At 40.3% G+C, this 225,607-nt stretch overlaps 11 protein-coding genes across 29 annotated transcripts; 7 read left to right on the forward strand and 4 right to left on the reverse strand.

The window, feature by feature from the left end:
- The first annotated feature begins 2,717 nt into the window (after window positions 1-2,717).
- Window positions 2,718-24,160, forward strand: reps2 (RALBP1 associated Eps domain containing 2). 2 transcript variants are annotated; one of them, XM_067597677.1, is made up of 19 exons: window positions 2,722-3,278; window positions 9,862-9,985; window positions 10,450-10,625; window positions 12,053-12,161; window positions 12,553-12,659; window positions 12,768-12,909; window positions 13,002-13,065; window positions 13,943-14,111; window positions 14,237-14,290; window positions 14,565-14,643; window positions 14,926-14,979; window positions 15,370-15,427; window positions 15,543-15,679; window positions 15,956-16,017; window positions 16,174-16,263; window positions 18,812-18,898; window positions 18,998-19,131; window positions 20,357-20,462; window positions 22,897-24,160. In XM_067597677.1, exons 1-19 carry the CDS (start codon window positions 3,099-3,101, stop codon window positions 22,963-22,965), a joined length of 2,001 nt encoding a protein of 666 aa, XP_067453778.1. In that variant the 5' UTR covers window positions 2,722-3,098; the 3' UTR covers window positions 22,966-24,160. The 2 variants fall into 2 exon arrangements, with proteins under 2 accessions (XP_067453779.1, XP_067453778.1); XM_067597678.1 differs by lacking the exon at window positions 16,174-16,263 and having other exon boundaries at window positions 2,718-3,278.
- A 2,701-nt stretch (window positions 24,161-26,861) lies between these two features.
- nhsa (Nance-Horan syndrome a (congenital cataracts and dental anomalies)) lies at window positions 26,862-88,192 on the forward strand. 3 transcript variants are annotated; one of them, XM_067597674.1, is made up of 9 exons: window positions 26,862-28,551; window positions 74,258-74,410; window positions 75,657-75,790; window positions 76,517-76,579; window positions 78,528-78,720; window positions 80,236-80,367; window positions 80,991-83,807; window positions 84,377-84,500; window positions 84,579-88,192. In XM_067597674.1, the coding sequence occupies exons 1-9, from the start codon at window positions 28,272-28,274 to the stop codon at window positions 85,207-85,209; spliced, it is 4,527 nt and encodes a 1,508-aa protein (XP_067453775.1). In that variant the 5' UTR covers window positions 26,862-28,271; the 3' UTR covers window positions 85,210-88,192. The 3 variants fall into 3 exon arrangements, with proteins under 3 accessions (XP_067453775.1, XP_067453776.1, XP_067453777.1); XM_067597675.1 differs by lacking the exons at window positions 26,862-28,551; window positions 74,258-74,410; window positions 78,528-78,720 and having other exon boundaries at window positions 75,659-75,790; XM_067597676.1 differs by lacking the exons at window positions 26,862-28,551; window positions 74,258-74,410; window positions 75,657-75,790; window positions 78,528-78,720 and having other exon boundaries at window positions 75,831-76,579.
- Window positions 88,193-91,207: 3,015 nt separating this feature from the next.
- On the forward strand, window positions 91,208-100,984 carry zmp:0000001174 (retinoic acid-induced protein 2). Of its 2 annotated transcripts, XM_067597685.1 has the most exons (3): window positions 91,208-91,373; window positions 93,306-93,386; window positions 97,443-100,984. In XM_067597685.1, the coding sequence occupies exon 3, from the start codon at window positions 97,520-97,522 to the stop codon at window positions 99,134-99,136; it is 1,617 nt and encodes a 538-aa protein (XP_067453786.1). In that variant the 5' UTR covers window positions 91,208-91,373; window positions 93,306-93,386; window positions 97,443-97,519; the 3' UTR covers window positions 99,137-100,984. The 2 variants fall into 2 exon arrangements, with proteins under 2 accessions (XP_067453786.1, XP_067453785.1); XM_067597684.1 differs by lacking the exon at window positions 93,306-93,386 and having other exon boundaries at window positions 91,209-91,373.
- A 578-nt stretch (window positions 100,985-101,562) lies between these two features.
- On the reverse strand, window positions 101,563-114,209 carry LOC137188185 (sex comb on midleg-like protein 2). 3 transcript variants are annotated; one of them, XM_067597680.1, is made up of 15 exons: window positions 114,060-114,209; window positions 112,092-112,231; window positions 111,489-111,563; window positions 111,021-111,091; window positions 110,298-110,532; window positions 109,417-109,505; window positions 109,073-109,316; window positions 106,579-106,844; window positions 106,364-106,457; window positions 106,021-106,224; window positions 105,678-105,839; window positions 104,924-105,052; window positions 103,787-103,999; window positions 103,447-103,607; window positions 101,563-103,232 (listed from the first exon to the last, which is right to left on the reverse strand). In XM_067597680.1, the coding sequence occupies exons 2-15, from the start codon at window positions 112,111-112,113 to the stop codon at window positions 103,107-103,109; spliced, it is 2,091 nt and encodes a 696-aa protein (XP_067453781.1). In that variant the 5' UTR covers window positions 112,114-112,231; window positions 114,060-114,209; the 3' UTR covers window positions 101,563-103,106. The 3 variants fall into 3 exon arrangements, with proteins under 3 accessions (XP_067453781.1, XP_067453780.1, XP_067453784.1); XM_067597679.1 differs by having other exon boundaries at window positions 103,787-104,002; XM_067597683.1 differs by lacking the exon at window positions 114,060-114,209 and having other exon boundaries at window positions 103,787-104,002; window positions 111,489-111,554; window positions 112,082-112,231.
- Window positions 114,210-118,319: 4,110 nt separating this feature from the next.
- On the forward strand, window positions 118,320-154,009 carry LOC137188187 (cyclin-dependent kinase-like 5). Of its 5 annotated transcripts, none has more exons than XM_067597686.1 (19): window positions 118,321-118,463; window positions 120,753-120,974; window positions 122,870-122,904; window positions 139,085-139,130; window positions 139,312-139,448; window positions 139,555-139,675; window positions 140,356-140,415; window positions 141,564-141,654; window positions 141,782-141,971; window positions 143,259-143,339; window positions 144,221-144,387; window positions 144,605-145,649; window positions 146,081-146,182; window positions 146,597-146,702; window positions 147,163-147,286; window positions 147,522-147,627; window positions 147,854-147,976; window positions 151,284-151,451; window positions 151,551-154,009. In XM_067597686.1, exons 2-19 carry the CDS (start codon window positions 120,911-120,913, stop codon window positions 151,905-151,907), a joined length of 3,123 nt encoding a protein of 1,040 aa, XP_067453787.1. In that variant the 5' UTR covers window positions 118,321-118,463; window positions 120,753-120,910; the 3' UTR covers window positions 151,908-154,009. The 5 variants fall into 5 exon arrangements, with proteins under 5 accessions (XP_067453789.1, XP_067453787.1, XP_067453790.1 ...); XM_067597687.1 differs by lacking the exon at window positions 118,321-118,463 and adding an exon at window positions 119,549-119,920; XM_067597688.1 differs by lacking the exon at window positions 146,081-146,182 and having other exon boundaries at window positions 118,320-118,463.
- On the reverse strand, window positions 153,825-159,731 carry LOC137188188 (retinoschisin-like). The gene is made up of 6 exons (XM_067597692.1): window positions 159,273-159,731; window positions 158,837-158,862; window positions 158,529-158,733; window positions 156,857-156,998; window positions 156,568-156,763; window positions 153,825-154,571 (listed from the first exon to the last, which is right to left on the reverse strand). The coding sequence occupies exons 1-6, from the start codon at window positions 159,322-159,324 to the stop codon at window positions 154,419-154,421; spliced, it is 774 nt and encodes a 257-aa protein (XP_067453793.1). The 5' UTR covers window positions 159,325-159,731; the 3' UTR covers window positions 153,825-154,418.
- A 942-nt stretch (window positions 159,732-160,673) lies between these two features.
- On the forward strand, window positions 160,674-176,052 carry LOC137188192 (AP-1 complex subunit sigma-2). 6 transcript variants are annotated; one of them, XM_067597700.1, is made up of 7 exons: window positions 160,674-160,830; window positions 161,560-161,738; window positions 163,767-163,875; window positions 164,015-164,152; window positions 164,876-164,906; window positions 168,929-168,991; window positions 170,361-172,177. In XM_067597700.1, the coding sequence occupies exons 2-6, from the start codon at window positions 161,560-161,562 to the stop codon at window positions 168,979-168,981; spliced, it is 510 nt and encodes a 169-aa protein (XP_067453801.1). In that variant the 5' UTR covers window positions 160,674-160,830; the 3' UTR covers window positions 168,982-168,991; window positions 170,361-172,177. The 6 variants fall into 6 exon arrangements, with proteins under 6 accessions (XP_067453801.1, XP_067453800.1, XP_067453803.1 ...); XM_067597702.1 differs by lacking the exons at window positions 164,876-164,906; window positions 168,929-168,991; window positions 170,361-172,177 and adding exons at window positions 166,902-166,976; window positions 173,243-176,052 and having other exon boundaries at window positions 160,675-160,830; XM_067597703.1 differs by lacking the exons at window positions 164,876-164,906; window positions 168,929-168,991 and adding an exon at window positions 166,902-166,976 and having other exon boundaries at window positions 160,675-160,830.
- Window positions 176,053-176,304: 252 nt separating this feature from the next.
- On the reverse strand, window positions 176,305-179,743 carry LOC137188190 (synapse-associated protein 1-like). 2 transcript variants are annotated; one of them, XM_067597696.1, is made up of 10 exons: window positions 179,393-179,743; window positions 179,132-179,250; window positions 178,967-179,033; window positions 178,715-178,788; window positions 178,468-178,607; window positions 178,065-178,216; window positions 177,640-177,698; window positions 177,359-177,503; window positions 177,106-177,257; window positions 176,305-176,517 (listed from the first exon to the last, which is right to left on the reverse strand). In XM_067597696.1, exons 1-9 carry the CDS (start codon window positions 179,595-179,597, stop codon window positions 177,130-177,132), a joined length of 1,089 nt encoding a protein of 362 aa, XP_067453797.1. In that variant the 5' UTR covers window positions 179,598-179,743; the 3' UTR covers window positions 176,305-176,517; window positions 177,106-177,129. The 2 variants fall into 2 exon arrangements, with proteins under 2 accessions (XP_067453797.1, XP_067453796.1); XM_067597695.1 differs by having other exon boundaries at window positions 176,305-177,257.
- A 59-nt stretch (window positions 179,744-179,802) lies between these two features.
- On the forward strand, window positions 179,803-216,081 carry shroom2a (shroom family member 2a). 2 transcript variants are annotated; one of them, XM_067597693.1, is made up of 11 exons: window positions 179,803-180,355; window positions 182,609-182,819; window positions 193,595-193,743; window positions 203,924-204,046; window positions 204,479-206,939; window positions 207,418-207,506; window positions 210,250-210,849; window positions 211,442-211,981; window positions 213,650-213,821; window positions 214,057-214,329; window positions 214,457-216,081. In XM_067597693.1, exons 2-11 carry the CDS (start codon window positions 182,613-182,615, stop codon window positions 214,727-214,729), a joined length of 4,887 nt encoding a protein of 1,628 aa, XP_067453794.1. In that variant the 5' UTR covers window positions 179,803-180,355; window positions 182,609-182,612; the 3' UTR covers window positions 214,730-216,081. The 2 variants fall into 2 exon arrangements, with proteins under 2 accessions (XP_067453794.1, XP_067453795.1); XM_067597694.1 differs by lacking the exons at window positions 179,803-180,355; window positions 182,609-182,819; window positions 193,595-193,743 and adding an exon at window positions 199,852-203,260.
- A 116-nt stretch (window positions 216,082-216,197) lies between these two features.
- Window positions 216,198-219,196, forward strand: cldn34a (claudin 34a). Of its 2 annotated transcripts, none has more exons than XM_067597697.1 (2): window positions 216,198-216,328; window positions 218,068-219,196. In XM_067597697.1, the coding sequence occupies exon 2, from the start codon at window positions 218,147-218,149 to the stop codon at window positions 218,885-218,887; it is 741 nt and encodes a 246-aa protein (XP_067453798.1). In that variant the 5' UTR covers window positions 216,198-216,328; window positions 218,068-218,146; the 3' UTR covers window positions 218,888-219,196. The 2 variants fall into 2 exon arrangements, with proteins under 2 accessions (XP_067453798.1, XP_067453799.1); XM_067597698.1 differs by having other exon boundaries at window positions 216,201-216,328; window positions 218,071-219,196.
- A 3,869-nt stretch (window positions 219,197-223,065) lies between these two features.
- On the reverse strand, window positions 223,066-224,780 carry LOC137188468 (putative claudin-24). The gene has a single exon (XM_067598136.1). The coding sequence runs from the start codon at window positions 224,206-224,208 to the stop codon at window positions 223,549-223,551; it is 660 nt and encodes a 219-aa protein (XP_067454237.1). The 5' UTR covers window positions 224,209-224,780; the 3' UTR covers window positions 223,066-223,548.
- Window positions 224,781-225,607: the final 827 nt, after the last annotated feature.

Below are 225,607 nucleotides of genomic sequence, written 5' to 3' on the forward strand. Positions count from 1 at the left end.
ATTACTTGTAGGACAAACACCTGATTTGGCAGGTTACAGGATGCTGATGGTAGGCACATATCACACTAAAGCAGTTACTGTGTACTCCTACTTTTCATGACAAGGTGTACTGTACCTGCTCCATATCTCTCCCAAACATGATTATAAAGCCTAACTTCATCTGCTAGCTAGCTGTGTAATGTAAAATGTTGAATAATTCCGACCAAATCTCCCAAATTAGATCTATCTAGCAAGCTCAGTTTGTTCAGTGTCTGAAACTGCCGTCACCAGCACACATTCACCGAGCAATGGTGAGAAAACCTTTAACAGACAATAGAAAATTCCAGTGCAAATCCCTGTTTATCCCAGATGAGAGATGTAGTTAAGGTTAATCATCCATTCTGCCCTGACAACCATGCTCGCTATTTGGTTAATTGTTCACACACTACATAGTGAAGGATGCCTGACACAGATGTTTATGAGAAACTAAGTTGACATGGGTCACTTGAAAAGTCTGATGCCAAGTTTGCTTTTTAAATCTCTCTCTCTCTCTCTCTCTCTCTCTCTCTCTCTCTCTCTCTCTCTCTAGATAACAGACTGCTGATTTTACATACTTTACATACTGCGCCCAACTTAAAATCCAGATCATAGTTAGTGGTGGAAAGCAGCTAAATACATTTACTCAAGTACTTGCTTAAGTAGTGTGAGTTACTAGTTTCTTTTCAGATTAAGATTTTACGTACGTACTCAATTTTAAAACATAATGTATTGGTATAGATTAAACTACCATAAAGTATATAAAGCAGTTCAAATCAACTCACCCTCGACCAACAACAACATTAAAGTATGAGCATCAATAATAATGATCCAATATTATAATACTGTGACACTGACAGGGGTGATTCTGTATAATGACCGCTTCTACTTTTAATACTTAAAGTACATTTTGTTGTCAATACTTCTGTACTTTTACTTCAGTATCCTTTTGAATGCAGGACTTAACTTGTCATGGAGTATTTTTATAGTGTTGTACTTTTACATAAGTAAATGAATACTTGTTCCACCACTGATCATCACATTAAATTGTACACTTGGCCTACAATAAACGATCTTTTGCACTCATAAAACATCATAAAAGTGTTTTTCCAGAAAACAGACATGCCTAAACAACATGAAATAAAAACCTTACTGAGATTTACAATACAGTACAAACCCAGTTAAACTACATCCCATAAAAGTCTTTGCTTTATCATATTTTATATGACCAGTAACAGGAAAAAATAAAGTACAATAAAAATGCTAGGTTGTTTCGTTGTTGTGCTGGTTTGTTCAATCTGAATTACAAGCCGAGTTATGTAGAAAAACAGAATGGAAAATCTGACGTCCTTCTAAGATTTTAGGGTTGTGATAATATGGAGAAGAGTAAATCTGGATTAAAAGAGGCAAAATGACAGTATAACACTCCTAAAATACTTTACATGGCTCGTTGGGATTATTTAAAAAAAATATTTCCACTTACTCTGTTTGCCTTCGCATCACCCCCAGTACAGTCTCTGCAAAAGACTGATTTACATAAATTGCTTTTGGAATAATAATAGTAGCAACTGCAGATATTTTCCTGAGCAGATGGAGGCATTATTAAAGACACTAAAGAATCTGAGAAAACTAGGAAGAATGCAAGCTATTTACTAATGTCACCAATGAGTCTCATTCATGTTCGTTTCTTAAAAACATCCTTAAAGATACAATGGAGTTCTATCTAGGATTTGTACTTCCACAGCTCCATCCACTTTAGATAACTGACTGCTTTCGGCGTTGCCAGTTGGACTGTAGGTCTTGTACCATTAATTATGATGCTATAGTAACTTATTTAGTCTACTTTTATTAGCGACAAGCAGTGGTGGAAAGTTATTATGTATATTTACTAAAAATATACTATATAATAATTATATATATACTTTATATTTCTGTTCCACTATATTTCAGAAGGAAATATTGAACCTTTTTTACTCCACTATAATTATCTGACAGAAGTCAGACAGAAGAGATAAGATAACATTTACATGAAGGCAATATAAACTTATAAATTACAATGCATTGCCAAGGAATAAAGGTAAGATAGAGATTTTTTTTAAAAAAAAAAGAATAATAAATGCAAAAAGAATACAAATTTGTGCAAAACTTGTTTTTTTTGTTGTTGTTTTTATTTTTATTTTTTTCCCTAATCATACCACAACCTCTTAGATTTATCCTGTGATCCTTTGGGGGGGCTTGAGCCCTCGAATGGGGACCACAGTTCTAAAAAAGAACCTAACTGTGTATAAACTCAGCCAGGTACAACAGTAAAATGCTGCTTTTGTATTAACTATTTTTCTGCTGAACAAGTACTTTTACTTGTGATACTTAAAGTACATTTTGCTGATGAACTTCTTCACTTTTACTCAAGTGGAATTTTGAGCAAAGGACTTTTACATGTAATGGAGTATTTTTACATCGCTGTATCGGTACTTTTATTTCAGTAAAGGATCTGAATACTTCCATCACTACTGATGAATATTAACTTAATGCAGTGACTTCCAAAGTGGAGTCATTCACAGATTTAAGGTTCACCTCAACAGAGATATTTATTTATTTATTTATTTATTCGTGTGTTTTATATTATTTTATCACTGTACAGTTGTAGTATGAAGAAGCTGATCTGAATGTTTATTCTATGACCTCACTGCCATACAATCAACCACTCAAGCATAAAAAAACACTCAAAATAACCTGTAATAGAGTGATCCACTGGAGGAAAAAAAAACAAGAATTGAGTTATTTTATTATGGGATGGACAAATAAAGCAGCCCCTTATTTCACAGACAATGGCTCCCTCTTCCTGTGCTCTACCGCCCCCAGCAGGCGCAGGACGGTACTGCTACAATCAGCCATAATAGGCGGTAGGAGTGGATGAGCCTGAGCCGAACAGGCAGTCTGTCTTCACAGGGTACACTCTTGTCGGAGGTGATACCGTCCTCCGCTTGCCAAACCCCCTCTTCTGACTTGAAACAGGAGCAGGATGTATTGATCTGTTGGTTGTAGTGCTTCTCCGGCGGATCATCCATGCGTCAGCGCCGGGAATGGATCAGGAATCCGGTGTGGCGTCTGCAGGGAGTTTCATCCCGCTGAATGAACATGAACAGAGATTTTACTCAGGTCTCCACGGCGTGTGCCAAGCTGACACCTCAGGAAAACTGTCGTCCAGCAAAGTGGCAGAGCTGTTCAAGGCGTCTCAGCTACCTCCTGAATCCCTGCATAAAGTGAGTGTTGCCTCTGTGCTTGGTCATCACATGTTATCTAGTGTGTGTGTGTATATATGTGTGTGTGTGTGTGTGTCAGGGGAGCTGCGGCTGCTGCTCACTAAACCTCAGTGATCTGCAGGGAGACACACAGCGCGGTATAAATGCTGAGCCTGTGGTCTCCAACATATGATAATGAGCCAGGAAATTTCCTTTGTGAAATGTCTTCCTGACGTTGTTTGTGTGTGTGTGTGTGTGTCTGTGCGTCACAGAGAGGTCGTCCACACCTGCTTTCTGTTTACCCTTCTGACACACTAAAAGGCAGCCCCTTTACTTACTGCATCAGCTGTACACTGGTCTGTGTGTGTCTCCTCACTACACTAAGACATACTGTATATTGGATGCTTAGGTTTAAGGAGATAGGATGACAAATGTCCTCTCAGTATCCAAACAAGTGTAGTAAATGTGTATGATACTGTTCACATCATAATTATTCTTAGTTAGTTCTAATAATTAATAATGAGCCTGGTTACTATCATAGGGAGAAGTATTTCTAATGTGTTAAATTTTCTATTGAAGCTGTCATTGAATCATCTGACAGGTTTAGGTCTTTTTAAAGGACCCTGAGGGGATTAAACATTTTAGCCAGTTTACTACAAATCACATACAGTATACTTTACATCACAGCCAACAAGGGTTTCAGCCATATGATTATTTTGCATCAGTGATTGAGTTGTGTATTATTTTCGCAGTTTTGTCTCTAAAATGTTATAAAATGGTGAAAAATGCCTATCAGAGTTTGTAGAACCCAATGTAGCCAATTGAAATCATGTTGTTTCCCCCAGAATTACACTGAACGTTAAAACAAGACTGTAACTTTTGACTTTTGAAGAAATAACACAATTTTTTTTTTTTACTCTTACAAATGAAAAGTTGATTCCATTAGCTATAAAATGCACCTTTTGCAAGTTTTGCTGCTACAGCTACTACTGGTCTGGCATGACCAGTTGCTTAAGGTGGTTAATGTTAGCTAATTTTAGCAAGATATTGCTATATAATTGACATTTGACTTTGTGACTTTTCTCCACTTTTGCACTATGTTTTAGAACATCCTGTAAACGCCACTCATGGCTATGTTAGCTCTTCAGCAAAAAGTACATAGTCACTTTAAGTCTGTGTTCATTTTTGTGAAGGTTACATTGGTGATATGAGGTAATACTTATAATAATCAGACTGCATGACCACACAATGATATTGTGACCATGACATAAATGAATACAGAGCTGATGTTCATTCTGATTACACAACTCATGCAATTTTCAAAAGGCTGCTAATTGATTTCCATATGATACAGGAAGGAATGAACTAAGAAAAATACAATCAAATATCTAAGACTATACAGCATTTTTAAAAAATCAGCAAAAAGGTTACACATGATTTGTAGTTGAGAAACTAAAACTTGTAAAAACACATGCATGCTCCTTTAAATTTCCACCCACTATTTTACTCACTGATACTTTCAAAACCTTGTCATTCAAAGTCAATTCAAACCTGGTAAAAACCAACTATGAGATTTTTCTGTACAGTCTCATAAATATAAAAACATTTCTATTCATTATTTTCTATGAATGAGCTGCTTGACAGTACACACATTAGTGATGGTAAACCGTTTTTTATTGACTCTAAAATACAGCAGAAGCACTAAGTCAGAGTCATTTTGCTGACCCATCACAGAGATATAAACACATTTTTCCAGCTCAGATGAACACAGCAGGTTGCGGCCTGTGTTCACACCACCCACAGTCCCGAGGGGTCGGCTCCCAGCGACTGCAGCCTATTGTGTCTCTGTGTGGTGTCAGGAAGTTTGGCATTGAGCTCTGCTTCCTTCCTGTCCGGCTTGGATCGCCGCCACCACACGGGGGTGATTGACACACAGCCTTCTGAGCTGTGTTTGGCCCTGCTGCAGGATGCCTGCAGGATCACTCTTGGACTCGCTGCCGACTTCTGGGTCATTATGTCACACAGTATCAGAGAATCATAAATAATGCTTTTCCTCCAGTCTACATCATTAGTTGGGAGTTTCTGACTGTTGATCTTACTTGGCTTTAATGTAAGTTTTACTGTGAATACAGCTAGTATTTGTCAAAACAAGGGGAATCTTCCATCATCTACTGAATGTGGAAGTGTGTTTTGCTGATTCATGATTGATCTAGAGTGAGCAGATTTACTGAATACGGGTCGTTACTGTGTGTCTAACCTGTGTTTGTAGCAGATAAGTTGTAAAAGTATGCACTTCTTCCTGTTGAGCTGTGATTGCCGTCAGAGAATCCACTATTCACTCAGAGAAAGGCACAGCTTCCCACAAATTACTCTGCAATGAAATCAATTGTTATGCTGGTTACATGGACTTCGAGTGCGGACTTTGGGTCATGCTGACTGAGATTGTTCTCACTGCCAACCAAGCACATGTTTCTCGTAACATTTTATCACATGAACATAACAGCCACAGCAGCCATTTGGACTACATAGTGGAAGGTTGAACGTTTAGTGGGATGCAACACACTTGAAATTGTCTTGAAATTTGGTGAATATCCCATAAATCTCTGAGCTTGAGATGCAGTTTTCAGATATGTGTTGTTGACAGACATTGCTGTGGAACCTGTCTGGTTGACTAAAGGTGTGGCCTCACAACTAGCAGAGCAAATCCGGACCTGACAGTGCCAGCGTGGCTCGTGACATTTGCTCAAAAGCACAACAAGCACATAGATCTTGGTGGGATCAGCTATATTGTTTCATTCTATCAACATTTATCTAGCAATGATCCACTACTTTCAGACTGAAATATCTCAACAACTATTGTATGAGTTGCCATGATGTTTTGTACAGACATTCATGTTCCCCAGAGGATAAATCATGTTGACCTTGGTGACCCCTTGACTTTACTTCTAATGCCACCAGCAAGTTGATATTTTTGCCTTTTAGTGAAATGTCTCAACAACTATTGCATGGAATGTCATGAAATTTGGTAAAGTTGTTTTTGTTGGCCAGAGAAATAATCTCAGTGACCTCAGTGACCCCCTTCTAGTGCCACCATGAGGTTAACATTTCTGGTTTTGAGTGAAATGTCTTAACAACTATTGGATGGATTGTCGTGATTGTAATTTGTTGCAGTCATTCATGTCCCCTTGAGGATCTGGTGAACCCTTAACTTTTCATGTAGTGCCCACATCAGGTCAAAATCTCCATTTGTCCAATACTTCATATAGCTACATTAAATACTTTACTATCAGCCTCAGTGGTACTTTGTGTTTAGTGTTAATTAGCAAATATTAGCATGTTAACACACTAAACTCAGGCTGGACATTGCAAACTTTATACCTGCATAGCTTCAGCACGTTAGCATTGTCATTGTGTTCATGTTAGCATGCTGACGTCAGCATTTGGCTCAAAGCACTGCTGAGTACAGCATGGCTGCACGGCTGTAGACTCTTGTTTTCAATCTGGTAAACATGAAGTATGTGCCATCACCTATGAGTTTTTGTATGTGGTATAATTTTGCTTATTTGTTATTTTGCATTGTTGAATAACAGAATAGTTTAAGATGATGTGCTAAACAGGCTCATGTGTGTCTGATATCCAGCATATTACAGTAACATGGCAACCATTCAAACTTGATTTCCTCTCTCACTTTATCAGAAGGACATATTATTTATTCATATCTGAAACGTCATAGCGGTGGTGACATTATGTGCACTGAAATGTTTTTGACAGTTTGGCGTCTTCTTAAAATAACTTTCCCCCTCTGGCTATAGATCTGACCTGCCAGTCTGGTTCCTCAAGGCCTCCACTGGTGTTCCCGAAATTATCTTATCATTTGTCTAGTTTCTGCTGACCTCATGCACGCTCACGAGCACCGCAGACCTGACCTTCACTGTCTGCCCAGCCTCTCACTGGCCTGTAGTTGTTTTGCATCCCATTTATCTGTGAAAGCTGTTGAATGAATACAAGGCAAGTCAAGCAGAAATAATGTCTCATAAGGCGATATGAGCCGCACGGACTCCACCCTCCCCTCAACCTCATTAGACATTGAGGATTAACAGCACTGCTGTCATTTATATTTCATAAACACATATCAGCAAACATGCTGTTGCTCCTCCGTGAACAAAAAAAAATGTCTACTAAAAAGTGTGTCAGTGTAGTTTTGTACAGTATTGCACTGACTTTTGGATCTTGTATGTTACTGAAAAAAACTGTTAGTGTCAGATAAGCAGTGTTGATCTGTTGTTGCCATAAGAAGAGCATGAGCTGTCCGTGTTGAAACTAAAACAGTCCAGATGACTTCTTATGTTGTCAAAAAGACTTGAGAAGACTAGCTCTGGCCATATTGCTTATAGTTTTGCTTTTCTAAATGGCTGGAATTAACACAATTTAGAGGAGGGACTGTAATAATTATAATAATGTAATGATGTAAAATCTATATCTGAATGAGAACTTAAGTTAATTGTCAATTAACAGCAAACATCTTCCTCTTTATAGCATTGATGATCAAGTGCTGCATTTTCAGAAAATTTGACCAGTGTCTGGTTCTGGTTACAGTTTGAGTGGTAGCTGCAGTCACCAACCAACCAACCGTGTAGAGCAGGCAGCTGCCTTTGGGCCCCTCGGCATCAGGTGGTCTGTGCAACAATTCCACTTTGGTAATTTGATTAAAGGAATAGTTCAACATTTTGCCAAATGCACTTTTTCACTTTCATAGCGAGAGTTAGACAAGAAGATTGATACCACTCTCATGTCTGTATGGTAAATATAGTACTGCTAATGTCCATATGTGACACAATCCACTTAACAACACATCCAGAGCTCACCATATAATAATTACTTTTATAATTTAATTTCTACTAAAACTGAAGTGTAAGAACAACAGGTTGGGGTTTTATGTCGAACATGACTTAGTATTTGTGGTGTTATTTGTTGTATGTTGATCTGTTTCAGCTTCTATGAATACTTCTGTGAGGGATTCAGTGGGATTATCAGAGTTGCTTTGTTTCAGTATTGCATTTACATCATGTAGTAAGAACCACATGTGCCTTTATCTTAACTTTCAAGAACTTGGTTTTCTCAATGTAAAAAAAAAATCTTGATTGTCCAACATAATCCTAATCTTCTTTGCTCCCCCAAAGCAGCCATAGTACCTCTAATCAAAATAGAGCTGCTGCTGGATAAACAGCTCCCACTGTTCTGCTTATCCTCCACATAATGTTTCTTCTAGCTTTATTCTGTTTGTGGAGCCCATAATGTTGTTCTACACGTTGTCTTGATCACGGTGTAAAATAATCACATTTGGTCCTCGCTAGATGATGCTACTGAAAAGAGGCAGACGCTGCAGGCAGTATGAAAGATGAGATTTATCAGGGTAACATATTGTTAGAAGTGAATCACTTTGTCACAATGTTAGAAAGTTGTTTAAAGTAATTTCGCATGTTTCAGTAAAATCGTAATCTTTATTGTTCTAATAACAAACTGCCTAAATCTACCTGTCCATAAACAGTGTATTTGTCCTTTTGATTTGAGAATTATTTGATGACACTTGTAATTTAAATATTCATATGTACAGTATGTACAATTCAATTCAAACCCTAATCAAGCACGTTTCCCTCCATCTATTCATTCTTCTGTTTTTGTTGATTTGATTTCCAAGAGTGTGCTGTTGAACATTATTTATACAACAGAATCAGTGTGTATTTTCTGCTGAACATAACTGTATACAGTATATTTAGAGTAAGGGTCTTTTCCAAGAAACAGGTTTACTAAGTTAAAAACCTGGAATCTCAGAAAAACTGGAACAAAGATGTAAAACGGCCTGTTCTGATTTATCCAGATAACTCAGTAAACCTGAATCACACACTAATAAGTACTTACTAGTAGTGTTGTGTTAATATAATTGTTAGCAGCTGTAAATTGGACTTGAAGTAAAGTGTGCACTATGTTTACTGTCTTAATACTGAGAAATGCTGATAAAATGTTAACTGTAGATAACTTGTCAGGAGTTACTCAACACATGCTGCTCATTTTTACTGAGCTGTTATCATCCTATATAGAACTCTGTCAGTTTTGGTGGAAACATTTCCTGATGCAAGTGTTAGTAGCCTATATTCATCAGTCAACGCTTATTCATGTTGTATAAACACAGTGAAGTGTTTAAAACAAAGTGAAATGATTTATGATTTACTGATGTTAATGATGCTCACACAATGTGAATATTTCACTGCGATGAGCATTGCAAAGTTTAACAAAGTAGCTTTTCATTTTTTTTCAAATTCTTTTCCAACAAGCGGTGGTTATGTCACGAATGTTACATCTGCAGTATAGAAATGACAGACTTTAACTTGAGAAAGATTTTTTTTTTGAAAGTTCAAAACAGAGAGAAAACATTCTGTCACACTCTTATATCTTTGAAGTCGTGCTGAAGCCACATCAAACGCAGCGAGTGGGAAGATGTAAGGAGGACGTGGAGGGCCTAGGGAAAAGACGCTATCTAATTGCATCATGGGAAGCGTGAAAAAAAAAGTCCTACCAATTATTCTAAACTTGTAACTTTTTTCAGGTGACTGAGGTGTGTGGGGCAAAGCGTCTGGGATACTTTGGTAAAACCCAGTTCTACGTGGCCCTGAAGCTGCTCGCTGCCGCCCAGTCTGGTCTGCCCATCCGCCTGGAGAGCGTAACAGCCAGTAAGTCTGCTGTTCAGAGAGGAGGCGTCTTACGAGAGCAAAGGGGAATCAGGAGATTATCTTTAACATGCCAGGATTTGGTCTAATCTGGATGAAAGGGGAGTCGCGTGGAAAGGGCTAAGTGGGTTTGCCCTTATTACAAGAGCGCACACAATCAGTCACACCCTGGCCAAAGGGAAAATCTGTTTATTACATAGCACATGATAGCCTACTGGATTATTAGATAAAGTATGTCCAAAATTGAATGTTCACCATGGTGTGGCTCACCTCAGGAGAAGAAGATCATCCTGATTAATTCCCTCAGTCTAATTCTAGTTGTGTGAAAGGTCATCAAACAGGAAGCTGCTGATCAGACAAGATTCCAAGGAAAAGAAATAACGTGTTTAGGAAGCTGATCTACTGTAAAATCATAATCTGTCAGTAGTATTTAAGAATCAAAAAGCATCCTAATTTCTCTCCCGTAGATCTACCTCTACCCAGATTTGTTGGGCTGAAGAATGAACCGGAGATGCGATACCCCACCGTCCCTCCCGGCATAGATGGTCAGGGGGCTCAGTGTGGGACTGCACCCGGTCCTGTCACCCGGACTCCAGCAGACAGGAGCACCTTCAGACACTTGGAGAGCAGCGTAGAGAAGAAGGTAAGAGAAATGTTGACTGCCAGCTCTCCAATCAGCTCAACAGTATGTAGTTGCGACGAGTTACTCTCTTGACGCTTGTAAGAGACACAATGGATCATTGTTAAGATATCTGAGAACAACACCCAGTGGGTGCTACTATACCAAGGAAGTGTTTAGAGTCGACCAAGAACGATGCACTGAGCAAAGACATTCCACTCTGCTACAACAATCAGAGCAGAACTGACACGTTGATGAGAGATAATAGGTGGACGAGCCTCCTTCAAGCTGCCGGACTGGCTACAAGTATGCAAACACTTGTATGCAGAAGAGGGACTTAATGATAACTTGATGTGGATGCCATCCCAAGTTGCACTGCATCATCAGTCACATGATCACCAAAATTGGATGACTGTAGAGTGGGCAAAATACCACCTTACTTAGAAATGAATGGCATTAATTGCTCTTTAGTGCTGGTCTGGCACTATTTTAATGCTGCATATATCATAAAACGTTTTGTTTTTTTTGTTTACCACATGCGTGCCCTCATAAACTCTGTGTAACAAAACAGGATTAAGTATAATTTTGCCCTCAAAAGTTGAACATGGGGGTGTCCTGGTGGCCGAGTGCTTAATGGACGAGTTCACAATTTTTTGTCTGTCTTAAAGCAACAATCAGGTGCACAAATGAACATTGAAATGTGTTTTTCTTGCTGTAATCATTCCTCCTGTTCATACCGGCCATTAGAAGATCCCTTCATAATACACTTACACTGTAAGTGATGAGGGACAAACAAAACATCTTTTAACAGCCAGTATGAACAGCAGGAATGATTACAGCGAGGAAAACCTCTCTCACTGTTCATATGTGCACCTGACTGTTGTTTTAAGACGTAACTGAGAAAAAGTGAACCTGTCCTTTTAAGATGCAAACTATATAACCAATTATATAACCAATAATCAATTCAGGCCGAGGATCTTTGTTGCATGTCATAACCCTCTCTCTCTCTCTTCACATTCGCTGTATGCATGCTCGCTATCAAATAAAGGCAAAAATGTAAAAAAAATATATGTTGTAAAACAAAAGGAAGATGGCCTGAAATAAAAGAGCTTACAAGAACATAACAGTGACTATTTTCCCTCCACCCTCACAAGATCTCAATGGAACACGACACCTTTTGGCATGAGATGGATGATGAGATGGGACAGGCAGTTCATAACATTAATGTGCCACTGAAAAATGTGCACATCTCATGTTAGCATGTGTGGTCCCAGATACATGTCAGATTGTTCATAACATTAATGTGCCACTAAAAAATGTGCATATCTCATGGTAGCATGTGTGGTCCCAGTTGTCAGATTGGCCATTGGGGGGGATTAGCTCTTCTTTCTATGCACATTGGCTACATCAAGATTTGTGAAATAACAAATATTCTGTCCCTGTATTGGAAGGAGCCTTGGTCCCCCCCACGATCACCATGCAGTTCACCACCTCGCTCTCCGCTTGCCTACCGCAGCTACCCGTACACGAAGCAGAGGAATGGGGCAGACTCACAGATGGGTATGACGAATTTCATTTCAATAATAGCGATGCACACTGCAAATATACATTTTTGTTGTTAAATTTTGAAAGATCGGTTCTGTTAGATTAGTTCCTCTTTTAATGGGCATTAATTCAGAATGCTTAGACCACTGAAATACTGCAATGTACACGTGTTACAGTAGCCATGTATTATGAATTTGAAATGAAAAAGATGAGGTTTTACTGCATCTCTACACCTGCTCAGTCCTCCTCTCTTTCTTCTCACTTTACTTTCTCCTGGTCCTGATCAGTAAATCTCTAATTCTCTCTGATCATATTTTTGAGCCGGTGTAATCGGTAGGAAATGATTGCATGTTAGTCTCAGGTTTCTCCTCCACTAAAGCTGTGTTTTTCTTTCCCCATCCCTCAGCCTATGAGAGCAAACCTTCCTCACGGCCAATCGTTCAGATGGAGCAGCACTCCTCGCCCAGTAACTACGGGACCAAACCCACTGTGGAGCATCCTGCTATGGCTCAGGTACAGATGGAATTTTTAGAGCTTCACGATCACATAAATTGTTCATGTTATTAAAAAAAAGTTTATATTATAAACCTGCTTCCTCTGCATTTCTGCGAATCTCCCCAGGCTTCCTCGGCAGAGAGGCTGGACCAGCAGGGTGTAGTGGACTACTCTGACGATGACCCCTGGAGGATCACAGAGGAACAGCTGGAATATTACACTAACCAGTTCAAAAGCCTGCAGCCCGACCTGGGGGCTCTCATCCTGGGTATGGACGCCCCCCAATGCTACTTCTTTATACACTGAAAAATCAAACTTTCAAACTATTTTACCACTCAGGTCACTCTTTACTTTTTCCAGGAGCTGTTGCAAAGAACTTCTTCACAAAATCCAAGCTCCCAATACCAGAGCTCTCCCACATTTGGTGAGTGCTGACTCATAGTGTTGTGTGTCCTTGCTCTGTTCTGGGGTCAGTAAGTTAGGCGTTGTATCCTCAGCAGGCCCACTGAGTCAGACAGAGGCCTCATTTTAGAAGTGCAGAGTCTTCTCTTCCTCAAACAGAAAGGTTTATTCTGAGCAGTTTTGTCATTTTTTGCAACAAAGGAGAATAAGACACATAAAATTTGATAGGAAAATATAAATAAATATGCTCCTGTATTTGAAATTAGTAAATAGGATGTTACTCACAATCTTAAAATACATCTTTGGGAAGTAATCTTTAGGTTTTCTTAGATGAAAAGATTGATAACACTGATGATATCATGTCTTTATGCAGCCAGGAGCTAGTTAGCTTCAGCAAAGACTGGAAACAGGGTAACAGCTAGCCTGGCTCTGTCTGAAAATAATAAACTATGAACTAAGATTAAACAAACTTGATATAACATGTTAATTAGTGAGCTTTAGAGGTGCTGCTAGGTGGATTTGAAACAAGCCAGGCTAGCTGTTTCCCCTTGTTTCCAGTGTTTGTGCTAAGCTAAGCTAACCAGCTGCTGGCGGTTATCTTAGCTTAGAATGACATGAATGAATTAACAACAGCATATTCACTTTATAACTTTATAATATGTCATGATTTTAGCTTTCATTGTTAATACATGTTGGATATTAGCAAGTCTGCAATACTGAAAGTGCTGTATTTAAAAGTTGCCAAGGTGTTTCTATGCTATATGATAATACAGTATCATGTGCAAGAGGATGAGTAAAAAATGTTTCTTATGTGATATATTAGTGATAACCTGAATGTAATAATCAGCGTTATTGTAGGTTTTGCAGATATGCTTCATCTTTCCAACTGATTTTTTAAGGGAGTTGAGTGATGTGGATAGAGATGGAGCTCTCACTTTCTCTGAGTTCTGCACAGCCTTTCACTTGATTGTGGCGCGCAAGAACGGTTACCCTCTCCCCGAGAGCCTTCCTCCAACCCTGCAGCCAGGGTTTACACAGCAGGAAGAGGATGTACCGGATACTCCTGAAGTAAGGGAAACAGCCATGGATCCTGCTGTCTGAAACATGCATGTACTGATCTATCCTTTTCTTTGGTTTATTCGATAGTCTTACATCAAAATTAAACTCTTTTAAATTGTGCTTTTTTTTCACAGAGTGCAGAGCCTCTTATTGTCTTTGAGGATGCTGAACCGAGACCCAGTCAGATGGTAAACCAAATCCCCAGACCCTCTAGTGTCAGTTTGAAGTTATTTAATGTGGAGTCCCTCTTTGGTGCCTGTAGGGGGCACTAATAAGCTTAATATGAAATAGCTCCATCTTCTGAGTGCATCCTCATCAACATGCTGAGTTTAGAGCAGAACTTTAACCTCTTGAAATGCTTACACATGCAGTCTTTACATCATGTCAATCTTCGCAGGCAGTGATGTCATGGTGATGTGATAAAATAGCAACTTCTACATTTCTCTCTTGTTATTTTTTTAGGATCGGAGTATGATAGAGAGGCTCCAGCCGAGCTCAGCCCCGACTAAACAAGATGTGAAAGAGGAATCCTGTAAACAAGGTACAATCAGATACACTATTTTCACGTTATTATATATTTCACGTAAGTAATCCAAAAAACTAAAAAACATTAAATTCTAAAGTAAACCTCAGTAAAGGAACAACATACCTAAATGCATTTGGAAATTAACACATTTCACTTTATTTTTATATCATTTCTATGCACAAAATAACACACTGGTGCATCTTTTTCTTCTTAAGAACTTTATGCATGCTGAAACCTTCAAATCTTCATATAATGTAGTCAGTCCTACAGCTGATGTCTTCAATATTGTGTCTACAGAAACAAGCGTGAAGAGGGTGACAACATCTCAAGAGAAACAAACTCTACAACTTGGTGAGAGGCCAGGTTGTTAATTTTCACATGGGAAAATTAAAGCAAATACTTGATGTGTCACAGGTTTCAGATACACATACCTCATTACTCTTAGCACTCTCACTGTGTGGAACGTCTTTCCTCTTTTGTCCTGAAAATTCCTGGTTAACTGAAGTGTGATTTAGTTGAGAATATAAAGTATTCTGTGAGCACGTGGCAGCATGTCCGAATGATTTCATATATTTTGGTAATAAAAATAGCAGCAAAAATGACATAGATAAATGTATGTGGTGACGATTGTGATACTTTACACATGTGAAATGACAGTTTGTGGTTCCAAAGGGAAGTAGCTGCTTCTCATATACAGCAACTAATTGTCAACTCATATATTTAATGTATTCTTCCTTACAGACCGTGTGCCTCGGCCTCAGGACCTCGACCCACAGATGAAGACAAAAACTAGACCAAGGTGAAAATCAACCCGTGACAACACACTAATGAATTAAATAGTATCCCACACTCCTGAGCTGCTCATTAACCTCATTATATGCTTTGTTTTTCCACCAACGTGGCCTCACCTCCAGGTCCTACTCCAGCACTTCTTTCGAAGATGCGATGAAGAAGGCAGAAGAGCCTCCCACCCCTCCACCTCGACCCCAGAAAACCCACTCCAGAGCCTCCTCACTGGATCTCAACAAGCTCTTCCAGCAGGATGCTCCAGGTACAATTCCCCGTCTTCACTCAGCTTTTCTCACAATATTAGTTTTCTAACACAGTATGAGGCGCCTGGAGCTGCGGAACATTATGCAACCAAGTTATTGTGTTTGGTTTATGACAGTTCTCCTTTCATAGTAGAACAAAAGGGGAAATGGAGATATGTGTTTTATATTGTTCAGTCTGAAATGTGAGAGGCTCACATGTTAACAATAAGAGGGTAGAATTAAAGTATAGCAGCACTAGTTTATAACTTTATAACTGAATTTCTTCTGGATTTTAGGGGTGAAAAGTGGATGGTTGCCCCCTCCTCCAGCCCTCCCTCCTAGACCATCAACCTCACAGGTAAGTCTGGTTTGATTACAGAAACAATCTAAGTTGCTCTGATATCAAGTGAACAAAGCCTTTGTTGTTTCTGTGGCTTCCAACTGTATAAACATCTCATAAATTAATGGTAAAAGAAAGCTTTGGTTAATCAGTACCAACCACCTCTCTTGTCAGGTTTCTCATTTTATCAACGCTTCAGACAAAACTCCTCAGAATAAAGTGCAGCAGCCAAACTTTGCTGACTTCAGTCGCTTTAGAGAAGAGGTGAGCATAAAATCTGCTTTACTTCCAGATTTTTAATTTGTCTTGGTTGAATTTTGCAAATGTAGCAAGCAGAAAAAAAAAAAAAAGATTTCTGCAAAAGTAAACTCCAAATTCCATCCCCGGATTGTCAGCGCTTTCCATTCCCCCCGATTTTCCACCTTCCATCTCAGACGTGTGTCACCTATAGGTCACGTTTGTCATATATACGGGCCTCTATTTCAAGACACAAATAAACTCAAAGGCTATGACAGCGGTGTACATCAAGGCCTGCTCGGCTGTGGACCGCAAGCAAGTGAATATGTCAAGGATTTATTTATGGCTGAAGAGACAAGTCGAGCATTTAGTTTAAGCTCTTTTCAGCCTCATTCTCTTTGTCCTTTGTCTTTTCTGACACTTTTTTCTGTCAGTTGGGTGTATTCCTGTATCCTGTTACATTGCACAACAATCTAGTACATGTTTAAGACTGGTGAACATGTCAAACATTTTAAAGATTGCAGGATATATCATCCTCCCACAGAGGAACTAAATGAAGTTGATAGGATGGAATTTAAATGTCAAATAAAAATGTATTTGCCATTTATGTGGTGCGCTCTATGAATCCTACTCTGACATGTGCTCTCACTACATGTGCTCTTGGATTTCTAACCCCATTGGCCTGAGCAGTATCACCATTTCTCTGTCCTCCCACAGGGTAACTTAGTCGTAATTAAAACCAAGCGGGCTGGATGATCCCAAATGTGGTAATACCTTGTGTGTGTATATATATTTAACTTAGTAAGACAAACAGAAACTCATACCAGCGCAAATTCCTCAGAGAGACACCAGTGAACTATAGGTGTAGTTAAAAATAGCTTCCTTAACATAAAATATGTCAATCTTGAGTTAAGGGTGAATATCTGATATGAGCTTTTGCAGGGAACTCTTGGGAACAGTTGAATTTGCAGTTATGGCGTGTAGAAAAACAATCTCACATCTGCAGGCATTTACTCTTCATCCTTTTCAGTTGTTGCAAGACAACAATTTGCATGTGACTTGTTAAGTTGAATAAACTTCTTTGTTTTATTATACTTCACTTTCTTTTCATTTACTTTACATCACTTCTACTTCAGTTTCTTTACTTAACTTCACTTTGCTTCACTGAACTTTTAATTCATTCTGCTTCACTTTCTTTACCTCACTTAGCTCAGCTTACTTTCACTTAATGTAACATAACTTGACTTGACTCCACTTCATTTTTCCAACTATATATTTTTCAGTGACCACAGACATGTTAGGGTCAGTAAGAAGAAACTACAGAGCAGTTGGTGAGACACTGGGCAGGCAGCCAGGAGGGATGCTACTGCCGCTATGACCTAAATACCACATCTTTGTATTTTTTTCCAAGCACAGCAGATCTAAATACATGTATCTGTCAGTCATACTACCATCCACGCTCACCAAAGCTCACTGTCTCTGCCAGAGAGTGGAGAGATTAGGCATTGATCCAGCGGACAAGTTAACACATTCAGACAGGGAGTAAAGTCATCTCCTGTCTTCTTCCTGTTGTGTTCACTGTCTCCGTTCATTGTGCACATTTTAGCACGATCACCACATGGTGTCGATACTGTAACTTCATTTCAGCTGGTTACTTATTTCAGTTAAACGAGTCCAGCTGCGACAATGACGGCACTTCTTTAGTAACACCAGGCCTTCACATTGCTGGAGTGAAACAGCCGTGACCTACGGCTGATGTGACCACACATGCAGCTGATGGAGCTCCTGCAGTTTATTGCCACAGTAGCAACTACTACACTACCTAAAATGTTTCCATGCTGTGGTTGTGTTTCAAATCCAGTGGTGCAGTGAATCTTGCGGCCAATTGTTTGTGTCTGCTTATGAGTCAGTTGCATTGCTCAGCAAAATAGATTTTTAGGTTTCTTGGGTACAATTTACAGCAGCAGCATTAGCCTGTTTAAACCATCAGGAAAGCCTAGGCATTTCAACTGCCACCGCAATGGAGACAGCCAGCTCTTAGAAATGAATAGATCAAATTCACGAAATCCAACATTAACAGATGGGAAATACTGTAGTGCAGAAAACGTACAGAAGGTGCTGCGAAGTAAGAAATGCCGTCAACTTTCTAAACGACTAATCTTGCAGTTTGTGCTAAAAGTGCTGAAATTAAGAAATTGACCTTCATGTGTAGGACCTGCACTGTTAACCTCTTTGCTGAAGGAAAGCAGGTGGCGATATGTTATATATTGTATCCAGAAGAGAATAATGGCTGAAATGCAGCAAGGAGATGCAATAAAAGCAAGTTAGAGTAATCCATCATGGCTGCCCCTGAGCAGGCAGGAAGCGGTGGCAGGAGAGCACTAGATCGTGGTCCCCGAAGGGAAGGTACTGATTTATCCCGGATGAGGGCAGACACATTTCATTCTGCCTGTTTAGTACTTCTCTTATATCATTTCACCTCATCATGACATCAACACCTTTACGCTGGCCATCATTTTAAGTAAGAAGAGTTCTTTTGGTGCATAGCTTACGTGTAATTTCTGCTGTCTTGCAGGAGGAGAGCAGTGTGAAACCTGAGGAACAGAGTCCACGTTCTAGATTTGCTCCAAGTACTGAAGACTTGACAAATGCTTCGAAACAGGTCCAAACCACTCACATAGACATGCTCGCTTTATTGTGTTATAGTCTATGTCTCTGTTTCAGTACGCAGGCAAATGTTTTATTTCTGTTAACTTTTCAGGAAGCAATCAGAGTTTCTCACAGTCAGGCTCCGCAGAAGCCAGTCCGCAGGAAATACCACCCTGAGAGCCAGAACCTGGAGCCAGTACCTCCACCTGCCGTGACGTTTCCTCCCCCCACCAAACCCTCTCAAAAGTCAGTCAAACATCTGACTCTTAAATCCTAAAACACAAACAAGTTCACTTTTCAATCAAATCTGATTCGATTTGCATTTCATTGAGTAGCTTAAATTAGTAGTAATGGATAAAATTAATCTGAGCCAGGAAAGAAAACTACACATTTGTAGAGTGGCTCATGTTAAAGCTGCACTCATCAACATTTCTATATGCAACAACAATAACAATGAACAAATGACTGTGTATAATGTGAAAGAGATCACTGGTATAGATGAAACCACAGATAATTAATACTCAACTCTGCAGTTCCTCACCGCTCTTTAACTTGTACATTTGTTGTTAACTTTGAGTCACTTATCTACTACTTATCAGCGTCACTTTTAGCCACAGCAGGCAGTTGTTTTCACTGTAAAATCTTCATCTTATCTGCCCAGCATCAAAACGACAGACAGACAAAGTTAGGAACTGGCTAGCGAACATAATGGAGCAGTTGGCAGCTAAAAATTCAGATATTTTCCTTTTTTTTTGTTTTTTTGTTTCTTAATGCTCCTAACGCTCGTAAATGTTGAAAAGTGGTGGAAAGCTAATAGTGCTAAAAGGTGAGTGAAAATTGGTCTCAAATTTGCCAGCTTCAAGTCTAAGCCAACTTTATAAGGTGATAAATAAAAACATTTTGTTTACAGATTGCTGAATAACACCTATGTGGCCAAAAAAATCACTTAATGCAGGTTTAAGAACTTCTTAAATGTTTTCTGTTTTATGTGTTCCAAGTTGATTGTTAACCCCTGAAACCCATACAGACATTAAGGCACTAACCCTAACCCCCTGTAATGACTCTAGCACATGTGCTTCTGTCTCCTTATTGACCAGACAGCTCATTGAAACTGTCAGTGCAGTAGAAGGTGACCATCAATAATAGTAATGACTGCTAGCTGGCTGTTTGATTGATGTAAAGCCCCAGTGCTTTGCTCTGATCCCTTTGGTTTCTACCATCTCTGAGTGCAACTCAGACTCATTGTTTCTGAGTTTGTTCATTTTAACTGAAGACTTAATCCAATTCCAAACACTGTCCTTAGACCCCCTGTAAGACAGAAACAAATAAGAGATTGTTGAGGAACTGGTTGTCCAATTATCTGTACATTCCCTTAGGTTATGCTTTGTACTGGGTTATTTATGTTAAACTATTTTATCTATGCAGAAAATTAACTTAAAACCCAATAAAAGCGGATTGAATCCTCTTTCAGACTGCTGTCCAGACAGAAGAGGGAGATCCAGATGGCGATCCGTAAGAACAAGGAAACCAACGCAGTGTTGACGCGTCTCAACAGCGAGCTCCAACAGCAACTGAAGGTCAGCCCATCTTCTATTTCTGGGAGCACAAGACAGTTTGTATATGCAGTACTAGTGCACATGCATTATTTTGCTGATGGTAGTGTGTGTCCATGTGTGTGAACGGGTGTGGACTACATTAGTGGCTGGCCACAGTGACTTTCTGACATTCCCTGGCCTCTGCCTCCTCTGGGACTCTGTGAAATGGGAAAACCAGCTCCACAGCGTTTAGAAAACACTGTGAAAGGGTGCATAGTTGGCACACAGATCGTAGCTTTGAGTCTGACAGCTTGATAAAGAACAGGGACTTTTCACCACAAGTATGAGAGCTTGATAGTGTTGATGTTAACACTGTTTCGAAAGTTCTCGATTGTGTGTCAGAAGTTGAATTCTACCGCTCCTCAACCGAGTGCAACAACAAATGCTCCCGCTGGTGCAAGTTGGTGAAAAACCTCTGAGCTCAACTGTCTGCTCTGCTACCCATCACTCATAGTTGAACTAATGGCACAGACTGAGCTGTTTGCATTGGGGGATCTGCCTGTGGCACACGTACTCACATTTGGAACACATGCCGCATGCCTGTCATTCTCCTCGTAAATGATCCAGTAGTGAAACCTGCACGCTCACATGCAGCACTTTTATAGCTTTTAATACAACAGAGACTAAAACTAAAAAAAGAGAACTGATGTAGCAACTCGTAGCCTATTTCAGGCCGTTCTCAAATATCATGCAGAATCCAAATACTGTATGTTGGCAGTTTGATTTGTAGTTTTTAAGCTCTAATAATTGCAGTCTTCTCACGTGTGTACTCTAATCTAGGACTAATTCTACTAGTTCCTTAAAGCATCTGTGGAATTTTGCAGAGAAAGGCATATGTGTCTTTATATAGACTCAGCCCTTGTTGAAATACCAAACAGCCACTGGCATTCACAACTGTCTTCTTCAAAATAGAGCTTAGGCCTGTCAGGCATCCAGCTACAACAGTGTGTGAGAGGAAAGAAAAGAGGCTGAATGGAAAGGAATAACTCTGCCGTTACTTTTTATGAGTACAATTTCGAATAAAGATTAAAGCTATTTTGTAATATTTCACAGGTCAAGAAATTCTTAACAGACACGCCACAGATCTAAAACTAACAATGTTTGCCCTTTAATCCAAAATTGGTTATGGACTGTCAGTTTTAGATTAGTATTTTTAATCTGGGGGCGTAGTGTCTCCATTCTCCACTCCCTGCTTTGCTTAACTTGGAGCTTGAATGCTGAACATTTTCCACATTCACATAATAAACTATTCCACGTGAGGTCGGTGGGCGTGGCCTTTCCTCTAGTGGACAGCATATTTTACATTTTTATCCCTACCACTGGCAGAACTCAGAGAAGAGTTTGTATGCTGTACATTTTAACCTAACCAAGTTAACTCATATTTTGGGGTGTAATGAATACTTTAGGGGATTAACATTGTTATAGACCATCTTTACCATGGCAAACAAAGCAAATAGCTAGTTCAGGCGCTCACATGGCATACTCTCCTCACTGCACCATATATCCAACTCATCCTTTTAATCATGGGGGTGTACATAAGCCGTCAGTGCTCTGCTCATTCTTTTGCTACCATGCCTGATGCCTCACTGCTCACCTGAAAGCTATGCTGTTACTTAGTGCTGCTTCTATTGCTACTGCTAATATAGCTTTTCAAAAGCCACCTCCACCCCAGCATCCACCTGTAGGCTCTGAATCTCTGTTCCCCTGGGGGGGTGGAGTGGTATCGTCACTCCCTGCTGTGCTAAATTTGATGCTTAACGCTGAACATATTCTACATTCATATAATTCCACATGAGTTGGTTCACTCAACTGACCATGTGGCCTTTCCTTTAGTGCCACCCTTAGGACAAATTTGACATTTTTGTATACTGCTCATTATGTTGAACACTTTCATATTTTGGGGAGTGATGAACATTGTAACCTTTTAAAGGTGCAGTGCGTAGAATTTAGTGGCATCTAGTGTAACGGACTTGGCAGAAATGGAATATAATATTCATAAGCATGTTTTAATTAGTGTATAATCACCTGAAAATAAGAATCATTGTGTTTTCGTTACCTTAGAATGAGCCCTTTATATCTACATAGGGAGCTGATCCTCTTCCACAGAGCCCGCCATGTTGTACCGCCATGTTTCTACAGTAGCCCAGAATGGACAAACGAAACACTGGTTCTACAGAGGGCCTTTTGTGTTTTTCGCAATTTTCATGGCCACTGTAGGTTCTCCTTTACGCTTGGAAAGGGAGGTTTAGGGGAGGGGTAGATGCCACTTAATCCTACACACTGGTCCTTTAAGAGCAGCTAGCGGGGTTTTAATCTTGTTTTAGACCACCGTTACCATGGCAAACAAAGCAAACAATTTAATTACTGCTTGAGGTGTATCTCTTCTTCAGAGGTCATGTGTTCTCATTGGCTACAGGTGGTTCACCAGGAGAGGGTCACCTTGGAGTCCCAGCTGGAGCACCTGCGTCCTCTGGCCTCGACGTGACTGAGCCTGAAGTCCGGACAGAGTCGCGCTCACGGCGCTTCACCGGGACAACTGTACAGCAGTGTCAGTGAATGTTTGAGCAAGTTGTTTCTTTTGTGATGAATCCAGAATAAATGGAAAAGGGCTGATGACGGAAGCAAAGGTGCATTGTAGACTCAAGAGATGTGACTCTTCAAGCTTACTTACTTACTTTTAATGATGTTTTGCAGGATTAAACCATGCATTTTTTAAAATCTCTGTATGATATGCACATGTAAAATATCCTGTTATTGACTGTGACATTCTAACTTGTTTCTCTCTTTTGAGTTACTGTTCCTCCCATGAATCTTTCCTTGCTTACAACACATGTCAAAGTTTGTGCACATATAATCATTACTCAGATACATGTTTATGTTCTGTGTTAATGACGTACTCTCATTTTTCAGTTTTTGTATACAGTGCATATCATGCATATCAACATATGGTCAAAAGCAAGTGATGGTGCTACAGATTAGTTTTTGAATCTGATTATTTTTTGCACAAAAAAAATGCACATTTGCAAGGTTGTACTTAATGTTTGCAAAAGCCACGTTCAATATGAGTTGAATTTAAATTAGCTACATTTCCAGCCAGCACACATGACTTTGTTGTCTGGTGACAGACTGTAGCACTGGCACTTGTGGCTATTAGGACACTGAGGAATGTTGACACTTTTGACACTGGATTTGTATAAAATATGTACCTTTTACTTGAAGATTTGCTCCATCTTTAATTGAAACACTGTCTGTTTGAAACAAAAACTTTTGATTTTTAAGTGAAATCCCCTCAGTTATTTCCACACTACATCCGTACTGTCAAAAAACCCACTGAAAACCAAACCAGCATTAACAGTAAAAAGCTAAATCAATAAATGAGCACAATATTCCTCTCATGTTTTGCAAGATAGATTTCAAAACAGCTGATGTCTGGATAAGCAGATGTGGTTTTGATTTTATCTATGCAAAGATTTGATGCAATTTAAGCTTATTTTAGACCATTTTTTTTCTTCACATCCTGATTATTAATGATGATAAATGACGGGAATGATACTGACTTGATACTGCATGTTTGCTAAAATGATGTGAGCATTGGAGTATGAATTAACCTTAAACCATGCACAACTGAGCTCTGCGCTGAAGACAATAATCAAACTAATAAATAAAGTTGTCTATTTTTATTGCCTGTAATCATTTTATTACACCTTATTATACAAGAGAAGCCCATCTTCAGTCACTAACTAAGCATAAAATGGTATGTTTTATTCTTTTAGCACAAGAGACAGACTGAAAAGAGATAGTTTCATCATGTGTCCAAAGTCTTCTGTGATAGCTCTTTCACAATGCAGCATGAATGAGGGCAACCTGCAAAAGCTCTTAAATTCTCAAATTATGTATTTCCTAAGAGCAACAAGAGAAACCTCTTGACTCAAATCCCAAAAGCATATCCTTCTTTTCATTTCACAGGCCCCAAAGTAGGTGACATAGAACATATTAACAGATGTATGAGATGTCATCTTCACATCCTGAGTATGAGGGCAAAAAAAAAAAAAAAAAAAAAAGAAACAGACTGCAGGCGTAACCCTCTGGCTCTCACGAAGCAGCTGTGCTTTCTCTGACACAGACACAACAACCAAAGGTCAGGCTGATCACCACTGATGGCTGTATTCCCAGACCCTCCGCCACTGCCATCCAAAAATATCCACTGACACACTTGGCTCCCATTTATACACCTCACACACTGATATGCCCATTTCTCACTCATTCATGTTGCATTCAAGTGCTGTAACAAGCTACTCTGATCATAACCAGGGACTTATTTTCATGTTATAGTCATGTCCTGCATGGTTGATATATATTTTTCCTCATTCTTCCTGAGGAACAGCAGCATATAACTCATATTCAGGATCTGAAGTATTCTGCTGAATTAAATTGAGCCTAGCAGAGGACTGAATGAGTCCTTGCGGCTGATTGATATCGCAGGACATTTTTCACAGAAAAAGCAAAATGAAACAGATTCTCAAATCCGAATCTTCAATCCAAAGAAAACAGCTGAGCAGCGTTTGAGCCCAATAAGTCGCTCCCCACATCTGAGAAAATGAATGAGGCGGAATGAATGAGTTCAGTCTGGGAGACAGAGACATGAGATGCCAGACGACAACAAGGCGCTCATAGCTCCTCTGTGCCATAACCAATAATATTTGGCACAGGCCAGCGTGTCACTACCTGCCGCCTCATCTTACAGTATCTCCTCCCATACTGCGAGTTTTATTTTATCTTATGCATCAGGAGCGGAGGGGTGTGTGTCCATTAAATCAGACAGCTTAACAGGGAGCCATTCTCACTCAACTATAAATACTACTTAAAAGTGTTTGGTTTGCATTTCAAGATGACAGCTGCACATAATGAGGAAACTATATGTGTCAGCCATGTGTTGTCTCTAAGTATATGCCTGTTTGATATAATTGCCATCTAGCTATTTCACACAAAGTCAGGAACTGGCTTATTATTATCTACAGTACATAGTTATTACTATTAATGATTCGTCTAGCTGGAGACAGTGATACTTGCTGCTCTTAGGCAGAAATAGAAAAAATCCTCAGTGATAAAATTTGAATAAAGCCGTAACTCACATTTAATCAAATGAAATGAACTCTGTACTGGCTGGCAAGAGAGCTGGAGAGCACTTTTTCAAAGTCCAATGTAAATAAACTGTAAACCTGCAACAGGCTTCTCAATAACTTGGATCACCCCCGTTGGCTAAAAGTTAAAGCTGACTCTTCTGACAACAAAGATTAACAGTTTTTTGTCTGTTCAAGTTAGCTCTTTGTTGCAGCACCATTACTCAAAGATGACGACATACGCCGCGTCTCTCGTCTCTCCTTTGTCCCACGCCGGGGGCTTTGCAAAGGTTGCACTTCTGGTGTGGACATTAGTTAGGCCACAGGAAGGGCTTTAGGCTGTCACCTCTACTGATTCTGGCCCCGTCAGCTGGGATTTAGCTAAACACTCATTCAGCAAATGTGAATGAAGCTGGGCCTAAGCTGTCAGGTCTATGCGTACAGAGGTGAAAGCAAAGATTAACCTAGACAGGGATATGGCAAAGTAAAACAGGAATCCTCCACAGTTTCATCACTCATTAAGAATGAATGAAGCATATATGAAATGTTTGTCTTGATTATTGCAGCAACAGATGAACTAAAACTAAAGTCCTACAAATTGCAGAAGTTGATGTAATCTCTTTTTAAAGAGAATTCTTAGCCTCAGATATCCTGCCCGCTTTTATCTGAACTACTCGAACTGCTGATTGGTGATACACACAAACACACACACGGTCATGTTTCCATTGCGTCAGAGGACATTACACTGACTTACATTAATTGTCTGGAGACTTATCCTAACCTTGACCATAACCATAAACTAACCTTAACTTTAAACCAAGTCCTCACCCTAAAATTACTGATTTACATTAAGGGAATTTGCTTTTTGTCGCCATAAGGGAGGCAAGTCCCCACAACATGAGGAATACTGGCATCACACACACACACACAGTAATGCAAATGTGTTTTTTCATGTGAAGCAGACAGAGACTGCACCTGCAGAATGACTTAAAAAGCTGTCCACCTCTCTCCATTTACACCTCCAGTACACCCATGATACAGGCAAGCTAACTCTGTGTGGAAAACAGCAGCAGTGTCTGTGTCTAGGATACAGAACATAAACTTTATGCAATTAATAAACATTTTCTCAGTTCTCTGAAAATTAGATGATATATAAAACTAACAATTACAACTACAACTAACAATTACTATATGATCATTATCAATTAATCTGCTAATTATGTTCCTGATTAATTGATTAAAAGTTAGTCAGGGGATAGTAAAAAATGTTACTCAGAGCCTTAGGTTACATATATTGAAATGCCCTTTGTGTACAAAATGCCAAAGTCATTATCATAACTGACTGAGTCACTAATATTCACATGTGGATCCAGAATAGAAGCTAGAAAATGACTGACTGTAAAAATTACTTTCCCATACTATTAATTTACCATCAAAACTGTTGCCGATTAATTTTCAGTCAATAAATTGATCGATTAATAAGCTGTTTTTTGTGGTTTTTTCAGTTTTCCTGACACAGTGCATGTTGTCAAGTGATGATTTCAAAATGCAGCAGCGAGACTAGTCACTGGCACCAAACAGAGAGACCACATCCTCCCGGTACTGGCCTCCCTCCACTGGTTACCAGTGAAATATAGGACTGATTTTAAGATTCTTTTGTTTTTAAAGCTCTGAATGGTTTGGCACCAGCCTACATCTCTGATCTCCTCAGTCCATATTCTACATCCAGAGCCCTCAGATCCTCCGATCAGTTACTTCTCTCTGGTCCACGTTGCCAGTCAGGATCAAAAGGTGACCGAGGTTTTTCCATCGCTGCTCTCAGACTGTGGAACAGTTCGCTCCTCACCATCAGATCTTCCCCATCTATCATCAGCTGAAGATCCACCTTTATAGAATGGCTTTTGAGTCCCCCACATTTTTATAGCATGATAATTGTTATCTTTGTCTATTATAATTTACTTTTCTATTTATTTTGGTTTGTTTTAATTATTTAATTGTATTTTACATGTGTCTCTAAAGTACTTTGGTCAACTCCTGATGTTTTTAAATGTGCTCTATAAATAAATTTGACTTGACTTCCAGTTAAAAGCGAATGACAAATTAATGAAAATAAATGAGAGTGTTCACAGGACCAAAAGCCAAAAGTAACAGGGATAGTGTCAAAATCAAGCAAATTATTAAAACAGGGACTAAATGGTAGGCTATATTTGTAGTCACTATAAATAATTTAATGGTATTTTTCTATCTTCTATAATATCACTATAACATTTATATTAGTCTTTCCCTATTATGTAAATACATCGTTCCTCCTAAAAGTGTTGCACCATGGTAATCATTTTTCCTGGTGGCTGTGAAGCTCACACGGCAGCACATCAGTGCGGGATCCGGATCCAGCAAAGCCTGACGCTCCGCTCCAGGTTTTATCAGCGCCTTTTTTTAAAAACCACCTCTACTTTGGAGCAGTGAAAAAACACAGCAGCATTAAGCAGCAGATGACCCGGCGCAGCAGCGAGGAGCACAACAGTCCTCTCCAACAAATGAAAGGATGGGGGGCATCAGCAGCAGCAGCTGAATTCAGAAAAACTGGATCAGGGGCGGAGGAGGGGAGAGAACTGCTTTCTGCTCACTCTTGGGTCACTTTTGTTGGATTTACTCCCGGGTCCACACCAACATGCCATTTGCCAAACGAGTCGTGGAACCTCAGTTACTGTGCAGGTATCAAATCCCCAACGAGCAGGGTGTGCTTTTCGAGGATCTGGTCTCCATCAGTAATGTGGCTCTGTCTCGGACCTTGCGGCAGCTGTCGGACCTGGCCAAACATGCCTGCTCCATATTCCAGGAGCTGGAAAACGACCTCACATCCACGAGCCAGCGGGTCAGCGGGCTGCAGAGTAAGATTAACCAACTCCAGCAGACCTGCTCCGAGCTGGACCCCAAACAGGAGGCAGTGCGTGAGTACCTGACGCATTATTATGTGTTTAATGTTGGAGCTGCATTCACACGTCCTGCGCGCGGCTCCCAAAGAAAAACGGCACGAGGAAAACACACGAGTAGAAGGCATCCTCACCACTTCCCATCACTGACTCCGGACTGAATATCTACAGCAATAACAGCAGATAAGAAATAAAGTTAGCTCAATTCAAAGCCAGGACTAAAACAAAGTCATACTAGCTTAAAAACTTCATGAAAGTACAATAAAGCCGCAATAAAGTCATTTGTAAAGCGTCACCACCGCACTATAAATGTGTTTATTGAGCCAGACACAGTTTATTGCTCGCAAATGTCAGTTCTGTGTTGAGTTTAGGTGTAAAAATCTGTGTCGCAGTTTTTTTGGACAGTACCGTACAGGGGGACACGCGCTCTGTTTCCATCTCTGCCCACGCTGAGGGGCGTGTGACAGCCAGGCAGTCCACACTTCAATGTCGACGCTTTCAGCTATTATACTGCTATTACTCAACATAGTCTGACTTGGAGTAAACAACACAGCGTGCAATGAAGTTAAGGTAACTTTGTCGAGGCTGCGTAATAGTAAGGGCGGGAAGCAGTTCTCTGAGCGAGTGTTTCTCCCTCTTATTTAGTCAAAATGTCGATTTTCTTTACATGTAAAACACCATGAATGTTGGTGTATTCTTATTCCTAAAAGACATTTTAACTATTACATGAGTTCTGCTGGACTCTGATAGATATTGAACTGCCGCCCTCACAGTTATCCTGCTTCATGTGTTGAACTTTGCTTGGCTGCCTGTAAGAATTCATTACCCTGATAACACAGCATGCGGCCATCGCCTGGCTCTTTTAATCTCTGTGTCCCCCCACTTTACCCCCCCCCCCCCTTCTGAGTGACGGGGGGGGGGGGGGGGTTGATGTGATATTGGTTTGTGTTTATGTATAAACCCACTCTCTGGGAAGCACTTAGGAAACCCCTCTCTACCCCCCCAAGAATTGTCCTGCCCAGAACAGTTCCTCCAGTTTGGACATACCCCAGTGGATTTAGCCCGCTTTTAGTTTAGGTTCAGCAAGTCCTTGCATGTTCCCCAGACCCTGCTTCCTGTGGTCTGTGAATGAGTTAGTTTGCCTAAAGGTATTTATCTGCTCCATGGACAGCTGCCATAACCAAAACACAAACCTAACCCCTCATAAAACCTGATTGAAACTTTGTGATGTCTGCAGAGACTTTTTTTGTGGCAGGAACCATTTAAAACTTAAGTTTGAGGCGCAGTTGCTGACTTGTTTTCCTGGCCTGTGCAGCATCATGTTAAGTGCAATGTGTCTGCTCTGAGTCATCCTGGTCATGGGTTATCTAGACGTTGTATTTGCTGTTTGGTCTTTAAGACAGCTTCAGAATGATCTGGCTGCTCCATCAGTTCCTGTTTGCAAGTGCACTCTTCTCTGAGGGTGATGATAAGTGACACTATTTCATCATGAGTTTCTGTATATCTAATCAGACTCCATGTTAATTAATTTAGGAAGCTACTTTGATAAAGGAAACTCTAAGAACTAGTGATAAAGAAGTTATTAAAGTGTTGCTCCAATTATAGATAAATAAATGAATGATTTATGGTCTAATTAATGTCACGTCAGCAGTTTGGATTGAGTGTGTTTGTATGAAATGATCAGATCCCTCTATGCCATGTTGTTGTGAGAGGGATCTTGCACGCTAGGTTACCAGATAACCCCTTTTGCCTGCAAAAGCCTAATTACTCTTAATTGTGCTTTTCATATTAAACAACAGAGACCCCCCCCTCATCTGAATGACAATTAGTGTAAATGGAGCAGTTCAAGGCACTGAGGGCTCAGCCGGTGGGGGTGGGCTTTTATGATGTGCCTGTGACGACTGCTGAAGGACACAGCAGCAGAATCACTTCATGAAGAGTCTGATACTGACCGTTTGGTAAAGTATCACAAGTGTTGCCCCATGTTAGCCACTCCTTTTTTATTGGCAGAGTAAGACAACCGGTGTTTGTATTGGCGTGTCATATTGTCGCTATGTTCCTTCCATGGTAATATTTGTATGCGGGCAGGGTGTGATAGTGACACATTCAGGTCAAATGACTCGGTTTGCGAGAAGTGCGGTGCCGTACTTAGATCTCCGCTCATATCAAGGCTTTTATTCTCTATCAACACACCGACTATCATAGAGCTGCACCCAGTGCTCCAGCAGGTCCATATATAGACACTTAAGTGATGCTCCTACTCTGTGTGATTGATTGATGCGGTTATTTAAACGGGGGAATCCAAGTAAACAATGCCAGTGATTTCTTTCAAATGCTTCAGTGATGATGTAAAATAAAAGGAAGTTCTTTCTTTTTGATAATCTGTTGATTCAAATCTGTGCCGAAACAATATTTCTGTCTCTTTCTCTCACACATCCTCCGTCTCACATACACACAAGGCGCCTGGCATGTATCCCTCAGCCCTGTGTTTGGACAGCTCTCCTATGACACCCCATCAATGTCAGTGTTGGACTACCATCAGAGCTCCTCAGCCAGACCGGCCTCTGTAGTGCAGTCCCATGTTAGAGCACTCTGCTGGGTTTTAAGTTACACTGGCTGAATTCGGAGGGGGAGTCGTAATACTTGTGGTGGCAAGTGGCCCTCTGGCCAAGAGCACATGGCTGCCAGCTTACTACATTCCTCGTACAGACTGTCTCACAATACCAAATAGAGGAAAGCAGTAATCTCATGGCTCCAGTAAAAAATGAGTTAAACTCTGAGCACAGTAGCACACAATACAGTAATACTACCTTACCTTTCTGGCTCCGTGTCACCCTCTCCCTGCTCATTATGGCTACAAGATAGCTTCAGGAAGGCCGGGATTTTGCTAAATTCATAATGCATTAGTGTTGCAAGCTGTCTGCAGAGTCTTACATGATAATCTTGTGATTCTAAAGTATTGAGTTTATATGTTTGGGGAGCTTTTACATAGGAATAATAAATTAATTGACCACTCTACTAATTCAATTGCATTGAAATCCTTTTAGTGTACTTGTAACTGTCAAGTGTGTCTGCTTTTAAGGACTAGAAGTTCCATTTTTTCACTACTGTTCTTAGAGGTGCTTTAGGCTGCTTTTCAGCTCGTTTAAACAAACCCTGGAGTAAGATCGAGCATTTATGACTACCCTGCAGTCATCATCCTTACTTCATTCCAGAGCCGGTCCTCCGTTTCAGCGCGGTGACGTTCGTGCAGTCCTTTGAGCCTCGGTGGCCTGGAATGACAGTTTTTGTGGACGGCAGTAGCACATCATCTACTCTACTATAAACTCCACCAGAGTGGCTTAGACTAGGAAACCACATTAGCCCGCCAACGGTCATTCCCTTCTGCATTTCATTGACCCAGTCTGGCCATTACTGGGACTTTGATTTACTAAGTGAGGCTGCAGCAACGAGTCAATGCACATTCCATGCAAGGTCAATATCAATCAATGCTGGAATTCACGATAGAGCTTCAGATGATGTAGGAATGAAAATATTTTGTCGGCGAGTGAAATCAAATTTTATCTGTAGTGTTCTCTTCAGTGAACCCAACTTTCATTTATCAAGTAGCTGATTTAAATATATGTAGTGGGAACATATATGGAGAGAAATTAGTGCCACAAGTCGCAATATTTCTCCATAAAGAAGACATTGACTTTAAATCATTCACACAAAGACGGAAATAGTTCCCATCCCGGATCACTCTGCTTCTTTTTTCTCTTTCATTATCGGAACCGTAAGCATATTTCTGCAGGTCCAGACAACCTGCCGTTGATATAGTACCCCTGCTAATTATAGTGCAGATTTCAAAGACTTGCTCACTCATTCCAACCCCCCAAACTTCCCAGACAGACAACTGAGAAGGCGTAGACAGCCTTGATGCTGCGGCTTTTTGTTTTCATTCAACTGTCTTATAGCTGATGTCATCTGTTCTATCTGCGGACATTTATTTCTACTTGCTCTGGGCTTATATTCAGCACTCTGACTTTGCATTTTTTGGACCAGGGTATGAAGAAAGTATCAGAATATGAACAAAGCAACGTCTTTGTTCAATATTCTTGTCCGTAACTTGATAACATGGTACAAACACTTTATTGTCAGCAGGTTATTTTTACTCCAGAGGGATTTGACACTGAAATGAGAGGTGTTTTCTTTATACCGAGTTGAACTGAAGGTTTTCCCCTCACCAGACTCCCATTAACTATTGCCCCTTTTACACAGCCTGTTCAAGGCGGGAATGTTGCACTGTTATTCCTCCTCACCGTTCTGTATAAAAGGTACACGAAACACGAACATGGAGTGGGGTGGGGGCATTGTTGTTCCGCCATTAAGCCGGCAGCAGATGTAGTCACATTGCCGGATTGACGTCTGTGTAAAAGCGATAGCCAGCATGGCGAGACAACACACACTTTGATGCTGAAGCTGTTGTGTTACACGTCACGCCTCGGATTCCGGAACGCCGCCATGCTATCAAAAATCACACACAGGGGCGACATTATGTCTTCTTCACAGCAATATTGCATGATCTCTAAAAAAAAAAAAGGGGCTTATGTGTGCGTCTCAGCACCTCAGCCCTCGGTAGATTGCCTGGTCTGCGATTGAAGTGGTTTCTGCTGAACAGTTCTGTCAAGTCAAGCATTCCAAAAAGCCAATGACCAGGAAACCACAGTGCTCGCTTGCACTTCTGGGACCTTGGCCCCCCCTCGCCAACCCCCCCCCCACGCATGCTCCCTAAATTGGCTTGGGCGACTGGTGCGATTAGGGAAGATGAGGGAGAATTTGAAGTTGGGTTGAAGCTATGTTTGTTTATGAAAGGAGACATTTTGTTAAAATCAAGGTTCAGGTTTTTCATTGCTTTGCTTGAGGGAAATGTGTGAGTGATTACACTTTACATTCCTGTGGTGGGACCCTCCATGAGAGCAAGTGCTTCTGTGTGTGGCCTCCTATATTCTAACCTGAAATCCCTCCGCTGGTCTTTTGTATATTTTCAGGTATATAGGCTAATATTTGTGTGTTTAGGGCCTCTCCACTGGAACATATATGTGTGAAAAATTCATATTTTTTAACACCAGGTTCCTCCAGAGAATATTAAGCTCTAGTTTGTTGTTGGTGAGAGGGGGATTGCTTTTTCTGCTGCAGAAATTTAGAGCTATGATAAGCTATCTTCTTGCCCTGAGGTGTGTACATTTATTAAATAACATTCCCCAGAAGTCATTATTCTTCATGGAGTTCTGAGTGTGGGGGCAGAGACACCAGGAGGACAATTCAAGCCCGTCCTGAAGAAGAGGTGGGGGGCAAAGTCATCTACCCCTGACCTCAAAAGACGGCTGACCTCCCTCCCCCCACACACACACACCCCCTTCAAAACACAAAAGAGCAAACACAGCCACCTCCATCTTGCTTATCACTCTGGCTTTAAAGACTTGACCGGCCAATTAGAGTGGATTTAACGTTTGACATGATACTGAATAGCCACAGGTCAGCAGACCGGCAAAACCCAGTCCAGGGCCAGGCATAATTAGACTGTCAGAGTCACCTCAATAACTTCAACAAACTCTTCCGTTCAGGTTGCTACTCATGACTGAAGAAGAACTGAAGCGTGAACAACTGCAGGGATGTTTTTTTGTCCCATACTTCCGCCAATTTTTGAGTCATTAGTCAGAAGAGTTTGAACACATGGACAACATATAAATAAGTTTAATAAGTCACATACAATGCCACATTTCTTCTCTGCAAAAGTCCTCCTCTTCTTTTATTTTTTATTTCATGAGGAGGATAAAGATTGGTGTGACCTCACCTTACCTCTACTTATTCTACATCAGGAAAGATTTTCTCTCTCCCCTGTTTTTGGCTCTACAACATCTGTCTAAGCCTTCGGTCTGAACCCACTTGTAACTGTGATTGTTAATACTGTAGCTCAGATTACAAGATTTTTGCCCAAAGATCAAATAAATAATACATATCTGACTTCAAGTCAAACTAACGTCACTGTAGCGCGCAGTTTACAACATCTTCCCACGTCCTTTTCCATGGCAACCGGGGGAAATATTGACAGCTCAGAGGGCTATAAAACTATTGTCAGCTGGTCTTTGTCTTGCCGCCACTAGCCAAAAGCATTTCAGGCCACCTGCGTGGGTTTCCTCTCCTAACTCAGACTCTTTTTAAGTGATATGATCTCCCGCCTGGCTTTTGTCCCTCCTCCCAGATCACCGCCGTCACAAAGGCAGACTTAAATATTACGCAATGGAATTATTCTTACAGTAATTTTGAGACACATCTCAGGATCTGTGCAGGAAGAGAAGATACAAAAGTCAAACAAAACTTTTATGAGCTCTTCTTTCCTCACTCAAAGGGAATAGTCGGCGTGCTATCTGCAGGGAGAGATAAGGAGGAAGTGAGAGATAAAGGATCTAAGGCGGTCACAATGAGTCACAGATGCACAATATAAGTATTAAATAAATCCTTCAGAACTCTTTTGAAAGACTCTTCTTTTGCCAGTGACATGCATCATATAGCATATCTATATTACCTTAATCTATCAATGACTTTAAAAAGGTATTCTCATTTGATGTTAAGAGAGACCTAAGGTGTGAAAATGCTTTGTAGTGGGGAAAATGTGAGTTAAAATTGACTTGGTATTTTAACAGGAAGGAAACACATGTGAATTTGTAGTCTTTGCCGTGCAGGTGTTTAGACTGGGATTTGACTGGAATGTGAACTCCCCTCACCTCGACTGTGGATCAGCCAGGTTGAGTCTTTAAAGTTGAAAGAGGCTTTTCATCAATCATCCTACCATCACACCAGAGATGCAAAAAGAAAGCACCTGTGGATATGTGGGTGTGGATAAATGGTGTGCTCATCAGTTTAGACTCTCTTCTCACACGCAGAATTTCAGGTGCTGAGTTGTTTTTTGGTGGGTTTTTTGGGGGAGTTTCAGTTTGAATTGGCTGAAAACCCCTTCCCCCGAACAATCATTGTCCAATAATAGCTTGGCAACTGTAACTGGGCAATGTAGGCCTGTCGAGTTTTAGATTCTCCACATTTTGAATGAGGCATTTAAAGAGTTTAGAGGGTGGTGTCTTCTTTCCTAGCCTTCCCAAAACCAAAAACACTTGTGCAAAATAGTAAGGAATGTATTAAACTGTGTGTTCTTATGTAAGCTGCAATTGTCAGCGTGTCATCAGTTTGTGGGTTTACAGGTTACATTAATAGAAAATGCCCTGTCCATGACTAACAGAACCACTGTGTAGTATTTCCCCACAGTGTGGAAGAGTTTAGGCTAATGTTAGCAGCTCTGTGCTGCTCTTTCTTGGATTTGGGGAAGTTTACATTCCAGCTACTCCATCCAACATTACCTAAGATAGTGTTAGTCATCCTTTCCAAAGATTTTTCTTTTGTAATGTTAAAAGTAAAAACATACTGTTTGAAAATATGAACACGTGTGTAAGCTACACATCCAAAGAGGGTTAAAATGAGTCAGTCTAACCTCACATTTTCCTGGTCATTCTTAGAGGACTAACTGGCTCTACACTGCAATACCAGTACAATTCTTCTTCTTCTGTAAGCATCATCAACAAGATGCAGACTTTTTGCATGGATTTAGGTTCAGTCTTTTAGCACGATATCATGAATGTAGTCATTAAGTTTTAAAACGAATCAATAAACATTCAAATCAGCCAGAAACAACAATATCAACCAACTCATGGAGCTAACGTTAGCTTATTCAGCTGGCTGGCTACAGCAGATGACATCTACAAGCGACAGTTGTCATTTAGCTAGCAAAATTGTTGCTGGCTAGAAATGATTTGCTTTTGTCTGCCTCTGTCTGAAACCAAGAACGCATTGTTTCAAAAATGATTAAGAATTTTAAATGATAAAACTGCCCCTGTTATCTGTAAATGTGCAGAAGGGAAAGCTTGACAGGCTTAGCAACAGTAGCTAGCTTAGTGAAAGGTCACAAAAGTCTTATTTGATTCAGCGGGACAGTTAGAATAATCTTGTCAAGGCAGATAAAGATATTTAGCATTATTGTTACAGTTTTGATTATATTATCTACTCCAGCACCACCATAACAGAACGTTTAGAGCAACCTGGCAGCTGCTATTACTACGAGTTTAGAGTGTGATATGGTAACATAAACTGAAGGTTTGATAGATTTTGATGTCAACTCTCTAGTACTTGATTTGAGAGTAATTACATTCAACAAGAACCAGAAACTCTACTTCCAATAGAACAGACATCATGATTGATGAAGCCTCAGACAAAAAGCATCTGCCATTTTATATTCTCATGTCTTGTTCATGGAAAATGGCTGTCTTGATCTAATAAGCGGTCTTCTGCTCTCCTCATATACTCGTGTCATTTGAGGCCAGACTCCCTCTTCTTGGTCTTATCTGCTTCCTGCTGTGTTTGTACCGTCCTGCGGGTCCTCACTTGTCACACTGATTTACACTTCTAGTGCAAGTGGTAACAGTGTTTGTGAACGAGCGTCAGTGACCTGGATACTGAGGTTGTGTTGCTCTGCTTCTCGTCACTTCAACAACTTTTCCTCGACTGAACAGCGTCACTTCGGACACAGAATGTATCTGTTTCTTCTTCTGACTTTTATCTTTCAAGGACCAGTTCTGCTTCAGGGAAAATGCTAAATCTCACCCAATAATTTGAGAATCTGTTTACAGTTAGATACATTTACTTAGTCCACTCTGTTTTCTTGAGTTGTTTCTGTTTTTAATAGTGAAGATTTCATACCAGGTGTGGATCATTTTAATGCTCCAGATTGCATTAGTTGTGGCTCTGGGACTGACCTGAGGCTTCCACACAGGCTTTGCTGGACAGGTCAGTGTGAGAGAGCAACTCTCCTCCATCCATTGCGCTCTGAAGCACACGCAAGTCCACCCTCCTGCACTGGCTTTTGTTCCTCCCTCCTTTCACCCTCCTCCTCTGGGATATTTCCTCGCCATCCGGATTCATCTTTTATTCTTGCCAGTAATTTCTGTGCCTGCCTGCCCCCTCAGGCATTTTATATACTTTGTTCTTCTTTTCTGACTGCATGCTTTTTCCGAGCTTCTGGGTCTCTCTCGCTCTCACTCATCTCTGTATCCCAGTTTCTTATTTTGGGATTCAGCCAGTCCTGCTCCCAGCAGGCCCACTGGGGAGAGACCGTCCTGCTATAGCAGCAAAAAAGTGCTTTGCCATAAAAATGGATGACCTGCTCTCCATTATGTTCTGCTTTTCAGCTAGCAGTTCTATTACATTAAACATTTACTGACCACCAATCATCCAGGAACTGATGCTTTGTACTCTGGGTAAATCTGTTTGGGTTAATATTTGATAAAGTTTCTGAGTACTAATGTATGAGTCACTGCACAGTGCGATTTTATAAATGAGAGTGCTTAATTTATAAAACAGGCTCTGTTCTCTGTGTTTCCGAACTTCACTGCAGTCAAATGAGTAATCAAATGTCCCATGGCTCAGCCTCAAAGAGTAACAGGGTTCATTTCCCAGTCTCAGTTTTTATTGTGGCCATTGTTACTGATCTCATGACACATCAAACCTCCACAGAATTGGCTGCATTCTCACAGAGCTCCAACCATTAGATATTTAATTATGAGAGCAAAGGAAATTCAAGTTTACCCCAATCTATGCCACATTTCCAAAGAAATGGATGCTCACCCTGAATGCAGTTACTGATCTAAAGTTTGCCCTCACAGAGCTCACTGGGGAGCTTTTGACTCGAAGGGAACTTCCACTGACATCCGAGCACTGAAAACATGTATTGAATAAGATGTCTTATTGTTCCTCAGTACCAGTCTTTCACAATGAAGGTGTAGAAATAGTTCAACCTTTCGACCGCACCTGTCTAGAACATACTGTGGTATTATAACAGTCTAGAGTTGTTTTACTATTAGACAGTAGTGTAATTCTACCATAACGGACTATAACTATGTTTACTGTACACTTTGAATCCAAAAAAATGTACATTTCATCAAATATCATGTGAAGGGATAGATAGCATGTGTCTGAATAGTCTCCAGCTTTAGTAGATAGTCAGTATTGTATGTCTTATGAAGTGTCCATATTCCCAGAATATTGAACTTCAAAACAGGGTGGGAACAGGAGACTGGAAGAAAAAAAGGGAAATTATATTTGGGACAAACCCAGTTTTATATCCCCGATCACATTTGCTGTAGGGCTTTTGTGATGATCTGCCCAGTCTGTCTTGGCAGCCGCTCTCCGTCAGGCAACAAGCCATCGCAGAGCAACTCACTGTAAGGGTTTACAGTCATACGATGTTAGCTAAATCAAATTTGCCCTTTCTTCTTGTTTTCCACTCTTGCTAAAAGAGCAACAATAACATCAAGTAAATTACTTGCATGCTTTTGAAAATGTTTGTTTGCTTTTTGCACTGTAGAGGACAAACTGATCATACTGCAGGGACTGTCCCTGGGAACAGAGTGATAAATAGATTCTATGGGATGGGAAGAAAATTGCCTGGAAAGCTTTTTTCCCCTCAGTTATTTTGGTAAAGTTATGAATGCTGTGGGCGACAGTGAGAACCAGGGATCAACAGCAAATGCCAGAGTCCAAATCCAGCCAAAAGAACAAAGGTGACTCCCAATAGGCGTCAGTATTTGAATTATCCTTTGATGCCACCGCGCAAGGTGTAAAACAATGGTGCCAAAGATCATTACAGCTGGCAAAGATTTCAGTTTCGTATTCAAGTAAAACATGACCTTGGCTTCATTTCGAATGATTCAATTCAATGAGACTTCTGTTAAACTCACTTTTGCGGTCTAGATTTCCTGTATACGTGTGTAGAGGAGTATCAGTGTTTTTTGATGTGGCTTTGGTTTGAATAAGATTTACATTTTTAGGTACTACAGTTATGGTTTGACTTGTTTTTGACTTTGTTTGAGAATTCTCCTCCCTCTTGTGACGAGTCATTTATGGGAAATGTGAGTGTTTGTTGACCACTGTTGCATCACAGCACTAATAGAAGGTCGGCCTGCTGTGGACTTGTTCACATCTCTTTATTTGAAGAAAATATTCCCAACCTTAGGCTTTATTTGAAATGGTAGCTGGACATTGTGCATGGGTGGAAAGTACCTAAAGGTGCTGCTGTGTTGCTCAAAACTGAGAAGGCCCATCTGTTGGCCGTCAGCCCAGAGCTTGTAGTTCTGTGGAAGGTGTCTTTCATTAGGAGCACGGACTTTCATTTTGACTCTCTCCTCTTGCAGACTCCCAGGAATACTGCTAAACTGTAACCAGACATGACTGTGTGTTTGTGTGTTTCACTTTGAGTGTAACTTTTTCTTTGTACTATGCGGGAAGCTGAGATATTTCATGAAATCAGTTTCCTTTCCAACTCTCTAATGGTAGTGCCTGGCCAAACATCCACAAATAATTCCATACAGTGTGAGGCCCCAAGACTAATTTTATAAATCTTACAATAAAAAGTATGTGAGGCAAATCCTCTCTACCCACCAAAGGCGCCACTCAGGTTTAGCCCAGTGTGAGTCTGAGGAGCTCAGCAGATCGAGTTTGAGCCTAACATTGAGGACAGTCATATCAGTCTATCTGTGGGAAACAATGATACCACATTTGCTCTCAGCCATATAACAGACAGAGGTAAATTGTTGTGGCTGTTTGGTATTTTGGCTCAGGTGCAGGCTTCAGAACCCTTTTTTAAGGGTTGGAATAGGCAAATCACCCACATCTGTCTGTGTTTGAGAGGTTTGTCTTATTATTCGCACACTACAAATAGTCTTTCAAAGCAGTTGAGCTTCCTTTTCACTCAAACTATGCTGTGTGTTTACCTCCAGATATCACTCAGCCAGTCACATCCAAATGTAATCGATGTGCTTTGTTTCAGCCACACTTAGATGTAGAGATGTCTGCTTGTGATCTGATCAACTCCACTTTAAGGCCTTAGCCCACAAAGGACCAGCTAGAGTCCCCAACAGCCGGTAAATGGGACCAAAGTGAACCTGTGTCAGACGATCCCCTTTGAAAACAGAAACACATGGAGAGAAACATCTGACTGAGACCCAGACATAAAAGTACTTGTACACATGAAATGGAAAGCAGGGCTTGAATGGCTGCCATGCTGAAACAGACTGGCGTTGGGGTGAAGGCCTACCCTCGCAGATTTCTTTGTGCAGGCGAGCTGTGTGCCAGCTGGCTGGCTGCTGGGAAGTTTTGTGTGAGTCATTACATCTCCATTGAGGGACACAAAGCCCGGGTGCACTCGCCCATCAGAGCTCAAAGTCTCCCAGCCTCCCCATCCTCACCTTAACGCCAGGTCAAGGTCAGGGCTCCCATGCTGTGAGAGCGCCTAGCAGCTTCATCACCCAGCAGCCAATCAGTAACAGAGATCTCGGTCACGGGACCTGTTTGAATGAGCCTGTCAGTTGGAAGTCTCTCCATTCACTTAAAGTCTGGACAGTTACCTCGGCAGCACTTTGTCTAAAGGAAGAAATGTTGCAGTTGAACCCATTTGGCAGCACACACTGATGGCCTTTGATTCAAATTCTTTCACTACATGTGTCCGTAAAGCGTGTCCTTGTCTTCTTCTCTGTTTTATTGCCCCGCTGTTTGTTCACTCTCAAACTAAGCGCCATGGTGGCACCAGCTTGTGATAGAAATGCTTCATTTATCACCCTGATGACACCCATTCATTGCTGTCATAAATGCGTAGGGTTTTTTTTTTGTTTGGCCAATGAACCTTCTTCTTATTTTGAACAGCGTGGACCTCTGAGGTGGGGGTGCTTTAGTTTGCAGTGTTTTGAATGTGTGTTTTCAGAGGTGCATTGCCAAAGGGAGTGTATAAAGGTGGATCAAAGACGACTTCATTCTGACAGACGAGAATAACACATTGTAATCAAAAGCATATGTGGCATGTTTCGGCAGATCCAGGTTGTAGTCGGGGAGCTGTGATGAAGGTGCAGATATGGTGTGAAAAATAGCTGCTGTGTTATTCTGGACTTAAAAACATAACAAATACCCAACTGCATACCAAGGCAGATTATGAAGACTTATCAAACGCAGAAACAATTTCTTTGCTCTCACTCTCTGTGTGTGGCGTTGTAATCATATCAGGTTAACCCCTCCATCTGAATGTGGGAACCTATGAGACACTGCCGGAGCCATCTGTGACTCTGCAGATGGCCCTGCTTGTTAAAGTGGGCCAGTGCAGGACCCTGTCGCCTACCCAGGACAGGACAATGGAGATTACGGGTGTCTGATCTCTTGGTTTAAACACAGTCTGAGGACTGCAGGACACAGGGAGGGGCACACCGCCCTGATCTTTGAATCACAGCACTGTTGTTTTATCCACATCAAGGAATTATAAGGATTTGTCAGGCCTGGCTGGTGATGTTGTGTTTCACCAATTCAATCACTCTGTAACTAAGCGTGACTGAGATTTATTCACAGAAGTTATCTCGCGTTTATAAGGTTGACTTAGAGTTTATTCTCAATTGCACTTTTTTGTGTTGTGGGCTTTTTTTTGTTTTTAAGCCAGTTGTCCCTCAATGGCAGCCGTGCTGCCTATTGTTGCCTTGGTCTTTTTATGGTGTCTTTTTGTTGGAAGTCAGGCTTGAAGATGAGTGTATTCAAGAAAATGTTAACCATTTACAGACGCTAAAGCTGGAAAGCAGAGCTCCAAAAAGTTTGGTTCCTGTACTTCTTTAAAATTTGCAGTCGTGTCCTTCTAGTCTTCAAGAAGCACATGTTCCCACGTCTTATTAGGTATTTCTTGTTCCTTGATTGTTGATGTTGGTGGTCTGCCAAAGAATGATCTGTGTGCTCAACCTGTTTGGCTGCTAGAGAGGGAAAGGTAGGATTGCGGCAGATGAGATAGCTGCAGAAGATAAAGTATGCTATTGGCAAGGGAAGGAAGAAATGACCTTTCCTTTAACCTTAATTAATGTTGGAAAACTAACTGAGCATGCATGCAATTTCTAGTGATAGTTACACATTGACCGACATTAGACACACTCCATTTTTTCCATATCTTTTGAAACCAAATATTTGTTTTTAACATATGTGCATATGTACTGTATGTACTTCTGTTTCAACCCCCAACATACTCCTCAGGGGGTCTACAAATTAAAGTAGCACTGATCCTGATCTTATTAAGGATGTGTCGGCCGGCTAGTGAAAGTTTAAAGTAACAGACTGAGTCAGAATCTCTTGGCTGCCTTATCTAATGTGCACAGCTGATCTGCTGGGATCATCTTTATTTATTTATCAGTGTGGGAAGAATAAAATCTAAGTGCACAAGATGAAGATCTCCATTAATGTCTTCATGGAGCAGAGCTTTCCATAACAGCCGACTACTCTTTTCAATCCAGCCGGATACTTTATTATATTAATTTTCGATTCTAATAAAATATTTTTGATTAACCAGTTGCGATTCTCTAAGCGTGTACATTTATGACCACTAGCCTCCACTTCAAAACAATGTGAGCATGATGATAGAGAAACATCTGTCTGTATCAACCCCCACATGCTCTATATGAATGTATGCGTGTGTGTGCTCAGCTGAGAGGTTGTGTCCTGCTGAGTAGAGAGCGGAGTCAGTGTTTGACAAATATTAGCAAAATAATTGATGACAAAAGACATTAAAGATTGATTGATTGCACAGACAGGATACATTCTCATTAGATCGGCTACTTCAGAAAACACCAGTGGAAGCAACAAGACGATTGTGCAGTAACTATTAAAAAGTCCACTAAAAGCGCTGCATTTTCCATATACACCACTCAGACACTTATGGGCTTAATGAATGAACGAATGAATGAATTATCTTTATTTATATTGTGCTTTTTACAGCAGAGCCATCTCTAAGACGCATCGCAAGCACACTAAAACAGGCGATGTTGTCAAAGTGACAGGCCTGTGTCATATGAGGAAGATGTAGGCAAGCCCTTAGCCTCACACTGAGGATGACAGTGAAGACGAAGAAAATGAAGACGAAGATGACTAGAAGTTGAGTTGATTCAGTAGATTCACATGATTTGAGTCAAGTGATTCACATGTTTTGTTATTTTTGAGTTATTTTCGGCATTGGTTTATTTTATAAATAATTTAATTTGAAACTAATAGACAGGCTAGATAAGACATGGGAGCAAAAATATGTTTCCTCTTAAAATAACCTTGTTTGTTTTCATTGAATAACACAGTACATTACATGTTTCTAGTAAAACAAGACATTAACTATCATTGTGGCATGTCTTGATAAACCTCACTGTGAAAGTGTCAATAAATAAATAAATAATAATAAATAAAGTCTAATTATTCTTAATTACAAAAGTTCTGATCAGTCATGAATAGGCTGACTGGTTTTAAACATTAATAGCTGTTTACAGACTGTGTTGTCTAAAAGAAGCCTAATTCTCCTGTATTGTAATTCACTACATGTTTACAATCAGGTAGATAATGAAGATCAGTGAATATGATGGCATAGTGGCATTACAATGTGTCAGAGGCCACCAAATTTGGACTTTTACAGCCCCTACCTGGCTACTTTTCCCCTCAGGCTGGCTACTCCATATACTTGTTGAAAGCCCTGATGGAGGAAAGACACTGTTTTGTAAGTGTGTGTTTTGGCATTATTGCACAACAATCACTTGACTGGTTCCTCTTCCCACAGCTTTTGTTTTTATGACCTCTGTCACGAGAATAGTTAAGAAATCTGAGATGTTGGGAATGATCTAATGTTAAGGTATCCAAGTGTGATTTACCCCTCCGTTCAAGTCCTCCTTATCCGTGAAACTCCTTATAATTTATGACTCCTTGTGAGGGAGTGAAAGCGTCCCAGGAGACGTCTCAGGGTACCTTCTGAATCCAAGTGATACAGATTATTTCACAATTTAAAAAGCTCAAATGTGATACATCACTTCAGTTATATTTTGTCTTAAGTTGATATTTTAACATTTTACTGTAAACCACCAGCATGGTAGTCAGCCAAGAACATGCTAGCACTAATACGTCACAATAATAACTCTGTAATGGGTTGTAATTGTACATCATTTTATTCAATACAGAGTTTAAGTGAGATTAAGATTCTTTTAGTCACTTAATTTAGCTAGCAGCAATAACAAATGTAACAAATTTGAACAAATCTGCATGTCAAAGATCACTCATGTTGACTTGCTCTGCTCATGTGAGTGAATCCACTGATCAATTCCCCTGGAACACATTTTTGTCACAAACACTTTATGGATTTGAATCACTGACTCGTTCAATTGTCATTCCTCAACTATGTCTTTCATCTATTCATCATAACAGCCAATGAAAGAGAGGTTTAACTATAAAATATGATCGTATATAATTTCTTCAAGATGGTAGCCTAAATGCTTGACTGAAGCTTTTAATGCCTTTTGATCATATCATATTGCATGCATGCAAAGCCAGAATAGTCAGATTTCATGCAGAACAGTTGTGACAATGAAAGACTGCAACATAATTCAGCCTCTAAGAGCCATTAAAGTTATTTCATTCTGCCTTCTATCCTCACTCAGCCCATCTCTGTGCTTCTATTATGTTATAGACTTGAAGCATCACAGTCCTCTACACAACAATACATTTCTAATAGCAATACACAGGGACGCATGCCTTCGCAGTGATGTCATGTGCAGCCAGTCATGCCATAAGTAACAACTATGCCGAGCTTCTTCTTTGAAAGGCACTGGGCAGCTGCTTCTTCGTTCTCCATCTGTGAAATGTATACGTTCAACGCGGGCCTTTGTTGCTTAGTGGCAATAGCACTGACCCAAGGTCAGGGGTTTGAATCCCGCTGTGGCAACCCATTGTGAAAATATACACGTTCATGGTATTTTAATGCAGTGTAATATGGACCAGGTGTCATCTGTACAGCTTTATAGAAGAAGCTGCGATTTCAGAAGTAGGATAAGAGTAAAATAATGAGATGCAGTAAAGCTGGATGAGCAGTGGTCAACAGTCAACAAAGCCATCCTTCTGTTTTGAGTGTGGGCAGAGGGAGTGTCAGGCACGCAATATGTGTTTTCATACTGCCCATCATCCTCTCTCCAATAGTAGGTTGGTTATTTCCCCCCTGAGGGACTTTGTGAGCAATGTCTTGTACACATCAACCTCCCAGTAGTCGGTGCAGCCTGTGAAGCGGATTATGGTCATTTGTTTTATAAGAATTACCTTTGCCTTCCAGAGAAACCTTTTTGTCTGAGCGAACCAAAGTCAGTTGAACACAACATTTAACCTTTTTGAGTTTACAGTTGAAACGACATTTATGTCTTGAGTAACGGCTGCAAAATGAAAACAGAGATGTAGTAATTAAATAATTTGTCTTTCACAGGTTCCTTGAAAAAAGCCATCAGGACTCATTAATGATTTATAAAGACAGCGTTTAGCTTATTGTCGGAGCTACTACTCAGCAGTTTGTCTCCGCAAATGCTTGCAAGGTGCATTCGTGTGCAGTATCTCCACTTTCTTCCACTAGTTTGACACATAGGTTTGAAAGTAGAGGTTAGTGTGAGCTATCTGGAGTTTCCCTGGTATGGTATGACTGTTACCATGGAGGCTATAAACTCAGTTGTTGCAGTAAAAGTTGGATGTTTGCATTATGCGGATCCATTGATTTTCCCAGGTCACACATAGTCACCCAAATCCAGATTTATGGGAGCGCTGAAGATAAATTGCTTGCTGGCTTAATGTGCGATTTTAATGTGTTTACAGCAGGTTTTACAGCCTCATTTGCTGTATGAGAATGTGGAGGAATACACCCTTTTTAAGATCGAATAAAAATTGTTCCGTTTGGCAGCTGTGGCATGATTCATGCAGTCAAAGTTAACTTTTTTTTTTCTTCTTTCTCTCCATTCGCTGTCTCATATCCTCTGACGTCTGTTGACGACCGTGTAAGTGGAGAAAACTGAACATGACTTATTAATGTTGTGGTGTTTCAGTGGATTTAATTTGCAAGCGGTGACAGCGTGGATTGTTGGTGGCTGATGTTGTAATCGTGTTGCTTATGTTGACATGGAAGGATGCCTGCGGGAGGGACGCTGATCACTGACACAAAGAGCCTTTTCATCAGAGCTTCGGAGCAGACAGAAAGTTGATGATAAGATGTCAAAAAGGAGGTCAGGGCTCAGTCACTGGAATTTCACATATAACTTAGGAAAATATGAGGATGTTCCAACGTCTGTGTGCATTCTGCGATTCTGTGAAACCTCATTTTCAAATAGTGCGTTTTTAAAGATAGTAGAGCCAGGAAACAAATACTTGAGTCACAGCTATGAATTTGCATATTCCCCTGATCCCCCTGGATTATGATGTTTAATTTAATCTGTCTTTTATGACGATATGGGGTTCATCCAAATAAGTAGCTTGAGGCCTGTCTGTTTTTCGGTTTTGCGTCATCCTCATCAGAGCTTTTTTTTTTTTCTCCTGTCTAATCTCTGCAAAGTTGTTTTTGTTGTTGCTCACAGGTCTATGTTGCTCCTGTCGTACCACATGGCTTGTGTTCGTCACGGTCATCAGTGTGACTATAGCAGATCAGGACATGCAAGAGGAGGAGGAGGAGGAGGAGGAGAATAACCTTACAGTCCTGAGTTTCTCAAAGCCCTCAGGGTGAGGGGATGTAAGGGTGACGGGAGAGGAGCAGCATGCATTCCTCGGAGCGCAGATGTGACCTGTCCATCTGGACTTTCGCTTTCCACAAGGTCACTGAGACGACAGCGTAACAGAGGAAACTGGAGGTGTGACTCCTGCTTCTTGTCAGATATCGCACCGCTAATACGCTGTTTTCACACCGAAGGGAATGACAAGTCTAAACCGCAATCCATTGAGACCTCATTTCCCTCTGTAAACAAACTGTAGAGGGCCTGCAGCGGGATCCGTCTAGACCACGATTACTCATTGTTCATAAATGCATGTGATGTTCAGATCAGGACTAGTTAAAGGCTTGTGTCAGGAGTGAGCCAAAGAACAAACCTTGAAGTGACCCTAAAAATGTTTGCACTACGTGTCAGAGTGGGCTTTGACTTCAAATGGAGAGAAAATTGGAAGAATGTGATGAAATAAGCATCCAGCACTGCAATAACCAAATATTGTTGCTATCCTATCAGTGATTAACAACATATGTAAATTATTGTTCTTTTAGATCAAGTTGGATCCTGCCATGTAGCTGTTGAGTTATAACAGTGTCATTGCATTGCTGCTGCCTTCATACAGAACACTTCATGCCTTACCTAATGCTGAAAATGACAAGCTTTTGATGAAAAGCATCATCTTTTTTTAACTTTTTAACACCGCATACAGTATGACGCTATATGTTTTTTGTTTTGCATATTTCAATATGCTTCATCTGAATCTAATTCAGCATTTCACAGATGTCTGATGCTCTGTACATCACTTTCATCCATCCTGTTGCTCATCAAGCTGTTTGGGCTCAATGCCAGAGACACAAGGGTTTATTTGGTTACAGTGTGTCATCACTGTTTCACTCAAAGATTTCTGTATTGGTTTCCTTGGTGCACTGTGATGTACTGTATTTTTGCAACGTTATTATAGATCTTTATATTATCTTTAGTGTCTGTAAGATAAATATTCTTGTGTATTAATTAAGATGCACATGAGGAACTGCTAGAGTAAGTGATATCATTCAACTGCAGTTATGCTGTTTCTGTTAATAAGTGTAAATCCACGGGGTATTTACCTGACCTCTTTAATCTGGGACACTGGTCGCCCCTAATCTGGATCCTGTGTTAGGTGACACATTTCCGTGTCTGTGAAGTTCGGTGTCACTGCTGGTGACCCGTATTGAGGCAAAGACAAAGCATGTGGAAAAGCCCCCTTTCTCCTCATTAATATTCAATCTCAATCACAAGCTCCGCCCACACAGGCGCTGGTGACATCTGGTCCCTGACCCAAGCCGCCCTTTAATCACATGTGTTTTTATTCAAATATCTGCCAAATGCACTCAGATGCAGGCCCGTTTCCCTCTTGTGCTCTGATTCATTTCAAATATTTTTGGCTAATTTGAACATTTTTTCCACATTAAAAGTTGTAGATTCTTGTGTAATGGAAGTGTGATCATCATACATGCACAAGTAAACAAAAGCAAAATCCTGTTGTTTCCTAGACAGCACATTTGAACTGAGTGGTTCCTTCTCAGCCAAGTAACCTTTAGTAATCTTCCAAAAGAGCAGACAGACTTAAAGGACTAGTTCAACATTTTGGGGAATATGTTTATTTGCTTTGAGAATTGATACTTTACAACTCTCATGTTAACACAGTAAATATGAAGCTACATTCAGCAGCCAGTTAGCTTTGCTCAGCATTAAGACTGAAAGTAGGGAGAGACATCTGGCCTTGCTAGAAATTTACCTACCAACACCTTTAGAGCTCACTTATTAATACCTTATACTTCCTTGAGTCTTCACTGGTTGCTTGGCAACCTCATGTTGATGACAAGACTGTGGGAAGTTACTGTGCCAAGATGTAGTCTGGCACATAACAACCTTCTGTTAAACCACAACATGTCATTTCTGCAATACACTAGTTGTTGCACGAAATAAAAAGTTGGTACCTTTGGATAGTGCCAGGCTAGCAGTTTCCCCTTGTTTCCAGTCTTTATGCTAAGCTAAGTAGCTGCTGGCTCCGTGCTACATATTAACTACATGAATAGAGTGCTAAGCAAACAACCATAAGTGTTTCCCAAAATGTTGAACTATTCCTTTAATATTAAAGCAGATTAATATTAACATATATATATATATATATATATATATATATATATATATATATATATATATAAATAACATACATATGAGCATACTGTATGACTAGAATTCTTAAATTCTGAATATCCTGGATGGCGTCAGCAGTGATGTTCTGATCTGTTAGCACTAAGCAGGCTGCTTTATAACGTCTTCACCGTATTACTTGATATCTCACAATCCTCTTGTTCATGATTAGAGGGTCTGTATAGCTGAATTGAAGCTTTGGACCCACAGATTTGCTCATTGCTATTGGATTTCCACTGGGCTCTGCCAGGGCGGGATAAACGAGCAGCTCGCAGTGATGTCACTCTGCCTCAGCTACAAAGTTGATGTGATTACCATCTTAAAAATCACTGTCAGCCTGTGGAGACCAAATTACCATGCATGTTCCCTCGGCTTCTCCCTCTCTCTCTGTCTCATAGGAACAGCCCTTCACTTCTCATCTCTCTCACTCTCTCTCTTACTGCAACTTCCTCGTCTCTCTTCGAGCGTCCCTGTTGAGCCAGGTTCACCCTGCTGTGATATCATGCCCAGCAGAGCCAGACTAATCACAGTCACTTCCCAGGATCATTCCCACACTCTGTAAGCCATTCATTTTCTAGACGTGGGATTGTCTCTCCTGCTTAGTCAAAAAAGTGGAAAAAGGATATTGTACTTCTTGTTGAATGTTGAAGTTTGCTTTAAGTTTTTTTTTCTTCTCTTCTGTGCAGTCCATCTTTTCTTCTTCTATTTTCCTCTCACAAGAGCTTAACTACTGTTATTTAAGGTGAATGTGGAACCTGCACCATTTAAATCACTTATCTTATTGTGCCTCTTCTTCAAAGGGAGATTATTCTGCACACAGGGAACCGCAGGAACTACACTAGTGGCTTGTGTACAAGATTTTGGTGACTCTAAAAGCATTGTTGGCTTTCCTCTCCGCCTGCATTCCTGCAGCTCTCTTGAGCAGCCTCCTGACCACACAAGAAGGCTAACGCAGAACAGTTGAGAAGTCGAGGAGTTTGCCAGTTATCAAATATTTACTGTTTGCACACTTATTCTTGTGTTTGTGTGTTGTGTGAGTGTGGAGATTTGAGACATCAGGAAGCAGATTAATGATGATCTTTTGCTCATCGGAGGTTGAGGAATTACAGTTTAATTTGCGGTCACTGATTAGTGAAGCCAAGGGCTCATATATATTGTTCAGGGCCTTGAAGACAGAACCAACCACACAAACAAACCAATGAGTCCTTTCACAGATAGAAGCTTGTTTAATGGGAGGGGTTGGTGGTCACGCATAACTGAGTGGCGGCTGCTAAGTCTGGGGTCTTTCACATGTGGAGAAAGGACATCTTTTACCCCTCCCACCCCCGCACACACACACTCAAACACACACATGTTCACACCATATACACATTTCTTTCTCTGCTGCTTCTGAAAGAAGCCTGATTTTTTGGGTTTGGTTCATCCTTTCTTAAATAACCCTCTCCCCAGAGTCTCAACCAAGACCAGAGTTACAGATTGAATGGAATTTTTTTCTCTTACTTGGCCTCACCCCTCCAATACAAAACCTTTCTTTTTTGGTTTTGAGACTTGCTTGTGGGTTTTTTATACCTTGAGAATAAATGCAAATATATGAAGATTTTCTTAATCTTAAACTCATACTGTAGTGTAATTACCAATATAAGCGCGTGTGTCACCTCATGAGTTTGAAGCTTTTGCAGGATATTATGTCTCTGCAGAATAAACAGGGGAGTTTTCTCAGTTAGGGCAGGAAGTCATTATTACTTTCATTATTGATTAATCCCCACATTCTTTTCTGATGAATCTATGACAGAAAAAAGCAAAAAAATGTCCAATGTGATGTCTTTAAATGTCTTGTTTTATCCAACCAACAGTCCAAAACTAAATGAAGCTCTAAAACAGAGAAAAGCAGCAAATTCTCACACTGGAGAAGCTGGAATTGGGGAAATTCTGTTCTAGTCTCATTCAACAGCAGATGTACTTATTATTCCAACACATTTGACCTATTCAGACATTTGTATGGCTGCGCTTCTCACAAATATTCATGCAACACAGGAGAAGGATTGACAGATGAGGCCCAGTAATCCATTATCCCAGTAATGATCCAGTGAATCTAATCTTTGTTGATTGATTGAGATGTTCTTGTTATGGCTACATCAACAGATCACAACTAGGATCAAGCTGGTGGTATACAGTATATGTTTCATACAGGACAATTTGAATTGAAGGGCGTGGGTCTCATTACAGAGAAACTAGGACAAAACTGTAATGTGATACATCTAGATGAGTTTAAACACTAGATTTTACAGCAGATAAACACTTTGATAGATCCAAGCAGACGCCGACAGTCACACCGAGCAGGAAGGTCAGTTCAAATTACAGCTGTCCTTTAACAGCACTCATTTTGAAATTAAGGTGGGTGTAATTGTACCCAGATTGTCTTAGCTGCTACTTTAAAGAACCTGCCTGTAGTTTAGTCTATATGAGGTTGCTCTCCCAGTCAAGTTGCAGGAGATTTCATGAGGCATAGGAGAGAGTGAAACTCCGGTCAGGATTCCTGTGATATCCGGACTGGAGTGAGCAAAAATCATTAGAGCTATGTTGCCAGGCAAGTAGAGCTGCCTGCTTGTATTTATACTGGCCCAGTATTTGTGCTGAGAGATACAGATACAGATATACAGAAACATGAGCACTATTGCAGATTGGTCTGCTTTAGAAGTAGACAAGAAGTTGTTGCTAGACAAAGAATGTATTTATGAATGTATTAATCTGCAGAGACTCTGCCCTTTGCCTGTATTTTCTTATTATTTTGCTGTGTTTGAGATGTTTCTGGGTGTCGACCTTTGGACAGCGAGTGTGTATCCCCTAGCCAATAACAGCATGCAGGTGTGAGGTCAGGACTCGTAGTGTAGCGACCGTCACTGTCTCCATCTCTCGCCTCTGCTCCGCTCTGCTCTGTGTCTCTGTGTCATGGATGCATAAAGAGCTGCAGGTCTGTGTGTTTACTTGACAGGGCGGGGCCGAGCCACACACACGCAGAGCAGGGAGGCCACAGCGGACAGGATGAAGCTCTGCATTCACATAAAATCTAGCAACCTTCCCACATGGTTGCGCTGAACTGCGGGCATGTTTATTTGTGCTTTAGAAAATAACCGCTGTGAAACAATCAGAAAATAACATTTAATTTATTTAATTCTCTGCTTCGTTCTCAACAGCGCCGCTCGCTGTCTTCATTCACTCTCACTTGCTAGACCACCACTGCTCTCTCTCTCTCTCTCTCTCTCTCTCTCTCATTGAGCTGGGGAGGAGGGGCCAACTTTCAATGCTTTGTGTTTACAAACAACAAGCAACAAATCCTGCATAGTATACCTTTAACAAACAACGTTCCTAAATGGGGAAGGGCAATGAAAGGAGAAGACAATGAAATCAATCTTGCTTGGTTGGCTTCAGTATTGAGGTCGGCCCTGTTTTTTAGCAGCCACCCCCCCCACCCCTCCCTCCTCCTCCACTGCTCCACCACACACCCTACAGCAGTGGGACGAATAGGACTGAACACACACACACACACACACACACACACACACTCACACACACACAGTAACAATGCAGGGCCACGCCATTGGCTAACAGACCACGCACTTCTGGCCAATAACAGCACGAGTACATGATACTGTATTTGTACCCGAGAGAGTGTGATTACTATTCAGAGTGTGTTTTATTTGAACTTGTGTAAAGCAGGAGTCATGCAGCTCCTTGAGTCTGCACATGGCAGCTGAAATGAGCTGCAATCTTATCTTGATTTCAAATATAATCAATGTGGTCTTGTTAAAATAATCAATCAAACACAGCCTTCATTTTTCCTCTCATAATAATGGGTTTTTAAGTGCAGGGAATAGTAATCTTAGACTATTAATCTGTTGTAGGCGATCGATCAGCCGATAATGAACTGTCAGCTTGTTATTGATAACCTGCTGACATTTCTCAGTGAGATCAGAGGAAGAACCAAGTGTTGTGTAGATGTTTAAAGTCCACGGCATATCCGGGCTGATGTCATGTGAGTTTTACTCAGTCTTTTGGTTACATAATGTTAGTATGTCAGGCAGGGCAGGGCCGGCTATGACTTCATAGTCTCTTGGCAGTGTGTGTCCACTTCTGAGGTATTTTCTGGGAAGTTGTATGTGTTTCTGAAACATGAGTGCTGCTGAGAATAGCTAGCACTAGATTGTAGAGAAAATAACTCCTAATTGATGAACATAACTTTTTTTAGTAAGCTTATATTGTTGAAGAAACCATTACAAGCTAGAAATACACCCTAGTTCGGCACTCAAAGACAAAGCTGAGTTTACTTTAGCCTGAAGGTAATGAAAATGTGCGGAACTTGTGACATAATGTCGGTCAAGGTCATGTTTTGCTCTCCTCTGAAGAAAGCAAACATGATTTTTATCAGATGATGTTATGTTACATCAGCTGGAATGAATGTATACTCTAATTCACCAACTACTGCAATGTTGAAAAAGGGGTTTTAAGTGCATTTGGTGTAATGTAAATAAAATGTAAAATATGTTATTTTCACCTCATGTCACACCAATAACAAAATCCACCATCCTCAGTCAGGACACATTCATATATGAAAAAATTAATATCTTTACATTCCAAACACCATATATGTACCATTTCTTTAATATGAATACATAGTTGATTGCATCGTAACTCTTTACCATATATAGAACACGCATAGTAAAGGTATCCTGGAGTTTTTTGCCACTAGTAGTGTTACGGAGCAATGTTTTTATGAGTGGGTCGCTGTTTTGTTTGTATCATGCACACAAACAAGGACTCAGATGCATGCGGGTGAAGCGATACATATTGGTCCCCCGCTCATTGAACGTTGGTGCCAGTGACGCACAAAGAAGGGCAGCAAGAAGACTTTAAGCTAGTAAACACGGAAGTAAACAAAAACAGTGATGAAGAAAATCACTTTTGCAAATGTTTTACAAGGGAAATGCAATAGACACATTTTTTAGACCGCAGTGATACACACGATGCGTTTGGTGAGAAAGACTGAGCGTAAACACAACTTTTGTTTGTTTGCAAGAAAACTCCACAGGGCGGCTTTAAGTTTCATTCATTATGGAGTCGATCCAAAAGGGCCTCTATTTTTATGGCCGCTGGCCCTGTCTTCCTGTAGCTCTTTTCACCTTAATACAAATTCTATTTTTTTACTTGACAAACAAAAGAGACCGGACCTTCAAGCAGCTTTAATTTTAGTAAAGGAAATATTAGAGGAAGCAATTACTTTTTGATTTTCCAAACTTTTCACGGCCATTTTCCTCTGTGGTTGTCACCAGGCTTTAAACAGCTATTATTTGTGATTCTTCTAAAGTGTTGAATATGGAAACATTTCATATGTAATGGTGCTGGTTCAGATGAGTGGAAAAGTCACTTTGTGAACTTTTTAATGTTGTTAAACTGTGCAGTTTATTGGTGATTATTAATGTTATTGTTTTAAATGGATTGTGAACCCACACAGAAAAAGTGTTTCCGTGTACTCCAAGCAGTCACAGTGGAACGACTGGGGGGGGCGTGTTAACATGTGGATCTGTTTTAAAGGGCCATAATGCAACAGGACACACTATCTGTAGCACTGTCCTGGTGTTTTCTCTGTTCCAGTAACAACTGGAGTAGGCTGTGATCAAAGAAATCAATGGGGAGAGGTCAGATCTTTGTTTCCCCGGCCGGACATGGACCAGCGTGGATAAAACAGAAACCATCTGGTAAAAGGCTTACATCAACACAACCCAACCTGAACCACAGACCCACTTGGAGGGTAAACTTTGCTCATCCCTGCTTCAGAGAGAGACCATTTGTTTCTATTGTTGTCTTTAAAACTTCCCATCTCTCAAAGCTTTCAGAGCTGAACATCTTAGATGATTTTGAAACAGAATAGCTCAATACTGTGACATGGCTCCTAGCAGCCTCGTGGCCTCTTTTCAGTCAGGGTTTGCCCTTTAGCTGGGCTTTGCACTACAGAAAACTGCGGTTGGACTGCTGCTGAGCAACGCCGGCTCGACCCAGTCGGCATTAAATCCTGAGCCAAGGAATTCATTACAACACAGTGTGTGTTTTATGAGGATTCAGCTGTTTGTCAACAAAAAGGCGTGTGGTTGTGAGATGTAAATTTACAGTGGCCTAAGTGGTGGTTTGCACATCGGGGCTAATGTGTGAATGGTACACAAACCCACCACACATCCAGCAGCAAAAAGCCAGTCAGGTCAGACAAGTGTGGCGACTTTCTCTGAGCACAAAGATAATGCAGAGCAGAGCTTAAGAAGTTGGAGAAAGTAATGAAGAAATTCCACTCTCCCTGCTGATCCCTCCAGTTCTCTGCCTTTTGTAGATGCCCCCGTTCCCCTTTTACTGGCCCCCAGTGCCTAGTTTATCCTAATGCCTGTGTTATGGGAAGGGACGGGCAGTGCTCTTGGGAGCGTCCTCCAAACCTCAGCTCATGAAGGCGTGCTCTGAGAGGGAGATCTATATAAGGTAAAAAAAAAAGCCTCAGATCATAGAGAGAGAGAGAGAGAGAGCAGCTGATCGGCAGATAAAAGAAAAATGAAACATAAACACGAGTCTAGAGGCCCAACTTTGATGTGCATATCCACAGATCTTCTCCTGCCCGCTCCTTTTTCTGTCAACTGACCTCCAGAGAGGAATGGCGGTAAAACCCTTTCTCACTAAGAGAAGCTTCCATTTTTTTACCTCTTTATAAGCACAGACACTGGCCTCTCATACATACACATACATGCACTTTCTCTTTTATTGGTCCCTTTGAAATCTGGTTGTTGAATGACATCTGGCTGAATTGGTTCCCTTTCAGATAACATCACAGTGGTGATGCGTTCACTTGTCATATAGCAAACTGTCTTTTTCCTTTCCTTTCATTTCACTTTGCTCTACAGTACTGCGCTCATGCTGTTTTGTGTGTTGAGGAATTCATCGTCAAATGTTCTGGCTGATGACAGCTGCCTGCTGCGTCTGGAAACAACGCTGATGAGAGCTGTTAGAGTCAACCAAAACAGTAACGTTGCGGGCCAGAAAACAAAAAACAATGAGCTGAAAGATGCAGAGTCAGGTGCTAATTCTCTGCGGGTTCTGTGGACAACCCTTTCACATACATGTAGTCATGTGATCCATTGTATGTATAGAAATGTTAGTTATAGCTGCTTTACAATCATGGTCTTTAATTGAGAGTAATGGGGCATAAAGAGGACAGACAGAGTCAATAAATGGATCAGAATGAACCTTCCACAGCAACTGAAGGCTTAAGAAATTGATGCTGCCTGTCATTGAGCTTGTGTGCCCCATAAGGTGATCGGCACATGTTGAAGGAAACGCCAATCCTGATGAGGGAGGCAGGCGTTTTAATCGAAAAACACACTTGATTAGATGGAGCACAGCTCAGCTTGTCTGTAAAATGTAAACAAAAGGTGTTGGAAAGGCAACCTCCAAATGAAACATTACCCTTATGGGAATCATCACCTCAGGGAACTCTATATGCTCCCTCCATAAAGTACAATGCAGCTGCTCAGATAGGGTTCACTGCTTCGGGAGGACTTGAATCTCAGGCTTCCGGGTGACTTCTGATATTTAGGCAGGCAGGGCAGCCAGGATGCCAGGGGCCATGTTAAAAAGATACCCAGTTGCTTCGGGGTGGGAGGGTTCAGTTTCTCCGTATGACACACCAGACTGACATCGTCAAGCTCAAACACCGGAGGTCTCAATGGAAGCAAAGCCGCTGCCTCAGCAGATTCGTGGAAACGCCTACGGCTGAAACATGTAATTGTAGTTGAGTGTCAGGTGCTCGGTAACACAGGCTTCTTTTCTGATATGATTTGTAGATCTGATGACAGTGAACGGTGTAGCACGTACAGATCTGCCCCCGCCCATACATACAGGAAGCATGTATCACAGCATGAAGCTGGCAGGTGGCCCCTCACATATATACAGGATGTCATTCAGCTTTTAATTTATGTCTGTTTAAACATTCTCAACAGCCATCAATCAATGCGACCCGAGTGGTATCCATGTCTGATTTATAGATAGACAGTGATGTTGTTCTTTTCTGATGATATCTAACCTAATATTTGGCACCGTGCTCCGTGGGCAGATGAACCAAATGACTCATGATCCTAAATATAGTTTTCATTGGGATTAATTGCTGTCATTAAATTGTTGACATAGGAACATCATTAAGTTTGACCACAAATACTAGATGTATATCTTTGAATGATAAATCTGATGTTATTCCATTTTCTCCCTGTTGTCAATGAATCCCATAAAAACCAAAACCAACAATGTAGGCATATGATTACACTATTGTATTTGATCATCTGCAAACTACACTAAAACATGTTTATGTTATATGGTTACATAAGGCCATATACGGTGCAGGATCTAACATACTTGAACTGTTGCTCAATGATCATGACGTCAATGTCCTAAATGTTAGCTTTGGCCCTAAACATATTAAATACTCTCGTTGAGAAATGAGAACACAGTGTGTTATATAACAATCTGAAAGCGTGTCTTTCCTTCTACATATTAAAAGTCTGTGCATCTGTTTCTGCGTCATATTGGTGAGTTATCAGCGGTGCTGGTATGCTGAAATGCAGAAGGTCAGGTTGAGGTTCACCTCCACATGCTCACACACACACACACACACACACATATACGTACTCCTGTCTCTGTGTCGGACACACCCTCCCAAACTGCTATATGCTGCAAGAGCTGTTTGTTCAGCTGGAGAGGGGATCCTCCTCTTCTTTCAGCGGAGGAGTTGGGAAGTTAAATTCTATAGTTTCACAGAATCCTCTCCAGGGTCCGGGGCACCAATGGCAACAGCATACATACAGCAAACAGATGTTGTATTTTTCAGCCCTGATTTGCTCTTTGGGGCTGGGACCTCGGGAGCAGATTTAAGGGCTTGTGTGTTTTTATTACTTGGCTGCAGCTCCCATTGGTGCTGTAGGGGAAAGAGGCCGACTTGCTTGTTATGATTATGACCCTACTCTTCCTGAAAATGAGCCTGTATTTTTCTGTTTTGGTTGTGTAGCTGGTCAAGCTGAGACTCCTGTGTAAAATGACCGGAAATGTATGACAGTGTTTGTGAGCCCTGAGAGACATCAGTATCAGTGATAACAGCTCGCCCTCACTGAGGCTCATTTATTATTTTTACTACACACACTCCGCTTCACAGCTTGATTTTAGTCAACTGTGCAGCGTTGTTGATGGAAAATGTAATTGTATGCTCAGTATTTGTGCTGACTTTGCAGATCCGTGAGAGGATCTGAGCTGTGTTGAAACGAAGGTTGAAATTTGTTCTCGATCTGATCTCAGGATTTGTAAGGGCAGGGTTAGCCTCTGTGTGACTTATCCTGTGGTCTGCTTCTGACTACAATCTGCTGAGAAAAGCCATCTGGTGGAATTTGGACACCATTAGAAACAGCTTGACTGGATGAAGATAACTTTTCCCTTTACCACCTCTGCTGTACGCCGGTGGTCTGGTGCACTCAACCACCCATACTCACTGGAGAGCACACACCCAAAACTGTGTGCGGTGAAGGGAAATTAGTCTTCAGTCTATATGCTACAATCAGAAAAGACACTTTTAATAAATAAAGAGATGGCAGTTTACTTTTTTTAGATTAATATATGTTTATAGCAGCTGGGAGCATAGTTTCCGTGTAAAGCGTGTAGTAGTGCGGTACATTACATCCTCAGAGTAATTTGCCATTGGCCTCAGGGCTGGATGATTGATGTGTGTATGCATGTGCAGTGTATTTAATTACCTCCGGTGACATTGTCAGGTGAGCCGCTTGCAGGTTTAATAAAGTGCTTTTAAATTGTGTTTGCCTGTTTCCCAGTGTTTGCTTTGGTAAGCGGTCTGTTTTCTTATGTCACTCATGTGGACCTTTGCACTGATCTGTAGTTATTTCAATTTACATCACTCTCTCATGTTTGTTTTTTCTACAAGAAGAAGGCAAGTTGAATCATTGCGGTACATTTACTCTGCTTGTCCTCTGTGTAATTATGTTTTGAAAATCTGAACAGACATGTAAGCTAAGCAGCCAAACAAGAATCGGAACTTACATTTCTCCTCAGTCTTTTAGCTTGATATGATATATGTAGCCATTAAGTGTATATTTAAACACCTTTTACCAGGTTCTTGTTAAAACAAGTCAGTTGGAAACATTAAAGGGGACATGTTATGCTCATTTTCTGTTATTTATATACTGTTATGACGTTGAATATCTATGTGGTCAAAGTTCCAAAACTTGAGGCTAACATATGTACAAATGCTCCCTGCAGGTCAAAAGCCCAGTATTCAGCCTGCTCTGAATGATTTGATTTGCATCGGTTTTTTTTTCAACCTTGCAGACTAGCTGACCGGGTCGTCACACATGCCCACAAACGTTTTTCCATGTGTTGTTTGTGTTGTCTGCTCTCATATTTCACATGTACGGATATATTTGAGAAGTTGACATTTCGAGTGATGTAGCATCCCTAGCGGCTGGAAGTCAGCCATGACGCAGCTATCCGAACCTTACCAATCAAAGCAGAGTGGGTTCATCGGGAATGGAGCCTTATAGAGACAGAAGCTAAAACGGCCTGTTTCAGACAGAGGGGAGTGAGGGGCTGCATAAAGAGCCAATAAGAGATAAAAAAAGAGTTTTTTGAGCTGTAAAACATGCAAAGATTTTCCAGTAGAGCGCCAGAATATAAATATAGACCTGTAAATGTGCATGATACGCCCCCCTTTAAAAAGTCAGCCAGAGGCTCATGGAGCTTAGCTTAGCTTAATTAGCTAGCTATCTAGAGCTGATAAAAATCTGACAGTGACAGTCACTGGCAGAAATGAGAAGCCTACATTTGTCTACCTTTACCTGAATTCAAGGACACATTGTCTCAAACATTGTAAATCAGCAACAGTTATCATTGTAAGATGTATATGTGCCGTGTGAGAACAGAGAGCTTAGCACCATGGGCAGAGTTTAATGAATAAACAGGATTGATGCACGTCTTCCTTTAATTGTTCTTTGAAAGCACTTTGAATTGCCTTCTTGTTGAAATGTGCCATACATATAAATTTGCCTTGCCTTTAATCAGCCAACTGAAATTGAGAAGTACTTGTCTCTGCCCACAATTGGCCTTTTAGTTCAGTGAAGTGCTCACTCCTTAAGTCCTATAGAGATATTTGGCGAGACTGTATAGTTGTGATTTATTTACTTCTTTTTCTAGGAACTAGAGACTTCCTTCTGTGTCAGAGGGAAAAAAAGAAGAGTGCCCTACATTCTCGTGGTCTCTAACTTGCGTAAAACTGTCACCACATACCCAACAGAGTGTGTCAAGGGGTGCCATGTCTTTGGCTGCACTCACTAATTTTACATCATGGCATAACAACAGGACCCATCATTACCAAAATGCTGCTGCTGCAGTTTAGTGGCGGGTAACATGGAGCGTGGAGTCGAGACATACGATGGAAGGGAGATATACTGTAGCTCCTCAGAAAAGAAGAAACAACATGAGGGAATGATGATGGTTTGATTTAAGAAGAAAAAAAAAAAAAAACGCCTGGACAAAATACCAAATCTAGAGGGCATAGCTGCTCTTTAGCTCCAGTTTCATAGCCACAAATAATATCTGCTCTTTCAGCGTGACAGCATCTGTCCCTCGTAGCACAATAACCAGCAACTGCCATGATGTCAAAGCTTATTGGCATCCAGTCCTCAGGCCTGCCATTCATGAAGCACTTACATGCGAGAGCCCTCCAGGGGCAGCGGGCTATTCAGTAGTCAGGCCTACTTTCTCTTCCCGAGCTTTCACCCCGGACCATTTCTTTATTTTTCTGAGCAAACTCCCTTGGGGACGGAGTTGCATTCAGAACGGCGCTCCCGACACGTGAGCTGTGCTTGAGTCTGGCATCTGTAAAAGTCATGTCAAAGAGAAATACTCCAGGGAGCATGTAGAGATAAGAGTGAGGTGAAGATGTTTGGTTCCTGTTCAGGACAGTCTCAAAACATATGGTGGAAGATAAGATTTTCTCTGTGGAGCAGTAAAGCAAAATTGTTCCTAATGTCAAGAAAAACAATCCTGCTACTTTCTAGCTAGTGTGCTCCCTGGAGATTCATCTGAGCTGGAAAACACTGTTTTCAATTATAACAAGATGTTTGTCTGATATTCTGCTGTAATCAACTAATAATGTGTTTTCTTTGTTTTTTTTTCATGCCCCCCTTGACTTCTTGCTGATTTCTGCTGATGATTAATAGGTAAGTACCAGTTAATTGTTTATTTTCACTGCACCTGGAACCACTATAAATCACCGCATTTGTAAAATACAGAAAAAATATTTTTTTGTTTTGTTTTTTGACACATTGTAGTTAGTTTTCCCTCTGCTACTCAGACACACATCTGCAGAGGACACATGGTCCACTGTGGGGCTATACTTGAGTCTTTTTTTTTCCACAACTGAGGTATGATGAACTGTGAAAGAACACACCCTCACTTGGAGCACATGTCTCTGTGCATATGGGCCCATTTCCATGGAGACGCACAGTATAATATGATACAGACAATGGCGTCCTTTTGTGTCATTTGCTGGCATGAGTTGATATGAGGAGTCAGCGTGGCGCTCAGAGCCCAGCTGTGATTCGCTGAGCTTATACACTCCATCTTATTGATGCCGTCGACGAGCAAACACACACCTCACTGTTTCATTCAGCGCACACACTAGCTCACACATACATTTGTACACAAGCTGGCAATGACATAGCAGAATTATCTCCAACAGTGTATGTTTAAATATTTGTTTTCCGGCATTGTGCTGATTCAGAGAGGAGAACAATAGAAAGGTACATGTGCTTCACTCCCAGTGCGTCCTGGAAGAGGAGAGGAGGTCAGGCTGATTTTGAGCAGCTGTTTCCTGATTTGTTTGTGACCCCACAGCGACATAAATGCCCATAATGGACGTTTATGTCAAAGCTGACACCACTTAAACATAATTTTCCTCGCTGTGTGATATTTTATGGGTAGATTTGATTCTAATCTAAACATCTCATGGACATCTTGTGGTGTGTGGGGGCTGTGTGGGTGTGGCGATGGAAGCCACGAGGAACTGCTATGGCCTGATCTCCTTCATTGTTTCCACTCAAAGGGCTGCTGGGTTTTCTCCCTGCATATCCATCCTTCCTGCCAGCTATTGGTTTGTGTTGAACCAGCCAGACCTCCAGTTTTTTCTCTCTCTCTGAGCCGAATCCCATCAGGCAGAGATGTGTGAAGGATGGCCGAGGCTCGGCTCAGCTAGAGCTCTGCTCTGCCAGCTCAGCCTAATGCCATTCCCTCATGATGACTTTCCCACAGAAACACACAGGTCACTCTCCTACGGAGCTGACCTCAGCCTGACCATATTTGTGAGTTAAAGATAGGTTTCCATTGCAATCGTCCGGCAAAAATCTTGCCCTCGAAGTCTCTTTCCAAACCACACCTTCCTCTGCGTCTGCGTTCTGCGTTTCCTTTTTCCCCTCGTTGTGTTTCTCTCCCTTCACAGTCTGTCTGTTCTGCGTATTGTGCTCCATGTGAGCAGTGAGTGATGCCAGTAAACTGGTGAAACCAGAGTCTGAGGCTCACAGCCCAGTGTTTACACAGGAAACCGTGTGCAAAAAAACGTCTGTGATTAGGCTGCTCAGACACTTATATAACAGTCTGCATACTCTTGTGTACCTTGAGCCAGGTTATACAGCCATTGTCCAAATGTGTATGGTTTTTCCTGACTGTGACATTGAGCCACAATGCACACCTGCACACACACATTTCCACAAATGCGTTAAAGTTCGTTCACTGGTACATCAATCGGTTCCATGTTTCCATAACCTCTGCAGCTCTTGACTGTGACCCGAGACCGGAGTGCCGTACAGACTTGTACCCTCCGACCTCTTATCCTGTTACACGCTGAATAACAACTTGATGAATGAGCGGCTGCAGAGAACGCTGGACGCGCTTCTCTCGTTGAGTGCTAGTTTTTGTTTAAAAGGTGCATAACAGCATGCAGCGTAATGTCACTCAGTCAAAGTGTAAACCAAAAGTGTTGTTGCGTCCTTGGACTCACGCACACATCAGGTCGGTCTGTCAGCACAGGCCTTTTGTTGATGTCTTGGTCTAGTTCCAGTGTGTGAATCAGGTCTGTCTTTTATTGGCTCCTTTATTCTGAAAAGCTGCTATAAAAACAAATTTACTTGCATAACAGTCATAAAAAAATTAAATTTGAAGTCATTTCTATGTCAGAAAATGAGAACAGAAAACAACTTGAACTGAGAAACAATTTTCCAGTTTTCAGCGCCCATGCCCCTCCATGAGATGAGGCTTAATTTATATTTCTGTAACGAGCGATTTTACTTGTATGCCAGCTTAAGACTTGGCCGAAGAACAATATGTGTGTAAATGTATGTGTTAAATGAATTATTATTCTTCAGGAATTCCCGTAGCGTTTTATAACGATGGCACCTCGCCTCGCCTGAAATAAATGCTAACGTGAGAAGAAATGATTAAACTTTTATTAACTATAATATTAGGCTTATTAAGCTCTAAAATGAGCAGTCTCACTAACCAACTTTCCTATTGGAAACCCTCTTCCTGCCTTAAATGTTAAGTAATATTCACAGCTCACTGTGACTTGTGTAGAATAATGTTGTTTGTTGACCATTTGTTTCCATTTTTCACCTCAGTTTTTAAAGAGCTTACATTAACGGTATGTGTTTAGCATATTTTCACTATTCTCTCTTTAGAGTGCATGTAAATGTGCATGATGTTTTGTTTTGACATTACATAACGCCATTGTCTACAGCATAGAGGCAACACAACGGCAACGCACACTTGATTATATGAGTGACATGCAGGGACAAAAAGCTCAGTGGAGCGTGTTGGTCTGGCAGAGAAACAGGCTGGTGAAAGATTAATCTCCTTTGCTATTCTATTCCTGTTTTTCTTGGCTTTGTACTCATGGAAAGGTAAATTCACTCCTGCTCCGCTCATCCTGTCTGGCCACAGAGAAAACACTTTTGTTTCACCTATTTAAATGCAGCTATATTCCCGTAAGCACACAGGCTAGTGTTGACAGAACAGACAGTGCAGAGGCCGCTCATATTACTTTTGCCCTTGTTCTGACGTCAAGGTTTTTCATGATCCTATCACCTCATGGTTAACGCTACCCTTACTTCCAGAGAAGCCAGGAACTCCTCCTCTTTTTTTTCTTTTTTACACTCCTACCAAGAGTTCCCGCCTTTCTTGAGGTGCCTGCGAGATGGGAACACAGACTCAACAAAAGCAGCAGGTCAAAGGGCGCACATTTTCATTTGTGAGACTAATAGCCCAGGTGTACCTGGAGGCTACGGAAACCCAGAGAGCTTTTTCAGCAGGGACCAGCCCAGACACACCCTTTCCTCCTCTGCAGAGGCTGTAAGTGTGTGTGAGCACTTCAAAGATACAGCGAAAGCAGGGACCCGGGCCAAGCTCAGCGGGAGGGCCATTACAGCCCAATAGGAGTCAGCTGTGACCTCAAAGACCGTTAAATGATGTGATATGAGAGGGTGTGCTGCAGCCTCCCAGAGGCCTCTGTGGAGAATCAGGAGGACAGAGCTGTAAAATGAACTCCGTGCTGATTTAAGGGGTGAAGGAATTTTAAGTGTATTTAGGTTAGGTTGTTACTCTTTTATTTCTTTTTTTTGTTCTGCTTTTCCTATATGTAAAACATTAATTGGACATTTTCTCATACTAGTAATTGCAGTAAAGCCCTCATGTAATCAGAAAGGTATTAATTGATTTGAGGAATTAATTTTAAAAAATGAAAGGATTTGTTGCTTTGATCATGAAGCATTTTAAAACCCAGTATCTATACCCAGCTTTACTGTGATAGAAAATTCATTCAGTGAATGAGTGTCCACTCAGCCTGTGATTTACTTCAGTGTTTACTGATGTGAGCTGACCTCCCAGTCTGTGTGCAGACCTAATAATGAGGTGTCTAGAGGTCAAGAGGTAAAATGGTTGCTGAATGCAGGCCCTGACCCCCACTGACCCCACTGAGTGCGCACGTAAAAGACAGAAAAATGAAATGACGGTCTCTGTTAGCCGGGAGTTGCTCTCATTCACAGTTTTTGTCCCGCTGTGGTTTTCCTTTTCATTGCTCAGCGAGTGTGAGTCAAAGGGCGGTGGCCGGTAAACAAGAGGTCAGGTTGTGTAGAGTGGACAGGATAACAAACATGGGCCAACAAACAAGTAGTAACTCCACTCAGAGGTGAAGAGGATATTCACTCTGAGTATGAATTACATTTCTTCTAAGATTTTAATCAGGGCAAATCTGCTTACAGTAAATTTAAGATTATTTCATCATTGTCTTTGCTTTTAATTACTGGAAACTGAAACTATAGTGGACACTCCCACTTCTCCTGTTTGAGCTGTTCAAGTTTATGATTAAATACATTGCGCAATTGCGAGAAATCCATTCACTTTATATGCTGTGTAGGCACATCCTGACTGCTACACTTATTTAGAAGTGTTAATGATTTATCTAACCTCTACCAGCTATAGATTTATGATTAACGTAAAGGTGGTTTCAGTTGCAGGATTAGCTCTCAGACATGTGGCTAGCTTAACCTTAAGCTCTCTTGGCTAGTTCTGAATATAAGTGTATATACATATATTTGCAAACCTTTTCTTGTAGTCACTTCCTTTGTGAGTGCTATTTTTTTATTTTATATTAAAGCAGTAATGATTTACTTATTTTTGGCCAGTTGAGGGTACTGAAATAAGCAGTAAAACACAATGCTTGACATATTGCCACAGTGTAAAATTATACATCCAGCAGATACGGAGCTACATTAGCATTCATTTGTGTTTCTGTCCATCTAAAAAATGTAAGTCCAATATTTACGCTACTTTTAGTTCTGTTTTGCTCTCCAACAACACCTGAGAGAAATATCTGTCTCTGTAGCTGCTAAGTGTTCCACTATGTTCACTAGCTAGCTGCTAACTGTATGTCTGCTGTTTGGTGCTTGACAGTTAGCGTACACTTTGTTTATCAGAGTTTTTTCAATAAAAACAGCTCTCGGTTGATGAATGCAGCTGGCGAGAGCAGTGAGAGTTGCGGGCCGTTAAAAAAAGCCCCAAAATTAGCAGAAAAAAATGCTTTGTAGAGCTGGGGGGAACTGCAGGTGATAATTATTTGGGGGTTTGTCACTGCAAGCAATCTCTTTTACATAACACATAGTCATCTGATCTATTGTTAAGATGAAAATGTTGCTTAAGGTGCTGGTCGATTTATGTTCTTATATGTCCATTGTTAAGAACTGGAGATGAACCAAAGCCATTACTGTCCAAATGTGTTTTCAGTTTTTGTTCCTACAGATCACCCTGCCCCCCCCCCCCCAATCTCATTTATTATGTGTACACACTCTTATCCCCCGCTCAGAAAGGGCAAAGGCCACATTCAAATCGATCTTCACATGAATGTGTTATGACGCTTTCACAAAACTGCCTGCTCATTACAGTACCATAAAACACACCGCACAGTCTCATGAACATTCCATGTGCTGTTTCCGAGCATGTCAGACATTTTAACCATCGTTTAACACATCCTCCTCCTTCCCTAAAACCTCCAGAATCTGCTCTCTCTCTCATCAGAGTGAGAGATCCTCTGGTTGGCAACGTGCCTACCCCTGCGATATGTGCTACTTTGGAGATTTCAAAATGGAAAGTATTTCAAAGTCACCGCAAGCCTGCTGTTGGACTTTGTAGTGCGGTAATATGAAACAGCTGAGAAAACAGGCCTCTTCTCCAGCTCTGGGCGCTGGGTGATCTTCAGGAGGATCTCAGAGCTGTCCCAAATGTGTGTGTGTGTGTGTTTGTTTAGGAAATGGATAAACATAAGAAATCTTATAGTTGTATTGGGGAGTGTGTCACAAAAGGGAAGTTTTGAGGTTCAAGTCGTAAGTGATGTTGGTTTTAGAATACTGAGGGCTTTTTCCTGTAGTTTTTTTGGGGGGTTTTGTCTATCCAAGCTATTTGTATAGAGATCTAGGTGTTGCTACATTATCATGTTAGGGGTCAGATACTATACTTGATATCTATAGGATATCAAGTTACCCATCTGTCTCGTAATTTGCTGTCAGCAAAACATTGTATTTATTGTGAGGTAATGCATTTTTCCATCTCTTATAATGGAAACTCTGTTATATCTGATGGGATTCCCCCACTCCATCTTCATTTCCACCCTGACTGTACCTCCTGGCACGCATGCAGACAGACAGTTTGGCGGCCCAGGCACTCATCCAAAACCTGAGCAAAGTGAAACTTCTCCTCAAGCGCAAGTATGATTTAATTCCACCACCAGACGACTTTTACGTGTGTGGGCACTGCCAGCGCGTGCTGATGCTGTGACCTCAAGTCAGGAAATACAAGCAGACTTTAGTGCACTGCAATTAAACAAAAGCAATTTCAGACACATGCATTACCTTTCCTGCAGTGGTGATGTCATGCTTTCACACAAAAGCTGCACTATATTCAATTAAAGAGTTCGACAGAATCAAAATGTCACGCAGTTTATGAGACCGTAAATAGAATCCGCTGTCGAAAATGAAGCTATTTTTCATTTCTGAACTGGGTAATTAAATGACTGGTGTTGAGGGACAGTAAAGCACTTCAGGAAGCAAACCAGTGGCTTGATTACAGCTTAGCAGCCCTTTGCTTTGGTACCTGCAGGCAGCTGAGATCAGCATCAGGCTGCAACAATGGCTCATTTAGCCCCTGTGTAGGCCTCCTGGTTCCCAGCATCACATTCCAAGCAGAGGTCACCGGAACCACCTGCTATCCCACATCAAAGCTCCAGGCGAGGTGAGGGTGAGCCCATTTAAATAGGTGTGGTGGCATAAACATGCAGTTCATAGGAAGAGAGAAGGAAGGGAAGAGTCTTAGTTTCTTGCAATAAAATGAACTTCAGCTATGATTGAGTTTCCTTAATCCCCAGGATGCACTCAAGCTGACAAAAAACACACAGTCAACACAATCTTCAATGAAACACAGAGAAAACTAATATTTGGTCATCTATCACGTCTAATGACAATCTGATTTATTGCTGGATTTGAAGCATCTGGTACAAATTGAAATCACTTAGTGTATTGTGTGGTTTTAATCAGTGTCAAAATGATTAGTCACTTCATTGTTTATTCAACTGACAGAAAAATAATCACAACAATTCTGTCAATCAATTAATTGTCGTTAAATGCCAAACATGCTGGGTGCAGCTTCTCAAACGTGATGTTTTTTTCTCATGTTATATTGTAGCAAATTGAATATAATAGGGTTTTAGACTGTTGGTCAGACAAAACAACCTATTTCTAGACATCACATGGGGCTTTGGGAAATTATGATAAGTTTTCACTGTGTTCTTACATTTTATAGACTACAAACACTTGCAAAAAACAATTGGATTTTTTATTTTTTATTGCACTTCCATAAAGTTTGGAGCATTCGTATGAGAAACAGATTTTAAAAGGAATAGTCTGCAGAGGCAGAGATATCCTGACTTGTAGTTCCTAGTAAGAGTCTCACCCCAAATACCCTGGATCCTACACTTCCTGTACTGCAACTGCAAACTCCACACCCCCAGTCTGTAGCACAGAGTTTCTGTAATAAATTCGTAATCTCCATGCCAAAATGGAAATCACCCTGATCATCATGGTTATTTTCTTAGACTTCAGAAAGCTCCTCCAGCGTCTCAGAGGACATTGGCTACACAATACTCCTCATAAAGTTTAAACAAATCTTCATGTGTTTTGTTTTAATCCTTAAAGACAGTAATCATTAGTCGCAGCAACTTGTGATCGGTGATCGATGAGGTACTGCAGCATTTTTAGGTCATTTTATTGGGCTCGCTGGTTCTTAAAGGCGACTAGCAGGGTTTAAAGATAGCACGTGGAGGTTTCTTGTAAACAAACAAAAGTTATGTTTACATTCAGTGCTACTCACTGCCTTTAGCCTCGTCCTTCTACTCAATGTAAACAATCCTATGCCCCATCTGCTGCGGCGGGTCAGCATCAGCTGGGAGGATGTGGGCTCAGAGCGGATTACTGAGGAGACGGGTATTATTCCGTGCCTACTGGCATTGGGACTCTCTATTCTTTGTGTTACTAATCAGACCTCAGAAGGGACTTTCTCCAGCAGCTGACCAACGACGGCAGAACAGCAGCATTGTTTTCAGGGTCGTTTTTTCCTCAGTGACAGCGAACAGATCTCAATTATGAGCTTTTGATTCGCGGGGACGGGGACAATGCGGATAATTCTCTCGGAAATTTGATCGCTATCTGGTTACATGTTGTTTCTTGCTTGATTCAGGTGAGTCACATTCATTCTTGCATTTGTTCCTTTGAACAGCTGTGTGCAAAGAAAAGGAATTTGGCTCTTCGTCTGAAAATTGTTGTTCTCAGTATGAGCTTTGAATAATTTAACCGGCTGTAGACTGTTTTCTTTACAACTTCCTCCTATTTTATTTACAGCACAATACTGAATTTGAATTTTTTACAGTATATCTGTGATATATATCATCCTAAGATTGAATCACATCGACACACCGCATACCTGAACACCATAATGTTCGAGTAATGAATCCAAGTATTGACCGTCCTGCACAACTTTTGGCATTCCTCTACACCCACCATGTTCCCCTATTGTGGGTTAAGCGGTCAGTATTGTTTCAGCGGTTTGGATTAACACTCTCCTGTAAGCAGACCATAAACAGATTAGTGGTAGCCCAAGTCAAGGCCTGGCTGGAACCATCTGTACCCAGCACGCGGGGTGATGTTTGGGGGCAGGAGGAGGGGGGGGAGTTGGAGTGAGGAAGGGGACATGGGGGAGGAGTGTGAGCAGATGTTCCAGTGGAGCTGTAGGTCAGTGTGGCAGTAAAGCCTGAGGACGTCACTGTAAGGACATAGGGGACACGGACATGCAGAAGGAGATCCAGTTGAGGTGACCGAGGGAGAAACACTGACTGACTTCATGTCTCGCTGATGCTCAGAGCTCAAACCACAGCACTCTGTCATGGCTTTAGGATGCTGTCTTACGCTCACATCCCAAGGTACTGTATAATTTACTGGGGATTTAACTGAGCTGCATGTACCTCCCATTTCGTTTTGCTCTGCATGCACAACTTGCTACTTCGACCACAGCGGTTAGACAGACATGCCTGCACTTTGTTCGAGCGTTGTCACAAGATGTAGGAGATGACGAGATGAAAGCGTTCTTCTCCTCAGCTTGTGTTGGAGACATGTTCTTGGTTGTTTTGCCTGCTCAGTTTAACCTTTGTCACATGAGTATGAACCCGACTACTGATATTGTAGGAGCAACTCACCAAGTTGCCGATACAATATTCCTACATCGTCTTGTTCAGAACAAGCATTTCTTATCTAAGTGTGACCCAATGACTGACATCTGCGGCTGTGTTCTCCCAGGCCGCTGGCAAATTGTAGGTGTGTGAGAGTGTGAGTGTGGGTGTAAGGGGTTTTGGCTTGGCTCCTGTCTGGGCCAATGCTGAGTAAATTACAAGGCAGAGGCAGCAGTCTGGGGATGCAGGCTTTCATCCCCCCTTCTCCTCCTGGCCTGCAGGCCTGCTGGCAGGGCAGATAGCGGTGAGGTTATTGGGGGTGGGTATGATCCTGCTGCAGATGAGGAGGAGAAGCAGAGATTGATAGGCGGTGTCAGAGCGCAGATAATAGACTGCGTGATTTCACCTCACCGGGAAAGTTCTCAGGATGATTCTGAGTGGAAATAAGTAAGAGGGAAGAGGATTAGAGAGACGTCTCGCTCATTAAAAAAAAAACTTAAGAGGAAAGTCTAATAGCATACACTGGAAATCCTTAAAAGTGTCAGCTCATCTTAGACGTTTCAGCTGAAAGTCTTGTTTTTCTTCTCACCTGAGGCCATGTGGCTCATTTGTCTCAGCACGGCCGTGTTGAGGATCACTCAGCGAGGCTGTGAAAGAGAAGAGAAAGCTGCCAAGAGGTCAATGAGATGACTGAGGGCTGATGTGTTTTCTTTGGCCTCCTTTGGGGTAACAGCTGACCACTGCTCTCCCGTTAAAGGGTTTCCCCATATGGACCTGGCTTCTCTCTCTCTATGAAAACCTCTTTAGAGACTTTTCATGCACTCATGCTTTGCTCCTCACCCACACTGAACTAAAAGTCAGAGGTTTCCATGAGTGAGGTGAATGGAAGGCCTGATGTGTTTTTTAGCCGGGGGAAGATAAAAACAGGGAAAGTTGAATGGAGTCAAGCATACAGAGCACAATCTGTGCCCTAGTTGTTGTTGTTATTGTTGTCAAATGGGTTTTCAGTTTGCTGGAGACATTAAGGGTGTCACAGCAGGGCCAGCAGTTCATATCTCAGCAGGGAGGAAGGGAGGGGAGAGGCTGACAAACAGCATGGTTATCACCAGTTACTAAGATCTTACCGCAATCCACAGCAGAAATACATTATAATTAGTCGTGTCGGGCAAGTTTGAAGTTCAGTAGATGTGTGTGAATTTATGTTTTGCCACACACATACAGGCGGGTGACAAATTAAAAGAAACACCCATGCTGTCTTACAAGACATGAGTATGAGAATGATGTGAATCACAGTCGTAGTCACCAGATTTCAAACCAACTGAACATCTATGGAAAATGTTAGAGCAACATGTCAGACAGTGTTCTCCACCATCATTAATGCACCAAATGGGCGGAAGGAATAGTTTTGGAGGAATAGTGTTTATCACTGTAGTAGAGTTTAAGAGACGTTCAGAATCAATGAGAAGGAGTGTTGAAACTGTTCAGGTGGCACAAGTCCTTCCTAAATCACTGTATGTTGGTTTAACCTTTAATTTGTCATTCGTCTATATAAGCATAGTCACTAGTGTTGGGCAGTATGGTGGAAACCAGTATCACAATATTAAAGGTAGAGTTGTAGCGGTTCTTTCTAAGATTGAGATGAGAAGATTGATATCACTCTCATGTCTGTGAGATAATTATGATTATTATGTAGCTAGAGGCAGGAGGTGGTTAGTTTAGCTCAGGATAAAGACTAGAAGCAGAGAAAACAGCTAGCCTGATCTCTGTCCAAAGTTCAGAAATATGCCGAACAGCACCTCAAAAACTATCGTAATTAACACGATATACAGTATCTTTTTTGTGTAGCTCGTCTGTTAAAGTCAGAACACATTTTATTAGCTTTAAACTATCATTTGCTTGAAATTGCTCATTTGGACAACATGATTTTATAACCTGATAACATGATATGATCATATTATCATCACAGTACGATTTCAATGGATGACGAGAAATAATAACAAAGTTTTTGCCCTGCTCACGTAGTCACAACAAACATATTATACAGCAAGAAAAGTACCGTTGCTCCACATATGTAAATCTTCTCTTTGATGCGTTCACCTCCTGCATCCACAGCTAAGCAGGAGACATAGCACAGAGCTTGTTTTTTAGGTCAACAAGGTCACCGCAGAGGGCTTTTAGATCACTCTGGGGTGTTTTATGGAAAACCTCAGGTTGTCTCTGGATAACACATAAACATGTTCCCTCTCCTGGGATTGCATGGCACCGCGTTTCTAGGAAAGGACCTGTCAGAGATTTCATAGAAGTGCCGCCGCCAGAAAATCACATAACATGCGCAGCAGTTTGATCAGCAGTCGGCTGAGCTTCAGAGTGACACTGCGCACAGTCTTCCTGACCTTTGTTAGCAGTGATCAGCAGTTAAATTTGTCTTTTTTGAGTGAAAGAGACTAATGTTGGCTTCTGGCTGCACTACAAAGGGGATCTTGGAGCCTGCTCTGCCAAAGCTGCCTCCCAGTAGACATGGAGGCCAGACAGAATGTGTTTCACTAAAGCTGCCAGGTCAAGGAGAAGCCCAGAAATGTCAGCCAGGTAGAAGAAGACTGACAGATAGGTTGTCTGCTGAAGCAAAGGCTTCACGGTGTTAATCTTCAACAGTTTCCTTAGATGGGGAGGTGTTTCATTTCCTTGTGGATACCAGTGTCAACAGGCGCCTGATTAATGATCATTCTTTACTCCTGTGTTCATCTTATTTATAGCTAATGCATATTGTATAACTCTTTCATGTATTTCAAGCAGTGAACATCATAAAGACAAAACAGCTCTTTTCATAATATAGACTTCTCCCCCTCGTCCAGCCCCTCCATACATTATGTGTAACTTGAGAGCCGAGCATCTCCCTCTCTGTAACCCGAGGAGGTGTGAGGGGGAGCGGGGAGATTACTCCAGGTACTGGTCAATGTTTAGAGGATGAAAGTCACAGCGTCAGGTTGCAGTAATAAGCCTTTGTGTGGCTGTAGGTTATAGCATTGCATTAGTAAACAGGCTATTGTCCTATTAACACTGGATCTGACTATCCCGCTTTCTTTTCTCAGGATTTGGCTCTGAACGTGAGTCTGGTATTCCATCTTCAGCTTAGATCCCAAAATATTAGTTAGTCATCTCAGCTGCTGTCACGGCACCACATTGTCGCCGTAATGGAAACCTAATCAGTTACAATTTTCTGAGACTATGGAGCTCAGACTGTTGAGACTGTTCACCTTAATGATCCAAACCAGCATATCACCACAAATATGCCAGAGTGGAAATTTAAAGCTTTCCTTACCAGAACCTGTGGAGCTCAGCAAGGCTTTCCCTCGTGATGAAAGCAAGTTGCCTTTCCATTATAACTGCTGCCATGTGCTGTACCTCATTAATCAAGAAAGATATGAAAGAGCACTTGAAGCGGTAATGTGTGTGTTGTAATTGATGTGGAGATGTCTGACCGGGTCCGTCCCTCTTACAGCGGTGTCTAACCTGGATGTGGAGAGTAAGCTGACGTCACACTACCAAGCTCCCTGGCACCAGCAGAGGAACGTTTTCCACCCCTCCACACGGCCAGCATGCGTAGAAGAGCTCCACAGGGAAGCCAGCTTCAGCCTGTGGGCCCTGCACCAAGGTGAGGCCCTCTGACACCCGAACTGACCTCAACACAGAGGAAAAGCCAAACAGCTGCTCCATAGTTTACCTTCTCTTTATGAGTCTGTCCTTCCCAATTAATCCTGCTGTCCATTTTTAATCTCACATTTTCATTCAAAAGCATCCTCTTTGTATACTTTGTGTTTAACATCATTTAAAAAGTCACCTCTGAGATACTCCCACTCTGTCATTCTGGTCTCATCCTGCCCCCTAGTGGACATATGATGTAACTGCACACTAGATGTAAGAAGTGCAGGAAAAGTGTGAGCCAGCAGGTGACATACGCTACAAATGTGCTTTTATAGGGATGGACACAAATATATAAACACCTGTACAATACAATATAATGCAGTAGCACTGTAATTAATCATATTTTTGTGAAGCTTTTAACGTTCATATTAGAGACTCAAAAATTTCACTTCTCATTAAAGGAGAAGTGCACCAATTTTACAGGTTTTATACTATTGCATGTGTGACAAAAAGTTGTATAAAGCCTTTTGTGGTGCCAGAGGGAGCTGCACAAAGTCTGATAAATTGCCTCAAGTGATTTGGGGCTGCAGACTACAAGTGTGAAAGTGACAAAAATCTGGAGGTGTGAAGTTAAAAAGAAGTGAGTTTACCAGACCTGTGTAGTCTGCTCCTAATCTCTGCTTAAGGCTAGCCACTACTAGTATAACACATTGAATCTCCAACTCAACTGTTAGTGGTTGAGTTGCATTGTGGGTAATGTAGGCGTCAGGTTTTGACAAGTAAGAAGAATGGATGGAACGAAAAAGACAACATCTCTTGTTCTGCTGCATTGATTACCGCTCTGGTAATTGTTCAGATTGCATGGTTATTGTTGATTTCATTGTGTGGAAATGTGCACATTTAAAAATAGGATTAAATTATTTTGTCAATCCCCTAGAGCAGACAAATGGATAAGAACGCTAATGCAATCCAATATAACACTGTTAACTACACAGGCTATAGCGTTTCATCCCCATCTCTCTGACTCAATGACTGAACATTAAAAGCTTCACAGAGCCAGTATTCATTACAGGCCTTTAGTATCGATCGCTTTGTATTGTATTGTGTCCGCTCTCTTTAGTTTTGCGCTTTGATTTAATTGTTCTTCCAATTTGTGGTTAAATAGATTTTGAACATCTTTCATCTTTCCCCCTTATGTGTATGTGTGGAGTTTACACTCAGCGTGTCTCCACTGTTGTACTTGCATCTTGTTACAGATCACCAGCAGAGACGATCAGGCAGCAGGGAGCGCAGAGTCACCATCTCGATCTCGGCCGTGCCCCCGATGCCCATGTACCCCTCCCCAGACATCAACCAGAGGCAACAGAAGAAAGGAACAAATTTAACCACGGTGAGATGAACAACATTAATCTCTCTTTAGATGCTCACAGCTTTTCTTCTAGACGTTTTTACATTTCATTATGAGTTTTTGGAAGTCAGGGAACATTAGGATTTGTCACTTAGCAAATTGAATCAACAGACTGTAAGTTCATTTGTTGCATTGAATTGAATACACATGTTAATTATTTTGTATTCTGAATGATTTTTTTAAGGGAATTGTTTATTTCATGGAGAAAAAAATGCTTTACACATGCATGGAGATGATTTACATACTTGTTGTGCTTAGATTTTGATGCAAGTGAAATCCATATTTCTTCCTCCAAGCAGCCAGAGAGGCATGTTAGAGATGCAACAACACAGTTAGCACAAACACAGGTAAAGAGGGAAGTGTGCAGTGTTTGTAATGTGCCTCATGTTGTCTGTGCAGAGCATGGTTGTATATATTTTATTTGACAACCCTTTTTTTAAAATGAACTTTATGTTTCATAGATCAACAGCCTGAGAATACATGTAGCATAAATCATTCAGGAAGTTTTTTTGTTGTTGTTGTTTCCAGCTCATCAACCTGCCCTGCCTCAAATGTATTTCACAGTCCACATATCTCTCCTCACAAAGGTTACCCCAGTGTTGTCTTTTTTTTTTTTTTTGTCTGTGTATGTTGGCGTCAGATATCTCCATGTTCATTTTTGTCATTTGTCTCTGTTGTCCTTTTTTTTGTTTTTGCCCTGTAATTCAGTTTGACACCACCCGCTCCTCCTCCCCTACCGAATGTTGCCGCTTCACTCCCTGGAGCAGAAAGGTACTGGTCCCTCCCTCCTTCCCTCCCTCCTCACTCCTGTGTGTGTTCCTTCTAACACTATATTACACAACTCCTTACCCGACTTCTTCTAATTTACATAATGAATATCTTTTTAAATGCATGCCTTCTCAATGCAGCTTTTCATCCAGCAGCTGTAGCTCCCTGCTCCACCCAGTTAGAAACATGCGCTAGTACAGTCCTGTAACTGAAAGAGAGCACCACTTGAAAGTTTCATCCACGCCGACGCGTCATACATTTACGTACTGTTGTTGTTGGAGCTCATGTGAAGGGCCAGGGCTTTGAGCTCTCAGTATGTGAGGAATGTGTGTGTGAGGGCCGCAGTCACAGCCGCCCAGCAGCCGGGGTTTCTCTAATGATAGGGTTGACTTCTCTGAGCTTGCGTCTGTGATTACCCATGATCCCTCTGTGCTGTGGTTTCTTCACTGCACCCATCCCTGAAAGAGCTGACAGCCTCATGTTTCTCTCCCTAAAAGCTGCTGTTTTTTCACCAAATGTATCACGCTCGATGCCCGCTGTAGAGAAACGAGCATTTGGACGGGCCTAAACACTGCCACTCCTTTTTTTTTTTTTTTCTTATGACTGCCTCTTCCTCCTCCTCTCTCATCCTGTATGTGTCCACTCTTCTCTACTGTCCACCGTCCCTTTCTTTTTTTTTTTTGTACCCATTCGCCACTCTTTCGTCTCGCTCATCCATCCTCTCAGACACTCCTAAAACCGCCTTTCTGTTCTTGAGACAAATCAGCTGTAAATGCTCTCCCTTTGATTTTTTTTTTTTCCCCTACTAGTTGGGAGAAGTTTCCAAGGAAACCGGTTTCTTTTGTGGCCAGTGTTTTGTCAGGGTCTCATTGGTCTGCTGGGAACAGAGAGCACAAAGGCTCAAGAGCTGGCTTTTAATGGGGGGTGGGAGGTTGTCGGGTCGTGGAGGTGGGAACCAGTTCGGCCTGAGAATCACTCCCAGTTTCACATGTGCCTCTCTGTAGGAATCTCAAGGTAAGAACTTAATAGCCTAACTTCATGTAGCATGGGGACATAAGTTATAGGGGATGTGCAGTGTTTAAGTTTGTGTGAAGTGCGAAGAGGCCCACGGAAAAAGGAGTTGGACTTGTGGAGTATTCAGAGGGGAGGACTGTACAGTGATTGATGCTGAGGCTGCCGTTCAGAGGAATGAGTATTTCCTCTCAAATATTTCCGGAGAGTCGTTATTATGCAGGAGACTCGGATAGGTGCCACAGATTGTCAGAGCATGACCTAAGAGTTTCCAAAGCAGCATGTTGTAACTGGAAATGACTGTTTACACTGTTTGTCACATTTCAGTCCCGTGTAGTAGTTGTTGAGCAAAGGAGACGTCTCCTCTTTCTCGCAGCAGAATTTATCATGACATGTGCTGAACAGTGAGTGTCTGCCAAACTTTTTTTTATCGGTCTGACATTTTTCCAAGCTTGGATACAGTTGGGCTGTCAGTGCTATTAAGTTGTATTCAGGTACACAATGTTTTAAATTCTTCATTTCTCCTTTGTGCATTTTGATTTTTGCATGAAACTTATTCAATGTTTCTTGTGCTTTCCATTCTCTCTCTGTCCCTCAGGCATGCTTTTCATTTTCATTATTTAATGGTTTCTTTGCGCTCTCAACATGAAACTCAGCTCCTGGAAGGAGATGTGTGTATTGATTCACTGCTCAGACAGTCTTTGCTGCAGATTAATAAAACACCAATCTCTGCATCTAGTCTTCTGCTCTTTCCCAGATAAACACTCAGCATTTGACAATACAAATTTAATTCCTGACTTTAATCGCCGCACTCGACACAGCAGCACATTCCCCTGCCAGAAGCAGAGTTTGATCATGTTTTTAAAGCTCCGCTGTACCATTCTCACGCAATGCTGCCTAACCTTAACAACCTAACCATGCAAATATCCATCTGTTGCAGGCTGCGTCCTCTGACCCCGACTCTGACGGGGTGGCTCTAGGTCACCGGTCTAAGTTTCCCATCCCTAACATCCCCTCCACCCTGGACAAGCAGACTAACTGGTCTAAAGCCCTGCCGCTGCCCACCCCAGAGGAAAGAATGAAAAGCCATTCCCAAGTGATCACCTCATGTGTCATCCCCATTAATGTGACCGGTAAATTAAAAGCACTAAATGTTTGTTTTTTTTTTTTTTGTCTGGATCTGTTTTTTGTGACAGGATTGAGCTGTGGTGCAGTTTTCTCAAACTGCTTTCTTTGGAGAGTTTGTCATTTCTTTCTCTCCTTTCGCAATATCAGCTTTCTTTAGGTCTTTTTTCTTTAATAGTTTGACATTTTGGGAAATGTGCTTATTTGTTTTCTTACAGAGTTAGATTGAGACCACTATCATATCTGCCCATTAAGTATGAAGCTGCTACCAGTAGACAGTTAGCTAAAGACTGGAAACAAGGTGAAACAGTTAGCTAGCTCTGTCCAAACAAAAACACCTACCAACATCTCTAAAGCTCACAAATTAACATGTTATATGTTTAATCTGTATAAAACCGAGATATAACATGTTAAATAGTGAGTTCTGGAGGTGTATTTGGACAGAGCCAAGCTAGCTGTTTCCTCCTGCTTCTAGCTTTTATGCTAATATAAGCTAACTGGGTGCTGGTTGTGGTTTCATATTTAATGGGCAGAAATGTGAGTCGTATCGATTTTCTCATGTAGAGCTCAGCAAAAAAACTAAATAGTATATTTGCAAAAAAAATATCAAACTATTCTTTTAACATTTACTGTAGTTTAACATACAGTATCTGCCAGTGTTAGGAAGCTAAGCTAACAGTCAGTGTTTCTCGCACACAGTGGCTCCTGTTTGCTGCTGAGTTTTGGCACTCCTAATTAACACTCATTAACACTGTACAGTTATTGTGGCTAACAATGACTTAGTTGCTATAATTTTGGAAATTGGGCTATTAATTTTAAAACCCCCGTCATTATCAAAAGCGTTAATGTTGCCACGGAGAATCACTCTCAATGTGCAAGTCATGCTTTGTGTCCCCGTTAACTTTCTTTCTCATGCTTCGACGCTTTGTGCCTGCGATTGCAAAGAGGCAAGTTGCTGTGACATGAATGCCAATTAGTTCTGTCCAAATTGTTGAAAAGGCTTGCCCAATGTTATTTACTCGCGCTCGCATTGACTCAAAAGGAGAGTTGTACGCCAACACTGGCTGAGTCAGAGACAGTCGAGAGAAAAATGCACATTGTAAGCAAAGTCCAGCGATTGCTATGGTGCTGAAAAGGCCTGACCTGCTATCACATGATAGTCATAACGTGTGGTGAGGGAGAGGCAGGAAAACGAGGAGGAAACACAACAAAACTGAAGCAGAAACCTTCACAGCAGGCTTTTATTAGTTCTGTGTCACACATTTTATGATGTGGATTTTAAATCATTCAGAAACCAGAGACATTACTTTAAACACATCCAGGCTCTGTGGCTTTCAGCTTCATCAGATAGTTGTCCTCGACTCTTGACTGCTATTTTTGTAGAATATCTAATTCAGTTCAGCCAAGTGTCGTAAATTTTTTTTCTTCTTTTATTTTTCAACAAGTCAGCGTGAGAGTTAAAGAAGGACTCGCTGCCGTTGCCACTAAACAAAGATTCCTCACATGTCCCGTCTCCGTTGCAGGGGTTGGCTTTGACAGAGATGCTAGTGTGCGCTGCTCCCTCGTTCACTCGCAGTCTGTGCTTCAGAGGAGGAGGAAGCTGAGGAGACGGAGGACTGTCGCCGGCGTTCCCAGACAGGTGCAGCAAGATTTAGGTATGTTACTTATTGACTCTGCCTGTCTGTCACATACACACGTGATAACTTACATTTCATTCAGTCTGTTGCTATTGAAGTAAACTGAAGGTATTATTGATGATAGTGATTCTGCTATCGGTGTCACTTAAACAAAAAAATGTTTTTTGTTAAGAGATAAAAATAAATACTATGGCATTCTTTCATTGTAGAAACAATGATGCTTATAGTGTTACTAAGCAATCAGTGCATCTACCATTAAGAGTTAAAATCTAACCCACAGTATGAATTTGAAAGACATCTACGTGTGATTTGAGGCATATTTTAAGTCTTCCTTTGTTCTTTTTAAGTTATTTTTCAGGCCATTTTAAGCTTTTATTAGACAGGCAACAGTAGAGAGAAGACAGGAAGTGAGGGGAGAGAGAGAGATGTTCAGTCACATGCAACAAAAGTCTGACTCAAACCAGGGATGATGTGATTCATTTTCAACGCCTTAAACCCTGACAAATATAAGGTTTAAATGTGACAAACACACTGAGATAGTGAAATATGAGTCTAAGAAACATATATTATACAAATGTATAAAAAGCAATAAAGTGTGCTCATCTCATGTTTTTGTTACCTGTTCTTCTTTCTTCTCTCAGACTCCGATGACTCTCCTGGTTCCAGAGAACGGACCGTGATAGTTCATGCCAGCCTAGATATCACTCCTTCCAACGAGGAGCTGGCCAGCCATCTCAGCACCAGAGACTCAGGTTGCCAGACAGAAGACTTTCTGATCTCAGGAGCGCCGTCTCGGAGGAGGATCAGGGCCCAGCGAGGCCAGGGAGCCCCGCTTTCCCTCTCCTACTCTGCAGGCAACATCTCCTCCCTGCAGGACAGCTCTGACGCCATGTTCACTGCCTCGGTGGGCGCACGCCTGCGCTCCCGCAGCCTGCCCCGAGACGGGAGCCGGATGATAGGCAACGGCCACAATGACAGCGATGATGAGGAGGAGCTCTCCCCCTTTGATACAGAGGACTTCCTGCCTGGACCTGGGGAGCGGATTCTGAAAGATGAAGAAGAGAGCACGGATGATCAGGCCATGTCCGGCCGCCAGCTGGTGAGCCTGAAGTACACGCAGCTGTCAGAGAGTCCGGAGCGCAGCTGGATAGAGAGAACCCGATCACAGCTGCCCAGGAAGGTCGACATGGGCAGCTGTGACATATCATCCAGTTCAGACACCTTCAGTAGCCCAGTACACTCAGTCTCAGCTGCAGGGGTGCTAGGAGGCCAGATGGACCATAAGGAGGATCACCAGTCTTCTAGTGGGAACTGGAGCGGGAGCAGCTCCACCTGCCCTTCCCAGACCTCAGAAACAATCCCCCCGGCAGCCTCTCCACCGCTCACCGGCTCCTCACACTGTGACTCCGAGCTCTCCCTGAACGCTGCCACTCATGCCAACGACGACCAGACTGGCTTCATGCTGGACCACTACCAGGGCCTCAGGACCCAGCGGGCAGGCTCCTTCTCCTCCACAGCTATGGACATATTAGAGGAAGTAGGGGTCAGCACTCCCGTTGAGGAGTGGAGCTACCCTCACCCGGACCCTCCTCGCCCACAAGACTTCAGCCCTGAGCCAAGCAGAGAGGCTGAGAGCAGCCTGGGCTGCCCCAGCTTCACCAGCATGGCCACCTGTGAGAGCAGCTTCTCTGACAAGCCGCTGTCAGAGAAAGCAGACACCGTCTCACACTACTCTGTAGACACTGAAGGCTACTACACCTCCATGCACTTTGACTGTGGTCTTAAAGGTAGCAGAAGCTTCACTTACAACTATGCAGCCTCTGGCTCTGACTGTGGCCTGTCTGACTTGAGTCGCCACATGACTCTTGGGAGACGCTGCCTCTCTTTAAGGAAACCAAAGGCGAAGCCGTCTCCACCTAAAAGGAGCTCATCTTTAAGGAAAATATGCAGTGAGGGAAGCATCCCCGAAAAGAAAGAACCAAAGATTACCTGTGGACAGCAGCTTCCACTGTCTTCCAAGGAGAGGAAACTGCAGATGATGTTGTCTGGCTCTCATATAGAAAACTCCTCACTAGTCAGAGAGCCCCTCAGGGTCTGGGGGGTTGAGGGCTCGGTCGATCTACCTGACTTAGGCGTGTTCAGCTCCACAGATGCACATTCATTCAAAGACGAGGGGGTTGTGCAGTCAGACTATGCAGATCTCTGGCTCCTGAATGATTTAAAATCCAGCGATCCTTACCGATCTTTGTCCAACTCCAGCACAGCGACGGGTACGACTGTTATCGAATGCATCAAGTCGCAGGAAAGCTCTGAGTCTCAGACATCGCAGTCTGGCTCCAGGGCCACCACACCCTCACTTCCATCAGTGGAGGGAGAGTTCAAGCTAACATCTCCAGAGAAACTAGCAGGTCTGGCCAGCCCATCCAGCGGCTACTCCAGTCAATCAGAAACCCCCACCTCCTCGTTCCCCTCCGCCTTCTTTCCCGGGCCGCTGTCACCAGCCAGCGGCAAGAGGAAGCCCAAAGTCCCAGAGAGGAAGTCGTCTCTTTCGTCGTTGTCCTGCAGGGATGGAGCCACCTCCAAGAGAGACCTGGAGTTGCCGATCATCCCTCCCTCCCACCTCGACTTAAGTGCCCTTCATAGTGTCAGCAACAAGGCTTCAGCTTACAGGACTCAGTTACAATTTCCTCACCAAAATAATCAAAAACCTGCAGTGTCAGCCAAACCTGCAGCACCTCTCAACTCAGAGGTGTTTAACGCCCCCTCCATGTCCATCACACCCACTGTGCTGCACTCAGTTCAGCTCCGATCCATCAATAAGGAGCATGAAGGAAGTCACAATGATGAAACATCCTCCAGATTCAGATGCCCCACTGTGAACTTAACTAGCACACTTCCCAGCAGCAAATCATTAGAGCTGAGGAGTGCACTGTTGCACAACTCACATCAACATCACACACCGTCAAAGCAGTCATGTGAATCAGTGTTTACATCAAATGAAGAGCTTGCAGATGGAGGAGCAGCATGTCAGAGTGAGACGAGAGAGGCTCCAGCTCCTCTAGAGAGTATAACAGCATTCAGGCTGCAGTGGGAGCCATCGATAGACGTCCCTGAGACCACCACTAGTCATGAAGCAGAGATGTGCAGAGAGTCAGCGGAGACGCCCGACTGCAGCTCGCAGTCCGAGCCTTTACAACCGCAAAGACCTGAGCCGACTGAAGAAGAACTTTGTCCAATAAAACCAGGTCTTCCCTCTTTTCTGCACAGTTCACCCAAGAGAACCAACAGTCTTGATAAAGTGCCTGCTACAGACGGTCAGTCAGAGACTCTGCAAGCAAGTCCAATCAGTAAGGAAGGTAGCAAAGAAGACTATGAGTCATCAGGTGTTTCAGCCGAAAGTGCCTCTCAGGACGGCAGGGAGGAGTCCACGCCAGAGACAGAGGATTACTTCAGTAAAGGTATGTAGTTTAGTTTCATTATACTCTGCCACTCTCTGTTCAGAGCTCTGTTCTTTTGCTTTTCTCTGTCTCTGTCTCTCTCTGTCAGTTTTGTTAGTTTATTTGCGTGCAGCCAACCAGTCAGCAACCACATTGTCAATATGATGTTCAAGAACACAGATGTTGTAAATTGTGTAGAGCAGTGGTTCTCAACCTGGGGGTCTGCACCGCACAAGGGGTCACATGACAAATCGGAGGAGTCACAAGACGATAAACAGGAAAGGAAAAAAGAAAAAAAAAACATATTTCTGCAACACATTTTTTCCAAATGTTTCTCTGGTCTTTTTTCAATTTCCTGCATATTTGTACCTTGTTAAGCCTCTAATATTGATTTAAATAAACATTATGAATCATTTATTAAGTACAAATTACAAACATTTGCAGGCTCCAACTTCTCAACTGTGATCATTTTCAGCTTTTCTCTGTTTTAATGATTTTAAACTGAATATCTTTGGGACTTTGATATCTGTCTTGGAACTTGATGATCGGCATTTTACACAATTTGAATGTTGAGTGATTTCTGTTAACAGACTCTACACCCAGTGACAACACAACATCCCCGCTGAGTGATGAGTCAAGGCCAGAGGACGACAGTGTGTTTCTATCACCCACCAAAACTCGGACCACTGAGGATCTGTTTGCTATGATACACAGGTAAACAGTTTGGAAAGTAGATTCTTTGTGTTCGCTATAAGTTTGCAGAGATTCTTAATTGCTCGTCTTCATTCTCAGGTCCAAAAGGAAAGTGTTGGGAAGGAAGGATTCCACCGAGTTGGGCATTAGAAACCGCGTCAGTGCTGCTTCAGGGAACACACCACCCAGCAGCACTATTAGCTCCCCGAGCTCAGCGGTGTCACCGCCCCCTGCTGCGACCCCACCGGGCCTGCAGAGAGTCCCCGGGCCCATCTACAGGAACGCTAAGAAGTCCAGCACCTCCAACGAGGAGTTCAAACTGCTGCTGCTTAAAAAGGGAAGCCGCTCTGACTCTAGTTACCGCATGTCAGCTACAGAGATCCTCAAGAGCCCCCTCACTCCCAAATCTTCAGCAGATTCCATGATGGAGTCACCCAGACAACCCGAAGAGTCCGCCTCCCCCCTACAGCAGCAGCAGGATCAATCAGGACCAGATCAGGTCTCCAGCCCCTACCCCAAAGCCAACACAGAGGGCTTCTCCCTGAAATCCTTCCATACGTCTGCTGCCTCCAGGCAGGGCCGCTCCAGAATCCCCCCGCCCGCCAACAGCAGCCGCTACGGCATGCGCAGCAGACTGTTCTCAGCGCCCATGCAGGCGATCTCAGAGGGCGAGACAGAGAACTCAGACGGGAGCCCTCATGACGACCGCTCATCGCAGGGCTCCACGTAGAAAACAGGATCCACCTCAAACTGTGGTCCAGTACAGAGAGAGAGTAGAATTTGTCAAGAGGTATGAAATTAGTTTACAGTTCAAACAAATGGACCAGAATAAATTTTAATATATATATGAGACATAGTGAGGGCATTGAAGAGGTTAATGCGGTATATGGAACATTAGGATGAACCGTTTTGTTATAGAAATAATGAATTTACTGATTGTGGCTGAGTTTCATAGCTGTTTCCTTTTCAGTTAGTCTGTGGATACATTAAACACTTTTACCTGTGTTCAAAAAAATGATTTCATATATACAGTATGTGTAAAAAACCTCCACATGAAAGGAAACAGAATCAGAGTATTTAGAATCTGCACTCTGTGAAAAAGTATGATTTATGAACAAAAATGACAAGCAAAAAACATTTTGCTTGGTTACTTTAAGGCACATTTTGAACATAGCTGTGGCTGTTGTCAAGCCAAAGCCATGTTAGACACATTCATGTTTAATCTTAGCTGTTCTGCTGTCAAATTTATTCTCCAGAAGTTATTAAAAAAATCCCACAATTTGACATTTTCTATCAGTATCTTGTGAAAATAGAAAAATATATTGTATTTACTGTATGTATTCTGTGAATACCTATGCAATTAGACACAATCTGTACATTTCCTCAAGGCAGTTTACTGAATAATTTTGATACCCCCAAGTGAACATCAGGACTAACAGGAGCAAAAAAAATGTGAAGCCTCAGTGCATCTATTCATATGGCTGAAAAGCTGTATTTTGTGTGATGCTTTTGTGTATTTTACTTAGTCCTTTTTAAAAGCATATAGTAAATTATATCAAAGATAGCATATTATTACAACATTTAAAAACTGTCATGCAATAAGAAGAGTAATTAGAGGTGAGACAGGAAATGTCAAAGCCAAGCACTAACTTGACAATCGCGGGAGACGGGAAGGGAGCAGGTGCTAACGTGGGAGTCGAAGAAGTGATTAAAAAGTTGGAGGTTGTGAAACAGGAGAGCAGTAGAAGAACAAGGAGGTCATATGTGTTTTAAAAAAAAAAGAAAAAAGAAAAAAAAAAGAAGTAATAATGGTCATTTCTGGTTTGCTGACATGGTGTGTTTACGAATCGTCGAAAGAGGCAAGTGGAAAGTGTTCAGGAGGATCAAATATGCCTTATTTTACTCTGTTCAACAAGAAGAAAATAAGTGATGAAGCAGCTTGGGCCTCAGCAGGTTAAGTGTTGGTGTGTGATTTTTTTTTTAGGTTTTGATGGTGGATGTCGGATTTACATTTGGAGCCAGGTTATCATCTGTAACGAAAAGATGAAAGTTCTGGATTTTGCTGGCATTTGCTGCTATTTTGTACCAAATGCTCATCTATTTTTTCTCCCCATCAAAAATATAACTCGCCATGGTCTCATATTTTTTCTGTGTTGTAACAATCTAAATATATTTATTTTTTTAACTGACACAGAATAAGTCTACACCAACGTAAAACTGAAATCTTTACACGAAACTTATGCAATGCTTTGCTGGTATTTTAAATAGCCTATTTTATTCAGATACTTATTTTGTTTATAAGAGACAAATTTTAAAACGTATTTGAGACACTGGTTGCAGAGAACAAGTAGGAAAGCAACTCATAATTGTCATTAAGAGATGGCATTAGCAGTCATAAGCTACAAGTGAGGTTTTAGTTGTAACCCTGACACGCTGAGTCTGTTTTTTGTCCCATGTATTCACAATGATTTTATAATAAGTATACGGTGTTAATCGCAGCAACCCTTATGCAAAGTTGACAGAGTCTATGTAGCCATATTGCCCTATGGGAGTGTAAATATCAGCTTGATTTTGGCCTTAATAAATACCACAGATGGATGATTCCTTTCAGTAACTTCATACAACTCAAAAGACAGCTTTTATAACTTAAATAATCTACATTATTTCTATGACATATAACAGGGTACACAATGGATTATGTCTGTGAGCCTTCATTCCAACATTTTTTTTTTTTTTTTTTTTGCACTGATAAAGTGACGTTTGTGAAGTTTCAAGTCTCTTGCTGTACCTGGAGATATTTATAGACCTTTACATGGAGCTGTTTGACTTCCCTTGAACAATAATCATACTCTTGAGTACGCTTTAGGAGTGGAGTAGATGCTTCTGCCAAAGGCTAGAACGTGTACATGTTAATGGCATCGAACAGTTTCTCTCTTCTCGTTTACTTGACTGAAATGTTCTTGAAAACATAAAACCCAATACTAAAGAAGAATTACAGTGTAACTTATGGTACTAGATGAATTTCATTTGGACTTCAGATCAACCTCTATACTGTAGCTATCAGCTTTGTTTTTTTTTTTTTTTTTTTGTACAAACTTGTAAATATGATAACTTTTGGAATGGTCACAAAGGTTGTTGAATTGTTTCTTATGTAAAAAAAACAACATGTTTTCAAAGTTTACATTAATTTCAAACCTTTGTACTATATTTTTGAGCTGTGGAACACTTTGTCTTGTATTTATTTTTTAGTAAGCATTGTGGAAATCCCATAGTAAATCCTATCAAAGCCAACTGCTAGCACAAGAGGCTGCTTAGCAAAAGTGTATGAAAAGACAAATAAATGTGACTGCGATTGAAAATGACTCTTGGGGTCAGTTGTGATGTTAATTTGCTCTTTTTATCAGCTGCATAACAACTCTGTGAAAATAACATCTCATGATTAAAGTATAAGTCTACTGATATTCTATATTTCTCCCATTGTCAACAAATCCCATGAAAAGACCAAAAGTGATCCTACAAACAAGCATTTCCTATGTATCCAAAGTCTGATACGGCTTATCCCTCTGTGCCATAAAGCTCTTTTTTGTCCAAGAATGGTTAAAAATGCATCAATGAGCCACACTGTTGTACTGGGTGACATGTTCCTTCATTACAATGAACAAGGCCACTGTAGTTGACTTAAAGACAAATAAACACCATCCTGTTGCACCAAATACTCACTGGTGCACCAAATGTGTATTAATCCGCTGCTGCAAATAGTCCCCAATAAACTGACTATTTACTCCTGTTTGAGTAACATTTGTTAACAACTGTTTTAGGAAATGACTGCACCTCTTTCAAAAATGAAAATAAACATTTGTGACCAGAAAGATTTAGATCTTAAGGAGGGAGCAGTTCAGTTTCATTATGAAATGATTCATAATGTCAGAAAGTATTGCGAGACGGACTAACACATTGTTGGTTTTGGTACTTTTGTGGTATTTGGAACACACACTTATTAATAATAAACTTAATGATGACTGAATTCCATTTAGCTGATTCAGTTTCAGTGTATGTGGTATTACACGTGCTGGCTCACTGTCATACTGTCATGGCTTATTGGGACACTTAAATACAACAGCGCCCTCATTAATTTTATCAGTACCACCTGTGCTTTATCTGCTGTGACAAGTCAAAACATCTTACTGAAGTTGTTAAAGTGTTAGTTTTATCTTTAAACCTTTAGATGGCGACATTTCTCACAATTACAATTTGCCTTTGGTTTCACAGGTTGGTAGAAAAAGCAAAAAGACAAAAATCAAATGTATGATCTATTTTGTACAGATCTAAGTGAAGAACTGGGTGATATGAGCTTGATGACAGATGGGTTAAAACGATTCAAAAACAAACTGGAAGGAGTAAAAACACACAGTGGTTTCATATTTCACACACATGTCTTGCATAGTACAGTAAATATTTAATATTTATAGTGTATTTAGACTGCCATGACTTAAAGCACATCTGCCTTTATGTGTGTTTTGCTGTTTCTTAATCTGACTGTAAAACAGCAAGAATTAACACCTCAAAACATATGAGCAATAGTCAAAGCTCTTGCAGTATTTTTCATCTCTGCTCTCTTATGTTGTGATGCTACCACATTCTTATGATCGTGTTGCCTTTTATTGATTCAGCCTGCACAGGGCCTGGTGGCAGGGGTGGGGTGTGGGGTCTCACTGCAGGGGCCTCTGATTTAAAGTGAACACTAGAGGGTGTTCTTCAGCTGAATCCACCAGAACCTCCACTGGGTAATTTAATGCAAATTGAGTATACATTTAAATTAGGCTTCTTTGTGTCCTGGTCAGAGAAATAACACAGCTGGGGCTTTTTTTTTCAAAGATATATGTCCAATTCTAAACAGTTTTCTCTCTACATAGGTGACTTGTGGCTTAGCGGCAGTTATTAACGTGTCATTTCTGCATGTCATTTTCATGGTCGTGCTCCAGCTCTAAAGTCAGTGAGAATTCTTTTTGTTGCTCTGGCTCATGTCAAACTGGGCCTGTGACAGACAAAAACGCCTTGTTCTCAGTGCATGTCGACTGAGCTGAGATTGTGAGCGAAGGAAAAAAGAAAAGGTAAACAAAGGCCCGGACTGTTTGGTATCCCAAGTGGGTACCCGTCAAAGGGCACGCTGACCGTGAACCCTGACCTCGATTAACATCAGAGACAGGATGGCATGGCGTGAGTGGTTGGCGGTGTAGACACGTAAAAAATGGTGTAGTATTTTTGGTACTCAAGAAAAATGTGATGAATTGAGGATGAGGAAACCAGTTAGGGCTTTTGATGGTGGCACTCCTCTGAGATGTGTTTCTTTCAGTGTTTGTCTTTGTGTTGTGCAGTTGGCTTTGTATCATTTAAATGCTCTTTGGCTCTGAAGGCAGCACAGGAGATATTGTATAGGCCTTAAAAGCAAATGTCAGCCCAAAATGGCTTTTATCTTGGTCTGATTATGAAGAACAGGGACAAAGGGCGAGCAAAGACCTTCAAAAGAACACACACAGCTTCTCCGCACTCAATGCAAAGGAGGATTTATATGTAAGTAGTAACTGTAGGTTGAACACACACACTGTGTATTAGTGTGGGGGCTATGACTACAATGTGTCCAATTCATATGAGGAAAGTAAGGTGAAAATTCAGGATTATTCACAGTGACACATTTTTCCAGCATGTGAGGCATAAATGAACAAGAAAATTGTCCAAATGAGAGCACCTGCATGGTATTTCCTGCCAAACATAAGTGGAAAACTGTGTCTAATTTTCATTTTTCTCTCTGGTTTAGTGAAAAAAGTATTGATTGGACATCAGGAGAACAGCACACTTGAGTCTTAAACTGAGCTGTACTCCCACATGTGAGCAATACTGACTGGAAACAGGGTGGGGGGAGGGACACTGAAGAGGTAACCACACCAAAGTCACCACTATGCCACCAGGGTATATTGTGAGGCTCATTATAGTGCATTAAACAGCCTCCCTGCGGGAGAGGCCCCCGGGGCTCTGACGGAGAGCCCGAGGCTGGCTGGGACTGATATGGAGACCCAGGGGATCCTGCTCACTAGGGCCTGTCACACCAGACTCTCATCCACAGCTGCCTCTCCGTCAAACTCCATTCTCCTCAGCGTATGTCATCAGCTAGTCACAAAGCAAACACTGTGTGGAGTATTGTTCAAAATGAAAGTGTAAATGACTTTGTAAAAACCCTTTTAGAACTCAGAAATCTACCCTATCATACATTATAAAGCATTTTATTTCTGTGCATTCTCACAACTTTTATTACAATATATGGTAGATATTATGGTTCATGATATTTGAGCACTATTTGGGTTCATTGTGCCAAGTGTTTAGGTCACTCTCTGTTTTTTGTCACAGTTATTCAGTTAAGGTTTTGGCCAGGATTATTTTATACAGTTTGGTTTAATCATTTGGGTGAGGTTATTGTCACAGTCACACTGTTTTATGTCAAATTACAGTCTGCTCAAACCCACATGGTTCACAAGACTCTATTCCTAACCAGACATGACCGGCACACAAAATCACATAATGTCAAATGAAGTATTTTTGCAGTTACATGAGTGATGTTTTTTAAGTTCATGTATTTATTTTAATACTGTTGTTGTTGTTGATATTGTTTATGTTTTCTTCTTAATTCTTTTCTTTTTTTCTGATCTGTCCCCGTGCACAGAAGAGGAGGAGGGAGGTGCTGCGTGCGCAGCTTCAGTCTGGAGTCGCTACGACGGGACCGCAATGAAGCGATATTAATCCTTATCTATTTATTTTAAAGTATTGCGGCTCTCATTCATCGATACATCAGAGGGAGTCGTCGGCTTGGAAAGCTGCTAAATGCGCTCGTCAGCTTGAGAGGTGAGTAAATATTGCCGTTTGGCGCAAAAGTGGAATTTTATTGAAGAATTACATTAAAGGGAAGGAGATGAAACGGGGTGAGCCAAGGCTCGTCTGCTTTTTTATGCAGGATAGACGCGGCGGAAACTGTAATTCATTTAAACAGCATCACGTGGATTCACTGGGAATTATTTAACTGTTGGCACGGTCTCGGGTTTGAAACGCATTAAAGCCCCTTTTTCCAATTTCAGAGGCGATGTGCGCAGCTAGCTTGTATCGAGAATAACGTTCGTCAGCTCGAGCTCATTCTCTCGAATATAAACCAGCTGAAGGGGAACTTGAGAAATAACAGGACATAATTTATGTATAAATCATATATATGTAAATATAATTTAATATATTTATGGCAGCGGGGGCTCACGCGCTCGCAGCTCTCCGTGTGTGATGTGTGGAGACGCGCGCGCACACCGCGCACAGCCTCCCTGCTTTCATGGCGAACCGTCGGCTTGTTGAGGGACCAGACAGCCTCATAATGAGCATATCTGTCCGGGAGGGAGGACGGCACCGCACGGTGTGATGTCTGTAGAAATATACTAATGTCACCACTGGAGAAAGAAGGAAAATATCCTCACATGAACCCGACGGTGTCACACGCGGGGCCTGTTGCAACAGCTTTGGCTTTAATCGCTCGTGCGTTTACTTATGCCTGCTCACACGTGCAGTGACACAACTGCTATAAGAAAATAACCAATTTTAGCAATGACATAAACACCCCGGAGCCTTAAATAAAAACAACCTCAAGTCTTAATGAAGGTTTATCTACAGAGCAGGAAAATGTCACTTAAATGTCCTCATAGTCTTCAGCATATATTGAGGAAAACTACATTTAATACTATTATGTGTAAACATTTTACATTCCGCGCATCATATGCAGATCACCTATTTACCAGCAAGTGCTGTATCATTTATACACATGGCTACTTGACCCTGTGATGTTCTCTCTAAAGCTCTAAATGCATTTTCATTTTTAAACATTCTCTCCATTTAACCATCCGAACAGAAAGTAGCAAACTGGATAAAACAATGATTAGTTGTAACGCAATGATCAATATACAAATTACACAATATGGATCTTCTTGTATTAATATATTTTGAACTGTATTTAGGGCACCTAATTATTTTTTCATCATTGATTCATCTGTTTTCGTGCTTATTGTCCACGGTGATGTCTTCAGATGAAGTGTTTCATCTGACCAACTCTAATATATTCAGTTAATTATCATAAAAGAGTCAGAAACCTGAAAATAATAACATTCATGAGTTTTTGCCATTTTTGCTTGGAAAATGACTTTTACAAATAACTGATCAACAGAATCGTTGTCAGTTATCAATGTTGTGTCGATGGAAATCTATTTGTAGAGTAATTGTTGCAGCTTTAATTGTATTTGATTATTAGGGCATCCAGGAGATCAGCTGGAGGGAGAGCAGGCTGAATAAAAGGAAATCTGCACTGATGTGAGAGCAGCCTGCTCATGATGAGGCTCTCTAATGAGATGTAATTGGCTATTGGAGCGGAGGGGTGTTGAGGACGATGACCTTTCGATCATCAGCTATGCTGCTCCATCCATCCCTGGTCCTTTTGTTCCCTTTAGTCTAAACTCTAAATCCATAACAAGCAAGGATCATATGAGCAAAGAGAGCAGCACTTATAATGTGTTTAGACTGCAGTGCAGTTTAATGCAGTTAAAGTTAAGGCGTTGTTGTTTTCTCCCTGTTATTGACTTAGTATGGCATACATTCCATCAATGAGGCAAGGAAAAAAAAAAAAGGAAATGTGGAAATCATTACAGTAACGGGGACAGGGGAGGGATTTCATTTCGCTCTCTGTTAGGTCTCTTCTTGCCTATTTACTCAATTAGCTGTTACTGGCTAGTGAACACAAACCTCTTACAGATGACGAGGGAGTTACGAACGGCGAGAGATGTGTTGCTGGTCGTATCAGTGTTCAGCATTCAGTCACCGACAAGATTGCAGGTTTGTTTGTGTTGCATGTTTCTCACATTAGCTCATATTTAATGGAAACAGTATTAAACAGGAGCTATTTTAACACTTGATCTGAGAGCTCCATCACCATGTTGAAACTCTGATTAGGATTTAGGAAGATTAATACATTTAACCTAAAGCTGTTTATGGAAATAAGTTTGTATTTAATTTTTGTAACAATTCTCAGACTATATATTCTGATTGTGTGTGTGTGAGTAGAGTTTTGTAGTAGTCTGAACAGCTTTTTTAAATAGTTGTTAGATTTATCTGGAGGAGCTGGTAGCAGTTCATCTGTTCTGTTTGACCAGCGGATTTAAACTTAGGCGGTAAAGAAAAACAAGCCAGAAGATTCGTTTAGCTTGTGGCACATCAGCAAGAATCGGAGTATAAGCTCAGTAGAAATTTATTGATGCTCATGTGACATTTCTCTTCCAACTTCCCTCTCTGTGATAACAATGAGACAAAGCAAAGTCACAGAGTCCATTCATGGAAGAATGGAACATGTTCCCTATGTACTTTGGCTCTCTCCAGACGTTTAAACTTCCTTCTTCTGCTCGTCTGCAGGGTTTGACATTTTGCTCACATGATTCAAGTGAAGAGGAGGTGGAGCAGTGAGCTGTGCACTGCTGTATGAGAGAGGTGTGTGTGTGTGTGTGTGTGTGTGTGTGTGTGGGTGGGAGGGGGGGTGACCCTGGTGGTGATTCCTGCTTAGCATCAGGTCACCTGATCTGAAGGCTCAGTGTAACGCTCACTAAACTAAAACATCAAGTTAGAGTATAAAGAAATGACAGCTCAGTTAAGAGAGAAGATTAGATTGAATTTATTATCGGTGCTTCAGGAATATCTGGTTTATTTCCCTCACTTTGCGAACAATTGGGCCAAACCATTACAGTCTATGACAGTAGGGGAGTTTTAACCAAGAAAGACTTCTTTCATATTGGTCAGTGAAGCTCTATCGTGTCACAGACCTCATGTGACCATGTTATCAAGCAGGAAATGTCTTGCCTCAAACTTCCTGGAATGCAAGTGAGACCGCAGCATCGAAATGGATGAAAAATAGAATAGTTACAGATTTCCTATTCAGACTTTTAATTTCTGACATAATGTCCAAATTTCCTTTTTTTTTTCTTACTTTTGCAATGAGGAGTAAAAAAAAAAAAAAGAGGTACTAAAGATATTGAGAAATGTGATGCAACAGTCTTGCTCACGGTTGAGACAGAGACAGAGGGTACATGTACAGATGTGTGCCAATGCTTCGACTCTCGTGGCAACAATTTGTCCTCTTTGTCTGGTATCCCATGACTTGCAGGATGAGGCTTCCCCATCAGGACAAAGCAGCGTGTGTGTTACATAAGTCCTTAACATGCATATAGACAACCTTGACCTTCCAGCTCATCATTCAGAAGGAGCCGACACCTAGATTGAGGTGTGAAAAGACAGAAGAGTAAACACAGAAACTTCAAGCTATAAAACATGCCAAAGCATTCATTGGGTTCTCGCAGGGTATGTTTAAGTATGTTTCGTATTCCCAAGGTGCACACTATCCAGACATTTCCCCATGTGTGAAATGGCGACAAGGTTATCGTCTGACCGTCTAGCTGTAGAGTCGTCTGTGTAATCCATCAGAGCCCTATTACAATGTCTCATCTATGCTACAGAACAATATAAAACCAGCCTGGGGGGATAGAGGGCTCCTCCTCGCTGCTCAGTGAGGCAACCCAACACCACATGAAGGCTGCTTGGAGAGAGAAAAAAAAGTGTCACGCTTCTGCTAGAAAATTGGAACTGCATGTGTTCGTTTAATTGAGTTTTTCACTTAAAAGGTAGTGTGGAGTGCCGACTTTATTGTTATGTTTCAGCTTATTTGAAAGTGTCCCCCTTCCCAAGAGCTAAACATTATCCTTGGTGCTCCCATCAGTATGAATAATTGACCTTGCTGACACGGGATGCACTGTATCTCTAGGCACCCGAGGGACGTTTTATCACTACGGATGGATGAGGGTTGACAGCCAGTGCAGGCGGGACATGTGTTGTGTGGAGGTGTCATGTAGTGAGAAGCAAAGCTAACACACAATAGGCTTACAAAAGCATGATAGATATTTGGCCAGAGAGAAAGGTTTGGTCTATAAATGTCAGAAAATGATGAAAAATGTCGATGTTTCCGAAGAGCCTGAGTTGCAAACTAAAATCTCTTGTTCTGTCCCAACCACATAACCCGAAGATATTCAGTTTACTGTCATAGATTTCTCAAACTAAAGAAACCAGAAGAAAATCACATTTAAGAAGCTGCATCCAGAGAATTTTGGCGTTTTTTTCTTTAATTATTATGAAAAAATGATTAATCAATTATCATAATAGGTGATTAATTTTCTGACGATCGATTAATTGACTGATCGTTGCAGCTCTACTCTTTGTTGGTTTTATTACAGAGACGTCTTTCCCTGATATTAAGTTTTCACTTTAGTCGTAAAGAATTTTATATCCCACTTGATTAGGGTATGACTATATTTATACAAGGACCTGACTGATACTGAAGTTTTTTGGCCAACGCTGATACCAATATTAAGGAGTAAAAAAACTCCAATATTGATATATCAGCCAATCGTCTTATATATATGATCTTATATATACAGAATATATACATAAATGCACATTTTTTGCAATGATCCCTCAAATGTGGTCATCAACACTGCATGATTTTTTACAGTTTAACAATAAACTTTATTGTATAAAACGACACCAGTGCACTGAAACAGTAAACTTCACTGAGAATTTAATGATTATAAATAACTATACATAAAGAAAAAACAGAATAAAAAAAACATATATGAACTTGAATTAAGAAAAAGGATCAAATATACATAAAATGCTGTCTGTATAACTTTAAAAAAAGATTTAAATATCGGCTGACTAATATATCGGTCAGGCTCTAATTTATACTGACATATTTCTACTAAAATAAAAATAACGTAGTGCCTTTTTCACAGGAGACATGTTCACTGTGTCTGAAATCACTCCCTTATTCACTCATTCACTACTCCCAGCATAATAGACACTCAATAGTTTCTTTATAGTGAGCAGTAAATCGAGATTTCGGACACCTGCTGATCACCATCATTTTGAGTCATTACTGACAGCTGCAGAGTCGCATCTATAAAATTTGATTGTTAGGAGAAAGTAGTGTGCGTGCCATGGACATGTTTTTTGATCTATTGTGAAATTTTTGAGGGCAGTTATGTAGTGGACATTTTTATAAATACAACAGCGTAGGGTAAATATAGTGCACTATATAGTAAATAAGGTATGATTTCAGCAATAGTAGGAAAGACGCAGGTGTTACTGATAACCAGAATAATGGCTCTGTTCTATTCACTTGACTGGAACAGTTAAGGTCATTAGTGACACCTGTGCTTTTCCTACTGTGACGTGTCAAACTGTCTTCTGTTACAAAGGCTTGTCGGGAATAGGAAACTCTCATTCCGAGTATACGTTTTATAACAATCAACCTTCATGTTGGACTAGTTTCTGTTTACCTTTTAATTTTTAATCACAGTAACAACGGCTGATAATTGAGCTCTGGGACATACTGCATGTCAATTTCCTGTGATATTTTACTTCTCTTGTTTACTTATGTTATATAATATAAAATGAACTATAAAATCCTCTCATTCCCTCTCAGTTTTACAGTAATTAAAAAAGCAGAAGACCCAATAATTGTTTTGATAGTACATTTCTAGAGGTTTTCTAGCAGTGAGAGGCTGCTACTGCTGATTAAATGTGGTAGAATGAGTCCTATTTGTTGGACTTGTAATTTATTTTTTTCCTTATTATTAATTCTGTGGAACATGTTGTGCTAGATGCTAAATCTGAAAAATGAACTTAGTCCTTACTAAGCTGTACTATATGAGACCCAACATGAAGCAGGTATCCTTCAAAATTCCAGTGAATCCTGTCAGACTGTGTAGAGTTTTGGGGACGTGTATGAGCATTATAGCAAATTGTTGAAACAGCTGTGCAGTATTAAACATTCTGTTTCCTGTGTTTCAGTGTTGCCTAGAAGAATAATGGATGAGACGTGTCACTAACATTTGATGAAGACTGTGTTGGACTCTTTGAGCTGAATTATGGAGGGTAGTGATGATGTGTCTGTAACCATGGCACCGCCCCAGACTGATGTGTGCAACTCTGAGGTGGGAGGAGGAGAAACCACCGGTAAAGTGGAGAATGGAGTAAATCCGGCTGATTCCTGCGATGGCAGCGTGATAGGACTGAGCAAAGGAGGGCTTTCTAACCTGGTGGAGACTCCTGCGCCGTCGGTGGTGAGTCCCACCGCTGAATCTCCAGGAGGTGTGGCGCTTAAAGTAGCCACAACTGTCCTCCATCCAGTGTGCCTGGGAGAGAACCCTCTGATGCTGCCTATTCACCTCCAGATGGCCGGAGCAGCCGGGGCTCAGCTCGGCCAAATGGGGGCAGCACCGTACTTAATAACGAGCCAAAGCCCAGTTTCACTTCCTCTGGTCTTGGATCAGCAGGTCATCCAGCACATGAGTCCTTCTGTGATTCCTCAGAGCCCTAACTGTCCCCAGTTGCCGCTCCAGAACAATGTCCTGTGTCAGAATCCTCTGACGTTCGGCTTGCCTCCAGCTGTCGACCAAAAGTCAGTAGGTCAAGCGCAGGATGCTAACCTGCTTTCTCTTCTCCAGAATCCGGCTTTTGCGGCCATCCTGCAGGACCTCTTCCCTTCCCAGGCGGGTTCATCTACCTGCCAGTCACCAGGCTCTCCTTTCTTCCCACTTCCTCCCCTCACACCTCCCTACACCTCCCCTCTGGCCCCTCTGGTCCCTCCTGCCACCCTTCTAGTCCCCTACCCTGTCATCATTCCCCTGCCAGTGCCTCTGCCCATCCCGCTTCCCATCCCTATTCCGGTCCCGCAGACTGAGGACTCAAAGGGGAACATGCCAAAACCAGTTTGCACTGTGAGTAAAAGCACTCAGACTTCTCCAAAAGATACTACCTCTCCTTCGTTGTCTTCAAGCAGATGCGTGCCATCGTTCCAGCCACAAAATGTGTCCCCGTCCTCTCTTCCTCTGGTTGAAGGACAGGCTCTAGACCTTTCTGTCAGGGCATGTCCAGTTGAACCAAAACAGGAATACCCCAGCCCGCAGCAGGACAGTGTGCTCGACTTGTCAGTGCCTGCTGTGAGGAAAAAAAAGTGTGTCCAGTCATGTAGCTCCAGCGGGTCACCACAGCGAGACAGAGAATTATCTGTTGAATGCACTCAGAGTTTAGATTCAAAACTGCTGGGCAGTCTGGCTTCACTGGAGTTCAGCCGACAGCATAAGTGGGTGGTTGACAGCAGTGCCGGTGGGTCTAGCTCTCTGGGTCAGGAGGCGTCTCTCTCCGGGGCGGGAAACCTTGAGATTGTCAGCACCTCGCAGACGGCAAAGGTGATCGTCTCGGTGAAGGACGCGATCCCTGCCATCCTCTGTGGGAAGATAAAAGGCCTTTCGGGCGTCTCCACCAAGAACTTTTCCATCAAACGGGACAGCAGCCAGGGGGCGTCTCTGCAGCAGCTCTATGGAGTGCCATCTGCGTCCCAAGGGGAGCAACACGACCCCAACGACCCGCTTAAAAAGGTCCCTAAAAACAGAGCTATCAAACTGAAGAAGGTCAGCTCACAGGAGATCCATTTCCTTCCCATTAAGAAGCAGAGACTGGCAGCACTGCTCCCCAGGAAGTGAAAGTGCTCAGAGGAGGGGGATTAATTGCGGGTCCGCTGTCTGGTAATCCCTCCGGATCGTACAACATAAAACACATGTGGGGACATTCTGTAATCAAACTCATACACTTGTATGTCCAATCAAAGATCAGAGTTTGGCTCCAAATGTTGTAGAAACCTCATGAATGTCCTGACAGTGTGACACAGTAGTAACAGACTTCGGAAATGTTTTCCATTGGACTCCTGTGAATTACTTTTTGTAATGCACTACTCTACAGTGTTAGACTAAATCGAGTTTAAGAGAAATGTTTTTTGCGTAAGGCAGCTTAATGGGCTCTCCATGTGGCTTTGGAGATTGTCTTTATAAATCTAAGATGTTGAGAAAAAAGTTTTTTTTGACTTTATAATTACAGCAAAGACACATGGGTTCCATATTTTTATTTTTCCATTTTGGTTCATGATTTGTTTCCACGTGTAGTTTTTACTTAAGTGCACTGAAGACCTAAAAAAACCTGATAGTTGAGGTCGTCACTGTTCGCAGCAGAGCAGGACGAAACAGCAGGATGTGACTGAGACTGTTAAAACATGTCCCATCATTGGAAATTCCCGTAGTCATCAGTAGCTCACTGAAGCGGTTCGTTCAATTTTTTTTTTTTGATTAGTAGGGGTTTAGCATGACAGGCTAATAATGATCTGGCAAGGCCGGAGCCGCAATTTCATCGAAATGAATTCTTATTTTGTTTAACAGCAGGGAAAAAAGGGATGTTTTAATTGTTTTCACATTTTAAACAGAATTTGCTATGGGCCTGTCCAAACGTAAGGAAAGTTTTTTCTGGAAAGAGCTATTTTTATTGCCGGCTGAATTAACCTCTTTTTTAAAGACATTAAGAAGCCAAAACTGAGGAAGCACCTCACAGCAAGTGGATAAAACACTAGAAACTCCAGATGTTTCCATTAACAGACTTATTAAGTGAATCTAGGTTATGATATTGATTGAGATGAAGTTGACAGGAACAGCCAGATTAAAGGAAGACTGTTTTCTTTTTGCTTCAGTGAAAGAAAATACTGTAGGTATATTTGTTAAGTGTGTTATTAGTCTATTAGAATCAGTCCTTATTGAGACTCCATCCCCCCCGTTTATCAAACTTCCCTGTTCCTAGTGGTTTGGTGTCATTTTTGTTGTTTTCGTGGAGCGTGGTATTTCTCTGCCCTATGATTACGATAAGAGTTGTGAATGTGAGCGTATCGTCTGTGTGTGTCCGTTTATTTATCCTCTTGAGTGCACTTTGTCATAGTTTAGTTGAAAAAATTACCTATTCTTCTAAAACTGTGTTGCCCCTTTGTGATTATAGCATTTATGAAATCTGTAAATTACAGGCCAAGAACTAATAACAGCCATATGCAGACTGTCTGGATGAACAGAGGAAGGGATCGAAAATACCTAAAGCTCCATATTTTACCAGCTGCTTTATTTATATTGATGTACTTTAGCAAATACAGTACATTTTACTTTTAACTCATGTCCACAGTCCACACAGCAGAGGGCTCTTTTGTTTGTTCCCACAGTGAAGTAGTCTGAACTGATCTTGGTTGTGCAGATTTCATCCTAACTTATTCTTTGTATGACTTTAATTTATACGATCTGTACATATAATGAACAGTCAGTTTAGTACTGTGTGACTGGATATTAAGAAAACTGCTTCCTTTGTAACAGTCAGTCTCACGAGGCATTTTTTTGCCTATGAAAACTTTCATTTTAATGAAGATGTCAGTGAAGAAACAGATGAAATGTGCTGGCAGTTAAATGTTTGCTTACTGTACAGTTTATGTGCTTTTTATATGGAAGTGAACTAAAACCCTGAGGTCTAAATTTGTGTCTCTGCCTTGTTCCTTGATGACAGTCAATCCATTTTTATCTCAAATTTGTCATTCGGTGTTCTTGAAGCTGGTTTGAAATCAGTGAGAAATGTTCTCATGTCAGAATTTACTCGATTACACAGTCTTGGAAGAGACTCAGACAAACGGTGGAAAATTAACCCAGTTTTCCACTCAGCTGGACAAAACTGCAGCTTTGGTACAGCGTTTGTTTCGTCCAAACTAAAACTTTCTGGTTCAAGAATAATTTTAAAAGCATTTTCAAATTGTTCTTGTCTTACATTTCATGTTATATATATATAGCAGATGCAGGGCCTGGCTTATTTCTTACACTTGTGAGGTAAAATTTCAAAACAAATAGCACAGAGACTGATTGAATTTTCTAAACCAGTAACTAGACTACATGTTTTTGTAGGTGATACTAGTGAAATTTAAATAAAACAATTCAGCAACTTTCTTCCACTATGTGAAAACTCATCATGAAAGTAAAAAAATTGTTGTGATCAGTAACAACACATGCACATCCTTTTGTTTTGGTAGGTTTATAAAAAAAAAAAAAGAATATACACAGCATCATAAACACATAGTTTATCTGGTGTGATGTAATGGACAAGGGACTTTTTGCAACACAAATATTTCAAGTACTTTTTAAGAAGATGCGAGAGGGAAACCGACAGCACTTCGATCCTGTGTTGAATATCATATGGCACGAGTCATTTTAAATCAGAAAAGGGAGTAACAGGAAAATTCTGTTAAGTATATTATAAACAGTATGCTACAAAAGCTTATACTAACAAAGACCACATTAACCTGAGAAATGTCATAGGTAAAGCAAGGCAAAGTCTATTACTGGGAGTATTTCAACTAAAAAGCGCTGCATTAAGTATTAAAAAGCAGAATGGAATCCACTGTGAAATATTCACCACATCCCCATCCCCCTTTTATCTTCACATTTCTAACTTATGTATATGATTTCCTTAAAATATTAAGTTTCTACAAAATGTACATTCTGTCGCTGATATTCATGGTTAAACCCATAAAACTGTACATATCTGTTTTCATTGCTAACAGTGATTGTAACGGTCAAAGGTGTCAACACTGAGGTCACAGGCCGACTGACGAGCTTAAAATGATTATGACTAAAATGACTAAATAGAAAGAAAGCCCTTAGAAATGTCATATTTGCACTTCCTTAACAATCCGTCTGTTGACTCAGAGCTTGGGATACAAACGGTTTAACGTTGATAAGAACTGCATGGAGACCAGTAGGAGTGTCAGCTGAGACACAATAATACATCACATCATTGTCATCCAGCGTGCCGCAGCGCACGGCTGATGATTCTGCAGGACACTCGAGGAAAAGGTGAGGTTTGGTTAGAAAAAAATAAGAATACAACATGATACAATTGTGTTGAAGCAAATGAAAACTTGTGTCTAGCATTGTGTGAAAGACATGGAATGCATTGACAGGCATTCTTCGGGCAGGCAGATATACCCATACTTGAGGCATACACGTGAATAAACAAAAAGTGAAAACAACTATACAACAGCACAAACCAGAGAGCATCCAAATTCTGTTCGAGAGCATGGGGAAGAACATCTGATGGATTCTTTTTTTTTTTTTTCCTTTCTTTTTTTTAGTATATCAACTCTTCCTTATTAACTGGAAATTCAACAATGCTAAAAACATTATATAAGAAGAAACATTCTCCATCTTTGGGGATCCAAAACCAGGATCAAAAGATTTCATCTCAGTAAAAAAAATGTGTCCACGTGTGCACATGTGCTATGCAATGTAAACACTACAGGGATTATTTTCCTTTGGGATTTCATAGAGTCAATGGCGTCTATTAGACTTGAACAGCTTTTTGTTCACTGATGAGGGGATGAGGTAATGTGTCAGCAATGCACGGCACACTTCTCCACTCTGGAAGTCATGATGAGCTTGTAACATCTATTGAGTCCCTCAAGGTGGAGTCTAGAGTTAAGAGTAACTTGTAGCCCCTGCATGCCCCATGAGTCGTGTGGTGTCATGCGCCGAGCAGTGTCCAAACGCTGGTCCTCTCAGGGCTTATTGCTCATGGGTCCGGCAGGGACGGGGCTGCTTGGGGCTCCTCTTACAGTTTGCCTTGTTTCAGCCTCTCTATGTGATGGCATAACTTCAGCGCGGGCCCTAACTTTAGACCCATGTACTTCATGATCATGTCGCTCCGTAGAAGCATCAGGGCTTTTCCATCAATCTCCTGTGGAAACAAAACATGGGATTCATTACATCAAGTAAACATGCAGAGAGCCAAATGATCTACAGTAGCCAAAGCTAATAATACACTGTATATTATATGGCGGACATGATTAAAAACTTTTTGCCCTTTTCAGCTCAATTTAGCAATAGAAATTGAGAATTGGACATCACTGTTGGTGGTTAGTTCTTTTTTAAAATAATAAAAGTGAACTTACATGTTTTCTGAATAGTTCTGCATGTGGGGCTAATGCTGTGGGGTCAGCATCCCTCACAAACTGCATCACCTCTTCAATGGACCAGGAGGAGGGGTTTTTACTGGGCAGCCGCAGACTCTCCCGGTCAGATGCTACAGCCTCAGGACCTGTGGTGGAGCTGGCTGCAGCCAAAGCAGAGCAGACACAATGAACATAAACTGCGACAGTCACTGTTACTGTATGTTCTCTATAGTAAAAAAAAAAAAATCTCACTGCTCTTTTTGTCAGAGACTGCATGTTTAGTGTGTGACATGACAAATGTGAGCAGGCAGTGATCTACCTCCACAGATTCTTACTGTACCTTCAACTCGTCTGAGCGGTTGTGTGGAGCTGAGCTCTGCGGGATTAGAGGAATGGCGGCGCATGGGTGTACCGGGATGGTAAAGGCTGCTGGCCTGGGGGTGGTACTCTGAGGAACTCCGCACTGTTTGGGGTCGAGGGGTCATGGAGTTGGAGGCCGAGTCCATGTAGCGCTGCTCCTTTATTAGGCCGTTCTCTTCGTGAGGCAGGGTCTCTGCTGGAGAGAGAAAAACACAACAGACATTAAAAGGTTGTTCTTTAAATACTTCTATAATAACACACTTTGATTTACCTTTGAGACAATATGCAAATAAATATACATGATGGTGAAAGTGATCATAAACAGAAGATTCATGTACAGACAGCATCTGAGTGGAGCAACAAACATCAACATGAAGAAGAGTAGTCCTCCATCAAGCAGGATGATGCATGTAATAAATAAGCAAACACTGCATATCCCTGCATTCCTGCTTATTACTATACAGCTGCAATTAAAGTGACTAAACCAGCTACATACACTACTCATTATAGAATCACCGCTCCATTAAAACCAACGTTGACAATAACACTGAGCAATCGGTTCAGTTGATTGTATACACATGCAGAATAGACAATGCAGTATACTGAGGAATAAAATACTTAGCATATTACACAACACAACTTTTACACCAGCCAAAGGGCTTGAGGTAGAGAAAAAAAATGTGTTTTTAATCTTGTTTGTAAAATACATAGAGGCAGCCTCACTAATGGATGCAGCAAAAGAGATCCAAATGTAAGGCGTGTGGCGGGTAACACAACACAAATGTGTGTATTAAGGCTACAGGCATTGTGTAATGTTTTGTAAAAAAAGACGACTTTTGAATGTTTTCTTTACCTGATTGGAAGCACAAGGTAAATCAAAATTAGTAAGGTTTCTGTGACGGAGATCTTTGACAATGTGTCACTAGATTTTGTGTTTGTCTGGACATAGACATTAGTCCTAAACTCTCCTGTACACAAAGGTAAGTCTTACAAATGAAAACTCCTCAGTTTGCAGTTATTCCTCTAATAATTAAGCACTAAACAAAAGTAAGGAGGGAAGTGAAAAATTACAGAAGAAACTGTGTTACAGTACAAACATCTGCGAGGTGAGCTGTACCTTCTGAAGGGTGGGCTTCAGCACGTAAATGTTTAGGAGACAGAGGGGCTGCGTATGTTGGAGAGACCCCAGAGAGACTTCGTTTACTACTCCGAACCAGGGATGGAGCGTCCAGTGCTTCTTCTTTCACTGCAACATGACAACAATGGAACTTTTAGGATATTACCAGGATAAAACAGTAAGCAGGGGAAGATTTGTTCTTTAAATATATTGTTATTAAAATATAACTAACAAAAAGATGTTCAATTAAGATAAAACCGAAGCTCCATGGCTACAGTCTACATGTGATGATTGGAGATGACTGAGCTTATTAAGTACAGTTAGAAATAAACAATAAATCTGAAAATTGTTCTGCACAGGTCAAATAAGAAGATTGAAAACAGAGTTGATCTTCTGTTGTTTCAGATTTTTCATTAGGATATTAGTTGGAATTTTTATACTTTTCTATTGTAACATTTCAATGGCACAAAGACATCTTTTTACTTCCCAGTTTTTGTCTCAGTGGTAATTTATTATGAGGGGTGGCAGTTATGGCTCAGAAGGTAGAGCAAGCTGTCGACTAATAACAAGGTTGGCAGTTCAATCCCTGGCTCCTCTATTTCTAAACTGCTCGCTTGTGTGAATGAGAAGCAAACTGTAAAGCGCTTTGGATAAAGTTGCAATATGAATTCAGTCCAAGAACTATGATCCAACAGTTTTTTTTCCCCCCCTCTCTTCCTGACATACCACTTCTAACGGAATGCACAGTGTTTACCTGACTTGTTCCTGTCGTAGGCCGTGTAGTGACTGAACGGCTGGCTGCTGAACAGGTTGTCGCATTGCAGGTGACGACACATTGTCTCCAAGAAGCGTAGCACAAAGGAAGCACTAGAGGCTGATGGTAGTTTGACCACACGAACTCCTCCATCTGTTCTCACTGGGATGAAGAACGACATGTGTCATCACTCTATCAATCATCTGCCACAAAAATTGGCCACTTGTACAACAATTTAACGAGCCACTCTTTCAAATAGAAGTATTTCATTATTATTATAGAGGTAAGATACAACCAATAACAGCGCAACCTATAATAACTGGTACTGTTTATGTGTTGCTACCTCTGACGACCTCTCCTCCTCCTGAATGAGTCTGCAGAGCACCCAGCAGGACTTTAGGCTGGTATGCGCAGTCTATACATGACTGGACCACCTGCTGCAGCACAGCATTCACTGGCCCAGGGCCAAAGTGGTCTGGCAGATGCTGCATCTGTTTCCTGTCCAGGTGGGGACCGCAGTTTCCATGCTTATTCACGTACACACACACTGGAACGACACACAAACACACACACACACACACACACACACAAAACAGTGAACAGATTAGATATTCTAATGGTAGCTCTAATTTAATGCAGAAAATGTGATAGCTAACTGCAAAAGGCAAACCACCATAAATCCTCACCTGTTGAAACCACTGAGTTGAGGCTCGGAGGGCTTTCTTGTGGAACCTGGATGCTCGGCAGATGTGCTGTGCTTTGGAGAATCTTAGGCTTTCTCTGAGAAACACATGTTCAATTTGCAGAGGTACTTTTTAACACACACAAATGAATTAATCCAGAACGATTCTGATGTTTAAATACATCTGTGTTTAGAAAAATCAGTGCAGCAGGGTCTCACCTTGCTTCCAGGTTTGGGGCCTCTCTTTTTGTGGGGTTGGGGTACAAGTGGTGTGCTTTCAGGTACGGCTCCGTTTTGGGCGGCCGCTGCCTCTGCCACGGCTTTGAGCAGAGCGATGGTCTCACTCTTGGGCCGACGGCCTCTTACCCCCTTCCTGACAGGCAGGAGGGGCAGAGGGTTGGGGAGTCTGTAGGGGGACTGCAGGGAGCGTCGGCTGGGCTTGGAGGGTGACGCTGAGAGAATCTGCGGGTTCTTTGGCAGGGTGACTGTAATAAAGCATACAACACAGCTATCAAAACCTGATCTATCACCCTAAAAATCCATAAGACAATCCAACAAACAAAAATGTAACGCTTAAGAGACAACAAATGGATTCTGCTGAAGCGACACAGGTAATAGAGACGCCACATAAACAGAAACTCTAGTTGTACAGAATTCAAGGAAACACAATAGAGTCATTTAAGTTAATGAAAATGGTTCCTTGACAACAGTGCGAATACTTAATGTGACATCACACTGAATATGACAAAAGAATCGTTAATGGTCCCTGTGCTAAAAACACAGAAAAACACAGACATGGGTATAAAAAAAGAAACATGTTGGTCTCACAGATTTAACTGTCTTTGGATTGACTATGCTGACATGTAGAACAGTTTAGAAAAACTTGTCCCATCTCTGTAGAGTCTATCCTGGCTAATTAGAGAGATCAATTGCATGTCATCACCCAGTGACCAATACAGTGTACTGTGCCGCTGTTGGTAGCTACAATTAGAGTCAAAGCAGAGTAATGGTCTGATGCCAATCTGGGTTTGAACAGGAGCATCTCATTACTGAAAAAAAAGCACAGGGGAAGTGCTCTAATTTAGGACATACAGTAACAGACGGCAGTATTTTAGTCATATTACAACAACCACTGGTCAGCACCAAGGCCTGTACTACTGATAGCCAAGCTTCCTTGTTTTAACAGCGCTGTCTACTTTTAAAGAACTACAACGCCTTTTTCTGCTAGCTAAAAGTAGAACTAACCGTGCTGAAAGAAATATCTCAAAGCCACAGCCCATTTACTCAGCTAGTAAATGTTTCTCAGTTTCGTTGTGCACTCATGATTTCCCAACAAAACCCACGCATAGAGAACCAAATAATAAATCTTCCTCCGAATCGAAGAACAAGCTCAAAACTAAGCCCACTGTGACAGAGGAGCCGGGGGAGGCAGACTGATCAGCATCAGATGGGGGAGGAATACAAAGACGAGGATGTTAGAGAGAGGATGTGTGGGCTCTGTGTGTGTCTTTCTTCATAACACCTCCCAACCTTTTACGGCTTGTATTAGAGCTCCTACGTTAGCAGGTTAAAGTATGGTTTTTAAAGGTTTTTATAAACAGGTTGTGGCCGCAGCTGTTTGTAAGCTTTTCATGTGTTATGTAGTTTATAATCTCATCTTCATCTAGAGTCTTACACACAGACGTGGTGAAGCTGGACTGAGCAGCTTTTATGTAAACATCATTTTTCCATGTAAACAGGTGTGATGTGAAGAACATAAATCCTCCTCTCTCATCCCTCCCTCTTGTAATTCTGCCCGTTTCATCTCCCACCCCAACAGAGACGCACACAAACACACCAACAGGACTCCGTAGATCATCTGCAGAGATCCACATGCAGTACACAGTACGTCTCCTGTGACTGTTTAATGCTCATGACGCTCCTGCTTCTGAATGTAGCCCCAGTTTATCAAGACGACTATGTTGAAAACCACCACGTTGAACTTGTTACTAGGCAACCCCACTTTCTTCAGAGGTGCAGCCACTGTAGGGAAGAAACCTTTATTTTATCTTTATCTATTTATTTATTTGATTTATTCAGAGTGTGTGAGAAGGCACAACATGGAAAAGAGCTGACAAAAGTGTTACTGAGCTAGGAAAATAGGAAAAAGATGGATAACAATATTGAATGTGATCAATTTATTCTGTATACCGATTTCTGACACTTGTGTTTTAGTTCTCAGCAGGAGAATGTCTACAGATGATCTCTACTGACTTTTCTTGATTTAAATAAAAATGCTGACTCCCATATAATTTTTAGGAATTTATAAAGTTCACTGAGGCCTTTTCCTGAGATGCTAAATCATCAAGAACCTGCGCCTAACCTTTTAGACCACCACATTACATAATTAATTCAGAGACACTGTAAATCTATGATTGTTCCCCATCAAATACAGAAACTCCTCAATCACACAAAGATCAAGAAGCAGAATTAGTGCTTTCTTTTACTGTGTGTCCAACACCTGTTAAAGATTAGGCTGTGTATAGTTTACTCTGCCAGACTAAGCAACAAGACCAGATCATTAATGTTAATTGTGTTTATATTTATTTAGCTGTGGGTGCAATTTCCTGACTGTAACTAAATGAGTAACATGGAAACATTGATTACAAACAACCGCATCTGCCTCAAACCTCGTTGAATCAAACTCGTGCTGCCACCTAGAGGGTATACTCACCACTGTTGCCTGGTGGCTGGAGGCTGTGTTTAGTGAGGGAGCACCAGCCCACAGGGAAGATGTCCCGGGATTCGAACTTGCACCAGTAATCGAAGGCACCGCGCCACCCATCAAACATGATGAACACTTCATCGCCCTTCACTTCTCCGATGGTGGCGGGGCAGATGAGGTATGGGTTCTTCTTGTCCACGGCCTCCAGCTTCATGCCTGGTTTAAAGTTGTTCTGGGGGGGCCTCTGCGGTTCCTGAAAGTAAGTGTAATATCCCCGTTGTAACAACTTTTAAGTACATACGCTGCCGACAAAACGGTCCCATAATCTCTGTGATTTTTAAAGCCATACATACCTTTTTAAAGGCTGTTGCTGGTGCCATCTCTGCTCCATTTAAGGTTCTCAGCAGAAACATGGGCCATGAGGAGGCATTCATCCGAAATCCTGGAGGAGAGAATTAAAAAATGTAATAACAAAAATGATGTTTTCTAATTTAGACCACAACAATTTGGAAATCTACAGTGTTGGGTAGTATTAACACACCATGTGCTGCTGTGCATGGTGAGTAATTTCTAGTATTCCTTTTATATCAGACGATATTAGTATAATTTGTTTGTGAGGTGCAGGTTTGGTGAACTCTACGTTTATGTGATTGACCCTAAACTGGTTAAACAGTATAGATGATGGATGAAAGTGTGGATGGAGGGTGTTGTGAAGCTTTTAATGTCTTATTTTATTACAAAGATTACCAGTTAAATATTTTGATGTAAGCTCACATCTACTGTATGTGTGCAGCTTTATTATCTTGCTCTGCTGATGATTCCAGATACATGGATTACATATACCAGCAGTTCACAAAACATTTCTTCCAACTTCTGTTACCTTTAGGTTCTTTCAAAGAATACAAACAATGATGATAGTAATAATAATGATGATGTTCATTCCTGTCTGTAGGGAAGTTTCTTTCACTTCCCCATCTACGCAATGCTTCTTACATCATGGTCAAACAATTATTTTCAGTTCAATTTTATCCGTCTGCCATATCTTCTTTTATTATTGCTGAGCTTTTATAAACCTGTCATGGTGGTGTAGTGCATGGAATGGAAAAAAAAAATCTGCCATGGTCAATCATTGGTTCTGTATTGTGGAGAGTCACAATTCAGCTGTCAAGACTGAGATTTTTTTCTTTAATGTCTCAACTATGTGCTTCCATCACACCTCCCCTTGCTTTCTTACCCAGCGGTGGCTGCAGCATATCTCCATTCTTCTCACAGGTGCCAATAGGCTGGATGTCAGAGGAGTCTACAAGCCTCCAGAAGTCATTGCTGTTGTCACTCCCATCCAGACGGAGACGCAGACGAACCCCAGTTAAGCCCATTACTGTGGCAATGCAGACTGAGGTGGAATTCCTCGGGTCATGGGCTTCAAGCTTCATTCCCACTTTGAAGTCATTGGAGGGTGGGACTCTAGCCTGTAGACATTAGAATGCACAATGCCATAAGCACCGGTATTGTAAGAATTGCGCAAATACACTGCAAACATTTTTTTCATACCATCAGCCAAATTTAAATAATGTCACCTAACTGCAAAATATGTGTTATGGTATTTGGTATTTTGTGAGTTACTAGTAGTGCAGGACAAAAGAGAGTATGCTTCTGTGCAGCTGTATACTTTGGGGAGGGTGGGGTTGCATTCAAAGCCATAAATACACAACCTTTGTGGTTGAACAAAACCAGTTAGTTAATCACTCCTAGCAGCAACTTGCAGACCCACGGTTGCCCAGGTAACCTTGGACTTAAAGCACAACTTTAACTGCAACTGCAGGTTTCTCTAATTTGCTAACTGTTATCAACCATGATGACAAAACATCCCAATTCAGTTTGTAATATGACTCTAGACGAGGTCTCTCTTAATGCAAATGATCCCTGGTGAATATTTAATGAATCCAGGAGCACATACCTGACGAAAACAGCTTGGTGGAGCTGGTGTAGCTGATGTTTCTTTTAGATATTCTTCCCAGCTGAAAGCATCTAAAGAGAAATCCAAAAATAGTGAAACATTTGCACTTCTGTTCTTGCACTTCTGACTGCTGTTAAATGCAACCTATTATTATACTATTTTTACATAAAAGATTACATAAAATCCAGTTAAAAGGCTTGAGCAGTATGCTACAATATTAATCTGTCAATGAATTTTGAGGTTAGCATGAAGAGCAAACTTTAGAAAGGTGGTAGAATTTGGCTCTCAAAACAATGGCTTGTAATTTATAAGGTAAAAAAACTACAATAATGTAAACACCACAAACAGCTAAGTCTAATCCAAGGGAAAGTCATAAATCACGGTGAACACCATTAATAGTGGTACAATGTTCAGTCTGGATAATAAATATCAATTAAATGATCAAATACAATTTTTAAAAAGGTTCACCTTTTGCTGTTGCAGGAGTTGTACCTGTTGGTGGAACTGTCCTTCCTGGTTTCTCTTTTTTGCCATCTTTCTGATCTAAAAATGATGGGGGAAAAAAAAAATTAATGTAATCAAACTACTTCCAAGATTGTAACAAACAATATACATGTATTAATATGAAATAAGAGTCTAAACACTGGTAATAAATATGGATTTCTGAGGGCGTTAATGTCATACACTGAATGAAATATGTATACCCAAACAGGTGTTTTCACTTATTGTACTTGATTATAGCTCACCTCAAAACTGTGTGGGAATGTACACACCTTTATTATCGTTACATACATTTTGATGACATCACATAATTTTCTGTGAAGCTCCACAGAACTTCAACCTGAACAAAGGTCTAATCAGACAGTAAGTGAAACACCTGTGTGGGTTTGCAGGGTCTTGAAATAAGACTAAATTGGAAGAAATGGCATATTGATGATTTGATTGCTACAGGTGTGCTTTACAGAGATTCAGTTGACACCTTAGTTACAAAGTACAAATCTTTTTTATTCAGAGCCAATATAACCACCGAACACCGTCTTTATCAAACATAGTCAAGTGACGTATGCTTGCCTTTTAGCGGAGTTTTCCCCATGGTGACTGATGACCAATGGTGACAGTTTGACGCTGACGACCAATGGTGACACGTAAATGATGACAATCAAGACGCAGGATGTTGACCCAGTATGCCTCTGTGCCTGTGAAGTTTTGTCCTAAAAATATCAAGGGTGAAAATAATTCCTGTGAAATGCAGCACACACAATAATTCCAAAGAGATTCATCAGTTCATTCATCAGCCTACAATATGAAATACAAGGGCCTCAAAATTATACACATATGACTTTTCTCCAATTATTAGGCTATATTATATTGCTTAGTCTACAAATTGTCCCTATTTTCCAGAACTTTAAAAAATTGCTTGTGTTTTTCCAACCAACAGTCCAACACTCAGATATTCAATTTACCATGATTTGAAACAAAGAAAGCAGCAAATTCTGACATTTGAGAGTAGGTCTGCAACTAAACTTTTCATTACATTTCGTTAGCGATTAGTCTTTTTGATTCCAATCATTTGTGACATAAAATTTTGAAATGTTCACCACAGTGTCCTAATGTCCAAGATGACATGATCAAACACTTTGTTTTGTCTGTTTTGTCTGATCAGAAGTCCAAACCCTATAATAGCAGACTAAGAAACCCAAGAAACATCTCATTTGAGGGTCGAACCAGTGAATTTTACGGCATTTTCACTTAAAAAAATGACTAAAATGATTATTTGATTGTCAAAATAGTTGCTGATTAACAAACAAACTAATCATTTCAGTTCTATTTGAGCAGCTGGAAACAGTGAATATTTGTTAAATTTTCTTAATAAATTACTTAAATATCAAAATTGTTTTCATTTACTCCAAAAACAGAAGATGTTGACAGCATAAATGAGTAGTTTTCAAATTACAATACAGATGTTACCATACTGTAACATGTCATTACTTGTGTTAACTATCTTCTGTTGATTTTCTGAAGAAAAAGAACCTCTTATTGATGTGGTATTCCAGTCATGGACACTCCCACAGAGACAGGAAGGGCTTTTTTTTTGGAGAGTTTTAACAGGTTTTCACACTATAACGACAGGCCTGTGGTATAGATTGCTGGGGACAGCCCATGTGACAATGTGTTTCACGTTGTGTACATTCCGCCGCATTACCCGTTTTCAGGGAAACACTGCTACAACTACATTCACTTGTGAACGTAATGATCGAGGTTCTGGAGAATTATTACCGAGTTTGGTAAGAAAAAAGAAAAAAAAACAGCTGTCCCACACCTCTAGGGGTGTATAACGAACAAAACATGACTGCGTGTCATTTACGTCAACTGACCGTTGACAGTAAAAGCGTCTGTTAACTAACTAACCCATTAACGTTGACGGTAAATGAGCCATTTTGAATAGCTTAATGAAGCTAATACGTTACCGCTCTATGAGCCCAAAATAATGTTAACGTTTCATTTAGAAAGCTGGTTATTACCTATAACACGTATATTTTATATAGGTTATCTGTGAAAACATTAATAGCACCACTTCCTAATATTTTTTCTCACCAACTCTACCTATCGATGTTAACTGTTAGCTGATTGTGTCACTTCACATCTAGCGTTTGTGTTTACTGGTAACAGCTAGCGTTAGCTTTGGGTTAGCGAAATACCCGAGATAGGTATTAATTTACTTTCTAGATAGAGTTAAAGCATATTTTGTCATTTTAATAACTATATATTTGCTCTCGGATGCCGTATGACGTCTAACATTAACGCCGTACAGTTCCAGGTAATAGTCTGGGCCCAATGTTGACAACTGGGACTGCCTGATTTGCTAGTTACTGCTGCTGGCTAATAACTGGGTTGGCTAACCTTCGCGTTAACGTTACCCCACTGAAAGCAGTGTCTTTCCATATTATCAAGGAGGATTTACACATAACCCAGGTCGTGTGGCTTCAACTGACATTCTTCCTAAACTAAATATCATTTTACTGTGAAGAATAAACTTACAGGTGCCGTGTTTCTCTGGATAAATCGAGTGAAGATCCACACACTTTTCTCTATTCGTCAGCTGCCATTTTTTTCACCCTTGTAGTGTATGCTTACACGCATGTAATATATGCCAAAGATAGTGATGTACGGAGGGCAACGACAAGCGAAGAAGAGAGATGGGCTGGACGTGCAGTTCAGTAAGGCCAATAAATTCTCCTGATAGTCACACTTACAGCCAATCAGAAAACGGTTTACTCGGTTTATCCAATCAGCTTTCTGGGACATTCTGCCTGTAATTTGGGATTCTAAAAAATAGCACAAGTTACCCATCTTCATTTTGTCTCGTCCTGCTGTGGTTCAAAACTGCTCACAAATTGTCAGTGAATGTTTTAAAAAAGATGTTAACTAAATTTCAATATTATAAGTGGGACTCTTTCCACTCGTACCAATTTGAATGAACAACTAAGGACAATATTCTAATGTGTGGAAGAAAAACATTACCACTGAATGATGTCACCCAGTGGGGTACAATAATAGAGTACAAAATAAATAAATAAATTGTATTAAATAGAAGAACGTGTTTCATATTTAATATTTTTGTACACCTGAAATTTAAATATCATTATTAATGTATTGGAATAATAAAATACAAAACAGATAATTAGATATTTAATATTAAATCTAAAAATCAGATTTTAATATTTGAAGAATTCAGGGTTTAACAATGATTAATAAGATATTGGGGGGGGGACTAAATTAAAGCAAGTTCAGGCAAAAATACTGGTGCCAAACTAAACTAAAATAAATACAAACTTAATTTTTATGACAGTTTGACAATTTGTAAAGGGTATGTGTGAAAAAAGTTCCAGTGCATTCTTGATTAAAATAGGGAGTAATGAGTCATCATATTAAGCAAAAAGCAGAACATGACTCAGAATCACTGTCCCATGTCAGTTTCAGACCCTGTGTATTCCCCCGCCCACGCTTCCAATAAAGTCTAGAAGAGTCTAACCATGTCAACATAAATGGTGAGTCCCCAGGTATAATTATAAAACAGAGTCCAGCACACAGGAACACTTCTGAAGCAGTCAGCAACTGTGTAAACACTGTATAATAGCACATGGCTATGATAAATACGTAATGAGGGTACTAATATCTGTGTCCCATTTAAAATACTTGCAATTTGCCGTTGGTAGCTCTTTCAGTTCCACTGAGACTGAGGGAAAGCACCAAAGTAGTTGGTATGCCAAAATCTTCAGCAGTGATTCAGATGAATGTAACTCAAGTATTTTATTCAAGTACAAATTTAAGGTTCTTTGCTTTCCATTTTTGCTACTTTTAGTTCAATACAATTCAGAGGGAAATACAGTTTGTTCTCCACTAGCCTACATTTATCTGACTGATATTAGTTAATTTACCAATTAAAATGTTACAGACAAAATATATGATCAAATAAGATGTATTTCATCAATTAAACCAACTAACATGTCAAATAAATTAGGTCCATCTTTACCAACTACAAAGGTAAAATGCTACGCACGTATTAATGCATCATTCAATGGTAAAATATGTAATAGTTTAACACTCAAAGGGACCATTTTTCGGTATTGAGTACTTCTAATTTGGATACTTTAAATACATTTTGCTGATAGGATTCTAAATGCAATATTTTTACTTGTAATGGAGTATTTTACATTGCGATATTAGTACTTCCATGTCAGTAAAGGATGTGAATGCTTCCTCCACTTCCGCTGAGGTTGCGATTGTTCATTTTCAGTGTCTGTGAATCATCATCCCGTGTTTATTCTCCATTAGTTTACAGGAAATCTGCAGCCAGAATATGCTGGACACACACTGTGTCCATGCTTTCACAGCTGGAGTCGCACAATGTTATACAATATGTGTATTTAGGAATACCAGTGATTTTAAAAATGATGTGTCCATTAGGCTTTTAAGCAATGTTTTGGATATACAATACCACTGTGAAAACTGCTGACAAATGTAGATATCTATTTCTTATATACAAAACATAGCAAAGACTGGATTTTTTCCATTGGCAAATGTTAACACATGATATTGCAGATAATCTATTAGCCCAGTAACATTTAGCCCTTGTGTTGAGGAGATCTGTGCTATTATACTCCTATAAATATTTCCAGTTATAGGACTTTCTCACCCTCATCATAAGTCAGCAAAATCATCCTCAAAATAAATGTTTTGTCTCTTGTATCAATAGTGAAACTGAAGTTTCTATTGAGGACATCTTACTTGTCTCTTACAGCAGCAATGTCAAATCATTATCTTATTAAGGGAGACCCAATCACAAGCATGAGGAGACCTGCATGAGACTATTGAGACCTACAGTAGCTAATTAACAATTAATCAAAAATAATAATAATAAACCACTGGGAAACACCAAAAACACAATATGTAAAATAAAACAAACCAATCTCACTTTTCTTAATATCTTTTTTTTTTATACCTCATTTGTATTTACTCTAATATTATTTTTTGATACATTTTATTTATCAGGAGGGTAATTTGTCCGCATCACACTGCTCTACCACATGTGAGTGCCATGGCCTACATAGAATTACTAACTTGTTAGAAAAGCTATAAGACATTTCTTAAGAAAGTTGCAAATGAAGAACACTAATTTTAGTTTGGCTTTTAAAATAGACCTGTACAACAAAAAAGACCCTCTTTGATCTTTGATAAACACTCTTCTTCTTTCTGAAGGCTTATAAAGCCAGTGGACTATGATGGGAATATCACCTGGTTTCAAGTGCTTCATGTAGAAATTGATATCTTCAGAGGGTATTTACTGCAGTTTACCCCATGCTGATTGAGTAATGGGATGTTGGAGCTGCAATCACAGCTCTGGGATGGTTCGTCTCATTAACGGTCGTTCTAATAGCCACATTGTGATGACAAATTATGACACATTCCTGTAGATCAATTAAGACCCAATTGATTAAATACAAAAATAAATTTTGGAAATATTTTGTGGGCCAACTACACATTATGGACTGTGTAAATAAACAAATGTCATCACTGGCAGATCCTCCGAAAGCATTATGAATACCAGTGAGAAAACCAATGGACTTGGTAGAGTTATTGATTATGTTATTACATAAACAAGTTCTTGCTCCATTCCATCTTATTCAAAGCACATCAACTTTAATTCATCCCATAAAAATATTTGAAATACATGAAGATAAATTCAGACACTATAGTACTCTTCATTTCGTTGTTTTTTTTTTTTTTCAATTTTAGGTTCATCCTGTGGGTGGCAGCATGGTTTCATCTGATAACACAAACATGGCGTGTTGTGTTATCATATATAGAGTGATTTGAATGTCAGCAGCTCAGAGTTGGACTGAATGGAGTTAGGGAGTTATAGATAAGATACAGTACAAACAGGAACTTATCAGCTGTTTACCTTGGCTTTGTACTCACTTTAATGTATGCAAAAGTAAAGTGTAGGCTACTGCTTTTTATTTTCTATCCATGATCATATGGTACAGTACACAGCATATATATATATATAATCTCAAGGTTTAGGAGCTGTTTTGGTATTTAATTCAGTAGACATTCATTTTACCTAAAAAAGCTCTACTGAACATAGAAAACATTTCATACGAGTTCAAAATCATTTATCTGAGCTGGGTGTTCACTCGGAAAATCTTTTTTTTTTTTTTTTTTTTTTTAAATAGCTGAATAATATTAATCTGTGCACATTTGTAGGTTTATAATGTGTGGAATTGTCTAACCTACATATGGGATGAACTTTGTTCTTGTTGGGGCAGGCTTTAAGCTCTAAAGTTCTTATTTACTTCCTACTTTTTCATTTTTCTCAAAAAAAAAAAAGAGGATGAAAATGTCATATTGCCGTAAGTGTTAAAAACCTTAAGACAATGGTGAGGGATGAAGACAGGTTTCCTTTGCTCCTCACTTATGTAGCCCAGTTTTGAATTTCTTGACACTGTTTTAGAATTTTGTTGCTCTGTGACGTTCTCACAACGTAGTTTCTTGCCCTATATGAGCTTTGGAATGGCCTTTAGATAAACTGTGTGATCATACTGAACGCAGGGTGTGATATTGTGAATTATGTAATTGAGAAATTAGAACAATAATATCCCACCTCATACAAAACACCGTCAGACCGCAGCACAGTTTTTCAGCCCCTGCATCGTTCTGCTCTGTGATTGGTTCGAATCGAGGGGGCGTTCGAATAAACAAGCGTTCCGGTCGTTTTCATTGGCCGCCGTCACGTCACTCAAACTGTTGCCTGGTGATCTGCTTGCAGCTTGTCAACCGCACGATCCAGTTACTGTAGCTGCCTGCTGCAATGAAAATATCTTCGTTGGTGGGTGGATATATGGGCCCACTTCCATCATTTTTTCCCCAAATACTGACTGAGTGAGTAGTTTATTTTATCTTAACATAGATAAGAGTTGTAAGCTATACGTATAATGTGAATATCTTGAGTACAAGCTGAACAGAAAGGCAACGTTACCAAGCTTGAGGTTTGTTTTTAGCTAATTTGCGGTTTTGTGTGTTTTGTGAATCAGGCAGAGCACCAAGGAAACACAATTACAACGTAACTAACCAGAGTCCAGGCTAGAAAGCTGTTAATGTGAGGCAATTGATACTAAGTTGGCTTCAATGTTGCCATATGTTTGACTTGTTGGATTTATTGGTGCCCTGTATTGAAAATGTGGGTGCTACATTCATTCTGTGGGCAGTCGTCGCTGACACACACACACACACACACACCCACTCTCTCTCTCTCTCTGTCTCTCTTTCTCTCTGTGATCCTCTCACTTGAACACACAGTACAAGCAGCTACAGTGCCTGTTAAAAACAATCATTTCAAAGACACATTTCGCCCTGCTTATTGTTTTTTTTTTCACCTGTTCAGGATGTGAGACATTTCTAACAAGTAGCAACAGGACAAGAGTGTGACAGACAGATACATCTACAGCAGTTCTTTTGAAATTATTCATCACAATGCAACCTTCTACGTGCATTTTGATATTTGCTAGTTGTTGTTCTAATTTTATGCTCTCAAAAAATGTGTAGTCAAAAGAAACCCTCAAACGTCAGTGATGTTGTAAACTGGATCCCTTGTTTTTCAAACATCTATATCTAATTTGAATGATTATAAAAGCAATTTAGCCTTAAAATAGTGCATTGATCATGTGAAGTGGTTTAAAAGCACTGTGTTTTGAATCCCTCAGTCTATTACCACGCATGAGTCATGCTGTTGATAGAGACAAAATATATGATCCACAGCAATGCCCAGTGCATTCCTGATCATATTAGCCTTCTAGGTCTGGGCCTGGAGGGGAGATGGCTAAAATCTGCTCTGAAAAACAACAGGCTGCGTGCCACTGCATGTGGGTTGGGAAATGAGGAGAAGGAGGAAGCACATTACCACACTTGTGTTTTTAAAGAATAGATGAATGCAGGCATTTTCCCTGAAGAGATCAGTGTACCAACCTTGTATCATCCCCCTCAAGTTTACCTACAGTTGCTATCAGTTTACCTGCGTTGACTGGTCTGCAGCTGAGTAAGATAAAGGAGTAATAGACCACACAGTGGTGTTTAGTGCTCTGGGAGACACAGAGAGTTTATTTTGGTGCCGAGGTTTTGCATACTGATGAGCAGCTCCCGTGCCCACAGCACCGTAGGAGACTGGGAGTGTGAGTAGGTTATGTGAGTCCTTGAGCTTTCCAGCAAGGAGAGAATGAAATGGAGAGAGTGGTATCTGGAATCTTATCTGATTCAATAAGAGTAAAGAGAGCGTGGATACCAGAGGAGATGCTTTGATCACATTAAGAGATTGCGTGGTGCTGTTTCACACTCTGAAAAAGGTAGGTATACTGCAAGATGAAATTTAGATAAAATGTTGGTTGATTAAATTTGGTCTATTTTTCACAAACAGATAAATGATGACATCTAACTATTTACCTAATTTATGTTAAAGAGTGTTTACTTGTCACGGAGAGTGCTACTCAGCCTGTGAAAACAGTTGTATTATATCTTCTGTGGCTCTGGAGGAAGCTTTGTGAGCTTGGAAAAAATAACCCAGATGATGTCATCAGGGTTATGTTGATTTAAGGTAATATAATATTTAACAGAAAAGCTGTGTTTTAGTATTAAGAGTTTAAAAAATGAGGGCATTTAACAGGCAGGGAAGGTCTAATGAAAGATTAAGATTATTAAATTTCTTTCTGGGAATTGTAGGATCCAGCGTTTTTTACCTTGATTTTTAATTGTGTCTAAAAGTCAGAATATTGCATAAATTTCTTTTTTTTTTTGTTATCTGTTTCTCTCAAGTTTCCCAACTTTATAAAAGTGCAATGCTAAATCGCTGGAGTTCCCCTTTAAATCAAAGCACCACCTATTCATCCTTATTCCACCTTACATACACATTTGTGTCACTGAGATACAACTGATCAACTCTGACAGCTTAAAAAAGTACATTTCTTGATCTTTGATGAGGATGTTTTTTAAAAAAGGTTACGTTTCACAATAAATTGTCGGCTCACAGCAATCCATTTAATATTTGGTTTCTTGGTATCTGGCAGTAACAGACACAAAGCTACAGTATTTCACATCTGGGAATGGCATTAAATGATGCTAGTGCACTGTTGAGGGTAAGTAAGGCGTATATATATTTTAATTTACTGCATTTTTGTGCAGGTAAAAGTGAGCCACTGGAGAAGTCATGTGGCGAGGGATATGGCTCACAGCTGGCATTTGCCTCTCAGGAGCCAACAGCTGGCCGCCTCACGCCATCCTGTAGCCGGGCCCCCTCCGTCTGAGCTCCATGCACCTCATGCAACGTACCTTTTGACTTCATGAAGATCCCTGACATCGGTGATGTAATGAATAAATTTGAAGTCCTTGGGATTGTGGGTGAAGGTGAGCAAGCTAATTTTTTACAAACGTAACAATGTGGAATGTAAAAGCATATTTTGCACACTGTCAATCGCCAACAGATGTCACTGACTACTAATCCGGTCCAGTCTTCAACAACAGCCTTTCATGTGCACTCACAAATTTGTTGTAGGGCTTTTCAGTGAGTAATCATTTGATTGTTTTTATCCAATTTGCCTGCAGGACAAGGCCGTTAAAAGCCTGATCTTCTGTTCATGTTAGTGCCATTCAGTAAGGTCAAGGACCATTTTTAATATATTTATTCATTAGGAACAGCTTAATGTGGAAAAAACTGAAGGTAAGTACTGTGACCTGAATTCCTACTCTTGTGTTGGTAGTGTAGAAGTAAGTGGAGGTGGTTTTAGGGATTCAGTTTTATTGTTGTAAATATCAATGAGACAGGATGATTTGATAGTCAGATTCCCCTGAAAAGCTTCTCATGGCTCTTCTTTTTCCTTGAGTCATTTGTTCGATATAAAGTGGCAGAGGCCCGGAGGTGAGGCCACCCACTTGTCCCAGTTTTTACACCGCTGCGCCTACATCCTAGAAATGTTATAATGTGTGCATAATACGTCGCTAGAAGACACAGGGAAACTTTGAGCTGGGTTTTGAAAAAGATCGCTTGTCCAACGATGAGTAGGACTGAAAGGAAGGCAGCACTTTTTGGTGCCACATTAAACTGTAAAGTTGTACAAGTGTTTCAGTCCAGCTCTACTGCCTCTGCACTCATGGCACAGTGCGCTTCAATGGATGCAGCATCATAGATTTTTCCTCAGTGATCTTGAGGTCAGTCAATTTTGTTCATCATTTAGGGCTGAGTGCTGCATGGTTCAGCCCAGCAATTAAAAAAATACAGAATCTTATGTGATTATCTACAGCGCCATAATCTGAGGAGGGAAATTGCTTGGGGGGGAATTATTATGGCAGTTCTATATCTTTTAGCACATCATCACATATAATATTTTTTGTCAAGTCATGTTATTATATAGTAGTAATGGATTTGACTTCCTTTTTGATATGTTTAATCACGTTTGGCAAACACCAACATTCAAGATTTGAAAGTCGGCTGACAAATAGCAAATATTTTTTATGCAAGAAGTTAAATGTATGGCATTTTTATACAATCATCATGTGAAGTAGTTTATATGTTCAAAAAAAAAATCTATGGTCTTATATTTTTTTAATACCATTGGAGTCAAAAGGTGCACTTATCTGTCTACTCTATTTGAAGTACTTTAGAAAACTGTGTTAGAAAGACAGTAAGTGTATAAGAGATTAGATGGTGTCTTGTGGCACTGATGTGGTTGTGAAGGAGCAGTGAGCAGTTCGTCGTATGCCCGCTCGGTCCAAGAATTCCTCTTGAACCCTCAGGGGATGTGTGTGTATGACTGCCAGGGTCGATAACATCAGAACTACAGTAGCTTGCCAACACTTGTGTCCTACTTTGTGAGCCACCTGTCTCTATATAGAGGGGGATGTTTTTCCTTAATTCATGTGAACATGTGAGCGCAAAAAGTGTTCTCTTAAAACCTTTTTCACTTTGTAGCAATGTACTGAAATAAAACAGGCTCTGGGGGTCTTACTCTTGTTAGCAAAAGGGCATTCACTGTTGGCTGGCTCACTTCATGCGAGAATGAGAAATTTTCTAAATGTAGCTAGTCTTGCTTTATTTATGACAGTAAGTCATGGCATTGTTAATCCCATTTTTTTTAACTGAATTTATGCTGTCATTTTTTTATTATTTCATGAGGGTCTGCTTTCAAGTGAAGTAGAACAGCAGTAGTAGCCTTTGGAATACATAAATACTTTAAATATTCATGGAAAGATTAGCTGCGGTGTATCTCAGAGTTAAACCTGTTTGCCTTCCTTTTCCTTTTTAGGTGCCTATGGTGTTGTTTTGAAGTGCCGACACAAGGTAAGATCTTATAAATTTTGGTATAATCAAGTCAACTTCTTTCTTGATCCTTATCTGGTTATATTATTTATGTCATGCAACGAAAGCTTTAAAGACGGGTTCACAATTTTATAAGTCTGTCTAAAACAATAGTCAGGTGCCCAAATGAACACTGAAATAGGTTGAAATAGGTTTGCTATAATCATTCCTCCTGTTCATACTGGCTATTAGAAGATCTCTTCATAATGCACTTACAATGTAAGTGATGGGGGGCCAAACTCCACAGTCTTCCTTCTGTGCAAAAATGTATTTAAAAGTTTATCAGAAACCAATATGAAGCTTCAACCGTCCAAATGAGTCAAATCAAGTAGATATCTTTCAAGATTACAGTCTTTTTAGTCTCTCTTTTTGTTACTATACCTCCACTGCAGCTCAACAGGGAAACACTGTCAGAGGAAACACAATGAGGGATTTTGATGCTAAAAAGACTGTAAATGTGGCAGATATGCACTTGATATGACATACTTAGACTGACGAAGCCCTATATAAGCTTCAGATAAACTTTTAAATGCATTTCTGTGAAAATGACTGTGTGGACACACTGTAGATTTTTGCCCACTTACATTGAAAGCACATTTGTAGGGGATCTTGTAATAGCCAGTATGAACAGGAGGAATGATTACAGCAAGGAAAACCTCTCTCACTGTTCATATGGACACCTGACTGTTGTTTTAAGACAGACTTGAAGAACTGTAAACCCATCCTTTAAAGCTTTCGTTGCATGACATACATACATAGAAAAATATAGAAAATTGTAAGACTTATCCTCTAAGGATGGAGGTTGCGGGTCCTTTGTATAAGTCTAATATAGATATCAAAGCTAATTGACTTCACATTATGCTTGTTGGAGGTTAAGAAAGACCTGTAGCATCTTAAGAAAATAATGTATTTTTATATATATATTTTTGGGGGCATTTTATGCCTTTATTATAGGAACAGTGGAGAGATGACAGGAATTGAGGGTTGATGGGTGGGGGCCTGCAACAAGAGTCAACAGCCAGATTGGAACTGCAGATGTTGTGATTATATGGCATGCATCTTAACCAATAGGCTACCAGGGCGCACCAACATAATATGTTTTTAAAGGAGGTTTGTCTGAAGCAAGTGGTCTTCATGCAGCTAGTCTCTCCACTTTAGTGTACTGCAGTGGTCCTCTGCCTAAGAATTATTGGATTGGTTCAAGTGGCTCCCATGGATGGTTGGATAATTGGTTATAGTCCTTTTGTCTTTGTTCAGGTTAATCAGTGAGAGGATCTGCTTTGAATGGCAGCACATTTTTCAACTTAAGTTCTCTCTGGCTATTATTTATTCTGCCACCTCATGTATTTTCATTCATGTAAATGTGTCTGTAATAGTTCGTCTTGAAGCAATTAATATTTTAGCACCACAAAAAGAAAATCAAAACAAAAAAACAGCAGGACTTTGAAAAGCAGACGACACACACTGCAGTAATAGCCTTGTCATCTCAGTCCATTTAAGGAAGAGGCTGTGTCAGGAATTGACAGCAATCCAGTGTGAATAAGAGAGACTAACTACCTCCTACTTACAGAGATCTGCGGGAAACAGACAAAACACTTTCTGAGCCTTTCCTCGTCAAAATTCTTCATGGTGTTCTTGTTCTGCAAATTGCCGTGCATATGCCTTCATTACAATGTTTATTACAGCAATGACCCTACTCAGTGTATCCATTAGCCAGGTTTCTAATGCCAGCGAATTAGCTGAAGTGTGAGAATCGTAAAAGACAACAGCACCAGACTTGATGTTGCGCAAGCACTCAGAAGTGAGGAAAAAGAGGAAAACCCTGCTGTAAGCCGGAATCACAGCCTATAATTACTGGGCTTTATTATTCAGACTGATTGATCCTAGGCCTAGGCAGCTGCAAGTGCCAATGTCTCCATTTTACACAACAGAACTCACATCAGTAGGCCTCAATTCAGTCCACACAACAGATGGAGGCTGTTGCTTTGTCTGTAACAATTTCGTTATTGTGTTAATTTGTGTGAAAATCCATCATTATAATCATAATCGCAGTATTCAACATCCATGAGGCCATTTAAATTAAAACCAGACCGATACATCAGCTGGGCCAATATCATTGGTACATATTACTCAATCACATCTGTTCAGTCACATCTGGCATATGTAGTGGCTATTAAGTAACAAGAAATTGCAAAAACATTGCCAAAGATGCAGTGTGTTTGTGGTAATTTAGAGATTGCCTTGTTACCATTAGATAGTTTGTCCAAAAGAGAACAGTGATAAGTTGATTTTTCAACTGTAAAATGTTGCACTCAGTACGTATCTTAGATGTAATTCTTTAAAAACCAAATGTAATGAAATGCAAATGGGCCCTTAAAATGCTATTTTTTGAATCTGCTGATCTATTGTTTTAGTTAATAAAAAAAACCTCTCAAATATCAATATTGGCCTCAAATATCTGTCTAGGGCTCTAGTTAAAATACATTACACATTAATATGCAGTTGAGCAACATTATATGCACACTGTAAATTTGTACAGAGATAATGTTTGTTATCTTTTGTTATAAAATGCCACAGCCTGCCCTGTCCTACAATTATTAAAGTTCCACTGATCAGTATTTCTATTTTAACAATGGATCAAATGATGAGACACAATGCTCTCATTGCTGTATCCACAACATGTTTCAGCATGTTTGTCCTATTTTTGTTAAAGTTATCAACAAGCTGTTGAACATAGTGGAACATTAATTAACAGTGTAGTCGATGCCACCAAATCACTTAAAAATCTGAGTTCTCTAAATATGTGACTGATCATCATTTTGTGAAAAAAGGCTAATTGAGTTTGACTTCTATCTTTCATTTGGATGCTGCTTATTAAAGAATAGTCACGATTTGTAGAAATGATTTAATGAATAAGGAGGTAGCAGATCATCCAAGCCTCATAGCAGGTACAGATTTCACCATCCTAATGGCTCTCTGTTCACTTTCCATCGATGTGTTGATTGGTTCTTTACTGTCTGTAATGAGGCAAAAGTGCTGTAGTTAAAAAAACAAACAATTAAAGAGATCAGTTAGTAGCAGTGTTTCCATTAGTGGATTTGACATTAGTGTGTAAAGCTAATTTGGAATGTCTTTTTAATTAGATCATTACTTTTTACTATTTCTCTGGCATCTAACAAATGAATAACAATCCCCTAGAAGTCTGACATTTTGCTACACGTTCTGCGGGCCTTGTGTGTGTGTTGGAAATTCAATAATATATGCAGTTTTGATAGAATATCTGTTGGTAACTTTATAGCTTGACATGTGAAAGCACAAGAGGATGAATTCTCTGGCTGCGGATCAATATGGACCAGTGCCATCTGGAAAATATTGTATTGTTAGTGTGAATGAACCAACATGTTTTTTCAAGGGCTAACTCACAGATCTATGCCGCATAATTATGTGTGCATACACACAGACGCAGGCACACAGTCAACAGCACACAAACACACATGTGCCGACACTCACAAAGCAGAATCGCACATAAGCTTTCCGAAGGTTTTATGGTGCTGTGACTGTGGGCAGGAATGTGTGCTGGCCAGAGAAAATGGCTGCATTTGTATGTAACAACTGCTGCCTAGTCGCAGCTGCTCGCGCTTACAGAACGTACTTATTTCACCAGTGGCACGCCCCTCAAATTTGGTTTATACAATACATGTATTTAACAGGAATAATTAGATCCAAGAAAGATCTGGGGCCCGATACAGAAACGATAAAAATAGACTAGCGTGCATTCACCAATTTCCACACAATAATCTGAATCTATCTAGGCTGCTGGATTAAAATGTGCATTGCGTACCCCACACATGCTTCACAACATCCGCGCACAGATTTGAGCATCAGCCGGGCTGAATGGGACATAGGGAAGTGACACAGAGAGGGATAATGCCTGAGGAGTTTTTGGTGACATTTTTTTTTGGAGGTTTCAGGAACAATCTTCTCAGTAGCCTATTAGGTCTAAGCAGATAAGTGGATGTGGATGATTCATGTAAATTTTTCTTTATAATTATTTAAGCATGAGTGACTCTTTTTCATTGATTTTTACTGAAGTCACAACACAGAATCAGTATGATAGATTAGACTTACATTTGTCAGAGTGGGCTATTATTGCTGAAGCGTGTGTGTGTGTGTGTGTGTGTGTGTGTGTGTGTGTGACATTGTAAGAGGAGTTTGCCAATACAAGCCTTGGATGAGTATGAGATCTCTTCTTGGCTGTGACAATGACAGGCATTTGTGTGTTAAAAAGGTGTGTGTTGACATCTATTTATGGCTGATTGTGGGTCCAAAATATGCTTGTTTTCATATTAAATGATGGTTGACAGAACCGCTTAAACATCATTTAATAAATCTAACAGGAAGGCTGTATACTCTCTTGTCCGAATGTCTAGTGACATCTTGTCTAACAGATTCAGTCATACAAAATCACTTAAAAGTGACAAAATGATGTTAAACAGGAAGTTGAAAGCCTTCCAGTTTCTGTTGGTATTACCAGGGTCCTTGTAGGGACATATTTATTTTGTGACTACCTTACCACTGTTTTTTGAGGCTCTTGTCTCACTTACTCTTGCCAAATTTTTGAGAGACTGCTCAGACTGAAACTGCAACATGCTGTTATGATGAAAGGCCTGAACACACTGGGGCACAGAGAAGCTTTTGTCTTGTAGTTCTGGCTCATGTTTTATTAAAGGCAGTATGAGAAGGATTTTCCTAAAAAAAAAAACAATGTATAGACTCATATAAAAATGATTCCTCTCAATCATTACTTATGACCCACTAGAGGTCTGTGGTGGTGTCAGTATCTGCAGAGATTCTGCCCTCGACCTGTATCTGTTGTTTGTTTCTGAGCGTCATCCTTTGGGCAGTGAGTGTGTAGCAGATAGCCAGTAACAGCGTGCGTGTGAGGGCAGGACTCTATAAAAACGTAGCGACATAGCGCTGCACTGCAGTGTAGCGCTTCTGGTGTTGTCGAGCCAGGGAGGACGGGCCAACTTTTAAATGTTGTGTTTACAAACCGCAACCAATAAATCCTACTCAATCTGCCTTTAAGTTCTTGTCCATGTAAGTGGATCACCAAAAGATCATATTTGGGTTCACTTATTCTTTTTTTTAAGGTCTCCTCTCTATTGTGAATCCAGTGTTGTATTGTGTTATGATGACAGGAAATAAGGGGGATACCATTTTCAAGCTGAGCCAGCTGAGCCACAAGGATGCTCCAGGTCATTTTTGCATGCTTGTTGAAGCTTGATAAAACCCTATTAAACATGCAAATTTATTGTAAGCTTTTGTTACTGAACCTAATCATATGTGTGGAGCTGTACATCTGCTTTTAAAACAAAAATGTCAAGCTAAAAGAGATTTCACAAATAGATTTTAGATAGTATGGTATAAAACTTGCAAGTATCTGTTTTTGATGGACCAAAATAGATCCCTACAAGAAACACAATTTGTAAGTGTGAGATTTAGTGATGGAGTAATAAAACGTTCCCCCATTTGCACCTGCGAGGACTATAGTAGCATATTAATTATACTTTTGTAAATTCTACTTCTCGTTTCTTGTCATTGTGGTATCTTTGACCGTTTATGATGAGTTAGTTAGTGCTTCTTCTCTTTTTAGTCATTTATGAAATAAAATATGTTGCCGCGCCTATTTGCACAGAATCATATTGAACACTCTGTCTTTGCTTGCTCATAGTGCTTGTGTGTTTTCAGTGATTCAAAGCAACGCTGTGACCTCAGTGATATTTGATGGCTGCGTTTTGCTTGTTTATTCATCGTGTTGACGAAACTGGGAATATCAATACTGAGAGTGGAAACCACCCTTTTTTGCTTGCTCCAGTATGACCCAGAGTTCACTGACACATGTTTGAAAGTATGTTTGCTCACTTGAGATTAAAGAGCAAGTTCCCCCCCCTCCCAGTTGACCCTGAAAATAACAGTTTTACATTCAAACTAGAAACTTTCCACATGTTTTTCATGTGCTCCTGGATATTTGTTACATAAATACTGTATGTAAGCCTTTTAACAATTCAGTAACTGAGGTGCCTTTTTCTTTTCATTGTCCTTGAACATCGGCCACATTTTCTGTTTAACACTAGTTCCACTGGTACACTTGTGTTAGAAGACTTCCCACCCAACTTTGGGAACTGTTGATTAAAACACTTTGTCCACCTATCAAAACGCAGTGAGTTGAAACTTACCTCTGAGCTAAGTCAAATACAAAGGCTTCTCTCTAGTTACACAGCTAATCTAAATCCAGGATAAGGCTTGTACATAGCCATCGGGGGTTCTTTAGCATGCTGCAGTATGTGAAATATAAATGTGTGAGGGTAAACATGTGGTGAGCTGTGGTGAGTATTTATTTAAGTGTGGAACACCTCTCAGGAATGCACACTACACACAGCGGCACCCTGAATGTGCTTATCATCCAGTGAACTGGTTTCCCAGGCCGCCTAGTCTACAGGGAGGTAAAACATTGACAGCGTCAGGGCTCTGTCTCCTCAGATTATCATGGTCTTAAGCGATGCAGTTGGGAAGATTTTAAGCACAAAATTTCTGTGATATGTTTTTTTTTTCTTTAATAATCGTAGGAGATTTATAAAATTAAGCCTCTTTATGGCCCTGACTGTGGAGGTGTTCTGGCTACATTATGATTGGATCTCAGCCAGAGTCAGACAAGTGTAAAGGCAGTCAATAAAGTATGTTTGCATCATTGAGAAAGTATCTGCCCACAGAGAAAAGAAGCCTTCACGACAACAAAAAACTAGACATATTTCTCGCCTCAAATCACCAATAAAATCAATGTTTCATGGTAGCGTGTGACGACTGCTGCACCGCTTCAAGAGATCTTGAAGGAGATTTCAGAGCAGGTGTGTGTGAGGAGTCATCATCTACAAAAAATGTGAGAACATGGCTTTTGTTGACAGTATATGGGCTTGTTACCTCCTTACCTAATTGCGTGCTTGGCATACTGCACATTTAAAATCAGATCCCGTTACAGTGTTGACAGAATGCAGACGAGAAAGCAGAGAGACAGCAGGTGTAAATGCAAATCTATGAGCATGTTTATTATCCAGATAACATACACACAGTCACTGCATTTTATGACAGTTTACAGTCGGTTTTACGCAATTTTCACAGCACATTTTTTAACTGCTGTACCACTTTTTGATTTCTGAGCTCAAAATCTCAGAGCTCTTAAAATCACATGAGGTAATGCATCATGTATCATGCATGTCGCATTTACTTATATATAAATTATATAAATAGCAACAAGAAAAAGGCTTACATGGACATAAATATTTGAAATGATGAGGATTTCTTGTTCTTGTTCCTTTGCTACAGCAAATCCTACATATTGAAAAAGCAAAAATGATGATTATTATTGTTCTTTATTGCATCAATTTATATTTTCTTTTCTGCATCAGCCACAAAATGTGTGTTTTTACACTAACTGAGGCTAATATCAGGTGAGCATGTTATTTCTTGTGTTTAAAGCTAAGAATTTAGCAAGGACGTTTAGCTCTTTGCACAAAGCCTTTTACCTATTGAAACTTTGTTATAAAAACTGAAACTGATTGAAACAGGAGGAGGAAGACTGCTGAACCTGAAGTTCCATGAGAACAGAGGCTAATTTGATGTAGGCATGAAAATCGAAGGGAAAGACATAAGCTTGAGTTGATTATAGATAAAAATACCTCTTGACAGGGATGGCTATGCATTAGCTGACACGCATGAAGCAACAGACAACTAAGTAAACAATCACTTTCCCTCATACAGTAAGTAGACAGTTTTATTTAGAGTGTCCTGTAGAAAACACAGCGTGGTCATGTTGCACTACATAATCAGTCCTTTTATTAAATGGCAACAAGCAAATTGTCGAGTTAAAGTGCAAATAACACAGCAAGTGTTCTCCTGAGAAGTGGAAAGCGAAAGCGATCACATGAGTCATCCTATTATTAGAAATTGAGCAAGAACATATGTGGCACATGCCAAAAGGAGTCTACAGGCACAATGCTCGCTTCTCATGGTGAAGGCTCCTGGCAGCTCTAGTATGGCGTGGGGTTGTATTTTCCTGGCATGGTTTAGGTTCACGGAACCCCTGAGGGCCAGAGACACATGCCAACGTTAAGCCATTCTTAGTGAACATGCTCAGCCAATGGTGAAGCAGTAGTTACAATCCAGTCGGTGGTATTTTTCAGAATGATACTCCATACTTTCCTCTATGGTGTATCGCTCTCAGCCTCAAGCACCTGACTTATTGTGTGTACCAGTTATCTGCTCTCTGTCCCATATTAAAGAGTAAATTAATCACCAAAGTATTTCCATTTCTCTGACTTTGAACTTCCAAATAAAGGCAAAGAAGTTCCTAGAAATAATCCCTTAAGAGTAAATCCACATTTAATGACAGAGAGCAACAGTTACTGCACTGTTGTGCATTGACTCAATGCGACCTGCTAATTTTTTTGTTTGTTCCACTTTTGCTCCTAACTTCCTGTTACTGTCGTCAGCTACAATAAACACAGAGACAATGTCAAAGTTGTGAACTCATGTTTACATTTATGATGAAATTATATGGCCTGATACATTCACCACAGATTAAAAAGATTATATTTGGTGCAAAGTATGCTTAATGATGTTTCTATTGTTAAAAATCAATGTGGTCAAAATTTTCAAGGGCAACAATGCTTAAAGTAATACTTTAGGACTGTTTTTGGAAATACAGGCTTATTCACTTTCTTGATGAGAGTTGGATAAGAAGATTGATACCACTTTACTCTCTCTGGTAAATATGAAGCTAGTAGCTGGTTAGCTTAGCTTAACATAAAGACTGTAACAAGGAGAAGCAGCTAGCCTGGATCTGTCCAAAGATAACAAAATCCACCTAGCAGCACTTCTAAAGCTCACTATTTAACATGTTATTTCTCTTTTGTTTAATGCTGTACAGTTTGACATTTTGCTATTACAAGTATCAGTCTTCTGTTGAACCATTCCTTTAATTTATTTGTACGACAATGTGTGTTATTAACTTTTTAACCTGTACTTTTAAAAAGCGATCACTAAACTAGTTGATTTTTGCTTTGTTGGTCTAGAAGCTGACCTGCTGTGATGTCACTAATTTCAACTTACAGATAATAGTGAAACACTTTTCTGCTGTGTGACTCACGGGTGATTTACCCTTTAACGTCACGTCAGTTTGTGCACTGAGAGAAAATCCATTAACTGCTGGAAATGATTCCTAAATGTTTGCATCGCTTTTATTAGTGATTTTAAGTTGTTAAATGGAGATATAACACAGCAATACAAGAATTAGTAATTAGTGTATTGATTAGATCCATGAAGTTCATCGCTGTTTTAGGAGATGCCATGTAGCATCCAGTGAGTCACCACAGCTCTGCAGTCATCTGTTGTTTGTCCTGTCTTGATCATAAATGTTTTTTTTAAATCTATTATTTTAGTATCGCTTCAGCTTTTTGCTTGCATAACTGATGGCGCCTTGTTATCACAGATAATAGAAGTGATGCTGTAGGCTTAGATTTTATTCCTCCTAAATAAGCTGAGTGGCTGTCAGTAACATCTAGATTTATTTAGTGGAGGAAAAAAAAAAAAAAAGTCTATCCGCCCCCTTTGAAGGGAACAGTTATTTTTGCACCCAGTGAACAGAAACTGGGACAGGAGAGGAAAAAAGGACTTTCACATCTAGCATTAAATGGGTCACCTTGAGTGGAGCACTTGTCTATGTGGTCCTATCTGGAGCCAGAGAGAGAGAGAGAGAGACAGAAAGATGTAGAGGGGACACAAGTTTCCTGTCTGAATGTTCGCGTCCTCATTGTCCCCTGATAGATGGAGGCTATTTCAAGTCTAATTCTGAACACAGACTGTCTGTGCCAGTCCACCTGTTGATGTACCCTTTGTGACTGGATTCTCACATGCTGGACGTGGTCTCTTTCTGAAGTTTTTTTTCCAGTCACAGTCATTATAATGCTAACAATGGATATCCTGCAAATTAGTCTAATAAAAAGTTTGATTCTCAAATGTTTTTTCAACTTGATGAAGAAAAGCTGCATCTGAGACAGTCACCTTGGCTGTCTTTTGTTTTGATTTGATCCAAGTTGTTGTCAAGCCCTCTCTTTTCATGGCTGATTTGCATTTGTAGTGTCACTTGTCAAGGCATATACCATGAGGTGAACTATTATCAAACAACACAGGGTCATGGAACTGTGAATAACCCTATAGGTCTGATTTTGCTGATTGAGATTCTCTTGTGTAAATGGATGGAGGGATGGATTTCTGTTGGCAACAGATAACATGGTCAGTCCTTCCTATTCCTATTCTCTCTGTGTCTTATGTTGTGGCTCCTCATTGACCTGTCGACCTCATTGACGATATGAAAGATAAATAAAAACATGAAGGGCACATGACACCGCGATAAACATTCCTATATGCTCACATCATACACTTAAAACTGAAAACTGAAAGTGCATCACGCTGCTCCCTCCACTCTGAGTTTAATGTCCATTCAGAGTTTAAAGTATGCCCTGATCTTTAAGTCTATAGGAGTTTTCTTCAGTGATTTGTGGGGTCTTTTTTGTTGCTATCATGTTGAACATCACCTTGCTGGTGAGAGACTATCAGTGGGTCTGAAAAGAAAAGTCAGTCATTACTGGGACTGTTGTGTATATGTAAGTAGAGGAAAAGTTTTAGTTGCAACAGAAATACATTTGCAGTCCCTTGTTATGCGTTTTTGTTAGAGTTCATTTCCCCACTAACAGCTGAACATTTTGTTGGCTTTGCACTATAAGTGCCCATCATCCCAGAGATCCACCAGACTGTTATTAACACATTTAACAGTCAAGCAGTTCATATTTGATCTCCTTATTTGGACAGTGTTGATAGAGACATGACACAAGATTTTGGTATTATGAATCTGGTGATATTATTATCTGTGTAGAAGATCGTCATTAACACAAAAACAAAGTTATTAAAGCCATAGGAGCACACACTTCAAACCAGATGAAAAGTATGACAGCACAATGCTTGTAGGACTGTTGATAATCTTGCTTTAATCAATATTATGTCCAATAAATAACTTAGTGATTAATTTGATGTCTTTTGTTATTTCCAGTAAGTGGTGTAGTTATGAAACAGATGTTTTAGTGACATCTTGTATCCAAATCTGATTCAGGAACTTAGTCACATGTCGTCCCCATCTCTCTGCCTCTGTTCTGTCTCGCTCCACTTTGAATTTTGAGCTTTGAAAAAGGGCAAAACCGAAAAATAATCCTATAAGATTAAATCACGACTTAATCTCAGAGGGCAGAAAAACTGCCGCTGCACTCCGTCCCGTGTTGAAACTTTGATGCATGTTGCACTTGTGGCCATATTCCAGTCATTGATGTCACAGCAGATGTCTTCCAGCAGCTGTCAAGGACAAAACACCTACAGTGACATCAGTAATTGGGTTGTAAATAAAAGTTTCAAACCAGAGAGAGAAAAGCAGTTGGTGGCCTAATTACTAGTCAACTTTGTGGCAGTTTTACATCCTTTCCTTAAAACTTTACACGTAATAGAGCATGTGTAATTTTATGCGCTCTGTATCAGTCCTTCGGTATCAGTTTGTATGATAAAGTTGCCTCACTCTGTACCCTGCTGTCTTGGATATGCAGCACAGTGGATGTTGTACCTCAGGGTGCCTGACTTTAGGTGGTATAGAATAGGTGGTCTGGTTTGACAGAAGTGCTTAATCCGTGCTATTCACGTTGTGGGAGAGGGAAAGCATGTTCATAGTAAATAATCATTTACCCAGCTTGGTTTCTCTCCCACATAAAAGAGCCTAGCAGTCCATCGCCACATGGGAATTCCTAATGAGCTTAAAATAAAATGTTACACAAAAAGGTTCAGAGCAGCCGGCGTGCTGCACTGATCCCTCCAACGTGAACATGCACACATAATAAACTGCAAAACTTATCTGACTGTTATAAGTTACTCTGAATGGCTGTTAATAAATGAGAGATCTGTATGAACACACGTGCTGTATTATTAGGTTTATACTAAACATTCATTTCCTGTTCTGACTGCAACGCATTTTGTACTTGAAGCACAAATAACATGAACTGACTTCAGTGACTGATGTAATGTGCTGTGAATTGGAGCAAAGAATTCTAACAGGTTCCCTCTGGGTCTATTGAGTCGTGAAGTCACTATTTGGGTGGTGTTCTGTGGAGGTGGTGGTGATAGCAAGTGCACGATGTAATGACTAACTTTAGAATCTTTCACAACTTTAGGGAGCAGATCAATGTTGTCAGCACCAGTGAAGCTCTTGTGAAATAGTGCTGAACCCTCTCCTCCATTGTCTGACCAAACATTTATTATAAATGTTTAATGAGACTACATAGTGGACACAGGAAGTGATAGTTATCTCCTATATGCAATGTCCAACATTCATGAAAATATATATATTCATGTCAGTTGGACTCTGGTAAATGTGTTGCTGCATTAATATTTCACTTATGTAGTATTGCCTACTAGTAACAGGAAGTGAAGCCTAAATGACACATAGTTCATCAAACGTATACACAATTTCCAATATGTCCTCTACAGCGCCACATACTGCACACAAGAAATAACATTTTATCCAATAATCCTGAAAATTCAGAGCCGTGTTAACAAACCTCCAGTAGCGATACCTCGGCTGCAGCTTCCTCCGACGCACATGAGGTGCAAGGGCTCACACTGCTTGTAGATTTAATTCCTCCTCCCTCTGCCATGATAAGTATGCAACTGTGTCCTGTTCATAGACTGTGCAAAAACATGATTGTAGTGTTTGTAATGACAAGAATAGGTTTCCAAACAGAAGTTTTGGAATGTGGATTTAGGTTTGCTGCTTTTTGGCAAATGGATGGAATCTGGGTGGGACTGAGGTCAAGCAGCCACCATGGTTACATGAACCAAGTAAACAAGCTCCCAAACACTTTGTTGTAAGTGTAATTGCTTTTTAATAAAACATTTTCCATTTTACATCAAGGCACACATTAGAGGTTAATTATTGAGAGAAAATATTAAAGGGGACCTATTATGCTTTTCCTTATTTTTAGTCATATACACTATATAATGTTCCAAAGTCAGATGTTCATATTAAACGTAGAGCTGCCATGATATTGATTTTTTCATGACTGCATAAATTAACAAAGCCATTCAAACAGAAACCATCATAAAAAAAACTCAGATGTTATAAAATAATTGGTTCTTAAATACTGTATTGGCCTGAGTGTAAGGCCACCCTGATTATAGGATTGATGACCCCCCCCCCCCCCCCCCCCACACACACACACACAGTGGTCAAAATTTATTTCCCCCAGCAGTTAGCATTTATAAGACTGCCTGTTTGTCTGTTTGAGCTCTTTATCATCTGTGACAGTGGTATTTGGCAGCTTGACATATTCCGTTTCTGCAGCTGAGATGTTGGAAGACGCTTTGGACTCATTTTCACTCGAAAAAACACATTACACGAGCCTTCAGAAACTCCTGCAGGTTAAACTGAACTAACAAAACACTTTTAGTGCTGACTGACTCTAACACACTCACAATAAACAGGCTTTAAGACACTCATTAGCCTAGCAACATTAATACATTAATACTACAAACAACCCATAATGCAACAATCCATGTAGGAGTCAGTTTACTTTATCCATTCAAAAAGAATATGTTGTGAACACATAATTGTCTAGACCCCGAATATAAGATGACCCCACTTTTTCACACGTATTTCCAGGAAAAAAAAGTGTTATATTTGGACCAACACGGTAAACTTTTCAAATGCATTTATTCCCATAGTAGTCTATTCTATATAGCCTCTATAGTCTAAATGTCTATCTTTATTCCAGTTTGTCATTAAGAGGCCGACTTTGCAGCAGGAATATTGGTCGGCATTCGGCAGGCATGTCATTCTTTATGTCAAGCCTGAGAGAATAACTATGTCCCATCACTTGAGCCACTCATTCAGCAGTGAAGCAGTGATCAGCTTGACTTTGCGGTGGGTGTTACGTGAGTGCGTTACTGCTGTAATGTGGTAACTGTGGCAGCTCTAATTAAATGTGGCCAAAGTGTCAGATAATGAGGTAAACATATGTAGAAGTAATCCCTATGATCAGAAAGCACCTGCTTCAGACAGCTCTGAATGCTTGGTTTCCAACAGTTTTTTCTACTTTCAGCCGGAGTTGACGTCAGCTCATGATGGATTTCTTTATGTGGTCATCTGCTCCATGTACAGCCCGCAAGTTCACTGCTCCGCTCTGCTAACATTATGGCATTTTTCCGTTGTTTTGGGGCAAAATAAAATAAGTAGTTTACATGTTGGAGGTGTGCTGGTCGTCTGCAGCTCTTCATCAAACATCATCATCACTGTGACTATTTCTGCTTGTAGTATTCCTCCCTGTATTATTTCTAACTGATCCACTGACCAAAGAGCTCTAAATATCTCCATATGTTGTTGTGTTGCCCAGTTTGTAGTGCCGCTAACAAAGCTCTGCTAATTCGATGAGGAACACATTTTATTTCCTTTAATTCTTCACAATAGAAATCTAATAATTTAAAAGCTTTTGATATGAAGTGGCAAAAGCAGAAAATATTGGGTTTTCATCGGCAGTAACTTAACACGACTGATATGGCTGCCCGTTAGCAGGCTTCCTGGAAGCTGACCAATCAGAACAGAGTGGGCTCATCAGGAGGGAAGCCTTAAAGAGGCAGGAGCTAAGACTGCCTGTTAGAAGAAAAGAAATGCAGTGTAGCTACTGAAAAGCTCTTATTTCCTGCGCTAGTAAAAATGATTTAGGCATATAACAGGTTATTAAATTTATACTGCACATCATCTACCTTCACTTAAGCTATATTACATGTGCACAGTACAGTGATGCCCATGAAGTTGACCCTGCTGTGAGTCATCTTATTTTTCTCCATGCTGGGAGGAGGACTCACTGCTCACTGTGATCCATGTTGGAGTGGTGCGATGCTGCCTTTGGCTTTCTGAGGGGGGGGCGGAGGGGAACTGGAGCACAGCTCTGAGCCATAGGCAGAAAATACCAGGCCTAACTAGGACATGTCGAGAAACGGGGCTAGTGGTGGGGCGTCTCTCGCAGAGAACTTCATGGAGGAATAATGAGAAGTGTCTCAGTAAAACTGTGACTCAGTGGTGATTTCTCAACCAGATTAGGTCTGAATTTCTCCATTTTCTCCATATATTCTTGATAATTCTATGTCACTCATCCCTGTAAACAAATGGCAAGTATTTGAAGATTGTTTTTGCAGAATCTTTCACCAGTGAATCATTCATGTAGAAAAATTGTACCAAACTTTTTGTTTGTGACCTTTTAATATGAAGTGCAATTTACTTGCGACTCTTTTCATGGGGTGCATTGTCTGTGTGATGTGATTTTTTTCTGTTAGGCTATGGCTGTGACCAATAATGATTCTTATTATCAGTTAATCTGCTGATTATTTTCTCAATTAATCGTTTGGTCTATAAAAATCAGAAAACAGTGTAAATGTCTATCCCAGTTTCAGAGGCTCCAAGGTGACTCATCAGATGTCTTGTTTTCTATGACCATCAAACCTTAAAATATTCAGTTTAATATAATGTGAGATTAAGAAAAACACTTAATTCTCACATTTGAGAATCTGTAATCATAGAATTTGGGGTATTTTTGCTTGAAAAATTACTTCAATGATTAATTCAGTTGTCGAATAATTTTCAGTAGATTGACTAATTGATTAATAGACTCATCATTGCAGCTCTATATCTAACTCTGTCATTTGAAAAAAGCATGGAAAGATAAAACAATAAAAAAAGAAAAGATTTGAACATGTATATATGCGTGTATGTGTGTGTGTGTGCGTGTGTGCGTGCGTGTGTGTGTAATGACTTTTTCTTGTATCTTTTATAGCTCACACAGATGAATACAAAACTGTGTTGTCCACTTATTGTCATATAAAAACAGCAGTAGTTCTATAAAAGCAGCAGTAATGATACTGCGCTTTTCAGTCTGCTGTTGTTTGCACATGATGTACTGACCGCAGCAATGACCAGAGGGTTTAATTTCTTATTAGTTGCTCTGTGTTTTCATTGCAGGACACCAATGAAATTGTGGCCATTAAGAAATTCAAAGACAGTGAAGGTAAGAGGGGTCTCTTCTCTGATGAGGAACACTCATATTTTTATTGTACTGTAAAACAAAGGTTTGTATTGAGTGTCTATACGGCCATCTCCGTTTATTATCTTAATTTGTGTTGAGATGCATTTCATCCTCATCTCAAGTAAGCTCATATGGTCCTGATTTCCCCTCTGTCTCCATGCAGAAAATGAGGAGGTTAAAGAAACAACACTCCGGGAGCTTAAGATGCTCCGCACCCTCAAGCAGGAGAACATTGTTGAGTTGAAAGAGGCCTTCCGCAGGAGAGGAAAGCTGTATCTTGTCTTTGAGTATGTGGAAAAGGTAGGATTCTTCTACACACCAGTCCTTCATGAAGTCTACACTGATTTTGTTGATGTTGGTTGTTTTTTTCATCCTGACATTTTGGTTGTGTTCTTTTCTTTTTTAGAACATGCTTGAGCTGCTTGAGGAGCTGCCAAACGGTGTGCCGACTGAGAAAGCTCGCAGCTACATCTACCAGTTAATCAAAGCAATTCACTGGTGCCATAAGCATGACATTGTTCACCGGGGTAAAATCTCTTTTTATTTAGTTTTCTTTTTCAGATCACATAATGAAAACACGGAGAGGGACAGTGTTAGTGAGGCAGAGAAGAGCTGATTCTGATCCTAAGCTGGAAGAGGCTCATGCAGGTCCAGAGTGTGCAGTATTTACCACTGGCACCATCATTTTGACAACTAGACCAACAGTTGTCATATCTTTTGAAAATTGTGTAAAATAATGACAGAAAAATTGTCTCTCCTGAAACTATAGGTTTTCTTCATAGGTTTTCTGATGTGTCTTAACCAACCATTCGATTTTTCACAAGACGTAGCTTTTGGTGAATCAGTAGCAGCAGAGCAGGAAACCAGATGGCCCATGTGAGCTTTTGGCACACCGATAGCAACAGAGCAGGCATCCAAATGGCCTGTGGGATATCCAGGCACAAATACTGTACATGACATTGTTACTTAGGGATTTGATGTATAACTTATGCTTCTTTACAATATGTGCGTTTTCACCAATAGTATTTGATTTTTCTGATTCTTTGCAGTATTTTTTTATGAGGATAAATCATTTACATTTTCAGTTTTCTCAATGAGACACATGAACAAGAGGAGCAGGAATGATGGTAGTGATGATGTAATGATGATGCCCCTCACCAGCTTATGTGTTGTCTTACTCTCCATCTGTGCTCTGCTTCTTCCTCAGACATAAAGCCAGAAAACCTTCTCATCAGCTCTGATGACGTACTCAAATTATGTGACTTTGGTGAGCTCCTCTATGAAATACTCATACTCTTAAGAGCTGTAAGAAAGTTAGCCAAAAAGTCAGAGCTGTGACGTAAAAGGAGTATTTTCAACAGAGACTATATTTGGGTGAAACCAGTGCTTCAGCAGGGCTGCTTGCAGGCTTCATCCAGTTGTCTAAAACTCTGTGTGTAGCCCTCTCAGGCTGCTGCTGTGCATTCTTCCCTCATATGAATTAATGAAACGTGTTGGAACACAAGAGGCTAATCATGCGTTGATTCAATCTGGTGGCACCACAACAAAACTGGGAGGGGGGGGGGGATGGAAAACATGGCATAGCCAACATCATGTGGGCAATCTGGAGTGAGAGACTGAAGACCTGCTGTTTGCTCTGTGTCAGCCAAAGGCATTGAGAGAACAGTCATAGGCCACACACATTCCGCTGTGAGTTTTTACATTTGTCCCACTGCACATTTATTTTCATTGTGTGTCGTTTTGATTTTGGAAGTCGGTGCAAGCAGCTTGGAAAAATGAACAAACTGGAAATGAAAATCTCATTCAAACAGGTATATTGAGTGATCCATCACTATATTTCCTCTTCCCATTAAAGAACCCAGACATGTTTTGAGACATATAAAAAGCCGTGATGAAAGAGAAATTTTCCCCGTTCAGCAGATGAATGTGAAAACAACCTTTTTGTGCCAAACTGCATCATTCTGCACAGTGAAGCTCAAACATTCAAGTGAAGTTACAATAAGCAAAACACGATTTTGCATGGAGGGGGACTTTAACGTTTCCTTAAAATGTTTTTAAAGGAAAGGTTTGACATTTTGGGAAGTATGATTATTCGCTCTCTTACCGAGAGTAAGATGAGAAGATTGATAAGACCCAATTTTCTCATATAACTCTTAGCAAGAAAGTGATTACCGTAAGTAAGATTAATATTGCTCCTTTTACCAGTACAATGTATTCTCAGAGGACTCATCAACTCTCTGAGTATCTGAGTGCAGCTTTTACTTAACTCAGCTACTTCAATGACTTATACCTTTGAATCATAATGAGCGCACAAAGAGGTGTCCAGCTGAAATCCTTTTTAGATGTCTCAGCATGTAGAGTATATCAAAAAGCTCCTCATTGTACTATGTTGCTTCCTCTGTCTTCTCTTACCAGGCTTTGCACGTAATCTCTCTGAAGGGACTGATGCGAATTACACCGAGTATGTGGCCACTAGATGGTACCGCTCTCCCGAACTCCTGCTTGGGTACGTCCAGTATTTTCTTTTATCTTTATCTAGTGGATGGTAAACAGTTAACTACGCTGATATTTCCTTTTAGTATCTAATCTTATACCTGGCCTCCATCACCAACCCCTTAAATCTCTGGTCCCAGGGCTCCTTACGGGAAGGCAGTGGACATGTGGTCAGTGGGCTGCATCTTAGGAGAGCTGAGTGACGGGCAGCCTCTGTTTCCAGGAGAGAGTGAGATTGACCAACTCTTCACCATCCAGAAAGTGTTGGGACCTCTGCCACCAGAGCAGATGAAGCTGTTCTATAACAACCCCCGCTTCCATGGGCTGCGGGTAACGTCAGGCCACTCTCACAGTTTTTACCCCTAACCCTCACTCCGCTTAACCCAGATGATTCATGTTGCTCCTATTACAGCTCCTTTTCCTCTTTTTCTTCCATCGCTCTTCACTTCATCTTCGTTTGCAGTCTCTCTCTCTGCCTCCTCCTCTTTTCTCCTTCCCTTATTTATTTTCTCTCCTTGCTGTCTCTGCACACTCTGCTTGGGTTTTTTTTTTTTTGTTTTTTTTTTTCCTGGCTGAGTTTGCTGTGCCGTGACTGATTGGATCACAATGACTCATCGTGTATCATGTATCCTGTATCCTGTATGCTCTGTGAAGGAAGGCTGTGATAAGTCTTCTGAGGTAGGCTGATGGTACAACAGACCCTGGTCATCCTTCCCTTTCCCCTCCCTGCCCACGCCTCAGGATATAATTATTACTTTGCAAACTGCCCCCTGGTGAATCCCTGACAGCGAATACTCATTAATCAGGCTCCTGCTTGATAACGCTGCATTTTTAAAAATGTCGGAGACCTGTGGGGCAATCGGTGGACGGGGATATTTCTTGAATAAACATCAAACACCTGCTATTGTTAGTACTTACTCAAGGAAAAAAAAATCCACAATCTTATACAAAATTTCTATGCCTGCTCTTATTCAAATAAGTAGAGAGCGTCACCCTGTCTGAACTGACTAGCACTGAGATGAGAATTGTGTTTTTGTTGAAATATTTATGTAGCAGACCAGAAAGAAACCGCACGACACTCGTGATTGAACACAGTATGTTTGATGATTGTTTCATCATGTTGGCCACCTACGTTGTGCTTTCTGTAACACTTGCAAACTTGTGATGTAAAATGAACAGCTTCTGGATCTCTTTTTGGCAAACAACAGTTTCACGACAGGCAGAATCTTTCTTAAATCTATGAAAATAAAAGTTTGATATAAGGAGATCGGATGTGAAAGAAATCGGTGCTCTCGGTCAGAATTTAATTTCAGGAGTGGTAACGTCTACAGGATAACATCACAAGAAACCAATATTTAAAAAAAACTACTATTTAAAAAGAAGAAGAAAGGTTATAATCTCAATTAAGACACACTTTTAGAGCATCATCTCATTTGCATAATATTGGATGCAAACATGCAACAAAAACATCATTACACATACTCTGCTCTGTACACACTACAGGTGGCTGATATTCCTGTCTTTCTACACAGTACTGATTCTTTGATCATTTATCTCTCGAACATTTGTTCTGGCAACATTTCTGACTGTACTATTTTTCACTGTTTCTTCTTTTAGTTCCCTGCTGTGAACCACCCCCAAACCTTGGAGCGAAGATACCTTGGTATCATCGGCGGAGCCCTGCTGGACCTGCTGAAGGTAGGGATCACAGGTCTGGCAAAGCTTCTCTGCTGAGGGAATGTTTTTATTTTTAACCTTTTTTTTCTCAGGTTCAGTTTATTCCTGCTTACATGCTATCATGAAAGGATACTGTAACCATGAAAGCTAAAATTTTCATAAAGCCGACGTGATAATTACATCATTATCGTCGCTTTATGTCGTGACTGCATGATGCCTCCTCACTGCTTCAGCATCTCTCAGCTCACATCCTGGTTCCAGCACTGCTGTTATTGCTGTGTCTGCACTGTAAACAGGAGCTCCATGTCAAGAATGTGGGCTGTGCTTGTGCACTTGCGCTTTTCCCAGCAGATAATGACTCACTGCTAACATAATGTCATCAGGACTGACTTCAGCAAGGACAGGCATCTCTCTCACTACTAATCAGTGTGAAGGCTTTCTTGAGTCGACTTTAGAAATTAATTGAATGAAATATGTTTGCTAACTGCCAATGAGAAGCTACGTCGCTCACAAAGAATAATTGCCTCTGATTTTGTCTTAAGGAACTGAGAAAAGTTGCTGCCTCTATAACTTTTAGTTATGTGGAAACAAAGCAGCTGTTGGAGGGCACAAACTATCTTTAGTTCAGAGGTTTTATTTTGAGTGCCTTCATACAGGATTCAGCTTTCATTAAAGTATATGGAGACAGGTTATTAAACATATTTATTCCGGTAAGAAAAAAGCAAATGTCACAAATCATATTTCACATCTTTGTTTGGTGGCTGTAAGACACAATTAAATGCAGCAGTCTGACTTTTATGATAATGGCTTAGGATAGCATGACTGTTCAGTTTGTTTGCGAGCTCTGGATGATCGGGGTGTCTCGAGGACTTACAGGCTTCCTCTGTGTCTTTGTGCGTTAGAGCCTGCTATTGCTGAACCCGACAGAACGCTTTCTCACAGAGCAGAGCCTGAACCACCACGCCTTCCAGACCCTGCGGCTGGTGGAGCGGCCCGGCCCACCTACACCTACACCTGTACGCTCCTCCAAGAGAAAACCTCACCATGGAGACAACACCACCCCCAGCAGGTCAGCAGTGCGCACTATAGCTAGTTTAAGCTTGTGTCTCTGTTATGTCTAATGCAAATGTAACCGGTTATTTCCTGTCAACAACCCCCCTGTGGGCCATTATCTATGCAGTCACTGTGTAGTGACATTTATGTAGACATCTTGCCCTTTGTTAGAGGATTTCAGACATTTTCTGATGCGCAGTATGTTTACTGTTGGCCTTTCTTCTCTTGGTCAGGAGCCACGGGGGAAAGAGCTCAGGAAGCCACCGCTCCAGCAGCAGAGAGTGCTCCAGCTTGCCTCGGCACGAAGACCTCCACCCCAGCAACGACGGCTTTCTCAACGGCAACATGCCCACAGCGATCAACCTCAGTCCCACCCTGCATCCCAAGAACTACCAGCCGCAGATCTTCAACCACTCCACCTCGTGCAACATGGACATGGCCAGCAGCAACCTGCCTCATCTGCTCAGCCCCGGCGAGGCCAAGAGCAAGGGCGACTTCGACATGAACTTGGGGTCCAAGGTGTCCGACGGCCCCGGAGCCAAGTACCTCAAATCCAACTTCCGCTCGCAGCAGAACCGCCACTCTTTTGTGGAGGGGAAGACCAACACGCTTCAGTCAGGGGAGAAACACAGTCGACACAGCTACATGGAGTCTCACAGCTCCACGCCGTCCTCCTCTAAGTTCGCCTACTTGAACTTATCAAAGAGCTACGGCACGCTTAGTGATGCCAAGTCAGTGGGGAACTTGAATGATGTGCATCTTTACGCCGATGAGCCTACATCTCGTTATTTCCCCTCCAGCTGCCTTGACCTCACAGCTCCGAGCAGCCCAGCAGCCCGCCGAGTTGACAGACTGGGACCGGGCACAGCTGGCAGAGGAAGCATGCGCGCGGACAGAGAGAGCAACACGCTGGACTCGTCATACAGGCGCTCCTCCACCCGCCACAAGGCCTCAGAAGAGGCCCAGTCGCCAGATGCCCTGGACCCAGGAGAGAGTGGCATCGAAAGAAGTCACGCTCATTCTCTGTCCGCCCCGCATGACCCTATGTCTTATGGTCAGGGATACACCAGCCCCTTCTCCTCCCAGCAACGGCCGCACCGCCACTCCATGTATGTACGGAGGGACCACCAGAGGACACACGGAACGGACGAGGGGCTGGTGGTGGGGCAGGGCATGCCCACCAGAGCCAGCAGCCTGCAGCTCCTGTCTCCACAGCTGCAGCACCGCACACTGCCTCGCCACTCTGGGGGCTCCTCCAGAGAAGAAGACATGAGCAGGGTCAGTCATCAGCCCACATCAAACCTCTCCAACCTTAAGGAAAGCCTAAGCCCACAGGATCTAATCATATCAAATGCCTACACCAGGTTGTGTTGGATAACTCTGCCTCAGTCTCAGTCTCAGCAACCATGCAGCCAGGGTTTATTCTGGTGGCATCTGAAAATATCAGGATCTGTGTTTAGGTTTTTAGCCAGATCTTATTGGTCAGTTTCCCAGGTTTGTAGGAATGGCAGGATTAACATAGCTGCAGCAGCATCTTAATGGTTTAGAGTGTGGCTTTCTTGTAAGAATATACAGTAAATCATGTTACCTGTATGTTTATATATACTGTATATACACATATAGTATATATAGTGTGTGCCGGTGTGTATTTGCATGTGTGTGCTGCAATGCTGAGCTTACTTCATGCTTCATCATGTCTCCATTAACAGAGCGAACAGGCACCCACTGAGGTCACCCACAGCAGACCCCCAATAAGGGACTCCACAAGGGACAACACCGCATCTTTTCACACACAGCGGCAAAAAAGCGAGGTCCGACATTCTGCCTGCACCCACCATTCCCCACCCACATCCAGTCTTCCGAGAGTGTGGATGTGGGTGGATACTGCTGTCATGAACTGCTCTCTCTCTCTCTCTCTCTCTTTCTCTGTCTCTGCGCATCAGATGCCTCTTCATTTTCACTGTGTGCTTTGCTTCCCTCTAATGTGACTACTTATGATAGCACAGTCAAGCTTGTCATGGCAGCACATTTCAGTTTGACTCTGGAATACATTTATAGCCTCTACAGATGTTGTTGTTTTATTATAATGACCACTTCCTGATCAACAAGCCTCCCCTTTTTTTTCTGTCCTTTCAGAATAATAAAATAAAAATATCAGCTCAGATAGTGAAACATGCAAAGCAGGTGGCCTTCTGAGTGTGATTAGTTCCTCTGTTGTGACTCAGGTTGGCTTATATCACGACCAGCAAACAGAAGATGGGGGCTCTTCCAAAGAGAACCGCAACATCTACAGTGAATCCATGCCTAGGAGGGTGGGCAGCTTCTACAGAGGTTGGTTTAGTCACACTGATATCTCTAGCTATGCCTCTCTTTCTTTCGCTGCACCGTCGAGATCAAGACGTCAGTTCAGATTTAAGCATCACTTGACTGCAGTTTACTGCAGCTGAGAAAAGAATTTCTCACAAATTAGATATTTCCACTGATAAGGCCCTACTTAAAGCCACTGTGTGTACAATTTTAAAGTGATTATAGGATCTTTAAAATACTATATATTCAGACCCATACTAGATTTTTGAGCCTTGTACCAATAGTGATATTTGAGAGTTTTTTGGTTACAATCACAGTCTTGTCTGATAATTATTGATAATACAGTGTGCTTCAAAATAGTTTTGAGCTACTGGGTATAGCCTGCTAAATGTGATTCAGCTGTGCAGAATCTGAATTTGTTGATTTTTCTCGGTGCATCAAGAGGTGAATGAACTTACAGTATTTGTTGTATTTGTTTGAACAGTCCCTTCTCCCCGGCCAGACAACTCCTTCCATGATAGCAGGGGTCAGAGCCGTGGCTCTGGCCTGGCAGGGGACGGCAGCAATTTGACGAACCACTCCAAACGCCAGCCAGCCTTCGACCCCTGGTAATTATCTCCAATGACCACAAAAGAACATCATCTTAAACCAGAGTTACATTGACAACAACACTAATCTGCTCATTGCCCATAGCTCTGTGAAACAATTTACTGTCAGATTAAATTTCAAACTGCTCACATGACAAGGCTGCTTTAACACAAATTGTCAGGTCTGATTGTGGGTTGAAGAATATTATACAGTTAGTCAGGACAACATGCTCATTGCTCTCTGTTTTACTGCAAGGACCGGCCCAGACACTGTAGTGTTGAACCCCTCTGAGCCATCCAAAGAAAAGGAAAAGCAGGGATTCTTCAGAGCAATAAAGAAGAAAAAGAAAAAATCTCAAATGGTGAGTTGTATGTCAAATACTTTTACTCTACGATTCAAACATTATTGAGCCATGTCTGGATGCAGAATTTCATGCATATGTACTGTCTGTCTACATATCTCTTCATCTGCTTTTCAAATGTTTAATGCTCTTATTAGCAACTTTACTGAGAGATAAAATCACTTCTTGTTGTTGTCATGTGCGTCATGTTTCCCTGTGCCACCAGTCATGTGCCTCTATATTACAGATGGAAGTCCCTGATGGAAGGCCTCCTGTCATCAAGAAATGTCTTTTCCCTCTGTTTAGCCCAAAGAATAACATAAAGTATAGCTCCTCTGTGAGAGTCCTCCCTGTAGTGTCCTCTCCCATGGTACATGCTGTTTTACACTATCCTACTCACCTCCTAACTCCATGCTTCATATCTAACATTGCATGCATTAACACCAATAATCAACCCTGCATAATTGTTTTGCTTTAAGTTCGTTTTCAGTTGTTTTCTTTTTAAATTTCATAAACACGTTTTGAGAAATATGGTTCATTCATGTAATAATGAATTGCCAACATAAACCAGCTAGATCCATCTTCTCAAGTACATTAGTACAACTCTTGCCCAAAAGGCAATGACGTGCCTATGAATATTTAAATAACAGATTAAATAATAGATTTATTGCAACCGGCTTTTACTCTTTGAATTTTTTTAGGTAATGAAAAGCAGGGCTGTTCAGGAATTTTTCTTCCAATCACAAGTATGGATCTGGCTGGTCATTTTTGTGTTCACTTTGTCGGTCCGTCTGATTCTGATCAGTCACCACTGATTTCAGCTGCAGCTCTAACAGCATGTCTCTGGTTATGAGCTGAGGATGAATGAGAGCGCTCAGGCTTAAGTTAAGCACATAAGTTTTAAGGAGTCTGTTGTCTGTGTGTCTGGTTACACTTACACAGAGCTTTGCTGCTTATCAAGATTCAAGAGCTTTCTTTGTCACACGCACAGCAATACAGCCGCACAAACATTGAAGGCAGTGAAATTTGGCTTCCTTAAGCTCAAGTTCCAGTTAGAGTGTGAAATAAATATTTGCAATTATTAAAAAAAGGAGAGAAAGAAAAGAAAGAGAAGACAAAGATATGAGAGAGATGAAATAAAAACAAAACTAGGTCAAAATATAGTATATGGCTGGATCATGTATGAAATGCTAGAGGGCTTTTAAGTTGAAATGACAGATACAGGAAGTGGTGACACATGGCGACCAAGCCCCCAGGAAGTGCGCCGGGCTTTGCTCCAAGTAGGTCTATCTACAGACTCACAGTATCTACACAACACACCCACTTTACTACATGACACACCCACTTGGTTAGGTTTAGGCATGAGGAGATGGATGGTTAGGGTTAGGGGTCAGGGTTGTATGTCTTGTAACATGCTCTTAGGGTAACAACATAGACTGTAAAAAGCCACCGTGACGCCATCCATTGGTTTGTTGACTCCCATTTTGAAGCCTTGAGTTCGGCATTTTGGCCATCGCCATTTTGGATTTTTGGAGCCAGAAGTGACCATATTTGGGCAAGAGAGTGGAGCTGACCCAACTGCTAGCTGCTAGCTTGGTTAGCACAGTGCATTTACAGTCTATGGTTAACTGTGAAAATGCTAATGCTAATTTTCACTAGCAAAAACAGGCTTTAAACCATTGAAAGAAAATGTATTTACCAGAAAATCTGAACATCTGACTCATTAGAGGAAACGCTGAACAAGACTTTTTAGGTGACCAAAATGTTACAATAAACTTTCATGAACTGAAAACACACTGAAATAGCAACAGCTACAGCTATGCCTATACTCTGTTGTACTCTACTGAATCTGAGGTTACCTAACTAACGTTTTTGCGGTGGTAGCGACTTGGCAGTCACAATGTAGCTACGTCCTAAAGCATAGACTTCTATACAATCAGACTTCTTTTTGGAGCCAGTGGAGTTGCCCCCTGTTGGCCATTAGATAGAATGCAGGTTTAAGTCACTTCCGCATTGGCTTCACTTTTCAGACCCGGAGCTACTTGCTTGGGCAACAACATCAGGCGGGGTATGAAGTGTAGTAAAGTGGATGTGTCATGTAGTGAAGCGGATGTGTCATGTAGGTCTGCAAGACTGCAGATAGACCTTTCTCCTTTGACTCCCACCCACATTCTGCAAAGACCCGCCCTTACTCTGCCTCTGATTGGCTCTGACCCTGATATTCTTATCTTAACCCGAACCAATCTCACTCCTCATGCCTAAACCTAACCAACATAACCAACAATGGAAACGGGTATTAGCTAATCAGAGGCAGAGTGGGGGGATCTTCACAGAATGTAGGTGAGAAATAATAATAAGGTGCTTTGACTGAAGCCGATTTGAAATAGGGCCTTTTGTTAATTGTTAGATTTCATCTGTAAGACCAACATTTATCTTCCAAAAGGAATTATATCATATATAAAAATGCTACAGAGACATTAGAGCCAGCGATAAATTACCAAAGAGCTGCACAGATCAGTTCATCAGATTATATTCTCCCCGGTATGACGACTTGTTGACCGGCCGATCAGGAGTCGGGCTGTTAGCAGCTGAGATGACCAGCTGGTCACAACCGGCCAGCAGCTCCTCACATATCCGAAAACATTGGAGCAAATTTCCAAATAGGCGTTATTTGAAATAACCACATATTGGAAATCTAAGTGTTTACTGTCTCGCCTGAAAAAATATTAAAACTTAATATGCCTATATATATATATATATATATATATATATATATATATATATATATATATACACATTATATTTCACATTGGTGTGCTGGGGGGGTGATTAAGTGTGTAGGAGAGGAAGAGAGAGACTGTGTGTGTGTGTGTGTGTGTGTCATGGAAGCATTTGATCAATTTCTATCTAGGTTAATTTTTTAGATCATTTTATCTTGATTATAGAGCAGAGATCTAGAAGGAGGGGGTACCAACTGACAAAATAGTTGCTAAATATAAAAGCAGACACATTTTGACATGTGAAACTGACTGCCATCTCAGTGGCAGCAATGGTTCAGCATGAAACAGGTGTTTGAGACTCTTTCTTCCCTTCACATTTCTATTTATATGCGGCAGTTTGTTCAGATTCTGAGAGGAGGGTTACTGCTGATGACAGAGCACAAATAAACGCAATCTGGCCAGGAGGAATCAGGCAGTTGGGGATGGAGGGGGGTAATGTGTATATTGCAGGCTTCAGATTTCTCATGGACTAATATCACACAAAGAGCTTCATTTATCAATAAACAAGAGGAGTTGTCTCTCCTCTTCCTCAGATCAACAAATCCAGAGTTTCCAGCTTTTAATTTTTATTAGACTCCACTGCACTCAAGACCAAATATTGCAAAGACGTGTCACCAGACTCATGGCAATGGTAGGTCCACACATGTAAGGACAACTACAAACATACAAAATGTGCACAAGAAACACACATTTTTATAAGATATAGGATCTGTATGCTGTAACCTTCACTGTAATGAAGTGGCTGTGGCTGAAATGTCACACTTATTTCACCTAAAAGCACAATTTGTAAGCACATTTCTTGTTCTTTAGTTTGTGTGGACCTACCTTGATCATAAGTGTGAGGTTGTATATTTGAACTGATTGATTTGAATGATATCTACATGCACGATGTGACAGGTTCCTAGTGATGGGGTGGATACAGTCATCCAGAAGTCCTCCAGGTCCTCGGGTCATCAGAGCAGCCGCCACAGGACTCGTGACAAGAGCAGAGACCGGGACCAAGAGCGAGACCGAGACAGGGACAAGGACTGGCCACCTGAGAAACTGTCTGATTCACACTCGCCGGTTAGTCTCAAAGAAGAAATGAAAGTGTTTTCTGTTTTTATTTTGAAAGATTTGGTTTAAATATGTTGATCTTCTGTCATGTGACTTGTCCTTTTTTAGAGTCAGCCACTGAAGTCTTTGCGCAAGCTCCTGCACCTTTCATCCTCATCCTCCAACCAGACCACACCCTCTGATATGCGCTACCAACCGCTACCTAATCCAGCTGCTCAAGGTGGTTTCACCGAAAGCCGGGGTCACTCAGGGGTCAGTACGCCCCAGCTGAAGAGCCGACAGACAGGCTACCCACTACCCACACAGCTGGAGTCCGGCTGGCACACGTCCGCCTTGGGCCGCCCTGAAGGAAACCCCTACCCGGAGCAAATGAGCATCAAGGGGGGCCAGAACGGGCACGGCTTCGGACGCCCCTCCAGGTCTCGTATGCCAAACCTCAACGACCTGAAAGAGACGGCTCTGTGATCTCTAATCTAAAGTTCTCAGATCCACCTCAGACTCCTCTGTTTCCCCCTCTGTTGCTCCCACATCCCCCCCTTGCGTAACAGTACACCTGCTGAACACACACACACACACACACACACACACACACACACACACACACACACACGAAAACACAAGATACCAAACCTTCAGTTTAAACACTGCTTGCAAACAGGCCAAAAGCCTTTTTATGTCTTAATGTTTTTTTAAAGCTTCCATGTTTGATAGACTTTATATTATTACTTCTGTAATTCTGATTATAATTTGTATCATAAAGTAAATACATTACAAATTAAATATATATAAATGGATAGATAAAGTGTAGATTTTAAGTGTAAGTATTTTTGTTTCTATTCAATATAGAAATATAGTACATTTTACTGCGTAGTATTTCCTTAAGACTATCTAAGGCATTCTAAACAAATAAAGTTTTATCAGTTGTTACAATAGAGATTGGTACAGTAATGTCAGTAATGTGTGTTCATCTCACTCGGGATTGTAACTCTTCGTCCAAACTGTCCTGCTTTTGGATGTGCTCTGTCATACTGGTCACAGGAGCTCAAAATGTCAAAGCAGTCTTGTTCTTGAACATATAGCTGTTGGCACTGACAATCTATAAAGCTTAGATTTGATTGTTTTGTTTGTTTGTTTGTTTGTTTTAGGATATCTAGGTTTTTATGTCTTTTTGAAATGCAGCCATTTTAGACACTATGGTGCCATAAACTGACAGAAATCCTAACCTACATCGCCCTCTGTAGGACATAACGAAGCACTGCATTTACTCTCTCTGACTGAGATTACAGCATATTAACAGTTAGGCACTGACTTGTCATGCATCAGTTTCATATATATATAAAATTATTAAAACTATGGTCACACCTCAATCACGTCCAATAGAACAAACATAATAACACTGTAACAGAATATACAGAAGGTATTTTTTGTAGTATTGTAATCTAAAATTAATTTCTTTAAACGCTGAAATGTTTATGTATGTACGAGTGTTATGAAGCACCCTTATTGGTGAATCATACAGTAGTAAAACCTTGATAGGTTGCACTGTTTTGAGCAAACTTCAAGGATCCAGTTTATGGCAAAGGACATCTGAAATGGAAGGATGTGACTCTCTCTGATAACTTCCCTCACTACCAGGAGACAAGGAAGTCTTTTTGTTGCTCATTTCCTACATAAGGATTTCACAAAAGCTTCTTCTAAGTGGTTCTACTTGTTTAATACAGTTAAAGAAATGCACAAATACATCCAAAATATTATATACAGTTTAACTGCTGTAAAAATTTGATTTATAAAACATGAAATGCAAGTTGTTGTTTTTTTTTCCTAATCATTGTTACACACCAATTTTTACAGCAGTTAGAGGATTTCAAAAGCCATTCTGGGTGTACTAGTTCATTTTTAACTGATTTCACACATCGAGCCACTTGGGACGAGCGTTAAAGAAATCTCAAACCACAGTGGGATCAGACGCTCCGCACTGTAACATCGTTTTCTGTCTGAGATAAAGTGCCATGAAAGTAGCTCGGCAGAAAAATAAAACTTAAACTTTTTAACGTTGCACTTTGAAGAGACTGTGTGTTTTCAGCAATATTGCTCTGACTCTGTAAATTCTTCCTCACTTCATGTTCATCATGTGCACAGTGTGTGGAGACTTGACGCTCCCACAGTAAACACACTGAGTCCAAACATGACCGTATCGTATTGTGTGTGGTGCATCTGTGAGGACCGTGCACACTCTGTACTCGACACAGTACGTTTCTCTCTTTGGATTAATGTTTTGCTGAAGGAACACCGTGTATTATATTAATACTGATGTGTGACTACTTGTTTGGTAATATTTATAACAGAAGATGTTTATCTCAACTGTTTAAATGAAATCAAGTATTAAGTTTGTGCTTTTATTACAGACACAAATTAGTAGCATAGTCAGTGTTTTATCTGCTTTTTTTTTCCAACAGAGCATTTACATGAGAACATAAACCCACAAATGAATGCTTAACAATTTTAGAATATTCATGTTTACATATGTAACAGTAAATCTCAAATAAAAACAAACTCGTTTGATTTGACACTGAGCTTGTACAATCTTCTTTTTCTTTTTGCAAAACAGTGTTTGACTCTAATTCAAAGACTTTTAGGAATGAGTGACCACATCTTTATTTCTCTCTTGTAGCTTCATGAAGAACACAGACCTCCAAAAATGCCTTTTCAACTGGAATGTGTTGTGTGGATATTTAAATATTAAAACAATTAATTTATACAGATTTTAAGACAGACAAAACAATGCATCAAAGGACACCAAACATGTCCACCTGCCCAGACTTAGTTTGCTTCGAGCCTCGCCAAAGAAAGACAGACATGTTAAAAACATGAAGGTCATTACAAGGTAACACGATAGATCTTCCAGATGCTGGACCAGTGTCCCCCTTTTGGCAAGCAGCAGGCTGGCAGGGGAAGGGAAAGCAGGCTGAGTGCACTTCAAGAACACTTGTTCATGCACATCAGCAGCTCCATCCTCATGGCGATGCGGGTGTGCCAGCCCAGCGGCAGCAGGCGGATGTAACGGGCCACAATAGGTGGGCGCAGCAGGTTCTGCACCGTGGAGGAGCGGTCAGAGTTCCCATAGAAGACCTGAAGAGTGGAAAGCATATAAAGATTTACGGGTCATTATATCACGCCTGTCTCTACACATTCATTATTCAGGGTCATGAATCAGGAAAAACTGGGCCACTTCTTCTCCACTTTTGCTAATCTTGCATTTATCAATGTCCCCTAAATGTCACTTAGTGGCTGCTGATCAACAAAAGTTACAAAGTCTCATTTTAAACTAAAATAAACTGAGACAACTTTTTTTTTTTTTACATTTGGATTCCACATTATGTTTGGTATAGATTTTTATATATACAAATTGATGAGGACCATTTGAAAGCAAAACAGAAGTGAAAACTAAAGTCCCCACATCAAAAATGCTATGCTAAACCCTGTTGTGTCGCCTTTTTCTGAGAGATTATTCAGTAGGATGCACTCAAACAAAATATATCTTCATAAAAGTGACATCTGAACTCATAGCGTGGCATTTTCATCGGTGCTGGAACCTTTCAGTCAGCATAAACAACATGAATCTGATGCAGAAGGAGACAAGTCTAACGTATTGCTATCAAGGAGAAAATGACAGTCAGTTATAGTGATAACAAGCTTTACAGGATCTGTTCAACATGCTGATATCACTGTATTGACTTCCTCAAAGATCCCATCTATAGTTTTGATTAGTGGATCAGAAAATATCAGCCCAGACAATTTATCATGTTTTAGTAAAAAGTTATTATGTCAATCTATTGCTGATCATTTTCTTCAGCAATCCATTAACTATTTGGTTAGTAAAACATCAGAAAATAGTGAGAACTGCCCATCATAATAATCCAGAGCCCAAAATTATTCACTTTACTGTAATTAAGACATCAAAAAGCAGCAAATCATTTTATTCTATTATCTAGTAAAGCCTTATTTGATTCGTTTACTTGAGTAGTAGTTTGACTACTTTGACTCTACTTGATTACTTGATTACTACAATAACCAACTGCTAACAAGGCAGCACGAGAGAGGAAATAATGAAGACTAAATTTTGCAACACTTTTAAAGACTTTTAATCGGAATTAGGGACTTTAATCTGACCTTTGCGCCTTTCTTGTATAATACTTGGTTGTTTTAACCTCTTCAGGCCTCTGAAAATTACATGTACAATATAAAAGTCTGAGAAGGGAAATGTTTTGTTTGACATCCACCTGATGACAAAAGGTCACAAGAAAAGATCCCCTTGATTGAACCATTGATTCAAAATACATTGATGATTAGTTTCCCCCTCACCTTACCAGCAATACACTGTTAATAGGCTATGATTGATATAAATGGGAGGTTTATAAGTCGACAACAGCAACAGACAACACGGATAAATGCTCCATTAAACCTCAGTGATGTACAGGCAGTGTGTTTGGCTTTGAATATCTATGACTATCTGGACAAAAGCAGCTATTGTGAGGCTGTTCATTATTGTATTTCCTTAATGAAACAGCTTGAAAAAGTCTGTATGTGCAGTTCTCCTGGTTACTTCTTTCACATACAAACTGGTGTCTTCCAGAGAATGTGTAATTTTATGATATTTATCATTGGGTCACTACTACTGTACGTATTTTTTAAAGATATTTAAAGTTCAGTGCAAGGTCGGTGTGTAAGTTTCCTTTAATAAGCTGACTGACGTTTTCTGTCAATTAGTTGATCAGAAAATTAATCTGCAGTTCTTCTACTAACGGATCATTTTTCATGCAAAAATAGCAAACATTTTATTTTCTCAAATGTTAAGATTTGCTGCTTTTTGTCATCCTAAATTACAATAGTGAATAATTTTGGGCTCTGGGTGATTGTGATGGGCAGCTCTCTTGCCTTGATTTGATCAGGACTTGTATTTATCAAACTGCTGGCATTTTACACACCAAACAGTTAATGGATTGTCCAAGAAAAAATTGAACGATCCAATTTGAGCAAATTTAAAGCATGTTTGAATTTGTGAAGTTTACACAATTCAAAATTCACACTCAGTTTCCCCACACTGCTGATTAGTATTAGTACTTACCCTGTTGTTGCCTGTCTGATCTTTGTAATAGACCCAGTTGAGGGTTTCCACGGTGCGGTATTGGATGCTGTATTTAGTAATCCACTCATCAGCATCGCAGCGACCCTGTGTGAGGATGCCAGACACCACTCCCACCTCCTTTAGGTCAATCTGGATCCACTGGTACTGGTCATTGAACTTGGAAAGCCAAGCACACCTAACAAAAACAAAAATACAGTCAAAATACACAATTGTTTTCGTATATTTACAATGGTCATAAGAAGAAGAAAAGTGGGTTGTCATGACTTACCCAAAGCCTTGGTTGTTAAGACGAGCCTTGTTGGGGATCCAGGAGATGTACCAGCCAGTGTATTGTTCCTGATTGGAGCAGCTGATCTGGTCTGATGACACAGATCCAGATTCGAACCCCAGGGCTTTGTGGTAGGGGCACTCTGTGGAGGAAACAATTTCAAATGGTTCATTAACTCTCTGCGGATATCAAGACAAGGCTGAGCTGTTTGTAATGCATGACAGACTTGATTTGACCAATTTGGAAGATAGAGTAAAAAAGATAAAAGTAAAAATCTGTCACTTTTACTCACAAACTTAAGAATAAAAGCTCTTGAGCAAACTTTTTTTTTTGACTTAGAGATGTTGTTACATTTTAGAGCGCTCCAGAGATCTCTTAATTTGGTTAAGAGCAGAACACACCTGTTTTCTGTCTGATTGTACAAAATATAATTGTTCATGATGAATAATACATTAACTGAAGCAGTATAATTAAGAACAGAGTTGTTCTTACCTGATATATTCACTCCTTTAGGGTGGTACACCACTTTTTCTTTGTTACTTTATATTTTTTCAAAACAAATTAAATTCTCCTTATTGTATGATTTCTTTGATGTACCTCATCAATCAATAGCAGAATGTCTGGCAGCTGAATTTTGTTTCCATTTCAGCCGATTTTCTATGTTATTTTTTATATACTTATACATAACAAATATCTTAGATTGATGTTAATATCATGTTAATTACTGCTGAGATTTAAAGATTTCATATAAATAAAATTCATTTCAAAATGTATAATTGTATATGTTCTTGCAGAATAAAATACCACTGAGTAAACTGTAAAGATTTTTTTCAAAGATTGTACAATATCTGTCCATATCTCTGATTGGTTTTTCCTTCTCTGAGCATATATGTGATCACTTGAGAGATTCTCTTAGAAGTTACTTTTAGGAGGAGGAAGTCACTTGATGATGTGTCTTATTTGTCACACTCAGTGATTAACTGAGTTTCTTAGAAGTTTCGAACGTTTGCGTGATAAGGCAGAGGAAGATGATCGGGACAGCATCTGATGTGTGCTTCCTTGCCCAGTATCAAGCTATTAGACGAAGGGCAAGCCCTATTTTAGGCTCCCTAATCTGCTCATCACATTCCTGCACAGGTAATGAGATTATCTAACAGCATTTGCTGTTCACCATTCCACTTCTCTTCCTCACAGTTTCTTAACTCCAAACTGTCATTATCTCAATAAAAGTTTCAAGTTCAGACCCCAGTAAGAGGATCTCAAGATCACTGTGGATGGCGATGTTAAAGCCCCGCAGAGATGAAGAAACAGAGCCAAGACCAGGCTGAGTGCATTTGAGGACACTCATTTGGATCACACAGCTACCATCGGCTATGTGATCCATCACACCGTTTGCAACTCTCTGTGTGTCCACAGACACCCAAAAACTCCACAGGAGAGCTTTCTGCCATACATTAATATTCAGGTGTGTAATATTCCCCAACATGTCATCGTCCCTCACATAATACAATTATGAAAAGGACTATGTGTATCCCATTTATCACTTTTTAATAACATACTGGCCTGGTACAGAAGAGCTTGCATGACTTTCAAAGCAGATAAAGGACGTCCAACATCCCTGTGAGTGGGACAAACAGAGGACTACAAGTCTATCCAGGTCAGCAGACCTCACCTGGCATGCAGTTCAGTGGTTGACTCTGAGGTGGTGGTGGTGGCAGAAGTGAGGTTGGGGCGACAGGCGAGATGACGGTGGGGATGCGTGTAGGTGATTCAGCAGATTCACAGTCACAGGTGCAGGCTTTGACATTTGACGTCCATGTCTCGATGACCTGCTGGTCCTCCTCCTGCAGCTCCTCCTCCTGGACAGCCTCCTCCTCCTGAAGGACAAACAGGGAAGGATTTAATCCAGAGTTTGCTCTCAGAGTCAATTAAAATCACGTTTCAGACTTTTTTTTAGGTGGTTTACTATTGGACTCTTACCTCCTGTGTGTGGACAGTAGTCAGGGCTATACCACATCAATAGGAATGCATGGAATATAAAAGTAGATATTTAAATAATATGTGTAAACTAAAACCAAATTGACAGAACAAAAAGAGAAAATAAGGAACAAAATCAGTACAATTTTGTTAAATATATGTGTATAAATTGCGGTATGTGTCCAGAAGAAACTGGTTTTGAGAAAAAAATGGAATAATATAGAAAAAATTGACAGTATTGACAATAACAAACACATAACTGCTCATTTGCTACTGTCACCATAATGAAATATAGTTATTTCTATATTTTAGTTCAGAAAAAAAGTTTCTCTATCTTGCACAAAAAGACTAAGGTAAGTTCTACAGAGATTCCTCATTTCTTCCATTCAGGCAGAGAGTATAATATCCCTCACACTGGTGCCTTACACTAGTGACTTACCCTGAGATAGAAGCAGGAGGAAGAGCACAGCAGCTCGAGCAGTGACCTCCATCGTCTTCTTCAGCTGTGCTGGAATGCAATGTGTGTGATATACAACGCTAGTGGATAGGATTACTGTAATCCACAGGCGTGCAGTGGCTTTATCTAATACTCGTTATTGGTCCTTAGACACCTCCCTTTGCTTCATCTATTGTACTGCACCTGTGCTGAATACATCATCATCTCCTCATGAGTCAAGTGTCATGGTGGCAGCGATGTCTATCAGGATTACAGCTCTCATGAATACATGGACGCCATGTTAGACAAGATCTATGCCAGGGGTTGGAAAGTTGGAAGGGGTTGGAAAATACATTCTTTGGTTGAAAGAGTCGCATGCAATATTTTGTTTTGAGGGATCAAATGCAAAAGAAGTTGAGAATCCAAGACCTATGCAAAGGCTTGTGTTAATATTTTGAAATGTTAAAACCTAATGCAACATTCACAACTATAATATAATATAATATAATATAATATAATATAATATAATATAATATAATATAATATAATATAATATAATATAATATAATATAAAATAATATAATATAATATAATATAATATAAAAGTAGAGTATCCTGGGGGTTTAAGGTGCTGACCATGATCTGCAACATCTCCGGCTCAAATCCTGCTTTATGCAAGTCATTATTGCATCTCTCTCTCCCCTCATGACCTGTCATTTATCTACTATCAGTTCTCTAATAAAGGCATAAAAACACATGTCATGTCTTGTTGTATTTAAACTAAGGTTTCTTTCAACTGTGTGAGCAGTGTGTCTTCAAGAGGTTGCAAAGGCTCCAAATGCTGCATGAGAAATGGGACGTCACTATGTGAAATCACTTACTCAAGCAAAGTAATTTGTTATTTGCACTTTGTCTGTGTCCAGTTGGCTGCAAGATCGCAAATGTAGTTTAAAGGGTCAGTTCACATAAATGAATCAACCAAAAATCACATAAATTCCATTCACCTGCATATAGCATTGCAATAGAAGCAGAAATTTCAAAGACAAATATCTCAAATCACAGGAGAAACATGAACAACAATTGAGATTTTTAAAATGTATTTATCTTTTGTTTTAGGTGAACCAAACCTTTAATACGAGTGTTTGTTGCTCACATTCTATATGTAATTGTAGCCTATACAGTATTGTAATATTGTACATTATCAAAAGCCATATGTATCACACTCTTATGTCTCCTATAAAATTCGCCACTTCTAGTTGTAATAAAGTTAGTTATTCCGTCCGTTTAACCTTTAGCTGAGGCTTCTGTTAATGACGTTTAAGTGGGCGGAACCATTCAAGCCCGTCGTGCTTTGATTGACGTCTCTATCAGCCACTCACACACACACTACCCAATTAAAGCATCGAAAAGGCGGGGACTACCGAAAAATAAAACCTTAGCCAATGAGCAATGGTATGAAAGCTCCATTGGCCAATCAGAAACTTGATGCCAACTGGGCGTGTTTCAGGGTGGCGTTGGGTAGTTCATTTCTTCATAGGGGCATACACTGTTTTCATTCAAGGTAAGTAGTTTTGAGCTTGTATAATTTGACAATTTACATGAAAATGTACACACATGCTCGCTCGGTCGCATGTCGTGTTTTAAACAGGCCAGCCGGTGGCTGAACAAGCTAACCGCCGAATAACGGTGTTATTAACGGTGCCTCCGTCAAGCTGTTGATAAGGCGAGGTTATGATTTCAGTCATGTCTGCGGTATAACCGGAGTGAACCGGCGTTTGAATTGGCTATTAAAATGTCAAGTTTTGTTTTACCTTTTTCAGTGAAATGAAAATATTCAATAGGTTGTCTGTGGTTAACCGCTCAGGCTGAATTTGAACCAGGAAGTGAAACGGTGCGCTCTGTTTATGTTAAACACATGGCAGCAGACCATACACACTAATTACTTAACAATCTTATTGATATAACATATTTAATTGGTATATAGATGCAATTATTTACTTCCTGAGTTGAATGACCGAATTAAACTGAATTTGTCTTACATCTTGGTAAATACTTGTGCACTTCTCCTATAATTGTCCTATAATTTCTTCAGTTTTTTTGACTTGTCTGAATCAGTCTGACCCTGAACATCACACAGCATCACCTAAAAAGTGTTGAGATGTGTTCTTCTGAATGCTTTTTGTCTCTTTCTGCGGATGTCTTTTAATCACTCACTCCTTCCTCCCATCTCTCAGTGTTTCACAGCTCCTCTTGTGTGTGTTTTTTTTTTCTCTCCGTCTCTTCATTTCAGATGCAGTTCATGCTTCTGTTCAGTCGACAAGGCAAGCTCAGGCTTCAGAAATGGTACGTGCCTTTGTCTGATAAGGAGAAAAAGAAGATCACCAGAGAGTTGGTGCAGACAGTCCTGGCTCGAAAGCCCAAAATGTGCAGCTTTCTAGAATGGAGGGACCTCAAGGTTGTGTATAAGAGGTAGGTAGAGATTGGGACTTGTTTATGAACAAAGTGTTTTCCGGGTGAACGCTCTCAGAATACAATTCTCACACTTGTCTGGGCAATTCACAGACCTATCATTCATAGACACGACTCAGTTGGGGAATTGGGAGAGTTTTATCAAAGAGATGAAGGCGTCATCACTACAACAAGAAAGAGCATTAATTTTGCCTCATTATTTTCTGTTGCCGTGCCAACGGACGGGCAGGCAGACTATTGGTGAACCCTGGTGACCCAACAGGAACAGACTCAGTGCCAGAGCTCGTCAGTGACCCTCAGCCATTTATTAACCCCCAAAAATTAAACAATTTCAAGTAGTTACCTTGCCATTTTAATATTAATACGTAATACTAAGGTATATCAGTGTCATTAAACACGTCGTCTGACTGTTAAGTCGTTGGGACTGCTGCCTGACAATCTATCTGTACTGCAGTGGTCAGGACATATCTTATTCTCCGTAATGAAGACCAACATGTCAAAAGTTCTTTTTCTTAGGAGTTACAATCTGAGTGTTATTTAATAATTCTGTGCCAAAAATGAAAATACTTACACCTTCAGCAAATGTATGAAAGAGGTCCAAGAATGGTAATTATTTTTGAGAACATATCGAGTATGTACCAAGACATGAGAAGCCATAGATACTTCATTTCATTGTTACTTTTGGACACAGAAACTTCAGTGAGAAAAAAATGAAATAATAAGACGTCAGGTCAGATTTGTAGGTACATGGTACCATGCCGCAGAGCCAGCTGAGCCTCAGGACACAATAACTGATGCTGCTGTTTGATTTTTAGGCCACTTATGATGTAAAATAACACAATATGAAACATAAAATATCAAATGTTGCACTGAAGCAGAACAAATAGTCCAGACAGCTCAACAGAAACCTTGTAGTTTCAGCTATCTAGATTTAGTTGTGCATACCTTTTCAATTCTGACCTTGTGTCAAAATCAGTCTGTGATCAGCGATAAGGCTGAATCTGTTACTATAGGAACTTCTGTTGCTGACATTTTTGCCAAATTAAATCACCTTGATACTTGATAATTGAAAATGTAATCCCAAGAAAGGCTCTGGGCTTCTTGCCACACTCGAAAAAGACATCCCCTTTTGACTATAAAACCCTAAAAAAGTCATAAACAACGTTCCAAAAATATGTTTTAATTGAGAACAAAGCCATGTTTAACACAGTGTCTAACTGTGTCATCACGATGCCAAATGCAACACTGAGAAGCAAATTATTTTGGCAACATCCGCAAAGAGTAATGAATTTGCCTCAAAAGGTTTGACACCTTTACTTCCTCTTCTATGCCTGGTAGCATAAACTGTTGCTTCACTTCTCTGCGCCACAGACAACTGAACAACTGAACTGGAGCCTTTTGTGTTTCCTGAGCTTGGCTGTGCCTTGCATTCACTTGTACAAACAGCAGACAATGATGGAGTGTACCATGAAACAATTCAAGAATTCAAAGACAACTGTTAATCAATTGAGAATGGATTGGAAATGCCAACTGGTTGCAATCTTGTAGAGTTTGAGACTTGAGCCAGTATTTTGTCTTTCTAAAATCAACAGGGTAGCCCTTTGTGCCTTCCTGCCCTGCTGGTGGGATCAACTGACCTGCTCCTTTATTAGCCAATCATCACATGCTTAAAGAGTGCCTTAGGGATTATCAGGGATAAAGAACCATGGCAGAACGAGGCTTAACTGATACAGCCTCCTGCATCCGGCTTTTGGTTTTTAAATGAATACCTTGCCCACAGTAAACAGCAGCCCCTAATAACAAGGAGCCACTATCTCAGCACTATTACAGCGAGCTGGGAGACAGTATATCACTTGGAGATCAAGTCTAAATGATAAAAACGCATAACGTCAGCTCTTTCTTATATCCTCTTTGTCAGGTTGACGTTGCAGTTTTCACCATGAAGGATGCTTTTTTTAAACGCTGTTGTTCTCTATTTGAATTGTCAAGCTGAAATCGGCTGTTTTGTCTTTTTTTTTTTTTTTGCAGATATGCCAGCCTGTACTTCTGCTGTGCCATAGAGGACCAGGACAACGAGCTCATCACACTGGAGATCATCCACAGATACGTGGAGCTGCTGGATAAATACTTTGGCAGTGTGCGTTTGTGCTGTGTCCTCTCTTCTCTTAGTTTTCAAATGTTGTGTATTCATGCAACAGTTAATCATATTTTTGCCACCTGTTGAGCACAGACTACAAATTATTTTCATTTATAATCAGTGTTATTTAACTCAACAGGTTTGTGAGTTGGACATTATTTTCAACTTTGAGAAGGCCTACTTCATTCTGGATGAATTCTTGCTGGGTGGGGAAGCTCAGGAGACGTCCAAAAAGAATGTATTGAAGGCCATTGAGCAGGCTGACCTGCTACAGGAGGTAAGGCACCTAATAGAATCAAAGTGGGCACAATATCGATTTCATACTGATGACTTTGTTAAGTTTTCTTTCTCCCACCTCATTAGTAATCTACATTTCTGTTTCTTGAGACCAAAGTCAGGAGACATAGAAACAGTTAGAGGAGAAGTGGAATATCACATTAGTAGTACTTCTTCACTTAAGGGTACTATTTAAGTACTTCAAATTTACTTAAATCACTAAGCTTTTATGAAAGATCCCCCCCTTAAAAAGTGATACCTGTTTAGGTGGTACTCTTTAGTCATTTAGTGTGTAGGTTAGTGAGTTAGAGCAGGTATGTTTTAGAGTCCTACCTTTAATAACTCAGGGTTATTAAAGGTAGGACTGAATGTTTACTGTCACTTAAAGAAATCCACAGAACCACAGAAACGAGTAGCTATACCTAAGATACTTTGCTGTCTGCTTAGGAAGTCTTTGAATGTTAATAGTTCTTCCTGGTGTTCCTTTTGCACAATTTTCTGATCAGTGGTAAATCCACTTCTATCTTTAATTAATTTTGATTTCCTGAGCTGCATGAATAGACTCATTCAGCTTCATTTGTCAAATGTCTTACGTTTTATTTCTTGTGATTTTCCCTTTCATTGGCTTCACAGCGCTTTATCGTCCTCCATTTCATTTCTTAATCTTAATCAGCTGACATATTTCTCTCTTTGCCTGTGTATTCTTTACTGTTGTGATTTACAGAATATAGACTTTCAGACGCGCCTGTTTTCAGGTACAGTTTGTAAAAACCTAGCTCGCCCTTGCTGTAGTGTTAGAGCAGTACCTTTAGAAGTAGATTCACCTCCACCGCCAGCAGAGACAACACAGCAGCAACAGCAATATCTCAAGTGGCATAAACACATTATAGATATTGAAGTTGCTGGTTTGTTTTTCTGCTTCATATCGACTTTAACCCTGATATATCCCATGTAGCTTTAATCCTAGGCACTGACTAGCCAATAACTCTTCATCAGCAGCATATCTACATGAAACATCTCTTAATAATAGAAGAGAAAAATCAAACCACTTGTGTTGGCCACATAATGTATATATCGAGATAATGTTTGATATCAGGTAAGAGAGAGAAGGCAGTGGACAGCTGTAGTAGATGCAAGTACACACAGGATGATTTAATTATGGGTTATACATTAATAGCACAATCATAGTATAAACATTCAGTTGTTTTTTTTCCTTCCAGTGTCACTAAAATATCTGAAATAATGTGATTATCCACTTAAAGAATTCACACATTCTTTACAGTCTCTCTGGACTCGGTTGACAGCTGAATGAGGGGAGCTCAGGTTGCAGCCCAGAAACAAAGCCTCATTGTCTGCATTGCTGAGACCACTCAAACGCTTTGTGGCCTACATTGGCTCTCTATATCTAGGGAGCACAATTACAGCAGCAAAACCACAGTGTCACTGCAGTTACTATGCTGACTGTAAGCATATCCACATACATCAACAAACACTGGTCACAGCATGACAGATCTGTATCAATGTTAGTTACAAAAGAGGTTCTCTTTCACTTCACTTTGTTAATGTCATATATCAAAACTAGATATCTTTACCCGTTTAAATCTGCGTATACAATGCAAAACAACATACTGTCAGAATGATTTCAAAGGTTTGTCGATGCAGTTTTTAATGTTGACTATACAGTAAATGGGGCATAAATGTACACTGCATTACAAAGTCGTATAGTATTGACCTAATCAATGTCAGCAGGCTGATGGTTGTTGTTGGATTTGTTTGCTCAACGTTTAGTGAGCCGAAAGGCCACTGCTAATGAGTTCTGGGAAGCAAAATCAGGCCACTGCTGCAAACCCATTAACATCCAGTGGAGAATTGCACTTAAACACACGACATGAATAGTTATGGCAAAGATTCTTCAAATTTGGCCATTACTGATAAAAATATGCACTGAGCCAGGATAGTATGCAGTTTAAAAATAACCTAATAATATATATACAGTTCTGCAGAATATCTACACAACAAATAAGAAAAATAAATACTAAAAAAAACCTAAAAATGTATAAAACACATCTGCCAACATTCATACTGTTACAAGCAACTTGAGATTTACCAATATCGACCATTAATATCCTCCTGTCAATGTATGCACATGTATTTTAAAAGAAATCCATCCTAAACAATGATGATGTGATGTACCTTGCTTTATGTGGATGAGTGTTTTGCTGGAATACCTTTTTCCATAAGAAAATATCACTGAATAAAGATATATAGAGAAGACATAGGCAGAACACAAGGGTAAAACAGTTTAAAACTTACCCCACTTTGACATTTTACACATTACCAAACCTGGAATATAAAGAAGCCTAAAGTAAGTAATTAAATTAGCAATAAATTCATGGAGCATTAGAAAATGCAAATGTGGCCCATGACCATTAGCTGTGAGCCAGATGCAGCCAAGTCCATAATCCCCGAGGACAAACTGTGAAGGTGTTCATTGATTTACGGTCAGCAAGGCCATCCGGTCGCTGCAGTGTAGAGAACATACTGTACAGTGATCCTAAAAGGCTTATGGTAAGTTCTTAATGTAGGCTTTTTCCTTTCAAGGACATGAAGCGAGAAGCTATTTAAGATCATTTAGTTGAAATTCTTACTTTGGTAGAAGTGGGGGTCAAAACCCCAAGATTGCCAGCCCACATTTTCCCTGAGAGGGAGAGAGAAAGAGGTCTCTGATTGGCTCAATTCTGTATTTATAGAGCCAAAGTGAAGACTGGGGGAGTTTGCCAAATGAGGAGATCTTGTAAAGGGCCTAGAGTCCATCCAGGCAATTGGTAAATACTAGACTGGTGCAGTCAGTCGGTCAGCATGGGTTTCCAGTACTGTGTGCTGTGAACTTCCTACCTGCATGTACTTCTGTCAGTATGACTGTCTCATGACTCTGAGTGATAAATACATGACGCAATGTACGGGTCATAACAGGCATGGACTAAAACGTGAACGTTTAGGCCATGTCTGAGTACACTCAGTTTCACTTACAGGTGGCATAATCCAACACTTTTCAATTTGGTTGAAGCTGTTGGTGTTAAAATCTAAATTTGGATCATTTTGACATTATTGCAAAGTAATCTATTTGATTTCTATTTTTCTCATGGATGCAATTTGTAATATGTTAAAAGTGACTCTGAATTGGGATTGTAACTTGAAGTGAAAGAGCTATGCTGCCTGTGTGAAGAGTAGCTTGTTGTTTTACTAACAGCACTGAATGAAATTGCTGATTAATGATTATGTATGCTGGTTATAAAAGGTGGAAAAGGATCTCTGAACAGTAACACTTTGTTAAAACAGTATTTTATTAACTTGTACTAATATTAATTCCCCAGGTATTACATATGGTGCCATTTGACCCCAAAGTATGTTGTTGTGGTAGCTGTTCTAGTGCTCTTCTAATTAATGCCGTGATATTAGTGAATATGGCTGGTGTTACTCTATATTTTTTATTGTCAACAAATACCATGAAAAACCAACAATGTGTGATTTTATCTCTTAATACTCTCCAACTTCCCTAACTTACGTGTGGCACTCAGCCTCAAGCCCATTTGTTCCAACTGAAGATATAAATCTTTAAAAACAGGTGGCCAATATATTGTTTTATTTTTTAAAAAGGCTTTGTCATTTCCTAAAACAGCTGGGTAGTAGAAGACTATTTTCATATTTGGGTACACATACACATTTTGTGCACTAGCAAGTAGCATAAGTGAGATTGACTCAAAATAAACTACAGTGCCCATGTTCATGGTAATACAGTAATTGTTGTGTTTTTTTTATAGTTTTTTGGACTACAGTGGAGCTCTATGGCACACAGGAATAAGCTATTTTTGTTCCTTTCATGGGATTTGTTGACTGAGAAAAAAAAAGAATATTGCCAGCTGTATCCTTTGAGCTAGTGTTAACCAAAAAATGTTTCAATGTTTTTATGGTTTTCTATGCAAAGAAAACAAATTATCATCAAGGTCATTTTATTCAGGACAGAATTCAGATCAAATTCAAAAATGCTTCTTGAGATGGCACATAGAGAAACAGTTTTGTAATCAAACTCTTTGTTGGTGTAATTTAGTAATCAGGCTAATCAGCTGAAGTTTTAAACCATTGTGATTGAAATGGTGAGATGCAGAATTTCCTCATGTTTTGTCAAAATTTCAAAAATTCAGTATAAGATGTATAAACAAACAAACAAACAAACAAACAAACAAACAAAATCCATTCCCTGATTTTCATTTTGAGGAATTTAAGTTACTGTCATCTTGCAGAACATAGTGGATACAAAAGAAACTGCTTGGTTGAAATACTGCAGGGGTTGAATTGAGGTACATTTGGATCTAGTGCCTCTGGCATTAGTAGTGCATAGTGCAGTAATTACATGGAAAACATACCACAAGGGATTTGGTTTAAGCTATTTTAATAAGCCTTTAATGAAACATTTCTCAGGAGCGGGCCATTACTTTGGTGCCAGCAAGCACATCTTCTTCTGGAATAATGATGCCTCAGAAGATTTCCAGCTCAGCTCAATTCTGTGTTTGAGACATCCGAGATAGATTAAGCAGAGAAGCCCCAGTGAAGAAGGCATTGTTATTATGGTGGTGCACGGTTAATGTCCTGGTCCCTGAGCATATACTGTTGATGTGTCAACACTGTAGGTTACTGAGAAATTCTCACTTAACCTTAGTTGACCAGTGGTGCATCATTTTGTTTACTTTTTGTCTTTATAAAAATGTTTGCCTCACAGGTATGATGGTCCCAAATGTGGCCTCTGAGTCCTCTGGTCTTTTCCAGAATTAGGCCTGCTGAGGTGAATACTCTGTGTCTGTGGATTTAGGCCGTCTGTACAACTAGAGTCCCCTAGTCAGAACTAGTCTCAGTCTTCTTACACTGTGCGTCAGTCTGTCTGTAGCTCAGTTCCAGTAAGACAGTGTTCCTGGTCTTGTTCCTGGTCTCCCGTCAATAGTAACAGTCTCTCTACAGCTGAAAATACATGTTTGTATTGTAAACAAAGTTTGTTGTAGTCTGTCTGTATTTGTTTTCCATTTTCCAACATTTCATTGACACTGTCAACACTACTATATGATTTAATCTCTGCAGTTTGGATAACTGACACTTTGACTGTGTGCCTACAGTTAGATACATTTAAGAAGCACTGAAAGTGAAACAGGACTCAAACTGTTTCCATAGCTGTTAGTTTCAAAGTGTTCATATCACCCCACCCAAACTCAAATAAGTGTTTTGCTTCTGGGGGAATTTACTATTTTTTCCTCTTACTCAAGTCTTTTCGTAAAGAATATGAGCTAAATTAAGCTAACATCACTGTTAAGCAAAAAAAACACTGAGTTTGTCCGACTTTGGGTACGTAGGAAAAGTAAAATTCTCCAACAAACTATATTGTTAAAATTCAAGTTTAGAGAATAGATTTACTTTTTGGGAAATGCCCTGATTCACTTCCTGGACAAGATTCAGATGAGAAGATTGGTACCACTCTCATGAAAAGCTAACAGCAGCAGACCATTAGCTTATCTTAACTTAGCATAAAGACTGGAAACAGGAAAACAGCTAGCCTATCTCTGTCTAAACGTAAAAATAAATCCACCTACCAGCACCTCTATATTGTATTTTGTTTGTTCAAACTGAACAAAAATAGACATTTAAAAACAACAATTTGTGGTTTTATTTGGGGTTAAATGCTGGAACAATTTCTCAGCTAGGTGCAGTGACTTCCTGGAGTATGTATCCCACAAATTGTGGTTTTTACATTTTGTCTGTTTACAGATTAAACAAATAAAATGCAACATGTTAATTAGTGAGCTTTAGAGATGTTGGTAGGTGGATTTCTTAACTTTGGACAGTGCCATGCTAGCTGTTTTTCCTTGCTTCCAGTCTTTATGCTAAGCTAATCGCCTGTAGGCTCTAGCTTCATACTTAAAGCACAGAGACATGAGAATTGCGCCATCAAAAACTTGCAAGAAAGCAAATAAACACATTCCCCAAAAAGTCAAACTATATCTTTAATAGAAAATTGGAAAGTGGTGAGAGTTTTTCGTCTTTGTCACCAAGTGAAACCTCCTGCCTGCTGCTCTGTCTCCTGCATGTCCTGTGGAAGAAGTGGCTGTTACAGTAGGACGCAGTGTTGTTGTGTTTTCTAAGCTGTGTGCATTTCTCTCCCTCAGCCCCGTCATGAGTACTTTAATGTGCCTGTGTACTGAATGGCTGCCATCGCTGCTGCTGCTGCTGCTGCTGCTGCTATCCACCCTGCATGCTGAGCTCCTCAGTGCCTGGCACCTTTCTCTCTGCCCTCTGAGCACCTGTCATTGTCACTGGTTTTGGGATGCTACAATATTCTCAGCTCACTATTCAATTCACTACATGGCAGTCATGATACAATATTATCACAAAGTTAAAAGAAGATTAAAACTACAGTAAATGATTAACACACTCAAGCTGGATTAAGCATAGGTCCTGTTACTGGGGCCTGAAAATGTTACTTTTTAATACTATTCACTTATACAGAAGTGAGTCACCAATATGTTTATTGAGTCATAATATGTTTTGTGGTGATATATTGTTACATGCCTGTCATTGGTGTTCTTAATGTTGGTTTCATTGCACCAGTTGAACACCTCTTTTTATTATTATCACTGTAAAGCAGCAAGTTTGCTGCCCAAAAGTTGTTTGACAAGGACTTTGATCCACTTACTGTACTATAATTCTTCTGGGGCTTTCTGCTTAAAGCTCTGGGAGAAATCTAGTAAGTGGACCTTGATTTAAGATTGCTTATTTTTTATTTTTGAGGATTTTTTGACCTATTTCCAAGGTCAAGAATGAAACTTCAAACTCAACAAAGTAATGCAGTTTTTAGTTCAACCAATGATTCAGCAGCTAAATTACTAAATACTGGCTGAAATCAGTTGCTGTAGTTTTTGGTTGAAAGAAAATCTGCACATTATTGGATGAGGATGGCACACGATTGAAAGTCACCTCTTTAAACTTTTGAAGAGTGTTCACATTTACAGTATTGATTTGTCAAGTAAAAGACAAATCATGTCAAAACTATTTTGTTATAATAGATGTTCCTCACTAAATCTCTACTTCCTTTTCTGCTCATCTGTGCCGGTGCCTCTCAAAATATGTGGGGGAAGTCTGCCCCCTGTTGCACACGTTGTAATACAGGTGCACAAATGTGACTGACTGTGTTCAAATATACAGTCCGCCATCAAGGCACGAGTATTTATGTATAAAGTGAGCACTCTAAAAAGAAAAGCTTGATCACAAAATATGATCATGTTAATTCAGAAACATGGAGGACCTTACCGTTTAATGTCCAAGAGGTGTTCATCATATCATTTTTAAATGTCATATTTCCCTCATTGTTCTTGCTCTTGTGACTGAACTCACGTTCATGGGTGGCAGTGAATGCAAAAGACGTCATGTGTTACTTGTTCCTTTTATCATGTCTGTTGTGGATTTGTCACTTATGTTTGTATCTTCTCACTTTAGAAAATATGTTTTTAGGTATTGTCCTTGCTGTGATTACTAGGAGTTGTTGTTCTTAGAAGACATACTAGCTTTTCGACATTTGTCCAATAATAAGCTCAGTATGTTATTTTTAAATCTTTAAAATTATTTTTAGACCCTGATAATTTCTTATTTAAATCAATAGAGAAAAGCCCACTCTCAAGGTAAGTGTTACTTGTGGGATTAATGCTAAAGAAATATTTGCTCTTTGCACTAATTAACTAAGAGCTCTTTTTGCTCTCTACACCACAATAATATTTAAACAGAGGTGAAATAATTAGCCCTACAAATTATCCATCTATCATAAATGCACACTGGCTAAGCACTTCAAATCTTTTATATGATCTGCCAATGTTCATTTGTGTTCTACTAATAAAGAAAGATTGCATTTATAGACTATGATAAACTGAGGATATTTTTATCAATGTATATAATAGGTAAATAAATCATTTATGATTCTTTGACAATTAAACACACTGGTGTCTTTCTTTACTATAACTGATTGGTCCCTGTGTAAACAGGTTTTTCCCCACATGTGATACCTTTTGAAGTTCAGTCTGACATTTAGTAAATAGTAATTCATTTTTACTGCAACTGTTTTCTTCTAATTTGAGAAAAACAATCCCAATAACCTTACCGCTGAATTGTACCAAGCTCCATTTGCTTTGCAGACGAACATGTTTAGCCCACATAAAAGGGCAATTAGAGATTCATCGCCTCTGCAAAATCTTCCCCAAGAGAAAAAAGGCTGTAATTGGTGAATAATGCATAGTTTATGTTTCAAGATCTGGGTTGAACATTTCGCACTGAAAATGACACGACATTACAGAAGTCTCTGTATAGAAGTGGGTTGTTTTTCTCCTTTTACTGTACCATAAAAAAAGGCTAGATTTGTGTCTCACTGCTCTGATGCAAATACTCTCTTTACTTTGTGCTGAACCTTGTTATAGGATGCAAAAGTAAGTGCTTCTCTTTCTTTCTGCTACAAGAATATGAATAATATCTGTGCCGTTAGTCACATTAGCTTAGGCACAAAACATAACAAGTAACAAGTATTTTGGCAAAATGATGCATGTGAGTGTGTTTGTGCACATATATATAGTATAAATGTCAATGAATGCAGCTTTAACAAATAATAGTACATATCAAGAGCAGTATCAAATTCTCAAATAGGGTGAAATGAACTACAGAGTTGTTGGTTTCACCCCTCTCACTTTACATGTATTAATTTGATTCAATGTTAATACCCAAAGTATTGATTAACACAGTTTTATCCACTAATTGCAGTATCAAATCCTTAAATAATCATTCACAATTTAGAGGGTAAACTGTTATTTGCATAAAGCTGACAACCGAGTGGTTGCCATGTCCGTGAATTCTCCCATCACCTCTATTGCTGCTGAGGCAGTGGTGACATAAGACAAAATGTTGCGTCGCAGTGTGTGTTGTGACTCATTATTGTGGAAATCTGCTATGATCAATGAGTGGTGTGCAGCTCACTGATCACTGGAGTTGTGGTTCCTCTCTCCCCTCACAGGACGCAGAGACCCCGCGCAGTGTTCTGGAGGAAATTGGACTGACATAAAATGGCCCTCATCACCATCCACACACCACACCCTCCCTCCTCTGCCAGCTACTCTGCTGTACGTAGCCGTTACCAACACCAATTCACATTTGAGCACACACAACCTCACAGTCACACACACAGGCATGGTTTCCCTGTGCATCTCTCCACAACAAGGCTTTTGTTTTCTCCTTTTAATACTCTGTGACAGACAATGTAGCACTGTTTGTATGTTTTCTACTAAGTTATCTATTTGTTCAGTGTAATGACATTAACTGTTACTATACTAAGGGAAAATGCAGCATAATTAAAAAATGTTTTTGCTGCTTTTCAGTCCACAGCATAGATTGTATGGTCTATGGTCCACAGGTAGATGCTGTACTGAGTTAACTGCTTGATTTATATTTGACCAAAGCTGATGTGATCATTGTATTCTGTAAAATAGATTCACAATTTTAGAAGTAGTTCTGAATTACAAATGTGTTAGACCCAAAGAATATGTGATATTGTAAAGGGAAGTCAAAAGTATTACATTTACAAAACCAAAGAAGTATGTTTCATCTCGCCTTTGTTACTTAAACATTGCATTGTGATCATAGTTTCAGACATATTCAGCATTTCAAATTGACCCACTGACTTACACTGTAATGCACTGCTGCAATCTGAAGTGAAATCACTGTGGATAAACTGGCTTGAAAATAGAAATTGTTGTATGTCATATAATGAGGGACTGTTTTACTCCTATAGTCTGTTTGGTCTTTCTAATAACAGGTTCATGCCTTGTTGAATGCCTTAATCTCTTGAGAAATTGATGTCTGTTTATTTGAAGTGAGAGAATCTGTTAATGCTCCATAATTCAGTAGCATTTGCATGCCACTGCAGTGTAGCAGGTCAGTGCATTGAGTTTGTTTTATTGATATATTATGTGCAAGAACTAAATTGACTGTTGACATTTCTTCATGTTGTTCTTCGCTACTGTACCTCTCTTATAGGTTTTTTGTGATGAAAACATTTCAGCGATTGACATTGTAATATTCCAGTCACTTTAAATATCTAATCAGTATTGTCGAGGCAGAATTTAATCAATGAGATCTTTTCACTTAAAGCTGCATTAGTCCATCTTCAGCCACTAGATGCTAGCTGACATACACAGCATTGAAATATTATGGCCTTATTACATTGTTGTTAGCAAAAAAAAAAAAAAAAGCTTGGCGCAACATCATCATCTCATTGCGGTCATATTTCTGACCACCTGTTGATATTCACAGCCCTTTAGCTCTGTTTTGGTTTCCACCAACTACTGAGAATAATATCTGGATCTTTAGCTCCCAGGTATTTGACTTTGTTTACCAGCTAGTTACTACCTACACTGGACTTTTCAGAGCTTGTTTACTGGATACAACTGGCTGCTGTTGCTAGAAAATGGGTTAATGAGAGTGGTGAGACTGAACATACAATACATGTGTGACAACTAAACCAAAACAGTGAGCTAAAAGAAGCTAAAAAGGAAAAAAAAGCACCGCAGAGCTACTGAGTTGAAGTTGCTCTTTGGATTCTTTACTATGAGCTACACCTTTTATACTTAAATGTATTCATTTGATTTAATGTTAATCTAAAAAAATATCTGATTAATGCAGCTTTAACTTTACACTTTCAGACTGGATGTGATTATGACTTAAGAATTGTTTAATAACAGTGTTATATAAAAACAGGCCTGTGCCAATCATATAGAACTCTGACACGACAATTTAAAGCCGAGGCATCTCTGCTGAGTATTTGACCTTAAAACCTTCACACACCTAACATCCACCCTCACAGGTGTTTTCAGATACTTTGCCTGGACTGTGTCTGATTGACATCTCCCTCATTCTCCTGTTAGCTTTGTTTCACAACCTATTTAGACCTTTGTTTCCCATCAGCACATGGAGTTTGGTAACCTCACGTAATAGTTCTACCCAACTACAACCTACTAAGCTCATCAGGAAGACTAACTGAAAACACCTGTGAGGGTGTGCAAGGCCTTTTTTAAAAAGCCGTTTCACTGTCTACCCCAAATTGGTAATGTTAAAAACCAAGAAGCTTTGGCCACTGACAAAGTCAAACACTGTACAGCATGTAAACTTACCGATTTACTACTACTGTGTTACTACTGTGACTCTGAAAAAAAGATAGTTAAAACTTGAATGAACATGAATAAAACATCAGTGGTGTCAGTGATTTCCAGCCACTTGGATGAGTAATTAAAAATAATAGAAACCTAGTAAAATGTAAAATGCCTTGTGCACAGGACTGTACAAACATGAACTGGCATTCTATCTGTATTTTATCTTCTCTTGCACACTATGTACATTTTTAAGAAGCTGGTATTGTTTAAACTAAAACCAAAATCTTTATATATGCTCACTTTTTGGTTTTCCTATTTTGCAACATCTTCTGTATATCACAGTTGAAATATTGAAATCTTCCTATTATAACTTTTGTATTATTTTAAATGAGCATTTTCATGTGTAATGTATGCAGTACATGATATGCTGTATCTCAGAAGTGTGACCGATAGAATCTATGCTATTCTATACTGTGAGAAAAGTTAAATATACAGTAGCTGAAGCATGAATGCAGTGCAACCTGTTTATTATATTACTGGACTTGTGTTTTCTGACAAAGGATGAATTGTGTAGTTTGCTGTTACAGTGTCTACAATAGGCAAAGGAGGAAGATTGTGTTTTCCTGTCAAGTTCAGCAATAAAGAGTACTCCGGGACAGAGAGCCTGTACTGTCACAAACAGCTTGTTTCCTCTCATTCTTCACTGGTCACCCACAGCATGTAAGGAGTGGACTGTTGAGTTTTAGTAATGAAAAGAGCAAATGTCTCTCAAAGTGTTGTTACACACTGACAAAGACGTTTGAAGTACGCTCGCTGGGCATGAGAGGTTTTCAGCTAACCTGAGAAAAAGATATGCTTTGGTTTGTTTTGGTTTTTTTTCTCTGATAAAACACTGTAAGAACAACCCGTACACAAAACAGAACCACATGTATCAATTCAAGAAAAAAGACATTTTAATTCAATAATAGAGTTTATGTTTATATAAACATTTTCATAATACAATGTAACAATACACTGCAGTTTGCATAAGTATAAACACAAAAGACAATGGCTTTGAGTCTGTTTTTTTCTCAATAAAGTTTGGTGTAAACAGGAAGAACACCCAGCTTGTTTGGACAGGCATATCCACACATTATATCAGCGTCTACAGTATGTGTGCATGTGGAGAAAAAAATAAAATAAAATATACATGGTCAGTCGTTCAACAGCATTTAACAAGTGATATCACAATAATATCATTTCCATTTATAAAATAAGTTGGCTCAGTCATAGGATAAACTTTTCTCCCAAAATATACCATACATGTCCTGTCACTCATATGAAATCCTCTAAAACTGTAATAATACTTAATTTAGTTAATGTTTCAATTAATATTATTTCTGCAGAAGACTAATTAGTCTAGCTAGAAAGACACATCAAAGCTAAAGTCTATGATTTCATACAAGCCTTCTCTTTTCGGTATTTGGGCTGCTGCATATCTTCATTCATTGCCTGGACTTTTTAATCAGGATGTAATATTCACATGTATCTTTATCCACAGAGAGTCGTACTCAGATTTTCAAATTCAGATTCTGTTGAGCTGCAGTACCATTTATCCTCTATTTCTAGCCATGGAAACATTAACATTTTGATGATGTTCAGTGGTATTTCTCAATCTTGACAATTCTGAGAGTATCCAAAAATATTATGCAGATACTGACATGTATCATCACAATTGGCTTATGTTTCTGACCTTAAAGGGGTCTGTGTAATTGCTCTAATTGTCCTCCTTAAGCATCTCTTCAATCTCTCTGTCCCAATTGTCATCACAGTTCTCAGTATCAGGCAACACATCGTACTCCTGAAGTTCCTCCTGCAACTCTTTCTCCCAGTCTGCAGAGTCCTCTGTAAAAAAACAAAACACAATGAGTCACTCATTGAACTTTGATAAGCAACTGCACTGATTACATGATAACTCAGTTTAACAAATAAAAACTAAAACCTACCCTGTTGCGTGTTTGGATGTTCCCTCTTGTCTAGAACAAGTTGTTCTATTTCCTTGCGTAGGTCGTCTTCGTTTATCTTACATGAGTCAAAAGCATCGCTCACAAATTCAGTTGCAGGCGGGCTGGTGGAGATCTCCTCTTCATCCTTTTATGACAGAAACATAAAGAGGTCAGACTGCAATTAAACTTGTTTGAGCCCAATCACTGCCTTTATAATGAGCTCTCTATTTTCTTGGATTTCATGGTGGAATGAAGGTAAAAGTTGGTAACAGGTTCCTCACCTCACTGGGCTTTGGTTTGGAACAGCTGATGGCAGCGGGAATTTTCCGTTTAACTACATCTGCGAAACAATTTTTTTCACATTATCTCTCGAGTATATGAAAAGACAAGAAGAAGGCGATGTTCAAGTTCTCCTACTGTTGCTTATCAAACTTCTTGCAGTGTCTTTATTTGTATGAAAAGAACTGAACATTGTAATGTATTTAACATTGTCTAATACAGGTTACAGAAGCTACTAAGTAGATTATTTCACAAAACTAAACAGTAAAATACTATGTTGTTAAGCATGGTTTTGTTTCTTTGGTTTATCATACAATATTTGACCATTTATGGATTTGCTTGAGAAGCTCTGAATTGAAATAAATTATCTTCGTTTTTACCCCCGACTAGAGGGCCTTATAGTTTCACACTGCAGAGCATAGTATACCCTTTTGATGGACATCCTCAGGACTGGACCCAGTTTTCTCGACGTCCCTCCGCTCAGCAGCCTGTTGTGCTGCTAGAGCTGTGAGCTGAGCTGACTGTTTTATCAAGGACACGCGGTAAAAGTAATTCTTCCAGAACACCTCCTCTTTCACCCTGCAAAGAATGACAAAGAGGAAATGGCAGATATGTCCATGTTGGAATGGTACTGTGGGGAGACTACATCCCATCATCGACCACCACACACACACACACACACACACACACACACACACACACACCGTACAGACCTAAAATCTTTTTTTTTTTTAATATAATTTTGATTTTTAATAAACACACTCTTCTGCAGAGATGCACATGATGAAAACACAGGACAAAGTATTATTTCAGTGTCATAACGTTCTTACTGTTTGGGGACCAGATGGAAGCGCATCTTCCTGAGCAGCTCATCTTCCTCTAACATCACCATGGCAACTGGGTACATTTGCTCAAAGTCAAAGTGAAATTGCACCCCAGCAGGAGGGTCACGCAAAAAATTTCGTTTGTCCTGTCAACAAATAAACCAAAAGTTAACTTCTGCCATTATATTGATACAGAATTTTTCTATTTTTCCATATCAAAAGAAATGTTTTCTGTTGAATGTAGAGTACTAACAGCTGAGAGAGCCAAGATCTGATGCTGTATGGTGTCCTCTTCATTATAACCCACCCATGGGGGCACAGCAGCACCTAGGAACAATGAAAACTGGTTATGTAATATTCATGTACTTATATATGATGCAGTTTTGGTTAGCTGGCAATTAAGCAATTATCGTGATAAATCTTCAGTTGTCAATTTCAGTTTGGAGAGCAAAAACTGACATTCAACATGTCTGGTTATATACATAAATAAACATTCAGTGCTTACCAAACTGTTTTGATTTTTTCTCCTGAACAAACTTTTCTTGCTCTTTCTGGAAATCCCCCAAAATGGTCTGGGGAGGGGGGGGGGATATTTAGGTCATACTTCTTCAATATAAAGAAGAGGGTATATTCATTTTTCAAATGAAAACAGACAGGAAGAGAAGTTTACCTTATCAATAATCCCATTTATGTTCCCCTCCTCCACACTTTTCTTTAAGGTTTGTGCTGTTTCAACGACAGACTCGGACAGTTTCTTGGAGGCATTGCTGGCGAAATTATAGATGTAACCTGCAAAGAAGCGAGTTTAACAAACTTTACAGAGGATACAGAGGACCCTGCTGCCACAGCAAAGAGACCACACACATCCTGAGAAGTTTACTAGTACTAAGTCTACTAAGCTACTGTACTTTATCAACTTTACAAAACTTACCACTGAAACCCTTCGCTTTTTCGAGAAGTTGGGGCGTTTGAGCGTCTTTCTCACTGCTCTGCTCACTTTCAGCTACATCGGTCGGTTTGTTTATTCCGTGATTCGTGTCTTCAGTATCATCAACAGTAACGTTAGACTCGCTCTCTTGTTTAACTTGGCCATTTTCGTTTTCTATCCCGAGCCAGGTTCCCCAGTTCTTAAACATACTTCAAATTATTTGTCAATAAAGTTAAAAGAAGTTTTTGAGCATGCTCTAATGGCACACTTACTTGTTTTATACGTCAAAATTTCTGATAGTTTGACTCTAGTGATTGCAGCATAATAGCTGGTGACGTTTCAACACTCACCCACTTCCGCGACTTAGTTAAGTTTGGTCCTACTGCGCACCCTTAAATTGAAGTAACAAGTTGTCATGGGAACCTACGCGCTTCAGCGTTTCTTTTACGTTACCCAAATTAAAAGTTAGCCCAAAATCAATTTACTGCGATTAATTGGGTTTGACGCCCAGAAAATGTTGTTAAAGCGTCCACTTGGGGGGTAAAATGTGTTTATAAAGTAGAACATCGTTTTTTTGAGGGAAAGCTTAGTTTATGTGCAAGCTAACGGTAGATGGCACACTTGCGCTATATTGCTGCTACACTTGTTCTCCCTGTTGTCCATGGATGGGGTTAGCTTAGCTTAGCTGATTTAAACTCTCCTGAGTGTGTCAGTGTGTCGGTTTGTATAATGAAGTAGGATACGGATTGAACGGCAGCGTCTAAAACAACAGAAAAACTCTTAGCGTACTCTGCGAAACCGTGCGCGAACAACTGGCGGATAACCAAAAAACAAAAAAGTGATTCCTTTGGAAATAAAAACAGCTCCAGAAGATGAAGTATGTGTAACGTAAACCTGGGAGATAGCTGCGAGCAACCCCCGACCAAACGACTGTGTCCACCGGTTTATCCAGAAGTTGAATTCCAGGTAAGGTCAGCCGTTTTTTAAGCATGACTTTTGTAATAAATGTGGAAAAAGCTAGGGACCTTGCTGAGTCGAGTGTTAAATTTCATGACAAACTGCTTGTTTCACTCGGAGACACGCTTACTTATTTAATTTAAACAGGTTTGCTGAGCTCTGTGCTTATCTGTCGATACATGCGAAGATGGTTTCCATTGTGCTGCTCGACAATGTTGTGTAATTGTCTCACACATAAGAGCATTAAGTTTAAGTCAGCCTGTCTGGAGTATGACAACAGGTGTTTACGCAGCGTTACAGATTTCCAAGTTTAGTGACACAAGGATGCATTTTTATTCACAATAAACCCACGAAAACATCTCTCATTACAGGCAAAGTTACTAAAATCATCAATCAGGCATTCATTTAATGTGTTGGAGGGTAGTTCCTTAGCACATTTGCAATATTAGTGGTACAAGAGTCCAACAGTTAAAACTATGAAAATCAGAAACTTATGGTTAAGTTTACGGACTTATTTCATCAAGTTCTAGTCTCAGTAAAAAATAATTTGGCTAAGGGCTTTAAAGCTGCCTCCAGCAACCTTAAACCATTGAAATGATGCTGAATCCTTAAAATGAGAGGCATTTGTGTTGAAATTGTATTTAATAAACAATGCTAACACAAAGCAGAGTCTTTGTCGTGGAATATTTAACGTAATTCTTTATCTCGAAAAAAATAAACCCTTTAAATATTTCTTTATATAAGCTAACTATCAAGAAGCTTATCATACTTTGATATTTAGATACTTATGATACTTCTTTTGTTCTTAACATTATTGTCAGTGATGGCAGTTGAACTGTACACCATTTTAAAGACTGCAGGCTGCTAATAAGCCAATAAAGTTAGCAAAAGCAACTAGTGTTATACACAAAGATGTGTTTTAAGATGCACTTGGTCAAAATTAAATATTTGAAATTAATTTTTGATCAAAATAATATGAACAGCATTCCGTAAAATTCCAAATTTAGCTCAACTACATATTTAGATCATTTTGTATATACTATTTATAAAGATTTGGTATTCTTTTAATTTTTTATTTAGTCTGTATTCGGATTGGGAACCATGGAGCCATTATGAATCACAGTACTGCCAAATAACAACAAAAACAAGCAGTGATCACAAAGTGCTTCCCATAAATAGCAGAAGAAATTTAAAACGTATACATGCACATAATAAACACAGCTAGAGCCACAACCAGTAGTCAATTAATTAATCGACAGAAAATTAACCAGCAACTGTTTTGATTATCAAGTAATTGTTTTGGTAATTTTTTCAAGCAAAAATGCCAAACTGCTCCCAACCTCTCAAATGTGATTTCTTAATGCTTTTTATATACATCATAGTAAACTGAATATCTCTGGGTTTTGGACTGTTGGTTGGACAAAACAATATGAAGACAGCCCCTTTTGACTCTGGGAAATTAGTTCATTCATTTTTTACTATTTTCCGATATTGTACAGACAAAACAGTTCAGTGATTATTCAAGAACATAATCTGATAATGAAAATAATTGTTAGTTTCTGCACTAAACACAATGGTCCAAAACAAGGTCAGGTTTGAAAAGTAGCATAAAAAATATCAACAAGCAATTAGGAAATAAATGAATAAAAGAGAATATTTGAAATTGAAAATTTACTTATCAACCAGTCTGAAGGTGAGTCCTTAAATTATATTTTGGCTTCTCCAGCCACTTGAAAATGCCCAGGTTGCTTTATTCTTGAGTCTAGATTGTAGAACAGTTGGTTGTCTTTTCAGGTCACGCTCAGGTTCAGAAGGGCTTAAAAGATCAGCAGCATAACGTGGAGCCAGACTGTGCTGAGCTGTGAAAGTGATCAGTAAAATCTTGATCATAAAAATTGACTGTCAACCAGAGTAAATACACTGAAATGTGGGTAATATTGTATCATTCTTAAGTACTGGTGAAGACCTACCAGTTGCTCTCTATTTCGGCAGGTTGTCAAGGCTGCATGGACGGTAGATTTTAGTGGGAGTTACAGCAGGGTGTCATCAGCATAGCAGTGGTACAGAACATACTTACAGATCATGTGCCCACGTTGGTCAGTACACAATGAAAAGAGGATTGGGCCAGAAATTGAGTCTTTTAAAATACAGTGTCACTTGGCCTACACTAACTAATCATACTTTTGGAAGAGTTCTTATTAATATGTGTTGCCTGAACATGTTTACATGCTCTCTCTCTTTGTTTCTTTACTTCTATATCAGTGCCATGGATGCTGAGCAATATAAAAATGATCCACACTATACAGAAGCAGAGAGCCTTTGGCATGTGATGCAGAAACCAGGAGATCTGGAACAGAGGACCAGAGATGGGGAGGGCTGGAAGCTGGTGGATGTATTTCTTTCAGGAGGTGCACCGTGGGGATTTACACTCAGAGGGGGTCTGGAGCATCGAGAACCTCTGCTCATAACCAAGGTAAGACTTTCTAAGGCAGCAGAGAATTTGCTGCAAGACTGAAATCCTTTCTATGTGTCTTTAAAATCCAAATCCAATAACATTTTGATCTGTAAATGGTCAATTTTAAACAAATGTCAAATATCATTTTTAAAAAAGTGTTCATTTTTGATACCTCTCTTTGCACTCAGGAATGTACGCAAAAGTTTCCTTTTAATAAAATGTGATTGTAGATGTTGCAGCATTCTTCTCATCCACTGTCACTGTTCAGAAGTTACAGGTTTACAACTTGTGAGTCAGAGCAGGTGTGTGTTTGCTGTCAATTTTACAACCGCAATTCTGCCGGTGTCGAATTGTTCCACCTACTTTTAAAGTCCTTAATCACCCTCTAAAAACCTTTCAAAAGTGAACACCCTCCATATCCTGTCATACATCAGGCTGCCAAGTAAAAAAATTAAATTATGTGACCTTTATCATAATGGCACAGGCGATGATGGCTGGCAAAGTTTAACATTGCTCAATCAGTTTTGGCAGTAGTGACCCGGGCCAGCAAGATTATCGTTTTATTTTATTAGTTGCTGTCATCTAACCAAACACAAGGCGATGCCTGCTCTGACATCACTGCTTACATGGCAAACATGTCGCTGTGCATTTTTCTTGTCTCTACTTTTACAGCATTTTCTGACACAAGATAATAAAATAGAAAAATGGAGGAGGGAGCATGATATGAGACAAATGCCAGATTTTGATATTGTGAACACATAGTACTCTCTTTAAACTCACTGACATGAGCCTGTTGTTTCTTCAGCACAGTTTGTCATTCTTGAAATTCATACAAACATCTGGACGTGCAGCTACTGGATTGGGTGCTAACTGTCTGTTTTTAAAGTGTGATCTGTGCAGTCAAAGCATGTTACAAAGCTGTGTACATTTGGCACAGTGTTGCACTGAGTATTGTTGCCCATTTGGCTAAATGTGTAGTAAAATCTGAGTGTTTTGTATCAAGTTTCTTTGAACATTGACATCCAACAAAACTTGCACTTTAGCTTGTATAATTACCTTTTTAAATGGGTGATATGAGCCACTATAATGCATATAGTGTAAATGAGAGGGAGTGTACTTAATCACTGTGCAGCCCAATCTGCTCTGAAATCACACTGTTAACCTCACTTCTCTGTTGACTATGTAATGATTTACCACAAAAGACCTTGCTAGTTAATTTGACATGGTAAAATACCAGCACCTGTTTGTCGAGAGCTGTGTCCCTGCTTGATTTTTGTTCGTCATTTCTGTATTGACCTAAAAGGGGTCCAAAGTCCAACTCAGAGGGGTGAAACTCAGGAACTCAGGCACCATATGGCTTTAGAGTAATACAGTTGTGACCACCTTCACCCCATTACGGCAGGTTTTAGAAAGCATGTGATTCTAATGACTGGAATTCTGACCATTTTAAGTCTTTAAGCTATAAGATTAAATGGTGAGGTCACATTGCTGAATTGTGTGGGGTGAACCATTGCCCAGCTGGACTGCAGTTCTCTGGTTTGATATTGACAGCAATTTATCGTTAATGTTTTATCACTGAACGCTACATCCTTACTCCAAGGACCAACAAAAAGTGGACCCGTGTGCATCAGATGGTGAGATGTTCATTTCTCAGAACTTTTTGACCAACCTCTCACGCTAGACTTTTCACCTGCTTAATCAGAACCTTTTAAATATTATTTAATAGTCTTGCCGGAGTCTTCCTGGCACTTGAAGACATTTTCAGTAATCTCAAAAAGTAAACTGATCATGGACTAGCCTTAACACAGGTTTGTCAAGCTGACTTGAAATGCTTCAGAGTTTAGTTTGCTGCCACTCAGGCTACGGTGTATGTTATGAGGTTCCACCTGGACATTTGCTTTCTCATCACTTTGTGCTGGGTTAAATTTCAGTTTGGAGGGGTAGCGTGTGGTACCAGGAGCAGGGGAGGAATGTTGGAGCTTTGTTTGATTTTCTAAATGTAGTGAATTATCCGTGACAGCCCGAAGCCCATTGGAATGGCATGATGAGATAAATTAAGTCAGGATTAATGATTTGTGCTCTTTTGGAGCAGCTCACAGAGTATAGCCACTAATTTTCAAAGGTATGTTGTTGAATTATTTCTGTTAACTAGATAAAGATGCAAGTAATCAAATGTGCAACCACTAAAAATGCCCACAGACTGGCTCTGTGATACAGAAAAAAATCTTAAGGCCTCTTACTCCCAACATTTGTCTTTCTAATGATGCTATACATGACTGAAGTCATAAATATGTGAACATACAGCAACATGGTAAAACATGCAAGCCTGTGTGATCTGCCTGATGCAGTTTGTTCTTTCTGTCCCGTTTCTTTGAAGGGCAATTTCAGTTAAAAATATTGTAAGCTATTCTTGCACCCATATGAGCGATGTGTCCTATTTTTTGTGAGAGCTGTTTCAAATGACACATTGTAACCTGGAATATCGAGATAAACTGCAATGAAACAAGAGCGAACAACTATTTAAAATTAAAACACTGCATTTACTATGTTCTTTTGGGAAAAAGATAAGAGAACAGAACACTGTAACATAGACAAGTCAGGCTAGTTAGAACTGTAAAAATCTGTTCCCGGTCTCGCCATGTACTGCTCAACCATGTAACACAGCAGTGACAATGTGGATTGTGGCATTCAGTTCCTCACAGCTTTCTGCAGTATGTTTCAGCTACAGCTCACTCTGCTGATTGTCAGATTTACACTTCTCGTTAGCAATCAGAAAGTTCCACTTGGAAATGACCTCAAATGGTTGTGAATGGTCCCCTTTTAACATCTTGTTCTAATATTAAATGTCTTTCTGTTTCATCATGAGTACGCTGTTGGTCTTGGCAGGGACGTCTGTATCTTGCATAGTAAACCTGGGGAATACACACTTCAAAACTTTTTTGGCTATTTTCTTACTTCTATGCATTTTTGTAGATTGATAAAACGAAAGATGATAAAAAAAGAAAGGGCCCACAGTTCGATGAGAGGGTAAGAGTATTGGTTAAAAAATATCCTGGATCTAATTAAAATTCTTAACATTCCACTCATAGCTCAGGTTATGCTCAAGGTCTTCATGGACTTAAAGTCCTTCGTCTCAATAAACTTAAATAATCCTGTTTTACACAACACAGCTGGGCATGTACCTCATACATATGTTTCCTTTGCCAGGATAAAATTTTATATGGAAGAAAATATTTGGCTCTTAAAGAACCAGTACTAGATAAACAAAAATGTGTTTGTTCTTGCACGCTGTGATAAATCCCCCGCAGGTAGACTGGTTTTACTAATTATTGAACCTTTTGTGTGACAACTTTGTGGGTTCGATTTGACTGTCCCATGATTGCACAACCTCTGGAACACAGATGATCCGTAGAGAATAGGATTATGGCTCATGGCAGGAAAAAGACTTCAATATTGGAATAGTTTTCTATTTGTGGGAGTCAGGATTTTGGAGGTAGGAATATGGAATGCTGGAAGGATTGATCGGGCTCAGAAGAAGGAATGGTTCAGTGTGTGCTCGTTGATGGAAATGTTATTGTAAACGTTCTTTGGCATTACATTAGTGTTATTTTGCCTTGTTATGTCAACCTATTAGATTTAAACTGTTCTCAGGCTCACATTGGCATTGGGAATTCCCTTTGTTTGGCCATTTTCTGCACAAGAAAATGGCCATCTGTTCCATCTGTTGTCTTCTATAGGATTTCAGAGACAGAGAATCACTGTTATCTGTGGGGCTGGTATCATTTAAAATGTTTTGATGGTTGCACAAAAATGCAGCTTTTGGCAACTTGACAGTTTTTGATACTTAGTTCCAAAGACACATTTCAGTCAATATCAAAAAAATTATTGATTTTTGGATCCCAGCTCAAGACATGGGGTAACCAAATCTCACCACAAAAATCAAGTACAATGTCATTTGTACTTTACTCATGAAAGTGTTAGTTTAAGAGGCTATTTGATAATCACAGGGTTTGTGCGACCCTGACAGCATAGTCACGCAAAGTTCAAATCCATTTTGAGGGTTTACATGCCATGCTAACCCCCATAACATAGACTTTCTGTTATGAAACTTACTATTTGTGGTTGATGTCTTAACTATCTGTGTGATTTGTATGTGTATTTTTGCACAGTCGTGTTTTGAACCAAATGCTAATGTTAGCATGCCAACTAGCACAGAATGACAATGCTGATGTTTAGCAGGTATACTGTTTCCTGTGTTCACCATATCAGTGGTAGCATGCTAATTAGCACTAAACACAGCAGAAGATGATGGGAATATTGGTAGTCTGGTGTATGACTCTCAATATTCACAATAGATTCAGAATAAAATTAATAAAAAATAAAATAAGAATACAGACACAAACACAGAACAGTGTGCAGCACACATTCCTCACAATAGATTAGTTATTTTCACTGTAACTTCATACTTTCACTGCCTCTTCAATGTCCCAATTTTTAACAAATTCCAAAAACATCTCCGAGATGTTTTAAAATGCAGAAGCTTTCTCCTGAACTATATATGTGAGTTTCTCAAGAGTCAAACTTGAAGTTAAATTTTTCAACCAGTGGCCAAGAGAGGGGCAACTAACATTCTTCCAACACAGGGCGATCAAACACCTGGCTGGTGGTGGACATGGGTCAACCATTTTCTTTCTCGATTAGATAGAGAGCAATTATTTGAATATATGCTTAGTATACACAGTTTAGGACTTAAAGGGAGAGTTAATTTGAGAGATGTAGCGTATCACCAAACTCACCAAACACCAAATTCCCACAAGCAGTGATATAAAGTACCTTGATGATTATTGTACTTATAACATTGGTCAGGAATATTAGGATCAAATTTATTTAACTTCACAGGGGTGATGTACGTTCTCATTATCCAATTATACTGTATTGATCTCAGTCGAGTATTGACTGTTTGTGTTGGTGCCTTTGAACATATTACACCCCATTCACCCACTAAGATGTCCTGCTGTAAGTCTTGTATCCAATACTGTCTCTTACTTTCCACCATTATATTATATAATTGAGTAACCCACCCTTTGCTGAAACAATTTTTTTGTGGAAAATATCTCTAGTGTGGACTTTGGATGTTGTTGCACTGAATTCTTTAAACGTGCCAGAATAAAACTTCTAAGTTGTAAATACTTGAAGAAGTGTTTCTGTGGCACGTCATATTTCGCTTTCAGCTCGTCAAACGACATTAAGATAGTTGTCCTCATAAAGATCCAGTAGTTAAACTATGTCCTAATTTAACCATGTTTTAACTCCCATGTCATTTTTAGCCAGGCTGAAGTGTTCATTTTTCCCAAATTGGAGAAAAACAATACGACACTGGCGACACAAGATATTTATGTACTTCTTATGTGCTTAATCGTATTTTTTCTTAATTTCTTGAAGGGAGCAGAGTATAAAAGCTATCCAGCACCAAACCCCTTGAGGACAACAATTCAATTCGTAACCAGGGCAGAGCAACCTTTCTAGAAAACCAAAACATTGCAACCCAGTAGTACCACTGTAAATTTGATAGTTGTAACCCTCCTCTATCATAAGGCAAATAAAAAAGAGAGTCTTGGCTTCCTGTTATTCCAAATAAAATTTGAAAACAGCTTTATGACTTTTGGGAAAAATGAAGGTGGATGAGCCAATGGAATCAATTGGAAAACATATAAAAAATGTAGGCAATATATTCATCTAAATTATGTTTATTCTTCCCATTATAGACAGAGGCAATGTTGTCCATCTTGTGAATTAAAGTACAATTAAATTATTTAATTATGCTTAACCTCCATAGATTCCACAACAAATTCAGTGTCCGGGCTAACATGGTTTGCTAAAACCAAATGTTGTGATTTACTGCAAGAACTTTGCAAAAGACAGATGCTTAAAACATCTGCCTGCCTTACAGAGACAGATGCCTCTTAACTAAAAGCTAAAAAAGCTACAAGCCGAGCAAAAGGTCAAATTTGGGTGAGTTTGTTTATGTGGTTGCTGGTGGCTTGTCAAAGTGGAATGAACACCCTCGATGATGTGTGAAGGCAGCGCCTAAACCATACATGAGGTCTGAGTTCAGTGCCCTGTCAGCACACTGCACAGCACATCTGTCAGCAGAAAAGACACATTCCTTACCCCCATCACCACCACATCCTTCCCTTCATGTCCCACAGAGACACATGGGGCTATTTTTGAGGATACTCAGGCATCCAGGATGGCTGGAGTTTGACTGATTATGGCCTGGAGGAAGATGGTAAACAAAGGACATGGTATGGCTCATGCTGATTGGGCTGCCATGGTGAAAAATGTTTGGAAAAGCAGTATGAATCTCCTGTCTTGATGTTGTGCAAACACTGCCTTTATTTACCTTTTTTGTTTTACTTAATGCTGCCTCTTGACTCTGTTTGTTGTTATTATTTACCTTCTTAAAATATAGTTTTTTTTATTGTAGAGCCATATTTCCTGTTAAGTTTCTCTGAATAAAAGCCAGACTGCTGTGTAGCCCCAGGCTGTCCAACAGATGTCTCAGCAAGTTGTTGTTGATGTTGAAGACTCTTTTTATGCACTGTATATACAACACAATTAGTAATGTCGTCAGACCAACATAAATGTGCTGCATACTAGTTTTGCCTTCAGTTTTATTCTCCCCCTGGTTCCCCTGCATTACTGTTGACTTCCTCTGATTCTTTAGTTGTAGCTACAGATTCCTGTCTGCTTAGTCTGAACTATTACTGTACATATGTCAACTCTTCTTTTCATGTAATCAAGCTTCTTTTGCATAGCAGCCTAATCTGGTCCCAAACACTGTATAATCAATTATATTCTGGTGTTTTATCACAAATGCCTCAAGTTAAAACCTTTCAAATATCATTAAAGATCAGCTATGTGCTCACCAGCTTTGGAATGTTTACAAAAATGTAGCTTAGAAGAATATTTTAAACAGTGCAACTTAATGGGAATTATCCCATCTCTTAGTCAAACTTAGGTTTACAGTTTTACACCTAGACACATGGTATATTATTCTTTGTGTCAATAAATCCCATGAGTTAACCCCACATGCACAGTCCTTCTGCTGTAAAAACTCACAGGAGCATCATTCATCCACAACTGAAAATAGTCCCAAGTTAATACACTATTTACTCCTGTATGCGTAACGTTTGCTAAAAACTACAGTGCCCTGCTGTTTTAGGAAATTACTGAGGCTTTTTCTTGAAACTATATATTTGTGACTCATTAAAAAAAAAAAAAAAGATTTACCTCCTCATTAGGCACCAATGGGTTTGGCTCTGAGAGCCCCAGTTAGGGTAGTGAAGTCAGAAAGTATTGGTCTTTTCATGTGATTTATTGACGACAAGAAAAATATAGAAAAGCATCAGACTGATCCTTTAATACAGCGTGCTACATGGTCTAAGACCCTACCTTTTAATCTTGCAAAACCCACAGTCACTAATTTACCCATGTGAAGTTAATTTCATGCTACTGTTCCTCTGAACTATTCAACCAAGTGTTATCTAGTGAGAATGGTTTTGCATTTTCAGTATAATTGGGGTGTTTTGTTTCCATTTTAGACATTGTAACCTACACTAAGTGTATCAGTGAGTGATTCAGTTTCTCTAAAAAATACACTACCATATCTGGACCATCTTGGGAATCTAGCCAGCCATCATAAAAATCCTCAGTCTGCACTGCCTTAACCCTGCCTTAAAATTGGTATTATAGAAAAATGAAAAGAGGCTATGATTAGTGCTATCTGGGCTCTGGTGTTCTGCGCAGAGGATAAAGGCCATATAAGACGTAATGGTCTGTAAATGTACACATACCTCTGTAGTTGAGTCATACAGCCCCCTCTCACAGGTTGAGTGGAGACCTGATTATCAGCTGCAGAGCTTGGCTTTTGTGTGTTAATGTGCCAACTGCCAAGCACGTTCTCGCTGCTTTTCTTTCCACAGTGAGCCGTGCTATCTTGCACCTCTCATGTCTGACTATCCTCGGCAATATGAGGACAGCTGTGACCTTTTACGTACAGTATACCTGACACCTCAGAGACCTTTGCATGAAGCTGTGGTTCTGTCAGTTTAATATCTTATATCATGAGTCGACCCTTTTGTTAGTGGGTCCTGTCCAGAGATACACCAACACTAGCAGTTGCTAACTTCAGTCCACTGTACTCAGTTCACTGTACCTCCCTTTGACAGATGTGTTATTTCAGGTGTCTGCCCTCAGACAAACACAGTACAGTTTGTTTTTACATCATGCCACTGGCTTGGACAGCAGCTTTTTGAAGTATTTTTATAGCCTTTGAGCCTTGTCTTTATAAACTGGCCTACCTGCTGTTAACTTTGATAAACAGTGTGTTTTTTTTCTGTCACTGTTACCCTATAAAATCTGTCAAGAACGTCAACAAGCAAATCTTGGCTTTATGGTGCATTTTTCGCACATACGTCTTAAGGATTTTTTGTAGACGTGCCCTTGGTTTTGCTAACTTGACTGCCATAAAGATTTGATTCATAATTGCGCAATATAGTTCTTATTTATTCATATTTGGCTGTCAAAATCTAGCATCTGCCACCCACCCACACACTCATGAATTTGGAAGAAGTAAATGGGGTTCAGCCTTCATTAACGTTATTAACTGCAGCTGTGCTTTTCCTGTTTTTGTTAAAATATCTGCTGTGAAAATGATCTGTTGTGCTGAAGGTTTTCTTTTCCTTGTCTCTTCAATAAACAGAGGAACTTGGTACATTTTGTCTTTTTATTCATTTGCATAGATAGAAAACAAGAATCTCATTCCTAATCTAAAATCTTCTGTTTTTAAAACTGAAAAGATTTGTCTATTGATCATTTAGTCATTTGACAGAAAATTAATCAGAAGCTATTTCATTCAATTCATTTTTCAAGCACAAATGTCAAATATTCTCTGGTTCCAGCTTCTCAAAAACAATTTGGAGATGCCACCTTGGGCTAGCAAATTGTGATGGGCATTTTTCACAATTTGATGACATTTTATTGACTGAAAATGTTGTTTGTTAAAGTCACTACAAGGAGCTTTCATTTTGTGTTGATTTTAGCAGCCCCTGTGGACAAAAGCGACAGTGTTTTCCTGGATTGAAGACTGCATTACCCATGAGCATCACTGCCTCGTGTCGTTAAGATCTTAGCTAGCATATGCCTATGTTTTGGAAGCAAGTGAAAGAAAGGCACTACTTATTTTTATTTTTTAAACTCAGCTATTTGCAGGATGCATAGCGATGAGGTAATGTGTCTGTTTGTAGCTATGTAAAATTAATAATTGTAATATGACGATGATGAAACAATAACGTCATGCTCATGCTACAATGCTACATCAGTGTTTCCCCTATAATTGTATAGGACTAGCGTGCCACCTGTCTAACAAGAACCACCACCGGGCCAAAAAATCTTTTTTTTTTTTTAATGCCATCAATAACAACAAATATCCAGTCATTTGGATATCAGTAGCATTTGTGCAGTGCTGTTCCGAAACGTGAGTTACCCTCTGCGTCGCTGCCTGGGAAACTCTTGGTAGCATAGCTCCTTTAAAGAATAATGCAGTAAGTTGTCGATCTGGCAGTAAATGTACAGTATAGGTTATATTGTGTCAGTTAATAAATGCTTCGCCATGAAGTTAGAGACAATGGGTGGACTGACCTTTAAGGTCGACAGCTATTCTCATTTTAGTGTCAGTCTCAGCTGCTCTTTAACAGAATGGAGGAATATGTGGTTGCTGAGTCTCTCCCGAGTTTTTCCCCACACACCCCTACCCCGCCACCCCAAAGCAGTCAACCAAGGGGAAACACTGTACATGTAAAGTAAACGTAGGCTCTTCCGGTCTGCATGCCTTAAATTGTTCCGCCTGATTTTGTGGGAAATCCCGCAAAATCAGGCATTCTCAGTGTTCTTGCTGATGGTTTTGTTTGCTTATATAAGGTCATAAAGAGGCATCAGAGGCATCATGAGACTGTTTCCTAACTAGTTACAAGTTCTTTGTAGTAACTTTAAATTGAGAAGGTAATAGTCAGATTCATCGATAATAAAAATCATTAGCCCTAGTTGGTAAACACAACACAAATGTTACTATCCAAGGTCGCATAAGGAGGAATCTGCTCCACAGTAGGGTTTAAACCCAACAGTAAATATCAGGGTTTTGCTTATCGCTAGTGGTTAAGTGCTGAGAAGCAGTAAGTAGCACCAAGGTTAGGTCGTATGAGGTTATTTATTCGCTTTCACAACACTGTGGAGGGAGGTCTCTCAGTACTCACTGATGTCATCTAGTTTCCTCTGAATTCCAACACCTACCCCACAGAGTGCACAAGTATGTTATCCTTCCGTCTTGTTAATTTCAACAGAAAGCAGTGCTACTGTTTTTGGACATGGCAAAGCTGTGAAATGAAAAGTTTCTACAGTGTCAAAAGGCCAAATCTGTTTATATCAAACAGGAGCTTTTAAGTATGAATTGTGTGCAAAAACACAAATCAGTGAGTTAACATTAGCTACTGATAGTCTAGCATGTTATTTCCTAATTCTACTCTTCTGTAGTGCTACCTAAGTTTAATGCAGAGGCCTGATATTTTAATGTGATGGAAACAGGTTGTGTAGAGGAAGTTTTGAGAGAAAACAACAAGAAGTACCAATATAAGTACCAACTCACTTGCTAACCAGTGAGAATAGTGGCAGAAGTGTCTCTTTGTAAAATAGTATATTTAATTCTCTGTTTTCCATCTGCTCTGTTTATGTTCCAGGTTGAGGAGGGCAGCAAGGCAGCAGCTGTGAGTCTCCAGGTGGGAGACGAGCTTGTCAACATCAACGAGATTCCCCTGAGTGGCTACAGACAGGAGGCAATCTGCCTAGTGAAAGGCTCCCATAAGACTCTCAGCCTGGTGGTGAAAAGGTAGGTAACCAATTCTTGGTCCCCTCCCTCTCCTTCTGCATCTACTGCTGTCACAGGTGCACCGCCCCCCAGCCTAACAAGTCACTATGGTAACATCTCCAACAAACCAAGGTGACGGAGGAATAGAGGTGGAGGATCCTGGCCCTGGCAGCTGTTTGTCTGTATAATACGTCTGCAGACTTGCCTACACTTTCTGGGATTTGTAGCTGTCACTGTTGAGTTCCTGGTAGCTGGATGGTCCTGTTTTGCCAGGTTGTACTGGGTTGGAGTCAGCAGGAGTTCACATTTGTGACGGTTTTTCATGATGATCAAGTTGAAAGAAGGAAGAGAGGTTGTGGGTGACATCATTTACCCAATAATAGGTCCTACGCAGGCAGGTGTGGGAACATTGAGCAAAGGGAAGTTATGATGCAAATGCCATGATTTGGCACAGAGATTTTTTTTAATCAGTTCAGAAAACCACCTCGTCAGTTGACCTCAGTCCCTCTGTGATAAATTTGCATTGTTCTCTCTGCTTACACCACACGTCACTCTTTCTCAATGACCAAAGAACAGACTGTTGATGAACAGTAAACCCACGAGAAATGATTACATTCACTCTTTTTGTCGTAAGCTAATCCTAGTGACTTATTGACTCTGTCGTATTGTTTGGTATTCATAACTTGTTTAACTGATGAATCATTTGTCAACTGAGTCCTGGAGGCCCATCTTACAAATGGCCTTGTTGTAAGTGAAACACTGGTCTCATTGTCCCTCTTCTGTATTGTATCATATCATAACGTAATCCCTGAACAAATCCTACCGTACAAGTAAGTCCACTCTCCATTTATCTCTCCACAAGGACATGGCTTGGAGTCTCACTCATTGTGTTTTATTCTCAATAGACATTATTATAGGATCTGAAAACAAGGATGCACTACTGTTTTATAATTTTAGATGTAATGTAACATATACATTTGTGCACAGTATACTTTTACATTTTATTGTGGGACAACTTAAAGGCTCTGAAACATACTTTCTCAATTAGCTTCTTACTATGAGTGATGAGGTTCACCATAAACACTCAATTTTCTTCCAAAGTTAGACTGATTTTGTTTATTTCACGAGAGATTTCTGTATTTGTATTTCTTTATGCTCTTCTCGGTGGTCTGTAGTGGGCAAGACTCATTGGAAAAATGTGATGTCCAGTACGGCTGTGCACCAATTGTGATTCAGCAAACACTTGAATCACAATCTGATGACTGTTGTGGGGTTCTTTGCCAATGTTGTCGGTTAAACCACATTGACAATTAAACCAAACTACAACCGTACAGTCTTGATTAAGCAGATTAGTGTTTTTAAATGTAAAACTCCTATAAACTCCTATAACTAACTAAATAAATAATAACTAAAAATATTATTTTCCTAACTTTGAATCTGATTGTTGTTCATTTAGTCATGACTGTTTAATGTTATAGAAAAATACTCAAGATTTGAAACCAAGTTTTTTTTAGTAGCTTTAACCTAATAATGAGAATTTTCTTTCTTTTAATAGTTAGCAGTTAGCAGTTAGCCTTAGCGTCTTTAGCCACATAATGTGACATCTTTCCTAGGGCAGGGTATAGTTACGAGAGAGATTTAAATTAAATCCTTCAGATTTTATTGGTTTGCTCAAAAGTGGGCATGAATTATTGGACCTCAACTGCATTCTTTTTAAATATGAAAGTTTTTGTCACCACAGACCTCTTCTGTGATATTGCTCTGCTAGCTGTTACGACCCACAAGCTAACGTCAACTGGAAGGAAGACAAAAGAGAGGGAGTTTGATATAAAAAAAACACTCACTCAGTTTCTTCTGGATTGCCAATTAATCAAACATTCTGCTATCATCTACTGGGTATAAAATGGTTGAGAAGAAGAGCTACACTACATAATCATATGCCTGCAGTTTCTCAGGCCTGATTATATTATGGATGTCAACAATAATAATCAAGTCAACTGAGAATTGACTTACAAGAGGTACCAATATTACTAAATCATGTATTATGGCTACTCACTTGCTAACTAGTTACAGTAGCATGCTGGTGTCTCTTTTCACATGATGCTGTGGTTGTGACATGTATTTTCCCCCTTGAATCAAGGTGTGTGTTAACGGAGTTAATAATGGGTAGATTAAACTACAGTATAGCAGGAGGCATAACTAAAGGATCTGGTTATTGTCTTTTCAGTACGCTTATTGTGATTCTAAATGGAAAAAGATGTTTCCTTACTAGGACAAGTCTTATTGTTCTTATTGTATTTTAGACAGACTTTGAGTCCCGTGGGACTCTCAGTTCCTTCCTACCCCTCGTTTATGTTGAAGAATTTACTTTGTTCCGACTGTCTCAAATAGCATCTCCAGTCACTCATTTTCCAAGGCCACAATAACAAGTCTGTGTCTGATTTAGAATACAGCAGGTTGATAGTTGTTCATTACAGAACCTCAAAGCTTCAACTCCAGTCCCACTTCTTGCTGCTTTGATCCAAATGCAGTCTGCATGTAGTGTAAAAAACTAGTACTGAGATTTGCAAATGTATTACAGTTTAGCATTCCACATCTACCCACATGGGGCCTTCGTGTTTGTCTGTAGCTTCATCTGTGCCTGGGCACGTAGGTGTCAGCTTGTACCTTTCTTTTTATCTCAGGGATAATGCTGGATAGTTGATAGAGGATCAGGAAGCTGTCAGAACCTGCTCTTGTGTACAGGTGTGGTCTCTTTACAGACAGCATAAGGGAGGAGCTTGATTTAGCGAGTCATGTTTTTTGCATGTGGTGACTAATGCGAGATTGTTGGTGTACTGTCATTTTGGAGAGGGGTGCGACTACAGTGAGAGAGGCTTGTCACACGTCACATAGAGGACAGACAGGTGTGGTTATCTGTGGGAAAGCATCTTGTTGCTTTGCACATGCCTCAACAAAACCACTGCGCACGGGAAATCTTCCAAAGTTTTACCGAAACATTTACATTCGTTAAACTTATTTCACTAACAAAATCAGGGTGTGAGCTACCGTACGGCCTAATTGCATGTTTCATGCAAAATTTGTTTAAAGCGTGCCAACACTGGCTACTGCATATACTAACACTATAATTGTGCCACACCAGCACATTGCAATTGTACTGTCTGTATTCCAGATTGGTATTGTTATGGTTTGCTAACTTTAAAAATCCAAAAGCTGTAATTTGGCCCCTTTGTACTATATTTAAAGTTCACTTTTATAGAGCAATATCACAAAACAATCATTACACTGTGTATGGACAGCCATTGTTTTCAAAGCAGCCTTTTCCACAAGGTGTTCACATTATTTTGTCTACCTCTCTAGTTTCGGGCAGGAGGTATTTTACTCTCGATGAGGACCCCCCGCAGTCTGGCCTGCCTTCCTTTCCCTCCCCTGTAGGGTATTTGTAGCACATCCATCCATCTGCTGGGAGAATCATTAAACTTTACAACATGAAGCTTGAAGTTTGTTATAGCATTTGGTTTCCCCCTTCTGGCATTGTTACAGAAGTACCACAGTCACTAACATGCACTATTATTTTACAATAGAAGAGATGTTTTCTACTGTAGCAGCCGCCTATTTTAGAGGAGTTAGGCCTTCACAGAGGTTTGGTGCACAATCCAATTATACCCGGAAAAGCTTATTGGCCTAACTTACAGTGTAAGCATTCAGTAGGGGTTGCAGTGGAGTGGCTTACATCTACTGGTCTTTGTTTTTCTAAATAAGCCCATGTAGTATGTTTGGAATGCTGTGCGCTGAATTCTCGTCATAAGTAGATTTCTTAAAATTGTTTGGGTCTCAGCTGAGGAAATCATAGTTCAGAGATTTCAGTGTAGCCTGGTCTTAACTGCACCCCTCAGTTTCTTTTTGGTTTGTTCCACAGCCAAGGTGAGTTGACAGTGAGTCAGAGATGTCACTAGTTTTACAGGAAGAAGGTTTCAATTTTTTCTTTAAAGTATACACTCCAATCAAAGAAAAATACACCTGCCTTGAACTGTGATGATTTTTTTTTTGCAACGTGACATGAAGAAATTTTAGTTCTTGATGAACGTTTCATGAGGTATGTATGTGGATCTGGAAGACAAACATTCAATGTCTGTAGGAACTTCGGATTTTTGCTTTTTCATTATTTGAACCACACGGTAATATTTTGCCTATTGGGCCAGGTTTTCTGTATCTGTGTTGTTTACACCATGATCACCAGTTTAGTTGTAAATAGTCTCAAGGCAACATCTTCATTACCTTTTTACAATGTTTGTCTCTCCTTTTGCCTAATATGAGAAATATTTTGTTATCACATACCACTAATGAGGAAGATCACTCTCGGGGAACTACAGTCAGAGCATGTCGTTACATAAACATTAACAATAATTTCTCACACCTTGCAACACTTTTGACAGCTTTGTTCGTATTTGCTCACACTGTTATATTATACATGACACTGTTATGGATTGTTTGTGGTTAAACATTACAGTCCACAGTAAGTCATTGTGAGTGACTACAGTTAATCCCCACACTGTTTGTTGTTGTTGCTTGATTTACTTTGTGTTGTCTTCCACACTTTGGCTGTGTTAATACATCAGGTAACAGAGAAGCCCAACTGCTTGCTTTAAGTAATAAACAGGTTGATGGTTAATTAATATTTGCATTCTTACCCACCGATTACCCCAATACATCTTGAACTGCAATAATAGACATGGAGGACTTTGTTTTAGTGATGGTGTTCAGACCCTCAGCCTCAGACAAAAGTTTTCCAGGTGTTTCTGGGCTGCGGGTCAGAGCAGGCAGCCAGTGACTTGACAGCTGGTATGCCACTCAGCCCAGGAATGTGCTGGTCATTACATGCTGCTCACGGTTCACCTCTCTCACCCGAAACATGACTGGTTTGATTGTAGGGTCTGCTGAAGAAGGCCTTTGTCAGGCCCTCGGGGACCGACTGAATCCGCCCGCTCACCTGCAAGTGCAGGTTGGGTGCATACAGCCTCAGCATGTTTCTGCACGCTAATACTGGACATGATACTGCTCTTTATCTTATGTTATTTACATGCTTTGCGAAGTGAACGTACTTGACAGACAAGTTATTATCACAGTTATCCCTAATTTTAACTTTGGTTAAATGGAGATGTTATACAAGCTAAAGCTTCAGTCTTTCCAAGCCGCATACTGTAAGCCTTTTTGTCACATTTATTAGTTTTACTAAAGAAATCACGCCATGGTCACATCAAAAATTTATGTGTAATGAGTGTTATGAGATGCATTTGTTAAAAAAAAAAAAAAAAACTTGTGAAGAAAATAATGCATTTGCTGAACCTCGCAATGAAAACCTTGTTTGGATCGTATGGTTGATTGCTTCCCTCACAGTAGATTACTGTGGATTTTATTGCCTTCCTATCAGCTTTAGGTTGCAACCATTCTTTGCTAATCTGCTTGCCTGTCACCAGACCTCTTGCCAGTGTGCCAGAGTACTTTTAAATAAGCAACACTTGTTGGTCACTCAAGCAAGAGTATTCCTCCTTGTTGATGCCATTTAGGATGGTCATTATCCAAAGTCAAGACAGCTATAACTAGCTGTACTGTCCTCCTGTTCAAAAGGAGGTGCTTAGTCAAATTCGCAATAAAAAATCACCTGTTTGGATTATTGTGATTTGTGAGTTGCAAAGATTTAGTTTTTTATAAGAAAAGGGTTGAAGTTATGCACATTTGACCATTTGTTTCAAACTGAACAGCACTTGCGTCGTAAATAATTTCCTATACAGAACCAGATCCTATTAAATGTGATTAGTTGTATGAGATCATTTAAGTCCAGAAGAGCACAAAACTTTTATCAGTCTATTTTTACTTTGGAAGTAGAGAATTTGGACAGGACAACACAGGCTGTATCCTAAAATCTTAGACACCTGGCCTCAGCTTTGTTGATAACAAAAGAACATTTAAAAAGCAGGTTTGAGAGAAAAGTATATTATTTATTGATATTTTTTGTATACATTTTTATGTAACATTTATCAGATAAACAGTACTTGTCTGCAATAGGGGGATGTAGCCTGTTAATATTGTCACTTTATTTAACTTTTCAGTTTATTTTCAAAACATCTTGCCAAAGGACTGAAAATTTGCTGGCTGGCAAACACTGGCACGTTTTCAGATTGTTATTGGTGGTTATTAATGTGCATTGTCCCTGTGAATAACTAAATTAAATTAAACCAATCAAGAATTTGATCCATCTTAGTACACATCAGCATTATGCATAGCAGAATGCCATAAGACTACACATGAACCATTTTTGTTCAATAGAATTGCGCCACAATTAGAAAGAAGTGCATGAATGACCTGTAACACACTGCCTATTAATCAGACAAAGTGTAATTAAGTATGATACTAATCCTTTTTTTAAATCAAATTGAGCCACCATGTCATAATCCTTTAAATCCAACCACGAAATATACTCTAAATATTATATGAGTGACAGATGCTGAATTTCCAAAAATGTTAATGTCAGTTTAACCCCAGTGAAACAAATGTAAATATAAATGGTATAAATATTAAATGTTTATCTGTTATTTAAGTTCATAGAACGCAAATTAACAAGCAGAACTCAACACAAACTAAAACAATGTAATAACAGAATCATAACAAAATGTTCAAGAGTCAATACTTTGAATACTAAGTGGTATCTGTCATGTGTTATTAACATCCCTTACTTGGGCAGTTGCATTGCTCGTTACTCGAGGCTTTCAGGAAACAGGGTGCCCTCGCACCCTAGAGATCAACCTGTTGCCATAGAAATGGGAGAAATGCATGTCTGCCTCACAACAGGGGAGATGGGAAGAGAAGAGTCCGGCATTTCATCCCATCATTAGCATATTAGCCCCTTAGAGCCAATAAGACGAGGCAAGGTACGAGAATACTCCAAGGGGACTGGCTGTGACAATAGCCCTCCTCCTTCTCTGTACACTCATCCACCCCCCTTTCAGGGGTAAAACCCCAGTAATCCTGAAGGAAATCTCCCCTCCGTTCAAACTAATTCTGCCAGGAGAACTTAGTTTTAGTAATGGTCATTGTGGGTTGAATTCTATGTTTTTGAGTTGTTGGTTGGTGTTTGTTTGCAGGTAGTGGATCAGTGGCAGAGTTAAGCGATGATGCTCAGATCTCTGCATGTCTCTTTATTTTGGCCTGTCTCTGAAGTGTCTGTGGAATGTGGTGCCTGACCAGCACACGGGTAAAACTGGTCTCACTTTGTTGTCCAAACTGAGCTCCAGTCTGGTATTATTGTGTAGGTCTTTTGGATTTCACATTTCTTCTTTGTGTCCATTTTGAATTCCTTCATCCAGATGTTTGGTGAGTCAAAATTAACTTTGTTTTATTCACTTTTTGTGTCTTAAACCTTCTGACTTCTGTGTTTGAAGGCCGTCCTACCTGCAGCTTTTTATCTTTTAACACATTGGGGTTTCCTTTGCTCGGGTTTATGACCCTAATACTCTGTTATTGTTTTGATTGTTTCTGTCTTATCATTCAGCATGAGGTCATGCATCATTTAGGTTAAGCCACGATCAGCTAGACTTAGCATTTCAAAACCAAATGCAAATTAATCTTTGAGGGAAAAGGCTTAATAGTAAAGCTAAATTATCTGTGAACGTTCTTGTTAGCATTTCAGCTGTAAGGTATTACTAATCACAATAGGTAATGAGTTTGTTTGAAAGTTTAACATGTTCTCTGTTTGGTTTTGTATGCATGTGTGAGCTGTTTATTTTTGAATGTGGACTCTTTGGTACCGGACTCATTTGAAGTGAGATGGGGCTCTAAACCGATCACTCTGAAAACAGTCTCTCCCCCTGCCCCCATTCCAGCCAACTGATTCACTTTCCGAGCATATCTGTGCTGGCCCAGCTGTAGCCCTGACGATAGGCCTAATAAAACCAGCTTCATTTGCATACCAATAGCAGGCGCCATGTGTGGCTAGCTCCTAGTGCCCCAGAAACATGGACTCTGAGGAGACAAGGAAGACTGAGCTTCATGTTGGCTTTTCTTTGTCCTCTAAATAGGCCTTAACTCTAATCCACAATTCATTTTTCTGGAATTGTCCCACTTTGTTGACCTTAACCAAATCTCTGTCTCCATCTGAAAATTCTAAAAAAAATCTATGAAATGAGTGTGAATATCATAGTTATTTATTTCACCCAGCAGTTCGATTTTAAGGATAAGTCTCGATCTAAAGGAAGCTGTTGTTTGGACCTCTTGTCATCAGATCACTGAAGGCCTTTAGACAAGGTGACTGAGGGGGCAGGACCTCTTGACCTCATGGCTTTGTAGGGCCATCCTGAGTCCAATGAGAGTGAAAGCATGCAAAGCTTTGTCCAAAATTCTTGACCATTATAACACCAATGTTTCACGGTCCCCTCTCAGTAAATCTAGGTACCTTGGTCTAACATACAATACCAGACTGAGGCTAAAAATAAACATTCAGAAGTGTTTAAAGATGTTTTTAAAATGTATTGCACTTACATTAAATGTTGCTTTCACAGAGTTTAGAAGCTAAAAGTCACAGAGAAAAAACAAACTCATTCTAAACACAGGCCTTGAATTAGTTTGGTGGCACATTTCATCCAAGCAAGAAATGATCCCTTGTTTTTCCCCTTTGTCCTCATTTTAAAATCGTACACATAAAACTACATTATGAGTATAGCTACAGCTGTAACTACAAAGTACTATCAAAGTCCCTTGTTCCTGTCAAATGTTGACAGTTTTCTATCCTCATTGAGGATAGAAATGCTGTCTGGGAGGCAGACGACAGCTTGGATTGAGGGGTGAGGTGGCTGATCTGATTGTGTAAGAGATTCTCTATTCTCTAAGCCCCCTGCCCCATGCTGGGCTTGTGTTCCCCTTGGGACCATATGGCAAAGTCTGAGCACAACCAGCTCACCTCAGCTATGTCCTGTTCAGATAATGAGCCTGATGAGAGATGAGTAAAACTGCGTGCGTTTCACTGATATTGTCTGCTGTGATGTAGGTCCATCATATGGGGAGTTTTCATATTTCTGCATGAAACTCATAACTATGCGACAACATGAGCATATAGTAGTTTGTCCAGGAGAGGGAGCTATAACACCATTCATCAACAGCCATTTACACTCCTGTGGACTACATATTACTGTCTAGTGAATTAGAAGCAGTCTGTCATAACTTAGCTGGATTGGAAATTTAGGGAACCTTTGTCCTAGTGAGCTTTTGCGACCAACACGCTCAGTTTTCTGCAATGCTGAAGTGTACACAACCTTTCAAAAGTAACCACTAACTAAGTCTAAATGCAACAGTTAGTGGTGTTTGTCCTGTCTTCTGTTATCAACTGAGTCCAGTCTATTGTGGGTGAGCTCTTAGTGTGTTTGTTCCTCCCCCTGCTGCCTAGGAATTTGAAAATGGTGGATATTGTAGCTCAGAAAATGCCCTCAGAGAATGACGTGCATGTGGCCAGAAGCTTTCTTACGAAGATTTTGCGAAGTTCCATGAGGTACGGTTCTGTTGCGTCATCGTAATCAGTAGTACCTATCCCTATCTTTCTTCTCCTCCCTTCCTGTGTGCCCTGTGCCCATTAATTGACATTAATCATTTCTCAAGTAATATTATCATTCATTCCTCTCATAGCATCTCTCCCTCTCCTGTGGTTGATTACCTGCCCTTCACAGCATGCCTGTTTGGATTGTCTTGTGGTTCATTTCATTAGATAAATAAGATCCATTCCATGTGTACAGCATGCATTACAATGTCTGCTCATGACATGTATACACAGGTTTTGTATATTGATAAAGAAATGAAATTGTATTTAACATAAGCTTATTTCATTTTATGGTAATATGTTGTATCTGTTTACCTTCTCCTGACATGCATTACAGAAAGAACCGCTTTAAAGGGTATGTTTCACACGCATAATTAACAACTGTACAAAGCTTGTGATGAAGCAGAGAAGCAAATTAGTTTTTAAAATAGTTTTTATTTGTAAATGTTAGGATGAATCTGAAGTGTTTCAAATCACTGCCTTGATGGACATGCAGTAAGTTGCAGAACAAGCTGCATTTATAACTCTCAGTTGCATAGATTTATATGTGGAAGCACATGATGTTTTCCATAAGGGGTTGGTCTCTAATCCACTCTGTGTCTTTTGCCCTCTCTGCAGGCGGAATGAACCCATAAGCAGGCCTCACTCCTGGCACTCTACCAAGTTCAACGAAAGCCAATCAGAGACTGCCAAAACACAGTCTCCACCCACGCCAGTCTGGCACACCAGATATGATGCAAGGTAACTCCAGGATCTTGAAGTTTGCTTCTTGACTCTCAATGTTAGATATCAAGCTTTTTTAATGAACAGTTTATCATTATACTTACAGGGGCTTTTAATTGTAGTTTTCCCTTGAGTTGTCATTCTACAACATAAACTTTTCCCTGAAAATCCAAAGGTTTTGTTTTCTTGTTAGTTAAAAATAATGAGGTGGCAACACCTTCATAGCATTGGCTCAGATGGTGAGGATTCATTTTATTGACAATGCTATACCCCTTTATAAAAATAGAATCATGAATTGCAAGAAGTGCATTCATGAAACTGGGTAGAATTAGAGCCCATAATTCATAACTTAATAAACAACAGCGATCTATAAAAAACAGTCTACTTTTGCTGAAGAAAAACAGGTTTTTGTGTGTATTTTCACACTTGGTCCTTTGTTTTAATCTCCAGCTCATCCTCAACTGATCTCTCCTCTGGCTGGGAGCAAACAAACCTGCGCCGAGTGTCCGACCAGTTCAGCTCTCTTGGCAGCATGGACAGTCTAGAACATGTATCGCACCCATACCCTGCCGGTCAGCTGTCACCTGCCAAGTCCAATAACAGTATGGAGCACCTTGGAGGAGGCAAACGAGACTCTGCCTACAGCTCCTTCTCCACCAGCTCTGGCACACCAGACTACACCCTCTCAAAGAGCAATGCTGCATCAACAGAGAACATGCTCTATAAAGTCAATCAGTGGGATGCAGGAGGAAAGCACAACAATGGCAGAAACAGCCAGAGTCTGATCGAGGGAGTCAAACAGGATGATAGGCTCACCTACTTTCAGATGCCAGGAGGCTGCGATGGTCCACAGACTGATGACCAGGCTGGCTCTCGCCACTCCACTTCAAGTAGAACCAGCTGTGGACCTGTTTGGCATGTTCCTGAAAAAAAGAAGACCGCCTCCCCTTCTCCTCCCCCACCGCTCCCACCTGCACGCAGTGACAGTTTTGCTGCAACCAAGGTACATGAAAGAGGGCTCATTATAGCTCACCCTGAAGGACCTAATTCACATGTCCCCTCTAAGGTTTCCACTGAAAATTGCCGCAGCCACAACCTATCCCCAAAAAATGACAGCGACAATTTTTACTCTTCATCTGATAAGTCCAACCACAACCAGTTCAACTCAAACAAGCAGTACTCCCTGTCCAGCTGTGACGTTCGGCAAGGCCAGTCCTCTCATGTTAGCCAGTCCTACCATCAAAGACACCATAGTGACAAAAGCACTTTTTATCCACAACCCTGGGCTACATCCGTACCAAAGCCACAGAACGTAGGTGGTTACGTTTGTAGTATGCAGGAGCTGTCTACTAACGGTTCTCCACAACTCTTTGGTCAGAACCAGAGAAGGAACTTAAGCACCTCCCTGGCTACCACTGCCACTGATCAAAACACTGATAGCAGTGGACATAGCCGATACTACTGTGTCACTACATGCCAGCCCACTCAGCCGAACCCCCAAACCTTGTCAGGAAAACCAGAGGACAGGAAAAGTGCCACAGGCATAGATCTGGCACAGACTGGAAATGAGCGGAACTCACAGTCAGTCACCAAAGCCAAGTATAATCTGCCCCAACAACAGCAGCAACAACACTCCTCGCACAGTAGAGACAGTAACGGATACAGCAAGCACCAAGTTACTACTGTACTAGAAACCTCTGTACCTAAAGTCAGTTCTGATGATAGGGCAGGCCAGAGAGGACACAACTCACAAAATGCAGAAGCTCAGTACATGAATTATTCCCCTAGCAGACAGTCTGAACAACGGAGGTCTCTGCCACTGCAACACAGAGAAGTACCCCAAGACATCAGACATCACAGCCAAGTCAGCAACAAGATCTGCCCACAGGCAACCCCCATGCTCCACTCTCTGTCCATGGATGCAGCAGGCCAAGATGAGAAATCAAGAGGCACTGATGAGTCCCTTGAAAGCAAGCAGGTGAGACGCAGCGAGCGTTTTGCCACAACATTAAGAAGTGAAATCCAAATGAGAAGAGCCAAGCTGCAAAAAAGTAAAAGTGCAGCTACCCTCCCTGGTACTGAGGGTGAGACTGAAGAGGATCGGGATGTCTGGAAGTCGACTGAAAGCAACACCCCGACATCTGCAGATAGCCCCTTCACCAACTCCTACAAGGATAATCTGAAGGAAGCACAAGCGAGGGTGCTCAAGGCTACTTCTTTCAGGAGGAAAGACCTGGAGCCTATTTTACTGGAGCACCCTGCAGCTGAGGCCTTACCTACCTACCCATCTTCAGCTCTGGCCCGGAAAGATATCACCCCTCTACCAACTGTGTCAGAGTCTGTAATGAGTAAATCGGGGCCTGTAGGCAGTCAGGTAACTCGCATTGGTGGCCGAAAGCGTTTTCCAGCAGAAAAGAAGGTAAGGTCCTTCTCTGAACCAGACAAAATCCACGAAGTTGGGGTAAAAGAAGAGCTCCCTCGCAATGAAAATACAAGCTCCTCACTTGAGCAACAAAAGCTCTTTAAAGAAAACGGGAAACCAATGTTCCCCAGTCACATGCCCCCTCATAGCTATACCGAGAACCCAGCTGAGGCCAAGGGCCGAGGTCTTGCCTCCACCAGTGAAACAGAGCACACACTGAAAGGGATCAGGAGCAGAGAGTATACTGAGGAGCTCCAGGGAGTCCCATACTCTGCACAGAAACAGTACGTCCTGGACCAGCAAAGACTTGGCACCTTTGCTGAGTATGAGGCGAGGTGGAATATACAGAAGAAACCTCCAGAGACAAAAGCGTCTGGACGGTACCGGTCAGCTGATAACATCCTGGATCCAGGGCCAGAGGAGAGAACTAAAACTGCCTGTTTCCATGAAAGATCCCAATCCTCTCCTTCAGCTGACATCTATGGGCAGGTGAGGGACAAAGTCTGATTTTTAGTCATCTAAAATGATTTGGCCATTACCCTGATTTGTATTCGAAACTTACACATTTTATTGGAATAAGCCAAAATAGGTGAGGTGAGGGGTCTCACTGTAACTTGGTTTTAGTCACTTAGAGTTTGCAATTGTGTCAAAACCTCATGGTGATTTTACATCTTGTTAAGACAAGCACACTGGACGAAGTGAAAGGAACAAAGGAAACAGCCAAGTCAAATATTAATCCATGTTTGTTCATAGTGACACACCCTCAGCTTAAGGAAGAGGGGGGCATCAACCTGCTGATTTTTTTTTTTTGTGCCAGTACAAAACCAGGAAGCTGCAACATAGATTGTAAGAGTAATTAACAAAAGACAAGAGTTTTGACTCCTTGAATGAGTTGGAAGCCTCTTTTCTGTAGATTTTTAGATGTTTCTGCATAACGTAAGATGTGTTTGTTTTACTTTATTTACAGAAGATTCCAGTTCCCACAGTAACGTCTGAGACAGAATATTCCCAGGCGGAGAGTAAACTGTCTGAACCGCCACACAACACAGCCACAGGGTGAGTAAATCTCATTTGATGTAACTTGTCAGCACATCTGTTGCAGTGGGAAACTCTCCGTGTCCACAATACAGTGCAATTATAACCTTTTTAAGTAACATAGTAAAGTTTAAAGAGTGTCAGTGTTGCATTTGATTTGAGGATTGCTTTTTGTGTCATCTTGAGTAATCTCTGGTGTAGTGAAATGGTATTATTATGTGTCATCAGTGGGTAGGGTTGAAACTAAATGCTAGTATTACAATGAACAGTATTCTATTTGACCTCTTTATTAATTATTTTGCTCTTACACCAGTGTCTTCGTTATTCTGTCAGCATACTTAGTGTGATATCTTAGTGTGTTTCTGCTCATGATCTTGATCAGTCATAGAGGGCAGTAAGTCTGTAGAAGAACAGTGAAGTCTTTATAATCTGTCAAGGCATACCAGTGGCACTGCCTTGGCGCAGCTGTGACAACATAAGCCGTCTCTCTGGCTGTGCTTTGTGTCATTTAGTGGAGGCTTACTTCTGTAGGCGAGGCATCTGACTGTGTCTGTGACAGTGAGGAAGTGTTTCTTCTGCCCTCCACCAGAGTGTAATGGGGAGCCCAGTTCAGGGGGCCAGCCTGAAGGCATGAAATTATCATCAATAAGATCTGTTACTTTGCACAATTGGAGATTTATGGTAATGTGGGTCAGCCGGTCCACCACTTTGGTCAAGACTGATATATCTCCACAACATTGGATGAATTGTCATAAAGGTTTGTAAAGACATTCAGGCCCCCATCAGGATGAATTGTAATCAGCATCTTTAGGTCAAAATTTCACTTTGTCAAATTCTTCGGTTTATGGCCAAATACCTGTAAAACTTACATTCCCGCCCTTATACTGGCTAAACATTAACTTGCTAGCATTGTCATTATGAGCATGTTAGCATGCTGACATTAGCATTTAGCTAAAAGCACCGCTGTGCCAAGATACAACCTCAGAGCTGCTAGCATGGCTGCAGGCTCTTGCTTTGCCTTTGGCATCTGAAAAAAAAGAATAATGCAGAATTCTGCTGTTTTTTTTTTTGTTTTTTTTTCAAATAATTAGATGTAGGCTAAAGAGAATATAGTGTCTCAGTAAGAGGGTTTCACCAGCTAAATGCAGACTAACTTGTAATCATGACTTGTATGAGATAATTCTTTTTTGTAGTCATTGTTGAAATAGTGTGGAAATATTAACTCCAGCTCTGTTTGGAATTGTATTTATGCGACTGAGAGTTTAAATCGTCCACACAATAATATGAAGAGGTCTGTATATATAAAATGGTTTGGTCATAGTGGATCAAACCTGCCTCCTCAGTAACTGTTTGTTTTGTGGGCAGGGTGAAGCATTCATGATTTCATGTTACCTTTTGATCACCCAGTATTAACTCCTGTCTTATGAAGACAGTGAAATATAATTGTTTTGTGTTAATTTGACCAATCTTTTTTTTAAAATTCTGTCTCTTTTGTGAGTCCACCAACTTTATGAAAGTATAATACTAAATTGCCGGGGTTCCCCTTTTAATGGAGATGAGTTTAATGCTTTGTAATAGAGGTATTACCTGATCTATACATTGAGAGGAATTATTTTCCAGTGCCAGCGTTTTGAAAATGCCAACTCTTTAATAACCAGTTTAAAAAAAACATGATTGTCTTTTACTCCAGTTATTTAGAATGAGTCATGGAGTCAGTATTGTGACATAGTCAAGATGACTTCATGGATTTACAACCAGTTATTCAGGAGGCTTTATGCAGTATCTAAGCTCCCACAGGTGAAACTCATTGACGGGTATAGAGTATCTGGTCTTGAGCAACCTCATTGTACCAGCCACGCCATATGACACTCTACGTTTGCATTACAACAACAGTGTAGCGGATGTTATTGTCATTGAAAAGTCTGGGAGATGAGCTTAGTGAGGCATGCTCCACCCAGATATTGTCATTGATACAGGCGTAAAGAGACACCAACAGGTGGCTTCTGTCACAGAGAGCTAGCAGACAGACGACACACTCACTTTTACTTCTACTCTATGGAAATGACAGGGTTAAAGCTTCACTTGGGGTGAGTAGGAACATTAACTTGTCGCAGCTTGTAAGAATTCCAATTGGGAGGTTTGAACGATGGCGTCTGTCTGTCCACAAGTCACCACACTGTATCTTGTGACTGCAGGATCAATACAATTTTGTCTTAATGTTCTCCGAGTACTCCTAATTGAATTTGTTTCGGAGGACTTGCATGCATGGAAATGTAATCTGTGTGCATGAAACCAGGCTGAAGCAGGTTTGCATGCTTTTACCATTTACAGTCTGGATGGCTCATTTAATGACAGCATGCCACTGTGTTGTATGGTTAAACTATGCTAAAGGAGACACAACATCATTTCAACTCCTTTAGGCCTCCAATGATGTCTGACTTTACCTACAAAGAGTTAAAACTGTAAATGGGAATCAGGCAGGAAAAAGTGATTCGGTCTTGCTTCTTTGCACTGGAGGATTATTTATTCCTCTATGCAGACTTGTGGGAACTGAAATATGCCTCTTCAGGCTGCCAGCTGAACAGTTACCAGGGAGGAGACTCGCAGAAGAGAGGGAGACATGTGTCTTGTCATGCTGGCACAGTCCTAATCATAGTGGCTGCTGGAACAAGGCCTCTGCCACAGTGTATTATTTGATTGAGCTGCAGATGATAGTCCGTGCTGTCTCGCTGTGTAATTAAAAGCTTTCTATTGTGTTTCTCAGGTTCTCTGACAGAGGGCCCGGTGACTGTAAAGTGAGAGAAAAGCCTGTGGAGTTTGAGCGTTACTCAGCGCCACCCCCTCCGCCCATGACAGGAACCAACCCTGACTGCAGACATAGAGCTACTCCAGCCACTGTGAACCACAGACCCACATCTATCTCTCATAGTCTACCAGAGTCTGCCCTCCCTCAGCCTGAAGACCACAGCCACACTGAGCCACCATCTGGACCAAGGAGGAAACCCTCTGTGCTGGAGAAGCCTCCCCCACCCAGATGCCCAGACTCCCACGAGTCCTTCGCCAGTTCCCAGAGTGAAATCTTCACCCACCGCTCTCCCAACAGTGATTCTAACACCGCCTTTGTCCCCACCCACTCTCCAAAGGGAGATTCTGAGCACGGCAAAGGACTTGTGGACAAAGGACAAGGGGCAGTGCATCAGCTATCAACATCCAATCCTCAGCCTGCCTCTTCTCCCCCAGCTTCCTCCTACAGACCTTCAGGGCTGGCCACTATGGAGGGGCAGCGCTCTCCATCGCCACAGTTTTCCCCACAGAGACTCAGCGACAAGCCTCCAGTCTCTCTTCAGGATGAAGACTCAAACAGGTAATCTTAACTTTTTCATCTCATGAGAAAGAAAATTAAAGTTTTCATTCAGGAGCCAAACGAGTGCAAATATCGCTGCGAATGTTAAACCACTGCTCAGTGTAGTCAGAACTTCTACTCATTGTGTCTTTTATGCTACATGTACAAAGGAGCTTATTGAGAGTCAACATGTGAGTGCTATCAAGCCACAGTAAATTAGAGGGATTCTCCGCATTTCTATAAAAGCCACAGGCGGTTGAGGCGCAATTCAGCTAAATGCAGAAAATGTGAAGTGTAGTCTAAAGCCCTTCTCTTAAAGCTGTTTGTTCATCTTCTTGATTCTACAACTAATTGATATCATCTGTAGTGAATTTATGACTGTACAGTCCGATTATTACAGCTAGCAGAAACCAGAGTGGTGGGAGGAGTCCAGGAGTCTTGGATATTCCAGCAATACTGGGCATGGAAAAAATCTCAGTTGCCATCACGCAATGAAACTTTAAATCAGCATATGGCTGGAATAACAGCAAAAACAGTTCTTCTCCCCCTTTCACAGGAAGATTCAAGGAGACTCTTTCTATAAGACTGTTTTCTCTCTTTGCTTATATTTCAGGATGGAACATGTGATAGAAAACCAAAATACCGCAGTGAAGAAAGTACCCATCAGGATTGTGCACTCAGAGGGAGTTGCAGAGAAGGAGAATTGTCCGTTTTTACGGCACACTGACTCCCCTGTTGCTGAGGCTGAGAGTCCTGATGTAACCAGGCTCGGCAGCCTGGGCAGCAGCGCTTTTACTCGGCAGAGAGAGCCGGACAGCATGCCGGCTGTGCAGACAGACCCGAAGCCCTCAAGAGACCCATACTTGACCACTGTTAAAGATCACGTCACCTCCAACAGTCAGCAGCCACCGCAGCCCACAGAGGAGCCCGGCGTAACCATAGGACTGTCTGAGGACCAGAAGAGAGAGGAGCTGGCCAGAGACATCATGGGGAAGGATAAGTCACTAGCTGACATTCTGGACCAGAGCAAGATGAAGACCACCATGGACTTGATGGAGGGCATCTTCCCTCAGGGGGAGCAGCTGCTAGAAGGAGCTCACCAGCGCAGGAAGGTGCCAGCGAAACAGACCGTCACCCGGCCTGCCGAGGAAAGGTCAGCCTCTATCTTTAGCTTCCATACTAGACCTGAGAGGAACCCTGCAGCTTATATCAGTGATTTACTAGAGGTGTTGACATTTTTATTACATTGTTGAAGACACATTTAGTTTTTACCTTTGCTCACCTTACCTTGTTGGACCTTTTTAGAGTGTTTTTACTCTCAGCATACTCAGTTTATTTGACATGTACAAACAAAATTCACTCCTGAAAAAAGCTTTACAGCTTTACATTTATTCAACTATGTGTGTTGGAGATATGAGGTGAAACTATATTATATTCATGACTTGCACATCTTTTTGTGCCATCCTGGAAAAAATATAGACTTGAATCACTGTGACGTCTCGCTAACAGGAACAGTCACTTCTGGATAGACAACTGGCAGTTGATTTGAATTGCGGAGACTGGTTTATTTCTGTTGTCATTTTCAGCCATAACTGTAACATTTAAAGATATATAGTTAAACACAGTGGTCCGACCTAGCTGACGTTTCTGCTTTGACAAACCAAATCTACCCAACAGCAACATCTCACCGCCAGTCAGACTAACTGGTGGCTGCCTTTGTCACAGTGGGAAGCCACCTTACCACTGCTTTACTCATTTATACTTATACTTATTTAGATACACTTCTTTGTTTACTTCTTTACTTGCTTAAACTGACATTTATTTTTTCTCTGCGCCTCTGTTCCAAGTTTGATTCACCAAACCTTTCTAACCGCACAAACTTGTTGATGTTTCAACTTGATGAATGCCACCTGTTCATGAGTAGGTGCATGTTTGTGAGATTTGATCACTAGCATAGTCTGTTCTGCCACTGACAAAATTGTCACCCAAGAGTAAAAAAGAAGAAACATAATGTTGAGCTTCAAGTTCTGCTGTCAGAAATCAGCAGACAAAAACATAACAAATTTAGTTGTGTCAGTAGTCGTATTAGAGGACCCCAAAACAATATTAATAGAGCTACAAACCATATGTCATTAGATCTGCTCTGTATTGTGAGGAAAAGAGGGAATGGTTTGACATCTTTCTAAAGCAAAGCAGTCCATGAATTAGATGGCAGGAGGTCAAAAGGACGTGACTTTCATGGGGAGGAACCAGAGAATATTATACAGTAAGTGATGTTACACTGTTGAGTACAACAAAGGACGTTCACCGTGCTTAAAGACCCTGAGGCAACTGTTGTACTGAGAAAATGTTTCCAACAGCTGATGAACTGTATAAGTTGCAATAAATATGCCAATAATATCAAAATAAATAAATAAATAAAAAAGAAATCAAATGCTGTCAAACCTTTCAGGAAATAAGCACACAACGATGATGATGATGATGATTTGGTGAACGGAATATTAATTTAGCATGAGGTCTGTTTTAGTTATTTTATTTTAGTTGATGTCAGTAACACATTAAACTCCAGATTCTTCCAGATGAAGGCAATTCTTAAGTCAAACAAGTGTTTTTTCCACTGTGGAGAAAGGCAGATTATCTCTACATGACTCATTCAAAAGGCCTGGATAATTTGTGAAAAAGCTTTAAATTCTTAATAAGAGAAAATTGGTGAATGCAACAAGTTCGCTTGAGGTCCAGTGGTTCTTTTGACAAGATTACACTTTATTTTGTTTGGTTTCTTCACTAATATGAGAAACGTTATTTGTTATTTGTATCTCAGGGAAAAGGAGGACAGCATGGCGGCCGCTGTCACCATGGTGACCAGCTCTACATATTACAGCACTTCTGCTCCCAAAGCTGAGCTCCTCATCAAGATGAAGGACATGCAAGAGCAGCAGGAGGAGGAGAAGGACTCTGAAGATGAACTGGACATTGATTTGGCCAACAAGAAGGTACCCTAGACTTAGAGCCCATTGATCTTTAGAATTCATATGATAACAAAACTAGGAAGTGCTCGTTCTCGAAAGAACTAAAAAGTGTGAAAATTTGATAAAAACCTCCTCCATTTAAGCTTGAGAGCTTTTGTTTTCACCCACCTTCTACAAAAATCTTAATTCATGTAGGATCACAGTTTATTATACGTCTTCCCCTTAATAAAACTGATTATATTTTCATACTCATTTGCAGCAAGAGCTGATTGACAGCCTTAGCAAGAAGCTCCAGGTGTTGCGGGAAGCCAGGGAGAGTCTTCAGGAGGACGTCCTGGACAACAACGCTCTGGGAGACGAGGTGGAGGCCAGAGTCCAGCAGGTCTGCAAACCCAACGAGCTGGATAAGTTCAGGATGTTTGTCGGGGACCTGGACAAGGTGGTAAGCCTGCTGCTGTCCCTGTCAGGCCGTCTGGCCAGAGTGGAGAACGCCCTCAACAGTCTGGAGGAGGATGCTACTCCTGAGGAGAGGGTGAGTAAATGTAAACCTAACAGATAGCTAGTAAACAGTCCTTTAATGTTTGCTCACTCCAGCAGAGAAAACATTGTATATCTTCTCAAATCCTGATGTTTTGTTTTGTTTGTTTTTTATTCTCCAGCGTACATTGATTGAGAAGAGAAAGTTGTTGATCCGACAGCATGAGGATGCGAAGGAGCTGAAGGAGAACCTGGACCGCCGGGAGCGTGTGGTTTTTGATATTCTTGCCAACTACCTGCAGGAGGACAGCCTTACAGACTACGAGCACTTTGTCAAGATGAAGTCTGCGCTCATCATTGAGCAGCGCAAGCTCGAGGACAAAATCAAACTGGGCGAGGAGCAGCTCAAGTGTCTGATGGACAGTCTGCCGATAGAACAAAGGTTGTCCTTTTGAAGAAGCTGGATGCTGTTTGTGTTTGAAACAGCCCAAACTCTTGAATGATTAAGGCTAGTTATTGTGCTAGTTGCAGTTGAGCCCTGTGTCCAGCAGAGGGAGACAGAGATGAGAATCTAGAGACAAATGGCCTGTTTGGATCCATGAAGACTGTTGAACTTTTTTGTCATTTTTCACTTCAGTGTCACACAGAGCCGAGCACGTCCTACTACTTCACATCTTCTACACCGGACTGACAGTATCCAGAAGTAACTCCTCTGTGAAAGATGCTGCTTTTCCTGGCATCAAACAACCACTGTATCTAATGTCTTTAATGCCATTTTTTGCTTTGTTTTTATTTTAATGTTTTTTTTTTTGTTTTTTTTTTTAGTAATTTATTGTAGCCGTTTGAATCCGTGCAGGAGGGGACAGTATTTTATCTTCAACTGATTTGAGCTGCCATGCTACCTGATGTGTGTTAAAACGCTGAGCAACTAGGAGTATTTATCATGTTTTTATGTTTAAACAATTTCACACTCTGAAACCCTGTTCACGTTTCACATCATTTGAAAATCTGGCCAAATATTTCAGCAAATACGAGGCTGTTTTGGTTAACATTAATGTATGAACTAGTGGCCTTTTACAAAGACTTTTGTGTCCTTGCTTTTATCACTGAAGAAGCTTTTTTTCTTCTGCATTAAACTTAACTGTGATAAACGTGAGGTGAAGTTGGAAGGTTGTAGAGAAGAGTGTGCAGATTCTGGTCATTTTTAAGAGCACTTGTTCAACTTCTCTACACAGAAGAAGCACTTCACATTCAGACTTTTGGCTCAAGTGAAATCCACATTTGAAGTGCCTGGGAGTCACCCATGTCACTGCAAACACTGTCCGCTCTTTAATCCACTTTTGCCAGTTCTGTTCTGTTTTATTCACTCACAGCCAGAACATCTTATTTAGATTATGACGTGGCCACATATAAGTTGACCAAGTGTTGTTGTGTTTTGTATAGGGGTCTCATTACTTTACTGTGTATTGTTACTCACGGTGAAGATGTCGAATGCATAGTTACCACAGTCGTTACTTGACTTCTAGTTTAATTTCAACACTAAAAAATTGTTCAGGTTGATCATTTTGCCACCAAAAATGGAAGAAAAATCATTCCAAAGCATTTTGACCAGCTTGAACGTCAGTCTTATCAAATGTTTAAATTCCAGACTTTAGGGATTAAATCTGTCTCCCAAATGTAAAGCCTGTTTGTTCTGCACATTTGAGTATGTTACAGTTTTACACGCTTCATGCACTGCTACAGCCTGACTCTTAACACTTTATCAGCTGTGCTACTTTATATCAAATAAAGAGTCTGCTGAAAACAGGCAGTGGTGTCTGATTGATTTCTTTCTGGTGATCAGCTCATTCTGAAGTGTCATTCATTAACTACAACACTCCCTCCTCTCTACTGATAGTGTGGAAGATAAAGACTTTGACATGACGAGGAATATCTTTACAGCCAGCCTTCCTGTAAAGTAGCTTAAGCAAAATGCAGACTATCAAGTTGTTTCAGCATCTGTGGAAGTATTCAGTTTATACTGAGGAGAAACAAAACTGAACTTGATCATCGAGGTGAGTAAAAAGGATAAAATGTGTTAGCGGATTGCTTTATTTCCTCACTTACCTGGAAATATTTAAATGGACAATCATTAACCACATCAGTGCTCAAACTAACTACCTGCAGCTACTCAAAAACAAGCTTTCAATGCAACTCAACAGTAACTAAAGAGATTTATTCTATTTCTAACTGATAAAAAAATTGAATTTTCATCTTGAATAGTGTTGATGTTTTTTCCAAAGCTTCAAAAGGTGATTCTTCACCATAATGATTTGTAGATGTAATGTACTGTGTACAATAGATAATTTAGGAGAAACTTATGTATGATAGCTGCGATATTCAGATCACTCAGAGTCTATGATGTCTGACAACTTTGTGTAACAGAGAAAAAGAAAAGCATGGATTAAAAGCAGATTTTGTGTGAAAAATGGAAGCATTTGAAACACGATCTTTCCGTCGTCCAAGTTTTTCTTCCACTGTAATAATCAGGATATTTATTGATGTAATGTTATCTATCTATCCTTCTATTAATCTAGTTGAAGATTCTTACAGTATATGTACAGCTCACCTTGAAAAATAAGTGTAATGCTTATAAAGTAAAAAAGACACCAAGGAATCACACAGAAACCATAATATCACTACAACTTGATTTATCACCTTTACTAACATGCTGAGTATTTCAGAATGTGAATGTTTCAAGATAAGATGAGTGTATAAGAATCTTTTCATATTGTTATTGTAAATATGCAGGTATACATCAGTAAATGTACAGTACTGTATATGAATATATATATGCTGGTTAATGTAGCGCATGTGCTGTGACGATAACAGGCCTTTTTCACAGAGAACGTTTTAACTTGTCACAGCAGAGAAAACACAGGTGTTACTAATAACATTAACGAGGGCTCTGTTCTTTTCAAGTGTCTCAGTAAATCATGACAGTGTGACAGTGAGCCAGCATGTGTAACACCAGGACCCTGAGACTGAAGCAGTTAAATAGAATTCAGCCATCATTAATTTTATTATCTACACTTGTGCTTTTTCCTACTGTGACATGTTAAAATGTCCTCTGTGAAAAAGGCCTGATATCCTCACAAAAAAAGAACATGATCCACACTAATCACCAGTAAAAATGTTTTGTTTTCATGTCTGTTTTTCACACAATATCAGCATTTTACTCACACATTTTATTTACCTGCTGCAGTTAATACTCTTTAAAGGGTCAGTTCACGTTTTATGCATTTCTTCAGTAGGAAGTTGTTCCAATGACAATTGCTGACAGTGGATTATCACAGACCTCACTGTCAAGGTCTGTGATGTGTCTGTCAAGAGGGGGGGTTGTTTGATTTATCGTTTTATTGCATACAACAATGTAAAGATATAAGTTACAGCACTCCTAAACCTGATTTGAACTTGTGATTGAGAAGAGGAAAAGAAAAACCAAATGTGTCAGGAAAAATAATAATAATAATAAAAAATATTTAATTCAATAGTGTAATTTAAAAAATATATATTTTAGTGAACTGACCCTTTAAAGGGTCTCTCTGAGGTGAATCCCAGCATACATTTGGCACAAACTACTGATCCCCATAGACCCCCCATCCCCATCTCATAATGTCTCCAGTGTATTGTGATCAGTACACTGTGTTTACAGATCTGAGCGTAAACCAGGATGTAAATGCGGATCTATGAAACACACAGTGAGCTTCTGAGTTTGAGCTTCTTTAACACAGCTGAATATTTTTGTATTCAGCAGGAGTGATGGATGTGAACTCAACAACGTGTGACTCAGAGATCCGTCTCTCGGAGCATTAGCAGTGACACGGGGCAGGATGATGTACCTGGCTCACACAGCCCACTGGCAGTTCCTCAGCCTGCTGGCAGGAGTCCTGGCATGGATCCTCATCATGACCACGACTGGCATGAATGAGTGGCGTCTGTGGCAGGTGGCCGACATGTCTGTCATCACCTCGGGCGTGGCCTGGGTGGGTATCTGGAGGGTGTGTTTCTACAGCCACGCCCTTCCCAAAATAGAGAACTGTCAGAGCATCAGCATCTCGGACCCCTTTGTTCCGGCAGAGATCCCTGTGGCTCAGGTGCTGATGCTGCTGGCGGTGATCTGCGGCATGGCGGGGAACATCAGTGCTGCAGTAGCCATGAGGATCGCTTACTTCTCTGTGCAGGATCGTAGGAACATCCGGCTGGTATTTGTGCTGGCAGGGACCCTGTATGTGCTCACAGGGACGATCTGCTTGGTGCCGCTGGCGTGGAACATGAACTCTGTGCTGAACAACAGCACCATAGACTTTACTCCAGAGTTCTACCTCCCCACAGCTCCCGTCAAGCAGCAAGTGGGCACGGCCATCGGAGTGGGCATCTTTGCCTCCATCCTGATCATCATCAGCGGGCTGTTTTTTCTCTGCTACCAGTACGTCTGGGAGACCCTGAGGTCAGAGGCCCCCAGAGGCACCCGGGACCCATTCAGTGGAGCCCTGTCACAGAAATTTGAGTTGCCAAACGGAGAAAGCCGGGGCATAGATAATCCTGCCTTCTACATCGAGGAAGTCTCATGATAGCAAAACACAACGGCAAGAACAACTTATTGACTTAAAATCTCACGTTTTCAAAATTTTCATTCATAGAAAAGTGACTCGTTCAGATGTCAGAGTGAGAAGTCACATTTAAACTCAGTGCTGCAGAGTCAAAACATCTGTTGTTGACCTTGGGACCTTTGAGTTTATATGGCAGAACAATTGTCATCATGTTATATTACCAGAAACACTGTGTACATTGATCCAGGATGCCACAGGAAAAAACATTATCCAGAACAACAATCAAGATTTCATTGTCACTGGACCACAATCTGAAAAATAAAAAGTGATTTAAACTACTAGTACTTAAAAAAAACGTGAAGATTCTTATTTAATAATCTTATTCACATTTGAAAAAGCATTGATTGATTTGAGTCTATTGCAATATCAAAACCCTGACATGTCCTCCACATGACAAAAAAACCCATGACTGGTACATAAAACTTGGTCGGAGAGTTTATAACTGCATCTAGAGCACAAATGAAGACCATTCCTTCATTTAATCATAAAATTTAAGTTTATGAACTTTAAATCTCAGTTTAAGGGGTTACATCTTACATCATTTCTGGATGGGATCTTTAAGTTGATATGGTGAACATGTTAGCAAACAGTTGCTAATTTACAATTCCAGCAAATATGGAGCAACATTAGCTTTGATTTGGAGTCGTGTTTCTGGTCACCTGGCAAATGTAATCCCAATATTCAATCACCTTTTGCCTTTAACTGAGTTCTGATGCAGCCAACAGTGAGAATCAGAGTTTTACATTTCAAGCTCTGACAGACTCACTGTTTAACTGTTTGTCTCACTTTAAATTTCAACCACAGCTGCCAGTGGAGCTGTCAACCAAAACAGTAAAGTTGCAGGTCATAAAACCACAAGAGCGAGCTGAGATATGTTATAAATTGCAGTGTGGTGTGATAGCAGGCACCTTTCACATACAAGTAATCATATGAATCACTGGTGATATAAAAAATATTGATTTTATCCATTTAAATAATGGACTTTATGATATGTGTCCCTTCAGTCAAGTTCCTCATTAAATGTAGAGATAACAGCACGCCAGCTGGATTCTATATTAACTTTATTGTTCCTGTTAAGTGAGCACAGATATATTGGACTGAAGCTGCCAGAGGTCAAAGACAGATATTGTTATAAACTTTATCTCTCCAGTGATTATCTCTCCAACAGAGCAGTCTGAAAGAGAGACCTGAGCGTTCTTGTAGTGACTCAGCATAATTGCCACACAGGCCGGGGGAGGTGACATGACATGCCAAGGTGTGGGCTCCTAACGGGCCTCATGTGAGGAGGGATCTGAGCAGGTCAGGTTGGAGTGGGGGCCCTGCTCATGTGACCTGGGTAGGAGGCTGACGAGAGCAGGCATGTGAGTATGGAGAGGGGGCCGCCTCACAGTAGTGATTGTTGCCAGGGAAGGCACACACACACACACACGCACACACACACACACAGTGCACCTCTCTGGAGGCGGGTAGCTGCAATAGAACAAAAGGCCCTCTTCAGCTGAGCACTGCTCTCTGTCAAAAACACAAGTCCCACAAGTGGATGAATGGTAGACCTGCTCAGACCACTTCAGGAAGGTGGTGAGGTGTATTATCACGGACACACAAAAACTGCCTATTTTGCTGTCAGTAATCTAAAACAGGAGAACCACTGATTGAATATAACTAAATGTTATGGGGAAACATTCCTACAGATAAGAAATTTGGGAAAAATATTTAGATAATTTATCTTCCATCTCCTCTCTTGTCTGAACTCCTTCCCACTACACTTGCACATTCCCCTCTGTAGATAAGTCTGACATAATACCCTGAGCTGGTTATGTTTTATCTTATCTGTTATGCTAACTCATCATCTCTATCAGCTATAATGGAGGGGGTGAAGGTTTTAAGATAGAGAGGTGATCAGTAACATGAAAAGGCGTCAGGATGTGTTGCCAAAAGCCAACAGCAGGTTCGCAAAGATGGCGTTTTAGTTCAGCTGATGACGTTTTAATTACAGTTTACTCAAAGCTGCAGGAAGATGAACTTCCTCTGAAATTTCCGCAAATATTCCCAGTGATCAATATCAGATAAAAGTTATTACAGACAGTGCTATCAAAGTTACTTTTGAGGTGCTTGAACTGGAGTATTTCTGTTTTGTGCTACTTACCCAAATACTATAAATACCCAAATACCCAAAATATAAAGGTTACTGTTCTTCAACCCTTCATTTGAAAGACAACTCTTAAAATTTTACAACCAAAAAGTCAGAGTGGGACAGTGTCATTTAACAGGTTAATTTAATTAATTGTTTGAGGCCCACAGAGATAAAAATGATCCAATATTCCACAAAAAAGCAAATATTTGAAAAGACTTCAAAACACTGAGTACAATTTATGTATCAGAACTTTTTTTTTTTCTTCTTCTTCTTTCCAACCTCATTAATCATCTCACAACCCCTCAGATGTATCTTTTTTCAGAAGAGTGAATCCTTATACTTTTAATATGTTAAGTACATTTTGATGATAATATGTTCGACTTTCACTGACGTATGATTTTGAATGCAGGACAGAAAGCACATGAATACTTCTTCCATTGCCTTCAGTTGAAATCATCTTGATCTTTCATGTAGTCTACCTTGGAAAAAGGTAGTTTACTGTCAGGTTTACTGGCACATTTTACAAGTAAAGTCAATAATCATCAATAATCAGAGCATGTATGATATATGTGAATGACATATAACTCTGTTCTCATCCTTTGACTGTCAGATAAGATGGATAGGAGATGGAGTTAACCTAAAGTGAATTGTGAGGGTGTTGGAACATTATCATGATTATTTAAGCTCTTTTATGGATGTGTTGAACTGTGGAAGACCAATTTCACAAAACTGCAATATCTAACCTGCACTTATTATCATATCTTATCAAAGTTTGAACTCAAGCTTGGATGATCTTTATCTCCATCTGAACAGAATAGAGAATTATATTACACTCAGTCGTCTCTTAAGATAATAAGTAAACTGAGCAAAATGTTGATGAAATATTCTGAGCAATTTGCTTATCAACCCCTTCGGGGGCGGTTTTGTTTGTTTGCAATCGGATGTATTTAAAATAATTCTTCATGAGAAGAGAACATGCCATTTCCTTTGAGTGTAGCTGCACTGCCCGGCCCCGCAGCCCTTGGAGTCTTTACGATAATCAAAAAGAACATCTCTGTAGTTGTTTTTACTGCCTCCCTGCTGATAGCTGCCCTCACACTGGGAGACACCAGGCCCTCCCTGCAGCTTGCATGGCGTCAGTGGATAGGAGGGTGCCTCTCAATCCGCTCCCTGCTCGCTGGTTCTGTGAGGCCTGACAGAACCACTGTTAGCCTCTTTTTTATCCTCAGAAGTAAAGTCTGTCATGTCTCGGGCCCCTCAGGCAAGGTGTACTTCATTATCTCTCATTAACTTCATCCTGTAAGAGCTGACTACACAAAAAGTACCATCAGTAGGATCCTCCCTGAGAAGTCGATGCAGTAACACATCTGCATCACCGTACCTGTGTATACATAAATGATAAAGACAGAAGTTTTGGAGTTAAGAGAGCGGCGGCGGCCTCTGACCTTAGCAAATTTGTGTAATTATGTCAAAGCAGGAGCCGTAAGGGCAACCTGTTCTACATTCTTCACAGTACACGCTGCCCATTAAAGCATTCATTAAACACAGCTTAGCTCAGCGAGTGACCAGGAAATCTGATGGAATTAGTCTCAAGCTGTGTTTCCACCGCCGCAGACACACCTGACGAACCAAGACGGCTGTTTTCAGTTTCACTGCTCAGCTTGTCGTCTGGTTTGAGGGCGACCAGGGACCGCTTCAGACCAAAATAGGTTGCGGGTTTATGTGACTAATGGACAGGCAAAAGAGCAGCCATGTTTCCACCTCTGACCTAACTGGAGACAAACATAGTTTGTGTTTCATACAGATTCACGTCACAGGTCCTCTGAAAAATAAATAATCATATTCAGCATTTTCCAATACAGAAGAAATGTGATTTGCTGGCTCAATCGGTGCAGAGCAAGAAACTGACAAGAGACAATTTTTCAACAGAAATTCAATATAATTCTTTATGTGGATCATCTGATTGTGCCACACAATGCAGCACATAAACAAAAATAAGCAGGCACACAATCATTTGTGCTTCAGGAAGTCATCTCTATATTTTTAGTACTCTGAATAATGTACAATCACAGCATTTTAAAAGCTAAAGTGTCGTGTAAAACAGACTTTATGAAATAGTATTTTTTGTTGGCATTGATAAGAGAAAGATCCTGAAGCCCTTAATCCCAGAATAAGGAATATAAAGCATTTTATAAAACATATCTTCAAAAAAATATTAATTTTTACTGGTCACAGCAGGTTCTCTTCAAATATACTGTTGGATTGTGCGGGTTGATTGATTGATTGAGTTTTACAAACAAATATTCATGCATTTTAACACAATTCTTTTTTTTTCCACAAGTGATGAAGCAACTCTTATACAGAATGTCGTCTTTGATATAAAACCAGTTATTGACATTGTTTTATAAGCAGTTTGAAGTGCAGCTCTACAGATGATTGTGTTGTGTTGTCAGTCTCTATACGCGTCATTCTTTCATGATTTGGCACCTTAAACATACTCTGACCGCTTCCTGAAGGAAACATCAGTACTCATCACCTGGTACCGCCGCTGCAGCACAGGCTGCGGCTCCACCTGTGAACATAAGCAAGAGGTGACCAGGAGGAGCCCGGCCACTATGAGCAGAAATCCTCCTGCCCAGCCGCAGAACAAAGCATCTCCAAACTCCCATCGTGGCACCACTTCAGGTACTGTTTCATCAAAGAAATGTATCACGGCTAAATGGGCCATATAGGACACAGGGATCAGACACAGCACTCCGGAGACCATTCCCAGCACCCCTCCCAGGATGGTTAAAGTCCTCTTGGTTCGATAGGTTCCCCGCTCCTTACAGCTGTTGATCAAGTAAAGTCCAGGTATAGCCACCAGGATTCCCAGCAAACCCACGACGAGGGAGGCACACATGAGGATGCGGGCCAGCTTGAGGTCACTGGAAAGGCCCAGCAGGCTATCATATGTTCTGCACTCCATACCCCCGACATCCTGCACCACGCAAGTCTCCCACAGGCCCAGCTCGTAACTCTCTATGGGCAGCAGCGCAGTGGACATGGTCAGCCACTGTGGTAAGATAGTGGTGGCTAAAGCGCACAGCCACGCTCCAACATAGACCAGCATCCCCAGCAGCTCCAAAGCGCAGGCGCATGTGTCCATCTCTCTCTCTCTCTTTCTCTCTCTCACTCTGGCCTCCACGCTTGACAGATCCGCAAGAGTTCTTCTCCGGCTGCACTTCAGATGGAGAGGCCCGTGGTGTCCAGTTGGGACAGAAGCTGCTCACAACACCTGATAATTAGAGTTGACCGCTCAGGCTCAGGACTCGCAGCTCTTTCACAAACAGTTCCCACTCAGAGGAGCACACATCTTCTGCTGCGGGGAGGAGAGGGGGCCCCGTTCGGCCCTCCCCTTTGTGGTCCTCCTGCTCCCGCTGCTGTGCCAATGGGCAGCAGGGGCAGAGGCAGAGATGGCCAAGCTTCCACAAGATCATTGTCAAATACGTTATGCAACAGCAGGCCACAGGGGGCACACTTCAATGTAGACGGCAGTTTAATTTTAAAAATAATTAACTCCCTGATGTCCATTTATTGCATCCTGTTAGTCCTCAAGGAGACAATTTCAGTGTACAAATATGCGCACAATTAACATGGGCTAGGGATAACAGGCTGAGCAGACAGAGATAAGCTTCTCTTCAGCAGAAATCTTCACTTTTTTTAATCTGTGTGATTAAGATTAAATTTTTTTACATTTACTACTTCCCTCTGAAGTGTCCATCCTGTAAACTTCAATAAAATGTACATATATTCATAAAGACATTATTATCAGTGTATTATGTTTCTCCCAAAGGACACTTACAGAAATGTGTAACCAGTGCCTTCAAGATCATTCATTTATTATCCATGTAATATCATTATGTAAGGAAAATAAAATGTGCTCCATTGATAGAGGAGATTTATTGATGATCGCAGCAGTAGATATGACCAGTTAATGACATTACATTCATCAGTTTGGGATAGTTGCTCTCACACTCCGGCTTTTTGTTGCATGTGACTAAAAGTGAAACAACAGTGCAGCTTATTGTGTCCCCTCATATGAACACAACATAGCCTGTGGGAAATGAACGTAGGAGGATATAGATCAAAGCTGTGATGTGAAAAAATGTTTCCCAGCCACATACACACACACACACACACACACAGTTGTACACTCCACAAGCAAATACGAAAACAAAAACGCACAGATAAAATCCCCAGCCTGCTAAACTCCTCCTCCTGTGGAGAACAAAATGCTCAGCTGACTGCACTGACTGTCAGACTGCAGCAGGAGTGCACTTCACTTGTCTGATGCACCGCTGACAGGAATCACTTTTCATTACAACACCTCTTCTCAGTTGAGCCTGTATTTCCTCTTACAGTCTCTTATGAGGAACATTTCCTCAAGGAAACAGGTATAAAGAAAATACTTGTGATAATCACGACCAGTTTGTCAACACAAATCCTCCCTCACTGGAAATTCCACTTGATTTTCACGTCACACTCAATTTCAGTCACTGCACTGT

This window comes from Thunnus thynnus, chromosome 8, assembly GCF_963924715.1.
Source record: "Thunnus thynnus chromosome 8, fThuThy2.1, whole genome shotgun sequence".
NCBI classification, from domain to species: Eukaryota; Metazoa; Chordata; class Actinopteri; order Scombriformes; family Scombridae; genus Thunnus; species Thunnus thynnus.

What these genes read in the sequence shown, in the direction of transcription:
- LOC137188468 (XM_067598136.1), bottom strand. Translation starts at nt 224,208, where the DNA reads ATGGACACATGCGCCTGCGCTTTGGAGCTGCTGGGGATGCTGGTCTAT.
- LOC137188190 (XM_067597696.1), bottom strand. Translation starts at nt 179,597, where the DNA reads ATGTTTAAGAACTGGGGAACCTGGCTCGGGATAGAAAACGAAAATGGC. An exon ending in GAAAAAATCAAAACAGTTTG is followed by an intron (nt 178,789 to 178,966) that starts GTAAGCACTGAA and finishes CATTGTTCCTAG; the next exon opens with GTGCTGCTGTGCCCCCATGG. An exon ending in ACATCCAAACACGCAACAGG is followed by an intron (nt 177,258 to 177,358) that starts GTAGGTTTTAGT and finishes GTTTTTTTACAG; the next exon opens with AGGACTCTGCAGACTGGGAG.
- cldn34a (XM_067597697.1), top strand. Translation starts at nt 218,147, where the DNA reads ATGATGTACCTGGCTCACACAGCCCACTGGCAGTTCCTCAGCCTGCTG.
- reps2 (XM_067597677.1), top strand. Translation starts at nt 3,099, where the DNA reads ATGGATCAGGAATCCGGTGTGGCGTCTGCAGGGAGTTTCATCCCGCTG. An exon ending in AACCGAGACCCAGTCAGATG is followed by an intron (nt 14,291 to 14,564) that starts GTAAACCAAATC and finishes TTATTTTTTTAG; the next exon opens with GATCGGAGTATGATAGAGAG. An exon ending in TCAGTCGCTTTAGAGAAGAG is followed by an intron (nt 16,264 to 18,811) that starts GTGAGCATAAAA and finishes GCTGTCTTGCAG; the next exon opens with GAGGAGAGCAGTGTGAAACC.
- LOC137188185 (XM_067597679.1), bottom strand. Translation starts at nt 112,113, where the DNA reads ATGGGGAAAACTCCGCTAAAAG. An exon ending in GCCCCAAACCTGGAAGCAAG is followed by an intron (nt 106,458 to 106,578) that starts GTGAGACCCTGC and finishes TGTGTTTCTCAG; the next exon opens with AGAAAGCCTAAGATTCTCCA. An exon ending in CTACGACAGGAACAAGTCAG is followed by an intron (nt 105,053 to 105,677) that starts GTAAACACTGTG and finishes GTCATGTTGCAG; the next exon opens with TGAAAGAAGAAGCACTGGAC.
- LOC137188188 (XM_067597692.1), bottom strand. Translation starts at nt 159,324, where the DNA reads ATGGAGGTCACTGCTCGAGCTGCTGTGCTCTTCCTCCTGCTTCTATCT. An exon ending in ACCACTGAACTGCATGCCAG is followed by an intron (nt 156,999 to 158,528) that starts GTGAGGTCTGCT and finishes TTTCCTCCACAG; the next exon opens with AGTGCCCCTACCACAAAGCC. An exon ending in CTTAACAACCAAGGCTTTGG is followed by an intron (nt 156,764 to 156,856) that starts GTAAGTCATGAC and finishes TGTTTTTGTTAG; the next exon opens with GTGTGCTTGGCTTTCCAAGT.
- zmp:0000001174 (XM_067597685.1), top strand. Translation starts at nt 97,520, where the DNA reads ATGGAGGGTAGTGATGATGTGTCTGTAACCATGGCACCGCCCCAGACT.
- LOC137188192 (XM_067597699.1), top strand. Translation starts at nt 161,560, where the DNA reads ATGCAGTTCATGCTTCTGTTCAGTCGACAAGGCAAGCTCAGGCTTCAG. An exon ending in CTCAAGGTTGTGTATAAGAG is followed by an intron (nt 161,739 to 163,766) that starts GTAGGTAGAGAT and finishes TTTTTTTTGCAG; the next exon opens with ATATGCCAGCCTGTACTTCT. An exon ending in AGGCTGACCTGCTACAGGAG is followed by an intron (nt 164,153 to 164,875) that starts GTAAGGCACCTA and finishes TGTGATTTACAG; the next exon opens with AATATAGACTTTCAGACGCG.
- nhsa (XM_067597674.1), top strand. Translation starts at nt 28,272, where the DNA reads ATGCCATTTGCCAAACGAGTCGTGGAACCTCAGTTACTGTGCAGGTAT. An exon ending in AAGGAACAAATTTAACCACG is followed by an intron (nt 75,791 to 76,516) that starts GTGAGATGAACA and finishes CCTGTAATTCAG; the next exon opens with TTTGACACCACCCGCTCCTC. An exon ending in CTGTTTGCTATGATACACAG is followed by an intron (nt 84,501 to 84,578) that starts GTAAACAGTTTG and finishes CTTCATTCTCAG; the next exon opens with GTCCAAAAGGAAAGTGTTGG.
- shroom2a (XM_067597693.1), top strand. Translation starts at nt 182,613, where the DNA reads ATGGATGCTGAGCAATATAAAAATGATCCACACTATACAGAAGCAGAG. An exon ending in CTCAGCCTGGTGGTGAAAAG is followed by an intron (nt 193,744 to 203,923) that starts GTAGGTAACCAA and finishes CCCTCTCTGCAG; the next exon opens with GCGGAATGAACCCATAAGCA. An exon ending in ACCCGGCCTGCCGAGGAAAG is followed by an intron (nt 211,982 to 213,649) that starts GTCAGCCTCTAT and finishes TTTGTATCTCAG; the next exon opens with GGAAAAGGAGGACAGCATGG.
- LOC137188187 (XM_067597686.1), top strand. Translation starts at nt 120,911, where the DNA reads ATGAAGATCCCTGACATCGGTGATGTAATGAATAAATTTGAAGTCCTT. An exon ending in GAAATTCAAAGACAGTGAAG is followed by an intron (nt 139,131 to 139,311) that starts GTAAGAGGGGTC and finishes GTCTCCATGCAG; the next exon opens with AAAATGAGGAGGTTAAAGAA. An exon ending in CTGTAGTGTCCTCTCCCATG is followed by an intron (nt 147,977 to 151,283) that starts GTACATGCTGTT and finishes ACGATGTGACAG; the next exon opens with GTTCCTAGTGATGGGGTGGA.